At 41.2% G+C, this 288,358-nt stretch overlaps 1 protein-coding gene across 10 annotated transcripts; it reads right to left on the bottom strand.

Moving 5' to 3' along the window:
• Positions 1 to 60,356: 60,356 nt before the first annotated feature.
• On the bottom strand, positions 60,357 to 284,375 carry LOC131471006 (partitioning defective 3 homolog). 10 transcript variants are annotated; one of them, XM_058647259.1, is made up of 25 exons: positions 283,853 to 284,372; positions 243,092 to 243,193; positions 194,988 to 195,171; positions 191,017 to 191,204; positions 190,338 to 190,481; positions 177,082 to 177,161; positions 175,200 to 175,283; positions 172,604 to 172,729; positions 170,472 to 170,869; positions 167,478 to 167,617; positions 166,914 to 167,042; positions 162,745 to 162,780; positions 150,782 to 150,970; positions 149,874 to 150,044; positions 143,703 to 143,853; positions 139,102 to 139,288; positions 137,077 to 137,222; positions 136,055 to 136,099; positions 129,168 to 129,398; positions 127,964 to 128,225; positions 120,960 to 121,088; positions 114,067 to 114,348; positions 75,398 to 75,521; positions 68,415 to 68,569; positions 60,357 to 64,143 (listed from the first exon to the last, which is right to left on the bottom strand). In XM_058647259.1, exons 1-25 carry the CDS (start codon positions 283,970 to 283,972, stop codon positions 63,753 to 63,755), a joined length of 4,194 nt encoding a protein of 1,397 aa, XP_058503242.1. In that variant the 5' UTR covers positions 283,973 to 284,372; the 3' UTR covers positions 60,357 to 63,752. The 10 variants fall into 10 exon arrangements, with proteins under 10 accessions (XP_058503242.1, XP_058503163.1, XP_058503219.1 ...); XM_058647180.1 differs by lacking the exon at positions 136,055 to 136,099 and adding an exon at positions 159,224 to 159,271 and having other exon boundaries at positions 283,853 to 284,371; XM_058647236.1 differs by lacking the exons at positions 129,168 to 129,398; positions 136,055 to 136,099 and adding an exon at positions 159,224 to 159,271 and having other exon boundaries at positions 283,853 to 284,371.
• Between the last annotated feature and the right edge of the window lie 3,983 nt (positions 284,376 to 288,358).

The following is a 288,358-nucleotide window of genomic DNA, read 5'->3' as shown; positions in this document are numbered from 1 at the left end:
ACACTCCAATGTTGGGAATTTCACAAGCCTGCACCTCTGGCAATGCTCCACACACAATCTATTCTCCAGAGTAATCACATTACCATCATCTCAGTTGTGTTTCTGCATACACTTTAGCCTGAAGGTCACCAACAAATGAGCGGCTTAAAACCTGCAATGTGACAACAATGTTGAAATACACCAGTCACTGCGCTTTACTAACTCTGATTGGATTTTTATTGACAGCATTTTCCTGTGATGAATAATCCTTCGCAGGAGGTTGGCAACAAACTGTGTCCGTAAATCTGAATCTGTGTCGTTTATCTCAGTGAGTGTGATTTGGGAACTTTAAATTGGCTGAATATTTCAAGTTAAAGTGCAAGATATTACAGAGGGCAGCAGTCCTCACCACAGCTTTTAATCTCTGCGGCATCAAACACTTCACGGCTACAACTGATGCCGTTTCCCTAAGGTCATAAAAATACAGACTTTGCAGGCAACAGGCTACAAATAATTGGCAATTTTAAAAATAAAAGCCCTAACTGACACTTTCAACCCTAATTACATAAACGATCATGGCGAACAACAGTACGGTTATCCAAGGAAATGTACCAGAAGACAGTGGATGCAAATATGCTAAATCAACCATAATCAATGCAGACAGAAAATAAACAACCACAACAAAGAGCACTGGTTTAGAAGTTCTTTATCCATCTATAAACATCTCAAATCTACAAAGGGCCACCATCTTCCTCTTTTCTTCTTGTGTGTACATAACATAATCTTAACAGCATCTTATCCAGATGGACAATGAAGATACATATTAATACAGTTTCAATTGGATTCCAGTTCAATTCAAATCCAGATACAATTTGGATGTGGGCCACATTGTAATGCCAGGTATAAATAGATTCTGTATCTATTAATACAGACACAGACTTGTAATTATTTTCTTTAAAACATGCATGAACACTCTATTTGTGGCTCCGTATCTGCATATAATCCACATCTAGCTGCTGTCAGTCTATTGACATAATGTACACATACATATATTCTGACTGGATGAATATCTAATTGGACGAAATAATTTTTTTTAAAAAGAGCGTATGCTTCAATTTGTCGTTTAGCACAATCTGTTGCCGTGCTGTGTGCTCAGCACCCCTGTTTCCCTCTGGGGACCTTGAATTAGAACGCCGTGTGCTGCAGCAGTCATGGGGGGAGGAGACGTAATCTCACTCTCCCCTGGGTACTGTGGGAATAATTGTTTATCCAGATGCTGCAATGTCAGTGCTTAACACTGGAGCCATAAATAAAAACAGACACGATACGGAACCTTGACAGCAGGTTTGCAGACATGAACTGTTTCGAGTGTCGGTTCACTGCTGCTGATTATCACACGGAGGTTAATGAGTGGACCTGTTGGAGGGCAGCTTCATGCACTGCACCGTTTCTCCCCTTTCACACCCAGGGCACACAACCCTGTGTTGGAACTCAGTGTATCTTGCATTTTATATGAATATTATGTTTTTTGTTCTTTTTTGTTGAATATTTAAATGTTCCTTTTTCTATTGACACTTTTCCTGTTGGGCGATACTGACTCCAAACAAATACAAAATTGTGTTAATACTTTATTTTACTTAAGTATTTTTTAGGGCTTCTTATTATTGTTTATATAAATATATATATATATATATATATATATATATATAAAATAAATACCTACCTCCTTTTTCAATAGCTTCCATTTCATGTGACCCACTTATACAATAGACATCCAGGATGTGCCTCTTTGTGTGGGATTTTAGTGCTTCTAATATTTTATATTCATATTTTTCTTCACTGTCTTCCCTATGTGACTATAAAGATTCAAAACCGGTGAACCTGCAAAACCATTTTTGAATTGTTGAATTCCCAAGTGCCTGCAAACTGGATTGTACTAGTATCCTTGATGCCTGTCGGACTGGATTTGACTGCTTTTGATATATTTAAGTCACCTTGTATAAAACTGTCTGCCCAGTAAATGAAGATAAATGTGTATTAATATCAAAGCATCTAATTCATAGAGGTGTGTTATTGGAGTAAGGGGAAGAAGCGATACACAGAATGAAGCTGCCTGACAACAGGTCCATTCGTTAACCTCGGTATGATAATTAGCTCGAGTGAACCTATAATCGAAGTCTGTCCATCGAAGGATGTCGGCAAACCGGCTGTCAAGAATGCAAGATAACGATCAAGTACAAATGTCAAGACTAAGTGAGACTAAGCTTCCTGTCCAAGTCTACCAAGTCAAATGATTTTTCTTTACAGAGAAATGCCGTTTCCAACATGGTACGGTTCGGTTTGGAACAGTAAAGGAGGACAGGATGTGCATGGTACCCGATGACCGCATCAGTGTGATACCGCATTGTGCGACGACAACAAACAACAACAGACATCCAGCAGCTCAGTTTGGGGCTATTTGTGTCAACAGGACGTGAAGCTTTGTACGAGAAACACCAGTCGCAAGGGAGTGGCACTTTTCTATTGCCCAATCAATCAGCTAACTGTCTTGGGTGGATCCGGTCTTGCTGTCCTTGGTACGACAAGGAAACGGTGCCAAAAATGGAACAGTTGGGGCCAGTTATTTTGGTACTATTCATCAAGAATAGTACCGCTTACTGGAAACACAGTTTAATAATCTAGATGAAGTATAAGATTATAAAAATCCCGTCCATCATTAGAGATAAACAGCAAAATGAGGGGTTAGAGTTAGGATGTAACACTGACCTACAGTTACTTTATCACTGAAACTAGACTAGGGAAATATTGTCCAGGTATTTCTCCACATTCTTGTTTGTTCCGCGCTGGAAGTGATCTCACTTGATTGAACTGTGTTTTTTGTTTTCCTCCATCAAATCCTTGCCTGCAGCATCAAAGTCAAACTGGAGGCAGAGTTGTGTCTAAAGCCACAGTGATGGAGGTCTGGCACCCTCAGGCTACAACTGCAACAGGACGTGGGTTATTGTAAAGCCTTGGAAAAAAAAAAAAAAGAGGCAGTGGCTTGGGATAAGTGCATTTTAATAAAACCTGGAGTAGTGGACATGAAAAGAAAGCCGAGTGAAAAGCCTCTATTCATTAATTGACACTGGTGGGTCCATTAAACACTCTTGCAACAGCCCAGTGTAATTTCTCTCGATCACAGCACTCAATGCGGCGAGGTTCAAAAGCGATCATGGGAGTTAATTACGTTCAAAAGAGTGCTGCAGTTCCATCACACCAGACTACGGCGAGGATTAATGGCAGGCGTCACTGAAAAAATCCAATAGCGGGGTGATTAGCATTCCTTAGAGATAGTTGAAGATTCGCTGCATTGCTTGATAATCAGAGCGTATTACTTTGCCTCCGCTTGACACACAACATGTAATTTCATTCCAAAGGGAGAGCAGATTCATCACAGTACAAGGGGGTGAATCATTTTTAGGAGCGTTACTATAAAGAAGGTCCTGCTGCCCTCGAACCTCAAGCCTCAGTAGCATTAAAACAAAGGGATAGTGTAAGTACCCATGCACCACTGTCACCTGGAGTATTCTTGTGAATTTATTATGCTCATTTAATGTGACCTCAAACACCGTGAGCTGACAATAATGGTGTAATAATAATGTTATTATCTTGACCCTTGACTTGTGAAAGTGATTGATGGTATTTAACAGCACAGGGTTCAGTACGACTCTGGACTCATCATGTCAAATATTATGTTACTGGCTGTTGCCAGGAAACATCATATCATTTGTGAGCGCTGGTGATCATATAAAAGAATGCTTAGCGTGTGATTTATGTTATTGTCAGGAATATTACGAGCTATCTGTGGGCTTTATTTGCAAGGATGTGCCAAGGGACTGTGGCAACCAGGGACCACATGGACCCAAATGCCTCGTTTCCATGACAGAGCACAGTCACAGGGGTCTGGCTCGAAGGGCGGAGCTACACATGACAGAGGATTGTCACTTCTTGGCAACAACTGGAAAGAAAGTGGGAATTTCACAACCAAGTTACTCTCCTTTTTAATATAACACTGATTTGTGCAGCTTTAATTACATAGAATAGTAAGACCCTTTGTAACAGAGAGTTTGGGGTGTCTTAGAGACATGGTTCTCAAACTGTGGTATGTTTACCACCAGTGGTACACAAGCTTCTATAAACCAGGGCATGTGATCAGAGGGGAGCTGAGGAATTCTGACCAGAGTTCATAGAAAATGAAGCAAATAACAAATAAATAAGTAATAATAACTAAAGTCACCACTATATCTTAATCTAATATCACTATACCGGTGTGTGAAGTATATGTGAGGAAGAGGAGGATGAGGAGAGAGCAAATTATCATATTGGGATTAAATCGGTCTCCTGTGAAAAGTCTGTCGCCAACAGCTTGACCTATTTACACGGCTGTATTTTAACCTTGGTGAAAATGGTGTTACTTTCTCAGGTGGTGCTCGGTATAAAACGTTTGTCCTACAGCATTCATCAGCGTCAGCTACGAGTAAGAATCACCGTTAATCTCGCTCCACTTCAGACGATGTTCTTGTCTCATATTTGGACTGTGTACGAAAATAAAGAACGAAATGTAACACAACATGTAAAATCGCACACCAAAGGAAGTGAGTTATACGTGTGATCACACTCTCACTGTGTCGACTGTTGACCGTTTATACAGCAGCTACAAAATAACCTGATGGTTCACTGCTGCGAGACGCTACACTGCTGTTGTTTTTCATAATCCATGACCTCATGAAGTCAACCAGCATCAGACTTTGATGCCTTGAGTGCAGTTCTTGACTAAACTTGCTTGCATTCTACATTCTACATTCTATATTCTACATCTGCATACAAAGTGGAAATGTATTATCTGTCTCACTGCAAACGCTTCAACAGACCTTTGTCTCATCGTCTCCTCCTAGTACACACACTTGTTTCTATATCTTAGTGAAGACACGTTATAGACGTAATGCATTCCCTAGCACTACTGTAAGTGTCTAACCCTAACCCTGAAAAAGCCCTTTAAAGTTGTGGGGCCCAAATAAAATACCTCCACATGGTCAAAATGTCCTCACAAAGATAGGTTTGTATGTTTTTATGGACCTATAAATCCAAGTACACGTACACACACACACACTTACAGTCCTGTAACTGCTGCTAATGACAAGCTCAGAATGATACAGATACTAAAAGTCGTCTCATTTAATTAAAAAAAAAACATATCTGTCACATTATCTCGCTGCAGTGGTGGACAAGTGTCTCAAGATGAAACTGAAGTAAGAGACTGTGGATTATTATCAGCCTCAGTCCGTTTATCAGCTGGACAACGTTGATTGGATTTTAATGAAAACTCATGGTTTGATGCATGAATGCTAATTGAAAAAAAGAATACATACTATACAGTATATATATATATATACTATACAGTATATATATATATATATACATCTAATGAGTCACACAAACAAATCATCCTCCACCACAGACTTCATCCACATGTTAGATCAGGTCGACAGACTGTTGGACCCTCCCACTGGGTGTTGAAGCATTCCATTGCTCCGCCCCATATTAAGCTCCAGGCTCATTTGATTTCAATTAATTAGCATAAATGTATGTGCCACACACACACACACACACACACACACACACACACACACACACACTCCCTAGCACAACAATCTAGTATGCAAATGTTAATTAGAAATTGATGGATTGCACGAGGGTTTAAAGTAATGACATCCCAGGGGGAACCTACACCGTAAAACACAGTAATCCTCACTGACAGCGTAGATTCTGTAGCACAATGTGTCTAAAAATGCACCTGCAAGCAAAAAATAGTCTGCACAACAACTGTTGGAGATAAACAGAGAGGATATTAAGAATTTATCAGAGTAACTTTGAGGAGGAGGAGGAGCACTCCCTGAATTACTGAGTGTTGTTTGTCAGACTTCAAAAGGGCTGGAGACACAAGGAGGTTTGAAAGCGGGGCAGACGGTGAAGAAGTGGGAGGTGTTTTTTTTATTGTGCTAAACCTAACGACGTTCACGAGCAGGAAATTAGTATTATCCTCATTTCCTCCCAAATACTATCACATTCATATGTATGTATGTAGACATGCAGCGACATGTTGAATGAGAGAAGACGTCACATCATGATGAGACACAAAAGGTCATTATGTTTTTGCTGTTTTTGCCCAACATGTTTATTACATTATGTGCAGTTATTACGTTACCAGTTCCTGCATGAGCCTGTGTTTCCTTATCACATCTCAAAGGAAGGAAGCAGCTCCAAACACGGACGACGAGTTACATGTTAATCTCCACTATAATGTAATAACATGGATTTCAGTGGCAACTTTTTAAGAGGAAAAATGAAGTAAAACGCATCCGACTTCCTGCTGCTGTTCGACTATACAATCAAAACTGCATACAATCATCATGTTGATCCAGTAACGTTGAAATTATAACATTAATAATATATATATATATTTATTATTAATGTATTTATGTGTATACATACATATATATGTATATATATATATATATATATATATATATATATATACATGTCTCATGTGGAATCCTCTGCAGTGATTACACAGTGATTTTTTTCCCATTTATAACTATTTATTGCCTTTTAAATTTTTTTCTGTTAGATCAGAAATATCCTTATTATGGGACTAATGGAGAACGATCTTATCTTACATCTGGCTTTAGCTACTCTGTTGCCCTCAGTTCCTGCACATTAATGAGATATTTACCATTTTATAATGTGTATTTCTACACAGTTTCTCTACTCTGAACTAAAGTTACTTTTAGTTCAGGGTTAGGTCGTGTGGTTGATGCAAGATTTGACACTTGTTACAACGTAATTCATGAACAGTTGAAATAGTTTACTGTTGGCATTAAGCCTTTGATTAGATTAAAATATTCTCGCAGGGAAAGGAACGTGGCTTTGTGGCCCTTTAGATAAAAGCTACCATGGACACTTTGATATCTTTGATGGCTATGATAAATATGTACTGAACAATATCTAGCAGTTTATTGATGTGTCCGTTTTAGAAGCTGTATTTTAAGTTTGACTGTTGTTGAATTAAAACAGAATCTAAGCCAATTGAAACCTGCTTACAGCTAATTATTCAGTGGCTTTGGAATGAAGTGCACTAACTGACCTGTGTGCATGATAATGTGCCTCACAGATAAATCCGCCTCGCTTTGCCTTTAAGAACTAACTTCAGGATCACATTCTGGTTTTCAAGAAGCAAACGATATTATATTATTCAGCATATAATTACTTTGTATCATTATATACTGCATACTGTATAATCTTCATTAAGAAAAAAACTAAAGTTATTGACTTTTGGGCATTATTAATTGTATTTCCTGCAAGGTCCTGCAAGAGAAGAACATGCAGTATAACGTGTCAGGGAAACACTCATAATGACTTTGTTTGAACACGTGCTGATGATTGCCGTTAAAGAGAACAGTATGTGCAAATCTCTTCATTACTTTGGTTTTCTTTCCTGGAAAGTGATTATTTCCCTGCTCAGATGGAAGTCACATTGCTTTAATATGGAGCACTAAATGCCTCACGCTTCATTTCATGCTCACAATGTGCCTACAATAGAAAATATACACTTCATGTCACGGAATACATTACGAGCACAAAATACACCACAGGGCTCCAACCATCACTTTGAGCATAATGATTATTTTGCAACTAAATAAAGGAAAAACACTGGTAATAATTATAAAGTCATTACCATATCATTTCCTTATTAATTTACGGGGGAAAACACACCGTGCACTTCATGTTTTTGTGGCACTAAATGCACTGAAAGCAACATGCTGATCACTAATCAAATTTACATGAAAGACGTTCTAAAATATGGACAATATTCAAAAGGAGAGACGTTTAAATATCCCCTGACATTCATGGTGTTAGTGACGAGTGAATGCTGCGTTTCCTGTGACTGGTGCAGATGGAGTTCACTTGCAAGCGGGACACAAGACACCAGACCAGAGTCCAGCTCCCATCAGCAGACTAACCCATATGAACTGCACCAGGGAAATAAACCCTCCAGAGTTTGGTTTAAGTGAACTTAACAAGGCTGGTGTGAACATGCCGTAAAACAAACAGCACCAGCTCAGATTGGTGTCCACCCAACGTCAATCATACACAGACTTTGTAACTTTAACAGCTTTCCCTCTTCGCTTAAATTGTCCTTTATTTGAAAAAACTGCAGCTGTCGTCTTAAAAATGAAATGTAATGACGAGGCATGAAGACGTGCTTGTACCATAAATCTGGACAGTCTCAAACATGTGTCTCCACCATTCTATCAATTATTTATTTAACCTTTATTTAACCAGGAAAAACATTTTCTGACCCGGCAACAACAGTCAGCAGCACAAACAAAACACTACATTACAGAATTAAAAGACAACAAAAGCTGAATGAAATGTACAGTAGGGGACTTCAATTTCATGACTGGCTCACTCAGTTGTTTAAAAGCGTGTGACGAGACAAGAAAGATTTATTCCAACAAACGGCTGAACAACCAGGTTCTTTTGAGTCTCTGAAACTCGTTTTCAGTCATACTCTCCAACTTGTTTACCAGGACAATGTTGCTTTGGCCTCCATCTGTCTTTACACAAAACAAATCTCTGTCTGTGTGCAAGCGGGAAACAGCACATACTAACAGACTGTCGCTGAAGCTCTCATGGATCTGCTGGATTTAAAACTGATTATCTTTCACCAGAAATCAACAATTACCTGAAGGTTTGCTGATGATGTTTATGTTTTATGAGGAAGATGCTAGGACAGAGCGGTGCCGTGCCGAAGCGAGTAGAGCCGGTGGAAATACACCAATACTGTACCAAACCCAACCGTACCATGATGGAAACCTGGCTATAGAGTCATGACAGATATGTTTGTACATGTAACATTTACCACACTGTGATATTTGTATGTGGTAATTTTGACAGTACAAACAAAAACACAACTATTAATGTGATGAGCACAGATACAGTAAAGCTCACATTTAGTATATTTCATTTGTTCTCTTGGCCTGCACTCGAAATGACCCTGAAGCAAATAAAGAATAACCAAAAAAACATCTGCTATGTACCCTTCTAACAGGCTAGTGTCATTACATGCCGATCAGCACATTTATTGCCAAGGAAAACATTCAGAGAGATAGTCCACTGGCAGGGACATCAAAGGTTCAAACCCAGTTTCCCAGAGTTCTCCTGGGGTTGACCACAGTCCCTCAAAGCTGTCCTGATTAAGTCCCCCATGTGGCAGCCAGGGAAGTGTTTGCTTCCTTCATCTGCGTCTCTGACTGACCCGATTCTCTCTCTGCGGACGCGTCGTCTTCTCACATCATCTGTGAGAAGACGACGATTCAGCGCTATTTTAGCTGCATTTGATGCATTTGCGCCAAACGTCAGGCCAAAGTTTCCCAAGGTTTCCCAAAGTTTCCCCAGTGTGTGCCGTTCTTGGCGTGACCTTATGAGTGGGTTAGGACTTAAAACCATTAGATAACTGCGAGAGTATTCTGTTTTGATGTCGTAAAAATGTCAAGCTTTTGACAGGTAAAGGATTCCGAGTACAGAACTCTCGCCGAGGGAGAAGATAAAGGTGTGTGACCTTTCCGACGTGAGCATGTGTTTCAGTATCTTAGAATTCACGACCTCAACATACATACATGAACTCGGAATAGAACATCACATGCCTTGTAGTAGATGAGACAGGCTTTGTGCCTGATATTATACCATTAATTAGGACACATGGAATTCATTTTCTTGTTTTCTTCCATCTCGGGTGTATCCTGTTTGAACAGCACTCCTTCTCCAAACCCAGCTTCCACTTATTTGCATAACTCAGCAGTAGGAATCGAACATCTGGAATCGGTTCTCCATTCTCTGCATTTTTCTTTGTTTCGGGGGGAAAAACGACTCCCGTCATGTTTCACTTGGTAACATATTTCTGCTAAATTAGAAGTAGACCAGATTTTTCCAACAACTGCCTGGACTGGTGTTGTCGTCAAGACCACATGCACTGAGACAAGACCATGACTTTCAGGTACTAAGACCAAGTGAAGATATACAGTTATGTGGTATACTTCTGCCACTGGGTAACGGTACAAGTCTGGACGCAGGGCATAGGACACATTCCTACCATAGAAGAAGAAGAAGAGAACAATGCTACAACTACAACTAAATAGCAAACTAATAGGCGGAGCTTGACTGGGAGGGGCACACTTCTATTATTAATATATATACTGTATATTGGTGTTATATACTGTCTGTGTGAGGCCAACAGTAACAGAAGATGGTAAAAAAACAGTTGAAGTTTTCAGGTCACGTTGTGGGCTTATCTCAACCATGAAGTTAGAGCTTACGGAGTTTGTTTTACAGTTTTCTATTTACCAATTGAAAACATACAGTGTGGGTCACACACTAAACTAACTTCGGGGTCCAGTGAAGTTTTCTCTCCATGTAGGAACAAACTTCACTGGCAATTATAGATTTACAAATCAGTCATAAGCCGTTTTCTTGAAATAATCTCATTAAACTTTGATATTTTGAACACTGAAGGTCAGTTTTTTTTCCTCCAAAAGGCCAGTGTCCGACACGAAACACTACACGGCCCAATGATACTACCTGGAGACAAAAATGATAGCTACTGAGTCATGTTGAAATCAGCTTCACTGTCTGTGGTGCTGCTCCTGTCTAATATACAGAGTTCCATTTGAGGAGACTGTCTTTGGGGCTTCTCTGTAAATGTCATCCCACTTCAGACGTCACTCTGGAAATGTCACCTCCGCCACCCTTTTCATTAGCTCACCCAGCTCTCTTCTCGATTACACACCATTTTCCATTAGTGGGATCACACTGCCGGGGCAGAGTTCTTTTCATGTTTGCACAAAAACCAAATGTGATTTAGAGGCTGAAAGACACTTCTGCCACTCGCTGTTATGGTTTGATGTTGTTTGCCGAGCTGTGATCACCTGTTGAATAGAAGAGTCACCGCCGGTTCCCACGTCACGCGGTCACTGAAGGAGTGGAAGGTCGTGCAAGCAGTCCATCATGTCTGTAGATGAAAAAGAAGAAGACAAAGCGCAATGTAATTTAGATGTTTCTGGTTTGTTGGAGTGGAAGTTTTGAAGGTTAGAGTACACACTGGGTGAACTCGGTGAACTCTGGATACTTAAACCCCACCTAAAAGCACCAAAGTGATATTGATATCCATGTTTTACTTCATGGAAAATATAATTTTGGTCACAAACACAGAACATATGTTGTAATTCATATTATATGGATGATAGAATGGTAACAACAGGCAGGACATAGTGTGAACTACTATCAACGGTCATGAAATCTTATCTAACTGAGTGCTGCCTCTGTAGTCAAAGGCCATTATTGCTTATTATCTTTCATTACAGACTCAGCATTGTTGACTATCTTGGTTGTGTTTGAACAGCACCATATTTTCCAAATGCAACATCCATTCATTTGTATCTCTCAGCAGGAGGATGTGAACATCTGGAGTCTATCTGTTCTCTGTCCTCTGCATTCTTTTGTTTGTGGGGAAAACAACTTTGTCTTGTGCAATGTTGGAAAGCGTGGAAAGATGATCAGTATGAATTAATAATAAATAAAGTATTCAAGTGTTTCCCAAACTTTAGAAACAAAGTGTCGTAAACTAATGGCAAGGGAAACGTTTGGGCCACACGGTTGAGTAGCGGGAAGCACTGTTGCCTCACAGCTATAAATTTGAACACTTTAAATTTTCAGTGAAATTAGACACAACCTATGGAAGCCCATTTACGCCAGAAAAAAAAAAGAAGAGAAAGATAAGACTTGATAATAAAAATATCTTCTAAGTAAGTCAAAATTATGAGATAAAAAGTCAAAATTATGAGATAGAAAGTCATAATTATGAGAAATTATTTCGACTTTTTTATCTCATCATTTTGACTTAGTATCTCATAATCTTTTTTCATCAAGTGGCGGAAATGGGCTTCCATACACAACCAGCCTGCATAGTGCTCTGATATTAAAACTTATTATTATTATTATCTTGGTTATTATTCCAAAATCTAAGTCTCATAATCTCATCTAATTCTCAAATAAATGCTTTGATTTACAAAAAGCCAGAAAAGTCCCAAACTTGCACCAACATATCACACCCAGACAAAATATACAGTATTAGCAGAGAATGCAGCTCAACATTAAACAGATAACCCTGAAATAAAAATGTGTTGTACCAGTTATAAAGGAATGACCATAAGCCTTTATAATCTCAATATGAATGTTGATTTATCGTGGAGATAAGACAACCCCTAAGATTAAAACGTGAACTAAATGAAAAGAGAAATGATGTTTGTATTAATATTCTATGTTAATAATTATACCATTACAAAATTAAACAATATTTTTAATAGCCCAGTCTGACGCCCACCAGTGGGCCACAAACCACACTTTGGGAAGCATTGGCCTCGAAGTGCTGACCACTGTTCAATCTCCAGTGAATACAAATAGCTTCATATGCAGATGTCTAACATGATCTTTTCACCCCTGCACTCTCTCTGTCAACGGTAAAACCTATTATTTCATGTCCGCCGTACGTCAAAGTCTGCGCCGGCTCGCGCTCTCTGTCTCGGCCAAGAGCAATATTTGCTAATGAGTTGATTTGTTGCTGCCATGGAAACAGGCCCATCACTACCGAGTGTGAAGCAGGAGTGGCACCTTGACACAAATTCAGAAACCAAGCCACGCGGGCAGATGATCCATGATGCATAATGCAGTTTTCCACTTTCCCCCTCTGTCCTTCTCGTCCTTCCTCACAGACATCTGTTCCATCTGATTTAATCACAATCTATAGAAGTCGGCTCTGTGCCCTCTCTCATCCTGTACCTGCCCCAGATCAGAAGAAGATGAGTGTCTTGAAAGTTCATGTCTGGACACAATGTAATGGAAGATGAAAACTGTAGGTATTCAAGTCTGAACGGAACGCGAAGATCCAGGGAATAAGATCCAAGGTTTACAATTAAAACTGGCCAAGCAGCACATTTAACTTACAAATCTGTCCATCTCTTTGATGAATGCAACCTAAAAGATCTGGCGGGGTCGAAGAAACATTACTAATAACTCAGGGAAGATGAGAGATTACTTAAAAGTTTAAAAACAGGTGAATTTAAAGTCCAAAGCATTTATTCAGTAAGAGCAGTAATTCACATTTCGGTCTAATTAGAGCTGTAATCAGGCCTTAAAAGTTAAGCCCGACATTATTCAAGTGTGCACACACACACAGCTCTTTTGCCTTTTTTCAAGAATGAGCTATTTATACATTTACATATAGGCCACTTGGAAGTTGGAACAAAGAAATCATTTAAGTCCTCTGTTAACATCGTAAGTGTTATTTTAGACGTTCATCATGGCGGAGTGAGGGGCCAAACACAAGTAAACATCAGACCATTTCCAAATGGCAAGAATTGAAAATATGAAAGCATGCAAAATGGATGCCGACCTGGCGTTTGTGCCGTTACACCTGTAAGAATCTTTTGGGATGAACTATATGTATTTATTACACATGTTTGCCAGCTCTGTTGAAAACAAATGCACATGGCCACGAGAGAGAGGAAGGGAGGGGGGGCATCAGTGGTCTGGATCAACCGTCCAGACAGTTCTGCTTGAAGGTAGAGCTCCACTGTCCGTCTTCAGCCACAGGTTTGAGTGTCAGTTCATCAGCTAACCTGCAGAGACCACGTCTCTCTAATTACACAAAGGTTGCCATGACACCCCGTCCTGCCACAACGTGACCAGATGACACCATTCTCTCTCTCTCTGTCTCTCTCTCTCTCCCATCTGTCCAGGCCAACAGACACCTTGTGAAGCAGAAGCAGCACAGATTGTGACTCTTGTGTGACTTCACAGGCACAGTGGGCCGTGATGCTCCGTCGAGCCTTGGCGGCCTCACGTCCCATATGACCCTCTCTAGATGTGAGAAAGCAGCGATTTTGCGAGAATGCTCAGTTGGGTATCTCACAATCTGTGATTCCACCGACACTCTGCAGTCAGGACATGACTTCACGCTCCGACAGGGAGTCGTGACACAGCTTCCACTAAAGTGAGACAAGCCTGGCATTTTTCTTTTTAAACCAACAAAACCATATCTTCTGTTTATATCTACGTGAGCTGAGAGAACCAAGATTACAGAGAATTGTCTCACTGGCAGTTCTCGCAGTTATCTGTGTGACCCTTTGATTCTGTAAGCGATAGAGCTGAGAATTTCTACTCCTCAAATACGTTTCCTTTTAATAAGGGATAATGTGTCTGCAGATCCACGTTGGAGTTTAAGTGCCCTAATGATCCTTGAATCTATGTTGTCGGAGTCATTTTGCCCCTAGTAACTTGGTCCTAGGTAAAGGGCCGGACAAAGAGCGGTTCAGAAGACCCCTCATGGAAATTATAATAAAAAGATAGGTGTACCCAGCCTGAAGGGTTACCGGGGCGCTGGAGCCAAGCCCTGAGTTGGGGGGCCCATGTGCGAGCTCCTGGTGGCTGGGCCTTCGCCTTTTTTATGACCGTGAGGGGTCTGGTGCTGTGTGGATCGGGTAGCAGACCAAGGCAGGAGCCTTGGAGGTCCAATCCCCGGTTACGGAAACTGCCAGTTGTGTCCCTGGGGGGGTGCTTCAGGTATGTCCTTCCAGGAGGAGACAGGGGCTGATTCAGGACATGCTGGGGGGATTATATCTCTTGGCAAACCTAGGAATGCCTTGGGATCCGAGCTGGCAGATTTGGCTGTAAAGAGGGACGTCTGGTCCTCCTTGCTAAGACTGCTGCCCCTTCTACCCGGACACGGATGAGCGGAAGACAGTGGAACGGAACAGAATGGTAATGTGTCTGCAGTGGAGAAGTTTTACAAAATATAGACGAGGTTGACAATGAACCAAAACAGTGATGCAGGGAAGCAAATTCAGGAATCTTCAACAAAGTTTAACCAACACTCTCTCCTCCTCCTACATGTTCAATCTCCACCTCTTGCTGACATGTGTAAATGCACCCAATAGGTTCAATGTTTATAAAAATTAAACTTAATTAAACCAGACCTGACTTGATTAAAGAATTGTATGTTGAATTCTGGAGCCTCTTTCACATGAAATGATCATTTCATTCATGATCGTACACTTTTTATGATGTTATATTCACATTTTTCACATGTCAGTGGGCGTTCTGTTTTCAGTGGCAGCGCTACATGCTAAATCCTCATATAGCGTCATATAAAGCACTGTGTTCTGAAACAGTGACAGTCTTTGAAACAGCATTTCTATCCATGAAAACATACAGTATTGTTTATTTTTAAAAGCACTGGAGATCTACTGGAAGTCCCCAAAAAAGAACGTGACCCAGGTTTTCCATTGTGTTTCCTTGAGCATCGTTTTTCATAATGTGACATAGTAATTACACTTCATGTTGTGCTCTGTGGACCTCTTACATTAGATGCTGCTCATTAAGAGCCTTTGGTAGCATTTTAATGTGCAGTCATTATTGCAGGCATCATAAAACACAAGCGGGGTCTGAATTAGCGAGTATTTTTCCATTAGCATGTCGTAATGTTTTAGTAATTGAGTTTAAAGATGTGGAGACCTCTCTTATTTATAACGCAAGTCAGGATGTAAATCTGAAGAATTTCAAATCAAACATGCTGTCAGTGGAAGGCTGACGACAAGGAGTTAAAGCAAACTGTCGCACTTTTTTATAAACGACACGGTGGTCCGTTATTAATGTTATTGGGCTCAGATCATTTATATGTTGATTTTTGCCACCAGTCTTTCATTTCTGTGCCTCATAACATACGGAATATTTATTTTATATATAATTATTTTACCAAAGGATTCACATTTATCCAGCAATGCAGCCGAGATGGCGTTTAAATACACTGTGTATATTAGAGGTGTAAGCGTTAGGATGGTTTATGGGCAGAGATTAAAAACACTACCCATAAATATGTTTGTATATTCTCTGTAAAATAAAGCCTTACAATAATAAGCCCTTTGTATGAACTCTAGGCAGATTTGTGTTTTCACAAACTCCGCCACGTTCCAACAGCAGCTCAAATGGATTAACCCGAGCGTTGCTTTTCAAGTTTTTAGGCAAAATGTTACTACACAGAAGACGACTAAAGCCCTATTCCAACGGGATTAGTTTTACATGAGGAGGTGGGGTAACGTAATTATTACCAGAGCTTTACAGTGGTTTTAGACCTGTCTGAATGTGTCATGACAATGATCATTACCGCACGATATCAGTAAAGATTAAGGTGGCGACTTCTACCTGGGGTAAAAAGGCCCGGAACAATTACCCCAGGTAATTGTGCATGTTTACAAGTAGTTTTCTGTGGATTTTCAGATTCACTTGTGACATCAAGAAGCAGCATAGTGTGTACATGATGACAGAAGGTGACGGCGGTGCATAAATTGAGTGTCGGGGAAGTCGGGGTAAAGTTGTCTGTGCGTATAGTCAGCGTTGCCGAGTCAGGAATCACTGGGTTCGCTGCCCCCCTTGCCCCTCATGCGTCGGGGCCCTTGTCAGCGCCCCGGGTTCCTGGGTAGGTTGACAGAACATGTGCCTTGTCTGGGGGTTCACCCTTCGACGACTGGGCCCAGACAAGCAATGGACCACGATTTATGCCTCCAAATTGTGGTAGTTTTACTGAGATGTGACACTAATCCCGTTCGAAATGGGATTAAATATATACAAACACAACACATAATCCAAACATTAGCTGACAAACAACACAAAGTGATGATGACTTTTTTTCTACTGTTTGTTGCAATCTGCATCCTCACCATTAGAGGTCACTAATTCTTCTACGGCGACTTCACTTTACTTCAGAGACACATATTGTGTATTTTACTCCACTACAATTTTCTTTTCTTTTTTTTTATTACAGCTCAAGATAGTGAGAACTACTTAGATGAATGTCTTCATTTTTTTTTTATATTAGACTTATGAGCTTATAAAATGACACCGCCATACATCAAACTGTCCAAAGCAATATGAGATGGTTTAAATCAGCTCCATAACAAAATATAGTTTTCAACTCAGATAAAAACGTTCATATCCCGGAGGGACAGAGATTATTTAAGCAATGCATATAATACAATACGTATTATACACATATTCTATATATCACTGATCGTCATTCATTTGAAAAAGGCATGGTTAGATTTAATTTAAAAAATTATCTCACAATATGACAACAGCATGGTGATAATTTTATAAAAGAAAAGTAATATTGTGTAATATATATACTTATTTTAGTAGTAGCCTGGTAACAACAATGAACCATGTCTGTGGGACATGAGGGAGGATGAATTTTGACTTTTAAATATAATTAATCCTAATTTTGGTTCTCAAATTGATGGTGGATTAAAGTAAAACACTTTCAATATCACCCAGATATAAGTAACATTATCTTTTTCATTACTACACTATTAACATTGGTACTACCACTTACAAATATGATGGCATGACCATAATATTACAAAATTGTTATCATACTATCAACATGTTGCTGCTACACTATAATGTAAAGTGCTGCAGTTACGGTGGCAGAGGCCATTATGTTGCATTATAGCTACATTTGTTGATACTTTTCATACATAATCTTTCAAAAACCACATTATTTAAGTGGAATAAATTGGAAAACCTCACATTTATCGATCATCCTGGATTCAAAGCAACCACAATGTGAGCGTTTCAGTTGTTTTTAACCTTTTTTTCTTAAGAAAACATCACAATTACCTGCTCATAGCAAGAATATCTTTCTCTGTGAGATGAATAAAGTATCTATAAAGTATCCATCTATATTTCTATCTACATCGTTATTCACCGGCAAATGCAGCAAACACAAAGATCTGTGAGCCTGTTTGCTTATTTCCACTCCTCCATCAAATGTATGATCAGAGCGACCTGACCTGCGCGTTAACAACGCCGCTGCCTCCATCAATCACAATTCTGCAGCTTTCAATTGCAAGACGAGAGCTCATTCTGCGTCCTTTCCACTCAGTCTTCTATCTCTTAACTTACATAACCTCTGCAGCCCTCCTGAGGCTGCAGGGCCTGCACAGATTGTATCAACACACAGGTCAAGGGAGGGTGATAACTAATTCATGAGGCTGTTCGCAGGGGAACCTTGTCGAGTCATTAGTTGTCTGTCAGCCTCCGCTCGAGCAGCCGTGGGAGCAGGGTAGTGTTGTGTGTGTCGGGAGTCTGTTTTTGCTTTTTAGATATTGAGATTTTTCTCCAGTTTTTTCATTTCTTCTTCATCTTCTTCATTGTTTGGCAGTGACACGAATAATGCATCATCTTCTGACTGTTAGCAAAGTCATTAGTCATGAATGTTGTGGTAGAACCTTGTTGGGACAGCACTGAGTATTTTGAATTCAATCTTACTTCATTATTTTAACAACTGATGAATCTGTTGATTAGTTCCTTGATTCATCGAGCCATAAAATGTTAGAATCTGTTGAAAAATGTTCCTCAAACCTGGAAATGATGATGTTCTCAAATTAATTCATTTTAAATGATTTCTGTGTTTTGTGGAGCAATGAAAACAAGGAAATATTCACATTTAAGAAGCTGAAAAATCAGGAAACTTCTTTTAAAATTCATTTAGTAACTGATTTAATAATCAATAATCGAGTACTTGTTTCAGCCCTACTTCACTTTAGCATCTTAAACATTACAGGTGAAAAATAAATAATCACAGGACAGAACAACCACTAGTAATAGGAATAAATAATTGCTCTGACAAAGACGCTTGAGAGTCACAAGGAAAGCATACAAGGTTGGTAATTATGGAAGAATCATTTGACCCTGAATGCAACCCAGAGAATATTTGTGATCTTATCTCAGATTTAGGACAGTGGGTCATATTTATCATACATGATAAATCACTGCTGTGAAGTCCTGAGAAACTGCACAGGCCGATTCATCTGTGACCCTGGGAACACAAGACCACGAGACCTTAGTCCAACATTCACGGTGGTTCCCTTCACATGACTTTCTCCTCTAGATCCTAAACAGTAGCACTGATGCTTGGAGATATACACACAGCGTGTGGTGTGTGAACCAGACCTTTTATCACGACACAGAATCCACACTCGCTCTGTGCACTTACTGTATATAATCCATATATTGTGAGGCACACATCATGTATACATGAAGCATGTATAACCTTGTTTGCATGTGCTTGTCCTCACATTGTAATCTCTGCCGTTACAGTATGTAACACCTACAACAGACCTACAAACAAAAGCCACACAATTAAAGTAAAAGGACACCGCAATCACAGTAGGTCTGGTGTTTGTTTGTGTCATTTTATCATGCTGTTACGTTGCTGCTCTTCTGTTTAATTCACAGTTACGACAAATGAAAGCTGTAGACACTAATCACATCCTCTGATGACACCTGACGTCAGCCCAACTGTAACTAATTTTGATATGATTGTTTGTTTTCTTACTTTGAGCACATGACGTAACCTGATGTGACTTTTACTTCTCTCTCTCTTTGTGTGGAGCAGCTTCACCCTCACAAAGACAGGACAAAATTGAGATGATCATCTCAATTATCATCTTTGTAATGTGCATTATCAGCAATCATCAAAATTGAGATGATCATCTCAATTTTGAGATGATCATCTCAATTTTTGGTCTGGATCTGTCACATTTGCTGCGTTTTTATTGTGTATTAACTGCGTATATCTAATTAAGGGAAAACCAGTAGTGACCATGCAACAGTGCATCACATAAACTAACTGCACTGAGGTCAGATAGAATAACAAAAACCCTGGTTTTCTTGCTCTGACCGCAGCTTTTGTCAGCGAATAATATTCAGCCTAAATTACTTTCATTTAAGGAATTAAATGAATTGAATGAATGTATTTTACTGACATACAGTACTTACGGAGAGCCGGAAACTAAATATTGACACAGCAATATATCATTATTTTCCCAATGCGTGGGATACAGTGTTCAAAATACTGGAGCCAAATATCAATATATTCATTTTACTACAATTGAAATGTTGATCTTCTAATTTAAAAAAACAGAAAAAGAAATAAAACAGATTTCCTGCCAAGTCGACTCACCAGCATTACTTCTTAATAACTCCCCGCAGTGAGGCTTGTCACAGGAAGGAGGCTAATGTGAATGGAAGTTGAGAGCGGGACAACAGCAGGGAAATTCATCTGACTCTAAATCCTGCACTTTACTGCTCAGACACACTGTGATTCATCACGCGATTGTCTTTTAATACGTCACTCAGTCACTGCAGAATCTCTGTAATGTGATGTTATTGTCGGCCTGGACACACTGCACATGTGTATAAAAGCACACTTGTACACATATGAAGAAAGTAGAAATCTGTTATATCACATTATGTTAAAAGCCATGTGTTGTAAATTAGAAGTCTAAACCAGTCGTCAGGAGAATGAGACAGGTGTTCATTCATACATATTACACATGTGTGTGTGTGTGTGTGTCCAGATTGTGCACTGTCATCATTTAAGCCGTTAACGAGCTGGTATGGAGTGACAGCTGTTGGAATAGTTGCTGTAATAAAACTGGAGAGAATTAAGAATTCCTTACACAGTTCATGCTGATCCACTTACACTGCAGTATTCATAATAATCCAGAGGGCGAAATCAATAAAGGTCTGATGTACAAGTCGGAAAAAAAATCATTAGTAAATCATAAAGTGCCAGGTTTACCAGGTGCTTCCTCACGTTCCATGAACTGTCAAATGAATCACAGTCAGTATGTGCTCATGATGTGGCAATCTGCGCTTATTTGTTGTCTTTGTGCAGATATGAAAGTTTCCCATGAGCCTTTTAGGAGCTGCTGTCATTACAAACACTGATTTACTCTGGCCCATATTGTTACCACCGTGGAACAGCCCCTAACCCAACACTTCCTGTGTTTTGCCTTCTCTGGGACAGGAAACAGTCTGGACTTAAAGATCAAAGATCTCCAGTCAACTCTTATCACAGACTTTGGAGACGCGGCACCGTGGAACAAAGCGGCACGGCTCTTAATGACGGAGGGAAATGATTCAAGCCAACGAAGAAACGAGGGAAAGGAAGGTGGAGAAATGATGTGTGGCAACACCAGCGCTGGTGTTGACTTGATGTGGTGAAATGAGAAAGGAAGAGCTGTGGTGTCTGGGGACGGCAGATAGAGAAGAGCTTCCTGCATGAAGATTGCATGAAGCTGGAGATGCCACTTTCACAGTGACAGAATTAGAGCTGAGGGTTTCCTGTTGACAGGAGGGTGTTCCAACTGACAATGTTCTTGTTTGTTTGAACTAATAAAAGTTTTACGACCATCATTTGAAATGTTTGCAGGGTAAAAACTCCACCTTCCCATATTAGGCACCAATGAAGAGTTCTATAAGAGTACATGTGGTATGTTATGTACATATTCTGCACCAGATATTCAGAGGTATCAAAATGCTGACGTTTGAACTTTTGAAACAGTCTCATTCCGTGATTTCTTCTTCCATTGTGCAAAAATATCAAAACAGTCTTTTTCTGAAGTTTAACTATGTTCCGAGTGTTCATTCTATTCATGCTCTCCGTTGAAATTCTGTAGCCTGTCCAGTGGTCTCTGCTTCCACACCTACAACGGTGACATCACGTTCTATGTTGGTACCAAATCTATTGTCACCGAAACAACAATCTACTTTTTATTAATTAATTTTTTACTAATTAATCATAAACAAGCACTGTTGCAATCACGCTTATATCACCAAAGTAAGTAAAGTTTGTTTCTGCCCGTTCTGCTGCTGGAACCCTCATCCACGTCTCTACTACAATGGCGTTCTTGGTGGTAACACCATGCATCCGAAGACCTCAACAACCTTCCCTGGTTACCAGTCCCACAGTGCATCAAATTACAAACTCATCTCCTTCATAACAGGAAGTCCCATTTGATGGCGACACCACGCACAACAATGCAACATGGTCCTGTTGACCTGGGTCAGGTCTGGTATGAAAGAGCTTCAGAAGCCTCTTTCATGTCCATTTTTAAAGCAGTAAATTAAAGTTGTCAGTAGGCGGTTTGGCAAGAGAGGGATTAGCATTCACAGTGCTGGACGTCAAACTGTGCTGACAATAAGGTCCAACCACAAAGCCAGCGGCTACTGGGAGCTGAGCCAGTGGCTGATTGATCCGTCAGTGTGACAAGTTTAGTCAGCAGTGATTGCTCTCCAGAGCTGCTCCTGTTGGTTTAATGGTGCAGTAAAGTGTGGCGTTTTCCACACACACACACACACTCTCCGCTCTGCCTCCATCCACAGAGCAAGTGGATGGAGACATACTGCAGATAAAAGGAGGTCTTTAATGACTTTGCTAAAAGCCTATAAATAATGTAAATAAACCTGCAGTCCGAGTCCTGAAAGTGTGATGTAAATCCATCATTAGGGCCGCTCAGCTGTAGGCTTGTATTCCGAGAGAAGAAAAGTTTCGTAGACATGTGGAATTTAAATTTTCTACAGTTTGGTTTGTTACAGATGAGATTTAAAGTTGCTGTGTGTTGACAATGTAACATCATTTGTTTGATCCATGACAACACATGCATCTATCTCCTTAAACTATACTGAACAACCACATCATTCACTTCTGACACTTTTCATTCATATTCTTTACATTTAATGTGACAATTTGTTCTTGAAATAAACCTTTCAATAGCATTTTAGCAAAATGAAATCATGACTCTTTCATTTCAGTGAAAATGCAAGCCGGCATGTCCATGTGGGCCCCATATAGCCGACAATATGGGTCCCAAATGGGTTTGTCTGTGGTTTCCATGGGACCCGTGTTCCTGAAGCCATAAGGGACTGACATTATTTGCCCACTAGTACACACTTAAGTAGCTTGGAAAGGGAACTAAGTAGGCATCTGCTTGAAGAGGGCAAAGACTAATGAGGGCGCCATGGAAACCACAGACATAAATAGATATTGTAACAGTTTAACAATAATACGTCAACGTACCCCAAACATGTATTCGTGATCGAAAATCAGGATATGGACAAGGACGTGCTGCGACTCTCAAAGATATAAGCAACAAGTATAATAGGATCAAACCTTGTAAGTGACACTAATGTATGGGAAGTGAGGGACAGAGCAGTCGCACAGCTGTTTACTGCTCATGTTTCCTGGAGTCCCATGTGATAACATTGTCACTGAGCACCGTGAAGACTTCCTCCTCCAAGAATCTGCCTTGAAACTCAAGTCATTTTAGCAAAGAAAACACCAAGGTGATGCGTGTTGATGAATGGCTTCTCAAGGCTGTCTGTCAACCACGTCACGGACAATAGTCTATATATATATATATATATATACAAATGAAGGTAAAACCACCACATTCTCAGTCTCACTGGACCACTGAATACTATATTTCCTTCCTGCTTGTGAAGGTCACTGGACCCTGGTGATACATCACCTTGTTTTATTTTACTCTCATCACATCACTTTTAAATACTCTTAGTTTAAAAACCATTATGTGTGAAAGTAAACAAGATTTAAAAAAATATAAACAAGTTTTCCTTCTTCTCCACACTTAATTATATATCAAATCAAGGGATTTTGAATCTGTATGGAAAACTGCAGTACTTAATATCAGTAAATGTATAATCGGAGTCCAAAGTATCAAGGACAGCTGTCATTGGATTTATTTGTAATTTGTAACTGGAACCAAGTGTCGGTCAGGAGACTACAGTTTTTGTTACAATGAAAATAAATAAAATAATAATAAAAACGACCCACAGATCGAGTCACAGCAGCCACTGGTGTCCTCAGGTCCACATGCTAACAGGGTCCATACACACACACACACACACACAGACACACACACACACACACACACAGACACACACACAGACAGACAAAAAGAGCCAGTGAATATATTTTCACCAGCACGGTGTGGACGCTCCATCTGCAGAGCCACAGCAGCCTCATTTTCCCGGGTACATCACACAGCCGGCTGATTGTGAAAGATGATGCACTTGCAGCCAGTTAACAGGTTCACACAAACCCACATGCTTAAGCCAACCAGACCTGATTCAATTCCACCGCCTATTCCAGAGTTAATAGAGTGAACCTGCACCTTTTTTGAAGTTAGTGATTTGAAGAAAAAAAAAGGGGGGGGTTCCGACGGGATGGGGCGGGGCTGCTGGTGCTGATGGTCAGACCAACGGCCTCAGAGCATCAACTGGGACAAACTGGGACATTTTGTTAAATATTATTTCCAATGAGCAAGAAAGTGTCTGAATAAATGAACAAACATTTCTGTTGAACCGACTGTGCTGTCTTAAATCTGGGGTTGGTAAGTGACACATTCTAACCTCTCCACCCTCCACCCTCCACCCTTATTCAATGAATATTATACTTTGTTTACGTTCATACTCTATGGCATAACTTGCATCTACCACACAGAATTCAATCATTAAGTAAATGAAAGGTGAAATTCTTAAAGTTTGCACTTCTGTGCCCAGAAACCACAGGTTTAAAAAGATCAAAGAGCTCCGTCATCGGTCATTTCACAGCGTTACTGACTCTAAACAGTAGAATTCCTCAGTGGACTTACAGTATTAACACTGCACACACACACACACACACACACACACGTGTGCAAGTGTGTGTTGCAAGCGTGACAACTCAGAATGACTTAGCAGTGAAGCTCCTGCTACACTTGAGTTCAACTCAATGCTCAAATGTATTGTAATCCATGTTGTATACACACACACACACACACACACACGTCACTGTTTGGTTCTGAGTCACTCTGAAGCCTAAAGGCACAAGAATGATGTAACTTTTACAACTTTACACAACAAGGCTCAGTCAGGGGTCATGTGTTGCTGAGGGAATATTCCTCCTCACTGTAAGTCACACATGATCGTAGTTATATAAATATTTGAAATAGTCTCTGTGTCGAGATAATGAAGCCAATGCAGCAGTGTCTGGAACCTGCATTCTCTTGAATGGCCATCAGGGGGCAAATCCATGGGTTTATACATAAAAACCGAGTCTAATTTTCATTTTTGTTTTTAACGTCAGTTAACATTTTCTTGTGGAATTTAGAGTCTCAATCATAAGTTTCAGGTCTTCTTTAGTAGAATATGACGTCTTTTTTAGATGATTTTAGATTAATTTAATCAAAACATATTGTAATTAAGCAAAATCACATGAGAGGGAGTGTCGTACAACAGCCCGACGTCGAGTGTGATATTGCTTTTGTACAACAGTTGTACAAATGTGTTTTTTTTAGTTAAAAATTAGAAGCTACAACTGTTTTTTTTTTTATTTATTTCACCCGTTATAATGCTCCGGCTCCTCCCTCTCACCTAAATATGGTCCTTTGTGCTAAAAAGTGCGAATCAAACTGTTCTTTTGATACTCTTCTCAACTTTTGACAAACAAAATGCAAATATTTGCAAAACAAGACCAAACTGAACCAAACTGGAACACTTGGTGAAAACAAAGGAAGCAAACTTTTGTGTGTACAGATGAAAAGACTCTTTTTATATAATAATAAAAAAAAGAAAGCTGCCATTTTCTCCAAAAAGATGGACATTTTATTGTCGCACAGCACTTCACTGAAGTATACAGGAAACACCCTCAGACCTTTTCTGTCGTACATGAATCAAGGATCTGGAAACGGCTTTAAACTGCACTTAAGAATTCCACAAACAGGAAATCAGACTCTTTCTACCTGTGGGTACAAATAAAGCGACTTTGCTTCTCTTCTTCCCCCTAACTGCAGTAAATATGGCCACATCACTATATGCCTGCTGTGAAAGGCCCAGATAATAAGACCAGAAAAAAAAGCTTATGGCATTTACGGCGTCACATAAACCTTCAATAATGTGTGGTTTCCAGGGATTTGAGCCGGCAGACACTGAGAGAGGAAGCCTGAGTTAATAAACTCTCTGTTGGGGGGGGCAGACGCTCACCATGAAATGCTAAAAGGTCATTTTGATTTTAGTGGTATAAGACAACAGAATGTTTTCCTGCATTGTGCAGGAGGAGAGCAATATAACTTTATTAAATGGATCATAATTTACACTAACAAGAGTCGAGTGTAACCTCACAGTTAACTGAAGCTGTAGAGGTTCATATGCATCGAATGTGTCATATTCTATTCATATACCGTAAACTTGCTTATTCAATGTGGCTGTCACTCAATTAAACCCTAATCTAACACAGAATTAGCTGTGATTAATCATGATTATTCCCATAATTTGACAGCTCTAGTACGGACCAATTTCAGTATAAATATATGTTAATTTTACAAATGCGTGCACGACTGTATATTTTAGAATGTTCCATTCTGAACAATAAAAATAAACTGATATCACCCAGAAGCAGCTGTGTGATTATTATAATGCGTATGTGTGAGGTTAAACTGTAAAGGGTGATGGGTTTATCATCTACAACTACATTAGTCATTAGGATTAGTCTCGACGAGCATCAGGCTCCAGGCGCCATGAAACCACCCATTAACTCCATGTCACCCAGTTTGGTTTATGTCATTGAGGAAATGATTTGTGTCAAATAATAACAGAGTCAGTTCATGTTGATGAACATTTCTGATAAAAAAATAAATAAATAAATGAATAAACATCCCTCAGACAACAGCCTCAGACTGAAATCTAAAGCTTGTGTCCGTGTCCCGTCAGACGATGCCTGTTCTTTTGTCTCAGACAATTAAATTGACGTTATAACAAATCATTGCTTCACGCAAGCAAAGGCAGATGAAATCCAGCTGCAAAAAAAAGAGAGAGAGAAAGAAAGAAGGGATTTTCTGCTGGTGTATAAATCAAGCTGCACTGCTCTCTGACCTTGAAACAACAGCTGCTCATTTTACTCACCGCTTTCAACTTACGGCACATTTGCATAAAGAGCGGCGCCGCGCGGAGCCGCTGGATATACGGCGAGCGTCGACGCCGATTGTGAAGCAACCAATTTAAAAAAGAATAATGGATCAGTGCTGTTATAAAAAAGCATCAAATGTCATGTGTCTGCGGTCCTATTGATTGCGCAGCGGGGCATCATGGGAAAAACATACTCTGCAAAAACCCACAGAGGTTAATGTACATGCATTTCAAACCGCTGGATATGAGTCAATACATCAGTGTCTATTGACAGAACAACATGCATGTGCAATTATGTGTCAAGCAGAGATCTGGAGCGTGTTTGTTTTAATACACATGGCGTGCCAGGTGGGTGGGATGCAGGATATAGATGCTTTTATCAACTGTGTGGCACAGTTTCTGCTCTGCTGCACTTTAGTTCATTAAGAAACATTTCACTTTCCCAGAACGTATGACATGTACATTATAGTGTGAGTGTGGGAATGACAGCAAAGGATCCTTCTCTCTGAGCACCACCAGCTCAGAGGATATTAACTCACTGACTTTGGTTCACATCAGATAGAAAATGCTGACTGATCCATCACAGCGCTGTCACCTATAAAGAAACCTGTGTTCTGTGCCTTTTACTGTGTTTTCCAGGCATGTCTAACCGGAACAAGACTTGAGGCAGTCCCAAACCGGCCAACTTATCCCATCTGGTCTGGGAATGCCACAGGAAATAGTATTCACTTACTCCATGTACTTCTAATAAAACAAATAAAACATACGTACCATATCTTAGTGAACCAAACCGTTCCACTTGGTGGAAATACGCCATAAACTGGCTAAAGAACCGGATGTATTTGACCGAGTAGAGTCCAAAATCAGAGCTTAAAGAGTCCGACTTATTTGTTTCAGTCACCCAAAGATCACCCATAGATCATGCTCAATACGGCTACAGCTCCAGTTCCTTAAATCATGCAGACATGATGGCACTATTGATCTCCATCTCAGTTTTATAAAATGCTTCATAAAGATAATATTCCCCATTTTTCCCTCTATGAGCTGTGTGTAAGCTTTAAGCGGCTTGAAAAGCAGAGAAATACACCCGGTAATGGCCTTCACTCCAAAATATCTGCCACAGTCAGTGATCTGAAACGAGGCGACCTTTTGAGTGTCAGCAAACCTGCTAAGTGGTCCCGGCTTCAGATAAGCTGGTGATTTTTAAACATTATCCTGTGATTGTCTTTGCTCACACACTGTAAAGGTCACAGAAACTGTTGTGAGCAGGTTTAGTGTGCAGTGGTGTGAGGACTGAGCATCCGAGGCCACAACGTTGATGTTTTAGGAAGATTTTCTAATTTTCTTCTTTTGAAATAAAAGCGGGGGATAATGAAAACGTAGCTGTATTCATGTCATTCCTATAATACATCAAAGACATAATAACTATAGAAACAACATTATACTCACAAATGTGTGCGACTGTTACATGTTGTGAAAGTCATTTAAGCGCCGTTTTTACTTTTCATCTTAGAAACTTGAAATGATTTAGATTTTTGAGCTAATGTTGGACAAACAGTGCTGTTTTTATTTCTGGGACAAAACGCACATCATTCTTTACTGAGGAGGACCTGACGCTAGTGATTGGGAAAAATCAAACTGGGGATTTTCTGCTCACACAGGATTCAGGCTGAGCATTTGCATCATGACTATGTTTTTATGCAATTGACCATCATAAACACTGCATATTAAAGACTGGACAGTTGGGGATTTAATCCTCTGCTCCAGTTGCGATTGCTGGCTTTCAGCAGTGCTGTCGCTAAATACATCAGACTCCTCTGTTAAACATTGAGATTTTAGACATTTCCATCATAATTGGAGATTAATCTGCAGTTCGTCTTTGTTGGGTTTGATTCTTGTGTCGTATGTCGGGCTCATGACTCCTCCAGTGACGACACTCTCTGACCAATCAGTGGCCGGCAGTCTGATGACGTCATATTTTAGAACCTTGCCGGAGCAGGTTTCCAACAAAAAGCACCCGGTACCAGATACTGTCCCGTCAGGTTCAGCTGAGCCGATCCATGCTAGAACATGAAGGTCACTGCATCCCTGATGGGCTAAAGAGTCCTCACTTTCTTACTATCAACAGTCTCACCATTAGATGTCAATAATTCTTTAACCCTAAATCACCATATACAATATATGCAGGCACTGGGGCTCATACGTGTACTCCTGATGCAGGTACCAAGCCCAGAATAAAATGTGGAGGTTTGCATCAGGAAGGGCATCCAACATAAAGACAAAGCCAAATCAGCAACACAGATAAGAAAAAGATCTACAGTGGCGCCCCCTACAGGAGCAAAGAACATTGCAGACTGACCAGGTCTATGTTCTAATGCCAATCCCCGCAGTAACAATCCAATGCCTGTGTTAACAAATCACTTTGAAGTCTCTTTTCCCTGAGCACATGCTCACTTGGACTGGCTGAAAATGACCACCATGGCCTATTGACCACATTGATTAGGTGTCTTTTTATTGGTGGACGTTGGCTCTGGAAGCTGCCATATGGCCCCCCCCCCACACACACACACACACACAGAGACAACCAGCGAGCAAGTTCAGGAGGGAATTGTGTTTGTTATTTGGCTTGTGTTTTGGCTGGCCGTGTAGCCATATGTAATGTGGTGAGGTAAGTGGAGGGTTTGTGTGTGGAGTTAAATAAGAAACAGAAGCAAACAGCTTGTCTTTCTGAGTCAGACTTTGGATGGTGGCACCTTTTTTTTCTTTTGTTTTTCCTTCAAACAATGGCAAAGCTTGTTTACAGAAGCACAGGAAGAGCCAATCTTATCCCATGTGTTCTGTCAGAATATGTAGCCAGGGCGTCGCGACAATAACGTTGAGCAGCTTTGAATGTTTCTGATCACACACACACACACACAGAAATCACATGGCGGAATGAACTTCCCCCCTGCTGTGCTGCACGGTTATCGTCTTCCATTCCTGCACACGCGCGCACACTTGTTGCTGGACGCGCGCGTACACCAGGGCTTTCATTTGGTGCCATTTCCCTTTTGAGGAACCATCAGATTCCTTATTAAACGCCAGAGTGACTCCATCCCTCCTCCGTCTGCTTCATCCCTTTGTGTTGCCGCCCGTCCTTTATGCTAATGTGCGGCGCTTTGGTCGCACATTTACCTCCGTCTCTTTGGGAACAAACACCAGGCAGAACAAAGCGCGGCACACTTGTCCCACATGAGATAGCTTAATGAGATCTGGTTGTGTGCGTCTTGTGTGTTTGTGTGTCTGTGTGCAGGAACAAAGCTGGAGGGATCTAACAAGTGTGTGTGTACGCACATGCATGTTACTTGTATCCTATTTAAGAGTCTCTTGATTTGTCTGCAGGGACTCTCCTCTCCACAATCTGCTATTGGACGTGTTCATTAGTCTGTGTGTGCATGTGTGTGCATGTGTGTGCATGTGTGCGATTCACCAGGCATCTCTTGCCTGGGAATCGACATTAAGCAGCTCGCCATATGCTGAGATCAGGAGGAAGAGCATCAATTAACAGACTTTTGATCCAGAGCGCATCTCATCTCATAGAGGAGACACACAGACTGACGAGCAGCAGAGACCAAAGTGGGATCCATGGATGCAGTCGAGTCTTTGAAGCTGGGATCGAGCTACACAACGTCAGCCTGGCTCACACAGGTCATCAGGAAAATTAATAATTCCAGGCACAAGACAAACCGACTGTGCGTCTCGGTTTCCTGCCGAGGCCCCGACCACCTCACCCTAATGTTTGATTTGATTTGGCCTGAGTCTGTGTTTGACACAGCGATCGTCTGGAAACACATACAGAGCAGCGAGACTCCACAGACATTTCTTGTGGTATTATGTTCCCTACAGAAAAAAAAAAAGAAAAGGTTTTGATAATGGCAAGGTCCAAAAATACATGTTTCTAATATTGTGTGAACAAAATCAACTTCAACCACCTCAGGCAAGAGGGAGGGGAACCACACTAAATTGCTTTTCTGACATTTTCATCTTTAAAGACAAAACCGATTCAAAGATAATGTTGTGCTTTTCCACTTTGCCAGTCGCGAGCCCTTTGGCAAAATAACTTGTATAATCTAAACCTTGTGGAGGAAAAAGAAAACTCATGTGCAGACGATACCATTCCTAAAGGGGCTCCACGTGAAGGTGAATGCAAAACTGTGGACATTAGTGTTTTAAACGTTTAATTCCAGTGTTATCTGTTCATTCACATGCAGTAACTGTCTCAACGTGTGTTTTATTCTTTAGAAACCTCAAACCTATTTGGTTAATAAAGGCGGAGATTGAGAGTGAGAGAATGTCTGCTCTGAGCAGCAGCGGACAAAGATCTCAACAATATAAGTCAACAATAACAGACTGTAAAAACATGTGTGTGTTAAATATCCACTTACAATGTGAACAAGTCAGAGGAGGAGGTAAATCTCCTCGGCTGAAGCCAGACGTTTTTAGAGGGGTCGTGAGGCTTTTTTGGCAGTATTCAGCATTTCTGACCCAAAGCTGCAGCTCACTGTGTTTGTCTCGCTGTATGGGAAACCCAGGTGTTGAAGAGCTAAGAGCTGCATTATCTGTTGAGCAACAGACCAAAAACATTTAACATTTACTTTGTGAATTTGTGAAATCATCTCTACTGGTAGTTAGCGTTAAGTCTGTATTTCAACATGTTCCTTTAAACCCTGGTGATTCTTTTTTATCCATTATCTACACTGTTTATTCATCGAGGATAAGAGAGAGAGCAGGAGCTATTTGTAGTCGACATCAGGAACGAGGCGGAATGTGATTCTGGACTGTTCACTCGCCAATTACAGGGACAACATTCACACATGTACAGATGAGACATGAGATGACATGAGATATGAGATGAGTGATGAGATAAGATATGAGATGAGTCATGAGATATGACATGAGATATGAGATGAGTGATGACATGAGATGACATGAGATATGAGATGAGTGATGAGATAAGATATGAGATGAGTCATGAGATATGACATGAGATATGAGATGAGTGATGACATGAGATGAGATATGACATGAGATATGAGATCAGTGATGAGATGAGATAAGATATGAGATGAGTCATGAGATATGAGATGATATGAGATGAGATATGACATGAGATATGAGATGAGTGATGACATGAGAGGAGATATGACATGACATATGAGATCAGTGATGAGATATGAGATGAGTGATGAGATGAGATATGAGATGAGTGATGAGATGAGAGGAGATATGACATGAGATATGAGATGAGTGATGAGATATGAGATGAGTGATGAGATGAGAGGAGATATGACATGAGTGATGAGATGAGTGATGATAGGAGTGATGTGATATGAGATGAGTGATGATAGGAGTGATGTGATATGAGATGAGTGATGAGATAAAATATGAGATGAGTCATGATAGGAGTGATGAGATATGAGATGAGTAATAAGATGAGATATGAGATAAGTAATGAGATGAGTGATGAGATGAGTAATGAGATGTGATGAGATATAAGATGAGACTTAATTAGTCCCATAACAGGGAAATGTATGTTGTTACAGCAGCGTATGGTACAGTAACGCTAATAAAATAAACGATAGATGATGTATTTTTACATATAACATAGAAGATACAATACATTACATTATAAAAATAGAATAGAATGTACAGTGTATACCTTACAGTATGAATCATATATACTGTATGTGTATATATATATATATATATATATACATATACATATATATATATATATATATATATATAGATATACACACATATATATGATATAAGCATTTTTGCAAAAATAGTCCAACATTATCAATTATACAACACTGACCAGGACATTTTCAGTCTTCCAGTTTTCTGCATCCCTGTTCTCATCTCATGTTACCTTCACTCACACCAGGACAGGGACTCATGACCATGTGACTTTGCTTACAAGTTACAGTAACGCGTGAAAGATGTCAGGGGCCTACAGTGAAAATGAAACTGAGCATCAAAGAGAAGTGGAATATCTTAGCAATGTTTGAATTCTGCATGTTAACAAGTTCTTACTGAAGTTTAGCAGCCAAACTCAAGACTGACAAGAGTGCAACGCTTGTATTACAGAGAAATAACGATCGACATGTTACAAAGGTATAAATGACAATTGTCGGGAACAAACAATAACTCATATTACTGTTGAAAATTCCCATATTAAACTAAATGAATTCAAGTAATGTGGTTTTTGCACATGTCAGATATTCTATAGGAATAACAGAGGGCTGACATGTGATCTACAGTTACCAAGGTAACACAGAAGTGCTCACATGTGTGATCGGCAACTAAATTGAATCAGCGTGTTTGAAATCAGAGGGCCTTCACACACACACACAATTACACGATCGTGTCTGCATGCATTATTCAACCAATATGAAAGAATAAAAATAAAAATGTTTAATAAATAGAACCCTGAAGATTAACAAAATATTTATAAGCTTATTGTAAAACTGTGTGGTAGCCATATTTTTTTATTCCTTTAATTTAAAAGGTCAAATGTTTTTGACTTAACACATTTGTTTTGAGTACAATAAATCAATTCAGTCAGTTTGTGAAGTTTTAATTTCAGTGCAAATTAAATTGTATTTTCATTCACTGTTGAAATACTGAATATTTATTGAATTAATCTCAAACTTAGAGTAAAGTAATTACTAGAACTCCCAAGGTTAAGGTCTTGATTAAAGAGTTTATAGGCTGTAATTATTCAACAAAAGGACTTCATTTATTTTTTTATGGCACAAATGTAAGTGATTGTCAAATTATGTGATGATGAATGGATTCAGTAATGGACCAAAATAATATAAAAAAAATCAAATTTAACAAATACAATGGTCTTAAAGATAAAAATGTGAACATATTCTTATTGCCAACATACTTGCTTAGTCCCCACGCCTGTGTTTTCTGCAGTAAACGGACTAAAAATGACAGAAGTAATCTACAATGTTCTGATGATCATTGTCTCATTGAATTTTCCCAGACTCTCAAATGGCTTTTTGTAAATAGGTCGACATGTTCTGCGCTGCAGGTGGTTAGAACATCCATCCAGCTCTTGCATCACATTCTCAGCTCTCATTTCCTTTCATATGGATGAAATGGAATAGGAGAAATGCAACCTGCTGATTCTCACTTTACAGCACTCTGCACCGCAACTTCACGCAGAGCCAAAATGTCCTTTTCGTTATTCAACAGTTTGAGGAGGGAGATGGACGACGGGGTTTTAACCCTTCTCCACGCGTCTCTAAGTCTACAGTTGAAGTAAAGACAGTTTCAGCAAAGCAGACCAAAAACTTTTCAGAGAGTATCTGGCTCTGATAACAACACAAGTATTTCAGCAAAGCTCTCATTGCCAAGTGGATCTTTTTTGCACTTTTTGCACTTTTACCATCAAATTAATCTTAGTTCTGGCCAACAGCAGAAGGTCTGCATGATACGCCGCGCGTAGTGAGGAGACAGCGAACAAGATCAGAGGAAATAATGGAAATAAAAACAAACAATGGGACATAGGAGGGAAATAAAGCAGAAGACCTTTAAAATGAACTGAACGAGTGAAATACCCACATCTTGGGCTTCAGTTGATGCATGTTTAGCAATATATCGCTCTCATTTCTACCACACGGACATATTATGTGCTTCATTTCACTGCATATGCCGAACTTTAGGAATATACAGAGACAAGAGGAAATGGAAATAATAACTGCAGTTTCTGGAGAGTTTTGGAGAGAACACAAACACATAGACACAGTCAACTATGTGTTATTACTGCAGCATTTCTGCAACAATGCCGTCCAAAAAAATACCAACTACTGCCACGAGGGAAGTTATCTGTTGCTTCTTTCACGCCAGAGTCATTAAATCTTTCTAAACATTGTATTTTCTGCATCTCACGCGATGAAACAAATGAATTACAGTTTAAATTTGACTTGTGTGGTCAGTTAAAGACTATTAAACTTGACTCTGTGTGTGTGTGTGTGTGTGTGTGTGTGTGCGCACACACTCAGACACACACACTGCTCCTCTGCTGGTGAGGTTTTTATGAGACGTTGAAGAAGCTACAAATTCTTGCTGCTTTTCCCTCAGCTCAGGGAGTCGCCCTGGTACAACGGGTACTTTTAAATCATGCTCCCATGATCTAACAGCATCTATTAAATTCCAATGAGAAATGTAACCTTCTGTAAAATGAATTTGGTTGAAGCGGTGGAACAAAACAAACCCGCGCCAAGTAAATTAAATGTAGATGGAGCGGTGGAATAAAAATGAGCTTCTTGGATGGCAGTTGAAGGGAAACTTTTTGGCACTTCAGAGTCCGAATTCTTCAGTTCCGTGTTCAGTTTGCTACCAACGGCTTCAGGGCGTTACATGAATACCCCGCTGTCTCTCCATCGATGCAATAAAGAGTATGAAGATAGTGGATGTTTGGCTTTTCTCTCCATCACACTACATCACAACTGTTCACACCCTCAGTTCTTGCAGCTCGGTGCAGTCCATTGTATTTAATCTCATTGTATTTAATCTCATTGTATTTTATATTTAATCTGATTGTCGGTTCCTTGACCTCGCAGCAAAATATTATGAAGTCAAAGGAAGACGAGTTCATTAGGACGTAGGAAAAGAGAATCCTCAGCAATAAATAAATAGACTGTGGAAAGCTGCAGCTAATGATTGTTTTCATAATCGATTATACTGTTGATCATTTCCTCAATTCTTTGATTAGTTTGGTCCATAAAATGTCGGGAAATGTTGGGAAACCTCAAAATGACGACGTTCTCAAATGTCCACAAACCAAAATGATTTAATGATTTCTTCTAAGGAGCAAAAGAATCCAGAAAAACTTACATTTACCAAGCTGGAAATACTGAGAACGTTTTTTTTTTAAATAAAATCGATTTAATTTACCAAAATAGTTGCAGTCCTAGTGGATGTTACCACGATATTATGATACCATGAGATTTTGAAATATCTACAACTTTTGAAGACAACATGTGTTGAACTGGTAAAGATGTGAGAACACTATTGCTAAGCAACAGCAACAGCAGCTTGTGTGTGTGTGTGTGTGGAAAAAAGTTATTGTAATGAAAGGAATAAAGAAGAAAAACCGTCCGCTGGGAAAAATGTTCCAACTTCATAAAACCACAGCTTCACTTCATTTACCATCGAGTGAAAAACAAACCTCGACTCCTTCCACCATTTTGACAAAACACATCCACAAAAATGTCAGAACTCTTGAACTTTCCACTCGGGTGGAGTGAGCGCTGCATTTGCAGACAGTAGTTTGTCGTGCACGTCGTTTCTGACGGGACAGAATCAACAGCTGCTGTTTTACAGACACACAGTTAAACGTGAAGCAAACAACATTCACAGCGTGTCACAGTGAAGCGTCGCCTCTGTTTGTTTCACCAGCGTGTTCTGACAAAGTGATGGCACTTTATCGCCGTTATTATTCTGTTTTATTTTATTCATTGTGTTATAACAAAGCTCCAAACTACACGGCCAATTTATGGAGCGGCGTTTGAACGAGCTCGGCCGCTGATACCCGTTCTCGCTGTGCTCGCGTTCATTTTTCTTAAACCTCTTTACTTCAAGCTAAAGAATGGCTGCCAGTGATGAAGGCAATTAATGGCATCTAAAAAGGAGCCGTAAGCAATGATGCAGTGACTTAATCTGCTTTCTGTTGCAGAGGCTATATTGGATCTGTCAGTCTGCTGAGGTGCCACAATAGGCTATTGTTTAGGAGGAGGACATGAGAGATGAGTCGTGCTGGAGCAGCTATCTCCGAGGTTTACACACACACACACACACACACGTGTATATACAGATCAAGCAGGTGGACGGACGCAGTGACTCATGGAGACGCCGATGTAAACAAACCCAAACTGTGATGTAATGGATTGCATTTATCTGTTCAGCTTCTCAGTGATTTTATAGACGCAGGAGAGAAGAGACGGAAATCAGTGGATTCACCAGTTGAGTCTAAAACAAACTTCCCTTCTTCTATGGTGCGAATGCGTCCTATTCCCTGTGTACCGCCACCCGATGGTGAAGTGGGATACTACAGGACCCTGACGTGCAAGTATACCAGCGCTTTAACAGTGGACAGGCATTGGTGGGCGTCATCCACAGAACATCTGTGCCTGTTTTCACTGTTGGAACATTTGGAACAGGTGACGCAGGTTTCTGCCAGAACAAATCACCACACAAGAAGAAAAAAGAAGCAAACGACTGTGACGACAGAGACATCGACGCGTCCCGAGCACTTTTTTTATTTATTGAAATCAGACAAAACAATGTGACGTGAGACGACAGCTTTTGTTTTGCCGTTTGGGGCTCGGATCGTTTTTGTTCTGCGCCTGTTGCACGAGTGGCTTCTTACTGTTTCTAAAAGCCGGTGCATTTCAGCACAGACTTTCTATGTAATTGGTCCAGTGATTATTTTATTTGAATCACATTCAGAGTAAACACACTGTCGAGGTGTCACACATCCCAGATTTGAAAAAAAACATTGATGTGTTCCCCAAAAGTTGCTTCAGCTTTGCAGGTTTGTGATGTGTTGCAAAGAAACGATGCATTAGGATGATAAACAATGATTGTTGTCAACTCTCTGATAGGAAAATAAGGAACAGGGGGTTGGAAGGAATAAATAAAATCCCATTCACAACTCTATACTGTTTACATATTGTACTTTACACACTGAAGTACTGAATGAGTGGATTTATCTAATCTGTAATCCCGTATCCGCTCAATACGTCTTTTTATCTTTCAGATATTGAACAAATCCTTATTTTACGGAACGGTTGGCCACCCCGGTGTCTTTGGCAGGTTAAAGACGTCCCCGACAGCTGGACACACAGACCAGTGTGTGGATTGGACACATTTGTGGTTGATAAGGTCGAGGGGGAGTCGCCGCGTGTCCTGATCGCTGTTTATCAGCGAGAAAAGGTCCAGACGAAGCGTGCACTCGCTGCCACGCGCAGCCTGTGGTTACATAACGGCACTTGGAGGACACTTGAACTTTCTCAGTTTCATATAAGATACGAGGAACGTGTGGTGGAGGTTTGTATATATACACATTTCATCACTTCTGTGTGTATATACACACTTTAACCCGTCAGTCACATACACACACACACACACACACACCACCTCTAAAACCACCAGGTTTTTAACAGCATTTCACAACCGGGCGGGAACATGAACTCAACCATGACGCCGTAAGTCAACCTTTCTAATATAAACACACAGGAAGTGTTGTAGCTAAAAGACAGACGAGAGACATACTGTCCTTCAGTAAACAAAGGCTGGAAACACAAAGGCGAGAGAGGGTTATTATTATTATTATTATTATTATTATTATTATTATTATTATTATTACCCAGCACATTTCACCTACACACACACACACAGAGAGAGAGAGAGAGAGCAGTATTCATCACTGTGCCACAAATAAAACGACAGCACAATGGGAACATAAATGACTCTGCGCTCCAATAGCTTAATTGCTAAATCTCTTCTTTTAGGGCAGTGTTTATTTCATTAGCCTCATTTGCGCCGATGCTATCTCCCTGCTAATTAACTTGTTTGGATTAAACGTCTTCTCCTCACGCCAGACAGGAAGCAAACAAATGCACGGACTCACCGCGGAAACAGCTGCAGGAACGACACCACAGGGATCCTGTTTTAACAAAATAATGAAGCCAAAGTAGGGAAAAGGTTTGTGAAATATTAGCCCAGTTTTTATATATATATACACACTTTAATATGTACATAAAGATGATGACATATTTCACCTTTTTGGGGAGAATATTGTGTCAGTTACAGTTATAGTTTCCTTACACTGAGCATATTATAATGTATTATATAATAATCATAATCATGAGTCATGACGCTTCCTCTACCCTACAGTTATTGTTTTGGATGGATTTTTTTTTATTATGTCTTATGAACATAGAATTCACCTTTAGACCAAACTGACTAGTTGACTCTAAAAAAAAAAAATATATAATAAAAAAATATTTTGTATTTATTTATATACATATATATATATATATATATATATATATATATATATATATATATATATAAATATTAAAATAAATATAAAAAAATGTTTTTAATTAAAAATAAAATAAATAATATAGTATATATATTATAATATATATTATAATATATATATATATATATATATATATATATATATACATATTATAATATATGAATAACTGCATCATCTAAATGCAGCTCATTGACAGGTGCGTCATATTATGAATCATAATCATGATTCATGACGCTTCCTCTAACCTACAGTTATTGTTTTGGATGGATTTTTTTTTGGAATTATTCTCTTATTATGTCTTATGTTGTAGAAAACCTAAACTTTTTTTAGTATCTCCACAAACATGAAGTTCTAAAGAGAGCCTTAAGGAGATCTCAGGGTCCTTAAAGGCCCTGGATTAATGTTCTGTAATATCAGAGTGTGGCAGTTAAGGGCTTTAGGTTTGGCAGCCATGTTTATAGGATATACAGGTTTAAAGCATCATCCTGGGTTTCTGGGTTTTCTTTGCCTTTTTCTACATTAAGGGAGAAAAACAAATCTGTGGACAATCATTTCAACAACGTTATAAAAAAAAAACACACACTGTGAAAATGAATAAGAATCTGTAGTTTGTGATCTTGTACTGGATTATACGAAATATTTCTGCAAGCGATAAGCATGAAGCTGAAGCTGAAGCTGAAGCTTGTTTTCTTGGTTTTCTTTTTACCAGGGCCATTTGTTTTAATCTGGTACTTTGGTGTTAATCTATCACTCTGTTGCTCTGCAGCAGTAGTGTTCCCTCATTGTGTCAGACTTTGTGCAGCCAGACGTGAAAGTCTGGGGCGGCTTTATCTTCACAGCTCCTCAGAGTTTGTGGTCCAAACAAAAGTAGGAGAGGAAACTAATGTTTGAGAAGGAAAAAGAAAAGTGGACTTCCAGGTGTATGATTGCCAGTTTGCGCCAATGCACCAAAAGTGATTTCTTCATCCAGTTTCTCAGTGTTTGGAAACTCGGAGGAGCGAAAAAAGACGGGATGTTAGAGAGACACAAAGAGAGGAAAGTGTTGTGTAATTGAACCAACCTGATTGGTGGTGAAAGAAAAACGATTTCTTTATCTCATTCCTCAATCCTGGCAGAGGAGAAGAAAGGAGAAAGGAGAGGATGTTAGATGGAGAAAGAGAGGTGATGCCGGTACGACAGTAAGAGAGACAGTCAGAGAATGAGAAAGAGTGAGACAGCATTTGCTTCTGCGATGTGTGTCTGAGAAAGAGAAGGTTGAGATTACACGCAGCAAAAGAGTGGCTTCTGAACTTATGTTGTACAAAATGAAATTGAAATGAATAGAACATTGTTTCCTTTCGTCTACTTTGCCTAAAACAGGTAAAAAAAAGATTCAGTCATGTTATTTTCTCTCAGTAAAACACAAACTCCTCTCTCTAATTCTCTCTTCATTCTTGGCTGACTTCTGTGGATGCTGCTTTCCATCGAGTGGATCCCAGGATTTATTGCTCACCAGAGTCCAATATTTTGAAAAGACATAACGGGGCAGCCAACACGAACATGAAGAGTCGTGAAGGTGTTGTTGTCGTTGTTCTCGGTAAATGGTTTGGTCTTTACTGTAGAGGTGTACATTTCTGGGAAAAGGCACTTAAAGCACAAACCTCCACCAAGGCCACTCGAATTCCCACAGTGTAAAAACAAATCTCCCTAACCTCCACCATCACCTACATATCCTCAATATTTCATCAAAATAAGTCCTTTATTATCGAGATACTTAGTAGTAGTAGTAGTTAAAATATTTCAAATGTAACTTTACATGCCAACACATTGACGTACAGTCCACCTTTACAAACATAGAATTCACCTTTAGACCAAACTGACTAGTAACTAAATGCAAAATTGTACTCTTCACGGCTCAGATAGCGAAGCAATCCCAGTTTCCTGAGGCATATAAACAACAATGTGAGGATCTAACAGTTTCACAAGCACGAAGAATCCTGATCCCGTGTCCGAAACACTTCCACTCGAAGCCTCCGAACATCTGAGTGAGGTCGGCATCTCTGAGAAGGTGAATTAAAGGGTAGAACGTACATTCACTGGTAAAACGGCGTCTAAAGCGTCTCTATACACTTGCCCTGACTATGAATAATGTATGTATATAATAATATACGTATATAATATATTATTTATTTATTTTTATTTTAAAAAAAATTTATTTTATTAATTATATATATATATAAATAATAAAATAAATATAAAAAAATGTTTTCATTAAAAATAAAATAAATAATATATTATATATATTATGATATATATATATATATATATATATATATATATATATATATATATTATGAATAACTGCATCATCTAAATGCAGCTCATTGACAGGTGCGTCATATTAAAATCTGTGTCTTATTGCACAAACTCGTACAATCCTCCTCATCCTCTCGGGAAAACCGCGCAGCACTCAAATCATCGCCTATTCCATCAACACTTGGACGCTGACACTCAAGGGCAGCTCCCAATTTCATTCCCTGATGGATTGGATAGTGGAGACGGGGGGGGCGTGGGGGGGGAGGGGTGATGAACTCCAATCAGGGAGCTCCTCTGGGAGCGTTATCAATGGGCGACTTCCTGAATCATCTGCCGCCGAGTTATCCATCATCAGATGAGCAGGGAATCTGTCAGAGGAGTGATGGACTCGGGCGTGAGGTCGGAGGCAGGAGGGCGGACGCGCGACAACACCTCATGGGGTTTTCATTGCTGTATTTTGTCATTACATGATTGAAGCGATAGCAGGACGAGCGAGTACAGTATTCTCCCGACTGTAATACGTCAACGATTTCTTCTGATGATAAGCGTCTCCGTTGGTGGATTTCCACGCAAGTGCCTCGGATACGGAGCACAATCAGGTTTATCTGGTTTATCAACGGAGGTCGCACCGGGGGAAAAGCGGAAGCCCTCAAATAAAGATGAAAGGCATCATAGCTGTGGACAAAAATCTCATCTATGACATGAGACGTGAATACAGTGGAGACGCTGTGCTGTCGTTTCATTTGGGCGCAAAGGAAATTCCCTGTGAGCTCATTCAATAAAGTGTTTTATGCACCTTTTGATTCTGACTTCACGAGAGTTCGTAAAAAGGATTAGATTCAAAACCGTCAATCAGATTTTCACAAATTACCACTCAGATTAAAAGTAAACGCAGATGTTTTTTCTATCGTTTCAAAAAGCACTTCAAACATCACCTCCAGTCACTGTGTGTGCAGTTTGGAGTGATATAGTCCACGGTGTTTAGGGCGATTAGTCCAGATGCTGCCTGGTGTGTAACTAATGAATTGTCAAGGGTCAAGTCTGAAGCTTGTGCTGGGGCTTTGAAGCTTGTTTACCCTCCTGCCTGATGCCCATGAGGCCTCGCTGCTCTGCTCCCGCCCCTCTCCCTGCATTCCTGCCAGGCAAATGAAGTACCTGCACTGAGAATAAAAAGCACGCTCACACAACTGCATCAAGCTTGTTTTTCTCACGACAGTCCTGCAGGTTTGTTGTTGCCATAGAAGCTCATTCGCTGTGACTCGCGCTGAAAGATTAATGAGTCAAACGGAATTGAAGCAATTTTGTATGTAAGCAAAGAACAAACTGCTGTAACCCACTGCTATGACCCTAGGTGCCATTTTTCAGAAAGATCAAAGCTGACATCAGGAACCAAGTGTGTGGATGTGGAAAAAGTTCCAAGTTTTGATTCGTTCCTAAAGCAGCAAACCTGCGGCAACAGAGATTTCCTTTACTCCCAAACACATCTGAGACTCTACTGATCCGTTCACCTTCAGAACGTGGTCTCAGGTCTGGTATCAGGTCTGTGCTCAAATGTTGAATTAGCTGCTGCTTAGTTTACTGAGAATATGACAAAAAATAAATGAGAAGAAAAAATCCCAGACTGTCACTCGTCTGAGAAAGAGAGTGGGACGGAGAGCAAAGATGTTCATTATTCAGAAGTGGAGGATGAGTTAATGACTACTTCAGCAGCTGCTGCAGACGCACATTTGTTATCGGAGTTACACAACAGGTTTTATTTAGAAGGAAATGGGTCTTAGAAGACTCAAAATGTACAAAATAATACTGAAAATGAACAGGACGTTCTGCAGGGCAAGTGTTTTCACTCGTTTACTGTAAAAGTAGAAGATAATCCCAGAGTGAATGAAGATGATGAAGACTTTGTATCAGGTGAGATGATGTGTTTTAAAGTTTAAACCCTCACAAGAGATACATTATCACGACAGTAATGGAAACATAACAAAACATGGGTGTGTGTGTGTTTTTAAAGATTTGTGTTTTTATTATTTTTAGCTGTTTTTGTGAAATATTGTGTTGCACTTGCAGCTTAAGGACACAAAAACACTGCAGAGCTAATTAAGACAAGAGCTTCACTACAGAAGTTCTGCAAATAAATTAAACACAAGCTGCAAAGAAACAAACTCACTAATCTGAAACCATAATGTGGCATCATGTTACACAAAGACAGAAAAAAAGAACTGTGCAGACGTGGGTGATAAACACATTGTTAGATACCCACTCATACTGTATATATACAGCCAAGCTCTTTAGTTTCCTTCCTTCAGTTTCTGTCCATTTACACATGAGAGGATTGGATACATTCAGATTAAGTTGAATCTGATACGATCCAAAAATCTGTCAATATCACATAAATGCTTCACTAGATACGGGCAGTAAAGAGAGGTCAGTGTCATGTGACCAGAGTGTGAGTAAGGAGTGAACATGATACTGTACTTAAGACAGGTATTGGACATTAATCCTTTAACACAAGTCTTTTGCTTGTTTTAACCATAAAAGATTCCAGAAAATGTCCTGTGAGTGTGTTTGCTCATTTTTTCCAGAATAACTTTCAATATCTGGCAGCTATTTACAATTTACTGCATGTTAAAATAGTGTATTAGTGATTTAAAATGAAGAAAAATTAAGTTTAATTTTTTTTTTAAAAATCAAGAAATACTGTACATGAACATCAGATGTTGTTACATTTGAAATCTGAACAGTATAAGACATATTTGTGTCTCAATGTCCAAAAAAAAAGAGCCAAAAAGTTGGCTTTGACGTGCAACTTCTCAGCTTTCAGAAACCGTTGGAAAGTGCACTTAGGCAAATATGCGATATGCTCCATGTTAAAGGGTTAAAAAGTGGTGATGAATGATCATCATTCATATCTTACACAAGTGAGCACCACAAGCTGCAAGTTCAGTGACGAAAATGTGAGTCAATTATGATTTAAGGAGGTCCGGATAGAGAAGACGTCCTCATGTACGGGTCTGCAGCATCATCCCGTTTAAGATGCATTATTAGTTAAACATTAAAATGAATTTATATATACTGAAGTAACATTGTCATTGTATCAATATCTGCACTGTGTGAAGTCAAGAACTCAAATCAAATGTAATTCAATGACAATTAAGCAATATATTTTTGGAGAGGGAGGGGCCTAAAAGCCAAATTTAGTGGGTACATTTTATCAAATTTATTTTTAGGCTTGGTTTCGTGGCGTTTCACATTCCCACTTTTAACCACTGCCACCGTCTCAGAGCAGATGAGACACAGTGGGTTAGAACTTCCTAAGGGAAGGATGAACATGAACAGTCCCAGTTTTCGACGTCAACCTTACACCGTTCAGAACAAACCATGGTTCACGGACTCACTTTCGCTGCTTTTCTCTCCCCTTTGTCGTCTCAATCCTTTTTCGTAATTCTCTCTCCCTGTCACTGTCGCTGTAAAGAGTGCCTGCTGCTTTCCACGCTATCTACACAATGAAGGCCCGCCCTACTCTGCCTGTGATTGGCTGACTTACTGGACAATCAGAGACAGGCAGTGAAGACACGGTAACACCGTCAGAAAAGAGTTGTCGGTCAAAATGTAATCGCCGCCAAAACTGATTAAAACTCAGTGACGTGTAGGTTCCGGCTCTGGGTCTGGACAGGACAGAGTCTGGGTCCGGACAGGACAGAGTCTGGGTCTTCATGGACACTGGCACAACAACAGCAGCAGTGCTGCTGGGGTAAACACAGCTGACTGGTTAACAGCCAAACAACTGAGCGATCATCTCTGCGATGTGTATCCGTTCAAGGTCAACAGCAGGGCAACAGTAATGCCTCCACATCACTGCAGTGGACAAAGAAGACGGTCTCCTGGCACATTAAGCAGCCTCACCTCCTGCATCCCCGCCCCCCCGCCCCCCCCCCTACCCCCAGCTTTATTACAAGTGGCTGGAGAAAGGCAGCGCCTGAGGAGGAGAAAGGCAGGGGCACAGAGTCGAGCGCCGCCGCAGCATCTGATGGAAATAAAAAAAAGTCAAGGAGGATTTCAGGGGATTTGCAGCATCTTCCTCAAGGTTCACAGTCAGAGGTGTGTGTGTGTGTGTGTTCATGTGAGACTGTGCAAGAGAAAGATCTTTGAGGCATTCACTCTTGACCTTGCGATGCCGAATCCCATTTCCTTTTGGCTGTTGCCCGGCAACATCACCTTGACAGTGAGAAATGTTCAGAAAAACAAGGGATGAAACAGAAAGCGTCTCACACTGACTTTTGTATCACCCACAGCCAAACTGCTGCTGCTGATGATGATGATGATGATGCCGCTGATGCTGCTGCTGCTGCTGATGATGCTGCTGATGCTGCTGCTGCTGCTGCTGATGCTGCTGCTGCCTGTCCCTTCACAACACAGGCTAATAGGGGTTTTATTTTTTCCTTTTCTGCCCTCACTGAACAGGTCAAAGTTCAGAGTGCAGACGACAGAATCGCCGGCCTCTGGCAAAAGAGACTTAGCAGCTTTAATCTGAGAGAAGTTATGGCCTTCACTTGTATGTGACCCTGGGGGAACAGCGGGGCAGCAGGTAGTCAAGATCAAAGCCGTCCTCCGGGACACGGGGACATATGGCAGAGGACGCGTCTGTACCCCCCTCCTACATAAACATGATGTAATATCTGTGCGACTGTGCCGCTGACCCCCAGAGGTCCGGCCTCTTCACCCCGGAGTCTCGGCACAATGAGACTTTTTCAGCGTCGATCAAAGGGAAAGGAAATGATGGAGTGGCTCGTAACTCCCACTGAAGCGTTTAATAGAAAGAAGAGAATGTCTCACACGACGGAGAACACCGAGGTGATGGGTCCATGGGGCCCATCTGTGATCATCAGGGGACACAGTTATGTTGTTTACATCCCTTCACATTGTGTGTTTATTGTTTGTCAAGCGGCTAAATCACAAAGAAAAGTCAACTGTGTCATGACTTTAACAGATAAAATGGAGTGGAACTGCTCCAACGCTACAGATCACGGCTGGTGCTGCTCACGTGTCAGGACTTCAGCAGAACCACTCTGGTCTGGTCTGGTCTGGTCTACCTGGCATTTCTAATGCAACCCTGAGGGGAACGAGAGCTTTTTTTTACCTTTTACTCATCAATGTGCTGCATATTCCAGGTTTTTGTTTATTTTATACGATATGATTTTTGCTTGAGGCAAATCCAACATTAAAAACCAAGACTTTCTCCCGTCTTTTTCACTGTCTTAGCCTGTGGCAAATCTACTGCAGCGTCTAGAAATCATTAAAATTCTGGTTTTGCTGCAGACAAAAAAAACAAAACACCATCATCATTAAAAAAAAAAAAGCCATTTCTAATATCTTAACATCCATCAGAAGGGGGAAAAGTTTGGAAAATGTATTTTGAATTTTTCTCTCAGTATGAGAACGTATGAGCAGACACGATTCTTTAACTATACACAACACGATGTGTGATTTACTGGTAACATTTCATATTAAAGTCCAGTTACAATTTGGTAATAATTCCTTTTGAATAAGAAGGAAGTATCATGGTAATGCGGCTCATCCTCTCTCTCGACGCTGACACGAGGGAGTCACAGCAGAAAGTCACAACTGCAGCTGCAAATGTCACGTCCACAGAGTGGATCTGCTTAGAAAATGACAATGGGATTGGAATTTATGATGGGGGATAGTATGTATGTATATGTATATATATATATATATATATATATATATATACATATACACATATACACACATATATGTATATATATATATACACATATATACACATATATGTATATATATATATACACACACAAACACACATATATTTTTTATAAATATATATATATATACATACACACACATATAAATATATATATATATATATATATAAAATATATATATATATTTATATATACACACATATATTTTTTATAAATATATATATATATACACACTCACATATAAATATATATATATATATAAAAAAAAAATATATATATATATATATACATACACATATATACATACACACATATATATATTTTTTATATTTATATATATAAATAAATAAATGTGTGTATAAAATAGAGGCGTGTCTGGCACAACAAACACAACAGGACACGTGTCCACACTTTACCTGAAGACAATCTCACCCACACTGTGAAGCTTCTGAGTCACTTCACGCGTCGAGAGACGAGATAAGACCTTAAACGTCTTAAATGACCAGTTTTCGCGTGTGACACAAAAATCAATTCTCTCAGATTCAGGAGCTGAAGTGCGAGCAAAGGTTAAATGGCAACGCGTCGCAAAACATTCCCTCGTGAAGGGAGAGCCATACACCGCTGGGTAACAGCTCTTTGTCATTAAAGAGCCTCACGGTAAAAGGTCAATACGAGTCAACCAAAACCTGGGAGCTGCGTGGACGTCTGAAGCTGCTGCTGCACATTTACTGAATGAACGTGTTCACAATTTGCACTTATTTCAGCATGAACACAGGTGAATTGGAGCACTCATAAAAAATGAGATGCAGAAAAACAGCGGCATCGCTCTCCTTTGTGCCTCTGACGCATGTTTCCATGGAAGGGAAACGTGTGAACATCTGAACAAACTGTTCTCCATGTGGTTAAATAATTGGACTGTACTTCATCAGCAGCACTCGTTGTGATTGGTCAGTCTGACGTGAATGCTGCGTTAATTGGTCTAAAAACACTCAAAAACACAAAAACGTGTGCAGTGTGCAAAGGCCAACAAGACAATGTTGAGAGTTCTCAATATTCACCAAAATGCATCAGAAATGCAAGCCAACATTGCTCCAGTCCTCCTGGTGTTTTTGTTTCAAAATAAATCCAGCTTTGTTTACCAGGCTGAACACGACGAGTAGAAATATTAAAAGACACTATTCCACAAACATAACCAGTGTTTAAAACACTGAGAGAGTCTGTTTCCCACAGCTCACTGTGAGGAATTTGACAAATACCCGCGTCTCATAAATCATGACGGACAGATCTGCAATGGGAAATGAAATTCAAGGAGAGATGAGAAGTGAGCATTTATGTGTTTTTCCTGCTTTCAGATTGTGCTCTTCACTCGCGCTCACACGCTCTCCCACAAAAGCATTTCCTCCAGACAGCTTCGGTGAACTGCACGGCTAATTTCGTTGTCCAACAGCTGGCCGAGCTAAACGTTGGCAGCAGACGACCACAATGTAATTAGCCCCTTTACTATCATGTCTGACCACGGGAAGCCTAATTGCTTGTGCTGACAGCACAGACATCAGGTCCACGAGAGAAGCTCAGCCATTTGTTACAGTCCGTCTTTAACGTGGGGAAAAAATCAACACCACACCGATGCAGAAAGTATATCATTTGCATATATGCAAATATGGGTAACATGTAGGAGTTTAACCCTAAAGTGTAATTACAGACTTGTGATGTGAAGCTTGGAGGAAACTCTTTTTAGAGTCTACAGTTCTGCAGCGTTCTCCTTCAAAAACAGATCAATCCCACAGCTCTGACGTGACAAATGTACACGAACACTAACTGTTGTTGAATATTCCTCATAATCACTGTGTAATGCATTTAATCTTAATCTTTAATCTCCACACATCACAGGCGAAGCAACAATCACAAACCTGATGAAATTACACAGCAGGAGGAGTTTGACTCGTCTCATCTTTTTGTCAACACAGCTGGCTGCACGACAGAGGCGGCGACGGATACGTGACGGAATGCAACTGTTTATTAGTCAATTAATCATAATAATAATAATAATAATAATAATAATAATTCCATCCATACAGATATTATTCAAAGGTGTGTTAGGGTGAGAGGTTCAGAATCAAACCTTAACTCCTGTCCCGTCTGAACACATCCATGTCTGTGCCAAACTTAACACTCTTAACTGTAATAATAATAATAATAATAATAATAATGATAATAATAACAACAATGATAATAATACCACAACATCACTCAGACCCACTTTTTCAGAGCTGCTTTTTGGTGTTTAGTTTTGTGGAGGAAGTGTGTCATGTTTGTGTGTGTGCAACTCTCAGCAGAGATGGGTAGAAAGCGAGATGTCTCACTCCATAAAACACAATGTTGTTTGGCAATTTGCAATTTAATTCATCTGCAGCTTTTGTTGTTACTGATTTTTGTCGAATTTTCATCGTTTCACTTTGAATACACATAGGTACTTATCTTACAAACATACAATTCTACTAATACTAATTATTCTACTACTACTACAGATAATAACCATTTGTTACTTAGGCCCGTCACTCCTAAAGGAGCATAGGCAATAGTCTAAACTAGTCCATCTGAAGTGATTCTGGGCTATTGTTGCCATCTCTTGCCCCTGAAATGAGTTTAGAAGCTTGTTTCTTTATCATGAGTATAATCCAGCTCCAATTCTTCCTCAGGTTTTGCTTGCCAACAATTTCTAGTCTCGCTTTTCATTTTGAAATCTGTAACGTCCGCGATGGTTAAATATGAGGTGTAAATAAAGATCTCTGAATCTAAAGCAAGACTGACTTGACGAGTCCAAGCGTTCCTCAGCACGACAAAGGCGGTTCATGCTTTGCAATCCAAGCCATGATGTCATGAGGATAACTGAACATTTAAGTTTATCCACAACTAACAACACTGAACAAAGCACTGGTGTTGAGTGACAGAGGGGAATCAAAGTCAAAGAAACACACTTCCTGCTCAAGCTCAGCTGAGATTTCCAATCAAAATGGAAAAGACAGAAAAGCACTTGAAGCGGTTTGACAGTCTGAGGAGACTCTGCGAATATGGCCTCTCTGATTGGCCGCAGCTGTGGCAGAACACAGGTGCAGCCATTAGCTCCTGATTAGCAGACAAACCTGTGACCTTGATTGTGGATCTCTGTCCACAAAATGAGCGCCACTCAAAACTCATTTAGGCCTAATTTGTCTGTAGAGCTTTAGAATTCATCCCCCAAATTCCGCCCCCCAGTTGGTAACAAGCATTGGCTCTGTCACCATGGAGACAGTCACTATGTTGATGAGGAAGAGGAGGATGGAGCAGGGACAATGTATATGAAACATGGTCAGCGGTTGGTCATGATCTGGACTCAAGATTCTGGATTCAGCGTGAGTTCCTTTAAGAGCCACAGGAACTTTGTTATGTTCGGCATAAATACTTGCAGTGGTGCTAATTTGTTGCAGACGAGGTGCCATGAGACAGTTCTTCGTCATTTTTGACAGGAGATGCAGAAGTACTGAGACCGTCAGTGTCCCTGAAGGTGCATTTTAAATGTGATCACAAGCCCTCGAGGAGACTAAAGCCTTTAACTGGACAGTTTTGCTTTGGGCAACAAACTGACGTCCTGCTGTCATTTCTCAGTGTGTCGAGCTACATAAGGACAAACACTCCATCTGCACAGATGTTTATGCTGGGGGGGAGAATCATTAGCCTCGGCCATGCTTGCGCCAGATCCCTTATTTAACCTTTTGTTTCATTCAGTCTCTGCAGTCCGAGATAAGCTGGACGAGTGTTGGATAGAAACATACGACAGAGGCTGAATTCATTCAACTGTATATTAAAGATGAGGATATGCAGCCTGCTCTTCCACAAAGATGCTAAAACCATGAGAATAAGGTTATACTACATAATTATTCTATACAGGACGGAAAGTTTGAATGTAACTTTGCATAATAAACATTTCTGAAGTGATGAAAGTAAAATTGTCATGAGGAGAAGAATCGATGGATGTAAGAAGACACGTGTGTCACAGTTATGATGTTGTGAGGACATTCCAGTGTGTTCTTACGACACTGTGACAATTGCATTATCCATGAAATGCAAGAGTTTACACAATATATATCATATATTAGTAAAGTAAAAAAAATCCAAAGCTGTTTTCTCCATTAGTCCTTTCCTGTGGTCAGACTGCAGCAGCCAGACTCCTCACGAACACGAGTCATAAACTAAATCTTTCTCCACTGGCTCCCATTCAATTCTGAATCAACTACAAAATAGTGTTTATAACACACAAAGCCACGTCTATATATCACTGTTCCTCCAACGTTCCCTCAACCTTCAGCCACCGACAAACTCATCTGTTCCTTAAGCAGTAAAATCCCATCGATATGGAACGTTTAACATTCACTCACTTTCTCTTTATTCTGTTTTCTTACGATATTTTCTTCTCACGTTTGTCTTTGTGAATTGAATTTTATTGTTTATTGCTTTTACGCACCGAGCAGCACTTAGAGAAAGTCTGCTCTGTGGTATCGTCTCTGAGAATATGATTCGTTTGCAGATTTGTTGCAGATACTCACAAATGATCACACTGTCAAATCCACAGCGACAGAGTTGCTTTTCCATTGATTGAAATCTCACCGGCACCACAGTCATTTCATCCAGCTCCTATCTTCTGAGCAGCAGCGATGAATAAATGAGACAAACTTTGAATAAAACGATGAAAGCGACGTTTTCTGAGAGATAAAAAAGAGGAACGTTCAACATTAACTGAGAACTGGACAGATGTGAGGTGTGTCCTCCATGTTTCTACTTGTCTCTCTAACCCTAACCCAGTTACAGGGTCAAATTCAACAGTATTTCATGAGTGGGCCATAAAAAAGCAGCTCATTGGTCAAGAACAAAGTTACATCAGTGTCTAAAAGAAGAAAGTAGCCACTCACTTTCTCGTTGCTGTGGATGTGGACACACAGAGACGTCCCTCACACGTCACATGTGTCTGCAGTCAGAAGCAGAACAAAGGAAGTGGGCGGGGTTTATAGACTTGGCCTTAACGAGGACTGAGTGGGATCAGGTGAGTCTCTGGATTACATGGTATAATATTCCACCCACTCCCTCTACTGGTGACAATAAAACCTAATCAGTGTTGGTGATATGTCAAAAACACAAATGTAAGATGGCAGAAAATGAGTTCCTTACAAAATGTAAATAAGAGTTTTGAGATGATAGGAAATCCTTTCTCTGACAGACGTGTGAGGCCCTACCTTGGCCACTCTCTGGTCTTTATTTTCCATTAGCAAGAGAAATCAGTCAGTGCAAGAAAAGTGGAAGCCAAAAAAAGAGAGAGCAACACACACACACACACACACACACACAGTGGGGGGGGGGCAGAGACAGTGAAGACAAAATGGCTTTCATTGGCGCAGCAGTAGAGGCCAGAGGTCCCTTATTTTCCCCTCATTCAGATGTTTCTTTTCATTCTCAGCCCTCTTTCATCTCCTCCTGTGAGGCACACGGCTGTGCACCTTGCTTTCAAATGGCATAAAAAGATGTTTACACATGCTCTGCGAGTCTGTGCCGGTGTATGCAGAACCACAACACGGGAACACAGGGGACACACTTTTATACAAAGAAACTGTCGTGAATACGAAGTGGACAAAACACTCTCTCTCCCTGTTATGAAGTCCATGTGTGTGGGGGGAGGAGGAGGAGGAAGAGGAGGAGGAGGAGGAGGAGGGTTCTGTGAGTTGAGCTCATTTGTATATGTGGTTGTGCGGCAAAGGACCGTCGGCACGCGGCGACAGTGATGAATAAGCATTATTAAACAGGAGACACGGGTCTGGTGCCGTCATTAATCTTCATCTCTGCCGCCACCGTCACAGAACTCACTCCCTGTCCGTCCTCGGCAACATCTACACTTTTCACTGTCAATAACACAAAGGGTGCAGGAGTGGCCCGTCCAGGTTTTTGTGATTGGGTTTTTAGCTGTGACTCTTCAACCAGAATGAACCATCTGTGTGAGGTCACGACGGGACGCAGGAGCTGATTACCATCCACCGGCGTTTAGATGACTGATGGGATAAAGAGGGAGGATGACACCCCGTCCTGTGGCTCGGGATTAATCACACTGCGCTCGGAGGTTGATCCACAGGTCTATGGCGGCCTGTGAGACGTGAACCTGCGACACGAGGCCTCGCCGACGGCTGACAGTGTCGCACTGCAGCGTCTGACGCCGCACTAACGTTTAAAAACAGGATGAAGTGAGACGTTCCCTGTCTGTTTGCTTCTCACCAGGAAATAAAGACGGCAGACGAGCGGGAGGCGGGGCCTGGCTGAGAAAAGTGATGAGTCATCATTTTATCAGCACCTTCAAATCAGCAGGTGGGAGTACGAGAGGAAATAATGAGACGCTCCGGGTCGTACATTTACACATGAAAACAGAATATGAAAATATGTTCATGCTCTCTGTCAACAGGTATCATTTATTTACTCAAATCTGTGTTCAGGTCATTTAAGCATAAAAGCTGTAGATTCCAGATTATTCTAACAAAGGTAAACAACACTCTCTCTCTCTCACACACACACACACACACACACACACACGTTTGTCTATAATCATTACTTGCACCAGATGGTGACCCACGGTGGTGCCTCCCTCCACAGGTGCTCACCTCTCTCTGCCCTATGATCACACAACATCTGGTTCCAGCAGACACTGTATACTTACTCTGCCAAATAAAACTCAGAGGTCATTTCCTTTATTTTACATATTCTGTCAGTAGTTTTGTTTTGCAGGAGAACAGCAGCAGTCGTCAGCAGCAGCAGGTCACATCACATTCTGTGACCTTCATAAGCAGGAGCACGGAGGATCAAGATGTCAGCCGTAAACATTACGGTTGTGAAACACTGAGCAGATCACACCTGAAACTAAAATATTCTGGGTTAGCGGTCAAGTGTGTGACCTTCAGGAGGGTTTGTTGACATAAATTAAATATACTGCACCTTTCTGTTAAGTGAAGGCAACAGTAGTTCTCTGATGTACTTGGGAAAGTGAGGGCTGATGAGTGTTAAAGATGGAGCTCATTTTCTACACACCGGACCATTAAAGGCTTGATTGAGTGATTCTGAATCGATGACTACATGACTAATCTGTCATCCTCATAAACAGTGCTCACAGGCCTGATGTAGAGCAGGTGAAAACAGTCCAAACCAGGACGGGACTGAGTTTATAGAGTCAAATAATAACAGTCACAATCAGTTTTGCTCTATTTAGCTTCTGTATGCTAATAATTGCAAATAGAAAAAGAGTTGGATGCATTGTAACCTTGGTTTTCTCTGCACTGATGCAAATGAACACACATTAATATTCATTTGTTGATATTTATGATGAAAACGATCGGCTGTAACCGAGGCGATCATCACTCAGGTCGCCGCAGTGTCACGTTGTTCGCAGGGTCTGAACTCACAACACCATTATCTGGCAAATATAATGTGAACCACATTTAAAAGCCATTACACTAATGCAGTGGACATCCCACACACATTCATGGAGTTGAGCTTATGAAACAGAATGGAGACAAAGTCAACTTTTGAGCTGGTGAAGTCTGAAAATACTGGAAACATTCATGAAACGTTATTATTTCAAGGAATGTAAACAATCAAATACATATAATTCGTCAAGTTTGTTAAAAAGTCATGATCTATGAAAGAAAAAAAATACCAAAGAGGGAAGAATCTCCGTTTTAAACCTGGACTTCTTACAACGCAGCATTTATGTGACTCACGTTACGCGTGTCGATCATCTCAGACCACAGGTTCCTGCAGGATGTACCGCAGAGACAAGCTGCTCATCCTCTCAGAAGCAGGCCTGGGAACCTGCCAGCGTCAGACGGCTCAGTGTCCGACGACGAGAGCCATGAAATCCAGAAAGAGGGTTCCCCGGCTAAGTGGGGCTAAGCAGAGGAGAGCAGGGCGTGTTAGAGTCATTTCATGGAGCATTTGCTGCAGGGAAGTTGGACACAATCCTGTCAGAGTCAATGCTTGTAGGATTTGAGGCTTTTCCTGTGAAACCACATGCTCGTGTCTGTCTGTGTTTCCTGATGTTCAGAGTTTATGAATACTTTAATGTTTCTTTGGGGTCTAATTTAGTTTTTCCTGTGTTGAAGATGACACAGAGTTTCATTTATTCTTTTGGGTTTTACCACACAAAGGCATTTTCTGCAGATTATTTTGTGCAGGTGCAGGAATCACAGCCACAGATAATGATAATGCAGCTCTACAATAATATATCGCAAAATGATCATGTGATGATGCATCATGATATCTGTCTAACTGAAGAATACCAGAAGCAACTAATTAAATTAAATATATTTAAATATTACAATTTGGCCCTAATGTATTAATCAAGTCTGTGCAACATAAAAAGTGACTCTACAAAGACTTCAAGGCTACATTTATGTTGTGTTCATTCATTTAAAGCTGCAGTGTGTAACTAGTATCAGGTGCACAGGCTTTAAATCTGCTGTTTGTCAGAAACAAGCCTTTTTTTTTTAAAGGAGGTCAAAAACATCTCGATACAATAGTAAGAAAGGGGAAAAAAACAACTTCCAGATGTCAACTGTGAATGACAACTGGAAAAGAGGTTATAGCTGCAGAACTTCCTCTGTTCATTTCCTTTGTCTCCCACATTGATTTACAACCCCGTGTCTTCCCAAAGCTTCTGCAGCCACTCCAGCTTCCTCCCCAAATTCCAGAGACGTGGTGTCATCTGCAAACTCTCCTTCCTCCGCACGACTGTTGAAGGAAGAAATAAAAGAAGGAAAAAAAACAGTGAGCAGAAACAGGTGTCACCTCTGAACAGGAGCTTATCCGACCTCCCAGAAAGCTCCACAGTTAGACCTCCCCTCTGCACGAGGTGAGCGTGACATTAAACAAAATAATAGGCTTCATTAATAGCGACATGGTGCTTGGATGGCGGCGGCGGCGGCGGCTGTAAAGTAAAAGGTTGAGCAGCACCTTGTTGCCTGGCTGTCTGTTGACAGAGAAGGCTGTGGCTCAAATGAAGCGTGACAGTGCTCTGGGGTGATGTGGAGCACATTACAATGTTGCTCTGAAGCTAGAGGACAAATAACACACAGGTTTGCATGTTAAATGCATCTGTACTAAGACAGCAAGAGAAGCTCGGCTTCCTCTAACATGTCAAAGTCACATACGATGGGTCAGCTTACGTGATTTTCTTATTCACGTAGCAGCCTCCACATTTAAAACCACTTGAAGCTCAGTTTCAGCTGTTCTCTGCACGCGATAGTGCCTCAGGGAAGATGAGCTTCTCTGGGAGTCAGTGTAGCAGTGGGCGGGCGCAGACGCTGGGCTTCTGCATGACGATTGGAGGAACTGTCTGAAAGGGCGGGGCCAGTTTGTGATTGACAGCGTTGCAGAAACAAACACAACAGCGGAGCCTTTTGTGCCTCAGTCCTGTGTGGATTTTACGAGGGTCGACAAACAGCTGGTCGTCGTGTGTGTGATTTGCTTGACGATATGTCCCCGATTTCCATTTATACATAAGAACGTGTAAGAATTTATGTATAGATAACTGAGTCCTGTTTCAAAGACTAGCAACCGCCACTGATGCAGAGGACACACGGACAACACTGTCGTGTGATAGTTGTATATGTCTGTTTTTGTTGTTGTAATCTGTGACCATGTTGTTGTGCTTGACTTCACAGAAATGAGATATTTAATCACAACAAGGCTTTTTCTTTATCTGGTTTATCTGGTTTTATCTACCAGGCCTAGGGGCGTGGCTATGGTGTACTTCCTGTCCCTCCTTCCCTCTGTTCCATTATTTCCTTCATATACGGTTTCTACTCGTTTAGAAAAACAGCATCGAAAGTAGCAACCTGCTTTTATTCTCACTTTCTCTATGTGTGTGTGTGTGTTGCTGATTAGTTTGTGACCATGCTTAATAAACTGCTGCAACACAAATTACATTTGCATTTAAATAATGCATTAAAAAGTCAAGGTAGAAAAAAATGAAAATAAAAATCTATAACACAAATTGATCATTTAGTTGTCATTGACTTCAACCCAGCTGACCAATCAGAGCTCCCGCTGCTGCTCCGTGGGCTGGACTTGATTTAATTTTCACTCGGCATCTTTATCTTTAATTTAAAGCAATCATGAAACAGAAACTATCGACGGGCAGGAAGCTGAAAATGAACAGTGAGACCAAGCTGAAAATGAGGCAGCAATTACATTCTGAAATGTAATTATTATTTTTATCATTGAAAAACAGAATGTGAGGTTAAATATAATAATGAAGGAGGTAAGAAAAAAAAAAGTTAATTAATTATTAACGCGTAATTTAAATGCAAATTTAGTTCCGTTCACGTTGGACTGTGTATGTGCAGGAATCTTTAAAGAAGAGCTGCTTCATGTCCATGATTCCAGATCTGTTTCTGTAGCAGCAGCAGCAGAGTGTAGATTATGTATGATTTGCCACAGGCATTAAATAAAAGCTGGCAGAGTATCTCAAGTATGATGCGTCTCTGAAAGCATTTGTGCTGACACACATTCAACTGATGTTTACAATTAACGAAGGTTAATTCCTGCACTGGATTTCTGCCATTTCAAACTTTCTTGAAAGTCTTTGAATCCATCGCTCACACAGAAAACTGATCCAGACACATGTTGCATAAAAACCATCACCTGTGAGAGCGTTTTTGTTGGGAAGAGCTCAAGTTTGAGGAGGATTATTTCCAGAAGATGGTAATCTGTGAGACCGTTAGAATCCGACCTCCTCCAGTGGAATAAATGAAAATGGACTGTGGCTGTTTGACATCATCAGCCAAGAAAAACTCAAATCTGGCCAGTGGTGACATGATGGAGTGATGGAGTAAATCCTCTGTTAAACCCCATCATCACATGTACAAGTGGAAAAAAATGACAGACAAAAGCGCTCAGTGATGATGTTACACTAGTCACTCATTTGCATCTTTTTGCTTCACTTTCTCTTTAAATCAACAGTTTAAATCATCCTATTGATTAAATAAATGATATTGAGTGCTTACAATATCAATGCTAATGGCTATGCTACCGGCCCATAAAGGGCAAAGCATAGCACCAGAAATGGCAGAACTCTGCCAAGAATGTAGCACATGAAAAATAAATTAGCATGTTCAGGTCTTTCATTCCCACTAAAGCCAACTGGAGACCAATAATAACCTGTGTGCGCCGTACAGTCATCTGACCTGGGTGTGAAAAACCCATTAAACATGTTACCATTAGTGAAAAACCCATTAAAATCAGAGTTTTGATCAGTGGCCGTACGAATGTAACGCATTACATTATATATGTATTATCTTCTGAGAGAGAACTTGTCTCCTACATCCGGCCTGTGATTGGATACACGCTGACCAATCACACGGTAGCTCAGAGAGAGCGAGGGTGCCTTTTATTGGCTGTTCTACTGAACAGACGCACATGCGCGTCCCTTTGGGTGAAAAGGTTTCCTGTTCCAACATTTGTAACGAAATCAAAAGTCTGTCAGAAATGTACAGATTGTCTCAGGTCGTCACATGCTTCTGTCACGGGAGCAGCTCAGAATAAAATATTAATATTTAATAATGAAACTTGGCATTAAAATCAAAGCACTGGTGACAACAGCAGAGTTTTTTTTTTTCATCTGAATGGAGGTTGTGTTTAAATCACATTTCAAAGCACAAGTGAACGTTTACTGTGTCTCGATCCTGTGAACGTCGCGCTGTGAGCTCAGTCAGGAGAAGAACAACAGACAGTCATTAAAGGCGACATAGACCGAAAGCTCCAATTAACGCTGCGTTTGTGTGTGTATCTGCGTCATTACCTCGTTTATGAAACCCTAAAGTTTCAGAACAAACAGTTCAGCCACTGCTGAGAAAATAGTGTTGTATTGTTTTCCTGGGCTCTGCGAAGCGGACCGGCACTTCCCTATGCTGATGATGTCATCAGAAATCCTCACCACTCCTCTCACCACCGTAGCGCCTCCCGGTGCGGGCACTAGTCCGGGCACATCCGGTTGCGTACATTCAACCGCAGAAGAAGAAGAACTACTCTGGTTGTAGCTGCTGAGATGCAGAGCATCCACCGTGCCAGAGGGGGAGCTGTGTATCTGAGAGCTGGCATATCTATTACGTCACTTCCAGGTACCTGGCCAATCACAGGACAGTGGGAAAGCTCTCGTTGGCTGGCCAATCACAACACAGTCCACGTTCTGGGGGTGTGGTCTTGGTCTGAAACAGTGCGGCTGACGAGAGCGTCAGTGAGGAGATATTTTGAGCGGCTCGTTTGCAGCGATTAGGAGGTTTTTAACCATGAAAACAAGTTAATATATGTAAGTAGACCTCCATAACTAACATATATGTGACCATGAAAACAAGTTAATATATGTAAGTAGACCTCCATAACTAACATATATGTGACCATGAAAACAAGTTAATATATGTAAGTAGACCTCCATAACTAACATATATGTGTGATACAAGCATTCGATGTCACCTTTAAGGGTAAAAGCACAGAATGAGGCCAAAGGATCTTTACTGCTTCCGTGTCTTTTCCCCCCCTCTGCTCTCATATCTCGTCACAGAACACTCACAGCCAGCTGCCATCGAGCGGCACTGATGGTGTTTGGTTAGGATGTGACCTTTGACCCCTGGAATAATAACAGTAGCAGAGGAGCTGCTCGACAGGGTCTCCTGCCGGGGACAATGTGAGCGAGTTAATAACAGGAAATACAGTGGCGTTTAGGGAGATGACATCACTATGCAGACATAACACATTCACATACCCTCACAATAAGTGCCTTACCCTAACCTGAACCCAAAGATCACTTCCCACCCCTCAAAAAGCCCTTTAAAGTTGTGAGGACCAGCCAAAAATGTCCTTAGAGATAGATTTGAATCAAAATGTGTCCTAACAGCCTACCTCAGACACATATACACACACACAAACCTGTTTTTATATCCAAGTGAGAACACATCATAGACATAATACATTCCCCAGCCCCTTACCCTGACCTTAAACCCAGGTCTTAGCCCTTCAAAATGTCCTCCTAAAGACAGGTGTGCAGGTTTTCTGGAGCTCCCAAAGATACAAACACGAGTTAGTGACATTAGACATTGTGCTGTTAACGTCTTCAGGACTTCATGACAGATTTGACATGTGACAGCGTGAAAACTTGCTGCTTAATTGAAGACTGGGGTTGACAGCTGCTGCCAAGTAAAGCAAAGGTGGCACAGGCGGGTTGTAAACAGGATGGAACAGCCTTCCGCTTTATTCTAAATTGATATGTACAGGAAAAGTGGCCGTGTACACTTGTTATTATGTCATGTCAAAGTTTTCTGCAGAAGAAAAACACACAGAACAATTGCACATCATTTCTTTTCTTTTTTTAAAACACATCATGGTACAGCACGGTCGAAGGTGAACGGGATACAAACACACTGAGAACAGTTTGTAAGTGTTGGCTCTTACAAAGGTTCAGGTACCCCAACAATGACATGTTTTAAAGGATATAAAAAAACACACACACACACACACACAAACTGTGTTTTGAGTGTTTTGTCGTGTCACTCAAACAAAAAAATAATCACATTTGCACAAAATATCATCTTAGGCACTTTTCAACAGCAAAATCCATGATATTCAGAGCAAAGGTAGAAAAAAACCAAAATCCTTCTGAATGTGCTCGTCGACACAGAAACATCTTCTGCACTATTTGGATCATATTTGGTCAAATATTTGTTTTGTGTAATGAAGCATTCACACCTAACACAAGTGTGCAAATGTTCCACAGCATGACCAGACCTGGACAGAGAAATTCAAATAAAATTAAAAAGGATTATTGGTGTAAGTCTGAGTGTAGTAAACAAAATGTGACTTGTGTTCAGTGTGAATGCATCATTACATCTATAGTATGGACTGTACTTATTTACAAAAAGGCAGAATTATTAGATTAAAGCTAGAGTCTGTAAAAGCTAACAATAGCAGGCTACATTCTCCATAACGCGACAGATTATTTCCTCCCAATCCGCAGGGATTGACCCCCAGAAACACAGAGAGCCATCAGCTGCGTTCGATGACTCTCAACAAATACGATTTTAAAAAAGAGACAAAAGTTGAACTTCCCTCGGGTTCTAAAATACAGATTTATACATTATGAAACAATACAATTAAAAATGATTTCTTCATGGTTTATTGCCTCAAACCACGCCCAGTGAGCGTCTTCATTAACCGACACAACCCAGCGTCTGTCAGGTGGTTTCACACGTGTACGTGGGAGTGAGTCGGACGTGTATTTGTTTATTTACGTGTTTGCTTTTCCCTTTTCTTTTAAACCTCGACCTCGGCTCGGTCTTATTTGTTCACTTGGCGGCAGAGACGTCGATGTGGCACACGTCAGTGATTACAGAGGTGGGCCGCTGTTGCCGTGGCAATGATTTTTTTTAAACGTGTGTGATCAACAGCAACAAGGGTTTCTGTGCGCGAGCTGTGGCGGCGGCGGCGGCGGCAGCAGCTGCTGTCGCTGATTACTTCCTTCTCTCTGGGTGCAAAAGAAAAGCCAATCAGCAGCTGCAGATTGACTGGAATGGAAATGAGAATACTCTCAGGTTATAATGACACATTATCACATCATTATTATTATTATTATTATTATTATTGCATGATGTATAACCCAAAACTTGGCTCCATTTACCCAGATTAAAAAAATACATTTACCATCAGAGACATTAAGTCCTTTTAACAGTGTTGGTTTCATTTGTTCAGGTTTTGAGCTTTTTTCTGTCTCCATCATGAAGTCAAGGTCAGATACTGTACAGTATATCACTCTTTTGTGCAATGTATGAGTTTCAATAAACTGTAAAGTCGCTGTTAGCAGCTGAGCCTCAGACTGTAAAGATGTGTGTGACTCCGGTCAAACGTCCTCCGCTCCACTCTGACCTCATACCCTGGTCAGTATTTCTGATTTCCCTCCAAGTACCACTGGTGGTACATGTACCACAGTGTGAGAACCATGGCTCTTCACTATACTGGCTTCACTTATGGGGGCCAACATGTCCTCCATCCTCATCTACAGTCAACAAATGAGCTAAATGTTGCTACGTGACATTTATTTACGTAACTTTCCGTGTTCAATGTGTTTCTGCTCAAAATGAGGGTCGAACATTCAACACGTGATCCTCCTCTGAAACAACCGTCTTCATCAGTGATCTGTGGAAACTGTGACCCAGGACTAAACATGAGCTCTGGACAAATATCAGTCGAATGTTTCTGTATGTGACGACAAACCTCAAAACCTGCACCAATAAAACCACAACCATCAAAAAAGTGAAGTCTGAATTTTCCTTAAACTGACTTTTTCTTTTCTCCGTTCATCCATTAACTGCTTCTTCTTTTTTCTAAAGCGAGATAGCAGCTCTACCTGCTGCCTCTTTTCAAATCACTGTGAAGCCGAGTGTCGCACAAACGCTTTCAAAGGTAGGAAAAAAAAAAAAGATAAAGCAATTACAGCAATCGAAAGCAATTAAATCCTGAAGACAATTTTGCCTTTTGTTGAAACTGGAGAAAAGCTCCAGCTAATCTCACACTGGGAAAATCATTGTCTCTCTACCAATCTTTATTCTGCTGCTGCTTCTTCTTCTTTATGCTTTTATTCCTCTCTTTATGTCAGAAGCCGGGCCCTCTGTCTGTGCCTCTGTCTGTGCCTCTGTCTGTGCCTCTGTCTGTGCCTCTGGTGGCAGCTTTCTTTGGCTCAGGCAGGCAGCAGGTGGCTTGTGATGAAAAATTCAGTGCAGAGCTCGACTCGAGAGACAAGACGGAGGAAGGCGAAGAGGAGGAGGAGGGGGGGAGGAGGTTGGTGCAGTGGAGCAGGAGGAAGAGGAGGGGTGAGCTGAGATGAGGGGAAGGTAGGAGGTGAAGGGAAAGGGAAAAGAAAGGAGAGTAAGGAACAGAGAAGGCGACAGCGAGGGCAGGATGAGAGCCAGAGCTCCACAGAGAGACAGACAGGCCAGTGAGTCAAGCCCAGAGCAGTGCAGAGGAGCCAGGCAGAGGATCAGAGCTGGCTCCCCTCTTTGCTTGGGTCTCCCTCACGGAGATAACACATGATATGAATCATTTATGAGCGGAGCTCTTTCTTTCTTTCTTTCTTTCTTTCTTTCTTTCTTTTTTATTAATAACACACACATTTCGCCCGGCTTCTTTCGCACACTGTGCCTCGTATCGTGGGCTCCCCCGGGAGTGTTCATGCGGGAGAAAACGCTGGAACAGAATGCAGAGTGAAAGCCCCGCGGTGTTTGTTTGTAGAGGCTGCTTGTTGGAACTTTAGTGAACAGAGGGGGGAGAGAGGCGTCCACAGGACACACACTTGATCTGGAGCTCAACACAAAGACCTCGCACTCGCCCGTCGGCCCGTTTGATTGTCAGTACGTGATGGCTTCACATCCTGATAAGTGGTGGAAGCCTGTGACCGAGCGTCGTGTCTGTGAATGCAGAGAAGGCACTCAAATCTGTCGGGTGAGTGACGACCAGTGAAGGTCAGTGAAGGTCACCCCCGCACACTTGACCATGAGACCTGGAGGTTGTCAGGATTCGTCGCGTCGTCTTTTGCACTTCCTTCAAAAGTCACTGTAAAATACTCCTCAAGAATAAAAAAGTCGTCCCTTCTCTGATCCTAATCTATTAAGCCTGGCTAACTGTGAAGGTGAAGGTGGCACGTCGTGGCGGTACGGGCCCTTCGGGGAGGCTGGGTCCTTCAGGTGAGCAGCAGAGTAGCCATCGTAGCTGCTGTTGCTCTCTTGCATTAACTTCCCTTTGGCTTCCTGATCTCGGCGCCGCTGCTCCTGCCTCAGGAGCTCCTGCGCCTCCAGCAGGACTCGGGCGTTGACACCAACCGCGGCTGGGTAGCCGTTCCTGGAGCCCTGGTAGCTGGAGTACCTGGGATTGTCCTTGGCCGTCTGGAAAACCTCTCCCGGCTGGTACGACTTATCCCACGAGTCTTGGGAAACGGAGCTGGGGTTTTTCCTGGGTTGCCTGGTAAAGAATGAGAAAGAGAAGATATGAAAAATGTGATTAATTTGACTTAATCATAAAGGGCAGCTTTTGGTTTGTTTGTTCATAGGCTTTAGGCAAAGTCATGCTTTATTTATGGGATATTTTACGACAACTTTGTAGGACAGACTGAAGAAAACGTTGACATTTTTGTTGAACGTGAGGCTTTTTTCTCATTTTCAAATCGATATTCATAGACACACAGTTGGTGTAGGTGTTCGCACTCTTGCCTTTGCAGCAACAAGACCCGGGTTCAAGCCTTTCTGTATGGAGTTGACATTTTCAGTCCAAACACATGCAATGTGGGGATTAACTTGTTCACTCTAGATTGACTTCATGTCCAGCATGTACACCGTCTATCGCCCTATGTCAGCTGAGATTGGCACAGCTCCCCCCGCCGCTCTCACGTGGAGGATAACGTGCCAGAAAATGGATGGATGATAAATTATTGAAAAACAAAAAGATTTCCATGTTCCTTTCAGTTCCAGGTGTATTTTTGTCATTTTACTCATTATAAGCACATCATGCACCTGCATGAAACACAAGATACCGAGTGAATGCTATTTGTTCCATTCCATTTCCATTTGGATGCAGAATAAAGTCGTTCCTTGGTGCTGAAAAGCGTCATTCTTCTGCAAAATTCCCATTTCAGTGGCCAAGAAAATAGCATGTTAAAAACATGACTCATAGGACACTCATACAAATGCAGAGAGTGCTGATTTTCTGTCATGATTACACAGTGCAATCACAATTAACATCAAAATGACATGTTCAGTAACATGTGCCAACAAATGCTCTCACATTATTGTCTTTACAAACACAAAACATTTCCAGTAACATAGTATTTTTGTTATTATTATTAATAAAATCTTGTTACCTCGTGAGAGATGCATTAAAATCTGGATTAATTTTAATCCAAAACACACAGCACGCGCGCGGCCTGTGGCGCAGGAAACCAAGACATCATCATTGAATGAAAACAAGGCACCATTACAGCATCACAAAGTGCCTCTGGCCAAGCTCCAGCCCACGGTAACAACATACAGGGACACCTAACCATGTCAAAGTCCCCTTCCAGCCCATTAGGCCCATTTGGAGACAGACAGAAACAACCATTGGATGTGACAGAAAGTAATAGCAGACCTTTCGCAGCGGGAGAGGGGAGGGGATGTCATCGAAGGATCTGCTCAGGCTGATATTTGACACCTGACACAAGTGTCTGCGAGACACAGTCGGCTGTCATGCTTCTGTGGGTCTGTCCTGCCCTTTACCAGGAAGACGCTGTGTGTGTGTGCGTTGGCCACATGTGTGACATCACCTCTCATTTCTGCTTGGTTGGACTGTGTGTGTGTGTGTGTGTGTGTGATATGCATGAGTGTCTCCAGCGCGACAGCTCCACCCGTTTATCTCGAGGGTGAAGCAAAACAAGAGCAGACACAGCGAAGGAGACGACACAGAACAAACATCAACGGGCTTCTGACTGTGAGCCACGCGTAATTAGCAGGTTTATCATCCAGCTGTGAAGAAATCACATGATTGTGTTTGCATTTCACTTCATAGGGAGGAAAAAAATCAAAAATAATGACTTGAAAAGACCTTTGTGTGTTTTTATTCTACGGAGATTGAAAGCTACTGGGAATGGAAACGCTGCTCCATCACAGAGATAGAGGGGAATATACCCCAGGTTTATCCTCGTGCACGGTCCACTGATTCCAATTTTCAGAGGAAGGCGTCCCCGGCATCTGATTTCATTTCATATGTTGACAAAGAGGCCAGAGCCCGGTGTGCCTCCCTGCAGAGAAATGCAAACCAGATCACTCTATCTGCCGCTGGGCCAAAGGGGGAGCGTGCACATGTGTGGTAAATACACCGAGATCTATTCTGTGCTCTGCATTCTGCACATGACACATGATGCTGCTGCTGCTTTGGTCTCACACTGTTGTGTACGATGGCGTTGCTTTGGCTTAGAGATCCACGGTGCAGGACTGTGATAAACACAAAGGCCCTTCATCTGTTTATTTTCACTCACGGCTCCCTCCTTGTTTAGGGCGGGGTCTCACCCGGAAGGGAAGTGACCTTTATCTAAAACGAAAGCTGTTTCTTGAAGGAACGCTGCCGCCATTAATCACGTCTCCGCTCACGACCCAGAGTGGGATATTTCACCCTCGTTCACTAACACGCGACTCCCATCAAGGCAAAGATCACCTCAACGCCACATTTACTCCGCCCTCGGCCTCTGACCTCATACGACGGTACGTTCCGAGTCAGATATGAGTTAGCGCTCTCAGCGTTTATCCAAACAGAACATTTTCTTAATGGAATTAGTGGGAAAGTGCAGGGAGGCGGCCACAGGATGCTGCTGCCTCTGAGCGCCCGAGTGAGACGGCGCTTCATTAATCTTTCAGCAAAGCTGCCTGCAATATTTATCAAGGAGGGGATTTATGTCGGTAACAGTGGATTAGAGTACGACGGTGAAGTAATAGAAGATAATGTATTTAACGTTGTATATGTAAGGTAAGTGCTGGCTGATGATTTACACTGGCTCGGCTCTGCTCTGCTCGGTTTGGCCCGGGAGAGAGAGTTTGAACAAGTCATTAGATACTGGTCACAGCTGGACGGACTCAAGAGAAGAAAAATAAACTTTTATGTCTTTATAGTTTTAAAGGGCCAGTGTGAAACATTTAGGTGGATATACTCGCTGTAAGTGTGGTCGTTTAAACCTATACTATATAGTAGTCTTCTGTTTGGTGTCACCATTTAATAACAATATCTTTCACACACTGGACCTTTAAATCATGCTTGGATTAAGTTATGATTAAGGCTGCAACAATGAATGAATGAATGAATGAATGAATGAATGAATGAATGAATCCTCAGCTATTGTTGGGCTTGTAACTGGAAGGTTGCCGGTTCAAATTAAGACACCAGAGTCTAAGAGTCTGTTACTAATTCATTTCTAATCACCTTTAAAGGGTTTTATAAAAACAGTTTCTCTCTTAAATGTGAATATGAACTGTTTTTGTTGGTTTGTTTGTTTGTTTGTTTGTTTGTTTTGCTGCTCCACAACGACAGAAACGTGAATGTCTTTGATTTGTGGACAAAACAAGACGTTTGAGGACGTCTACATTTTCAGGTTTGGGAACAATGATGAACTTTTTAGTTTTTTAACCATTTTTGATACTTTCTTGAGGAAAATAAACAAAAGATTAGTAAAGAAAGAAAAAGCTACTGGTTTACATTAACATCTACATGACTCAAGATGTGGTTTTTGGTCGTGTTTGTAACGTCAAGGACGGATTTTGATGACATTTTTGGATATAGTTTATGGCACAAAGAAGAAATTATTATTACATTTTGGTTTTGTAATTCAGGATTTTTTTTTTATCACTGAGGAAAACTGAGCCTCTGCTGAGGAGGTTTGTGCTTTCTCTACTTGTTATTATTTGTCATTGTTACACACCTTTCCTGGAACACACACAGTCACATGATGCAGATCAAAGGGAATCACATTAAGGAAGAGGAAAACAATCATGTCACATCTGTGTGAGCGGGTAACATGATCTGTCCATCTGAGTGTGTGTGGGTTTGAAACTGACCACTTCAATGTTATATATAATCCTCCATCAATACTGTCATGAGGCTGCTGCAATGAGTCTGATATGATCACACACACACACACACACACACACACAGTCACACACACAGACACACACACACACACACACACAGTCACACACACACACACGCACGCAGTCACACACACACACAAAGATTGTCAGAGGGACAGAAACATACATCAAAAACATCATCATCAAACCTGGTACACACACACCGTCTGGTTTCCACGCCTTCAGAGGACATTGCATTGACTTCCATTCATTTCCTGGAGACTTACTCTAACCCCAACCATAATTACTACTGGTCTAATCTCTACCCTGACCCTAACCTCAACCTTTAAACATGTCTTCCCCTTAATCCAGATTTTTTCTCCCACAGGCCAAAAAAAAACTATTGACGGCAGGTGAGAGTGGATAGTTTGTCTCTGTGTGTCCCTGTGATGGACTGGTGAACTGTCCAGACTGTGACACCGTCTATTGGCACAGCTCCCCCCCCCCGCAACCCTCATGTGGAGGATAAAGCGGTAGAAGATGGATGGAAGGAAGACCCCATCATGTGACTGTGTAAACAGATTTAGGTCCCCACAACATTAGTAATACCTGGAGCACACACACACACACACACGCTTGTCTTACCTTGGTAGCGAGCTGTACTGTCGCTGTGCCTGGGCGAACGAGTCTCTCTCCTCCTGCCGCTGACGCTGCATCTGAACCTCCACAGACACCGAGTGGCGACCGGGCTGACTGTACCCACCCGGGTCGTTGTTGCTGCTGCTGCTGCTGGTGTTTGACTGGAAGCAGTGACACGGCGGCTCAGTTAGCATCATCATCATCATCATCATCTTCATCATCATTGTCTTTATCACAAATAAATGATTCCACACATTCATCTTCCATGTATACGTTAAAGATAATCCAGAGGAAATACAGACATGATTGTTTACAGGATTCATAAACTCATCCCAAACTGGGGATTCTTTCACTGGAATAAATACATGAATAAATAAATAAATAAATAAATAAATAAATAAATAAACACTACTTTATTTGACTGTTGTGTGTGTGTTCCTTTAAACATCCATGTTGCTTCGGTGCCTGCAGTGCAAACGCTGCATAAATGAATGAACGAGAGGTTTGAGAGGTGCTAACGCTCAGCACCAGTGTTCTGGATCAATCTGTTCTATGCGAGGGAGTTTAAAGAGTCAATAAATGTGATTCATTTCATCATATAATTGCATTAATAATAATAATAATAATAATAATAATAATCACACAAACCTAACTGATGAAAAAGGTTTAAAATCAGAGCAGCCAGGTGTTGATTATTAGATACAGTCGATCGATAGATAAACAAATTGATTTTTTGTTGTGATAAAAACACAGTGTTTAACACATTTATTATTTATCACCTGTCGTAAAAATGAGAAAACAGATATTTTGGAAATCTTTCAAAAACTTTAAAACTAAAGATAATTCTTATTTATTTGGGAAATGACTGATTTCATCCTTTTCATACTCAAATTTGAGCTCAAGCATGAGAAATAATGATCTTAATCAAGAAATAATAATGTACTTTTTTCAGGTTTTTTGTAAAACAGTACAGTACTGAAAATTCATGGATGACAATAATAATTATATTTAGTATTAAAAAACATAAGAGCATCTATATACTGGTCTATTAACCATTATAGAAACATAAAAAATGATTTAGATAAATACCAAAGATGTGGCTTTGCACTGTGTGTCTAAGTCAGAAATAAAAGTTGAAGAAAAGCAGGTAAATAAAATGAAATAGTCTGAAATCATCTAATTAATATCTTTTATTAAATGCTTATGATTGCTGTGAGAGATATTAGACACTTGTTGACGTTCTTAGGTTGGAAAAGTCCTATTTTAACTCAAAGAATAAGTCAATCTAAATATAAGCTTTGTTCCCACCTCATATTTAAAATCCCTCGCTTCAAATTTAAGGCATGAAAATCACATCACGACTGACGTCTGTATTTTCACAGAAGCAGTTACACGACACCCCCCACACCCACACCCACACCCACACCTCACACACCCACCCAACTTTAAACCACAGACACTTACCAGCAGTTAGTCGGGCAGACACAAGCCACGCTCGTTCTCCTCTCAGGTCAAAGTGAAGGTGAGTCACACACACACAGAGGGAGGGAGGGAGGGAGGGAGAGTGAAGGGGGGAGGGGCCATGCTGGAGACTCAGATGCAGGGTTACAGTGATGATGAGACGTGATGGATGTTAGTGGGTGTTAATGAAGGAGACGACAGCTCCGCCCGTCCCCCCACAGATAATCTCATGAGATTAACACCTCCTGTTCAGCTCACCAGGTCACAGTAGTTGTGTGAACATTCTTGTTTGTATAACAGCAAATTATAGACATTATAGATGGTTTTATCCACGTAAACTCACACTGACATTAACAGAGAGTTTTGTAAGCTTAAATCATTTTAACTCTGATTATTCAATTAAAGAAAACACAAAGTAATGACAGTTATGTTCATTATCTAGGTAGGAGGCCACATCTTATTAGGGCTTTGTTTGGTGCAGGAAATGTTTACCAAACCTGGAAATGATCATGTTCTCAAATGTCCACAAACCAAAATCCTTCACTTTTAATGTTTCTTTTGTTCGATGGAGCGAAGAAACCAGAAAATATTCACATTTAAGAAGCTGAAAAACCATAAAACTATGAATTATTGAAAATCTGCAACCTGATGTCACCTCCTGTGTATGTAAACATGAGAATAACACGCGACGTTACAAGCAGTTTCAGCAGATAGTTTGTGTGGATTATAAAGACTAATTTATTAGGAATTTATACATTGTAATGTCTGTCACTTTCATTGAGACAAACACTTCTACTGTGTCATCATATTCAAATTTGACATAAATACAGTTGAAATAAAACAAGTGTAGTGTGGTGAGTTGGTGAGAACATAATAAACTCTCACTAAGTAAGTAACCAACCATCTCTAACCCTTTTCCTTTACCACAATCATTCCTGTCACCAGCAGTTTAACAATAACAAAAGAGCTAGTTTGTGGGATCATGAGCTTCAGCTCACTTCATGATGAAGTGACTGATCCTTGTGTTGTTCCTGAAGTTGCTTTTCATTCATTTAATTCTTGGTTTTTAAAGGTGACCAATGAAATTGTCCATTACCTTGAATATAAATACAGATTTCTATGCATTTAAAAAGTCTGGGGAACATTTTGACATTTATTTGATATTTTAATGAATGACTATAATAATATCAGCCACATATCTATAGTGAGACCCATCATTTTCTGGGAATTACAAAATTTAAACGTGAAAAAAACTGGTTGTACTTCTGATGGACATAAAGAGTTGTGATACATGTCGTTATGTTACAGATTAGGGTTTGTCTAATCCACAAACGCGTCCTAACAGAGAGAGAGAGAGGGACACAGGAGCAAAGAGACACTCGTGCTGTTTTCTCAGCACCGCGTCACACTCGAGTACCAACTCCTTCTGCTCCCCTGATGTTCATTAGCGATGTGGGTGCAATAATTGTATGTGGATCAGTTGTAACACAAAGCCAATCTAATTACGTTTATGAGTGTGGAGCGTATCAAGCGCCTGGAGGGAGCGCTGTGGACATCAGTTGGCGAGGACACCATAAAACAATTAAGAGCGCTAAAGAGAAACGCCCCTTTAAAACCAAATGAAGCCGAGGCGATCGTCTCTGGGATTGATTGGCGCTGCCTGGCTGCTGGGATGACAAAGAGGGCAGGCTGACGGAGGCCTGAGAGAGCGGGAGAGAGGAGAGGGGTGGTGGGGTGAGGTGAGGGTGGGCGCCCACGCACCGCTTATTCCACATCTGATTTGAAAATTGCCCACGGTTGAATTACAGTCCGGATATTTTTCACAGGAGAATATTCCTGTCGGGAATGTCGGCTCGTCTGCCTGAACACAGTGATTGTAGAGAGGAGGAGAAAAACACCCTCAAGGAATCCACATTAAAATGTTGCAGTAAAATACAACAGGCAATATTACACCCTTCTCCTAAACCCCCACCATCAATTGAACCAACTCCTCCACTCCCACAGTGGTTTAAATGAGTGCAATAAAGCTCGGTGTGGAGCTGCTGGGAGATCAGGCATCAGTCATTCTGATGGAATTAGACCGCACTACCCACAATCCTCCGCGGCTCCCGGTAAACACAACAAGGAGGAGATATTGACTAAAGGTGTGTGGCTAAACAGGGACAGCTAAGAAAACAACAGAGAATTAGGCAAATGAATGTCAGTGGGTGGAAACAGGGCTGTGTTCCAGTGGAGGTGTGATGTGAGGGGGTGAACCTGAGGCCCACGGCACAGTGAGTGCTTCCATATGGCCATTCACAGATACCCGTGGAATTGCTATGGCACGACACCAACACTGGTTCTGTGTTCACTTCTCAATGTATGAGGAGGAGAAGTTTCTGTAATCACACTGATTTACGGCCTCAGTCACAGTGGGCGTGTCACCTAACCCGAGGATCCAAATGGTAAAAATGATCCTGTAATGTGAGCGCTTCATTAACGCGGTCTTTATGTCGCCAACTGGACTGAAGTGGATTATGAATCATAAATGTGTTTGATATTCGTCAGCGATTGAATTAGATGCAGTGATGCAGTCGTATGAATGGAACAGCAACTGCCACGAGGGGCAAGACAATACGGACAGTTTATTCTTATTAGTGTGCGTCCTCTGCATGAGACACACACACACACATTCACAAATGAGAGCGACGCTGTTACACACACACGCCTGTTTATATCAGGGTCGCCTCTGCGTCACAGCGTGATAAAAATATCTCAACTTTTCTGAATGGAGCAAAGTCTTTCAGCACGTCGTTTGATAGTCGGGGCAAATAAGTGGGGCAACCTGGTCTCTGTTCAGTCTGAAATAAGCTTTGAACCTTCATGTTCCTGAAGGAGCTCCTGGTGAAGGACAGGATCGACCCACATATGGTCAGGTTTCCTTTCACCTAATTATCAAACAGCAAAGCTGTTCTGATAATCCATCGTCTTTGTTTTGATTATTTAATTATTTAATTATTATATCAGTCACCTCAGCTGTTCCCAGGTTTTTGTTGCTTGGCAGAGACAAAAGTGTCTTAGTTATGAACGTTTGTGTGATTTTCATGTATGTTTATAAACAACAAATATATTAATACATTTGTTAAGCTCTGTATATAAAAGCTTGATTTCATTTTCGCTTGTTTTTTGATGATAAAACTTTTTAAATCCTATCAAGTTCGTTCATCTAAGACTGCAAGAAGGAGAACACGTGCAGTTTCAAAATAATCATTTGTATAATACGCACCAAATGCAACCAAAATAATGTTCTACAAAGGTTGTATGAAGGTTGTGACAAAGTAAAGTTAGGAGAATAAAACTTATGATGCCTTAAAATACTGATAAATGAGTCCCATGTATTGTCAGGTCTGTGGTGTCCCGCGGTTTGATCTGCCAAATATTGTATTATGGACAACATTACATCAGGCAAGTGAAAATATTCCAAGTAAAGTGAATTATGCGTCTACTCACGTCTTTTGATTGCAGTGGTTTCAATTCTATTCATTAATATACATTAATAATAGATTCTATAACATTTTTAGTTGAGAAGTCTACTTTCTATTTTCTTGTATCACCTACAGCATTTTAAAGCCATGGAAACGTATGCAGCGTGTGTCACTGTGGTGGCACAGAGTGGAAGTGGGACAGTTGTAGGTGAATTAAGGGGAAAAGGACAGCGGCTCCTTGAGGTTTGCAGCGCATCACTCGGCTGAAGCAACAGAATGTAATATATGCAAAGAGGAGGTAATTGAATTTCAAAGACACATCCTCCTGTTTTCCATATGGTCCGGCAGTATGGTCAGAGCATAATATGAATCCATTACCAGCCCAAGTGTGTGCTGCACTCTGACAAAGTAAAAGGGACTTAAGAAGACCATTAGTGGGTTCTGCAGACAGCGTGGAACCACAATGGCTTCTGAAAAGGTATTTTTCTGTCGCATTTATCAAATTATTCCTGAATATTTCCTAAATCCTGACTCCTGACGGGCTTCTGTTTCTGCGGCTAATACTGAGTTTTCATGGGAAAATGTTTGTGGTAACAATAGCAAGAATGCCACAGCTGATGTAAACAAACATGACGACGTTCAGAGACAAAAGACCAACATGGTCCGTGCTCCTCTTTCCCACGCACGCCTGCCGTTCTGGTACAATTCTGCGTGGAATGTGCGCCAGTGTGTCACTCGCATTCATCGCACTCTTGTGGTTAACGTTGCCAAAACTGCTTAATGAAACAAAACTATGAGGTTCACCAGCAACAGAAGAAAAAGGTCAGAGCACAGAGGATTTGGTTTGTGGAGCTCTCGTTTTTATCAAAGGAACTCATTCTCCCATTGCACACCAAAGACTGGGCAAAGCTACAGTGGGAAGTTGTTGTGTAAATAACAGCAATAAAAACAGTTCATACAGAAATGCACAAAAACACAACTCTCTGCGTGTGTGTGTGTGTGTGTGTGTGTGTGTGTCATCACCTTGTGTAGGCAGAAAACCAACAAGGACACATCACGCTACTTCACATGAAGGATGCCCGTGTGTCTGGTTTGGAACGACACACGTTCACGCCGCTCAGAACTGCAGAATAATCATAATAATAATAATAATACTACTACGTATTGTGTCCTAATGTGTTTGTATGAAAATATGTCGTGATAGAACATGTGTGAAATCAACACAAATGTGCGGCGTCTCAAAAGCAGACAAAGGGATGAGGTGAAAATGATTCCTCACGCGTGTGAAACAATGATATCGTACAAAAATGACACAGATATCCCACCACAGAAAAAATGTCACATTCAAGATTTTCAATCTGCTCCAGGTGAGCGTTGATAAAATCAGGATTTGATGCTCAGAACAATGTAAAACCAAGTCCACTTGAGGTGCAGTGCAAGGAAGCTCCAATAAATACTCAAAATATGACGAGCAAATTCATCACTTCAAAGAAAACATGATTTTGTTCGTTTAGAGTGACCCGACAGTGCTCCAGGTTTAATCCTGACCTTCGCTGGTCAACCTTTGATTTTAAAAACACCCCCAATGTTTACACTGTAAAAAAAAACTGCACAGTTAAAACACTGGATTTAAAAATGACACCGAGACACACAAGAAGTGACGTGAAGACAAACCCCAAGTCCATGAGCTGGTGGGCGGGTCCATGTGGATGATTGACAGACACAAAGAAGTGACGATGGGTTGTGATAGGTGAAGAAGGTTAGTGATGGTTGTATCAGGAGGGGCGGAGTCTCCTGCATGCAGGTGGTTAGCATTATCAACCGGGAAGGTGCACGGATGTTAATGGTGATCCAACAGTGGGGACAGTGTGACACTGACATGAGTCTTGTTCATGGCTGGTAGTAGTGGGGTTAGTGATGGTTAGCACCATACTCCAGTTAACCGCGGCTTCTCCTCGGGCAAAGTGTGAAGACGTCCAGAGTCTCGCGTCTTGACATTATCAGTGTCACAGTCGTCTCCTTCTAGCAGAAGATTACTGGCTCCAGTCATTTTCAGACACTCACCCAGGGCTGCTCGAAGCTGTAGGTCCTCCTGCGGTCGTCGGGGTCGTCCGGGCCGGTCTGCGCCTGCTGGAACTCCTGCCTCAGCCTCTGTATCCGGTCGTGGTTGCTGGGGGCTAACCGGCTACTGTGGAGAGAGCAGAGACAGAAACCACAGATGAGTGCCAGAGGTCCATTGACCTGGTTCCAAATGACCTGGTCCCAATATTGCGGGCAGGATCCAGTTCTTTAAAGACCAACACGCTTTGTCCATGAATTGATCAAAAACATTGGCAACGCAACCCAGAGATGCGATAAGTGAGCCAACAGCGTCTCTGGGACGAGTGGTGACCGGTGAGAAGAGGCACAGCCCCGCCCCCTCATCCTCCTCCTCCTCCTCTTCCTCACCTCGTATCATTTAACTGCTGCTCTGCTGTTGCCTGTCGCAGCCCCGCGGTGCTAACATCCAACTTTCTCATGGTGCACTGAACAAACCTCCTGTAGTCAGTCACTCTCAACAACGTTACTGCAGCTTTTACAGAGTTCTTAACAAGAAGTATGAACATGTCACAGGTCCTGATGAAGACTGTAGACTTATTTTTATTTTAAATGGATCCATGTCCGTAATAACATAAAGGATTTGCATATTTGTGTCTTGGATGTCTTTCTTTTGGACTGTCCCTGATACTTAATAAATCAAAAGGACAGTCTTGATGATAAACTTTGAACTATCCATTTTATCCTTGATAAACAATCGTTTTATTTCATCTGTACATTTCTTATGCAGCTTGGAAATAGTTCTCTAAAGAAGAACAACATTGGCCCACATTAAAAACAGGTTAGTGTTTACTTCATATGGCCTGCTACAGAGGAAAGTCATTATTCTCCTTGTCAAACTGTGCATGTGCAAAAGCAGCATCAGGGTTTATGGATGAGGAACCGGGGGGGGAACACAGACTCCCAGCTGAGGCTTTTAAACTTTCTCACTTTGCCAGGAAATTCCAGGGGATTGCCTTATCTCTAAAACTCATAAGGTCAATTCTGAAACTCTTTCCAGGCCTACAGATCCCGTTCATTCACTTCTGCAAACCCTGCACTTAGATAGAAACACTTCAGGGTCAGCAAAACTCCTCGTTATATTTGTTAAATGGATGCAATTACAAAGCAGACATAACAAAAACATTAACATTGGGATTTCATGAGATCAAAGTATGACTATAAAGAACAGAATTCAAACAGTAAATTAATTCCATCCGTCACAGAACGAGCAGATAGTGTGTTTGTAAACGCTTTAACCCTGAAACGCAGGCTGAAGCAGCAATTAACTCCAGACACACTCACTTATTTAAAAACCAGAGCCAGTCTGCCTCATTAAAGACCAGAAACCTGTCATGTGGGATTCTGATAATCTCTGAGACATGCGACACAGCTACTTGGCCTCTTTAGAAAGCAGCTGACCTGATATATGCAACATATGTGACCCTGTGTCTGTGGGTCAATGTCAGGGCTAAACAGACGAGGCTCATATGTGACGTTTGGGAAAGAGAAAGGAAACATTTGACATTTTGACTTCATAATTCATAAGGATCTGATGTTAAAAAAGTAAGTTTATGTACGTAAATGCTTTCAATCGTAACATCATGTGACCCAAATGTAATATAGGAACATTCAAGATTATCTTCAGTTAACTTCCGTGAGGAGTCATGAAGTCGTGACCCTGGTGAGTTTAAGTGGCAGGAAATCCAATGCAACAATAACTGTGTCACGAGTCAGAACAATGATACACTGCTGTATCTATATGTTGTCCAATCCCTGGTCCAGAGTGTGAAGTGAAGGTCAGGGCTTGTCAGAAGACAGACAATGTAATCAAAAGTATATCATCATTAAAGCAACCTATAGACCCAGCGTATTTATTAGAATCGTACCCAGGAGACTAAAGAGACGAGGAAGTCTAAAGACTGCCGATGAACTCTCTGCTCTTCCAAAAACACAGACACAATCAGAGAAAGAGCAACACAACAACACAACTGTACAGTCAAAGAACCCCAGCGGGAAAAGAGAGAAAACACAGCGGTGGGAGATTTAGTCTGAGATTAGCTTCATCCTCTAGACAGGCTCACTCAATATCTGGCACTGCTGTATGAGGCTGAAAGGTCACTGGATGGGTTTGTTGAGTGGAGTGTCTCCGAGACTCAATAAGAGGACTGTGGCTTTGCTGACTGTGCTGCCAGAAAAGCTGTTTACGCTGAGATGCACCCTGCCTTTCATGGTCGGGCGTGTCTCCTGTCTCCTGTCTCAGCCTTAAGCTCGGGAAGGAGCGAGGGAGCTGGGAGGAGATGTAACGTCTGCATTGTGCGCAGACCTTGACTCGAGAGCTGCATCGCTTCACTGTGTTCTGAAGACGTGCAGAGAAACCGCCGGGATTGATGGGAAATTAGCTCAGTCAAAGAAAAACATCTTTATCACAATTCTGGTCTGATTGTTGACCCTTGGTTAAAAAGTCTGTTTATAAACGATGATGGATGGATGGATATATAAATATATATGTATATATATATATATATATATATATATAAATATATATGTATATATATATATATATATATATATATATATATATATATACCTGAGGACGTAATTAACTGGAATTGTCCTTTAAACCTGCAACAATGAATCTATTAAATGCCATTTTGATAACACATTACTGGGCTTGAGTGTTTGTTGATATACAAAAAAAGGTTAATCCGATTTTTTTCAGCCTCTTAAAACAAATAAACTAGAATATAAAATCCTTGATTTGTGGAAAGAACAAGAATAAATGTGTTCCCTGTAATAACACTACATTTCTGTGCTAACCTTTGGATAATTTTATTCATTAATGGCTATATCCTATCTTTAGCCGTGGAAAGGACAGATTCCTGTCAGAACTGACTATTCTGAATTATGGTCAAACTGTGTTCTCAGAGTTACAACACTGGTAATCCACAGGGTTTTCAAAGATTTAGAAAGTCATCCAAATTGGACCCAACTCCAGATGAATCAGATCTATCAGATTTGCGCTGTCACTTAGAAAAAACCCTGTGACAGTGACACTGCTTCAGATTCCAGTCAGGAAAGGCCTCTGAAGAGCAATGTACAGTAAGTGACAGAAGCAGCTGATGGACAGAGCTGTAATCCTGTGGATTAGAAATGAATGGTTTCATTCACACAAAGCTGCTCTTCCCATGTCTACGGGAGCATCATTCAGATTGACCACCAACTATACACAGGCTTAAATTTAACAAGCGTTCACTCATTTAGCTGACATGGTGACTTCCAGCGGATCAGCGTGTCCTTCAAATCACTGCAGAGCTGAGGGTGACCACACTGTTTCGGGCAGTAAAAAAAACACACACAGTAACAGCTGGAGACGACCCCACTCGCCACCAGCTGGCCCACAAAGACTGTCTGAGCATGTGCAGAATGGCAGTGTGGAGAGGTTCAAGAGGGCCTTGTGTCAGTTTGTGTGACAGGGGCTCTTGTGGCTCGTAGTTACGAGTGGGGTGACCTCGAAGACACAAGAGCAGCGTTGTTGTTTGACAGTACAGAGACTCAGATGAAAGCATGAGCAAAGCAACATGCAGAACTAAAGGTCCACGGTGTCACATTTAGGCAGAAAGGAAATATACTGTACACATACAGTGCTGTGTTTAAGTCTTAATAATAAAGTATAATTACAACACATCTCCATCGTTTCATCGGAACACATCCAGAAAACACGGTTAACACGTATGTAATTTGAAAATAGCACATTTTTCAAAAAAACAAAACACTAAATGTCAAAAAATAAACAGGCACCAGTGAGTGCAACAGCTGTGGCAGTTAGTTTTTGTAATCTTATCAGACAAACTACAGCAGCTACATCCTCTGACAAAGAGGGAGCAGCTGGTGGAGCCTTCGTCTGCTGTGAAAAATGAACCGAGATGCTGAAGCTGATAATCGAGGTCCATTGACAGGAGCCTCATAGACGGATGCTGTCGCTAACGTGTGCTAGTGGCTGACACTCCATCTGTGAGCTGCTGTACAGCAAAGTCTCTGTTATTTACTCCAGCGGAGCTTCTTCAAACAAAGAATGAATCATTTACATTTAGTTTACTTTCCAATCAAACTAGTATGTAAATAATTGACTGATAAAACTGAGAATTTAGAACTGAGGATGACCTCTTGTACGAGAGGTCAAATGCCTTCAAGAAAAAACAGAAAGGTCCAGATTCTACAAGAACTATGACCTGGAAAAGAGTTTACAAAAGATTTGCAACTGACGGACAAACTTTGAACTGGGCCCAAAGAGGGGGATATAAACTCAGAGACCGGATTACATTAATCCCTGTGTTCTACAGTGAAAGAAGAGTGGAAGGCATCACATTTTTTTGGCTGAGCCGTAAAAGAGGTCTTTAATGATGTGAAACGGTGTGCATGTGCAATGATTTTATTGACTTATATCATATTTGACTGATGATTCCATGTGTGTAGTTTTTATATCCCGATGACCATTAAAAGTTTAGAATTCAAGGTATTTAGATAAGAGATTGACATTAGTTGAGTCCGGTTGTGTTTGCTGATGTGATGGAGAGATTAGAAAGGTCAGAAAACCACTGTCCATCCGTCCGTCTGCTGCATCTGAGACTATCTATGCTCTCATTAACCCAATCTTGCTTTCTCTCTGGATTACCTAGGCTTAACCCTGAGACACTGAGAAAACCCAATTGATCCACAGAAACATGGCAATTAGATGCCAGTCGATACAATATCACCACAGTGCAGAAGCTCATTATCAAACCCCCCGCACTTGCCCTCTCGTTTCACTGGACTAAATAAGAGTAAAGCAGAAGTGCATATTGATCATTTGCATAAACAAATCAGTTGGTATGCAAAGGAAGATTAAACAGCCAAGCAGAATTTTTGCATTCTGTGCCGAGGGAAAAGTTAAGAGGATGATGAATCTTGCAAACATGTCGAATGCCAAATCAGACACCATCTGCACGACAAGGCCCGGATCTGATCAAACTGCTCTCTTCCCAGAGGGCGCGGCACTGATGCAGCACTGGTTTGTCACGCCAAGCTCGGAGGCTGAGTGTGTTCATCAACAGAGATATTAGTGGAAGTTGGTGAAATGCTGCTGCTGCTGCTGCAGGAGGAGCAGCCTCTGGGTGTTGTTTACAGCAACCACAGCTCTGCAGAGGAACGTAGGTGGATTTAAAACACACTTTAAAGTCATAATCCAAGGTAATGTGTGGTGAGTGGATTTGTTTCACACAGTTCAACGACTGACGCAAAAGCTCATCGCCTTCTTTTATGACTGTGAAGGTAATTTTGTTCATTTTGTTGTGCGGCGACTTGAAACTTTTGATTACTTCTTGAAAACTTTAATAGTTTAAGTGTCTTCCGTTGAATATTATCTCCAACTCCTGCAAACTCATGATGGGTTAGATTCATGTTGAATAATGACAATCTCCTGCTGTTTTATTACCATCGTTTGAGATATGAATGTGCTGCATCATGTCAGCAGATTTGACCTCTCGCCCACTGACTTTATTCCAACGTGTACCTTGGGTGATATTAACGTCTCAAGACTATCATCACAGCATTTGCTGCAGTCTTGATTCAACAACATCTTAGATTGTTTTTATTTAGCACAGATCTAATAATGTGGACATACAATTCAGTTTCATATATTCTATTAACCTTTAAATCCATATTATTCTACAGGTTTTTGTTTGTTTTAACGTTGTTGTTTGTGACAATGAACTGTGTACATGGACTAGATAGACTAAATGAATATCGTGAGAGACACTAGAAGAACAGTGCCCGTCATTTCCACAAGAGAAACAGAGCATAGTGTTGATAAACCACTCGTTTGTTTTCCTCAATCCAAAAGTGAAGAATCTAAATTGACACCTTTTCATACAACACATGAATCCTCCTTCCTTACAGTAGCATTCAGTCTAAGCCTTTCCGATCCCACAGAGTGTAAACACTTGTGCAAAGCAGACCGTAAACACTGGAATCCACCAACGGAACAGATTGAATTTAATTGGTTTTCAGTTTTATAGGGTATCTATTTTTCCAGGGGCACTGGTGGTCAGAGGTCGTTACATGATATGTGACGGATATCGATGCATGCATGTACACGTGCGTTTAAGGCAAGATGCTTAGCTGGTCTTCGATTTCAAGCTATGGCGCCACTGGAGGCTACCATGGCATGGTACACGACAATGTGCCTCTTTTTAATTCATGGGCCAATTTCATGGTTGCACACATCAGTGTATTGACGCTGACCTGCTCTGTTACAAGCAAACAAATTGGAATGCATTCTCAATATCTCTAATCTTGCCCTACTTTTAACGAAGGTAGGGAGGCATGTTGTCCTATGTGGGCCATTTAGGTTTCATTACTCAAATCCCCACTGGACTGTGTGGTGGAGCTCCATTTGAATATGTCACTGTAATATGTGCAGAAGCATTTCACACAAGGTTGAGCCGGAGCCCTGATCCCAGGGTTTAATACATATGGAAAACATGGTTTTTATTATGGTCTTTATAATATATTCTGAGAGGGGAATTTTGCATGAGGATTAAAAGGGAGGAGAGATTGTGTTAAATCTAATCTCAAGGATGGTTTTTAGAGGAAAACAACTGACTTTAAAACAACAGTGCTATCTATGTGTTACACTGTCCTCATGCTCCAAACACAATATTTGTATCTTTCAGTCTTCAGAGAATGGATGGTCTGATGGATGACATGACTTTTTGTACTTTAAACTGAAGGATTAGCAAAGTCTCTTGTCAGTTGTCAACCGGCGAGATTAAAGCTGCAACAATTTAACAATTGATTTTTAGCTTCTTGAATGTGAAAATGACCTGTTTTTGACTGTGACTGTAACATTGTGCAACACTGACTCCCACTCTAACATGTCATCCCAGTTACAGGGGCTTTGATTTAGCAGTGCGAAGGCGGCGGTGAGCCTCTGCGACGGACTGGAGATAAGATCAGTGTTTACTCTGCCTTTCGCCCCAATGTTAACTGGGATTTGCTCGGGCTCCCACTGCGACCCTCTAAAGGATAAGCAGAACAGATGATGGATGGATGGAAGATGGTGGCTAATCTCATCCATCACTGACCAATGATGATCTCTGTCTAGGGAGCAAGAGCAAAGACAAGGATCTAAATCTGGACAAAGATGTCATGAAGGGTGCAACTGAAGCATATTTACAACCATGCTTCTATATTGTTTTTTTCCTTTGCTTTATTTCGGGTAAATTTAGTAATTAGTGATGGTTTGATGCCACGTTTTAATCTCTGATTCCAATACGATGTCACAGCCTTGAGTATCCAACAACATCGTCTCTTTTGCTTTCTTCTTCTTCTTCATGTGCATCCATCTCTCACATTCTGGTCACATGGCATGTGTTTAGTGAAGTGTAAACATGATATTTTGAGTTTTTAGAATTCTAAAAATTCTGTTTTTTCCTTTACCAATGACTGAAGAGTGGTTTTTACCAATATCGGATAAATAACGATACCTCTTATAGCATCAGATATTGGTCAGCCTGATCTGCTCATCCCTATTAGAAATCCACAGGACGCTCTCAGTTGTTCTTTCTGCTTTCAGAGCAGGTCAGTCTCTCTCTCTCTCTCTCTGTATCTCAAGCTCTCTCCGTTTGTCTCAAACACATATACATGCACACCCAGTGCATTGCTCTATCTCTATCACACCTTGCACCATTGCTCTCCTCCTTTCATGTACTGACACTGACGAGAGGGTTAACAGCAGATGACATCCATCGCGCTGCTCCATTCAGTCAGTCAATGGACTGATCTCTGCTGTCAGATAAGCCATTTACTTGTAATTTATCTGAGCTTCACAATGCTTTTATGGCCACACCAATCATAAATAAAGCTCACAGGCGATCACAATGATTCAGCGCATCCTGTGACCTTGAGAAACTGTTACCAAGCAACAAGCGGTCTTCGGAGTTTATGGATTTACCACAGCCAGTAACGCACCAAACTAATTATTCCTTTCTGTGTCAACACGGCCATAAAGTAGGCTCTTCTAGTCCATTAGCTTGTAGTGGTGCTTTAACAACTCTGCTGAGAAGTGAAAACTAGTTTCAACCGGCCTGAGCCCATGAGAGCCGTTTTCCTACAGGTTGTGCAAATTACAGACAGAGTTTGAAGACGTGAAAGTGTGAGATGAAAGTGTGAGGGGAAGAGGAGAGGATTTTCACACCAGCGGGGTGAGTATGCCGCCTTATCAGCGGTGGATTAAGGAGGCATTAAGGAGTAAAACTTTCTTTTTTTTACATTTTTATGAGGTCTCAGCTAAACTAAACATTGATAACAAGGCCTGACTTTGCCATTCTTAGGGATAAAGTTCAGTCTGAATCAGAATGTGCAGCACTGGTCTTTTCATCAGTGTCAAATACAGAGTCTGTCTTTGAATGACATGAGTCTCTCAGTCTCAGAGCTCTGACAATAATCTTCCAGAATACCACAGCAGTGTATACATTCAGGAGGCAGAACTCCACATAGAGGAGGTCCTCTCTGCTCAGTTTGTTGGTGGATAAATGTCCCCATCACCAAGTGGATTCATGAGTGGTGTAGGGAGCAGGGAGGGGGAGGCTTATGGCAACAGACAGGATGTTAGACTAACGTTAGCCAGACGACCACATCATCTTTTAGCTTCATAGCTTTAAGTCACAAGGACTTAAATCAAATCAAAATGTACCTTTGATGGGTAAAAGAATGGCATCGCTCATCTAAATTGTGTTTGGATAGTGCAGAGGAAAAGAAAATGTGCACAAACTGAAGGTATAACTGTGTCTTCTTTAAAGGTGGGGCTTATTTTCTGGAGCATTTTTTTTTACTGTCTTGCTTAACAAACAAATGAATGGTCCCGAAAATGAAAAAAATCAAGGCCAGTGATTGAGCGGACAGGCCTGTAAAAACAACATTCAATCATAATGAATGGTCATCTGGCCGCCCGCCCTTCCCCCATGCGCGTGCACTAATCATGCATGCTCAGAAGACAAGCCAGAGCTTATGCTAGCCTGTAAATCCAACGACAGTTGCAGCAATGCTATGGCAGAAAAGGTACCAACAACAGGTGTTGGTCGCAAGCAAAAGCCGTTTTTTGGGAAAGCTACTGCCAAGAAAAAGGCTAATGCAGACCGATCCAAGACCAGAGTGAACATCGGTGCTGTGTTTGAACGGTGGCGACAGAAAGGGCTGCCAAGTGATGCCATGGTGGCGCTGTTTCTACCGAACAGGTAGGTTAACTTTATGTCTTTGTGTTCTTTGGAGAGTATTGGTAGTTTTTCGGCGTCATGTCAAGTATCCAAAAAAGTTAGCGTCACTGAAAAGTACCGAAAGTTACCCATGTGCTCTGGGGGCGGAGCTTAGGAGGGGAAGTCTGAAGAAAGGTTCTTGGACTTTTGAATTCTGCTCTCACTGTTTTTCCAGGATCTCAAACCCTAACTTTAAGTGAAGATAAAATGCAAAGTTTAAAAGTGATTTTCCCCTAAACCTGCTAACAAACGCACACAGGTGAAAAGATAACGTCTACAGCAGAGGCCAAAATCACTAGTACTGACATCAACACAACACCACCCATACTGTATCAGCTTAATGACAAATGATCTGCATGTTAGAAGGCAGACAGTCACGCAATGTGTGACATTATTTGTGGCGACTAGAGAGAGGATCTATGTCGTCTATGGCGGCACAAGAATCTATCAACTTATAAAGGCAGAAAAAGGGAAATGAGGGACAAGGCAGAGGAAGAAAGGATGGAGATAGCAGTCATTTTGGCTGTAACTGAGGGAAATAAGTAGAGCAAGACAAAATTAGAATTCCAATACCAGATTTAGTGAGAAAGGTAAGGGTTTGACGGATGTATATCTACAATGCTGGTGGACAATTTCAGTCTGGAGAGGAAGATATGAAAGGGAGGGGGAGCAGGGAATGACAGTGAAAGAGAGGAAAAGGAAATCGAATTGGAGTGGCCTAATTTCTGGAGCAGGTATCGTGGTGCAGTGTGTATGGTGTGCTCTCTTTCTCTCTGTCATGGTGCCCGGGGGGTTGGGGGGGGGGGTGACAGATAGACATCTCACTTATAATGGTTTCCATTTTCAGAGAGCTCTATAATATTGGCCAATGGAAGCATCAGCAGCATCTGATAAATCATAATCTAAGTTAAATTAGGATCCATTATCATCAGGAGGCGAGGGGCCCTTTTCGCTCTGTTTTGGGGCTGCATCAGAGGAAAATGAGACGAGAGCCATCCAAAGACAGCAGGCAATTTTGAGAGAAAGCGTGAGTACGTGATGCATGATTGCCACAGTAATGTACTGTATGTCCTAGATGCCAGAGAGACCACTCAGAGAGAGGCTGGACTTTGGCTAAGCCATGGTTGTAACATGAGCCTGTTCTCATGTGCACTTAAACCATCAATATCTTTCTCTTTCTTGTGATGTGAGCTCTTTACATTGAATCTTAAGAGTTCTATTACTGCGATTTGTCAAGCAGTCTAGTTGGACAGATTTAGTCTGTTCAATATTTCCACATATTGTAAATAAGGGGTTTTAAACTATACTTGGGGGAAATCTGGCCCATGATGGTAGATCTAGACCAATTACACAGAGGTTCAGAGAGAAAGGGAACCCCTATTCGCATAGGTATGTCCTTTTGGTGGAAATATTACTATTGAAGCGTATGTACCAACTGCCTATGATGCAAAGCAACCTAAAAAGGAACAGACTTTAAGAGATGGAGAGATTGCCTCAGGTCTTCTTCACACATGCATCCGTCTCCGAAAATGTTAGCATTCACCAACCTGAGGATGACATCAACAATCACCATTTTTGTACTTTATTTTAGCCTTGTTATCAGTACATTGGTCCCTCACACAACTGCAAGGATTTTACTCAAAAAATCATGTGCTTAACAATGACTAAAACAAATAGAGCTTAAGTGCAATATTGGCTCAGCAAACACTCATTAAAATGGGCCTCTACACAGCGTCTTCATGAAATATTCAATATAAAGAACAAACCAGGAAAACAAATGTGATTCTGTGCAAACTAAACACACGCAAAGGCAAATTAAATTTACGTTTTAAGCACCTGAAGCTCAACAGTTAATCCTCTCAAAATAATATAGGCACAATTCTTTTTATTGAATTTTTTGAATAAGTTTTAAAGGTTCCTCTCTGGTGGTCAAGACCTACGCTCCAATAAATGTAACAGATGCAGAAAACAGTCCTGCCGTGACAATGTTTTCTTGGAACCATTGTGTGTCAAGTGTTGCCCGAGACAGAAGCTCTACCTTAGTTAATGCTTGAAGAATTTACCCGCGATGAGATCAACAACACTAACAGTTTACAAGAGTGTTATTGAATGGGCCTCTAACATCATTACCACCTCTCACACATGCAGATATGTGCCTCCCAGACTCTCAGGGGGACAACGCATGGATTAAGACAAAGCCTTTCCCAGGCTACGTTCATCCTGCTACATTTTCCTTTAAACATAAAAATGACCTCCGTCCAGACCCGTGTTTATACTAACATATATATATATATATATATATATATATATATATATATATATATATATATATATACACACACATATACATATATATAAATAAATATGTATATATGTATATATATATATATATATATATATATATATATATATATATATATATATATATATATATATATATATATACATACATACATAGATAAAAAGTAAGGTTCACTACAAACAAACAGTCAAGGCTATCTACATGCTAGTGATGAATCATGACAAAAAACAGTCAGGAAGCAAATGCAAGTACTGTATATCCAAAGGTCCAGAGACCCACAACCCTAGACCTTTCGATTGTTTGATGTGTTTTTTAAAAGTATGTGTCATAGGACGGATGGTTGAGAGCAGTAAAGAGGAGCCACAGGACTTAATGAGGACTGAATCAGTTAATAGCTTTGTTTCTTGTCACACAACAAGTCCAGGTAAACCAAAATCCTTGACCACCAAAGTGTGAACCACACCCAAACACGGTTAAATAATAACAAACATATTTCTTGGAGAATCACAACGTGGAGCCGCCTCTCAGAATGTAAAGCCACCTGAAGACTCATTGTCCTTCTCAGGTCTCAGCTCCGCAGAAACATTGGCGGAACCCTCTCAGTCTCAGTGATGACACCTGGTTAACCTTTACTAATGGCACAGAATAGTTTAACTGAAATCCCTGCTGACAGAGGAAGTCCTGGGTATCCTCCTCCTCCTCCTCCCTGTGCTGTGACCTCCACAAAAGGATCCCACAGAACCAGAAGCAACCGACCAGCAACTACAGACAAACATCAAGACTTTCCTACGTTTCAAAGGAGGCCCACCATGAAATACTCATAGCATCAGCAGGGCACAGGCGCTTCCTCTCTCCACCTCTTCCTGTCTTTCAACTCAGAGAGGCCTGAAGTCCCAGTGGTGCTGATGATTACGAGGTTCACAGGTGGAATGTGTGTAGGTTTTGGTGAGTCAGAGGGAGTTTGTTATGCGAAGTGAGATGGGGAAAAAATATACTGATTACTACTGATAATTAAAGATCGTAGATGACCAGGGTGAGGTTTGTGTGGTGAGCTAGTTACGGTAGAGTCTTTTACACAACAAAGAAGAAGAAAATAAGTTATTTTGAGCCCGCACTGAAGAGTTCTGAAGACCCTGTTGACAACTTTGAGTGATCTGATCACATACAGGTCTGAACGATCCCAATCTGCCTGAATGCCTTCTCAGATTTAATCACAAATAAACCCTAAAACATTTGGAAGTAGTTGCAGGCGTGGATGCAATCCATCCTCAGGACCCATTAGAGACCGCCTGCTGCAGTTTCACTGTATTTACGTTAATGTGTTTGTAGCCGAGCCACAACATTAACACATAATTGTCAAAAGTTTTCTTTTAATGCTGCTTAAAATCTTATTTCAGGACTTTAATTCACTCAGCTTTTGTCATCTTTTTTTTTTTTTTTCTCTCGGTCACTCAAACACACTGGCGTTACATACACTGGTACAGTCAAACATCACTCTCTCACTGCGGCAACTGCTGGAAGTCTGAAAGCAGAACAGGAGCGTGTCATTTTCTAGCATCACGTCTGCACCTTCACAAAGAAACACCTTTTAATGACTTGCTGAGTCTCACCTGTGTGCTGGAGTGAATTCTAACATGGGCAGGTGATAAAGTGAATCCCCCAGAGAGTGGCTGACTGGAAGATCTCCCACCCTCCCCACCTTGGCTCTACTGTCTGCTTCCTGCCAGACAAAGCTCCCAGACTCCTGTCAAAACATCTCCTAACTAGCTGGTGGTGGCTGCAGCTGTCCCCTGATGGAGGGAGACAGTGTGGAGGTTTACATGAAAGTGTGACTCAGTGTGCTTACAGTACACAGTCTCTTCTCCTCTTCCACTCTCTGCATACACCTTCACCTGCTTTTAAATCACATTTCCAAAGCCTTATAGTGGTATGATTGGTTTTGACATGACATTATGTGCTTTTATTGATTCCTTATTTAATGTCTTACTTTGTTCAATTTGTTTGTTGTTGTTGTTGTTTTAGGTTATTGTCCTTATATTTATTTTTTGGTTCTTAACTGGTGTTGAAACCCCAAGCTGGTGACAAATGAGCATAGCAGTTAATGAGTAATAAGGTTGATACTAATTTATTCTTCAATATTCTGTATTTTCAGTTTTCTTCTTAACTGAGAAAAATATGGAGATGATTCTTTACTATTTAAATCCAACTTCAATCCTAAATCAAGAGTCGAGTCAATTGAGCAGTTTATTGAAGTTGGAGCTGCAACAAGGGTAACATTGAACCTAATGAGAATCCTATTGTATTAAATTAACATTTGTTCTTCAACGTCTGCAACAATCTGCTGAGTGTTCAGTCAAATGACAACTGTTATTAAATGATGTGAAACCAAAAGATAGAAAGTCAATTTTCTTAAAGGCCCACTCAGATCCTCTGCTCTACCTGATGTAACACAGAGACACACATGCACCCACATGAAAGACATACAAGTGCAGCCCATCAAAGAGCACCCATGGAAAACCCCAAAAGGTGCCACAGTGTTTTTGGCAGACAGCCGTCACACGGTTCTTCACGGTTCAAATCCCTCTGGGGGAGCTGGTTGCTGTCTGTCTGGTGCAATGCTGTCAAGAAGCCTGGATGAGAGCTGTTTTTGAAGGTTGCAGTGAGAGGAGGATGGAGGGGGAATGATAAGGTTGAGGGCGGCAGATAAAGGAGCAAAAAGAAGGAAGACAGTCTGGAAGGAAGCATGAAGGGAGGGGGGGGGCGGGGGCGCAGGGGCCAAGTGTGAAGGAAGGAGGATGATGGAGGAAGGAGGAGGAAGAGAGAACAAAAGAGGTGCATTTGTGGTGGGAGTTAAAGTGAGATAAGATGTGAAACACACAGGAAAACAGCTTGAAACATTACTGAGTACGGTTTTGATAAGAAAAGCCAATCATTACAGTAACGGCCACAGTAGAATATGTTTTCAATTATGCTGAGATGAATGTGACATTGAAGCCAAAGCCAAAAGATAATGGTTATTACACGTAACTGGCTCTGTTTGGACCATTGTTTTCTGTTTATGTGATTGCCCTAGTTACAACTGGTACGTCATTTCCTGACACATCTACATGACATCAACTGTACACTGACTTATGATGGGTTACAAAGAACACAATTTGCTCAAATCTGTCTTAAACATGGTCTGGATATTGTTTCCTCACTCATATATGATTTCATCAAGGGTCATGTTTTTTTATGGAAACACAAATATGGAACTTGGAGCTGAACAACACTCAAAGTAAGAAGCAACCTGAATCAAACCCAGATGTTTGGGAGAAGAGGAGGACAGATGTCAAAAGGCCCAGACAAATGTTGATTTAGGGCCTGCAATGTTCACTAAGCGTTAAGTTTAGGGAAAAGTCATACAAATGCACTACTGGACAACCAAGAGAGGTCTTCATTAGTCCAGAGAACATGAGCCCAAGAAGATACAAGTAAATCTAAGCTCATCCCACAACTGGAAAACATGCTGGCATGAAGGGAATCAGAGAATTCTACAAGATGTAGATTCCTGCAGGCATGCAGCACCATATTTGTGAACATGTGGATGGTAAATGGATCAGAGTGTAGGACTGGATGCACATGTGGAACACCAGACCAACGAGGACCAGCATTGGAACCAGTGGGGTGTACGTTACGTAGGACTCAGTATGGAGAGGGCTACAGTGTTTACACTTTTTCTAATTCACTCTATCTTTAAAAAACTGCCATGTATCCTCCACTGCCACCACACCATCATCAATCTGAGATGTCAACATATCCAGTGGGTTAAATCTAAATCATTTTTATAGTGAAATCATTCACTGGTCCCTTGAGACCCAGGGGAATCATCTGCATTTATCTCCTCATTTTGGCAGATTTTTCCTTCAAACTCTATCTGTTTTATATCACGTACTGTGAAATATTATGACTGGATCATCCATGATGTACTTCAAACGTCCCTGTAGCTTTATACTCCGATATTGGACATAACCTTTTCTGGAATGAGCGATGGTGAGCGATATGGTGTCTTTTCTGATTCAGATACACAACTATGATCATTTTTCATTTAAGAGGGAGAAGAGGATGATTTGAAAAGGCTTTAAGGAAGGTAGTGACAAGTCAGGGGATCAATGACAGCGGGACTGAAAGACGGAATGGAAATATTTAAAGATTAAGGCAGAATACACGGAGGAATGAAAGCACGAAAGGGGGAATTCAAAGAGATCAGAGTGGATGGAGGATTTCAGGGGAGGGGATGAAAGGACAGTGATGCAGACTGTGACCATGTCCACATTCAGGCAACAGCAAATCTTTTTTCTTACCATTAATACAATTTTAGTCTATATAATGGTGCTGTGGAGAAACCCAAGCTCGGGTTGCCTGAGGAAATGAATGAGAGAGAAGGAAGGCGAGGGTGCATGCTACCTACTGGCATGAAGGGAATTAATCCCTGGAGGTCCTGCAGACAGCTGCTGACACAGGCTGGTTTTATAGCAAGCCAGGGGGCCATAAATAAGGCATTATGGGTAAGAGGGGGAATGTGCTAGCTTAAGTGTGCCACTTTAAAAGGCCCTTTCGCCATTAGTTGCGTGTCCAAGCTGTTTGGGGTGATAGAGCGCTGTTTGCGTGCGGCGTGGCGACCTCCCCGTGCCTCTGCTGTATTTCAAGCAGCCAGGTGAAGCAGGTGAAGCATGAGTCGGAAGCAGAAGCAGAAACACCCATGTTTCAAGATCATGATTTCAGCTCTCCACTGTGTGCTGTGCTGCTAATCACAACAGCTGCTGTATAATGGCGTCTAATGGTGGCCATCCCATCGTGGAACAGAGCTCTTCCATCAAGTATATTTCATTTAGTTGTATTGAGGAGGCTGGGGATGTTAAGTTGATTGAGCACATTAGAACATGTTATATATTTCATTAATTAGTCCTTTTACTGGACTGTAATGTGTTCCCCATTATCCACCGTCACCAGCGTCTCTTATTCAAGAGATCCAGACATCGTCCTCTCTCTGAGACAGTGGTCTCTTTCTTTTCACAACAGTCATTTTGACATGTTTTTGGCAGGAAGAGCACGCGTGTTACTGATCGCATTAACAACGGCTCATTCAGTTCATGGCAGCATGCAACCTAAACTGAGGAGGAACCGAAATGGAACTCATCCCTCGTTAAAACGATTATTTACACGGGATTTTCCAATTGTAAACTGTCAAAATGGCCAGTGGACAGCAGGACATGGAACTCTATATATAGTGGGAAGTGTTAGATCATAGCGTAAACAAGTATATATTGTGTTCCATGTGTTTTGGTGGCTGGGGGGAGGGTTATAGTTCAAGTTACAGCTGATTTATGAATAATGTCAAAACAAACAAGGTAACAGAGAAGCTTTAAATATCATCTCTCTGCACTCGGTGTACTGCAAGCACATTATCGGAAAGCACTTTCATCCAGAAATCAAATCAAATAAATGGCATAATATTTGTCATTTCCATGAGGTGTGGGAGTTTTTGTTTTGCCGACACTGGATCAAAGCAGAATATTTGCAATAGTCGTCTCAGACAGTGGAGTTTGCCTCACAGGATGTCGTTATTCCAACAAATCTTGAATATTAAGAGTAAATGTCATACATTTATCTGTGTTTGCAGATAAATGAGGGTCATACAGTTGTTAATCTTTAGGGAGAAATAAATCAGCGGGGACTGTATGAAAATATACTTAGTGATCCAGATCTGGTTTGCAAAAAGAAAAACACTAAAGAATACACCAGCTATTAAAATGAATATACCATGTCATACCTTCTTCTGTGAGTGTGCAATCACTGAGTTTTCAAGATCCATGAAGCGTGAAAATCCACAAAACGTGACAGGATACAAGGGTTAGTTAATTCCAACATGTGTTTTTTGTTGTTTTCTTTCTTAAGTCTGACACACTTTAAAATAACTGAACATGACAGAGATAATAGACTGTGTGTGTGTGTGTGTGTGTGTGTGCGCTAATCCCTCTAAAAACAGTCGATCTGGTTCAATCACTAACACTAATCCAGAGAATGTGAGTATAAAACGTGGCAGTAGATGATAATGTATGGAAATGCCAGCTCAAAATGCATGAGCTTTGTTTTGTTGAGGATTACTTGTCACTTAAGGACACACTATGGTCTGTAAGTAAGAGACCTATAATTGGACATGAAACTGAGCAAGAGGAAAATGTGTCCAAAAGTTTGAATCACATCCAGGTTTTATAAACTGTCAAATTGTCAGTCTCTGTTTTTTATTTAATGGTTTAGTTTCTGGGTTTATATTCTTCATAAAACACCTTTTCAAACAACGGAATAAAAGCTTTCAGGTTGAAAAAGTTGATAATTACACATATTGATTCTTTCAGCTCCAGCAGTGATGGAGGTGTGATTTCTTCAAACTACCTTCACTGTGGTCCTTATGAGGGACGGATAAACATTCACGCTCCAGCCAAACCTATGTGACAGACTTTAAATTGTGTTTCTACATCAGAACATTTTTGTCAGAGGACAATTCTCCACTCTAAAAAAAGGAAAATAGAAATGAATCCAGCGCATGAGCGCGAGTGAGACCGATGCAGGGTGCAAAGTGTGTTGAGCTTCAGCAAACACACAAGCAAGTCTACTAAACTAACACCTGCTGCTGCTGCTGCTGCTGCTGCCACCTGGTGGACATAGATCCACTTCTAATGAGGAGGTCATTGGGTTATTGGAGGTATTCATTTTCAATGTAATCATTGATAAAACATTATTCAGTTTGGTGTTTTTAATATGGTTACAAATATTGTTATTGGAAAATTCCTCATACCCTGGTATATACAGTAGAACAGTATTTCTGAGTACCACCAGAGGAAGCTTGCGTACCACTGGAGGGACACGTACCACAGTTTGAGAACCATGACTCTACATGACAAACAAGCTACATCCTAGAGCGTAAAAAGATGCTACCTAGATTTCCCCGACAGTGACAAAAGACTCCTGTGGCTGATTATAGAGGACAAACTTTAACCCTGGAAACTCTTGATTTCCTCCAACCGACACAACAGCGATGACAAAAAGAGAGGGAGACAGTTTGAGTGTGTGGTGCTGTCATCAGTGTTTCCTGAATACAGCTATGGAAATCAGATCCACAGGGAGGCGAAGGTCAGGGCAGCCCTCCTCCAACCTCAGGGCACTGAGAGTGGGCTTTTCTGCCACCGGAGAGTTCTCCAGGGACAGATCGCTTGCCAGAGACACTTTCTCATCCACACATGCACATGCACATATACATATACACCAACAGACAGAAAACCACAGGCAAGCAGATATGCTTTTCCTCTTGACTAGAGAGAATATTGATCCATGATCACTCAAATCCCCAGTTTGAATCAAATCAAATGTAAGTCTCCTCTGCTTTATAAATAAATGTAAATATAATTTTTTTTTTTCTTCGTTTTTGTCTCCAGTTTCTTTCAACTGGTGGAAAGTGTTTAAGTCCCTAAAGTGCAAAGCCCCAGAGGAACATTATTCATTAAACTTTAAGCTTACAATATTTTCTCTTTATATTTGACTCGGAGAAAAAAAATAATCACAAAAGATCATGAAGATATTTTCATCAATTAAAAAAGGTCACCTTATTTTTAATGTGAAATAACGCAAAAAATAATCACAGTGACTCAGAAACACACAATTATTATATATATATAATAATGTAATATTATATATATAATTTAATATATATATATGTATATATATATATATATACATATATATATATATATATATATGTATATATATATATATATATATATATATTATAAGTCACCTAGTGTTATTAATCAGCATAATGACATCAAAATCATTGCCACGACAGACCAAACTAATAATTAAATTAGTTCCTTGGCTCATCAAGTCATAGCAGAGCAAACACTTCTCCAGTTAAGACAATCATTAGCGGCAGCATTGTTTGTGTCGTGTCCTTGAGTGGGATATTATAATTATTCAGGAGTAAAGATCGCAAATGGACAAAACCTCAAACATCCCCTCGACGTCAGTGACAGACTTGACAAAGCAGATACAAATCCTTCCTTGATGCCACTGGGACACGTCTGCAGACAGCTGCACGCCGACACTGAGTGATGAAGAGGTCGCGGTCAAATTCTTAATCAATACAAATCTGCATAACACATTCCAAACACGCAGGCGATAAAGACTCAGATATGAGACCAGCCCACTGTTCTGTTGCATAATCTCACCAAGTCACATCATGTCGATGACGTCTAATTACAAACACAAATCACACGTGAATTAAAAGATGAAAAGAAAGGGAGAGAAAAAAAAAAACTGCATATGATGGAGAGGAGGGGCTCGCCGCTGTGATTGGTTAAATTGATTGGCTGGTAACCAGAGTGAGTAAGAGACTGAGTGGGCCGGCCTGTTGCAGTGACATAAATCAAGTGTTAAAAGGACATTCACAGGGACTCCAGCGCATATTGATTAGTCATTATTTGTACTAACAGGCTTAAGGAAGGAAGGGGGGGGGGGGGGGGGGGGAGACATGCTGGTAATCTATTATCTGAAGAGGGGAAAAAAAGGCACGGGTGGGGATCGATAGGTCTCGCACAGGTCTGGCTGGTCCACTATAGACCGGACTACTACTTTACTTTCATAATCCATTAAGGCAGTTTGAGAAAAAAATAGTCCTAATATGAGAAATGGAGCTTTGGCTTTCAATGTTTTGATCTTGTGACCCTTACGATTTAACAGGCATTGTATAAATTGTGAGCATTTTTAACTATTTTATTATTTAGATGCCCAGAGGATTTACTATAGCCTTGTTTCCACCGAGTGGTAAGTTATTTTTTGGCATTTTCAATAGGAATAGCACCAAAATAACCCGCACCAATGTTACATTCTTTGGTAGCATTTCCTTGGGGGTGCCAGAGTAAAATAGTTCACCTTTTGGTTGTGGGAACGTTGCCTGAAGGTTCCCCCCGCCCCAAGGTTCTCCTGTGGCTGACACGGAAAGTTTTCCTAACGTTCCCCTAACGTTAGTTTTTGATTGCACATTTGGTTCCCAGAACATTACTTTGTCACAACCTTTAGAGAACGTTCTTTTTTGGTTCCCAGAGTGTTCCCCTAAATGTGAATTTGTCACAACATTCATGTATTAACATGACAGACTGTTGTGGCTCCACCCACAACAGTCAGCTGACAGAAAAATGGCAATCCTTTGCGACCGAGTCTATTCTCATACAAATCATGACATCTTGTTTAAAAACAAACAGAAAAGAAATAGCTGAGGACGTCCTTCATTGTTGTGCGTTGTGTTGCATTAGACGTGTAACATGACGTTAAGTGGCCATCAGGCACAGCCCTCACCCTGCCAACCAAGTACAGGTACTGTTCCAAACCCTACCATGAAGGAAACCCAGACTATGATATAGTTTATGGTGCTTGTATTTTCTTTCTTGCCTCATATGTAAATGTTGTTTTGTTCAATAGGACAAAATCACATTTTGAGAGGTCACCATGACCGACCTTTAACCATCCAATCTAACAAACGAGTCCGGGAGTCAAAGTGAATGAAGTTAAAACATGTACCAAATTAGAATTCCTCCGAGGTGTTCCTGAGATGTTGCTTTCAAAGGTTCATACACTTTTGGGAAAGGTCTCACTTGATCTTTGAGTCCAATTAACAGTGAGCACCAAATCTGAATTTTCTCAAGGCATTCTTAAGATAACAAGTTTCCAGAGGTCACGCTGACTTTGACTTTTGGTCATCCAAATCTAAACAGTGTATCCGCAAGTCTGTGAACTGTTTTACCAAATTCTCTTGAGGCATTCTTTAAAAGCTGAATGAATAAGACACGAGTGGTTTGTCAGGTCATAGTGACCTTGAACTCTGACCACCAAAACCTGATTTATTCTTGATCCTGATCCTTGTTTTTCATCTAATAAAGCTGAAGAACTGAGCACTCATTCAAATACTGGAAAACTCCACTCAGGGGAGGAAATGAACCCAACCTGTCTCATCCATTTGAGGACTTTCCTCCCTTTACTGCCGTGAATGAAGGCTGTCAACACTTAGTAGCTGCTTCCCTCTCTTCCTCTCTTAATGTCTCTAGAGGCTTTTTGGAATAATAATAATAATAATAATAATAATAAAAAAAAAAAAGGCACAAACTCTCAACCTTCTCTTTCCCTGGTGGGTGGCTGAGGCCCAGGGCCGCTGCTTTACAGAACGTCTGGTTCTTGTCAAAAACTCCTTGAGTGGACGGGCTGTGGAACAGAAAACGTGGAGAAAGAGGCGATGTGGCCACCGGAGACGTCTTGAAAATGTCAGGTAATGAGGACTAATTGAGATCCCTTTAATCTTGCGTGTGTGATTTAAGAGCCTTATTACTCACTGTCATCAAAGAGATGACAGTGTCATCAGAAGTCATTAGAAGACGGCAGGAGAAGAACTGTGCGTGGAACAAATAGGGAAAATGAAACTCTTTTCAGATAATCCCTTAATTATATTTTGAACACCTGATGTTGGTAGTGAGTGTGAACAAGAATCACTTTTGTAATGTGTCTATTTGGGTTCAAGGTTGATGTTCTACCCCGGTAATCTGACCACCGGAGTACTGAATCTGAATCTTCCAAGTGAACCTATACTGGAAATGATATAAATATTTTAAAGTATATAATCTTAATATTTCTAAATCAAGACCCAGAGTACTTTAAGATCTCAGTATTTCAATCAAACAATTGTCGATTTCATTTCCAAATGTCCTTTTTAAAATTAAAACTGATCCTGGGGGAAAGTTCTTGTCGGAAACCAAGATAAAACTCGCCCGAGTAATTGGAAAGCACAGCTTTAATCAGGTTAAGATCCCCGTGTCAGTATCCAAGGTCATAACAACCTGTAAACTCAGGCCTTCCTGAAAAACAGCAACAATAAAAGAGGTTCAGAGTTCAGCACTCGCATATTCTTTCCATGCCTCGTCTCAAAGCCACAGCAACAGCGACATGACGAAAACATGCCTCCCTGCACTATTAATACTCTTCCTCACAATGGCAGATTTGCATAAGAAAATGAGGGCCAAAAAGAGTGATTAGGCTTTTGTTCCGACAGTTATTGCCACAGAGAATCTCCGCCCAGCAGATGTTAGCCTCATTCACGGCAGCGCTAAGTCATTTCAAGGCCGCCACAAAAGGCCGATGGATGGTAGATATCAGCATTGAAATGCTGATCCAAACACACGGATGCACACTTTCTACAATCCTCAGAACAGAGTTTAGAAAGAGCTCGGAGAGGCTGCTGTGGCAATCCTAATTAGTTTAATGAGGTTTTTTTTTTAATTTTTATTTCTCCACCGCAGTTAAATCATTGCTTTTAATTAAATAAAGAAAACAACTTTTGGAGCTGGGTGAATGTGTGTGTGTGTGTGTGTGGGAGGGGGCAGGGGATAATTACATTGAAGTCGTTGAAACAGGGGGTCTCTTAATCCCAAATGCAGTTACACTTATTAAAGTGGGGAAGGAAGAGTGGGGGCTGCAAACAACAGGGGCCCAATTCAATTCATAACACAAGGAAGGAAGGAAAAAAAGAAAGTATCTCACTGGCAACCAGTCATCTTATTCAGCACACGATCCCGCCAAATTAAAAGAAAGGCCTGTGTGTTAGTGTATTTACTGCAGATGCTTATGAACACATTGCTTATGAACTAATGAGTTCCTGAACTTAGAAGAACGTAGAAGAGTTTAGAAGAAAAGAGACATTGATTTTATTTTATCTCTTCTCTCCCGACTGCATGACGAACATTTGCAACAAACACAGATCAATATGTTTTTTTATGGTATTGGAACTGAATGTTTACTCATGTTTACAGTCCTGCTCACGTCATGGAAATCAGAGCTTATCGAACGTCAAATAATCTGCAAGGACGTATTCAATTAACCATAATTGTCAAAAAGAGACCAACAATATTTTCTTATTCTCATCCCTTTTATCCAAAACCAATCGCCATGGTTTCATCCCCTTTTCCACTCAGCCGTCTCCCCCTGCGTGCCTCCTCTGACCTCCCCACTACCCTCTCTCTCTCGGCAGCGATGAACACAAACCCGTCGTTGTGATGCAGGCTGCAGCTCCTGCTGGCTGAACTCAGCTAACAGCTTCAGAGGGACTCCCTCCGTTCTCTTCCCTGTGTGCGGGAAACCTGAGGCCCCCGGGCACAGTGGGGAGCCAACTGGACTGCAGATAAGCCTGCGAGGCCTGATCTCCATTTCCTGGAGACTTCACACACACACACACACACACACATACAACCGCACACATCTTGAGTGTCCAAAGGTGCAGCAGGAGAGGACATGTCCTCCTGACAGCAGCGTCTCTCCATGAAAATCATCATGTCATTCTAAGACAACACATCCACACATGTTGTGCAGACTTAGATCTCTCGTGCACACACACATTCAGCAGACACTTAACTCATAAGCATCTTACTGTGATAACAAAAACATCAGCTTCCTTTATCACAAGCCAATCCTGACAGAAGAGAGGCCATCCCATCAACCACACACACACACACACACACACACACACACACACACACACACACTCACAGAACAGAGAGCCTGTGACACAGTCAGTGTTTAATGAAAATGAAGTGTAAGAGGGGCTTAGTGACTGAGGCTGCACGGTTCACTGTTTTAAATTGCTCTGAGCATGCAGGCCATCATCAAAGCATAAAAGCTTATATTCCCCAAGGCCGAGCACAACAGTCCAGCGCTTCACATGGCGGGTGATTCCCGGGGAAAAGGACAGAGCTTTGTTGCTCCGGAGCTGCTTCTGTGCATCACATGAGAGGAAAAGCCTGGAGGCGGGCGTCACATCTGCGCGTCGGAAAAATGAAAACAGGCCGAGATCCTTTGTAAAAGTTCAAATCTGGAGCAACATTATAAAAGGAGAGCAACGCGACACAGAGCGCTAATGGCTTCAGACCTAAATCACACAAAAGAGGATCCCTAATCACCACAGCTATGTTTATTACCTCAGGGGAGACAAAGGCGCGCACAACAAATAACAACCCTGCATCAAACTCCCACTACATTTATCTCACTCTCACACAGTGATGACAGCACTTATAAACTACAGACGCCCTGTGCTGCCACTAGAAAAGCAGCGCTTCTCCCACGGAGCGCTTTCCTATTGCTAATGACGAACCACAACCCAGACGTCGCTGCGATTCTCGCAAACACTTCAAAGACGAGAAGAAAAAAAGCAGAGAAGATTCAATTGCTTTAATAAGCCCCGGGTTCCAAACCGTGTCCAGAGCGCACACTTCAACACATCACTAAGCGTCATAGGCTATTTAAAGATGACAACACTGATGGAATTTCCATGTGTTGTAAGAACATGACTTGCTGAATGATGATGGGGGGGGGGAGAAAATGTGGAGAAGAAGAAGAAGAGCTGCAGCAAAGCTAATCAAAAACCCAGAGAGTGGCCTCTGTGCTGCCCTGAGGTTTCGTCGTGTGTGTGTTTCCTGCAGACTCTGATCTAATAATCGCAGATTTGAAACGCAAAGGGTCTCACATGGCAGTGACAATGCAGCGCTGGGGTCACCATCTTTGTTTCAGACAAAACTTCAAAGAACGATACGCTTCAGCATCTCCACTTCCTCTTCATCTCTTTAACCCCCCCCCCCCCCCGCTCCTTCAGGAGGTTCAGTCTTCACATTTGTATTTCCAGCCTCATAAAACCTGTGCGTCTGGACATGAACGTTCAAGAGTCCAAACACATGACTTTAAACTTTGAGAGCGATGTAAAGAACTTCCTTCACAGTGTACCTGAGATGTTGCTTTCAAAAGACGAAACACTTTTTTGGAGGACATTGATATTTAACCTTTGACCTCTAATTTTGAAATGAGTCTTTTAAGGTTTCTTCGTCGTCATCGTGACCTTAGATCACCAAAATCCAATAGGTCTGTGATTGTGTTGGAACTGAAAGGGAAAATAAGAAGTGGGAACATAAAGAATGTCAAGAAGTGATGAGGAAGGTGAGGAAGGCTGCAGACGAGGAGGAGGAACAAAGGTGTGGAGATGTTGGAAGGATGTTGCAACATGTTGTAACAAAGTCTTAAACTGCATCTCTAATGAGTTATAGCCACAGGCAACACTTGTGTTGTACGGGAACATTGTTGTGCATGTGCCTGTATGTTATGATACAAAGGGTCATTTCATTGTCTGCAGAAGCAAATGTGAAATCCATCATACAGCCCTACATATGCCACTATGATCACTGTGTCGATTTAGAACAGCTGACTGACTGACTGACGGCAGCAAGTCACGGTCTTAAAGGCAGAGGAAGCAGATTTAACCGGGAACAGACGGCACAGATATAAGAACCAGCAGACTCTGGGACGTTTTGTCTGCACGCACATCGAAGTTAAACGAACATGTATTTATAGACACAATCAAAGACAAGCGAGCTACTGTAGTTTCATGTGTTTGTTGTCATCGCTCACACTTTTATCTGTGCCAGACACTTTGTTTATGCTCATTGTCATAAAGGATATAAACATCGTACACACAGAAATAAAGCTTAGTGATTTGTCATTTGATTTCTTTATGATGCTTTCATTTCTAATGGCCCAGTGATATAGGATGCATCGTCATTATTGCATGCAGGAATCGTTGGTTTTGAGTATTTTTCTTATTTTATCAGTTACTAAATATAATAAATAAAATTTGCAGCTTCACAGCTTCTCATGTTTGAGAAGTTACATGTTTGGGCATTTTGTTTGCTTAATAAGTAGTGTTGTTGTTGATACTATTCTGATAATTGACTCTGTCAAGCAATACTATCAGAGCCGACTGAGGGAGTGTTTGTGTGGATACGGCGACAAGCTGGTTTTTTTTTTGGAGCATCTGAAACATTTCATTAGTACTTCTATATGTTAGTGTGTTCAGTCATCACATACTGTCAACCAGCATTGTGTGGATTCATTTGACCATGGTTTGAAAGTAAGGGACATTGGTTTTTATTCCGGTTATTCACTACAGGTTCAATTCTTTACTATCAGATCAACTATGTCTAAGTTTAACATCTAAATGTACTCAAAATACACCTCAAAAATGTAAACCCAAAGGGCCAACACCTCCCCACACCGACACCCCCTCCTCTCCCCTCCTCTCTCCTCCTCCCACTGTGAAAAACACTCCCACCGGGAGACAAAGCAGAAGACGTCACGCGAGCCGTGCACCATTAGCCGAGCACAACTGTGAGGCGTGTTATCAGAGTCAGCCCAGCTGCGGTTAAGCTCTCTTAGCACGCCATTAAGAAGGTTTTGCAAATTCTTTGATCTGATGAATATTAAATACCTTAAGTGGATTTCACAGAGACGTTGGTGACATTAATGGCTGCACCGTTTCCCACTCCACTTTTAAAGTCGACCCGAAGGTTGACAGGTTGTTTGAAGAGAAGTGGAAAGTGTTATTTTCAGAACGTGGTGTGAGACGTTTACTACTTTTTTGAGTTTCATATTGTCTATTTATACCACTTAGATAGAGTATATAATTAATCAAATAAAAATACTTGGATAAGTTTTTTTGGGGCATGTTTTTTGAGGAGAGTGAGTTCGATTACCACTGCCTTACTTTTCCTGCAACTGTTTCATCATGAGTTAAGACGCTAAGATGCTGCTCGTGCGTCACTGCATGTACAGTACAGAGTACAGAGCCTCCTTTCTCCTGCTTTTTCATCTTTGCTTTGGACTTTGACGAGTGAATTGCATCCCTTCATTTTCTCTCTCTGTGTGTGTGTGTGTGTGTGTGTGTGGGGCATTTGTGTCCAGACGGACAGTCAGTCTGGCTCCAAACCAGAGAGGATGAATGACATCATCGTGATATCAGACATGATCAATACTGGACAGACATGGCGCACACACACACACACAGACACAAACATGTGGAGACACTAGAACGTCAAACATAAGAACAACTGTCTTTGACATATTCTTCTCTTCTAATCTCATATTGTGTTTATTACAGTGTCCACACTAGTTACGGGTAAAGTTCCAGTCCCCAACATTATTGACAGTTAGTCATTTTGGTTTCAATAAACATGTTTCACCAGATTTTGCCACGGTTGTTGCTGCCAATTTATTTATTTTTTAATCGCAAGATGAAGTTGAATTAGTTGGATTTTGACAGTTCGATCACTGCAGTCACGCTGATCAGGATTAGAGAACCTTGGAGGCTTTAAATGTTCCTCACCTGAAGTCAAAACTTAAATGAAAACAACCCCAATAGGGCTGCAACGATCATTTGATTAATCGATTTCTGAAGTAATCATAAACTATTTTGATGATTGGACGTTTTTTTTTTTTTATATATATAATTAAAACCAGCTTTCAGATTATTCAGCTTCTTAAATGTGAATATTCTTCAGTTTCTCTGCTCCACATAAAGAAATCATTACAATTCAATCATTTAGCTTTGTGGACAAAACAAGACAATTGAGAGCATCATCATCTCCAGGTTTGGGGAAAAACTAATCAACATTTTTCAGCATTTTAGGGAGCAAGTAATTTACTTGATTCATTGAGATGAATTGGATTATGAGAATATTCGTTTGTCGCAGCTCTAAACCTCACAAGGACACAAGGACGATGACTTTTCTGTTAAAACAGGGAATCTGCAGCCTGATGTAGTCGAGTTGTGCTAACGTATGTTGACTAACGTTGCTTAAAATTGTCCTGCCCAATATTTGTGACACATAGCCTAAAGCTGTAGGGCATCACTTTTTAACATAAACAAACACACATCAAATGAGTTCACATGATTGAGCTCAACACTACTGTCTCTGTGTTTCTCAGCATAGCAGTTTACCATGAGTGCAGCGTCTTCGGTGTAAATAAAACTTTTTTATACACCAAATAGGTCATGGGAGCCTCTTACGAAAGTCTGCGGGCCACTGAATTCAAAATTTACACTTTAATTAAAAAGCACCTACGCTATAAACACAGCAGCCTGCACTTTAATGTCCGCAGCACCAATGAGCAATTAAAAATTTAATGAGATAAAAGAATAAACAGCAAAGACAGATAGGTTAAAAGGTAGCGCGTAAAAGTCGCAGCTAAACAGCGGATATTTGCCCCCGATTGTGATATTATGAATGTGTAACATCACTGCAGTAATTATTTTGACAAGAGCCTAATCTTGGATTACTGTACATGTTCATTTAGCTCAGATCAAACACATAATTCTGCCTCTGATTACGACTCAGAGGGAGGGAACAGCTCGTGTGATCACAGCGGGTCGTCTGCTATTAAATGTTTGGAGTCTCCAGCTTGAATACCCATTAGAAAAATATGAGACATATTCGTCGGCATTAATATGAAAACACCAGTAATGCACTTAAGGGGGCGATTTCCAGGAAAGTCATTAAATATGTAGTTAGATTTCGCCTCGAGGAAAATTGCTCACAGACGAAATTGATTGGAAAGTATGTTTTAGACAATTCTGACAATATCCATTTTTTGTTTATTGATTGAAGTTCAGAAAACACCCTCACAACGTTGTTTAATCACCTCAAGTGACCCAGTTTGTTGACAACACTCCACTGTGTGTGTGTGTGTGTGTGTGGAAGTCCCCTTTCTTCAGTGCTTAAAGCATGAAAACAAGAACTGATTCTTCTCAGCAACGTGAGGACATCAATAACAGGCTTTAGACTCCTGACCTTGGCAAAAAAACATGGAGGAATGCATAAAAATGAGCAGATAAATTTCCCAAAAGCGCCACACAAATTTGGAATTAATTTGACATCAAATTTGTTTTTTTATGTTTGATGTTTCTTCATCTTTTTCCGATTAATATATAAAAAAAAAAATCAAGACTGTACGTAGTCTTTTCAGACGAGAAAGGAACAACAATAGTGAATCACTTAACAGTTTTCTACGCCAGGAAACAGTCAAAACTAATGTTTCTCACCACCTACAGTGTGATTTATGTGTCCTACATGGATTCCAACAGGGCCAAGCCCACCTTGTTTTAACTGCTGTTTAAGCAACTTCTTTATGATCTAAATTAAAAAGCCCTTAGAGATTTTTGGGGGGAGGAAAGTAATAGTCATAACAGTTAGTTTGTTTTCGTCCCCGGCTGCTCTATTTAAAGCTAACACGAGGTCTTGATGGCTTTTCAGGTCCACTCTCAGGACGGAGATGGAGACTTCACGTGTTGATGAAAGTAGAGTGTTTTAAATGGTTCTCCTACTGATGCAGCAACTATGGAAATGATGCGTTTAATAACACAAGACATCAACAGTATCCGATAGCTTGAGTGCACACCATAACATAAATATCCTTGCATCCATAAGGTGGAACAAAGCGCTTTCATGGTAAAGTAAAACCTCCGTGACAGCGCTTCCAGGTTTCTACGTCGTAAAACCCGATCTCAGATACTGTACGTGAAACAGATGTGAAGTAGCTTGAGCTCTTCGAGTTATCAGAGACAACGCAGGTACGCGTTTACACCTATGAGAATAATATAATGTGGCCACTGTGCAGCTGAATGCATCTGCATCTGCACTCACACATACCTGTATCGTCAGAGAGCAGGTTCTCATCAGTCACCGTGATAAACTCATGATCACAAGCCTCCAAACAATAAGGAAAGATATGTCCCGTGGGAATGCTGCACATTTATTTCCATTCTGTAGAAAAGGACGCGTGTGCAACGCTTACAGTACAACGGTTTAATGACAGAAATTGAATATACTATCCATGAAAGTGTTTGCACAGTGTAAGGCTATATATTTATTTATTTATTTTATATATATATTTATTTATTTATTTAATATATATACTGTATATATATTTTATATTTATATATATATATATATTTTTTATTTTTATTTATTTTTTTTCCACAATTTAACGTGGAAGATTAAAAGGCAAATTAAAAGTAATGGCTCCGCCCACATAAATAATGCATAAGAAGGGTGAGTGGGTCAGTGTAAAGAGCTTTTTTTACTTGCTTTTTGGTCAAGGTTTGCAAAGGCCACCGTAGTTCCCTAATGTACACGGAGCAGAGGAGTTCTCCGTCCGTTGCCGTCGACAGTCTTGTTATACAACGGTCTTGATACATTGTCCACGTGTAACATATGGACAATGTTTCGGGGCACATACATAAGTGAGGTCAACCTGCTACCAGCAATAATTTGGCTGGTTCAGTCCAGTGTAAACAAGCTAAAGAGCAGACTGATGTTTCTCTGTGAATAAGGTGTGAAATAATAAACTAAGTTATGTTTAATTCACCAAGGCTGGATTTCCTACAGGGCAAAAATGGCCTCGACCAAGGTCTAATTCTCTTTTAACAAAAGCACAACATCAACAAAGGCAGGTTCAGCATAGTTAACTACGCTTAAGGTCTTGACTTATTAAAAAAGCAGAGGCATTGAATCAATATCAAGGTTTACGATCTTTATTATTTTAGTCCATATTCAGTGTTTCTGGACTTGTTTGATGCTATAAAAGATAAAAAAATATGCTATCCACGTTTTCCGGAAGAATTTAATTTAGAAGAGAAAATGGATAAAGATAAATAAAGTTAGTTTGAAGAGAAGTTATCTGTGTTGCTCCCGATGCTGATTTTCTCAGGTGCAAAGTTGAAGTACATCTGTGTTAATGTAGTAATGTAGTGTGGTGGCAGCGCATCAACATTCTGTGCCGCTTCTCATCACCAAACTTTGGATCAGCACTCAAAGTGACAATTTTGAGGCAGCGCTGATGACTCTTAAGAAGAAATGTTCCCCGAGCTGCAGACAGACATCCTGTTCTGCTCCGTGAGTGGCGAGAACACACATTCACATCCTGCACGGCAGCGAAAGCCAAAATCTTGTCTGTGGGTCTATTCGCACTTTATGAGCCAGAGAGTGGAGCAGCTGAGGTGCTGAAAGATGTGACCAAGCTCCAGTTTTCTCAGGTCTCTGACGACTAAGAGCAGAAAAGTCAAGGCTGCGTTCTACCAACCAATAAATGAAAACTTTTACACGCCATTTTCTTTGTGCATTTGGCTCTGAGCTTGAATCTGAGTTGCAGAAAGTCAACTAGAAACCAGGGTGATATTTTTGATCATTGCCGGTACAGAGAAAGGAACACGATGTGACCATGTGTTAAATCCTCACACAGGACAGACGCCTGTCAATGTGATAACGGGCAAAACAAACAGATTGAGAAACACTCTAAGGTCAGATGTGTGGGATTACAGAAACATGGGAATGAGAGTGAAATGAACAGCGTGGATGATGTCTGTTAGTAAGTGGATTATGGGGGATAATGAGAGGGAAAGGCTTCTTTTTCTTCTTCTGCTGAGCCAATAGTGTAACATAATGGTACACACTGTCTTGGATTAACTGGTGAAAATGATATTAAACCTTTTTACAATCTCTGTCTTTGTGTGACGTCTGACTGAGGTTCAAATCTGGAAGCTCCACATAAAAGACAGGAATGTTGGATTATAGCTGCATGTTTATTTAACGCTGAATCACACAACAGGAGTGACTGAACTAATTGTTAAGTAAAGAGCAATGCAGCAACTTGTTATTCATGTCCGGGGCCAGAAAGCATTGCATACACATGGGTGAGGCTGATTTATCATTCAGACAGATGGTGGTCATTTGAATATGCTCCAAGTTTCTGCTCGGTAACACGTTTCACTACAGCACAAAACACACTGACATGATAAAAACATTAAAGCTGCCGTCACAAACACAGCATGTGATATATTATCGTGAAATGACGGATGTTTTTGCCTAACGCGGTGATATTTATGTTAGTGGAGTCATGTTTCTGACCTGAAACCCGTGTTTAAAATGGCAAAAACGGAGAACATTGCCATGGAGAAGATTCCCGACATTCTATCAAAGTGTACCCTACTACTGCGAACCGTTCCAGACGTTCAGACCCAAGCTTTACGCTCTGTTTTGGTCTCCACACACTCCTGAGGGAGATATCTGGCTCTTAAGCTGCTAATTCCTCCACTATGTTCACCAGCTGCACAGGATCATAACATCAGCTTATAAGAGCTTGTTTGCTCAAAAACAGCTGGAAACCAGGTTGATAACAATGAAGTAAGAGCAACTGCCAAGTCGTCTCTGAGCTGGGAACGACTCAAGTTTAGATGTTTGTCATGATCAGCATCTTATTTGACTCATGTAGGAACAATAAGCAAAAACAGCATTTCTATTTCTGATTCTGTTCTACTATCTATGTAAATTAAAATATGACAAATACTTCTTATCTTTGCATTTCCATCCATGTATTAGAATAACATGTATGTAGTAAGAGAAGCTTGAATATTAAATAATGTACAACACATTTAAATATGTCAGGATACTCTCAATTAGATCTAAGGTAGCTTTAGTTTGCCCTTCAAACTGAAGGTCAACGGTTTGATCCCCGGCTCCTTTAGTCCAAATGCCAAAGTGTTCTTGGACTAGAGCCTAAAACCGCAACTCATGTGCATGTGGTACACGCCGAAACAGTAAAGACTATAAAGTCATGAATACCATTTTCTATGCAGCACATAATCTACATAAATGTCACTATCACTCCTCTACGTTTCCAAAAAATACACAACCTAAGCGCATCAAATAGCAACACAAGCACCAGCACAGATACACACTATTATACAGTGTGTACACACAGTGTCTGTGAAGTCGAACGTGCACACACACACACATAACTAAACACCCAGACCACCTTATCGGCCCATGAAACACGACTGCTGTCTGTTTGTTTGTCTGCATTTGTGTTGTGTTTGCGATACAACACGACCACGCTCGCTCCCTCCGAGGCCCCTTATTCCCCCGGTGGAGATGAAATGTAATGGAGCCGATTCAATAAGCGCGCCGGCCTCCTCTTTGGGAAACGCGGAGAATCAAATCACACCAAATCCCTCTGAGCCTTCCCAGCATCCACTGCTGCCTTTCAGGCGGGAGGAGAATAAAACAATGGTGGCTTATTCGCTTGGCTCTCTACACACTCGCACTCACATGGATGTGTTATACAGCTAATTGCTGAAGGGCTAATAAAAGCACTCGATAACACGCTGACTATTTTACAATAGTTTTTTTTTTTTTTTTAAGGGAATTCAGCAAATTAATTTAAAGTTAACACCAAAAACAAACATGGACGATGTCTGGAAATGCTAAGAAATACTACGCAACACAACTATTGTGTCTTCTCTAAAGCTGAGCCGTACCATGATGCAAACACAGCATAATGTTTCCTCCAAGAAACCTCATGGTACCTTCAGAATCGGTGCTATTCTTGTGTGTTTACTTCATCCAGAATGAAAGTGAAAGTTTTGCTGAAACAGATTATAAATGTGACTTGATGCCATCATCTACACTCACTGCTGCACTGCAGTCAGACACAGACAAACCTGCACCAGACCTGAATAAAAGATTCAAAAACTAACGTGTACATGTCACAGGTGAGCTTTAAAACACCTGCCAGCCTCGTAATAATGTGAAAAATAAACTACAATGCAAAACTGTTGGTGTAAAACAGCACAAATATAAAAAATAAACCCAAAAGTGTTAAAGAAAAAAAAACGCTGATGGAGAACTTTGCTACTTATGTGACTGTAGGATTTACAAATGTCACCAGAGGACTCATTTACCGCGAGGCCTCTGTGAGAAATATTTTTGAAATGCAACGATATGAAAACATCGGAGGAGATGAAAACTCTACTTTGGACAATATTTTGCTTGGCAGAGAGACCAGAAAGACCACCAGTGTCCCAGCAGCGGTTATGCAATCATGTTGAGAGCAAAAACAGAAATGGCCGAAACCACCTACGCGAGAAAAAATGCTCCGCACACACAACTAAAAACAACATTTGATTCTGTAAAAACATGTAAAACTTCCATATTTACGGTCTTGTTAAAATATGCAGCTCTCAACATAAACAAGAGCATCGTGAGAGCGACTGTTACCGGGCAGACTCGAGACGGTTGCAGCAGCAGCAGCTGAACATGCACGACTCGTCGTCGTCGTCATGTTCCTAACAGCGAAGGAAACACGAGACTGTTCCCAAAGGCTTCTGAAGCCTCTGTAGCTGCTTGTTTTAAAAACTCTGCAGTCAAATTAAAATTGGTGACGTGTTTGAGGCAATTCAACATTGATTCAACTGGATATTTGTGCAGCTGCGTGTTCTCCCTCTCGTCTTCTTCTTCTGGTTTCCCCTCGGACTGCGAAAGCGCCGCAAAGAAAGGCTATTTTTTCTTTTTACGATCCCCGCGAGAAATTGAGCGACTACATGAGAGGTGCAATTCTTCTATTCATGTTTGGACTCTTGTTCAGTGTTGCATAAGGAACTGACATTGCCAGAGTTAAAGCTAGGCTAGGCTGAAGTAACCCCACGTTTATTGCTTTTATTGTCTAATTCTTTTTTTTTTAGGTCACTTTTCAGTGCAGTTGGTTGTCAAAGATGGAAAATTGTGACCTTTTTGCAGAGCTGTAATTCATAAAACAGTCCTGGGCCACGATTCCCCAAGGCTAGAAAAAAAGAGGAGGAGCAGAAGTCTCTCACATCTCTCTCACATCCCTTCATTTACATTATAACACGATATTATTGTGGAATTATTAATATATGCTGCCTAACCCAGGCTTCAAGAGATGAATTTCCTCCTGCTCAGCAAACTAAAGTAAGACAAGACCTCTTCAGTTAGAATCTGCATCTTGTGATATTCTCAAAATGGCAGAACGTAAGAACAGACCAGTATTGGCTTCATTTGGGTGTGAAATACTCAAGTTGCTCTGACGTCAGTCACATTAATTCCCACTACAGTTTCAAACCGTTAAAAAGGAAAGTCCAGCACCGAGGAGATTATGCTTCCACCTGCAGTTATTTCTATTTCTCAACAGGATTATGCAAAAAAGTCACTTTGTCTCCAAACTGAGGGGAAAATGGGCAAAATATGAAGTGACATTCAATCATTTTTCTGATCTCTTTCAATGCAAATTTGGGGCGCTGAGATTGGTGCAGATTATAAGACCACATTCTTTTCCCTGACATTTTACTTTTACCTATAAGAGAAACACAGATGTGTATGTGGGATTGGTAGAGGCATGAGCTCTATTTAAGTATTTATTTATTTATAAACACCTAAGCCTTTTTCCAGAATAACTTTCAACATCTGGCAGTTATTTACAATTAACTGCATGTTAAGATGATGTATTAACAATTTAAAATGAAGAAAAACAAAACATAGTTGTACACAAACACCAGATTGTGCGTGTTAAATTTAAAAAAATAAAAAATGTTTGAATCTTTGTCTCAATGTACAAAAACAGGCCAAAAAGTAGAAAGTATGTACAAGACTCTGATTTGCCGGCTTCCTGCAACAGCACCAGTGAATAACCACACATTGGCTTTGACGTGCAACTTCTCAGCTTTCAGAAACCGTTGGAATTCGTCCGATAGCACAAACCGTCGCATAATCACGGTGATGCAAAGTGTTTTTCTGTGCGGCAGTACAACAGCAGGATTATCGAGTGCAATGCATTTGTGGTATTCATCGATTCATTACTGCCAACTTTCAATCCCTGTCCCAACAAAAGTGTCTGCGTTTGCACTTCTCCTGGTATCATTGTAATAAAAACCTAACATTTTCCTTTGCTCTCAGTTTCTATGAACATGTTATTGCTTTGATGAAATCTGCGCCGTCTTTAAGCTCTGGTATCAGTTCTTACTGCCATTTGAGTCTCATAATAACAAACACTCCTGCTGCCGGCTGAGGAGTGCCTCTCCCGCACATGCCTGGCATGGTAGGGTCTAATTCACTTCCTGTTCAGCGGGGGCGGGACACAGGAAACACACTTCCTGGTTCTCTCGGGAGGTTTATTATTCTTACGACGGGGGAGCTGGGAACGAAACACAATCTTTGAGGGGGAACGCTGTAATTAAAGACTCCTGAAATCATACGTGTTTGTATATATTATGGGCAATATGACGAAAAAGGTTATTGCAATACACTATTTACCAAATCAGTCAATATCAATCATATCTTGAAAGGTTAAAGGGTTGGGGTAACTCTGAGCACGGTACCCAATCTCAATGATTGGTTAAATGGGACACTCTAATTTGACCCCAGCAGTTCAAATCTCCACCAAATAATATATGCAGATGTTAAAAACAGATGAAAAACGTGTGGTGACGCTGAAATGTAGAATCTGAGATTTAAAATACTTTCATAGAGTCTGTGCATCATTGCATCGGGGATTAGTGTGTGCAATAGGGCTATTTTGATCAATGATTAATCAGTTTGAATTTTCAGACTTTGCAACTTCTTAAATGTGAATATTTTCTGGTTTCTTTGATCCAAATGACAAAGACATCATTAAAAGTGAATAATTTTCATTTGTGGACAAAACAAAACATTTTTCTGACATTTTTCAGACCAAACAAGTACTTGATAATGAAAATAATCGTTAGTTGCAGCCCTAGTGCACAGCTTTATTAAAATGTTTGAAAATGGGAAGGAATAAAAAATCTAGACATGGTACTTTTATCTATTTATAGGAGATTGAATGAAAATATTGTGAGTTTTTCTTACTGCGTTTTATTTTTTGGTCCTTTTGTTAACATTTTTAAAAATAAAAGCATTAAATGAAAATTTGAAATTTATGTTTATTATGTTAAATAAAAAAACAAAAAAAACAACAACAAAACTGTCCACAAAAATAATGTCATCACTAATCCATTAGCTTGTTGTTGCTGCTGCTGTTTTTGGCTGTGAGGAGTAAACATGATTGCGAAGTGTGTTCACCCCTAAGAGGAATACCACTAAAAACAATCTCTCAGGAGAACAGAGGCAGAAAAAACATTAAATTACTTATGCGGTTATTGAACAGAAAAAAAAGCTGCACTCTTTAATAAGACGATGATTACATTCTAAATCACGAGTGTTTTCCCGCAGCTAATTAAATGAGACCTCATATCTGTAATGATAGTATATTTTCTCCAGTTTTGCATCGGCATGCTTCCACAAAGCATCGCATTAGGGACTGAACAAAAGTCATACCAAGACAAACTCATTCATTCTATGTTTCTGCTATTATTTATGCTGCAGGCTTCACCTCTACCGTCTTTGAGCTTCCCAAATTCATCAAGGGGCCACGAATCTCTCCCGTCTTTGATCAAAAGAAGGATTGTGGAGCAGACACGCGGAGCTGCGAGCGGCTGCAGCTGCTGATGTGACGCAAAGATTCCAGTACATTTGGGCTTTTTTTCTTGGCCGACTATCACTGCAACAGACTTCTCTTTCGGTTACAAGTTGCATAACTCTGCTCGGCTGCGGTATCAGCATATTCGAGGCCGGGAGTGTTATTTAAAAAATGATTGACAGGTGTGTCTCACAACCACAGAGGGACTGAGCTGCTGGGAGCTCAGATGAGAAAACTTCACGGAAATTGGGAGAAATGCAACAAAGTGAAAAGGTAACAAGAAAGTGAAATCAACAAAAGGGGAGGAAAGACAGGTAGAAAGACGGGTAGAAAGGTCAAGGGAGACAGAAAGAGGTGGATATTCAAAGGTTTCCATTCACTCACTGCCTCCCCAGAGTAATCCCACATCCCCCTGGAGAACAGTGCATTGTGTGGAGCAGTCAGCGAGTTGACATTTACCACCTGCCTTCTGCTGCGGTGATTATTTTCTCCTCTAGGTGTGAAAGCCAGCCTGTCGTCTGTGTGCAATAATGCTGCCTCACAGTAACAAGAGCTGGGAGCGTGAGACAGGGTCCTGCAAAGACCTTTCTACTCAAAGACCATGTCAATGTTGTAAGGTGAAATGATTGGCAAGGTCTGAATGTAAAAGACAAATAAAACTGATGGGACTGAGACTCCATTAGTGTTAACGGGCAATTCATTTGAGAAATTGATACATTCAAAAAAAGAAAAAGGAAAGAAAAAGCTAAATTTAAAAAAATGATGATCCAGCAACTGATAAAACACTGCGACAGAGAGATGACAGAAGTGTCTGATTCCAGTCCTACCTGTCTGCAGACGGAGGCCGGTCATTGCGGGCCTTGCTGACTTGAGTGTAAAGCGAGTCCGAATGCTGGTGCTGGTGCTGGTGCTGGTGGTGTGAATGGATGTGAGGGTAATCGTCCCGGGGGCTGTGGGGTCGACTGTGACCGCTGTCCACGGAGCTGTTCAGAGGGTTGATGCCGGTGTACGTGTGCTCCTCCTCTGGGGTGCGACTTATGTCCAGGATCTCGGCGTAGTCGCGTTCTCTGGCCTGCCGCTCCCTCAGCTCCCGGGTTTTGGCCTGGATCCTGATGATGAAGATGATGAAGGAGCGTGTTGAGATTTTGATATCACATCACAAAGAATACAGCTTTGTTTTAAGTGTACTTTTTCAAGGGTATTCCATTCAGTAGGCTGGCACAAAATGAATATTGAAGATGTTGCTTTCACTTTTTTTTTAAAATAAATTGGACAGAAAATGTAATATTTGCAGTACATTTACGAATATTTAAGAATAAACTTAACTTATACTATAATAGGGTCATATTAATACATAGAATTTCTTATTAAACAGCAAATACATTACAAATCTACAAATGTAAAGCACATTTCTGTCTTGAATTTTCCACAAACGTTTGGGTTTAATAATATCATTAACCAAATATTCACCTGCAAATAGAGGAGAGGAAGCTGATTTATTTATTTCCACCACTTCTGTCCCAATCGGTTGTCATTATCATTATCCATTATTCAAACATTTCTACTCTAGTGGGTAAAGGGAATGATTAATAAAGTCAGGTCATTCCCACGGTTTACGTACAGTAGCTCAGTGCAAGTGGTGCCAAAGTCCCGCAGACATCCCTTAAACTGCACGTGTACGTTAGTTAGATGCTGGCTAAAACACACATGTGGTCACATCCTGACATAAACGTGTACATAATACACTTCATTGTTTGTTTTTTTTCAACCCAAAATAGAGACTTGTGGAACAGCTGGTGATCCCATTTAGGTTTTAATACTCCTGTGTTGATTGCTTTGGTCTGGACTGCAATGGCACAAAGTGGGGTTCACTACCTGACCGGGTCTTGCCAAACACGACTCACGGTAAATGTTGTAAAACAATTACAAGCCCCGCTTACACTAACATTAAGAGTTTCTCCACAGCTTTGATTCACACAAAGATAATTGTAATGTTTTTTTTGCTGCTTCCTGCTTACACTGACCAGTGTGCATTAATCGTCACGTCATTCATTTCAATCACAATAACATGGAGGGTTTTCATTTAGAAAATGCAGCATGTTGGAGTTTGGACTTGGCCGTAGACATGATGTAAACCTCAGGAGGCGCGTTAACAAAACACCAGACGTAGCAGCGCAACATCTGCAAGCGATTGTTTATTGTGCCCTCTTAATTTTCCATTACTGACGAGGGAGAAGATGTGGAGACGATTATTTATGTTTTTTTCCCCCCAAATGAATAACACCATAAACAATGCATAATAGCCTCTCGCCCCCCAAAACACCTCAAACAAGGAAGCACTTTACAGTGCAACATCTTACATAGCAGCTCTGTGTCTCTCAAAAACGACACTCGCATGAACACACACCTCTGACACCTCACTGTCTCACAGAACTGCTAAAACACACACTTCTATACCTCCCTCTCTCTCCTTCTTTCCCTCTAAGCCATTATTTTGTGAAAAACTGGCAACACTGGTGTCTACAGCGGGGGGGGGACTACCTATTGCGCGGCCCCATAATTAGAGCCTTGCCAATTATCAGAGCTTTACAACCACCAATTATCATAGCGCTCTCTTTTCTCCAGGCCCCTTTTTTAATGGCCATGAGAAAGCGAATGGGACAGCGACGGTGGCGAGGAGGCAGGGGGTGCGACTTCACTGAGCACTCAGCGGGCTAAAATCTGAAACACTTCCTCCAGAAAATGTGCACACTGTGCACAACGAAACAATGAGTTTGATAAGGATTGCTCCCCAGTGGATGGTGGAAAACTTTAAAAAAACAAGGACAAAATGGGTGGAAACGCATGAAAATATCTACATAAGGCAGCTAATGAAGCTGATGACGAACGGCTCCCCGCTGACTGTGTACAAGGGTAACAATCTTTCCAGCACAAAATGTGCACTTATTCCCACGACTTTACACATGTCAGATGGAAGTATGTGGATTTGCACACTGTGTCACCACTACTTGTGGACTAAGCAATTATCTAATGGTGCAGAAGGAAGCAGGGCCCTCGAGGGCTCTATCTTTAGAGCCGGAGGAAAAACAGTGTTTTCCATGAGAGAAAGCAGCTCCGCAGGAGTGGGGGCAGCGTCTGATTGTATACACAAGCACAGTGGCTGATAAGATAAGGCCACACACACCAATCCAGTGCAAGGCTTTCTCAAACCATTTCCCTGACGAGGCAGCGGACAAGTCGGGGAACGGGGTCAATTTCTGAAATCTCTTTCCCGTGACTTGTGGATATGGGTTGGTTTTTAATTGCATGAAAGAAGGAGCACCAGCTCAAACGCTCCTCATTGTCAGTAGAGGATCACCCCCTGACTCTCAGTTGCCTTATCTGGGTGCATTAGTCCAACTCATAGAAATTAGATTTACACATTCCAGTCAGACCAACATGTTCAGACCTATTTTAGACGTCCAATCTTCATCAGAAGAATGCAATGATTTGGTTCTTCTGTCATGTAAACATAGTGAGTGGCTGAAATTAGACTGCAGTGGTTTATATGGAGGCAGAGTGAGTGTTTATACAATGGGGACATTTGGAAAGGCAGCTGAAAATGATTCAAAAAGACAATTAAGTTGATTGAAAAGGTGCAGGAAGGAAAAGCACACTTGGCCTAGTCATTACCCATGCACTCCCAAAATATTTGCAAAAGGAAGAAGCTGCTTTCTTTTCTAACAGCTAACCTTGAAGAAAGATGAAAATACACTCAGCAAGTAGGGTAAATGGTAAAAAAACAAAAAAGCACCAAAGGTAGGAGAACATTTTTGCAGAAAAAGAGGGAAAAAGGCAGATCAAGAGGCAAAGAAATGACAGAATGGCACATTATAGTATAAGAAAGGTATTTTTGAGTGACCTTTCTACCACATCAAGCCAGAACAATGGTGCATTATGTGCCATTGTATCCACAATGTAATAAACCTTCCTTTTAGCGGCAAAGCAGACATAACTGAGTAACCACGGAGAAAGGCAGGAAGCACATGAAGGAAGAAGGTCCAGCAGGATAAGAGTGCTGCTGAAAATCCTTTTTGAATTAATAAAAACAGAAGTTTGGATTCAAGGTTGTGGGTTTTGCCTGGTTTTGAAGGTTCTGCTCTGCTCTCAAGGTGAACACTGCAGTACTTTGATCATCTCTGCAGGCCACAGAAGCTACAGTATGTACACAATGATACTGAAGTAATAATGTACCTGGAAGAACATGGTTAAGAATCTGTAGCACTTAAATGGTAAAGCAGGTCAAAGGAAGTTCGCTCCACAGCAAACAAGCTGCTTAATGGATGTGATGGCAAAAAAAAACCAAGTGCAGTCAACCAGGTTTGCCTTGGCCCAGTTGTTGCCACGGCAGCAGCCAATGCTCACTGTGTTAGCCAGTCAAACAGAAAACCTTGTAGTTTCTACTAAAGTATGTTATTTTGTCCAATGTTGAGGATAGTGCAAGTACATTCACTGTCATCAACCTTTCAGGGATTTTCCAGGCTGAAGTCCATCACCTGAATTCATCACTGCCCTAATTTGAGTTAATAAAACAGCACTCTAGCTTCCCAAGGTAGATAAAACGAGATGGATTTTACTCAAAAGCTGTCAATATCTCCACTCCGTCCAAAATGAGCTGCACTGAGGTCAGCTGAAGACATTTCTTCTCCACCCACGTGGTTTCTTCAGTTCTGAACAACCACTCAGGACAAAAAAAAGACATTTAAACCTCTGTTAAATTGAGTCAGTGTCAAGGCCGTCTGTGACACAACCAAGAGAACAGGGAACCAAGTCTAAATGACTGTCTCTAGGAACATGAGGTGAATACTTGCTCCATCTTCTGAGATAAAGGACAGTATTGTAAGAGAGAGATAAGTGATGCCATAGACCAGCTCCTGCTCATATAAGAGATGGTTTCCTTATCCTTCAGAAGTAGGGAAAGTGCTGACCTGGGTAGTTAGCCTTCAAGAAGACAAGACACCCCTACATTGCTGTTTTATGACACCACTTATATCTAAACTACAATAGTGTCCTTTCAACCTTTCTCAAGAAAATGTATTCACACTTGGCCTCATGTGACATCTTAAACTCCACTGGCTGGCATTTACACTTGGCCTCAGGCGACTCCCACAGCTCTAATAACTGCTGTTACAAAACCATGAGAACTAGAGCCCCAGGACCCACAGCCTCGACAGTCAGCTGGCACCACCTGCCCTCAATGGGCCAGTGTGTGTGTGGCACTGTAGGCTAGAGTCGGCATCAACAGGAGCCCTCCTGGTACAACCAGTTCAGTATCGAAGACTCGAAGACTCGATACCAAAGACAGAAATGACACAGCAACAAGGCAAACGACAATGAGATGATATATTAACACTCTTTGTCCATTTGCACCAGCCAACCTTCTTCTTTTATGGAGAATACAGCCAACCACCAACTGCTGCTAAAAGAAAGCATTTTCTCTCATGCCTTTTGTTTGTGTTGTGGTTGGATGTCATTTATGGCCTGAACCTCTTCTACCACTTAGTCTGAGCCAAACAAACCCTCACACCATGTTTCTAATCACGCAGTAATACACGATAAAACAGTACGCACATGTGCACCTGCTCTTCAAATGACCGTACGTTATCGTCTGCAAACACTGGTGCACTGTCTGCTGTCTGTCTTGATTTGCTTCTATAGCTTGCAGTTGGACTCCACTGGGAACCGAGTCTTAACCCTGCTTTCCATGTAGTCAATCGCAGCTGGATTAAATGCAGCCTTTGGCAGAGGCCAATCAATAGACGCTCTGCAGTGAGATGCCAAAGCTCCCAGCTGAACCTTGCGAGAACAGCTTGGCAAAACACAACTAACTAGATTGTTGTCTGATGCCGAAGGAGCTGCAGTCCACCACATCCTCAGTGGGCTCTTCCTGTCAATATCAGTGTTATTTCAGGTGATGGTTAAATCCAAATGAGAAGCAACTTGGGCTTTTCAGGTACATCAGGGAGGGGGAGGGGGGGGCAGTTGGTAAGAGTGAGTCAAACACCCAACAGTGAAGAAAATAATGAATACATTGACTTCAGAAAACCCCAAGGTAGCTCCTGCTCTGTGGACAACAACCAGCATTTAGCTCATTTGGGTTTCTCATCCACTGTGTGTTCCTGATTTCCCTCAGCTCGTTCTTGCCCTGAGCACCACATGACAAAAACTACCACACACAATAAATACACAAAATAGACAACTAAAAAAACTACCCAGTTCTTTCAGAGGCCCTGTCCCGAGGATAAATCTTGAAGGAAGAAAAAAACCCAAAAAAGATATTTGTCCAATCAAAGATATTTATATAGACAGATTTACAACACACTGTAGTGTTGAGTGGTTACAGAAAACATTTAATAATTGCATTAATCTTTCCAAAGTAGAGCCAAGAATAGTGGGTTTGATTTATAATATACCCATTAATAAGCAAAACGAAACAAACAAGAGGAAGTAAAGGATTGAAAGCCCTCATAATGACAAGGACATGAAGAGTAACTTCATTTGAATTCAGGAAGTAACCACAGTAAGACTAATTAAACCCAATATCCAATATGTTCAGAGTTCAGAACAGGTTTCAGGGGTCAGATGTGTTCAAAATCTATCTATCAGGGTAATAAATGTGTGTGACATCAGAGAGGTCATGAATTTGATTAACATACAAAAAGAAACGTTCTGAACTTTCAACCGTATCTAGTGCTACAACCAAATTATTTGACGTGGCATTTACGGTAACCTTACGCCAATTAAAAATAAAGACTTGGCTCTTATTTTGTTATTGGACTATCTGTTCTGCAGGTGTAAAGAAAGAAAAAGATGACAAACCAAATTTTCATAACGAGCAACTGAGGGGAGTAATGGCTCTTGCCCCTACACCAAGAGCATGGGAATTAATTAGCTAGCAGGGCAGTAATAGCCTTGGCATTTATAAACTGCTGCCACAGGAGGAAACAAAAAACTGGCATGGTGCCTGTCTGACATTTCATTTGGTTAAAAGAGAGCAACAGAGGTGCAGTGGAAAAAGAGTCTTGCCTTCTTGGGGCTGTTTGGTTTCACTATTTCTCACTATTTCTTATACATAATAAACCCATTTGATACAGTCCATAATATGCAGCAGAGGGAATTTCTTCACCTTCTGACCTGTACACTTGTTATAATCCAATGTTCCACGCTGTTAGAAGCAGTAAAGCCGACAGTCAAAGAAACATAAAACACACATGAGGGAAAATCTTACAGCAAACAATTCATTCATTCATCGTCCAACACTTCATCCTCCACATGAGGGTCACAGAGCCAATCCCAGAGGACACGGGGCTAAAGGTGTAGCAGGACACCCTGGACTGGACGCCAGTGCATCGCAGGGCAAACACACAGAGACTATTCACTCTCACAGTGACAGGGTACGGGCAAATTACAGTGACCAATTAACCCCTGAGTGTTTTTCGACTGGGTCGTGAACCCGGATCTTTGTGCTGCACGGCAACAGAACTACAATATTTCCAATCCAATCCAATCGGTTGGATTGGATTGGATACTACAATATTTGAGTTCAAAGCATTTCTTAATCCAGATGATAAGCCCCGGAACACGAGCTCCAATGAGAAATGATTTGTTTGACTGGGAATAGTTTGCAAAGAGTCCTGACCGGCCCAGGTTGGCATTCACTCCCTTTCCAACAGAAACCTACCTCTCCTGCTCCATCCTCATCTTCAGCGTCTCCTCATCAGAAACCTGCGTCTCCTCGGGCCGCCACTTGCTGGAGCCTTTACGGTCCATCTTTTCCCCTGGACGCTCGTCTTTCCGGTGCTTCCCAAACCTGCAACATGGAAACATGCACTCAGCGACACATGAACCCAATGTAGTTTTCTTTGTCTAGTGATAGGAGTGGAAGGAGCGGTGACAGTCAAATGGCAGAAAGGCTGCTGCCAACTAGTGGCTGGAGGCTTAAATACAACACAGAACCGCTGAGTCGCTGTTTATCTTTGTGGTATAAGACAAAATGATAAATTATATAAAGAGTAGTTTTACAATTCTACATGTGAAGTGCAAAGAAGATGAATTAAAAGTGTGTCACGGCAGCATTTAAAGGAGATATTTTAAACCAACTAAGACTAAAAATATTAATACCTTATTACTTTAAATAAACAAAATACAACAATTTTGACATTTCTCTGTAATCAAACAGACTTCAGCCCATGGTCCAGTGAGCTCACACAAAACGTCACCTGAGACCACAAAGACTCCCCCAGCAGCTGCGACTTAACACTCAATCAAACCCTCAAATGAACCATGCGGAAAGTCCTTCTCACAAGTTCAAACTCAATTCAGCTCGTTTAAAGTTGTACAAGTGGTAAACGAAGAAGGTGTAGATGCAGTAATTATATTCATAGGGAGGGAGTGACGGGTAATGAAAGAGGAGCCATTGCAGAGATATTTCAGCTTGATTGACTCTGTATAAAGCTGCAGCCTGTTGAAGAAATGACTTTGGCACCGCGCTTGCTTCCACAATGAACCTCCGAGATTATTCACGGGGAAATTGGCCTGCAGAGAATATCTATGACTTCCAAAGACACACACGTGTGTATGTGTGTGTGTGTACGTGTGTGTGTGTGTGTGTGTGTACACGTGTGTGTTAATGACATAGACAGACAACTCTGAACAAGAGGGAAAAAGAACGAGCATACACTAGAGAAAGTCAATGAATCAGAGACTCAAACGAAACATGGTGAAAATGCAAAAACAAGAGGTGCTGAGGTGTGTGTGTGTGTGTGTGTGTGTGTGTAACTGAGGTACAAAGCTAAAAAAGAAGATAAAAACATGGTGAAGCAAAGACAAAGTTGCGTGATCAAAAGCAAAGGAGGACTGAAATTTCTGTGTGTTCATGAATTAAAAAGAAAGAGCGCAAATTGCCTTGTTATGAGTCAGAAAAGGCAAACACAGTGCGTTGAAGTGTTTGAATGTGTGTGTGTGTGTGTGCGCGCGCATAAAAAAAACCAGAAGAAAGAGAATTGAAAACAAGGGGAATAAAGAAAATCAATGACAGAAACACAGAAAAAGCAGAACAAAAACAAATGAATCTGTGGAGAAATCCAAGGCATGCAAGAGTGTAGGAGTGTGTGTGTGTGTGTGTGTGTGTGTGTGTGTGAAACACTGAGAGCAAAGAGAAAAATAAAGGTGAGAACCAAAAAAAATAAAGAATGAATGAATGAAATAATGAGACGGAAACTAAGAGTAAATTAAATGAAATCAAATCCTTAAGAATTGTTAAAAGGAGTGAGTGGTCGAGTATCTTTAGGGGGAAAGCAGCATTTTCAAACTCGAAAATGAAAGGTTTTTGCATCAAAGTGATGGAAAATGGAAAAACCACAGGTACGCCGAGCTGTGCTGTATGCACACGCCGCCAATTAAATGTAAACAAGAGAAAACAAAATGTCAGCAGATGTCAGGGTTTTGCCATTGCTTTCTTTCTGATGATGAGGAGGATGAGCCAACAAAAAAAACGGAGGTTTTGGGTTTGTAAAGCCTGGCGTGTGCTGTATTTGATTGTCTGTGGAACCGTGACGTTGACAAGTGTTGACAGTGTAACAGTCATTTTGCTTCTAACACATTTCTAACTGCCTTTCTCACGCCTGGGGTTGCAACAGAAGACATTTTCATGGTTAGATTCAGAGCATCTTGAAGACTTATGGACCAAAGTCCAAACACAACACAATCTGAGCCTGAGCAGAACTTGTCTGACATGGCTTTGGCACACACACACACACACACACACACACACACACACACACACACACACACACACACACACACACACACACACACACACACACACACACACACACACACACACACACACACACACACACACACACACACACACACACACACACACACTCACAGTGAAAGCACAGATCTTAGAGACGCAAACGTCTGGTCTGTTTGATGACCATCGTTTTTTTTCTTCTTTTTTTAAACTTTCATGAGCAGTTATTCAGATAATAACTTTGTCTGAGCTCCAAGACTGAGAGTTTGACATACAGAAGAAAAACTTAATCTTTTCAGTGATGATCACTATTGTCAACATTTCTGATTATGTTTTATACAACCAAGATGATCCTGGAGAGAGTTTTGGTTCACATGCATCTCTAAAATCTGAAAAGTGAGCATCTCATTATGACTCTGATTAAGTGAATGTCTCTATACTAATAATGTGATTTTTAAAGGGAAATTCCACATCCCCCCCCCCCAACTATGATGTTGTGCCACGTTGAAGGACAAACTCAAGAAAAACGTGAGTGAAGAGGAGGAGTAAGTGCAGCAGGGAGGGCGGTGAAGGCACAGACTAAGGTCCATTACCTGATTAATCTAACTGTGGCTGTCTGAAAGACTGACGGCTTTCTGTTAATGCGAAGAGCAGGAGCAATCTATCACGGCAAGAGATGGTTGACATTTTCTCTCTCCCCACACCAGTAACTCTCATTAACGGCCCCTTAAAAAAGCCCAAGTCTCCGTGTAACACACACACACACACACACACACAAACACAAACTCACACACACTCTCCCCAAGATTTATGAGTGGCCGGGAAAACTTTGAAGAGGAGACCAAGCATTAACCATGACACTGTGGCATTTCATAATCTCATATTCCAGGCACAGTTAAGTCGGCCTCGTCCTGTGAGCACCAACACCATCGATAAAGACACTTTGACGGGCTTCCGAGGATTGACGCGTCTACTTCAAAATGTCAGGGATTGAGCTGATTCAGTCCGGCAGACCACCGCTGTGTGGCACAGACGACGCTGAAAGGCCGTCTGGAGGAATCGTAGGCAGTTTCCGGGACGTCTGTTGGAAATTAAGATCAATCCAAGAATGAAAATTACTGTGTGATCAATGTCAAAACTACCGGCGATGAAGGCTGAACCTTTGGTAAGAATTAAAGATGGAACAGAGAGAAGGTTATTGAGTGTGTTTGCCACTTTACAATAACGGAGGGGAACAGCAGCAGAGACGTGGACATTGACGTCGGAAGGGGAACTTGAAACTTCTATCTCTTTTCAACCTTGTAACCAGAGGGTTGTCAGTTCAAGTCCCCACCAGGTCAAAGGGCTGTACCCCTGAGCAAGGTAGCCAACCCCCATTGCCAGACGATGTCAAAAAACATCGCAATTTCCTATTTAAGAAAAATCCACCCCAGCAAATTCCAATTGGGTTTGATTGACGGAGCTACAGTTACAGTTAAAGTTAAATAAACAGTTAAATATAAATAAATAAGTTCTCAGAATGTGAATGCTTCACTTGTGTCGCTCTCATGATGCAAAAGTTTACTGGCCACAAACCAAATGTGGTGTTTTTTTTTAAATATCTGTGTTCGAGTGGAGCGTCGCTGCTAGTTTCTCCGAGTGGCTCTTCAGCAAGTCAAGAGCTCCGATGAGTGCCATGTCACTGAGTGACTGAGTGAATGAGTGACTGAGTGAGTGAGTGAGTCCATGTCAAGGAGCTTATATGTGATGTACGTATGTAGGACGAATGGATCAGGAGTGGTAGGCCTCTGTGTGTGTGTGTGTGTGTGTGTGTGTGATCTTCCAATGCCTGAACCCTCTCATGTCTCGAAGGCCTCACACTCGGCCCCAATCAAAGCCTCATTACCATCAACTCCAGCCAACTGAACAGCCTGCCAACTCTGTAGCCATGTCTCCCTCTCTCCCTCCCTCTCTCCCTCCCTCTGATCATCACTTGCACTCAGATGCAACACCCAGTCTGGTCGCTTGGCATCGACAAAGATGGTTGCTGCCCAGAAATCCGAGGGCTGCGCTAATTTTGCAATGGTTTCACAGTGTGTGTGTGTGTGTGTGTGTGTGTGTGTGTGTGTGTGTGTGTGTGTGTGTGTGTGTGTCCTGGTGCCGTGAACAGGTCTGAACTTAGAAAAGACTCTCTGTGTGTGACAAGCTTCATGACGCACTGCAGGAAAAGCTCTGTGAGGCAGGTCTCACCGTCTGCTGTGGAAAAAACTCACACTTCAGACTTAGTCTTAGTCCAAGTACAGTAAGTTATAACTCTCTCTTAATATATTAATATGTCAGATTAACTCTTACCAAACCACAAATGTGACCTGTATCACTTCCTGAGAGCTAAAGGACTTTAAATAAATCTGCCCTTGAAAATGAAGCTTTCGTAACTGGGATCACTGAGTCACATGACGTGTTTTTGTTTATGGTGGATTATTCCTTTAGGTTGAGTGTCTGGGTGTGTGACGGGGGGCTGGAAGCACAGATGAGGGGTAAATGCATCTCACATCATGGTGTGTGGAGCACACAGCTGTCTGTGGCTGTAAACACTGGGCGTGGATCACACTGACAGTCAGTCACATGTTAATGGAGCAGATCTGATGAGGACAATATTGAGACGATCACACACACACACACACACACACACACATAACACTGATGTTAATGGAAATGCACACCACTCATTATCAGCTGGTGTGTGTGTGTGTGTGTGTGTGTGTGTGTGAAGTGAGTGTCTTGCATTTAATGTGAGGATTTGATTTAAACATATTTTTTATGTTATCTTACCATGACTGCGTTAGTATAATACATTATTCATACATTATCATTTATCAATATACATTATCACACTCAGATTGGTTAAGTACTTAAGTCCAGTGTACAATTTGGGTGAAATTAAAGTTAAAATAATTAAACCTAATTGTATATAGTGTACAATCACCCAGGGCTGCAGCGATTATAAGATTATGAATCGATTACTAAATTAATCGTCAACTATTTTGATAATAAAAGGTTTAAGTGTTTTTTTCATGAATTAAAACAGCTTCTTAAATGTGAATATTTTCTGGTTTCTAATTAATCATCACGACCGATTCATTCAAGACATTCGAGCACATTATCATTTCCAGGTTTGAAAAACACTGATCAATATATAACCAGAATGTAATCGACAGATGAATTGATTATGAAAGTAATCATCGTTGCAGCTCTACAATCACCTCATCGTTTGAATTGTTGTTTTTCATTTTCCCAGAATGAACCACGTTTTTACAAAAGCCCACAATGAAGACACAAGGTGTGATGATAACTCAAGGCTTCACAGTTTCTCCAACACACTCAAGGCCCTGGTATTCAAGGCCCTGGCATACTTCTGGTATACTACGCGGACCCAAAGCCCCACCTATGAAGTTGTCGCCAAGGAAAGTCATCCGACCCACGAGCCGGGCTGACTCCCCGACTCCCCCGCCCGACTGACCCCTTGACCCTGATGAGCCACTCGAACCAGACGCATCCGAGGGAGCTGTAGCATCGCTCTCTTCATCTTTGGTAAGAACGCATCCTATTCCCTGCGTCCAGACTTCTACCGCCACCCGATGGTGAAGTCAGATACTACAGGACCCTGACTCGCGAGTATACCAGGGTCCATGAAACTTGTGCGCACAAGTGTACCAGGGCCTTTAGGTGAAGGATATTCAGTTATTCAGATATTCAGTTCAGTTAAGCTTAAGTTTTACACGCTGTACCTTTAAATGATGAGCTTTTGGGAGCTTTAACACCCAAACATAGAGCTGTCCCACCGTGATCAGATCACTGTCGTCTCCAACTATCTCTTGGAGGGTGTTTTGCTTTCACCAGACACTGCACCCAACCTCGTCACCCTTTCTTCTCACTTTCCTCTCGCTCTCACACCATCTCTGTGGATCTCATTATCTTCCTCTCTCAGACAACAGTCATTGTTTCACCCTTCGCTGTCGCCACTGCTTTAACTAATATGATATACGGATATATTAGCGGCCAGCCCCTGAGGTTTTCTCCACCAATTTGGACACCAGTGATAATACATACTGTGTGTGTGTGTGTGTGTGTGTCAGGGAGAGGATTTCACTGAGTTTAGCTCCAGGAGGTTAGTTTGAAAGGTGGATGATGCAGGGAACTGTATTAATAACAGGAAAATAAACCAGAAAGTTCTTGAGTTGTGTCAGTTCACCACAGACAGCAGCTCTTCCAGATACATGTGTGTCCATGACATAATCATCTGATCTGTTATTCAAACAAAAAAAAGATAGAAATACACAGTATTTCACTCAGTCAAGACATATGAAGTGTTTGCTGAAGGGATTACTCCGATGTGTGGATGAGTCAGAGTACACATGCAGTATATCTCTGGTTTAGGAAAGTTTCGTGCTGAAAATGAGAATTTCTGCTACAAAATGTACCGACGACACAATATAAGGTCTGAACACACTGCAGAACCGACACTGTGTTCCCTCACGGCAGCGACCGCATGTAATAATGGAGTTTATTTAATACCAGGAGAGAATCATTAAAGGGATAGTCTGGGTTTCCTTTTCTGAGGTTTCTGTACGTAGTCATCACGCAACATGTCAGTTTGGAGACACGTGGAACAGGGACTGTGCTTTATTTATCTCAGCTGTTGTAGCATCTTAAACGATAATCAATAACATTCTAACTGTACAATATATTCTGGATATAGTAAGTGGTTTACTACGGTGTCAACACACTCTGAATCATGTCCTGGTTCCATCGAATCCTGTTCCAAATGGTATAAGAACCACTTTATAAACCTGAATTTCCCCTTTAAATAAATAGTTTTAAATCAGTATTAATCTGGATCAATATTAGAACACATTTAGTAAGAAGCTGATTTGGAGTCCTTATCTTACCTGAACATGTCGCCGAGTCCCTTCAGCATTCCCTTCTTGGCTTTTCCCTTGTCCTTCTCTTTTCCTCCCTCCTGCGTCTTCTTCTTCTCCTTCCCTCCCTTTTCTTTATCTTTTTCTTTATCCTTGTCCTTCTTCTTCTCCTCTTTGGCGCGGTTGGTGCCGTTGAGCAGGGGCTTGTCAGGGCCAGAGAGCGGCGTCTGGTCGGCCACCGTGGACACGGAGTCTCGCCCCGATCGCGAGCTCTCCTCTGTGTCCTCCTCCACTGCAGAGGACATAAAAGAAGACACATAGTAGACAGGCAGAGACAGAAACCAACACAGGAAAAGTAATATCAATTCAATAAATGTGCAATTAAAGTCATTAAACTGCATATATTATCACGAGACTGAAGAGCTCTGCGCCTTAATGACAGTTATCATTAGACACTTGATGAAATGCAAAACATGATATTTAGTTCAGAGAAAACAACAAATCATTTTTTCTTTTTTTACCTGTGGGATTTGGATGAGTATTAATAAGGAGAGACTTTATATCACCATTCTGAGATTATTGATTCTCTGGTGCCAAATATTGATGTGAATAGATTTGTTAAACACAGCGTTCAGACACAGATCTTCCTGCCAATTTCTCTCTCAGTGCCATCATCTCAAGACATTATGTGGTGGAACTTCTCGTAGGAATAACTTCATGTAAAAAGGATCATTTGGCCGACACCTATGAAATCCTGCACTTCACTGTTTGTTTGGTGGATTGATGATTGTCTTGTAATATCTATACATATATAAATGTTTAATTTCACTGACTTTCAACATGTTCTTATACAACATTCCCGCAAGATGGCAACTCCATCGCCGGCTTGAACCATTCTTTGACTTGTTTTGTCCTTCTTACGGCGTCTCATACTGACAGGTGATGTATTTAGTGTCGTATGTGGTGAGCTGATACCTCCTGACTCAGCAATATGCCACTGCCACAAGCAGTGATACAATCAGCTGCTGCTAGACACTAAGCATTAGTCAGCGTGCTGTCACTCCCATGCATTAGTGAGCCACAAGATCCTTGTGAGGGACAATCACTGCTCTGTTAGCATGACTCAGTAAAACCACGATGCAGCATCCAAGTAAAAAAAACAGGAGTTCCATGGTGATCCGTCTCACTGTAGGACCACACCCAGCCTGTAAATGTTAAACATGTGATGTCTTACACGTCTCCATGCCCTCGTCCTCCTCCTCCGGCGGAGCCGGTCGGTCGTACGACTTGTCGATGGCCGCCCTGAAGCTCTCGTTGCAGCCGCGGCCCCTGATGATGCGAGGGCGAGGCCGGTGAAAGGGGAGGTCACCATTGAGGGTTACCTCGGCAACAGCCGTCTGCAGGCTCTCGAGGGAGCTGGACTTCTTCAAGCCCAGTGACGGTCCCACGTCCTTTGTGGAGGAACCTGGTGGGAGGATAAAGACGACTGTACAGCGGGAACATGAACACAACTGTTTCACTCACTGTGTTTCCATCACATTTCTGTTTATTATGTGTGTACATTACAGGGGCAACTATGTCCCAATGAGAGCTAAAAATGGTTGCTATGGTAACCTGCTGCCTACGGTCTTACAGCTGGCAGTGCAGGTGATCATATCACAACTTGATCCTTGTTGAGGATTTGTCCAGAGGAATTCAAAATGATGCATTACTATGTCTTTCTGGATTATTTCTCCCGTACTTTTCCAAATTTTAGTTCATGTAAATACATGTATTTGGATGAAAACACAGTAAATGACACTTCATGTCTATTCTCTACCTGCCTCCTCTAATTCACGACCCATTCAGACCTGGTTCTGAGTGACCCAATCACAAGTGTGCAGCTTTAAGTTCAGGTGTGAGCGCGTCCATCACACATTGAAGACCTTTTAGGTGTGAGAGCACATGTTCACCCTGTATTGATGAATTGGTGTCTATTTGTGATTGGATCATTAATAACAGGTCTAAACTGGGCCAAACAGCTAGAAAAAGAGACTAAACTATCTCAGGTAATCCCTATTGGAGATGGATTGAACGGTCATGTTAAAACCCGTCACTAATTGAGGTAAGTAAATAACTTTAGAGTTATTACCTGTACTTCTGAGGTTAGTTTTAAGCAACCACTTCATTCCCTTTTTGTTATTTTATTACATTAGAGAATACAATCTACTAATCTAGATTGACCTCGGTCCCCTTTCATGCTAATTTGATTCCATTTTCAAACACACTGTTATCCATCTCATGGATAAAACTTTGGTTGTGATTGAAGTCGAGTTAAAACAGTGTGGAGGATAAATGATGATGTTACATCATGGTGACAGGGTGATTTATGAGGATGAACGGAGAGGATGACACAGAAAGCAGAAAACGGGGAGACACATAAATTCAAAACGTCATGACTAACATTATAACCAAGTTTGAAATCAGACGTTTTCCACTGCGTCCTCTTAGATTTTGACTAAGTGCAGTGCAGCTGATGAGTTTACTGGGTTTTTTTAATGCTTCAGTTAACCTCAACCACGGCCATGAACATCGACCGCAAACAAACACATCAACAATCTTTCTACTGGCTCCATTTTGTTGTGTTTTCCCAAAATCTATTTATTGGATTTTAACCATAGTCTGTTCTCCAGAAATGTTAAGTGCCACATTTTCTCCTTCACTCCATGCAATGCAGAGCAGAATGATGGATGCAGAAGGATGCAAGGAAAGGTTCCAAAGGACTTTTGTGATTCAACAAGGACGAGGTTTAGAAGAAATCTTTCCTTCCAGTTTCATATAAATCAGTTCACTTGTTTTGACGTATCCAAAACAGACAGGATACATCAATATAATGCAGCTAGTGAACATAGAAACCAAACACCAGCTTAAAAACAATTCCTATTAACATTTCCATTTGTGCTGCAATGGAGCATCTGCTCAGTGAGTTTCTGGTGCATGTGAACCTGCCTCGTCTCAGCAGATAACAAGCAACTCTGACAGTAACAATCCATATTTAAACCTGGATACTGTGTGTTTCATCACTAAAGAAGAAGCTGATCGATCGCGTGTCTCCTCGTGTGATACTCCTCCTTACTGACTACACACTTCACTACCGAGATGTGGCTCGGAATAAAAAGAACCATCAGCGAAATCGGAGAAACATGACAGTTTAATTATACTGAGACTGTTTGTAGCGGCGCGGGCATCATTTTGGTTCCTCTATGACACGTTTCACAAGCCGCGAACGTGTGCGGTGGATAATAAATGTCCGTGAGATAAGGTGAAGATGTATGGAAGTGAACGGAAGAGTTCCATTCTCCTGGGTAGTGTCACCTCTGAGCTACTGTAGAACGAGTCTGCACAACACAAAAGGCCTGGAAGACGTGTGAAGACGACAGTGAACAAAGGAACAAGAGAAACAGGAGAAATCCTTGTTAACAGCGAGGCTGTCCAAAGAAAAAAGAACGGAGCGGACAAACTGACGAGATGCAAAGAGAACAAGTGAGAGGCTGCCTCCAATTCATTCTCATCATTCTGTCCAGTCGCCTTAACGTCTCACTGAGAACTCAGACTGATAGACTTTTCACACTGCACTCCTCTTTCAGAGAGGCTTTGCCCACGCAGCACCATTCCACTGCAGTCACACTTCACAGGCATTTAGAATTTGGTCACAAAGATTAAGAAACTAATTTCCTAAAGGAGGAGTTATCAATGAACTTAAACTTAAGAATCAGGCCTGTTTTGGTAGCCGGTCTGCATTCGGTTACCTATGAAACCACTACAGCCCTATACATAAGAGGTTTGTTTACCATGTTCATGAGACATCATGTGAACTAAGGATGTCCTGTACACGACGACTTGTGCCAAAAATCACCAGTTCACAAGTTCCACTTGACCACAGCAATACACACAGAGAGCAACGAGCTGCAAGCTAGTGGCAGAAAGTAGTCAAATGTGTCCAGCTGAAGCCGACATCCAGCTTTTATCTCTTCTAGTGAATTTTATATCTGAAATCGTTTTGTTTCCATAACTATTTGTACTATTTGAGCTGCTATCTTGATCAGGACTCCCTGGAAGAAAAGATCTTGTATCTCAATGGGACCTTTCTGGCTAAATAAATGATGAATGAATGAATGAATGAATGAATGAATGAATGAATAAATAAATAAATAAATAAATAAATAAATAAATAAATAAATAAATAAATAAATAAATAAATTACTTAATTAATTAATTAAATAAATAAATAAATAAATTAATAAATAAGTTAAATAAATAAATAAATAAATAAATAAATGAATAAATAGAATAAGAAACATGTCTGCTTTCAAGGTCTGTTTTCATGTTGGCATGGCCATCATGCGTGCGAGCATACGATTACTAACATGCTTGTGTTGACGTGACATTCTGGTGGTTTCTCAGTTTCTCGCATTGTTGTGCCTTTAAAAACTCGTCTCGTCTGTTCTGAATAATCAGTGGCACTGTTGTTTGGAGCAGAGCTGATAAACATCCGACAGAGTTAAGCTTCAACGGCCGGCCTCACAGTAACAGATACAGACAAATCATGTGGCAGCTGGAACCTAAGAGAGGTCAGATTGGTGCCGACACCAGACTCGGCTGGAGCTGGCAGCAGTGTCACGAATTCAGTCTGCACCACGGAAGTTACGCTGCCTCTGTAATCTCTACACAGATCCCTGCGTAATGAAAGAAAATGACATAATCTAATGTATTTTATTGACGACTATGCTTTTCAAAGCAGTGTCGACTCTATAAATGAGTGATCAAGTCAATCAATCAGAGCCAGTCCCAGCTAACACTGGGGGAAAAGCAAGGGAACACCCTGGACAGGTCACCAGATGATCACAGGACCAATTTAAAGTCTCCAATTAGATGGTATATAGTAAACAGAGCCCCACCTAATTGACATTTGAAAGAAAAACCTTCCTCCTGTGAGGATTCACTGAAAAAACAAGCCTATAATAACACGAAATGTCATTGACAAATTGAAAACAATTCAGTGTTTCCTCCGTCACAAAATTCCAATGGACTCCTCGACAGGGAACGACTCCCGGGACATTTCCACGCAGCGATTTATGACACGTGAAGAAAAGCATCTCAGCAGCCAGACGTCCAGTATTGTCCAACATATGGCAACGGCCTGTGTCAATAAATCTATCGACCAATCACAGATCAGGAGGCGAGGGTTCCTACTCCACATCGCTAAAAGCTGCCTCAGTCTTCAGTTTCAGCAGGATGATTGTGTTTTGGCTTTGGTAAATGGACCATGGATTATTTACACTTTTTTTTTTTTAACGTTAAAGTCAGTAACGTGACACCAGGGGCCCACATAGTGAAAATAAACCTCAGACAAAAATCTATTAGCCAGAAACATGAGGGAAATATCAAGAGTATTAAATGACAACTGTTAGAAACATCTTCTTTTCTCATGAACCTCAAACTAAATATCCACCTAATACACTTTGAATCACTGGAGGAAAGTGAAGCGGTAGTGAGAATTTCAATGAAGAGGCAAATCACTCTAATTCAGACAAGACAATGGGGCCTAATTAAACATTCTTTGATTTGCAGCGAAGGCAGCGCTATTACCACCAGAAACAAGTGCTCTCATATCACGACCACGTTTTTATGTTACTTGATGAGGCCATTGAATGCTTTTAATGACTTTAATTGGGGATCCGTGTGAATTATGTACAAACATTAGTTTCTCTAAGATAAATGTTCCATGAAATGGAGGCTTTGTGAAGCAGGTACAGCCAGCACAACTGTCAGGTTACAGAGAGCCATCAAAAGCCACGTGTTACGACCGGGAGTCAATGTTATGTCATTTAGCAGACAGAGATGTACGATCATCTCCACAGGGGGAAGTTTGTGTCACGCTGTGGAACTGTTGTGTACACCTTGTGTGATTGGATTATATTCATGAAATATTGTATGGCTTAAAACTCACAAGCCAGTAAGATAGTCATAATATTGCTATGTACTTGAGCGGATATTAGAGAAAGGAAAGATAAGTGACCTGTGAACCAAATATAAGACGTAAATAAAACCCTGCTGCTGTACATTACAGAACATTAATATCTATCCATCCATTGTGGAAAGTTGGATTCACTGCTCACAGGTCAGTCACATCTGATAATACCCACTCAGAACTGTCACTGTTTCACCAGTTATCCCTAAAGGACGCGTGGAGCCTCCAGACTGCTTTGCATGCTAAGTCTAAAAGTCACAAAAGTACTGGAAGTAAAGTGGAACAGTGTGACTGAACCTCTCACGTCTCCCTCTTTCTACTTCACCATGTTTTCCTTCAGTGAGATTTGTCCTTTTGTCCAAGTGGCTGATTTCAGAGGCAGGCCTTCTATTCAGTCAAGGCCGACAGTGAAAATACACTAGAGTTGACAGTGATGGATGACACGCTGTCAGCTCGCTGCCTTAACCAAGGACAGAGTGCTTTCTCTACTCTCTCACACACACACACACACAAAACAATTAGTGCTACAGCTACATCTGAGGCAAAACGGGTGGAAATCAAATCTGCAGTGACCCGACTGCTTTCACCACCGTGTTCCACAGCGACCTCAGACTGTGGCGAGAACTGCGAGTCGTCACTCCGCGCGCTGACAAATGTGCCTCGTCGAGACAGAGCGCATCGGAAACTATGCAAATGTGGGGAGAAAAGGGTGAGGAGCGGCGGGTAAACGCTCCGGAACACACTCGCCGAGATCACAGAGCTCAATTTACATTTTCAGATCAATACGTGCAATTTAAAGGCCGTCACTGTTGTTCCAGCACACCTGCGTCACGTCCTGCACCAATTATCCATCGATCCCTTACACTAAGCCACAGACGCGGCCTGAGGTTCATTTAGAGTTTTTAGCACAAACATCTGCTTCACCCCTGCAGTTAAAGGGATAGTTTGGAACTTTGGAAGTAGGGCTTTATGATGTGTGTATATATATATATATATATATATATATATATATATATATATATATATATATATATATATATATATATATATATATATATATATATATATATATATATATATATATATATATACACTGTATATACATATACATGTGGTATATATATACATATATATATATATATATACACATATACATATATACATATATATATATATATACACACATACATATGTATATATATATATACATACATATACATATGTATGTATGTATGTATATATATATATATATATATATATATATATATATATATATATATAAACCCTAACCCTCCCATAGGCTGTAGGTCTGAATGTCATTAAAGTAAATCTGAATTAAATGTTTCAAACTCTAAACCCTATCAAACGGGGTGATGGAGGCTGCAGTGGATCAACAGCTCCTGTGTGCTGTGAAGTAAAATCACTATTTCAGTCAATGGACTCTGGTGTGGGAGTGAGTAGTTTACAAAGGATCACAAATTGCTGGTACCAACAGCGTCCTGTGTGAAATATAATGGGGATGTGCAAGTACCTCAAACAACCCCAACCCAAACCATCTCGTTTAAAAAATGCTTTCACACCAAAATGATCTGTCATGTCAAAGTGAATACAATGATGACAAATAAATACAACACAGACCCTCTTATGTTGTATTAACCGAAGCAAACACAGAGAGCAAAGGTGGATCAGAGACTTTGGCCAGAGGGGAATAAGTCGGCTTTGACAAAGAAAAGAACACTTACACTTAAAGATGTGTTCAGACATCAGTGGTTAAAATGTTACGTGAAAGTAAACCAACGTCGAGCTCGTCTGTATGCTGTTGCCTTTGTAAATCCATTATAATGCACATTTCCACAGCAATGAAGCAACAAAACACAAACAAAGTCACGTCACTGCTGCTTTTTGTTTCCATTCATTCCAGCTGGTGCCATTTCCTATTCTCTTAAGATAAATGTCTAAAATTGAAATAAAGCTGATGCCCTAATGGACTTATACCCCAGCCACTTATACCCCTCTGAGCAAGGCAGTGGAAATGCACTATGAGTATAAAAAGTGATGATGGAGGTGGTGGCGAGGTTGAGTTTTCCTTTCTACAGTGCACCGGTCCTTACCTGTGTTGATCTCAGGACGAGGGGTGAGGTTAATCTCGTCGGCTACTGTTAAAGGAAGTGGGGAGGAAGAAAGGGGGGAGGGATACAAATATTTGGGGTTCAGTTAGTGCTCACGACATTCCGCATGCAACATCCAGGTTGTGCTGCAAACATCACAAACGCACTTCATCTCAATTAGGATTGGACACCATGCGAGGCAAGGAGGTGGAGGTGGAGGTGGAGGTGGAGGAGGGAGGGGCAGAAAAAATAGGATAGCAATCAGACTTGTTGTGATATCAACACGGCACAGAGCAGCAATCTGGTCAGGAAGATTAGATATGATTATAGAGAGAGTGCAGGCAGAGACAGCGCTGCAGCCAAAGCAATCAGCGAGTGTTCAGAGCCATTTCAAGGTGAATCATCAAACTCAAAGTTTGGCAAGAGTCGAGACTCTGTTTTCATACATGTGGAAAAAGAAGCTGGGATACACCTGAATGTAAGAGGGACAGGCATGCAGGCATATGAGGAAACATTTAAATGAGCTCAGGTGCACTGACTGGGGAAAAAGCCGAGAAAGTTTGGCAGTTACTAGTTTACTTTCAAAGACTAAAACGATGAACACTCATCACGGTGAGTGTGTTCTGTTTAAAAACCCCCATATAAAACAGGACCAGACACTCAGGAAACTACAATATTTAAAAGGCCATTAAACACATAATAGTGTTTTTTGTTTGTTTTTTCCCCCCAGAGGTCATGTACTATCTTTTTCAACATATATTATTTATTGTTTTGACAGTTTTCCTTGAATGATATCATGCTGTGTATAAAATAAAAGCCCTAGAAAATACTGTCACAGTCTGGTTTAATGAACCCTACAAATTACAAATTAAACTGCTTTATTGCAGCCTATTCCACTATAAATGTGATGGAGCGAGATTGCTCCTCTGCTTCTTGACTGGAGGTTATCAAACTCTTTAAAACTCTTTATAAAAACTTATTTGACTTGGTCGGAGAGGAAAGGACTTCTTAGGGGAAAGCTGTACCTAGATCCATGCTCTTGGACTTGCGTGTTTTGATGATCTCGAGCTGCCCGGCGTCTCCAAACTGCTTGGTGCGTTTCTCCGACATGCTCTGACGTCCGAACCCTTCCCTCTGGAAATTGGGATGACTTTCATCTAGAGGGAGGGCGCTGAATGCAGCGTGGTGAAGACAGGAATATTAGAAAAGAAAGAAACTTCCAAGTGTCTCAAAGGACAGATGGATTATAAATTATAACCATTAAAACTGCATCGTCTATATACATGAAATATTAAAATCAATATACGACAGGAAGCAGAAAAAAATAATCCAAGTGACTGTGAAGTGAAGTGAAGTGGCACGGAGATGGAGTTAAATGAGGACTGACACTGAAAAGTTGTAAGAATCGTTAGATCAAGAAAACATAGGAAAAGTAGAAGAAATGTAGGAATGGTGCGGCAATATCAGAGAAAAACATTTCAACTAAGAAAGTAAGTGATAGAAAGTAAAGGTTGGAGAGAAAAACAGTGTTTGGGGCAAACAAATGATAAGGGGAGGGAGTTAAACAAAAGGAGAATCTGAATCCAGATTACATAAAACAGATCAATGTGGGGAAGGAAGGATACAAAGTAAACAGAGGTGGGGAAAAGAGAAAGAAAAGATAAAAGGGAATGATAATCAGGTACAAACAGACAGAAGGACACAAAGTCGCTCTGTAGAGACACACACACACACACACATCCTCACACAACTGTAGAACAAAATAAACATTATTTTCTTTCTTTTCAGAAGGACATTTCTGTTAAAACCAGGATCAACTAACAAAAAAAAATATTCATATTCTTCTCATTTCTCATCTTGTATCCTTAAAATGACTTTTTAGGACAAAAAGCACCTGTTGGAGGTGAACTTTGGTGAACTTTGGACTGACGAAAATCAGCATCAGATCTTCTGGTCTGCTGGTTAGTACAGGTTAGAGTTTTTCTTTGCACATGCACACACAGGTTTGTGCAGCTAGTTAAACTAAAGCCTTTTCTCTTAACTATAACTAGAACTGCCTTAAGCAGTAAGTTAGAAATGAGGTTCTGGTCCCCATGTGGACCACTGCTCCTGACAAGATCACTGTTAATACCTGGGAAGATCCCAACAAGTAACAGAAATACACAAAGACATCAATTCAATTACCATGTCACTGTAGTGCAGTGTTGTAATGTAACAAAGTACAAATACTTTGTTACTGTACTTAAGTACAAAATTCACATATCTGTCTTGGTTATTTATATATGTAGCCACTTGTATTTTTCCTCTAACTCTCTTTGTTATTACCAAATCAAATGTTGGTATTATGGTCTGTATTTATATAGCTTTTCTAGTCCTGATGAACTGCTTTACACTTCAGTTTTCACCCATTCAAACACTTCAACATGGAGTTAAGTTAAGTCTGTATGTGGCCATGATAGAAATTGAACCCACAACCTTCCAGTGGAAAGACAACTCGTCCTACCACTGAGCCACCGTGACTCAATCCAAACTCTTAATGTACTTTTACGTCTAAAACTTATTTCTTATCAGAAGATGATTTCTGAAATGTCATAAACTTTAAGACTTTAAGTAATATTATTAAGTGACTTCTACCAAAGTCATTTTCTGCTAACATACTTGTACTTTTACTCAAGTATCCCTTTAAGGTACTTTATAGAAGACTGCTGTAGTGATGTGTCATAAACAAAGGTGAGAACAGACAATGATTTGATGGATTTGACAAACAAACGAGGACTAAACACAGAGACAGTTCCTCATCAGTGCTGTGTCAGAACAGAGGGTCTTCACATCAGGATGAGAGGCAGCACGACTCTCTGAGTGCTGTTCACAATCACACGCCAATCACAGCAACACACACACACACACACACACGCTCAGAGACGCTGTGTTGTGTTGAAGGAACAAGTCAGATGTTGACAAACGAGGAACAGAAAGTGTTTACATGTCATGTGACTGACTGAAGGTGAAGGGAATCGTGGGAGAAGAGTGGAAGCGACAGATGAGCCTACCTGTCAGTGGGAGTGGGCAGCTCTTGGGCCCACAGCGGCGTCACGTCAGCAGTGAAGCCCACGTCGTCATGGGAACTGGACGAGGACTGGTCAGAGAGGTGAGACGGGAGGAGCGGCGGCCGGTCGTCCTCGATGATCACAGTGTCGTTCTGTGGCATGTTGACGGTCGGTGAGAGCTGATAATTACCTGAAGGGGGAGAAAATAAGACTTTAAGACTCCTTTTTTCAGCTCAGGAGGAAAAAAATCTCATAAACAAATAAAAATAAAGCTTATATAGGCTGACTGGTCACAAGAATGATTATATTTGACAGCGGGAAAACTGCAGCAATCATTCAATGGAATTTTTATTTTTATTTTTATTTAAAAAAACTAAATAAATAAAGCTTTCAAAACATATTTTCAAGTTGAATAAAACTTCTCCAGGGCTAATCAAGCTTAGACTGAGTGGAGTTTGGCAGAAGACACAATGCTAGTCCTGTGTCAAAACACTATGATTAATACAAGCTGTGATCCCACAAATAAAGATTAAAAAAACTACTCTACACAGCAGCTGAAAAGCAAGGCTTAAAAAACACCCATTGATATGCAGTACATGACTCTGACTTTAATCTGTATTTTGAAAATTGGGAGCAGGGAGAATGGTGGGGTGGTGGTGGGGGGGTGGGGGTGGGGATTTCTCCTCGGCATCAAAAGAAGGGCAGCTTCAATGCTTCATAAAAGCCATGTGTACAGAACTCATGGAGAAGGCTGTTTGTCTTGAGAAAGTGTTTGAGACCCGGAGATCTGCGTCAGACCTGCTGTTTGTTTCTCATGACTGAGAACAGAGGGAATCGATGTGCTACTGCTTAGTGTGCTGCTGCTGATGATGATGCTGCTGCTGCAGAACACTAAGCAGCAGCACATCGATTCCATGGAAGACAACCAGAACACTATACTTCAATTCAATTTTATCTATATAGTGCCAAACATACATTACTTCAAGGTACTAGGCATCAGTGGAGAGAAAAAACTCTTTTAACAGACGAAGAAATCTCTCACAGAACCAGACTCAGAGATGTGCAGCCATCTGCCTCGACAGGTTGGGGTGAAAGGAAGAAATGGGGCACAGAGGAGAGGTGGGGGACAGAAAGAGACACGAGAGTCCTGCTATTGGCTGTTTTTACAGCAGCTGCACGTACACATCGCCGCAGTGCGGATATTGATATTCCATCATTGAGAATAACATGGGTCAAAATATTGATTTGGTGATAAATCGTCGTCCTTCCCTTGTGCAATATGATAATCGACACGCCAGGCTTTATGCTCTTTGTTCTCTATGTTGTGAATAAATAGAGAAATCCTGCACTCTTAACATCGTGTACTGTAACACATCATGTGATTCCCGACCAGACGTGATGATTTGAATAAAGATTAAAGATGAAACCCCAGATCTGATATCATGTGGACACCAGAGAGATACTCAGGACACATTTGAACGCCAGGTGTGAACGACCGTACTCGGCATTATCCACATGCAACAGCTGTTAATACGAGGTCTAAACAGGGGCCGAAAGTGTGTTGGACAGCATTGACAAACGTGTGTGAGTGCTTGCCCTTAACACTGGGAGACTTTCACTACATTAATTACACTGCTACAGTGGGTTCTCTGTGTGTGTGTGTGTGTGTGTGTGTCTGCACTCCTTTCAGCCCACTCCTGCTGTGTGTGTGTGTGTGTGTTATTCACTGTGATTTTGGCGGAGCACAGAATGGTCACTTCTCACTCCCTCCCTCCCTCCCTCCATCTCTGTGTGTGTCAGACCACACACACACACACAGACACACACATTATATACACACAAACATGACCACACACGCGTGCGCTCACGGCAACCACTTAATCCCATTTCCCTAAGCAGTCCAATGCGCGACACTGAGAATCCCATCAATGTCACAGTTTGAATCACTGCAGTACAATCAACTGGCAGCAACTGAGTAGAAAACCAATGAATCTGTCAAGTCACTGGCCTGGTGAAAGAAGGAAAGAAAGAAAGAAAGAAAGAAAGAAAGGAAAGGAAAGAAAAAGGGCTCTTTGTCTTAGTGCCAGCACCCGAGGGCAGCGATCCTGCCTGCAACAATAGCACTGCCATGTGGACGGAGCTCACAGCCAAAGAATCAACCTGAAAATCAAACCAATAAACTCGCATCATCTTTCCCAGTGGCTGTAATCATTTCTGAGCGAGCTACGCCGAAACAATAGGTGGCATTTCATTTGAGGTTCTACGGGAGAGACTGTTATTAGATGCTTTTTGTGCAAAAGTGCTGAATACTTGAGGGCACATGGGGGGGGGGGGGAGGGGGGAAGAGAGGGGAAGGAGGCGTGAGGAGGTTTTTTGAGATGAAAATGAGGATAGCAGGAGGTGAGAAGAACATTGGCCCACAGGCAGAAAGAGCTTTTTTTTCACTTTCTTTTCCTCTTTTCATTTTGTCTTGTCTCACTCTATTTGCATAATTAGTGAGGAGGTTATTGCCAGGGGTGCCGGGCCTTGAAAGTGATTGGCCTGAAGGAATAATTAAGTCGCTCTCTTATCCAAGGCATCTTCACAGTGTGGAAATCCATAGTGATCTGAGCTTGAGTGCAGAGCTGATATGTTCTGAATGGGAATGATGATGAGGATGAGGATGTTTTCTTAGGAATAATGCTCAATTTATATTTTGTGGCACGCTCCCGACCTCCCAGCATACAACGCTATTTCATCTATTCAAGCAAAGTTTGTGGAGCAAGGTAATCTCTGCGACACACTCACGCACATTACCCTGTGGAAAGTGCTGCAACAGTCTTTGGCAGACATTGGCATCTGAGTAGCAAGAGAATGAGGAAGAAAGGTGATATGAGAGACTTTAAACGTGGCGTAATAATAATAATAATAATATTATATAATAATAATTATTAAATAATAATAATAATATTTCGGACACGGATCTACGGGGATTTTCACATACAGCCATAGTGTTTACAGACTATCCTGAAAGCAGCAGTTTTCTGGGAGAACCAGACTGATTAAAGATGACAGAGGGGTAACAGTGAATCCAACTATCAATCATGACAACCAAGGAATGCAAATCATGTGTGAGCACAACACATCCCTGAAGCTACAGCAGCAGAACAACACTCCACTAACACTTTATTAGGTGTACTTAATAAAGTGGCCACTAATTGGACACATAAAAACAATGAATTAGCTTGTGCATTAATATTCAGTTACATAACATCCAGATGTGCCATTATCATAAACACTGCAAACACAGAAGAAGACGTTGTTTCTTGCTACAGTTTTTAATTTAAATAAGTTAACGCCTTTGTCCTTTTCATCAAATCCACACGTCTTATATGATATCAGTTTTAGTCTCTAGCTGTCAGGCTCCAGTTTTCTAGCTTTAGTGGTAAAATGTCAGGACCTGGAGATGCAATGATCCTCTTTGTCAGTGTTAAGCAAACAAATACTGTGTCTCTCTCATGCATTCACACCTGAGCCTGTCCTCTCATTATGAGACCTGGGTGTTTGTTAAGCATGGATGAACGCAGCCTCAGCGTCGGTGTGCTGGAACTCCAGACTATTAGCACTTCCTCTGTCACTCATAACTCTTACTTTCTTTTGTTTACACTTACAACCGTGTCAATGTCAACCAATTTGCGTGGCAGGAAAACAGAGTTCACACTCGCATGTTACGTTGCATTGATTAATGAGGTGGACTTTGTAGCGACTAATTAAAAAAAAAGAAAACAGATTAAAAGTTGCTGTAGTAAACTCGTCCAAGTCTCCATCCGCTTAATTAATTTACATTAGGATATTTTATGGAGCTCCTTTGCTTGACTAACTCGCAGCAGCAGATGAGGTCAAAATATTTATGGGCCTCTTAAATTAATTAATCATTTTGGTTTTTCTGAGAAAGAGTCAAGAAAAGAAATGACCAAAGAGGAAGAAATGTACAAATATGTCTGAGTTATATATCTGTTATACAGAAGCTTCTGGTTGACAGTGATCAATTTTAATATATGTCCATCAGTCATTTAAGTCCCAATCTGTCTGTCTCTCTCTCTCTGTCTCTCTCTCTCTGCTGCACAGCTGTCACACTCAGACTTAAATTTGATTTCACCTCAGAAAATAAGAATATCATTATGGTTAGAGGCTTTTCATCAGAAATATAAAAAGGTGAAAATCCAATTTCCCTTCCCATCACATGCTTACGAAGGTTACACAATATTTTTTATTTATAAGATGAATTATCACAGCTAAGAGCTCAAATTTGAATATTTAGCTTCATTTTTGAGTAAATTTCTATCCACAGCGGTTACATTTCCTCTCATAAATCTAAGACGAGCATCCTCTGCACAAGTGTCGAGTCAGCAGTCTTGTAATTGTGTGAACTGAACTAGATAAGGTTTTTATACTGTATGATTAATGTTAATTAAATGAAAGTTGTAATGAAATGTTCTAACATTTTGAGAGTGAAGGTTGTACTGAACTGGAAATTGAAAAGAACTGAAATAATAAGCCTTGGAAAAACATTTACATGTTTAAATATTCAGAGTAACAGTAACAGATCATCATGGCAGCGTTACCTATTGTGCGTGGCATCATGCCTTGTCGTGGCATCAGGTTGTCGTCGAGACCCTCCAGGCCACCGTACAGGGAGTGCGAGATGCGGCGCTCGTGGTCGTCGAGAGAAGTGTTCATGGCGTGCTGGTTCCCCACTGGGCTCCCTGGTGTCTCCTGATGGAAAAACAAAATGTATTTTATTATTATTATTATTACCATACTGATTCAATCTTTGTTCTTCTAATGTCATGTAAATAAAAATGTTCCTTATCTGGCTGTGCTCTGTGTGGTTTATTTTAATCGGATTAATCTTCGTGCACAGCAGCAACAATTAACCAAATAATGCTTTGACACATTTCAGGAGTATACTGCATTCAGGAACAACAATTAATTCCTCTCTTTGACATTTTTAGGAGAGTTAAACACTATTTAGTCTGGATTGTTTTATAATTAATACATTGTTTATTCTAAAACACGAGAGGAAATTTTATTGTTTAATTATAAACAATAAAAAGTCTAGTATTATAATTTTAAGTGCGATGTGGTTTGTATTTTCTCTCTTTTTCTTGTATTGTGCAGGATAGGCAAAAATTAGCCACATGCTTGAGCCTATTCCTTTTTAAGTTGTTGGAATTACATTTTTGTTTTATTGACATTTTAAATCTTACCTTAACTTACTTCCATTGCTGCATTTTCTCTATTATTCTTTGCTTTCCTATGCAGTATTCTTAAAACCTGAATGTCACTCATTTTAACTGACTCTTTGATGGTCACATGTTTTATTTGACTGGTTTGGAAATGAATAAAGTAAAGTTAGTTTCATTAGCATTAAGAGTTTCAGCTCGCACAGTTAACAGCCCAGTACTAAAGAGGGAAAAATAGTCAAATCAACTTTTATTTAGAGCATATTTAAAAGTGCAGAGTGACGGCAATAAAAATCAGCAAAACCGAAACACGGGAGTCTAACTCAACTACGAATGAAATGCCAAGGATAAAAGTTTGTTTTTTTAGTGAAGATTTAAACACAAACATGACACTACAAACATTAATAGAAGTCAGAAAACAAGGCAGCGGTTGAGCTAACACTTGCTAACATTTGCTAATCAGTAATTGACGGACAGAGAGGAGCTAGTGAGCATGCTAACACTAGCAGTGGGATAAATTGATGGATTTCCAATAGGCTGTTAAGCCACAGGCTGTTAGTGGGCTAGCGTTCAACTGCTAGCGTCTTTGACATTTCCCTGAGGACCTGTGATGACACACTCTTGTTTGCTGGACAAATAGACCATTTACTGGCTCTGTCAGGTGTGTGTGTGTGTGTGTTGTTTGTCCACTTGATCGTTTGTTGTATTGAACTGCTGCGGTTTCTGCATTTATTACCGCAGACGATGACAAGCCGTCGCCATAAACACAGCCATCATCGTCTGCGTCACGTAGCGCGGCGCTAACGCCGTCCCATTGTGGGTCAATACCGGATCCAAATGACTCCAATCAATGACCGTAACTAGCGAGGCCCGGCGTTTCGATTTTGGCAGAAGGTCTTTGCCCAACGATCCTTTCAGCTCACTAAAGGCTCGAGGTGCAGTAATAACCACTGGATCATGATGTAAACAAACACACAATACGATAACACGGGAACACAAGTGTGAAGTGTAATGAAGTGCACTTCGGATTAGACACTGTGCAAATTTCAGGAGTAGAATTAGAAGCAAAACAAAAACATTCTTAGGTAAAAGTAAAAGTACTGCTTAATAACACATTAGTAAAAGTATAAGGAAGAGTAATTTACCAATATATCGACAGTGTTAGAAACACAAGGTTCTAGTACTGTTTTAAGAAATCATATGATAATCATTTACGTCTTCTTTTTCATTTATAACCTGCATTTAGAATTAAAACTATGTCTAATTTTCCACAAGGATTATAAGCTTTAAAGTGTGTGGACAGTGCACAAACAGCATCATGGATAATTCAGGTTTTCTTTTCAAGTCAAAGGAGTTGGGATGCACTCGAGGGTTAAGACTAATGAACTGGAATGTTACCAAGCTTTGGCATTGGCCCCGAGGACTTAAGACTTTAAAATAGTACTCCTTTGAAATGTAAATGCTTTATGTTGTAAAAAGCGGCAAAGAAATACCTGCAAACTGAGTGAATGAACGTATTTATTTTGCACTTGAGTTGCCCTTGAGCAAGGTCTGAAGAACTGAAAACAGCTCCCGACTCATCAGACAAATGATCTGAATGACAATCTCATGTGAACAAGGCTGTATACATATATAAACATATATATATATATATATATGTATATATATATATATATATATATAAACATATATATATATATATATATATATATATATATATATATATATATATATATATATATATATATATACGTTGTGACGCAACGTGATCTGATTCAAGAAATAATTATGTGCAATTTTTTGGTCAATTGTATATATATATATATATATATATATATATATATATATATATGTATGTATATATATAAATATATATATATGTATATACATATATACATACAATTGACCAAAAAATTGCACATAATTATTTCTTGAATCAGATCAAACTAAAGTTATTTACTTGCATTGCTGAACAGAAAAAATTGTTTTAGTGGTTGAATGTTTTGCTTGATTCATTTCTGACTCAAATTTGGGTATAAAAAAGTGAATTAAATTTGTTATTTGCCAAAAAATTAAAAATAACAACATTTTTATGTCAGGTGGTCTAATACATTTGCTAAGCACTGCAAACAGTATGCATATATACTATATAATTATGATTATGATATGACATATATGCATATAAATAATGATGCTTTCCTAGAAAGAGAAAAAGTCATGAGACCACTGATTCTTAGCAAACAAAACAAACAGAAGCCAAACATGGATTCAACAAATCTACTGCAGAGACAAACTCGTTCCCAGAGTCGCCATACGGAGCGGAAACTGTTGGCACGAGGCGTCTCGACTTTAAATGAGATAGAGTAGTAAATAAATTGGCGAGCAGAGGGGTCGAGGTGAAACACCTCGCTAACAGTCGAGGGAATTCACCACCAAAATGCGGGCGCATCGACAAAACCGCGCGGCAGCTTGTTGCATATTCAGGGCGATAATTGAGCGGAGGGAAGGTCTCGATCCCATCAGGCGCCAACGGTGATGAGGAAGTCAGCTGCTCCGCGTTACTCTGGGGTTTCCATGGGGATGTGAGTTGGAGCGTCTGGGTTTGTGATTTATGCAAAGGCAAACATTTGACATTAATGCGAGATTGGTCGTCCAGGGACGGAGACACGTGGAAGAAAGTAAACTCTGCGCTGATCCGATCCCATATGTTACGAAAGGTCGTCGTGACTCAGAGCTTTCAACCGAAAATAATCAGGTGTTATTTGATTGTATTTGATGTCTGATGGACAGCTAGATATGAGCTCTATAGGGACTTTCTAAAACCAGCTCTGAGTCACATCTTTGAGTGCATTAAATTGTTGTTTTCCTGCTCTCTGAGTGTCTTGGACACCTTTTCTTATAAATAGCCAGACACTTTGACAGCCTCAGGCCTTGCCTGCAGCTCTGCATGTGAAGCAGATATTGACGAGACTCGCAGCGGTGGAATTTTATTCATCCACCGCGCTCCACTGTGAAGTCTCACTGCCGTGACATGTCCACAGTGCACACACATCCACAAGAGGTGCCTGTTTAAAAACCAACACCCAGCAAGATCCTTGAATATTACTGCATACATGCATAAGCCGGATGTACAGAAACACAAGATACATGCTTATACACACACTGGAGCAGACACACACATACACACACATACACACAAACTCACAAACTCAAAACACAGCTCCGGGCTTAGCCTCTGCTTTCAATTACCAGACGGACCAAGGGGAAATCAAAACTTTGACACACCAGGTTGGAAAAGGAGAGCGAGGGAGCCGGGCGATGCCTGAGGCATTACACAAGCACGCTGACGTGCACGCTGCCACACACACACACACACACACACACTGCCGCAGTGGTGCACACAAGCCTCGGCTTTCAAACAGGCGACAAACCAAGGTGTACCGAGAATGTAAAAACATGACATTGAGGGGAGGAGAAAAGTTGTGCAGCTCAGTTCACAGCCATGTTTTTGTTGTTATTATTATTTTCATCTCAGGGGAGAAGAGTGTATGTTGGAGGGGTTGGTGAAAAACTATGACCTGACGGCTTATTTCTATGTCAAAAAGCGATTCATCACTACTCATGAGGGTATTTCCCAGTGGGATGCTTTGGATTATGCTTTGTAATTTTCACACATGTGGCTCCTCACAGAAGTAGTGTCACATGAGTTTAGTTTATTCACAGGGGGGAAAAAAAGGAAAATTTGATTACAGCCACTTTGATCTTAACAGGATCAGAAACGATCCAAATCCTGAATGGTTTAATCCTGCTTGTTAAAATGAAACATTTTGCATCTGTAATAGAGAAACCAAAATAGACTGCAATATCCTCTGTGTTTAGTTCTTTGGATTTCATGCTGTATGTTTAGAAATGATATTAAATCATGTCTTTTAGTGATGTAGAGCGGTGCTTATACAATATGTGGGCCACATGCAGTGTGTCATGGGACTGGACAATATCATTTATACCAGTTAATATTGCATTAAACAGCCGCATGACAGCGTGGTGCTGCCTCAGACAAAATAAAAATGTAATTCATGTCTGTATGAAACCAGGCTGGGCGATAACTATCTACTACTACTATCTTTATATCTATATATATATATATATATATATATATATATATATATATATATATATATATAAAAACATATTATTTTTAAATGAACTGCATTGTTTGACTTTCCAAAACTTTAATTATCTGACATTTTATTGTAATAATGATCGATACCTGATGATTTTAACCTTTCATGTAATAACGAATGTGGTACATTTATGCTACTGGAGATGAGCGAGAGCATCAATCATTAACGTGCTGCAGCTCTGTGACGTTCGTGATTAAAATGATAAGATTTGTTTTAAATACACCCGTAGCATAATGAAACTGGACATGGAAGTGTAGTCAGTTGCATATATGCAGATTCATGTGTCTGTAATGCATAAAAAAGAATGCTCAGAAATGAAAAGCTTGTTATTATTTTGCTTATTTTGTCATTTGCACAGCTGTGCTTTAAAAAAAAAAAAAAAAGTATTCTCTTCCCCCCCACACACATTTTTAAGTGTCTTTGACATCACACATATGGCTCATTCTGTATAAAATACCAATACCAATACATACTGTATATTCATTAAATAAAATGGAGTGGTTTAAGGCAGCAGTTAAGTCCCAGACGAGGCAATAATCACAATAAAACTCCCAACATTAAGTAAGAATGAAAGTCTCAATAAGTAACGCTGACACGTCGTTGGTGTTGACATGTTCGCCCTCCAGTTTTTTCCACTAGAATCGCTGTGGGGTCAACAGTTAACTGCACAGAACAGCAGCAGTAATGTGCAGCTCTGAGGCGTGAATGTGTGAAACCTGTGTGAAGCTGCTGCTGCTGCTGCTGCTGCTGCAGAAAGTCATATATGTGAGTATGTGCTAAGTCAGGGTAAACAAAATACCCAATCGTGTGAATAAAGTGGTTTACACTGCCGCTATTTATTTAAATTCTGAAGTTATTTCCATGACAGTGTTTGAACAAATACTGTGGGTTTGTTTTAGAACGTTTCTAACTTTTTAGACCTCATGACGTTTTGCACAAATTCCTGGAATGTTGCTCATTCAAGAAAGTCTTCAAAATAATCCACAGCAAACAAAGCTAATGCTCTCCCTCCAACATGCTCAGCATCCTTTGCCTGAATGTTCTGGAGATATTTTCAGCTCTTCTGGACACACGTGAGCCACAAAGTCTCCTGCTGCGAAAAACCTTGGTTGACATCAAAATCGCGGACTTTCAAGGACCAATTCCCTCAAAGTCAAGGACTAAATGTGCTGACACAGCTTAAGATGGGAGGGCAACTTGTAAGAGCCACTTTGAGTCCACTTTTATTGATTTGCATCTGGACAAGTGATTGTCCTTGGGATCTTGTGGAATCCAATCTTTGTCATTTTCTTTGATGAGACAGAGATCTTAACTTTGAGTAAAAGACAATTCTCGCAGCCTGCGGTCAAGCCCATCGTTCACCTACCTCGTTCCTTTTGGACACTCGTCTGGCCACGATGAGCTGGATCATCCCGCGCTTGTTGCCTTCTGTTGACATGGACTTGCGGAGCGTTTCCATGGCTTCTTGGTTGGTTTTGCCTAATAGCGACTCCCCGTTGACGGCAATCAACTGGTCGTTCACTCGTAGCCGTCCATCCTGTTGACGGATGAGAAGCAACACGATGAAAGAAATATATCATTTTTAGAAAAAAGAGAAAAAGTTGGGACTTTATATACAATAAATAGCAACCAGCAATACATAAAGCTCAATAAATAAAGCGTCAATGGTGCCTCTCTCTGGGTTGTTGTTTAGATTTTTGAGATAAATCATTTCAAATCTCAGGAAATCAAAGCAGATATTTTAAATTTGGCATAATGTGTATTATCTTTCTGGTTGTAGTAAGAACATCTTGGGGAGTAGCTGTACTGTAACTAGGTGAAGCTGTAACAGGCAACAAAACGATGCATTATTGCCTCTGAGAGAGAAAAGGACGCAGCTAAACCCTAAAGCAGCCAGCTTTATCTAATCTAACAGCCTATAATAGTCTCACTCTCAGTGTATCCCGTTTCTAGCCATGACTTAATGTGTGCTTTTTATGTCCATTATCACGAGCTGTCAACACAAGCTTGTTTGGATGACAAACAATCACGTTGACAGACAACTGAAACTGACTGCAGTGCCTCACGCAGCGACAGAAAACATGTGATCGCACACAAAGCTTTTGTCGGTGGATGCTGACAAACAGAACTCTCCTCATTGGGAGTTACGAGTCGTTGCGTCACCCCGAGGACCGGATAGAACACGGATTCTTAAGAATAGATCCTTGAACTCCTGGTGCGTCTTATATCCCAGTGAACAACAAACTGACAGCGACAGCGGCGCGTGTCGTGCACCTTGCAGGCTGCTCCTCCGTTGATGATGGATTTGACAAAGATTCCCAGGTCGGCGTGGTTCTCCTTGGAGCGGTTTCCTTTGACGCTGACCCCCAAACCGGCCGAGCCCGAGTCGCTGAGGGGAATCTCAAAGGTCAGAAACTCCCTGGTCCCGTCTGGAGTCAGCACCAAATCATCCTCCTCCGTCTTCTTTAAGAGACACATCAAAGAGAAACACGTTTAAAACGAGTCACTGAAATCTCGGGGGTATAAAGAGGTGGTGAATATTTAAACACACATCAGCTCAGTCTTAGTTACACAAAGCAAAAACATGAATGCATTTATTTCAGCCTTCAGCAGTAACACAAACCCTCGTTCGGCCTCGCGGTGCTTCCACTACGTGGGTTAGCCGAGGGGCCAAAGTTAAAAGGACTTTCATTTGGCCACTTGAGGTTAATGAAAAGTGCTTGTGCATAAATTGCAGCGGTGTAGAGAGCAGGCAGTAAATCAGAGCACAAGCTCATTAGTTACATCAGATAAATTAGTGTTAAACACACCAGCACATCCAGGTGTTAAATCAGGGAGTTTGAATGAGCAGGAAAAGGCTTCGGGTTCATCAGCGCTAAATATATACACGAGGTAGAAGATGCTTTCAACTACTGACATTACAGTAGTATAGAGATTGTAGGGAAACTCACATAATTATCATTTTTAATGCCAACTATATTATATTGGATATGAGTAGTATTAGAATATTTCTATAAAGGAAAGTTGGATGACGTCCTGTGGTCTTAATGTATATGATTTAGTCCAGTGGTGAGGAAACTATAAAATGTCATGAAAATAAGTATTATTCCGTTTCTTTTCATTATTTACCAGAAAAAATACAACGTTTCTCTACTTAACTGAACTGTGAGTCAAGGTGCAAGGTAAATATAAGTGATTGTTACTCCAAACCCAATTTTCACCAACATTCCTCTGGAGGAACAAGGCGAGGTGCCGTGTGGAAGAAATTCAGAGTCAGACCTGATTTAAATCTGGTTATATGTAGATGTAGAGCTCAGAGTTGTACATTACACCTTCGTCTTTATCTTTGGTAAGGGCATACAGAGCTTCTCTCCCCTATATATAGAGCATATATAAGCGACATCTTGACCTCTGGCCTCATGTGAGGACGGACTGTATCCCCCCTCATTATGTACCAAGAGAATAAAACTAATTCAGAGAGAGGCATGTCATTTACCTGAATGACAAATCCCCCACACCATGTACCTGGATTGTGATTCCAAGTGCGTCAAACAGGCAGTAAACTTCTCCCTAACCCTGAATGAACACAGCAGTGTAATTGACACGTTGAGTACTCTCTCTTTCTCTTTTCCCCTCCACAACAGGTGCCCCTCTCTCCCTCTCTATACTCACCCCCCCCACACACACACACTCTTCCAGCTCAACAATAAAAAGCTGTTCTCTCTTGCTTATTATTTGACAGCTGTCCTCTGAATAGATGGCAGCGTGCACGCTCGCGCCTGTGCAATTACTGTGCACGCCTAATGAATTCAATCATCGGGCTCGGTGTCAGCATGTCATTAGCTGCCTTTGTTTGCTGGGAGAGAGATGGAATTGCTCTGGGTGGAACAGAGAGAGAGAGAGAGAAGAAAGACGGATGGAGGGAGAGAGAGGGAAAATGGAGGATGAGGAGGAGGAGGAGGGCAAAGCCAGGATATGCAGAGAGAAAAGGAGAAAGAAAAATAAAGGACAAACAAGAATGAGAAGCACTTTGCAGATGCCTGAGTGTTACCTGAAATAAATTTGAGACTAAATTAAAACCAAAAGGGAGAAAAAACTCTCCCTGTGTTGTGCTGTGTGTGTGTGTGTGTGTGTGTGTGTGGAATAACTGTTACTCCAGTCTAAAACCATTTAAAGAGGCAAACAATGACTTACAATGGCAGACAAGTTTGTCTCTTTTACACTGAACAAAGGTTTTCAATGGAGTTTCATGTAGATTCTCATTGAGTCAAGGTCATATTTCTCCAAGAGTCACTGAATCTGTTATGATTTCAAGAATGTATTGTTGGTAAAGGAAGTGTAATTCACACGTAACCCTCAAAATGGACTTATTTCAAACATAAAAGGGGTGTTTTTGCCGTTTTTTCCCAGAATAACTTCAAGTACCCAGTAGTTAAAATACTGCTTTGACAATTTACATGTGAAATTTGAACAGTATAAAAATTATGTGCAAAAACAGGCCAAAAAAAATGGATACTATGTACAGGTGTTCTTCCCACTGTCTCCTCTCTGGCAACAAAGACGCTGATGCTCGGGAAAATTACCGTAATAATCACTTTGATACAAAGTGTGCAAACGTGATCGTCAGCGAGACACTCAAAGTTAAGTTAAGGCTAAGGTTAAGGCACTAACCCTTTTCTTCCCTCATACAAACCAAAAGGACAAAGGTCTGATAGGTTGTTAAATATCCTATTGGAGCAAATTAATTAGCTTTAAATTATGTATGAGATCAACCTCTGCTGTGAAGTTAGCACAGGCCCATATTAGCAGTCATTGATTATAATATGAAAATGTATTCAGCCACAGGACTTTAACTAGTAACTAACAATGATTAAAGGTGATCAGAAAACACAGATCGTTTTTATTGATTTATTGATAGAACATAATAATCAACGCTACACGGGGGAGAAAAACTGGTCCAAATCCTGTGCCTTTAAATGTCTCGTAATCCGAGAGATTTTGAGTGATGAGACAGGAAAGCGAGAGTTTGAATCCAGGCAGAAAAGGCAGAAAGGAAAACAAAGTTGAGGAGCGGAGGTGAAGGAAGGCAGGAAGGAAGGAAGGAAGGAAGAAGAGTGATGGGCTCGAGTGGAGGGACAGAGACAAATAGAGCGAGGGTGAAAAGGCGAGGAGCCGGAGAGAAGAGGGTGAAAAGAATGAGAGAGTGCGGGCGTGACAAAGACGGAGTGAGCGAGCGAGGGAGTGTGAGTGAAAGGCCGCCAGAAAGAGATGAATCCATGTGGAACACAAAAGGAGACAGACATCGCCATCGTCTGTATCTCTCTCTCTCTCTCGACCTATTCTTCTTTCTCTCCCTCTCACCTCTTTTCCACACCTGTCTTTTTATACCACTTCTGACTTTAATAACCATCTCCATCTGCTCATATTCTTTCTTTTTTTTGCACCTCACCTCACTAACCCTCATTTCTTCTCTCTCTCAGGCTTCCACCATTCCTCTGTCACCTCCTTTTCCTATTTCTTATTCTCCCCATTTATCTCTCACAGAACGCCGGTGCTAAACCAGCTTTGCAGAAACGACGGAGTGGATTAAACTAAAAAAAACAAAAAAAACCTGGCCTTGTATTTTAGTGTGGATATGGTAAACGCTGCTTTTAGAAAACTAGTGTGAAAATCATAATGGACATTTTTACCTTTATGCCAACTGAGAGAGAGAGAGAGAGAGAGAGAGAGAGAGAGAGAGAGAGAAAGGGAGATGGCACTACTTTGATGTTGTTGTTATTGTTCAGGTGTGGATGGACATAGTTCAATTATATCTACTGGATATGAACCCTCATATCTTTCACCCTCACGATATCTCTCCCTCTTTTTTTGTCTCCCCCCTTTGTCTCTCTTGCCTTCTATCACTGAATCCTCTGCTCACACATCTTCAGTTTGTCCTCTTTAATCTGAATGAGACCAAACTTCAATAGGAAAGTGAGAGCTGAGGGGCAGCCAGCCCATGGCCAAGTGGAAAGGGAACTTGGCTTGTAACTGGAGGGTTGCCGGTGTGAGTCCTCAACAATTATATCTGACTCCAGATGTGAATTTTTTCATATTTTCACTCCTGTGTGGCTTAGATTTGTTACAATGCCAATTAAAAACGATGATTGTGACAATAAAATCATTTATTTTATAAAACTACATTTGAATGTAACTTTTAGTGTTAAAAATAAAGCTCTAAAGAAACATTTGCCCCCGGAAATCTTCACATAATCAAATCTGGCCCTCATCTAACTCCAGAGTCTTAGAATCAGGTTTGGCGTTCTACCTTTCTTGTGTTGTAGAGGATACATTTAGTGGTCATGCATGACGGCATCATTAACACACAGCTATATAGTTTGTATTGTGATATTTGTTTTTTTATAGAGGAATAGTGATAAATAATATGCTTTGGTGAAGTCTTACAACTTTTTCCATAGACTTGCTTACAAATCAGTGGAATGCTTGGGTTTGTGGACACGGACACGATATCCAAGTGTTTTTCATACACTGTGAGTCAACTTCCTTTCTTCCTCTCGACTCTCAGACACTCTGACCTGAACCTGGAGGATCAACTGTGATCTGAACTCCGGACAAACAGACCTGTTGAGTTGATGACATCGGGGAAAGTTGCTTGAGGGGAGGCAGAGAGAGAGAGAGAGAGAGAGAGAGAGAGAGAGGGAGGGAGGTGAGAATGGCAAAGGAAAGAGATGGAGAGGGGGAGGGAGGGAGGAAGGTGTGAAGGAGGCAGTGAAGGGTGTAATTGGTCGAGGGAAGTCGGGCATGGAGAGCATTGTTGGCTGCCTACTGTCGCACAATCCATCTCTTCTTATTCACCGTCTGCCTCTCTCTACCACTCCATTCCTCACTTTCCTCTCCTCTATTCCAGTAAGAGACCAAAAGTTTGTGGACAAAAACACACCCAGAAAACAGCAGCGCTCTCTCCCCCGCCGATCTTTATTCATGTCTCCACCACACTTTACCTCCCCGTCCTGCAATCCCTCCCTTCTTCTGCTCACTACTTAACCGTCTCCATGTCTTTCTCATCTCACCCTCACCTGTCCTCCCCTCCTTTTCTCTTGCTCTTCCCGACACGTCTCGCTGTCGCTTCATGCTGATAGACCATGAATATCAAACACCAGAGTGAGCGACAGAACACAGACTGGCACAGCATGCAGGAGGAGAGGAGAGGAAGGCAGGTAGGTGTGTGTGTGTGTGTGTGTGTGTGTGTGTTTACAGGGTGAATGAGTGATAAAGAGAACAATGAAGAAAGAGAAAAGTGGTGGATGAATCTGAGATTTGTGAAAGTTGGATGAACCCGCCATAAAATTACCATTTTTTTCTGCCCTGTGATTTTGTATCCCACCTTGCCACTCGTCTCACCTGTGCGTGAGTTGTGATGTCATACGTGATAAAGAAAATAGTCAGAAGAAACAATGTGACAATGTTGCTGTGGTTACTATTTTGTTTCCTTTTATTTGCAAATGTTACATCTTGATCCAAATTATGAAATGAAAAATAATGAGCTTTGTCCCAAGATTTACAAAGTAACGGCGTGTTTCCACACAGCACAGATATTTTGCTTTGCCATTAGCTATACTGTAGTACCTGGTACTTTTTTTGAGGCGAGGTTCCAATTGAGCTGAGCCGATAGTTTGCGTCACAAGAAGAGGCAGAAGAATCAAAGCGAACAATGCCGAACTGTAGATCAGTTAAAAAGACTGAACAATCCTGAAAACGGGGGTTCATCTCCAACATTTACCAAGAAAATGTCTTAAAATTTCACAGAGGAGTCTGTATTTAGCAACAGCACTTCTGAACGACGAGCTGCATCACAACCCCTGTCGCTCCGGTCATGGAGGAAGTACTGAACAAATGTTTTTAATTAATTAATAAACTGATTCTAATGATTCAGTTACACTGAAAACAACTGCTTTACAAGTCACTAGTCGCTCGTTTGTGTTTGTCACGTATAAAACAAAGTCACGGCAGTTTCATGCAGCCTCGCAGTGCTGACCCCGCCCACATTGAGCAGGTACTATATGGTAATGGGAAACTAATCAAGGAGTGAATGCAGTTTAAACACATTCACACCACTGAAACCCAGGTTTAAACCGGTTTGGACCATTTGAAACCAGAGAATATGATTCATTACAAACAGACAAAGCAGCATGTGCACTCACTGCAAACGTCATTCTTGTACTATGCCCTCGTCTCCCTCGTCCGTCTCCCTCCCTCCCTCCCTCCCTCCCTCCCTCCCTCCCTCCCTCTCGCTCTCTCTCGGACAGACACACACAATGTGGCTCGCTCGTTCCAGCTCCCCAACCCCATTACAAACCATTCATAACCTCATCCAACCTGCAGCAATTACATCAGCAGCTGGTCCCCGTCACTCCACGTACGTGTGCGCGCTACTTTGTGAGTCTACTGATGTGGGAATGTGTGTTGGTGGTGGATTTGAAAGGTTGTGCGTTTTGTGTGAAGTTGGCCATATGGTGACTCTGTGTTTGTAATGTGTGAAAGTCTCAGTATAGTTTATGTAACTGTATACTCTGAGCATGTGTGTGGACCAGCTATATGGGTGGCTGTAACGTGTGTGTGTGTGTGTGTGTGTGTGTGTGTGTGTGTGTGTGTGTGTGTGTGTGTGTGTGTGTGAGAATGGGCCAGGTGGCAGCTTGAAACATCACTTTAATTAAGCCGGAGAGCCTGTTCTGTGGTAGAACGGCCCTCACTGATTGACTCGTATGTGTCACCAAGAGGCCGCTGCACAACACGGGAACAGCAACGAGTCTGCTGCTGCTGCTGCTGTTGCTGCTGCTGCTGCTGCTGCTGCTGCTGCTGCTGCTGCAGAGCTGCAACTATTAATCACTGCAGTGAGTCTCCTGCACGAGTAATAAAACAAAAGTTATGTAACTTCAGAAACGGTTCCCTCTACACTCTGATATTATTAAAATCCTGTTGTATTTAACATGCGTTCTATTGTGGTCACAGTTTAGTGACGGTCACAACAAAGGACATACATAATTTTCTTTAACCCTCAAAATGTCCCTTATTTTAACTATAACAGGACCAGAGAATGTCCTGTGTGTAAGTGCCTTTGCCCATTTTTCCATTTTTCCACAATAACTTTCAATATCTGGCAGTTATTTACAATTTACTGCACGTTAAAATAGTGTATTAAGATTTTAAATGAAGAAAAACATTACTGAGAAAAGTTGTAGTTGTACATTGTTTGAGTTTTTGTCTAAATGAGCAAAAACAGGCCAAAAACTGGAAACGATGTACAGGCGTTTTTCCAACTCTCTTCTCTCTCGTGACAAAGACGCTGATTCGCCGCCTTCCTGCAGCAGCGCGACTGAAATGAACGTAATAACCACATGTTGGCTTTTGTCGTGCAACTTCTCAGCTGTCAGAAACCAGGCGAATGTTTCCTGTAGCACAAACCGCTGCGTAACTACACGTCACCTGCGATACGCTCGGTGTTCAAGGGTTAAAAATTCTCTACAGTGGTACGTGAGCTTCCTCTGGTGGGAAATCAAAAACTGTTCTACTGTATAAACTGGGGCATGTGATCGGAACTGAGGAACTGAGGAATTTTGCAGAGTGAGTAGAAAATTAAAACACAAATATTTTAAATAATAATAATAATAATTAGATTGACCTTATTTTCTTGCTTCATCTTAATCTAATTTAACTACACCAGTGTATGAAGTATGATGTGAGGAAGACTCTGGTGAAAAGCCTGTAGCTGACTTTGCTCGACCTATTTACACCACTGTGTTTTTCTGATAATGGAGTTACTTCAAGAGCTCAATATTCTCTCAGGGGTTACTTGGCATAAAGAAGTTTGAGAACCACTGCTCTCCAGTGTTTTGGATAAATAATAACACAGTTTCTTTGTGCTGCTCGTCTCTGCTACTGTCCCAACGGCAAAGAGAACACCATAAATAATATAAATGCATTACAGGGACGACGGTGTCATGCGACATGCATGGATTGTGCTATTTAATACAATGCAAAAGACACACGAATACTGTCAGTTTAAATGCACACGGTGCCATGCGGAGCCATACATTGTCCTTCATGAGTGCATGGAGAAACCCCTCAGTGTTGCACAACAATGAGCGTCTCTGTGCCGACATGAGAGGAAGCATGCACGTGTGATAGATAGCATCTTAGCACGGCTGCCGCTGATGGCTTTTCAATGTAGCGTGGCAGTAATTTTCCATAAGTCTGTGTGACTAATGGCATAAACAATGGAGGTGAATGTTCACGTTATGGGTCCATTACAGGACGATCAGGGGCAGGCGAAGACAGATGCCTTTGATCAGAGCTCCATTGTAGAAAAGCCAGGTGCAGGAGAGAGGATTTGCGTCTGAAAGTGTGCCTTCAGAATGTGTGTGTGCACGTGAGAGAAAGGAGCAGAGTTAAATAGAGAGATAAAGAAACAGGAGGATGAGAAACACTGAAGAAAACTCAACAGAGACGAGGGTGAGAGCCATAAGGAAAGAGACACTGGAAATGCACCATAGTGTTTGGTTTTTACAGCCCATTGACAAAGCAACAAATGACTTAAATGACTCCCAGTCCATTTGTGCAGTCAGCATAAGTGTCTCATTTGCCTTTTATTGCCTTTTTTTTTTTAGTTTTCTCTAAACATTTAAATTGCCCAAGCTGGTGACGTCATGCAGCAGTTACCTCAATCAGCCAATGGGGTTTCCCGTCTATCACAGGCTGCATCGGATGCTAAGGGAGCAGTCAGAGTCAACATGTTAGACACGAGGGTCCCCCGAAGAGACATATATATATATATGGGTCAAGAGCAATAACAAGCTAGAGTATTTTAGTATGTTTTTATAGTATTTTCATAATCAAGATTAAAACAATAAATATATTAGTACTGTTTTTAATGTTGGTGAAAATAAAAGTTTTTGTTACCACCCACATGTTTGAAAGCTAAAAACAAAACAAGCCAAAGAATGACAGCCTCAAGTGGACTGCTGTGGAAACGTGGGTGATTTTTGGATCACTAGGTTGAAATGGAGAAGTGAGAAGTGAGAAGTGAGAGCTTTTTCCACTCCAGTTGTTGCATTCTGTCTGCGGCATAACCCTCGACACAGCTCTCTCTCTCACTCACACACACAGAGAGGATGAGTCACGCGGTGTCAACCTCAAAAGTGTCGCCAAAACCCGCAGCTTCAATGAACGCATACTCTTTTCTTTGTTTTGTTTTCGGGATAAATAATTACATTTTTTCAGCTGTTCAGAAATTCTGATTATAATTTTTTTTCCTAAGCAGCCTGATTGAAATGAAAAAGGTGTCCAGTTAACTGTGTGGTCTTGTTTTAATAATGTATCTCACTGATGACTGATTAATTAATCTCAAACTTCTCCCAACTTCTCCAATGTGAGGATTTCTTCCTTTTATTTCTTTTATTCCTACTTTTCATAGATTCACACACACAAAAAGTAGTTATCCATGAATGATGGGATGATCAATATTCCCTGGCCGTCCTCTTAAAATCCAGTTATTGCTGCATCTACAGGAGAGATCTACTGTGTTACCTAAATAAATGGATGGCTGTGCTCTTCTGTCAGACGCACACACTGTGCAGCTAAAGCTTTACACTTTCATGGTGCCTACATTCTTGTTATTGTTGTTGTTGATGATGATGTTGGCGGCGGTGAGATGTTTAAAATGAGATGCCTGACAACAGATAATATCTGAAAGGCATCAAGTCCATTACAGTGGTTGATGTTCCGGGAAAGAAGTGAAGAGAACTCATCTGCAGGTTCGTTGTTGGGAAAGCAGGAAAGGAGGGAGGTGAGAAAAGACTAAATGGAGGAGAGAGGGGGCAGCGAGGCCACGGTGCATTTCCTCAAACTGTCCCATTCAAGTCCCTGTGGTCACATTGATTTCTGGAGAAGTGAACAACTAAAATAAAGGAGAACACATATTTTCCTGAGAGGTGACATACGATCATCCCTCCGTTCATCCAGTTTACCAGTTAAGGCTATTTTGGGAGCTGAAGTCAATCCCAGCTGGCATCGCCGCCACGCCGAGACAAACAACTACGTACCCATGTGTCCTTGAGCAAAACGCTGAACCCCCACGTTGCTCTTTAGCGACTATGCGACGTGTGAATGGGTATGAAAGACGTCTGATGGAACATAGTTGCTGGATTAATGTGTGAGTGAAAGGGTGAGCGGCAAAAGCAAAAGTCATAGCTTTTTAGATATTACACGTTTACCTCAATTCAATGACAAAAATAAGGTTTCTCCTCAGAAGAGTCATGTGACTCATGACTTTTTTATTTTTCAGAATAACTTTTTAAATATCTGGCAGTTATTTACATTTACCACAAGTGTGTATAAATGCATTAATTAATTTATTAATTTAATTTAATTTAATTTAATTTAATTTAATTTAATTTAATTTAATTTAATTTAATTTAATTTAAATAAAGAAAAACAAAAAACCCAACACTGAACAGGAACACCAGATTTGAAGTGCTAAACTTGATTTAAACAGAATAAAACATATTTAAAATAACATTTGTATTGAGTTTTTGTCTCAATGTCCAAAAATAGGCCAAAAAATGGAAACTATGTGCAGGTGTTTTTCCAAATGCAAAGTGCGCTTGTGCAAACGTGTCATCTGTGATATGCTCAGTGTTAAAGGGTTAAAAAAAAGTTTCTGTCTGGCTACGAATATCAACAACAACAGTATGAACCTATTTGGACTGAACAGTTCAGAGAAATAAGAAGCCTCAGTAAAAGACAACAACATGGGTGACTTTCACTGACTCTAACATCTACAACGATGTCGACAGCTTTCACTGAAAAGTAAACAACCAAATCCCTGGTGAGTTTCTCTGCACATTCTGATCCTGACGGAATGACACATGTCGTCGCGTCTGAGCGTGTGAGAGCTTCCAGCTTCCAGCTGCAGCGACACACGATCATCAGACTCCTGCCTCGACGTTCCTTCATGTCTGAGGATCGTCCACACACAAATCACATTAAATGGTCAATTACGCTTCTAATGTTCTAATTACCAGCAGTGGGCCAGACGCAAAACCAAGGTAAGGCCAGATGTGGAACGTGAAGTCTGAGGTTGTTAAATTGCAACTCAAGCTTGGGAGGTAAATGGTGAGTGGTGAATATTTGAATTGCTTTTTAATCTGACATATGTGCGTCTAACAGCTGCTGTAGAGCGGATTCAGAAGGGTCTTTTTTAATATAGATGTTCAGTAATTGTCACTTTACGATTAGTAGTGGGTATGTTCTGGGTTTGTGTATAATTTTAAATCTCTTTTAGGCAAAAATATAATCATTAAAGGATTCTATACTGTGTGGAAATATTACCATACTCACTTTACTTGTTTTACTTGAACGTTTTCATCTTTAAGAAGCTGAGAAATCAGACATTTGCTGTTTTAGTTGTTGAAAAAACACTCATTTAGTCATCGGTGAATAGAATAATTGTTGCAGCCCTCGGTGATTGTGGTGAATTTCCATTATTGGGAAGATGGAGAAAATCATCATGTTATGAGTGGCTTGAACAAACAGTCCTAGTGATTTATTCTGAAAAGTCACCTGGGGGGGGGGGGGGGGGGAGCCTGTATCTCTAAAGAAAATCATGACTCATGATTGTTCTGCAAGTTCCCTTCATGGATATTCATAAATACTCAACTCAAATGCCCCCTTGAAACAAAGACAACTCCGAGCGATGAGTATTTATGGAAATGGCACGCCGTGTGCCTCCATTACAGATGCAGGTGTGCCTGTGTTTTTCCCCCCAATAAAGTGAAAGCTAAACTAAAGTGAGTGTTTATTATTCACCTCACTTGTCTGAGAGAGTCTGCAGTGAGAAGGCCAGACTGACAACCTTATCCACAGCCGTCAAATAAAGCAAACGCCTGTGTGTTCCCACCTTCGCTGACAAACACAGCTCTGAGCAGAGTGATGGAGCAAATTATTCCGCCGCACAGTTGGAGCGCTCCGTACGTGATGAACCATGAAATTGTGATTTGTTCGAGCAAGTCTGGATGGAGATTTGAACGAGTGTTTCTGACTAACATTTCCACGCATGATTAGTGACTTGCACTTTGATTAACTCGCGAGTTACACCCCAATATGTACATATAAGCTCTTTTATCCCCAAAGAAAGAAGGGAGTGGGTTTAATTGCAGGCTAGTGTCGGGGTGGAGTCTTACCGAATCTCTGGGGCATTGCGTCTGGGGCTCAGCATTCTAGAGGAAGGAAGGAGGGAGGGACAGAAGAACCAAAGTAATCAAGAAAAACACTTTTTTGGGAAGAAACAGTGAAAATATGCGCATAAAAGATATGTAAATGAATGCAGCGTGATGAGTTAACGGGCATGCGAGGTATGAAAATGATGAGTCTCTGCAGACAGATGGGTCACTGCGGTCGGCGTAGTGCATATGCGCTCAGACCTACTATAGAAGCTGTGGATCAGAGACGACGCCTGCGTTCACAAGGACAAAGTGTCAAAATCTTCGAAAAAGTGCAGAGTCACCGGGGACAAAGAGGACACGTCACAATCCTGCTCCTGTGTCTAACCGGTGTCCTCTGACTGTCCAGCTGTCATACAGACAGGAGCTCAGTTCACCTTAAACTCTGCTTTGAGTGTGACCTGAGGGGAACTGTGTGTGCGTGTGTGATTAAAATCGGTCAGGAAACCAAGTTACGTGCAAAGACGACGCAGTGCGGCGCTGTGTCCTAATGTCAGGACGAAATTATAGCTGCAGTGGGTGGGGAGCTCTACTACGCTTCTACTTCTAACTATCCCAGCGACATCAGTCATGGTTGAGGATGGAAAAAAAGAAGATGCTTATTTTCCTCTCTTCTCTTTTGGTGACAAGATGCAGGCTTAATCTAGATATTAAGATTAAAAACATGCCATAGACGCAACACAGTTCACATCAGGCAGCATGGTGGAACCCCACAATATACACCTGACAACTACAAGGTACTACAAACTAACTCCTCTAAATGTGTTTTTAAGAATTATATAGAGCTGAAACGATTAATCGTTTATTAATCGATTACTAAATTAATCGACAATCGACAAAAACAAGATTTCTGATTGTTTAAACTTCTTAACTGTGAGGGGTTTAGTGAATCATTCTGGTTTGTGGACAAAACAAGACATTTGAGAACATCATCATTTCCAGGTTTGATGAACACCGATCGAAATTTTTTAAGGTTTTCTGATATTTTATGGACCAAACGATTAATTGAGATAATAATCGACACATTAATCGATTATCATTAGTTGCAGCTCTAGAATTATACAAACACTAAATGACTGTATAGTGTAAGCTGCTTCTCACTCATTACAAGCTTGGATTACCTCCAGCTCTCATTGTGACCCCCAAAAAAGTTGTATATAATGTGATGGATGAATGTATAGCACCTGAGGTTTATAGATGTATAATGTATGGAGGTCACCACAGCAGTATCAATGGCCTTCCCAGTACCAAGGTTGTATAAAATAATAATATTAATAACCACAACAGCCTTGATCTTCCTCACAGCGTTTTGAACTTCAGTCTGAGAAATAAAGTGCATACTGAAGGTTTGCCCATCATTATTCATTAAAAGCTGAATCTCACCTCCAGCTCTCTAAAGAAGACAATTCCTCTGAAGATTTTATTGGACGAGTGCTGAACTTTCAACCCTCTGGTTTCTCCTCTCAGGCTTTACAGACGTCTACTGTCAGGACTCACAGAATCAGTTTCAGTCTGTGCTTAAATTTCCTCCTTAACTGGCCCATTTCTGAGAAATGGGGGAAAACTCGACCGTGCATATTTTCTACAGGAAATGTAATCACTGGCTGGATTATGTGTATTTTTCTTGTACATGTACAATCACGTACAGAACCTTTATTATTGGCACTAATTGTTGGGCCGGGCAATATGACTAAAAATATAATTGCAATAAAAATAGCTTTTTAAGTGGATTTGGAGAATTACTGCAATAAGTACAGATAATTAAAGCTGAGGTAGAAACATAAAAGCAGTTTTAGGTTTAAGCTCCAAGTGTTTGTGCGACGAATAAACATTCATACTCTTACTGAAGGTTAAAGTCATGTGTTCTTCCATCATATGTTGTTTTACAGACAGCTTTGGATGTTAGAGACATAGCTGAATAAGGTTCTTGTTATATTCCTTATAAGGTAATGCCCAGCCTTTGGAAATAACAGCTGCAGACTTTAGACTTTACACATATACATATATATATATATATATATATATACATATATATATATATATATATATATATATATATATATATACACACATATACATATACATATACATATATACACATATACATATATATACATATACATATACACACATATGTATATATATGTATATATACACATGCATATATAAAAGCACATACATATAAAAGCTAAATGCCATTCTTAATTCACACCTTCAGTATGTGGCAGGAAAATGTGCCATTTATTTCATCCTAATTTGCGTTGTTTGTGTTTTAATGATGTGGTATAATTAGGTTTATTTTCTGTATGTTTTTGTTTGCTGACATGCTGTTTACCCTCCTCTATCTCACCAGCCCACGCTGAGCCAAGCTCACTAAGTGAGATAAAGACAGAAGCTGCTCATTTCGTGCACTGGACCATCGTCTCCCTGGAGTCTCATCACAGCCCTTTTTTACGTCAGCCTCTCCACCTTCTGCAGCTGATAACCACAGATCAAATAAATCCCACAATCTAAGTACGCACAGTCAGCTGGACTCAGTGTGGCACTCTAATCTGAGGATGAGTATCGACCGGCGTGGCATTTCCTCTCATCTCAGTTCACCTGCGGCGACAGGCAGCCAATGGCCTCGTCTGCATCTCCTGCTGTGATAATTGTCACCAATCAGCCGTTTGATTGACACTACTTGCTAGCAAATGGCTGCTTGTGTCTATAATGACTACTGAGAGTGCTGGGAGGTACCATTTTTTAGTGTGGGGGGGGGGGGGGATTTCAGATTATTTGTGTCAATCCAACCAAAACTGGATTTTTAAAATACATGTTAGTCTGACTGAAATTGTACTAAAGTAAAGTAGCAACACACCCAGTTATGAATAAATCTCAAACTAGACTAGGGCTGAGGAAAAAAACAGAAGAAGTCGTCAATGAGACCATAAGGTTAAATAATTAAATATTTATAAGTAATTGATGGTAGAATGTTTCTTTTGTTCTCTGTTTTGTTTGATAATAAGGCAGATTTAATAAAGACAATTCTTCTTTCTGCTTCCATTCATTTATATTTTTAGGACATTTTAAAAATGGTTGTTTCCTTTTGTCTCTGAATGAATTAAATAAAATTACAAGTAGAAAGTTACCGACTAGTCTCCAGCTAATAGGTCAACCACTAACAAGCTGGAAAATGGGCATATCGCCACCTAGTGCAATGGTGTCTGACAAGTTGAGTTGAGTTACAGTGACTGGTGCTTGACAAACTCTTGTGTTTCAGACAGAAATCTTTTAAAAAATAAAAAGCATCGAAGCACTTCTTGATAAAAAAACAAATTTGCTGTTGCTCCAGAAGTGCAATATATCAAACAGTGGAGGATAATGGAGAATAAAACCTGGAATTAGATAAAAGCACAACCTTGAGGAACATTATAACATAACTAGTGTGTCGGCATTAGATTAGCACCAGTGTGAAGTTACAGGCTCAGTCTGAGTGACAGCAGAGAGCCACACACAGGGATTCACATGACTGTTTGCACAGAGTAATATGGAAAGATGTTGTTGCCTGATTGATATTCAAACCGAGTGTGTTTTTCACTCTCTGCCCCACAGTCTCTCTCCCTTCATCCCCACAATCCATCAATCTAGCCAGTCAGCTCGGAGGCAAAACACAGTGTGGGGGGGGGGGGGAGAATGCAGAGATAGAGAGGGTTACCTAATAAAGCAGGAGAGGCAAACAAAAGTGGTGAATGAGAATGAAAGAAGCATGAGGGCAAGAGAAGGAGACAGAGTGAGGGAACTGGAGAGGGCGAAGGAGATGAGGAGAGAAGATTGAGCTCCACAGGTTTCCTCTGAGGCCAGCCACAGCTTGATTAATAGAGGAGAGTGCAGCAACGGAGCGGGACAATCAGTCTGCATGCTTGGCTGGTGTGTTGTGTTAGCGGGTAAATGAGAAGACAGCATGCCACTCGCTGTTGGGATTAACTCTGCTCATGACAGCACAGACACACTCACTTAAAATATCCACACTTATCCATGCGAGGAAGACTGTGCTGCATATATGTGTGAAGAAGTGAGATGTCTTATGGTGACAGGATGAAGAAGTGTGGAAGGAACATTCTGAGAAAGGTAAAGAGTGAGGAATGTACCACTTCTCGGGGGAGGAACGTGTCTTCCTGGCGTAAGATGAGAAGCCCCACAGCTCCGCCCATGGGTGTGGCCCTGAGCAGAGACACCACCTCCTCCTGGGTTCGTCCATTCAGGTCTACTCCATTCACCTGAGCAGGAGACACAATGTTTGGGTTTAGTTTGGAATATCCTAGATAATATAAAATCCTGCTTAACTGCAGAGACTCAGATGCAGTGATTTCATCTGTAGGTAAAAAGAACTGTGAAAAAACAGCTTTACAGTGTTGTCAGTGTTCAGAAATCCTTCATCAAATGGCATTTAATGTCACTTAACACCTCAAAAGCCTCTAAAGTTAATGGGGCACAATTAGAGTATGAAAACATGTGACTTCATTTCAAGTCCTTTCCATCTTAACTAGTTATACTTTCAATTCAGTTGTTTTATTTTGATGGATTTCATCATTTATCTGATGCCCCGCCCCCCCGCAGCCTTTTGCTATTGCTCTATTCATCTCTAAAAAGTGCATCTCTACATGGAAAGTTTAAGAAACACAAATCCACACCAAACTCCATCATTTTGTTACCTCCAGCAGCCTGTCTCCTGCCTTGAGGCGACCATCTTGGATGGCAGCTCCCCGAGGAAGAATGTTCTTCACGTAGATGGGTGCTGAGCCGCCGATGGGAACGTCCCGTGATGTAATACTGAACCCGAGCCCCTCAGGACCTGGCAGACAAGAAACAAAGAGAAGAGGGGTCAAATGATTCAGGAACCAGGTTTTTCCCTCTGCAAAGCAAAAACTACAATACTAACCCAAGTTCACATTATTTTATGAACTGCTGTCGTGAACTCTTTGAGTTTTGCAGTTTGTGGGTGAGAGGATGCAGCTGGAGAAGACACTGTGAACATCCACTGTCAATCACACCATAGCCACGCCCCAAGGTAAACCATGACTTATGGCTCTACAAAAAAGTACCTACTTAACGTGGGCGGAGTCATCACTGTACGGCTGAGTGAAACTGCGGTGACTTCGTTTTGTACGCGACACACACACACACACACGACTAGTGACTTTACCGCAGACTTCTGTAGTTGTTGGAGATTAACCCACGTTTTTTAGGATTGTTAAGTAGTTTTAACTTATCTACAATTCGGCGCTGTTCGGCTTGATTTCTGTCCACACGTCTCCGGAGTACAGCCTCCTACTCCACAGACTACAGCAGCAGCGGTCTTTGATGCCGCTCGCGATCGCGGCGCTGTCCCTAAATATAGAGGTTTCCCTGGTAGTTGTTGGAGATTAACCCACGTTTTTAGGTTTGTTAAGTAGTTTTAACTGAGCTACAGTTTGGCGCTGTTCGGCTTGATTTGTGTGTGGGACGTCCTGTGACAAAATAGTACCTGGTGCCAGGTACTATGCTAGTGGAAACGCTACCATTTCCGCCGGTGGAAATGCGCCATTATGGTCTGTCTGACTCCAAATGGAAAGATAACTTACAAAACTGGCATCGTGTTGCATTGAAGAAAACCTAAAACAATTGAGTGTGGCCATAAACCCCTGAAGAAAAGAACATTCATGCTTGAAACATGACAGCAGCAAATGGAATCCTCCATTGATAGATGTATTGAATTGCTTAGCTAAGCTAGTAGGAGTGATGTGAGGGAGCTGTGAAGAGGAGGAGTCAATGAGATGCATTCAATGACCCTCGTAAGGAGCAGCTTGAAGAAGCCTTCAGGAAACTTCTGCAAACATTGCCACCTTGTGGTAATATTAGCGCCACAAATGAGGTAGCCATTGAAGAAAGACTTTTTTTAAATCAATTCAATCATTGTTCAGTCTTGTATATTTTGAATACAATCACGTTTTTGTTGGGTTTTTTTACCTTTGACTTACATGTTTTCTTTGGTGCTCATCTCAAGGTCACATCCTTCACACTACATGACAAACAAAGCTGATACAGAACAATAAATAGCAGCCATCCTCGTCTTAACTGGCACTACCTGTCTGAATGTGTTAATGCAGAGAACACTTAGCTGTTCCATTTTACATCCTCTACCTAATCCCCTGCATTGATGAGCCAATCAACTTCCCAGAGGCAAGGTGTGGTATTATCCTCGCCGGTAAATGCCTGTAGCGTTGCTGGCTTTAAACGGGGAGGAGGATCTTTAAAACTCCCATTAGCTTGATTAAGACGTAGCTAAGCAATTTCCTGTGTAGAATGGGATTCTTTGATTGATTTTGATACTCGGTGGGATTTGCGAGCAGTCCGGTGTTTGCATCAAGCCCATAAACGATGCAGGAGTTTAATCTCCGCTGGAAGCTCCGGGCTTAGGTCGGTACTCAAAACACAAAACAGACGAGCCAAACGGCCTCTTCGGAGCCGCCATTAATCCCTGCAAGGGTCTGCTCCGACAACGGCAAACAAAAGGTGGGATGAGAAAAGATAACATCTTTGAGTGAGAACACAGCAGATCTCCTGGTAAACGCTGCACAGTGGGCAGCATTTTCAGGGTATTATGACAAAAGGGGGAAGAGCGGGAAGAGGAAACAATATGATAGAGGAGAAAGTGGAGATAGCTGTGAGACAGGATGAAATACGCAACAAGCAGATGGGTGTTTTTATCTTTTATGTTCTGGCTCAACTCCAGCCCTGAGAGAACCAAGAGATTCTGGTGTAAACTTAAACAGGCATATGGTGCAGCCCTGTCAGACTCTTTGCTGTGGCATTTGACAGAGCACAGGGACCAGCGGCTGCTTAGCAACAAGCTCTCTGGCCCTGAGACCTGGCACCAACACCTGCTATCCTGTTGGCACAGGTCTGTACCACCTGTGCCAGCTGTCAGTCAAGGGCTCCACTAACGAGATCTTCCCCAAAGTTTTATTCCCAACATTTAATTCTGCGCTTCCACCTCACAGATACAGCACAGCTTCCTGTGCTCAGTCTAGTAAACTCTGGATGTCTTTAAGCCGGTTACATCAAAGCTCAGGCTTTGCATGCTTCTGTATTTAAGTACTTTTTTTCATCAAACCGTTTCCTACATATGTTTGGATGTGCCGAGGCTCTGGGAAATTGCTTGTTTATTCGCTTGGAAAACAAACCACCTTTATTGGTGGTTCCTCTGGCTTTATTGCTGAAAGCCAGAGGAAAGTGAAGCATGATGTAAGAATTTCACACACACGCAATAAACAAATCAGCTGATACTTCAAAAGAATGATGCAACACACCGAGTCGAAACTGGAGATTTTTTACCTTTAGTAATCTTCTAAATGTGCATCAAACTTAATGGCTTCAATCCATGTTTATTAATTGCTAAGAGCTTTAAACACAGGCTCAAGTCAGCAAAGTAGCTCCTGTTTATCCAAAGCTCAATTGGATGCAAAAGAAAAACTTGTGTCCAAGATGAAGAACAACACATAACCAACACACTTGTTTCCCACTACATCATTCTGACCCAGCACATAATGAAGTGTTCCGTCAACTATAATCCCCCTATAATGATTGTGATTGTTTGATTTAAAGTATTTTAAAGTTATTTTAAACTGAAAATTTAACTTTATTTTAAACACAAAACACTGACTCACCTTTCTTTAGCTGGATGATGAGTCGCCTGCCGACTTTTTTGGTGTAGCCTGCTGTTGGCGTGGAGGTCATCGCCCTCTGAGGCGAGTGGACGTGACCTGTCGGGGGTTTGGCCGCAGACACTGGCGGGTGAGTGAGTGGTGGGTAGCCATTGTTCTGCTCTGGGTGAGCGTGGGAATGAGGGTGAGAGTGGGAGCCGTGTCGCGACATCCTCTGCGGGGTGTGGTCGATGCTGGAGACGGTGCTGCCGCTCACAGAGTCGGGGCTGAATCGGCCCGAGGCGTACGCCGGGTTCCTGTCAGTGTGGGACAGCTGCTCGTAGTGGGCCTTCATGGACGACGGCACCACGTGGAACATGATGAGTGGCGAGCGCATGGCCTGACGGAACATGTTCTGAGCTCTGACGAAAGAGAGTTTGAGGAGAGACGGACAATTATTTAACTTAATTCAAGCCATTCTGACAAAAAATACGAAATCATACTCGTCTGCAGAAACTCCACCTACCCACAAACCCACACTATACAGTGCACTAAATCTATTTTCACCCACCTGAACATTCTGACATGTTAATTAATACTTATTACGAGCACTCGCAGCTCTGGAAAAAAAAAAGGAGACTGAATCCTCCTCCTCGACAGATCCATCACATAATCCCCTCATTTGGCTCCAGATGAAGGATACCACTGTCCCACAGAAAGTCTGCAGAAAATCCTCTTTTAAACCCACTTCACTGTGAGCTCATGTACAGTAGGTGTGAATGGAAACTTATGTTGGCTGTCAGCACCCTGTAACAGCGGAGCCTTGTTAGCACCACCTGTTTCAATAAAGCATACAGTGGAATGGCTCTTCCCTCGCTCCCTGACAGCTGAGCGGACGTTCGAGAAAATTCCAGGGCCCCGGAATTTTACGGCTCGTCACGGCCCCCGAATGACGACTAAAACTTCCCTGCAGATTTGTGGAAAAAATTCCAGGCCAACCTTTTCCTCCGTCATGTATAATCTTCCATGCGGACGATGGTCTCGTCTCGCCATCTTTACAATTTTAGGCTGGATCAAGTAACAGACGAGATGTAATCTGCTCCCTTACATTTATTTAAAACACTCACACAAGAGCAACTGTTGATGTACTTGTAACAACGGAATGAGTGGAGCTCCTTATTCTCATTCATGGTCTTAACAGCATGGTCCACTGGGACATGAAAACAGTATAATATCACTGGGATTAAAGAGGTGTTTCCGCCAAATTATATGCAGAAATGTCTCATTTATCTTTGTCTTAGTTTAATTATAAAGGGTTTAACCAGATTTCCACCTCCACTAAAGTACAATCAGGTGTTGTAGACATGTGGACAGCAGGGTCTTTGTATTAAGAGTCTCTTCTATTATTATAATAATAATAATATTATATATATACATATACATGTGTGTGTATATATATATATATATATATATATATGCTTGGATGCTTTATTTAAAACCAATAAACAAACATGAATTAAGCATGTATTAATTATGTGGATAACCAGTATTCTGTGCATTAATTGCACACAATGTGCATATGATGACAAAAACATGTGTTTAATATGCTTTTGTGCTGGAAATCAGATCAAACACATCGCTGTATTGCCGACACTGCAAGGGACATTACACATACAGCACTAAGGCATGCATGCATACATACATACATACATACAGGATCTAGAAAAGAGGTAGGGGAGTTAGCAGGTGGGATCAGTTATGCGGGGAATGAAAGCATGAGACAGGAACAAGGCTGAGAGGCAGAGGCTTTGAAAGTTAGGAGCCTCATTTCCATTCCCTCCAATGGAAAGACACAGACAGGTGTTACATTAGGAGTCCAGTGGAGCTGTTACTGAAACACGAGGGGAATAAAAGCCAGGAGAACTACAAAGACTGCTTCAATGGTGAGGGTGCAACCTACGGGAGTTAAACAGGGAGGCGACCACAGCACAGTGACAGGCAGCAGAGGAGCCGCCGCACTGGCAGCAGCGTTTAAAGGAAAACGGAAGGGAGGGAGGTTTTAGGAGAGGAGAAGCAGAAGGTCCAGGAAGTCAATCACACAGAAAGTCCAGGAACCACCGCGGCTCGGCGGCGGTTCCTGCGCGCTGCTGTCTTACTGTTCAAAGCGGATGTTTCGGAGGTCTCCATTATTGATACGGACGATACAGTCGTTCTCCTGGAAGAGGCCTTGCTGCTCGGCCTTCCCTCCCCTCTCCAGACGCTTGACCAACAAGCCAAGAGTCCTGAAATGTTCAAAGGTTCATGTCAAAGAGATTATAATGAAGATAATCTGGCTGCTTCTCTGCAGCCAAGGCTGGACTGAGGAGGGAGAGACTGTTGTTTTGAATCCTTGAGATTCATATTTTGTATTTTTATACTAAATGTGGATGCTTGGTAGAGGTCACCTACAGCACGGCTCTCACTGTCAGTGTGAGTGTGGCCTGCAGCACCCCTGATGGGCTGTGACGGTACTGCAGGCGGGCTGTGAGCGGTCATAACAAATAAAAGGAATGATGAGTGTGGTTTCCAGATTAAAAGACTCAACATATTTTCAGGGCTGTGGAATTTTTAATTTTGGGAATGGCTGCCTGTTAGCATTGACTCTGGGACCATACTTTACTAAAGAGATGTCAAGTTAAGTGAGAATTAGGCTTATTTTCTCACAGACTAACATACAAACATACAGGTTACAGGTATTTCCCCATCAGCTTCCCTTTTCAGACACACAGACTATGTTTTATTTTTATAGCCAGTCTATTATCACTTTGAATACACTGTTAAAATAATGATCTCCTTGTCTATAACATGCTAGATTTAGTTCATTTTCTCAAAAATAGTAATGTACTGAGGAGAATGTACAGTGTGCAGCATCATCAGTGTACCAACGAGGCTCACGAGGAAGCAGTCACATCACATCAGAGGCTGCGTGTGGGTGGCATCTATTCAAAGGCCATCAAAACATTCAAAAACCCTGTGGTTCTGTTGTTGTTGAAGCTTTCCTGGTGTTAATTTTCTGACCTCTAGGACTCGTGCATCAATTCTTCTCAGCAACATATAAAAGTGTTCTCAGAGAGCTACAGAAAACCATTAAATAGAGGCCGGTCTACTGGCTGTCCCCCTGTAATCTGGTGCTGATGCCTCCTCACACAGACACAACAGCACGTGGATTTGTGGATAATAGAGCGGAGTCTGAGGAAGAAAATTAAACTGCCTCCACAGACCTAATCAAGTCTTCTTCAGCACACAGTCCAGGTCCCGTGTGCATCAAGGCTTTTTGAGTGTCCCCGAGGTAAATTGTGTTGATTTTAAGGATTTTACACTCGGCCCAGCCTCTGGCTTTTAATTCAGTCTGAATGGCAATGTGATTACAGCAAGAGGCCAGAGAAGTTCAGGCGTTGAAAAAGTTCAGAGACAATTCCGCTGATTGAATCCGAGCGAGAACACAATGCGATTTGCTGCAGAGACGGGGGCTGTTTTTCTCTGATGAAAGCCGGGCATCGTAATCACGGCATAACGCCCCAACCTGACATTTTACCAATAAAAGAAAAGTGCATTATAAATGTGCTTTTAGGCTGATTAAATCACGCAGCGAGAAAAGTGATATGATCTTGATTTTCAATAAAGCGTGTCAGTCTGTTTGTGTAGTCACTGATCATATTTGTCAGTCTTGGGGGGGGAGGGGGAGGGGGCAGGGAAGGCTGCAGCTGCTGGCAGACTGTAGCTGGAAAATGACAAAGACTGACTGGCCTATAATGTTTTTAAGAACCAGGAACATTAATCATAACATTAAGTAGTAAAAGTCAGGTTTGAAACTGTATTGAGCTTCAGGACTTGAATCACAAAAGCCTCCGGTCTCCGGTCATATATTTAAACCAGATGTGAAATTCTTCTAATTCCATCCCAGCTTTGTTCCAGCTGTGTGAATGTGTAGCAGGTATGTGTGTGTGTGTGTGTGTGTGTGTGTACTGCTCAGTGTGTGCTTTGAACCATGTAAAGCTGATGTGACAGCGGCCCAAAAAAAATATGACGGTCACTTACAAACTCTAAACAAGCATGATTGATCACTGTAAACTGGCAAATAGCTTCATGATGCTGCCATGTATGTATGTGTGTGTGTGATGAAGTGATTACACACGGGCACCAGAGGAATGTCCGGTATGCATGTGTGTGTGTGTGCCTCCTGCAATGCTGCACACTCCTTACATTTTTTTTATTATTTCAGAACCACCCAAAGACCAAATTAACATATAAAGGTTTTTTTTTTTTTTAAATCAAATTCAACAGAGGCAATTCATGCTGTGATGAATCCACAATGAGGCTGACAATTCATCAGCTACATGAGGTAAAATAGGCAATTTTCTTCCCTTTTTTAAAAATCAGCCGTCAGGTCAGGTGTGCGACACCAAGGCTTGGAAGAAAGAAAACCCAACTAAAAGTAAAAATGTTAAAAGTGAACAAAAGAAAAATTTAAACACGGTTATTTTAAGCATAAAACTGCTCGCGGACTAAGTCGAGTTATGTTTTGTTTTTTTTCGCAGATCCAAAAAATGTACTAATTATGAGATTCATTGAAAGTGTTGAAGCTCTTTTTTTAACCATCTGTGATCTTTTTTTTCTTTGCGTTACAGTAACATTGACGCCACATTATGTGTCTCCTTCACCGTCTTCTAGGCTCGTTGTGCAGCACATTATCTCTGCTCCGGGTATTTTTACCTGCGGTCCCTGCCACTGAAAGGCACCACGTGGATTCCCAGAGGCCCACCGTCGTTTGACACCTCCACCAGTTTGACTATGTCTCTGGGATGGGTTGTGATGGATGGATGGAAGATGGAGAGACGGAGGAGAGGAGAGGAGAGGAGAGGAGAGGAGAGGAGAGGAGAGGAGAGGAGAGGAGAGGAGGGGAGGAGAGACGAGACACCATGTGGGGGAAAACAAAAACAGGAAATGTGATGATGATGATGATGACAGGAAAAAAAGGATGAGGATCAACAACAGTGGTGTAAGTGAATAAACAATAAAAATCCAAAAAGCAAGAAGGTGCTGAACGAAACAAACGAAAAGAACAATCTAAATAAATCAAACATATGTAAGGAATGAAAAGGAAGACTGAAGCTTTTTACAAGTACACACACACACACACACACACACACACAATTTACATTATATAAAGGTAAATAATGAGGCAGAAAAGCCTAGTTACTTATCTATCTACAAAACATATGAATTCACATAAAATCTTATCTTCTTTGAAAAAGGCATTTAGTCTTTTCAATCGTCACATTTTTAAAGGATGTTTTCTTTTAAAGCCAAGACATCAAATATAATCTTTCCAGAGATTAAAGTGTTTAGCACCTTGTTAAAATCAGCTGCTGAAAATAAAAACGTTTGCCGTGCAGTGTTTGTTCTAAAACAGTGAAAACAAATGTCAACGGGTTCAGAATAATTCTTTTCTTTTCATCAGGTCGAGACTGTTGATGTCTCTTAAGTGTGAACAATCACATTAATCCCTCGTCTCTAAAACATCGCATACGTTCCACTTGTACAGTTTATGAGGACCCTTTAGAGTGGTTTGTTTTCACTTGTTTAACAACAGACAAACACATACAGAGCAACATTATATAAGATGCCAAAACCTAATCACTTCACAGCTTCTGATACAAGGACTATGATTAACTTGGGGGGGAAAGTGAGCCCCTTGTTGTCGACCGAGAGGCAGAGAGAAGCCAGATTCTCTGGGAAATCACAGGAACAATAACAGCACCGTACCTGCATATTAAGCTGGAAGCATGCGACGGAGCAAAACAACAAAACACAACGACAGTTGTTAATAATAAGGGAGTTGAATGGGTTAGTGTGTGGGAGAGCGCTGATGGTGCGAGAGAGAGAATTATGGAAATCAGGAGGCAGGGATGAAAATGAGATTTTCTACAAAACAAACCTGGATCACAACACAGAGCTGATTCACACATGTCCACTAAGTACAGAGAACGTGAAGAGAGTTATGGCAACATCACTGTCTGAGCATGAAGAACTCCTGATGAAAACAATACCAGAACAGAGTTCATCTTCTATTAGGAAGAAGACCGCAGTCATGCAAAGATCAGAAATCCCACGCTACAGGAACGACTGGTGATGGAAGTCCACACACGACCTGATCTTCAACCAGGAGGAGACCGTCTAGTCTCCAAACTGTCAAACCCGATATAATTTAAGTTTCAGGTCTTCTTTATGGTGCTTCTTCTTATTCCACGTTGTATTCCTGTTCAAAAGGTTTCTGCCTTCAGCCTATCCTCATCTCTGATTGGGCGATGGGTTTATATCAGCTCAAACGTACAAACTTTGGATTTCTGCTTAAACTAAGTGAGTAAGTGCAATGAAGATAGATTCAGGATGAAACAGAAAGCAGGAGAGGAGGAATGTTTGGACCGATGAGGAAGCCACGACATTCCTCCACTGAGTGCAAGAAGAGAAATTCAGTTTGCTTGAAAAACACATTCACACCAACGTTAGCAGCTTTCTTTTTCCAACAGACACAGAACGAAGAATAAAAAGGTAAAAAACCAGGACGGGGTAACTCCACGAGTGACTGACTTACTCTAGTGACCTCACAGAGGTGTGGTCAGCCCGTCCTACTGGCTCGATCCTGCTGTCCTCTTCGTCTCTGGCCTCTTCCTCCTTAAAAATAAAGAAAAAACACACACAGGTGGTGAGTATTCACGATCACGGTATTTAAATGACAAGTGGATTAGAAGCTGATCAAACACATCGCTGCCATTGTCCTGCAAAAAAAGAAAAAAAAGAGAGAAAGGAGCTTCGGCAGAAAACGTGTCCAACTAAACGCTGCGGCCAGATGAGACTCACTGGTGCCAGCGGTTCCACCATAACACTCTTTACACATGATGACATGGCCAACTGATGTTTCCAGAACTCATTTTTGATGTTGACACCTTAAATCTGTCTCAATGAGCCATTTCAGAGTTGTTTACTCTGGAATAAAAGCTCTCCAGGCAACTTCCTGTGCAATGTTCACTCAGTAAAAGAAGGAAAACGTACGTGACCTGTTCACCAGCTATGAAGAAACCGAGCTGCTGACCTGATGAAGCCAAGAGGAACAGACTGGAGGAGGTCTTCCACGTGTATAAAAATACATGCCCTCAGAAAACTATTTATGTCTCAAGAATTACCAAGCCGCCGTTTTCCTGGCGTATTAAACACAGCCACATGGCGCACGTCTGTTCTGAGGCTGAGACTCTTGACACTTACTCACAAACACTCACACAGTTAAGAGAATAGAGGGGAGGAAAACCAGAAGCAGACAAAGAAGGTCATTAAAATTTCAGCGCGACATCGGAGAGGAGAAGAGAGACGAGCGTGGAGGTGGAGGAGCAGGAGGAGCGGCGGCGGCGGCGGCGGCAGCAGCACAGGCCTCCACGGCAACCGGCCACCTCATCAGTATGAAAATGAGACTGCTGCTGCCGCGGCTGCCATACGGTTGCCATGACACTCTGGGTGCCTGGAGGACGTGCAGCTACAGAGCCAGCGAATGAGTTTGTGCTTGTGTGTAGACGAGTGTGCAAGGACTTACAAGAGTCATCTTTTAATTTAAGCAGGGGGGGTCTTCCTGCTCAAAGGCTAAACAAAAGAGAAAGACACGAATAGAGATTTTTTTTTTTGCTTGTTCTGTTCTGTTTAAGAAGATTTTGTCACTATATTGGAAAAGCGTGTTCACATGCGAACACTGGGTGTTATCCCGTAGCCTCAGTGTACCATAGATATCGGGGGGAAATCATATTCAATTAGAGAGAGCTCCAGAAACAAATTGATTGATGATTAAAAACATTTACATTAATGCATGGTCCTATTATAAACAAGTGTCAGCTAGGACTGGCTCCAGCTCCCTCTGTAATCCATCCATTATATATATATATATATATACATATATGCATAAATCCATTAAATGTGGGAGAAACTCTGAAACAACACAGATGGAGATGCTTTTATGCTGGTTCCAGGTTTGTGTTGGTGAAGAATTGACGGTAAGAGAGTCTTCACCAAACTCCTCGAGCCGTTTGACTGACAGACGAAGCAATAAGCTGCCCCGCCTCAGTCCAGACACTCAGACACACTCACTGCTCAACCGCACCGTCAAGACGTTGCCCATTCCCGTTGCTGGCAGTGGGCAGGGCGAGCAAAGCGATAGCCGGATTAATAATTCAGGGTTTGCGCCGGAGAGAGGGCGGAGGTTAATAGCAAGCAGACAGACACTCAGGCAGGTACGGTGATGACGGGTCGCCAATGTTGTTTTCCAGCCGCGTCATTGTTTGTTTCCTGGATGTGGAGAAAGAGGCAGACGGACAGTTTTCACTCCTGGGGGCTCATTAAAGATTAACAGGAGAATCCACTGGGTCTTGTCCTTTCTATCTCTCAGAGCAAATGAAGTGGTCTGAGTCTGCTGAGTATGTATGAGAGAGGGAGAGGGAGAGGGAGAGGGAGAGGGAGAGAGGGAGAGAGGGGAGTAACACTGCACATTAATGAAGTGCTGTCCCGCTCCTGCATCCTGCCACTTTGACCACACTGTCACTTACGAGCGGCTGTGAATGCTCGTCCACAGACACTTTCATTTGCACAAACAACACTGAGCTGCTCTAAGATGTTCAGGGAGGAAATCTTGAGACATTGTGATGTGGAAAGAGCCTGAAATGAGTCTTCGCACAGCGACATTACAGAGTCACGGCTCAACTGTCACATCTGAGTGTTATTGTTGCTCTGGAACAGCATAACATTTTTAAAAACTGCATGTCCGTTGTTTTTGGAGTGAGAAATCCTGGTTGTGTATTTAAAATCTCAATTTCATACAAACAAGTCATTGCTGTGAGCTTAGTTCTGCAACTTCCTAGTGTTTTACTGTATGCACGCACAACAGAAGCATGATTCCCATGACGTGTCTCTGTTTCAACAGCTCCTCAGACAGTTTCAGTGTTAAAGTCCTGCTGCACATTTACATGCAACCGACCATAAAATAAAACTATCCAACATTTACACGCAGCCACACATCCATCACTGTTAACTGGTATCTGTGTCTGTGTGCGTCTCGAGCAGCGCTCCATATGCTCACAACAGGATGAAGCACTGAACCAGAGGCTATAAATTAGCCTTAACCTCCGACTTCTGACCTGAAGACCATGACAAACCATCTGGCTCTGGGAAAGAGGGCGAGAGATGAAAGATGAAATTAAGAGTTTGAGTAATACTCCGTGCCATTTTCACATGTGAACGCTCTTTAAATTCCTCATGAAGATAAAAAACACACAGTTCTTAGCGTATAATAGTTAGTGTGGGTAAAGTTACTGAAGCAGAGAAGCTCAAGCTGCACGAGAGAGAGAGAAAGCAATAGGTATAAAGAAATAAAATGCACTAGACGAGAGAGAGAAGAACAGCCTGGAACGGCTTCTGGGTCAGTGGGTGTGTGACCTCTTTCAGGAAGAGGCAACAAAAAAATCGGTTCAATTTGTCTCTCACACACACACACACACACACACAAAGTGTAGTTCTATCTTTGACGGACACTCGTTGCAATCATTTTTAAAAAAAGTCTGCATTACTATTCTAGTAGTGTTTCTATCTATTATTTTACACTACACCGATTTCCTCCAACCCTGACCCTTAGGGCCGGGTCATACTTTCCGTGTTTCCATGTGTGCAGAGGGCTGCTCGGCTGTGCACGATGTATATTTCCTGATATTTCTTCCATTTTCCATTTATGAACGACCGCAACTTCAGTTTGAGTCCAAATAGACTGACTGTGCTCACTCCACAAGCACAAAACGTTCCAGTCCAGTTGGTGGCGCACTCTTGTTGTGGTCAAACGAGACAACAAAGAGGATTGAGATTATATGAAGAAGTGGTACCCGCAGGTGTAACTCAAAGAAAACAAGGACATACAAAAGAGGACAAACCCCCTTCAGATTTTTCTTCAAAATGTTGTCTGTAAAGACGGCTCAAAACGCCGTAGTGCATATGTCACGACTGTAGTTGTGCTGCAAGTTACGCCAAAAAAACAGGGAAGACGACGTTGTAGACATTAGATATAACTAGGGCAGTTATATCGTTGTCTGCCTCAGCTTGACGGTGCCTTGTCTGCCGTGCAGCGTCACTTGCCAGTCGAGCACCGCGCTCGCTATCTGCCTCAGCTCGTCTCACTCACAGTGCCGTGTGAGTGAGAGGGGGAGTCGACCGGCAGAAGCCAATGTGTGCGTCTTTTACTGATATCGTTTGCACATCGAACTTGGCACTGCACTTACTCGTGCCCGTAGCAAGACACCCGGTCAAGTTGGAAATCAACCGGACCCTCGGTTTCCAGAGATATGCGAATAACACACACAGCTCTGACACCAAGAAGTTCTCACCCCATACAGTCCAATGGTCTGGTCCTCACTGTCAGGCAGTGTAATGACCAAACACGGGCTGCACAGCATCGCCTTTGTCTCATTCATGAGGTCAGTCACTGAGGTCAGAGGAAAATACCAGCTGTGAAAGTAAACCTGAGCCGACACAACATAAAAGCGAACACACACCTCCTAACACTGGGCAGCTATTACTGTATAAATAAGGTGATAATGCAGGTGACGCGGTGCAGAGCACAGTCCAATCCTGTGCCGACAGACGCGCTGGTTGATGGATGTCTCGGCTCAGAAGCGTGCGAGACTACAATGCATCTTTAAAACGGGAGCTTTCAATTACAGATCCTCGCACTAATTCAATTAGTCTCCTTTGAAGACACTTTGATAATGGGATCCAGACACGAGGCGAAGGGTATCGTCAATAACTGGAGGATTCATTGAGCCGAGGGGACGTTATCAGAGTTTATATCATCCTGGCTGCTGATGGAGCTTCTTCCACATGGAGAGGAGGATGATGTATGTCTGTGCGTCCTTCACTTTATTTGCTTTTCTTATTGATTTGTTGCGCTCTGTAGTTTAGAGATGATAGATACTGAATTTGTTGGTATCCGAGTGTGTTTTTCATACTTCACGTCTGGACCTTTTGGATTTTTATACACACTACACTGTATTTGTATTCACATTTGTGTCCTTTATTGTCAAGCTAAGTATAATCTTGCATGTGTAACATTCAAATGAAATGCCTTCCTTCCTTTTACACACATAACTCGAGATGTTTTCTTCAACATTGACATCTTTAATCCACCTTGTGTGTCTAAATTTAGATTGCGATGGCGGTTTTGTGGTATAAACCCCCTGCCTTTTGTTCAGTTCAGTCAAATAAAGTTCCGAGCCATGAGAAGCTGGCGGTCCCCGTTACAATAACAGCAGGAACAAAATGAGACGTCTACCACTTCCTAAATTACCACAGTGTTGTTGTAGCAATCCACTTAATCCAACTGCAATTCCTGTGATCCAATTAAATCAAAGCGGAGAGTGTGGATGTAGAGGGGGGGGGGTCGCCACGGCAACAAAAGCGTCGCAATTTTCTCTGAAATAGCAGGCGACGGCGGCCTCATCAGCAATCTAGGCAATTTCAAAAGTCACATTTTAGGAGTTGATTCCCCACGAGAGCTTAGTTTGTTTCACTCGAGGTAGAACTGCAGAAGGTGTGACTTCCACTTGTGAGGGCGCGTTTGATTCAGCACATGAAGAAACACAGATCAGGATCATTTACTTTGAATGGATTCCAGAAATACACCAATACATTCAAATGAGTAAGACGAGATTCAAAACCTTGTTTTTGTTTTTTTTTTTTCCCTCATGAGAGAGAAGGGGAGAGGTGAAGAGAGTGGTGGAGCGAATAAATTAAAGATTCAAGAGACACGAGACAGTGGAGCTTTAAGGAGTAAATCCTTTTGGTGTTATTAAAGTTACCTCAGGTCAGAATATTTATCAGAAAGAATCACTTTCTCACTCACAAACTGATGACAAAGTATCATCTGAGGAAACAGCATACAGTATATCCAGAACTATTCATTTATCCTACACTGTGAGAACAAGAATGAAGAACCAACGTCCAACCGACGATCCAAAAAGTGACTTTAATGTACTTAAACAAGGAAGTTACTACATTACATGAACTGCACAATTTCAAACCATGCAGTTTGAAGGAGGATGTCTGACATTTGAGAAAAAAAGGATGGATTGTTCGTACAGTAATCATCCAGAGTCGAGCTGAGCCAGTGTAACGTGGGCCTTAATCCAACACACGCACAAACAACAAGTGGAGATTATGTGATCGAGCAGGAGTAAGAAAGTTTAGCATTATTATGAACGTTTGCAAAAACACTTTTAAGTGTTTTTATTAAATAAAAACTGATTTCAGGATTTTTTTCTAAGTTTTCTTTGCTTCTCGGTGAATTTCAATCGTGGACAAAAAGGACGTCAGTTTGAAGGTTTCTGGCATTTAACGGACAAAACATCTAAGGAATTGTTTAAGGAAATAATGGGCAGATGGTAACATGTTAAGTAAAGTTTCAGCTTCCAACACACATGAACGCTCTGTGGTGAAAAGTAGATTTCAGAATAATAAATGAGGAGAGTGAGTGGAACGAAGCTCCGTGAGCGAATCACACCGTCGTCGACAAAATGTGCAAATGCCGACAACTAAGTTAGTTTCCAAACAAATACACTGGGGAAAAAGCGAGGTAGGTAAAAACGGAACAAAAAAAAAAGTCATAATTTTTCTGTACTTTTGAGGTTTTAGAGTCATAAAATATTTATGATGTTTTTACATTTCTGGTGCAGTAAGCAGAAATGTTTTCCCCCCACAGTCACCCACTGACAGAGAGCAGCTGAGGTGGGTCGGTGAGCACGTCAGGAACAATTAGGCAAAGAGCAGTAACGACAAATCACCACTGCACACTTTAAAACTTAAAAACGAGGAGCTAAGACACTTACTTCATTTTCTTTAAAACAAAGAGACGACATTTGTCCATACATTTCTGTGCATGAGATGAATGGTAACTACAGTAGATTTGAACCTCAGGGTGCACTCACTGTTTGCTCTAAATTTAGAGGAGAGCGAGGTGGACTGACGGTCACACAGCTTGTTATGTGATGCTCCGTTTATCAGGGGGACTCCCGACGGAGCCGCTGCTATGAAGCAAAATAACCAACCTAACCTATAATATCCCATGCTGCAGATAATGGTGACAGGAAACACACAAAAGGTAGAGTTGTCAGATTAAAAGCTATTATTCTGACTCTATTCTGAGAAAAGAGCTGGAAGAAAACACAGTGTGTGTGTGTGTGTTTGTTTTTATTCACCACTTCCTGCTGCAGAGCACATGTCATGCACCTGCCTAATAGCACTAAGATGCACAGAAACATGCGTGTCAAACTGTCTGAAACACTGTGTTAAATAAAATACTAATGTGAACAAGACTTCTGAGGCTCTTTTGTAAATCAGGTTTTCAATGGGCAGGTTTCAAACACGAGCTCTATCCCTCTTCTGTCGCATCTTCCCGATTCTCCTCCGATAACAGCTGACACTCACTGCAGTCGCCTCTTCTCATTTCGTCTTTGATCGCCTTTGATCGAAATTCCTCCAAGAACAACAAACAAAACAATCTCTTCTCTTTTCATCTGCCTGTGTCTCCATCTCCCCACGTTCATCCTCTCAGTGCTAATGACCTGAGATATCCGTCTTTGATTTGAGCGAGTCTCTGTGTGTGTGTGTGAATGTGTTTAACCCTTTTCTGCATCTAAACAGGTGGATTTCATTTAACCCACATGACCATCATGATATTCAGGCCGCCTGGATTTATATTGATTTTATGGCTGTAGAATTGTCAGAGTGCTACTGCCGCTTTTTTCCAAGATAACTTTCCCTTTCGATATCTGGCAGCTATTCAACCGTTTAGGATTAAGCTGGCTTCACAAACATGTGACGCGCTGGTTGGTCGCTCGTGCCGCAGAGTTTCTACCGTAATGATAAGTATATGGGTGCAAACCTCTATCTCTCTGCTCTCTAGTATCCATTCATCCATGTTTTCTACCGCTTTATTCTCCACATAGGGTGAAAGGCGGGGTCACAGGATGGTAACAACCATCTGTGTCGGACTCGATCAGGTTTTTTTTAAAGGTATAATTAGTTTTTGGTAGCAGGTGATGAAAAGCAAACTCTGTGTGTGTGTGTTTGAAAGTGATGGCAGGTTTTACCCCAAGGTGAAGATGCCCTCGGGGGACAGTGCAAACCCTCCAGAGTTTGAGGGTGAGGGGTGTCTCGTCTTTCATCTTCCCTCCATATCTCTCTCCTCTCGCTCTGTCGCTCCCAGCTGGAAAAGGGATCTGAGCTCCCACTACTCTGTCATATTAAAACCGAAAAGATCAAAAGCTATGAAGAGCACGGGGGCAAAAGGAAGGAGAGAGAGGGACGGACAGACAGAAATATGACAGGAATCAATAAAAGAGAAATGATGGCGATGAAAAGAAAAAGTGAGGTTTCAATGTTACAATTTGTGGTTTCTGGACAGAATGACACATTTATGTTTTTGAAGTAAAATAAATGAATATGTAACATTAAAGGACGGTTTCACCTATATTTTTTCCCCACTTGGTCAAATGAAGAATAAAGATAAAATCACAACGAAGCTGCCGTTTGTTTAATTCACATTCTATTACAGAGTCTGATTAAATTTGACCAGTTATCTCTGGAAATTTGTAAAAATAAAGTGGCCAATTGTCATGTGACTGAGTGTGTGCATTACAAGTACCCATAAACTCCAGTTTTATATCTTACATATAGGCTCTTTAAATAAACCTACGAGTTGTGTGGAAACTGCAACTGAAAACCTATTAAAAGCATTAAAAACAGGTGAGAGATGAAAGGAGAGGAAAGAGCAGACAGCAAGTGTATTATATACTCACACACATGAATATACCAAAGAAGCATGAGTAATTAAAAAGGTGAGAGATGATGGTACAGATAAAGGAGTGAGTCAGACTCAAGTTCACTGCAGATTGACACTGCTCACACAACTGCACACACACACAAAACACACACACACACACACACAGCTCCACAGCAGCACCTACTGGTCATTTATTCACAGTCTACTTTTGTTCCTCTGCTTTAAAACAAAAAAAGGTGATGTTTCACTTCTGTCTGTCTTATTAAAACACACACGCGCGCGCACACACACACACACTTGAAATAAGTTGAACATGCAGGTTTCAGTGCATATTATGCATGCACATGTGAACACACACACACACACACACACACACAGTCTGAGGTGATTTATGAGTGTGCAGGTTTGCATGATTTATCCTGCTAAAGCTTCACTGTGCACCTGAGGGACTCCACTCACCACTACTCACACTGCACAGAGGCTTGTTAGTCAGACACTGTGTGTGTGTGTGTTTGCACTCTTTACTTGGGTATCAGATTTGTTTTGGTGCATTCACTTACAGCGTATTGTGTTCTTGTTGAGTGTGTGTGTGTGTGTGTGTGTGTGCGTGTGTGTGTGTGAGTGTGTGTATGTGTGTGTGAGAGAGAGCTTTCGGTCAAAGAAGACTGATGTGATGTGATGTGTGTGTATGACAATTGCATACGTGTGTGTGTGAGAGAGAGAGAGTTAATAAACTCCTGTGGTGTGTTTCAGTGCACGAACCTGTGTATGTGTGAGAAAAAGCTTGTTCATTTGTCTCTGTGTGACATCTATGTTTTATCAAGGCAGGTACACACACACACACATACATGCATGTGCCAGCATTAGCATTCCTGCACAGGTATGGATTGTGTGTGTGTGTGTCTCTGTGCCCATCCGCCTTCATACGTCTGTGTAACAACATCCCCAGTGACTTGTGTGAAGCCTCCATCCCACCATGAAATATAACTCAGTCCCTCAGCAGTCTAATGGCTGAGGACACACAGCCTCTTTCACACACACACACAGAGAAAACACACACTCCCTTCATCACACACTGTAATACAATGTACGACATAGTGGTCATCTAACATATATAACATATATAACATTATAAAAACAGCTGAGTTGAGTCTGACCTCCAGTCAGCCGAGTCACCTTAAACTGAAAATATGGAAACACTTTTTTTTTTTCTTACAAATAATGCAAATGTGTGCCGATTTGATTTATGACAAAAAAAATAAAGTTTTCACTTCAATATTCCCTGTAATAGATTTAAAATGTGATGGAGCATTACCACGCGGCACCACCAACACATAAATCACTCCATATTCTAAGGTAAGGAGGCGGAGACGTGAAGATAGAAGTTGTTTCTAACATAATTATTGGTTGCATGTTAGACACGCCCCTTCATTGTCCTACACCCTTTTTTTACTCTTTGGCTTTTGACCCCAGTGTGAGAGGTTGATTTGACCTGTTTTTATTGTTTTACTGTCTGTTTTGTTGTTTGTTTTTCTAGGTATATATATTTATATCTAGGTATATATATATATATATATATATATATATATATATATATATACACACACATATATATATATACATACATACACACACATATACATATACACATATATATACATATACACACATATATGTATATGTATATATATATATATATATATATATATATATATATATATATATAATAAACACAATAAATAAATGCACATAAACAAACACACTAAACACACAAAAAAAAAATCACACAGAAATACCACTCATAAGACAAGCACACACACAAAATCTTACACACCTATTGAGTATTTTCTACACAGCTCAAACACATCCAACCAAGTCCTCATTAATACTCAGTGGACTGACAGCCTGCTGTTGCCATGGCGACCCTGTACCTGTTGCCAAAGGGTGCTGGGAGTTTAGGGGCTTGATCTCAGTGCAATTTCGCCGCATGTCAGGGAGCCGTGGGTGCCGCTGCGGGCACACACAATTACCCACTTATGGGAACGGAGAATAGTTTCATTCATTTCAACGTGAGTGGACGTGAATCCCGTCATGAGACAAGTGAGGACACAGTCCCCAGAAGCAGGTCTACACCATGGAGTTAATTCCACTCTTCATTTCATTCTCCCCCGTCTTCAGTCCAGGACGACGAGACGAAACTAACTTGAGGAAATTGCTTTGTTTAATTCATCATTGCAAGCTGTTCTTTTTCTAATTAAATCACTGCATATTCTATTCTTGTTGCGCTATTCTTCATTGCCATACCATTCTATTTTACATTCTTAACCGAGGTTTAATTCACTGCAGGAAAATGGCCGCGCAGGATTAATTGTATCACGGCGGCAGAGTTCTGTTTGGTGCTGTAATTAACTCTTAGAGGGAGTTCAGAAAATACACAGAAGCTCTGCGTTATTATGATGTTATTAAAGATGTATGAACTGCTCCAAAATCAGCTCGATTAACATAACCCAACGATAGTTTGTCTTTCAATGATTTGTAGCCATATTTAGAGCAACTTTAGCTTTTTAGGGATATGATTAATCCCAATTCTGATGTTCACACGGGTCAATAAACCACTTTAAAACTGGGTTTTTTAACCAGTGTGAATGTGTTTAATCTGCATTCACTGCTGTGTCACATGACCTCAGGTCAGGGCACTTTCTATATGTGTGTTTATTAATCAAAGCACAAACATATCAGGAGGACATTGTGACTGAAGTTTAATTAAATCCATGATAACATGATAACATTCCTAAACACCTTTTCATGCACAACATGTATTCACTTTAATCATATTACAAAAGTAATGTTGTGTTCATAATTGTTTAACATATGGTTTAATGTGCACGTAAGCATATTATGATGACACGCGATGGAAACTGCTTCATAAGCAAAAGTATGAGTATGTTTTATACTGTTTTTACTGCTCAGTTGCTGCGTTTGTGTTTTTATTTTTGTAAAGTGCCTTCGAGTATCTAATGAAGCTAAATCACACTATTCTTATTATTCTTATTTATTGCAACAACGTGTCAGGTGCATTGCGTTATTTTAAAAAAAAATATTTTAAATCAAGCAAAATGTGCTCACAATTTGAACTGCTAGAGTGTTATCTGGACTGTTTCATCGTATAATAATAATAATAATAATAACAGAATATAAAAATATAAAGAATACTGACATTAGGCCAACATTAAACCATGGAAATGGATTTCAAATATTAGGCTAAAAAACAGCCGATGTTTTCCGTGTTTCAAAAACAAATAGTAACGTCAACCTCTCAATATCTGAGTCCAGTCTCAAGTCCTCAAATTGGAGACTTAAGTTCGACTCAAGTAAGTCAAACTTAAGTCATCATGGTCTATATTTATGCTAAAAGAGATTGTGTGTTTTCAGAGGATTCGGGGAGCTCTCTCTATGACTGCCACAGCACAATCATTTAGCAACTGATTTAGAATGAATTATTAACTGCTGTGCTACTAAACTTTACTATTCAATAATCTGGAATTTGACTTAATAATGAACTATTTCGATAGTGAGCTCATACTAGACTTTTAAACATGTATCTCTTTAAATTCAGAAGGATGACAGACAGATGTTGATTCTGCATTCCACATCGGGAGGAACTCAGCAGCACCTTTCTCAGCCTGCATGTGTTCATCTTTATCTATATAAGATTTCATTCAACTTAATTCCTTCTTACAGAACAGAGAAATACAGATGTCTTTCATATCACAGCACCACAGTTTGTCATGTTTATTCAAGCCTTAAACCCCCCAAAAAAACTTTGAACAAGTGCAGTAACCAAACACCAAATAGAATAAAAATGTGGGGGAGGATATGTTATATTTAATGATCTTATTCTAACAAAAACCGTGGCTTGCAGAGCACTGCGTCTCAAGTTAAACAGGACCATATGTACTTTATTTTGATAAGGTAATTCTATATATCGACATTATATTATTCCGTCTTCCATAACACACTGTATGTGTGACTGGGGATTTATTGTGGACATTCCTCACTTTTTAACCTCTGTGCTGAGGAAGAGGGGAGTGATAGCACCGGGTCAGGGCTCTGAACTGAACTGGATCTAGGTCACTCAGACGGGGGCTTAAGGCTAATGGGTGGTGTGACAATGAGACTGGCCGTAAATCCCCGGGTACCTGAAGGTATCGTGTGCTCGCTCCATGTCAGGACATAAAGTACAAGAGATAGATGAAGTGTGCGTCATCAAAGTGACAGAGGACATTTAAAAAGTGTTAAAGCAGCTTCTTAACACTGTACGTTCTGTTTGTCTTAAAGGTCTAGTCTGTGACATGTAGGAGGTTTACATAAGTGTATAACTTTGTTAAAATGCAAAAAAAGAAATAAAAAGTTTGGTTTTCGTAGCCTCAATTCTTATTTGTACTTAAGGCAAAAGTCAAGGAACAACCGAACAACAGACTACTACACAAACATAGCCCTTTCACACCAGCACGGCTCCGTGCCGGCTCCAGTTCCCGTTCCCGAACCTACATTTTCAAACCAAACAAAGAAAATAGATACAGAATCTGAAAAGCTGGTTCTCAGCTGGAACAAAAAAAATGGTTGGTTCTTCCTCGTGAACCGGGACATCATCAGTGGGGAGTGTATGTATAGAGAAAAAGTGCCAGAAAGCACCAAGGTTCTGAGACTCCAGAACGGAGCCAGAACCAGAACTGTGTCTGTCTGAAAGCACTAACAAAGAATAATGACTCTTTGCACAGAAACCTGATAAATAAACCAACAAAGAAGTAGGAGAAAATGGCAGAGTAAGTTTTAAACCAGGTTTAAAACTTTGTACGTTTTAAACCTGTTTAAAACATTGTACGTTTTAAACCTGTTTAAAACATTGTACGTTTTAAACCTGTTTAAAACATTGTACGCTTTAAACCTGTTTAAAACGTTGTATGCATAAACAGGTAAATAAATGGTCGTACCTGTTCTTGTCTTTCCAGCCAGCGGTCCACCATGGGATGATTGGCACTGAGCGACGATCTGGCCGTCTCTCTCTGAAATTCTCTCTGATTGGCCCACGTCCCTGCATCCCGCGGGAGACTGCGATATGTGTCCATACCTTTGCCCTGAGCAGACACGCAAAACAAAAGTGCTCAGACGTGTCTAAGCTTCTCCAGGGACGGATGGCAAACCTATGAAGTAAGCTATCTTCTCACAAGAAAGGAGAATGTATGGAAACTATGGAAAAGTATGAAAACTCTCTGGGTGCTTTTCTTATATGGGGAAAACATCAAGGATGAATCCTCGTTTGCCAACCACAAATTAAACGTCCACGACAGCTACTCTTCAAGTTATTCGTTTACTAAATTAACCGACAACTATTTTGATCATAGATTAATCGGTTTGAAGCCTTTTTCATGATTAAAACAAGATTTCTGATTGTTTAAGCTTCTTAAATGTGAATATTATCTTCATTTCTTTGCTCTGGATAACAAAGAAATCATTCATATTTAATCATATTGGTTTGTGGACAAAACAGGACATCATTTCCAGGTAGGATCAACATTTTTTTAAGGTTTTCTGATATTTTATGGACCAAACGATTCATCGACTAATCAAGAAAATAATGGTTAGTTGCAGCTCTACTTCCCAGTCGCCTACCTTCCTCTCCAGGCTGTTGGTACCAGTGGAGTGTCGCGCTTTCAAGAAGCCCGCGGTGGTGGACCAGCGGGTGGGGTTCTTCCTCGATGGCGGCTCTTCCGTTTGGATCCGCGTCTCGCCGCTGATGAACGGACCATTGATGGTCAGCAGGGCAGGGTCGCTGCTGCGCCGCACATGGAGGGGCATATCTGATTGAGACACACAAGACAGTGACAATGTTTTTGGATGGACACAGTTGTTCAAAGGTGTTTTCACTGCTTGCTACAGTACGCTGCAGCAGGAGGACACTTTCATCCGTGTTTGCCTTGGAAAATGCCACAGTGGTGTCGCAGATAAGCCACGAGACAAAAGATTTAATATTGTGTTAAGGGATGATCGATGTGACTACGCTCAAGCAAATTTTGCTTCTCAAACAATGCCGGGCTAATAAAGGCAGTTAATCACAGAGATTCCATTATCGGCCCATTGTGAAGTAATCACATTTATCACTAGCGGGCTAATCAGGCAGCTCGGGTCTCGACTCGACTGTCGGTTCGTCATAACAGAACGCTTATAACCCCGCGAGCAGCCGAGTGTGTGGGAACAACAATATGAGGAAGGGCCTATTGAGAAACGCCAGTGTTAGCGGATGCCTTCCATTAAAACTCTTCACTGTGTTTGAAAACTGCAGTACGTGGGAAGTGGGCCAGGGTCCAAATCCTGACTCCAGCGAGGTCGTTGTGCATCTGTACACAAGACGCACGGCGCTGCAACATTATTATAAATCTCTCTGCTCCAAAACCCCTCAGACTGTCGGAGGGACCGAGTATTATAAACCAAAAACTCCCTGGACGTTGGAGCATCTTCCTAAAGATGTTCTCTTCCAGAACGTTCTGCCATTTACACACAGTCACATTTTTCTCAGATTTAGTAATGTGTGTGTGTGTGTGTGTGTATGAGTCAACAGTTGCTTGAATGTGTGTGCGTCGTGGGAGTTAAGAGCATGACAAGATTTGTTTTCGCAGAGATGTGTCATGTCAGTGTTTTGAGTGTTTTTTTTTTGTATGTCCGGGCCAACGGCTGCACTATTTGTTGAGATTGTAAAAGTGTGTTTGTGTGTTTGTGTCTGTGTGTGTGTATACAGTGCACTCATGTACTTGGCTGACTGTTGTTATTGGGTCGCTCAGAGCGTGGGACCAAAACCATTCTGAGCTGTGGGAGATGAAGTTCACTCTGATCCTGACAGGTCTCAACACCACTTGCACAATTCACCCTCCCAGGAAGCATCAGGGCAAAGGACGACAGCATCCCACCCAAACCCACACCTCATGCTGGAGCCTATTAAACATCTGATTTACATGCAACACAATTGAAACACTTCAATATTCCAGAAAATGCTGAAGAAACCACTTATTGTGGTTTTAAAGTGTGGTTGTGGGAAATATTGAAAACCATGTCAACACCATCTTAAGCTGGTGTAGCTTTTATTTAGGATGCCATATCTTAATGATACCTTATACCTGAACCATCACAACCAACTAACCAAACAAATAACCCTAACCTAAACCCAATTCTAACCCTAAAACCAGGTCATAACCCTTAAAAAGCCCTTGAAAAGTTGTGAGGTCCAGACAGAAGGTCTTTATGTCCTCACAAAGTTTAGGTTTGTACATTTATTTGGACCTTACAAAGATATTTAAATACAAGAACACACACACAAAACCTTAATAGGCCATTATGAATGTGTTGTTTGAGTGACAGAACCCAATTTTGTGCCTTCACAATTATATTTTGGGAATTAACTTTTCAAACACAAAGACACTAACACTCCGTCTAATAAGCTTAATCAATTTTCTTGCCACGTAAACTTGCAAAGACACACACAGTCCAACACTTCTCATCTCATTCAACATTAATCAGTGATTGAAAGCTATTCTCATTAGGCGTGGACAAAAACAAGAATTAATCAAATCTCCTCTCTTTCATGTCAAATGCATTTCTCTTAAAACCCATTTTCAATTCATCCGATGAGATTCATTGTCGTCAATTAAGCAGAGGTAGAACTCATTGTGTGGACGGTTGAATTGGACGTAACTGGCAGGTGTGATTAAGCCCAAGATTTCCATTTCCTACTGCAAATTATCTGCATCTCATCCAGAAATGTAATTTGGATTGAAGTGACCTCCAAAGCTCTGTGTAAGTATGTGTGTGTGTGTGTGTGTGTGTGCAGAAACAGATTTCTGTGGTGACTATGCCAATCAATGCCAGTTTATTGGTGATTAAAAACAATAAGCCAAGCTCTAACAATTATAATGCAAAATTTTAAATTTTTTTTTGGTATGGCTGAACATCAAAGTTAACAGAATTACATTAATGAATACGCTAATGATGCTTTTTGAAGCATAAACGTGTTTACGATGGAACTCCATCTTGTTTACAGCAAAGTCTTCCGTGGGTACAAAAGTGCAGAAAGACGTCTGTGGATATCAAGTGGTTTCTGAGATGCTTTTGGCAAATGTGGCATTTTGCTGACTTGCCGCATAAGCCACCAGTTTAATTAGAGAGAAGTGATTTATCGTGTTGATATGTAAAGAGAAATGGCCAGTGATACGGGAACATGTCCTGTTTTTGTCAGTTTATGAGTCATGTAATGATTTAGTTCATTTAAATAGAAACTCAAGATGAGGTCAAGTATCAGAAACAATTTTTACGAAGGAGAATTCAACAGAAAACGTATGTATGAGTGTGTACATGTATTGATTTATAAGGACCAAAGCCGTGTCTTTGACGGGACATTGTGACCATGTGGGGACATTTTAGGGTAAGGGGCTAGGGAGTGGGAGCAAAGCAGGAAGGCAAAGCACACGATTTAACGCTTGATCTACGTTCCAACCCTCACCTATGGCCATGAGCTTTGGGTAATGACCGAAAGAACGAGATCACGATTACAGACGGTCGAAATTTGTTTCCTAGGCATGGGCTCGGAGTAGAACCACTGCTCCTCCACAGCGAGAGGAGCCAGTTGAGGAGGTTTGGGGCATCTGGTTAGGATGCCTCCTAGGCGCCTTCCTGAGAAGGTGTTTTGGGCATGTTCTTCCGGGAGGAGACCTCGGGGCCCGACCCAGGACCTGCTGGAGGTATTATACATCTCACAGCTGGCCTGGAAACACCTTGGGATGCTCCCGGCGGAGCTGGCAGAAGTGGCTCGGGAGAGGGCGGTCTGGGCTAAGGCCGATGCCCCCGCAACTCGGACTCGGATAAGCAGAGGACAACGGACGGGCCAGGAAATGCATTATGTTAATAATGTGTCCTCATTATGACCTTAAAACAAGTTTATTTGTGTGTTTATCTTCTTAAGGACCAAAAAACTAAACCGATAGGAAGCATGAACATTTTCGGAGAGTAATGACAAGGTGGTTCAGGATTGGGGTTAGACATTTAGTTTAGTTATGTCTATGAAGAGTGTCCTCACTGAGAATGCTGTAAAAGAATGTGTGTGTGTGTGTGTGTGTGTTGCTTCCACGTATGTTTGTGCGATCCAAACAGGACAAATCACCTACGAGGGTCAGTTTCCAAACTGGCTGTAATTGCGGGAGGAAAAGCAACTTGGCTGGTAAAACTGCAGAGGTGGACTGGCTCAGCGTCACATTTGATTTAGGAGGCAGCAAACAGAACAAATTAGTCACTTTGGCCGGAGATCAAACGGCTATCTGTGCCTGGGAGAAAAAAAAAAGAGCCTCCTGTCCAATTAAGAGAATTTATGGACATGGCTATGGTACCACTGCGCCAAGGTCAGGTAATTTGTTGGGTTTGCTGTAAACGGCTGCAGTTGCCAACATATGACGCCAGTGAAGATGATAGATTTGTCATTTAAGACTGACATAACAGGGATGTGCTTAACTATGAATCTGTTAGAAGGGTCTCTTTATTTAATGACGTGTGCATTCAAACAGTGTGTCTATGAATCACTGGATGGTCGTGTTGGGACTTACTGGTTCGCAAGGCAGAGGGCGTCACTTCAATCTCACTGGCGGCCTGGTACGGCTGGAAGGCTGAAGCTCCGCTGCCGGCACTGAGGTCGGCAGCAAACAGGTCGGGGCTCTGGGTCCCTGTGGAGCTGGCACTGGTGCCGTCGCCTCCATGATGGGGCTCCTGTTCGTCGTACACGGCCATCAACTAGAGGAGACGAAAAAGAGAGAGAACAAAAGGTTGGTTGAGGACAAACATACTTTTACGTGAGGCTAAATTGTTTTACTGTATGTTCTGAAACTAAAGGAGAAAAAAGGCTATATGGTTTTCTTAAATATCAAACCATCCATAAAAGCTCCTAGAATCTACTCATTTTTGTTCAGGGGCCACATACAGAACAATTTCATCTCAAGTGGGCCGTACCAGTAAAAACAGTAAAATAATAGCATAATAATCTATGAACAACAAGAACTCCTTTGTTTTGTCTCCATTGTTTTACATTTAATGAAGAATATTTTTACAAAACATGACATTTCTTGAGAAATATAGGTGCAATTTTAACAATATCATGCCTAAATTTACTATTTACACATCACACTGGATCTATAAAGGCACAAACATTTAGTCACAGGTATCTGGAAGTGAAAAATATTGCATTTGACATTAAGTTTAGATTGTAATGGTTGTGTGAAATTTTAACAAATTCATCCTGTGGGCCAGATTGGACCCTCTGGCGGGCCAGTTCTGGCCCCCCCGCCGTATGTTTGTCACCCCTGCTCTATACACAGTAAGTCATGGAAAAGTGAAGTCAACACCAAATGAGAAAGTGAGCCTACTTCTCACTTTCTAACATCAGTTCATGGGAGTTCATGGTCTCTAAAACTAGTTTCATGTCGTCTTTGGTACGGCAAGATGATAAAGCAAATCACGTATTAGGGCACGGACACAGTGTGTGTGTGTGTGTGTGTGAAAGCTCTACCTAACGAGGTTACTTCTGCTTTTTTTTAAAAAACAACACGACACTGGCCAAACTACTAAACCCAGCCATCAACGCTAAGTGGCCGAGGCTGGTGGTCCAGCATGGTCCAGCCATTTGTGCTACAGAAATCATAACAACATAATCACTGAGGGGGACATTAAATTCAGAGGTAACTGCCTTGACACGACGGAATAGAGAAAAGAATATGGAGGTGATTTAGAGCCTCCATTTTCTGTTATGACCCTGAGGTGCTCATTACGTCCAATCATATCCTCAGAGTGCTTCCTCGTTCCAAATCTTTAGGTTGAAAGCTCCTCTCCCTCAGAGATGTGATTAATTCCAGCCTCTCCCGACTCCTTTTTATTAGATTAAAGATGAGTTTCATGCGTGTGTGTTCAGCTGCTTTCGCTAAGCCGGGGGAGAAAATGAAGAATCCATCCAACGCACGCCACTACAAAGGATGAGACCTAACGCTCCCATATGGTGAGATCTAATGTCAGGGCTCAGCTGTGGTAATGTCCCCCGTGCTCAAAGCTCCAATCCAAACCTACAACATCTCAACGGGATGATTTCCATCGATACTGAGAGAAGAAGGCCGACCCAACCGATATAAACATGCACGGTGTTTGTTTTTCTATCACCATTACGCCGCGCGATCACTTTCAACAGTGTAACGACAACAACGACACAAAAGGATGCTTTTCTCTCATCAGCATCTTCAAACTTCACATTCAAAGAAGTCATTTTAGGGCCACGCACTCTCACTTCATCAACAAATGCAACATGAGACACATTTAGAGACGCCTACACACAATCCATTAACACACACACACACACACACACACACACAGAGCATTCACATCCAACTGCCCGTTTTCCAGCACATTAAACCTTCATTTCAGCAACATTTAGTCTGAGAGATGCAGAGTTTTATAGCGTGCTGGACAGGCTCCCTGGTGAGAGGAACACACACACACACACACACACACACACCTCAAACTAATTCCCTCCATTACAGTCTCTTTCCATAAATGTGCCCACATTTGCCACAAATTAGCACCCACTGCAGCCTGGATCTAATCTGTACACACAGCCATGACAATAATAGAGGTTCAAGGGGTAAAAGTGTCTCTGTGTGTGTGTGTGTGTGAAAGGAGTGAATAAAGAAGAAGAGAACGAGAGAATTGAAGTAAAACACAGAAAGGCTGAGATCAGATGAGTGCGACTCGTGCAGAGGAGAACGCAGTGAGACAGATTGTGTGTTTTTACGGGTTCAAGTCTACATAAAACTTCCTGTGTGTGACTGTCACATTCCAACCGTCCTCCTCATTAAAGATAACTTCAGCCAGAAGAGCCCAGTCAGCAAAGCCCCTCTGCTTTCCCATGGCCTGAAGAAGAAGAAGAAGAAGAAGAAGAAGAATCCCCTCAACCCCAAGTGCGTTTTACAGCCCATGCGGTTGTTATTACAGTACGTGGTAATCAGTTCAGCTGCAGTGAGCACTGTAAATGTGTTTTGGCCTCAAAATCTGGAGCGAATGTGAAGTTAATGAAAGGTTGACACAATTCACAAAAGCAGTGAAAGGGTTATTCTTAATGTACACGCTCCAGTAAAACTCCAACAAATCAGTTTAGAAAGAAAATCATTTGTAGTTTGTGTGTTTGTCTTTGGTTTAATCCGTGTAAGTAAGAAGTGTTTGAGTGTAACATGTAGAGGGCAGAGCGGTGACTGACAGGCGCTCCCACTGGACGCCATGTTGTTTCTGTTGGATGTTTTGCTGAGTGAAATGCTGTCTGCGCGCAACAAAATAGCCTCAAGTCAAAACTTGCTGAGGTTTGTTGACAGGCGCCGCCCTGACCCTGCACACACACACACACACACACACACACACACACACACACACACACACACACACACATCTACACAGTCAAACAAAAATAAAAATAACAGAGAAGTAGGTGACATCCATTCAGCAGTGTTTGTCTTCCACCAGGAAAACAGACGTAGGCACCAAAAACTAGGTGTTGATTGAGCTGTGAAACTGAGTCTGAGGGGGTTTATTGGCAAGAAATGACTTTTCCACCCATAGATGCATTTGTAGAAAATGTATTGTTTCTTGTCCACAAACCAAAATGATTCAGTTTTAACGATTTCTTTGTCATATGGAGCAAAGAAACCAGAAAATATTCACATTTAAGAAGCTGAAAACGTGTTTCAAGTATTGAAAAAACACCCAATTTTGTAATAATCATTGCAGCCCTAATTCTAGTCCTGAGGTTTTCACCACTCGGCACGAAGCAGAGGCTGGATGTTTCAGGAAAGTGGACGGGGAAGTATCGCTGAAAACCTTAATTGTTAATTATTCAATAAACTAATAGAAATATAATGTGCCATTGTTGTGTATTAAGGTCAAAAGAGCATGAATATAATAGTCAAAATGATAATACAGGTCAATAAGTAGCTCTAGTTTGGAGAAAAACATGCAAAAGTATGTGGGAGAGATTGTGCACAGCTGTGTGTGTGTTCTTATATTTGTGGCTTTGTGAGGACCAAGAATCTTAAAAAAAACATACGGAGGGAGGACATTTTGGCTGATTCTCACATCTTTAAAGGGGTTTTTGGGGGATAAGACCTGGCTTTAGGGTCAGGGTTAGAATTGGGTTTAGGTTTAGGTTAGGCACTTAAGTTTAAATAGTTAAGGTAAGGGGCTAGAGAGCGGAAACGAGTGTGTGTGTGGGGGTGTGGGTGTGGCCTCACACTTCTCATCAACTTGTGGAGTTTCTAGCACAGACATCCTCTAAACCCCAGCCAAAAAAAACAAACACCTAACAATAATTGAAAAGTAAATTACAATGGAAAGTGTGAGTCAGTCCACTTTTTAGCAGTCACTCGCAGCTCATAAATCATCATCATCATAACTGTGGCTAGAACAATACGCTGGCAGCCGGACCAGAGAGAGACGGAGAGAGTGGGAGGGAGAAAGAGGGAGAAAGAGGTCTCTCTAAAGGGAATTAATCCAGGTATGTGTGTGTGTGTGTGTGTGTTATCTGAAGTGAGACACAGTCACTGCTTGTGCCACATCAGCAGTCGGCACAGTCTTATATTTCATCACAAACCCCTGAACTTAAACAATGACACTCGCCTTATTTGTGGCTCCCGACTACAGCCCATAAATCTCTTATTTTTTTGCGAGCCGCTTCATCCGTTTAGCGAACATTTTGATTTATTCGCCCGCCGCAAACAGAATAACGTCAAGCCGTAATAATTTCACACAGAATTATAATGCTGCGTGGATATAGAGCACGTTCTCCCTCACGTCGGGCTCTGAACTGTGTACAGTTTGTGTTCCTCTGTGTGTGATTTATTAAAACTAAAGTGTGTACATCAATGGACAAACAAACCAAATGGTTTATAGTAAGAGTGATTATTTGAATAGACGGTGGATATTTGCTCGTCATGCAGTAGAATGAGAAACATGAGTTTAACCGATTACCATCTTCTACTGCACTTGTAGGGATTTAATTGGATTATTTCTTTGACATACTGATAAAACCCCGTCCGATATGTAGTCCACTAGTAGTGAGTGTATAAGAAAACTAATGTTAAATTACTGCTTTTCATAGTTAACTTAATGTTACACATTTTCCATTAGACTTTTGTAATTGCATTTTCCATGTCGTGGTTCATATTCTGAATCATGGAGGGAAGCCTCAGGCTGAAGTGAGAACGACTGCGCGACATGAATTAAATCGACTTGATTTAACTTATAGATGAGAAGTATCTGTTCAACTGTAATTGCTTTTATTCGTTATGCTTTATTCTCATACAATCCCAGTCTGCTCTGATCTAACCGTGTTTTTAATATTCAGTTATTAATCAACAACAATTTATTTTGTAACTTTCAACTTTAAAATCTTTGGTTCTTAAATGTGCTATAGAAAAACATTTTGGATTGGAATTGATTTGAAAGATTTTTAATATGTGCTCCAAAATAAATTTCTTTGCTTCATTTTAACAAAGAAATAATGAAAACTGAATGATTTTTGGCTTGTGGACAAAATTATTCATCATTGTCTCGAGGTTTGAACAACATTCGGTCAACATTTCTTCCACATTTCATCGACCAAGCGATTACTCGACTCAACTGTCAACTGTTTGGCGTAGGAAGGATCACTAAAGAAATAGTGGATTCTTTGGGATGGAAGCTACATGTCCTGAGCTTTTCTTACAAGGTGAACATGAACAGACGCATGCTCTTCATACCTGATAACCTGAAACAATCACCCCATGTACTGTGTTCATTATCCAACTCTTTGATTCTACCTTTCCATTTTCTAGGTTTCTTTGCAGAGTAGGCAGTTGTTGCCAACAATGAAAGTGAGATGTTTACGCACCAGGGTCAGATACAGAGGTTTAAAAGTCTAATTCTTTCTCAGCGTCACTTCATTGACATTATGCTAAAATGTTATCATAATTGTTGATCAAAAGTGGGGAAAAAAAAGTTTTGGTGACCAATAAATGTTGAAAACTACAAACCTAAAACTGTAAATCAGCAGCAACGTCAGAGATGGAGGTTTGTTCCTGATACACAAATACATAATGCACTATCACCAACTTGAATTTAACTAAAGTGACTTTGGGAAGCCACATCCTGCAGATCGGACTTAAACTGTGCTTCAAGCCAAACTGTCAGCAAAACTTCACTTTTTGCCTACACAGCTGCATAATCCAAAACATGTTGTCCCAACTCTCCTCTTAGGTCACAGAGCTGCAGCTGAGAGCATTTTCTTCAGGAGCTGTGGAGACACTGTGAGGTTTCATCGGGTCAGTTTACCAAAAGCAACAGGCGTCAAAAACCCCCAGCATGAGTCGGCTGCAGCCAAAAACCGCAGAGCGCAGACAGACGGTGACTAGAGCTTTTCCTCGGTTTATGGGACACATTTGGTTTCAAAACATCGAGCAAAAAAACGTCCATTTTGCTCTTTTTAACATATGAACTGAGGATTTTTGGGGGAATGTGGCTCCTGACGGGTTCATTAGGCAAAGCGGGAAGTTGGTTGTACATGAAAAGAGTGTGGGGAGCTTGAAATATGTGAAAAAATTTCTGGTTTGGTAAGAAACTGCTATTAATCAAGGCCAGAGAGAACATGTCCAGGTTGATTTGTTAGCTGAGAGGTGACACATAAGTTTTCATAAAAACATTTCAATACGTGGCAGATGGTGAACATAATGGGAATGGACAGATTTTACACAAACACACCAGGAAAGCTCACATCATTTATCACAAACGGAGTCATTTTTATAGATGAACACATTTAAGCGCTGAAAACAGTGATGTATTTGAATTTCCCTCACATGGAAACATGGACATCAAAGACACATTTGAGACGACAGTGCGCTTCCAACTGTGTAGCAACAGTTAATGGAAGGTTGTTTCATTGTTTCAACATGATAAAGCTTAAGAAACTGATGCTCTCAGGGTGCTGTGGGAGAACTTGCCCGGTCTGCATGGGGCGCTGACCTCAACCCCCACAGAGGATATTTGTTCAAATGTCCTATGGAATAAACTCTTTTAAAAAAGAGTACTTTTAAAAGATTCTTGTTAAATCAATTGGTGCCAACTTCCGGTATCTGAAGGGCATCCAGGTGAGGTGCAGCTGCTCCAGCTATATTTACTTCATTTTTTTTATTATAAGAGTAAAAGAGTGCTGGTGTTGAATTAAATGCACTGGTAATGGTACTAGTATTGATTCAAATGTCAACAGTACCAAACCTTGCTGTTCTCAGATATGAACGTCTGAAAATGTCCAGAAAACTGCGCCCTGACTTTTTTATAGGATTGCAATTGACATGTAAAACCAAGATATTCATACATTCAGATGAAAGGTGGAGCAGGAGGCTGGAGAGTTTGACCAGAAATGAATCCCAACTAGAGCTGCAACTAACGATTATTTTCATTCTCGATTAATCGTTTGGTCCATAAAATATCAGAAAACTTTAAAAAATGTTGATCAGTGTTCGTCAAACCTGGAAATGATGATGTTGTTTTGTCCACAAAACAAAATGATTAACTTTTGATGATTTCTTTGGTATCCAGAGCAAAGAAATCAAGAAAATACTCACATTTAAGACGTTTAAACAATTGGAAATCTTATTTTAATCATGAAAAAAGCTTCAAACCGATTAGTCGATGATCAAAATAGTTGTCGATTAATTTAGTAATCGATTAATAATCGATTAATCGTTTCAGCTCTAATCCCAACAGCCATGTGAACATTTGTGCCAAAAAAAGGCCCAAAAGCTTTGTAAAGTCAGACTTTCCTTAACCTTTGACCTCCAAAGTGTAAGCAGTTTCATCCTCACGTAAAGAGAATACCTGTGCCAAATTTAAAGGGATTTCCTAAGGATGTTCTTGACTCATCACATTCAACAGAGTGAGGTAGAAAGACAACAGCTGCCCCTGGTGCATGAGCAGAAAAACACGTCGAGAAAAAAAAACAAGAGTGAAAAGTTCAAGATGTCCAACATGTTAAATAGTTTCTGTGACTCACTCGTGAAGTGAAACAGGAGTTTTATAACAACTGCTTCATGAGCCTTTATGGAAAACAGCAACTCTGAGCAGCAGAAGCCAAAGGAGGCGGCGGTTTGGACGAGTGACAGATGTGTCTAAGATTAGCCGAGGCTGGTAGACGAGCAGCGCAACCTCAAACTCCCAGAGAGACTGTTAGGAGAGCGAGCACAGGCAGAAACACACACTGACCTTGACCTCAATGAGTTTAGACAAAGACATACGCTCACAGGAGAGTGGGACACAGGGATAGATACACCAAATATAGACCAATGAGACCTGACACTGCCCTGGAGTGAGCTCACTATCAAACATCCAAACACTTTACCTTCAGCCAGAAAAACGCCTTCCTACTTTAACTCATTTTGACCCAGAGACACACAACAGGTTTGCCCGCCAAAGCACACACAGACTAAAGATTTCATTTTAAATCGAGTTGCGGACAATCCATAGCAGCGCCGGGCGATTTAAGTCGGCATAATGACCCGCTATCCATTTCACTTTAATCCACACAACAGAAAACATATGGGAGAAAGCACAGGGTCGTTTGAGTCGAAGCCAAACTGCCAAAATGAAAACGGCAATCAGAAGGAGCGATGCAGTCGTTGTGGGATTGAGGCACTGCAGGTGATTCATTCTCCATAATGAGAGGAGTGCTGAGCTGTGACTCTTATTCCCTGAAAGATGTTGCTCTCGTTAAACAACCAGAAACTCAAACTTTTACCAGTGGAGTTCTACTTCGCTTCAGCTCCATGTTCAAAAGACAAAGTTTGACAGTTTGCAGCTGCAGTTAATCTACGAATTTAATTTACTGTTAATACAAATAATCATAATTATTAACTTAAGCAATAACTCCATTAAACTACAAAATAATGTATATTAAGTTCAAGAAATGGCTTATTGTAGTTCCTTAGAGAATATACTGGTAAGAACTCTGGTCCTAGATGCCATCTGAACTACAACTCCATCCTTTCTTCTTACTAAATCGGACTGTATGGTGGAGACAGGATTAAATCTTCCCCTGAAATCCCCGTGTTTGCACTACAATCCACAACAATCAGACACATTACTCCCACAGGTTAAGAGTGACATCAATTTTCTTAGCAAATCTGCATGCGATGCTATTCCTGTAACTGCCAAAAATACATAAACAAAAGACCCATTTTAAGTCATTCAATACAAGATTGACAATATCCTGCTCTATAAGTTAAGTTTATCAACATTATATGAATTCATCAGGAATAAAATAGCACATCAAAATAGCAAGTCACGTTTCCTGATTAATCATCTGTTCAACTGTTTGAGGCACAAAGAGGTTAAGGCTGCTTAAATGTTTGTTATGTTAAAAAATAACCTAATTCTGGATAAATCAATAACAGATTACTGCAGTGGCTCCCACTGGGTGTTCTGTTTCAGACCCAGGTTGAAATCAAACCTGAAATTTCCATTTTTCTGTTTTCACTCCACATTTTATTGTCAAATTTGAACAGCCTTGTTCCTCGGGTTAGTCCTGTGTGCTCATTCACTGTGGCAGCTCAACTAAACGATCCAGAATATTGGATTTTTAAATATATATATATATATATATATATATATATATATATATATATATATATATATATATATATATATATATATATATATATATATATATATATATATATTTTAAATATATATACTGTATATACACACACACACACAAACACACAGCTGAAGAGTGCCGACAGTCTTGCCGTGTGAAAAGTGTGTTTAATCCAAGCTGCAGAGAGCCGATAGATGTGGGTACAGCACAGAAAAAGACTGCAACAAATCCACTGGAGACCCGCACGCACACAAACACGAATACACACAGACGCACCACACTGAGAGAAACCATTTCCTATGGCTAAACACCTGATATTGCACTGTGAACCTATTTGTGAAACCTCGGTAAGAGGAGATTGTCCTCTGCCTCAGTACGAGTAAAACAAGGTGCGACCACGGCCAGTGATACGGGTTATTGCCCACAGTTAAAATAAATGCACTGAAGTTACTGTTGCCATTTTAACTAGAACATCCATCAAATCAGCTTTGAAAGAAAAATTTATTTTTTTTAAACAAACTTACACTTCACTTTCTGGTTCTAAAATACTTCAATGTTTCATTATCTATGTGTGTAACTCCAATGGATGTATTTGTGTTTTTGTGATACAATACACCAGACTCCTTTGTTAAATATTGAGATTTTAGACATTTCCTTTGCTAAATGTTGGAGGTTAACAAAAAGCAGAAAAGCAGAGTCATAATAGTAATGAAATGATAAATGGAACCCTTTCATACATCAGTGATTGGCAGTTATGTTGGTTTCACACCAAATGAGAGGCTTATTTTCACATTTTCTGTTCAGTACTCCAGAAAAGAGGACAGCTGTGGAGCTGCTTTTCATTGAGGCTCATACGTGTTGACTAATGAGTGGGAACACTGCTGCTCAGGTGCATCTCACAGGAGAATTTTGAAGTATAAGTCTTGCCTTGACTCTCAGCAACAAATATACAGTGAAAATGATCTTTCACCACAGTTTCAACATCTCTGTCTGCACCACACGGCACACACACAACACTGAATCTTTACTCTGCTGCAACAACAGATGTGTGGCTTCACACTGAAGAGTCCAGGCATTTAGTGAAGTACAGAGGTGTTTAAAAACCATTTAAAAACGGTATATTTTTACAGCAATATCGAGGAGTTAACTCTGTAAAACATGCAGTAGCAGCTGCTTCCTGTGTGAATGACAGAAGTCCATGCAGTACATACAGTATGTGTGGCCCCGAGCCTCGTGCTGATTGGCTGCCGTGATCTCACATCATGCGATTCAATGAAATGTTGAAGGATGAAAATTCATGCATTGGTGTTTTTTTTGTTTGTTTTTTTCTGCTTTTTTCTGTTTAAAAATAAATGATCTGCAAACTATGAGACTGGTTTACCTGTAAACTAGAACACCATGTCTTAATGTCTTTTGAAAAGCACTTTATATAGATCTATATTTACTATATTCCAAATAAAATAAAGACATTTTTGTCAGAGAGACAAGTGGGTCTCATTTAAGGAAACTAAATTTAAAAGTGCAGTGTGCCAGGACAACTTTAAAAAGTATGTGTTTCAATCTTGGGGGTTAAATTATGGAACAGTCTAACAACAGGTGAGTAAAAACAAATCAGTTTAAAAGAATATACTAAAAAAGGCATATTTTAAATGAATACAAGGATGAAGAACAGCAGTTTAATGGTCGTGTTTAAAGCCAGACGTAGTCTTGTGTTGTTCTTAAGAACTTAGTATAAAATAATGTAAATGTTTGGAATGGGGGGGTAGGTACATACGAGTTATAAAACTATCTATCTATTTATATTGTGTATTGATTATCACATCCACAGTAAAATTCATGGAGATTAAGTCCAAGGTGTGTGTGTGTGGTCGGGGGGAGGTTGTTAGCCATCTTCACTAATGAGCACCATACATCACATGCGATCAGTGCTAATCACACTTAGGGCTATATTTAGCCATTTAGCTTCAATGACTTGTTTTCCACGGGACTAATCAACACTTAGCAGGCAACAGTGCTTCTGTAACCGTGACCTCGTGGGTGTGAGCACAGCAAACGTGTATGTAGGTATACGTTTAATTAAGTGGGACAACCTGCACATGAACATAAGGACTTAATAGCTTTTTAGAGCGAAGCCGCAGCTCCGGCCTTGAACTCTAAGCTGCCGAGTGGAGATAAGTCGCCTCGGCTCAGACCTGCTGCTCAAACTCAACACTTTATTTCCACTGAGACCAAATAATTACACCTTTGATTACTTTCTCGTGTTGTATATGTGACGAATAACTGTAGTGCACAACTTTTAAAAATAAAAATATATCAGTTAACTCGAATAAGTTCACACTATATTTTATAATCGATAACTGTAGCGTATGTAGAGTGTCAGGAAATGTTGATAGGTGTTTATCAAACCTGTCCACAAACTAGAATTATTCTGTTTTAATGATGTCTTTGTTATATGGAGGAAATATTCACCTTTGAGAAGCTGAAGAATCTGAGAAACTTGTTTTAATTATTTAAAAGACACTTAGACTGATTATTCGATAATCAGAATAGTTGATGATTCGATTTATACGATTAATAATTGATTTGAGTAAAAAAATATATTTTTTTGTTTAATTACCCAAATTAAAGTCAAAGCTTTTAAACTTGAGTTTCTGGCTTTCTAAAAATAAGTAAGTAAGAAAGAAAATAAATAAATAAATAAATAATGGAAAAAAATAAATAAATAAATAAATAAATAAATAATGGAAAAAAATAATAAATAAATAAATAAATAAATAATGATGGGAAACTCATTAAAAAAAAAGTAACAGAAAGACTAAGGAGATGATTGGTTTGACTGGGAAATGCATGGGTGAAAAAGGAGAAACCGTCTCAGAATCCAATCATTTCTTCAGAGTCTGGCTGAGTTACTCAGGACACAGAGAACTGGACGGCTTCCCTCGTCTCAATGCCGGGAATTACTCTGTCACCACCCGGGCCTGGACATGTGGTGCTGGGGGACCTGTTAGCATGTAGCGCCAGTTCAAGTCTTTGTGTGTGTGTGTGTGTGTGTGTGTGTGACGAGGCTGGAGTTGGCTCGTGTGTGGGGGGCAGTTTCTGTTGCACAATGAAACAAGTGTTTGAGCTCAGAGTGAAACTGCTGTTTTCTAACAATAAATCAGCTGAATGTATGAAGGTGGGAAGTGTGTGTGTGTGTGTGTGTGTTGGGAAGCAGTGGAGCGTGGTTTCACAACTGTACGATGCGCACACACACGTACAAACAAAAGCTTATTTTTACGCTGAAGGTGGCTGCCAGGTGAGTCAACACATTTGTCCATGTGTTTGCCTTTTATGGTGCGGAACCCGAAACACTCATGCTCCTCATTTTCACATCAAAACAACATGACGTCACCTACTTATTTTGCTGACGGACAAAAGAGGACATTCAAAGTGGATCTAAGATCAAAGCGCCCTCTGTTGGACTATGTGGTTATTACTTCAGATGGTAGCGATGATTTTCATAATGGATGTTCATGAATGTCTTGTTTAGTCAACAAACTGAAATGATTAAGTTTGAACTATTTCTTTGTTCCATGGAGCAAAGAAAGTAGAACATATCTGCACATTTAAGAAGCTAAAATCAGAAATCTTGTTTTAATTATTGAATAAAATCAATTAATAATTGATTCATCGGATAATCCTTGCAGCCCTAAATCAATTCAAACTGTTCTGCAAAATGATTCCATGTATAATCTGGGCACAGCTGAAGCCGGTCCCCCCGGAAAATGGTCAGTGCGTTTGCTGGTGCAGTTCTCTATCCATCTCTTGAGCAGGCAAACACATCAGTCAGTGAGGAAATCTAAGACCCATATAACACATCTGAGACCTCAAATCCTAAGTCATCTTGTTGTGAGAAAACCCAAAGCCTCTGAAATAAGAGAAAAATACAATCACAGATACTTCCACAACTTTCTGGGCTGAATCTCATCAGTTTTGTGATCTCAAAGTTATTTCTGCGCCTCTTTTATGATGTTACTCTGGGATGTACTTCATTTATTTTTCCCTCAACCCACCTCCACTCCTGCCACTTTGCCCTTAACAGGTTTGGACACTCCCTGCAGCTATGGTGCAGTACACAGCCATGAGTAATACCTATTTGTTGAGGGAAAAACACACGATAATACACAGCAGAGCACCGAAAAATATCTGAATCACCATGATGGTCTCTCTGAAGATGTTATGAAAGAATACTTTCAGACCAGCATTAATCGCCGATGTGAGATGCCAGTTTTTATAAAGCATAGACTTCCCTCATGTGAGGAGAAGAACCACTAATACCAGGCGTTAGCAGCTCGCTCTGCCCCGTGGAATCTGCAGGAACACCCCGTAATAAGATGGATCTAAAGATGTGTGAACCAGATAACTGTGCCATCAGCAGGCTTACATGCACAAGTCTGGCTGAGGATTTGAAAGCTGGAGATGTGAGACTGACCCACATACGCTGGCGTTCTCCAGCCCGGGCGGAGGTCTCCTGTAAGCCTCGCTGTAATTGAGGGCCGAGGGAGCACCTCAGGAGTGACAGCCACTTAATGAGAAATTAGAGCTGTGCTGATGCCTTCAGAAAACCTCACTCCATTTGATAGTAATTATATCTCGTATGGTTTGATTATACCGGCAGCTTGTGTGGATTAGAAAATATGAGGAGTAAAATAGCCGAGGATAAACTCAACTGGGATTAACACCCATTTGAGACCACCCACACAAACTGAGATAAATGAAGGAGGTTTAGTATGTGAAGCCACGCAGAGGTGATAAGATTATACTGTAAATTAATCTAATTTATCCTGATCCTTATGTCACTTTGTCTCCTGGCAGGTAAAGAGGATTCAAGCCTGCAAAGGTTCCTTCTCATCAACAAAAGGGAGGTGTCCCAAAGGTGGAAATCATGCTGGATTAGTTTTTAAAAAGCAAAGGGAGCATTATTATTCAAATTGGTTTCTATGGGTTTTAAAGGCCCCATGAAATTAAAACGACATGTTCTCAGTTATAATCGTGTGTGTCCCTCAGGTAATTGTTAATTTGCGAAATATCTCATTAGAATCTCTATCTTTTTACTGACCACTGCACCTTTGCGATCAAGTTTCCATTCAACTCCAGTATCTGAAACAACTCTCACAGACACAGTTAAATATGTGTAATCAAACAGCTCTGACGTCTGTTTAATTTGGCGACAAAAACAAAATGAAACTGTGGTTCTTGCAGCTAATTTACAATAGATTACATGTAGATCCGCCATGAAATATTGTCTGGATGTCATAAAATAAGCATCAAACCTTTATTGAACCTAAGATGATGCTGCCCTCAAGTGCCATAAATACATGAATATTCAGTTATATGTGTATATATACTAAGCTATATACTACAAAAACCTAATTATCTTATTGGGAATAAATCTGCCTCCTGTGAAAAGACTTTGCTCGGCCTCTTTACACCACTGTACTTTAACATTGGTGATAATGGCGCTAATTCAAGAGCTCAATATTTTCTCAGGTGGTACTTGGTATAAAAAGTTTGACAACCACTTTATATGATTATGGTTTTCAAAAGTTTTCAGAATCATTAAAATCACCCACAGGCTAAACTTCAGGTTCCACCTCAATCTCTTTTTCCCTCTGGGCGAGTGTTTCTCTTCAGATTCTCCTGCGACACCCTGTGGACTACATCACGGGGATTTAAGATCAGTGAAGTTTGCATAGGTAACGTCGCGCTGGCTTCACAGAGAGACTCCGTCATTACCTCAAATATTACATGTGTGATGTCAGAGGGAAGAGCTGGTGGATTTGAGGAGCGAATGAATCAGAGCTGCGAGTTTAGGCTTTAATCCAGGGCGAGGTAGAGCAGGCGTCAAGGTTTCCCCTGTCTGAGAGTCTCTCTCACTCACACACACACACACACACACACACACACACAAGCATTAACTGTGCAATTTATGAGTCCTAACCTTTACACCTTGATGCTGAAGTTAACTCTCAGCTCAGAAAGTATCAAAAGTTCAGTACTGTTACTTTCTCTCCATCTCTCGCTCTCTCTCACACACTCACACACACACACTCACACACACACCTCCCAAAAACCCATCATCAAATCTCTTTCCCTTTCACCACCTCCATCCCCAGGAGACGAGCCCCAGCACTGAAATCTAATTAAAGGCTCTATAAGCAGAGCTCAAATGAAACTGTCACATCAAAGTCGCTGCTGGGACAGAATGACACAAATCAATAAGACGGAGAGCTTGGTGTGATCCCCTCCTCTGCACCCTGGAGACCTTCCTGAGCAGACCTGGGCTGGGTTTAAGCTCGGTCAGACACCGCTCTGAGTGAGAAAGCTGCAGTCTGTGTGGGGAATGTTGACTGATGGAGGTTTCAGTGTCTGATTCGATTGCGAGTGTGTTCACACAGCAGCCGATTCTTTGTCATTCTGCTCGTAACGCTTATCCACAGATTTACTTTCCATCCATTTTTCCTCAGCTCTGACTGTGAGTGGAGGTGAGAAGGGCAAAAAGGAAACTTTTGACTCCCGTAAAGCACTTTGTTTTCCCATTATGGGCCTTTGTTTTCGGTGATATTCGCAAGTGACAACCCGAGAAGGTGTCACCCACTGGTGTGTGAACTGCTGTTTTAAAGCCTGCAGCATGGCTGTCACAATATTTACTTTTCTTCTTACGGCACAAATTTGCCAAAAAAACAACAACTGTGATATTAAAATGAATGAACACTGCTCGCTCTTCTAAGCAAACGTTATGTCAGTGATACACAGATATACAATAAAGAGCACAGCCAAAACATGACAGAGACCAACCCATAACATAATGAACTATTTCTCCTCCTTTTGTGATCAGCTGTTCTGGCTGCAGCGCTGTGCAGCATACAGCTGCAGCACAGGCACAGAGGGAAACAAGAAGTCACGTTGTGTTTCTTCACTGAGGAAAAGTGACTTAAAAAAGGCAAAACAGAGCAGAAATCTATCTGTCTGTCTGTTAATCATATAACTGTCTGGATAAGAAATGCAAGTGACGTCAGAGGAAATGTGTCATATGAGACTAAGAGAGCCACATCTGTCATTATACGTCTTTGTTTATGATATGATTACACCATTATTTCAATATATGTATTTATGCTCAATGGGAAAATAAAACATAAATAAATAAAACGATAAATAAACAGCATTTTCCTTGTGTATCAGTAAAATAACTGGTAAACTGGTACTAAACTACTAAATCATTCATCTAAAAATGATGCAGACTACAGTGCAGCGACACATGTGACGGTTTTTATAAACAAAGGATTCTATTTCACATTTATGACTAAAAAGCAGAAGAAAGTGTGAAAGAACAGCTATTTAATAGCCAGATTGACTTTGTAGTGGTGGTGACGAGACGGATTAACTGTGGTTTTGCCCTCAGGATTATTATTGTGGCCAGCAGTGTGTTGATGTATGAAGCAAGAATGAACTATCTTTAGAAAAGCACAGATGGACATGACTGACATTGCACATCAACCTTGACCAACTTTAAAAAAATAAAAAATAAGTTTCAGGCACTATTATTATTATAAATATGGACATTCCACACAGGAGAAGAAAAACTTGGCACCATTTTCCAGGCTCATGGTGGAAAAGTCAAGCCTTTTCCACTCTTAGCCTTCATCATATGTTACCTGAACTTTAGGTTACTCACGTAACCCCGGTTCTCTGATAACCGAGTGAGGTATCTCACTATGGGAAACGCCCTCTGCGTGACCGATCATGGAAGCTCCAATGACACCACGTCTGTCATATGACAGACCAATCAGCTCGAGATGCACGGGCCAGCTCGCCCCCCTTATAAGCGCCCTGCGCTCCGCACCCGCCATTCTCAAGCGTATTTCTTCCACCCCACCTATGCAAGTAGGGCAGTGTGTGTGAGATACCTCACTCGGTTATCAGAGAACCGGGGTTACGTGAGTAACCTAAAGTTCTCTTTCAAACCTCCCTCGGTATCTCACTATGGGAGATATAGCCCACTCCCGGATTTGCATGCTCCGAAGCCCTCAAAGCCGCGACCCGCAGTGGGTCGACACCCTAAACCCTCCCCATGGGCTAGCACGCAATCAACCTGAACCCACACTCAGGACTGAATGAGCCAGAGAAGTCTTGGTCACATCCAGCCTGTAAAACCGAATGAACGTGTGTGGGGATGCCCAACTGGCAGCGGCACAAATATCCCTCACTGATACGCCCCTGAAAAGGGCCCATGAGGTGGCTATGCCCCTGGTGGAGTGGGCCCGAAGCCCATCCGGGGGCTGCAGCCCACGACTCTCGTGAGCCAGGATTATAGCCTGCACCACCCAGTGTGACAGGCGCTGGCGCGTCGGGGCCCTCCCCCTGTGAGAAGGAGCCCAGGACACGAAAAGCTGGTTGCTCTTTCTGAACCCTTTGGTCCTGTCCACGTAGATGCGTAAAGCTCTCACAGGACACAGAGCATTGAGCCGTTTTTCATCCTCTCCTGCAAACGGCGGTGGGTGAAAAGCGAGCAGCTCAAGTGTGGAACAGCTGTAGGCAGAATCACTAACCTTAGGCACAAATGCCGGGTTAGGACGTAGTATCACTTTCCCATAATCTGCGGAGAACTGCATACATGAGTCGTGCACAGACAAAGCATGTAACTCACCGATCCTGCTAGCTGATGTCAAAGCCAGAAGCAGGATAGTTTTAAGGGAGAGTACCTTTAAATCAGCAAACTCTAACGGCTCGAAGGGCAACCCTGAGAGCGCCTCCAGAACCATGGGTAAATCCCATGACGGGACCAGAGGTTTACGCACGGGCCGCAGGCGGCGCGCACCCCGCATGAACCTCTTAATTAGAGGGTGCTGCCCGACAGGTGCACCTCCAAACCCCACATGACAAGCTGAAACAGCGGCCAAATAAACCTTAATGGTGGAAAAAGCTTTATCACCGTCCATTAAGTCCTGCAGGAAGCATAACACCTCTGGGACCGAGCACTGAAACGGAATAATCTGCTTAGCCTCACACCACCGTTCAAACACGCGCCATTTATTATCATATAATGATCGCGTGGATGGCGCCCTTGCGCATTGAATAGTCTCAATCACCCTAGATGGGAGACCAGACTCCTGTAAATTCACCCTCTCGCGTGCCAAGCCCAGAGAGCCAGCCGTTCGGGGTGTGGATGAAAAATCTGCCCGCGCGCTTGTGACACCAAGTCCGCGCGTAACGGCAACGGCCATGGCTGGCTGTGGACGAGCTGCATCAGCTCCGCCATCCACGGTCTGCTGGGCCAGTAAGGAGCTATCAGGATTAGTGATAACTTCTGTTCCCTCACTCTGATCAGAATCGGAGTGATGAGGCCGAGCGGAGGAAACGCATACAGCAGCACGTTTGGCCACGGGTGCGCCAGTGCGTCCGCACCCAGCGGTGCGTCCCGGTCTCTTAACGAGAAAAACAGGGGACACTGTGCGTTTTCGTGCGATGCGAAGAGATCTACGGACGCTCGGCCGAACCTCTCCCATACCTGGTGGAGCACCTCGGGGTTCAGTCTCCACTCGCCATACAGGGGATTCCCTCTGGAGAGTAAATCCGCTCCGCTGTTCAGTACACCCGGCACGTGCGCCGCGCGTAACGACAACAGGTGTTCGCTGCCCCATAATATCAGACTCTGAGCCAGCCTGTGTAACTTCACAGAGCGCGTGCCTCCCTGTCTGTTTATGTAGGCTACGGCTGTTGTGTTGTCCGCTCTGACCAACACATGACACCTTCCCAGGAGAGGCAGAAAATGTTTGAGTGCCAGGAAAACAGCCAACAGCTCCAGGTAGTTTATATGTGCCTGGAGAAGCGTCGGGGGCCAGGTCCCGTTCACTGACCTCCCCTCGAAAACCGCTCCCCACCCCGTTAACGAGGCATCTGTCGTAACTGTTTTCCTCATCACTACGGCTCCCAGTGGGACGCCGGAAGTGAATATCCCCGGGTCTCTCCAGTAACGGAGAGCTAGGCAGCATTCCGGGGAAACCCTCACCATACGTCTGAGATGACGTCGTGCGTCCAGGCGCAGCGAGGTTACCCAGCGCTGAAAATCCCTCATTTTCAGCAGTCCCTGAGGGACGACAGAAATTGATGATGCCATCAGCCCTGACAGCCGAAGACAGTCTCGTAATGACACTGAATTTCCCCGCTGAAAGAGAGCCAAGTGACGGCGAAAATTTTCCGCCCGAACCTGAGACAGAAATACCCGAAATGAAACAGAGTTTATTTCGAGACCCAAATACTCGATATTCTGAGTGGGAGACAAAACACTCTTTGTTTGGTTTATACTGAAGCCTAGGCTGCTCAGCCTGACTATCAGTCTCTGCGTGTCCCTCCCCGCCTCCTCCCTGCTGGGAGCGCAAAGGAGAAAATCGTCCAGATAAGCAAACACTCTGAGGCCCGATGCTCGCACCGGGTTCAGAGCTGCTTCCACACATTTGCTGAAGACCCTCGGAGCTAATGACAGCCCGAAAGGCAGGGTCTGGTACTCGTAGGCTGCTCCCTTGAAAGCAAACCTGAGATATTTCCTGTGTGCTGGATATATGCTTATATGAAAATAAGCGTCCTGCAGATCCACAGAAGTGAACCAATCGCCTGGTCTGATGGATCGGAACAGAACATTGTGTGTGAGCATTTTGAACTTGTATTTTCGGAGGTGTAGATTGAGGCAACGCAGATCCAGGATCGGACGTAGCGAACCGCCTTTCTTTGGGATGAGAAAATAACGGGAGTAAAAACCCTGATTTCTCTCCCCCTCCGGTACAATGCGAACCGCCCCTCGGCTTAATAGAGAAGATATTTCGCTCTCTAAAGCCTCCGCGGCTTCCCCAGAAGCTTCTGTCGTCAGCACCCCGTTGAAGCGAGGCGGCTTCATCGCAAACTGCAGCCTGTAACCCCTGACAACGGTTGTAAACACCCAGGGGTTGACTGCGCATGCGCGCCAAACCTCCGCTCTGACAGCGAGAGGACCAGGGGGCCTGAAGCTTAACGGACCAGTTGCGCCCTCTGGTGGCGACAGACTGTCCTGCACCTCTTGGTTTTTTGTTTTGTTTTGTTTTTGCTTCGCCCTCGGCTTTGTGAATAAGCCTGGATGCAACAGCGTGTTTATTAAAAAACCATGTGAAGTGCTTGGTGTGAACATAGCACGTTTTCCCTCTACCCTCTGAACTTGAGGGGGGGGATACAAACTCTGCACTGGGGGAACGAGTGCTTGCTTCGGTCTGTGAACGGAATGACCAAACGGGGCCGTCACACAGCGCTGACCGGAACATTGGTCCAACATGTCCATCCTCCTTCTCTTGGGAGGAGAGGGAAACAACCGGTCTGTTCCGGGGGGGCTCAGAGCAGAGATCTCCGTGAGTGCTGACTGCTGAGCTTCTGTCCCCACGAACCACAGCACCTATGCCGACCGCTTTTTCTTCCCGTCCGGGGGGTGGGACGGGCGGTTCGGCACGGCGCCTGGAGCGGCGGCTACAGCGGCGAATGATTTTCTGGGCCAGCGTCTCTGGGTCTGCGCTCCGCGCTGTTGAGACGACGACTGCTCAGACGCTCGCGGCTTGGGCTCATTATAACCGCTGCCGCGTCCTCTCGCTGCAGCCGCAAACCCGTGACGTGGTGGCGGTGCGGGGCGAGGAGCGACTTTACGTGGAAGGCAGAGGTCGAAGGCTTCACCCTGCTTCTTCCTAAGGTCACTGGTTTGTTGCATGGCCGTGACAGCCTCACCAAACAAGCCCTTAGCCCTGGACGGGTCGAAAGGAGCGTCAATTATGACCTGTTTGTCCTGGTCAGGCAGGCTGGAAAGGTTCAGCCAGAGCGCTCTCTCCCCTGCCACTGCGAGCCCCATGACGCGGCCGCAGCCCTGGACCGCACCTCTGGAAACACGGAGGGTGAGATCCGTGACGACACATATTTCCTCCCAAACCTTCGGACTCGGAGAGCCCTTATCCAGGAGGAGACCCATTTCCTGGAAAAGCTCAGCCTGGTAGGCCATCAGCAGGGTGACAACATTTAAGTTTTTCACTGACTGGGCTGCTGATTTATACACCTTCTGGTACATGGAGGCAGCGAAGCGCTCCGTTCTGCCCGGGAGGGCGGGGCCAGCTGCGGAGAGCGCGGAGCGCCGGCCGGGGTGGAGGTGAGAAGCCACCGCCTGCTCCACTACTGGGGGATCCCCAAGACCCCACTCCTCGTTGTTAACGACCTCCAGGCCAGAATAACCCTTAACGGGAACCCTGTGGCGGAAAGGTTTATCCCAAAACCGCTTCATCTCCCTCATGCACGCTGGGACGGCGGGCATGACATGACTCGTCGGTGTACGGCGGGAAGGCAGAATTTTACCGTCGTAAAGATCCCTTTCCTCACCCTTGTCATCCGGTGACGCGGGCCAGTCGATACCCAGCCGGGATGCTGCCCGCTTACACACCTCGTGCAAGTCGACCTCCGGAGGAACAGGGGAGGGTTGGATTTCTCCGCTGAGGCAGCTGCCGGGGCGGGAAGTCTGGGCTGAGGGGAGGATGGCGTCTTCGTCATCGTCGTCGTTCTCGTCATTGAGAAGATCCAGATTATCATCCTCCTCCACACACTTTGCCTCGAACTCGTCCTCCGACTCTAGGAGCTGTTCGAACAACGGCGGGAAATCCTCCTCCATGAGGGTGTCCCAGCTTGCGCTGGTTGTAGCCTTAGCCGGCTTCGGCTTATCCACACTGTCCGAGAGGCAGGGGTCGGCCTTAGAAGCGGCTGAAACTCTGAGGCGCCGCTCCAGAATTCTAGCTGGCAAGGCGCTGCAGTGCTGGCAGCACTCGGAGTCCGCGAGTGATGCTTGAGCATGCTGGACTCCCATACAAGCAATACAGAGAGGACGTGGGTCTCTCCCCGAAATTGCGAAACCGCAAGCGGCTGGACAAGGGCGGGACTCGACGTCTTTCACCTTGCCGCTGGCCATTGCCCCCTTAGAGGATGCGGTAGTCATACCTAACCTTGACGGTCAGTAAAGAAAAGAAACACCACGTCAGACCTCGACGGCTAACGAAGTGTACAAAAAACGCCTAGCTTTCTCAACGAAAGCAGCGAGAAACAAAAAACAGTGTAAAGTCCTGAATATAGAAATATTCACGCTCGGTGACTACCTTGACGGCGCGTCGGAAGAGCAGTTAAATGAATAATCTCAAACAGGACCTGAGGAGCTCGGTGATCTTCACGGTGGAAGAAAGCGAGAATGGCGGGTGCGGAGCGCAGGGCGCTTATAAGGGGGGCGAGCTGGCCCGTGCATCTCGAGCTGATTGGTCTGTCATATGACAGACGTGGTGTCATTGGAGCTTCCATGATCGGTCACGCAGAGGGCGTTTCCCATAGTGAGATACCGAGGGAGGTTTGAAAGAGAACTCTACAGAGCAACTATTGAAATGTCCTACTCTTAACTGACCTCAAAAAAAATGGACTTCCCTGTTCTGACGGACCTTTTTAGCGGCACAAACCCCAAGAGGGGGCAGTAAAAAGCAGATCTGAAATCTGGTCTGCATAAGAAGTCGGTTTTATTGGGCTCCGGAGGATGATTTCAGGTGATTGACAGGCGAGTTAAAACACAACTCTGGAGGATAGAGAGCACGGAGAATGACTTACCTGCGAGGACACAAGTGGAGACGATGGGAACAGCAAACAGGCCATGGAGGAAGAAAGAAGAGAAAAGAAACATGTGAGTTTAATCGTCATAAATATCACCATAAACCAGCAGAATTACAAGAAATAGTTCAGTGCGTAACCCCCATCAATCTTCACCACTAATATGCTTTACATGTGCTTCTACTGCTGCCAATCTCTCTGCTAAGCTAATACTACCATTTCCTGACTCAAGCTTTATAGTTATAATATAGATATTATAATGTTTCAATTAGAGCTGAAACAATTTATCAATTAATCGATTATTAATCCATTACTAAATTAATCGACAACTATTTTGATTAAAAAAATGTATGCACCAAACAATTAATCGAGAAAATAATCAACAGATTAATCGATTATGTCAGAATAACAGAATAATCGTTAGTTGCAGCTCTAGTTTCAACACAAAAACAACGTTATGTGGAATGCAATGCAGCTCAAAAGTACAACAAAAAAACAACATTTATCTGCACTTAACTGAATCCAAAGAGTGTGTAAATGCATTTTCTACTGCAGTGTGTTTGGAGTTCACTCCACTGATTAAGAGCTACAGGGTATTTGGGACCTAACTGGTTTCTATTGGCCAACAAATCATTCAATGCAGTGCGAGCTAATCTTCCTCTCAGGCTTCAAACCCAATTATGCAATACACAATGTTAAATCCCCAAACAACAAATGCACCGTTATGCCAGTTACCAAAGAACAACCAATGAGGCAATTTGCATCATCAAGAACCTGTTTTCCTTTTTCTTATTTAGCTAGTTTCTGTTGAAGCGCAGTCATCTTGATAATTGCTTTTAATGCACCATGATTCCTGCTTTTAGAGATCTTTCATTTCTCGCCCTGAAATATCTTTTTAATGTCCGACGGAGAAGTTTTATCTGTTCATTTTGCGCATTAGTGTTACGTCAGGGAGAGAAAGATTTCGACCCGTTTTTTTTAATGTCCATCTTCTTTCAAAATGCATAATTTAAACGTGCCCATGCCACAGATGGTCCACTTCATTCTACATTTCCTTCTTCCGAGATCCTAGACTCAACTATCATTTAGAGAAAATAAAGTACATTATCCCACTCTCTGCAAAACAAGGCTTATCCAAAGAGACATCGATACCTTGCCGAGTGCCAGGGGGATAGGAGAGTGGAACTGGCTAAGGCAGCCTCGTTGTTGAAATAAGCACTTCTCCTCCAGCACAGACAGCAGAACTCTGACAACGATACCTTAACACAATGGCTATTGTCGGCGACCAGCAGAACCGTGAGGGAAGAAGCAGGAAAACGGGCTAATTTGCTGTGTGAACAAAGAGTCTGTCTGTGGCAGCTGTGCAGCGACACGTTTCTGTTGCATTATGGATGGAAAAGGGATTAGAGTTGAGCATGGTATCCCCTCCTTTTGTGATTGTGATCTTTGAGAAGCATCTGCATGCTTGACAGCGAAAATAGCTGCAGAAAACAAAATAATGGGGAGGAACGGTTCCAAAAATACTGCGTTCATTCTCGTCCGTGGGGCGGAACGCTACGGAAAATGCCCGTCTTTCATTTGTTCAGACGTCGCCAATGAAGACACGTTCTCTCCTCTTCTCTGTCATTAGAGCAGACAACAGCAGACCTCGGTCTTAAGGGTCTTTTTCTAAAGAACTTATCTTGACCTCAACAGTATCTGCTCCATTCATCCATAAATGTAGACATTTGTCATTTATCAAGTCAGTAGATCTTCATTCTGCAGGAGGAAAAAAGGAAGACCACACAGAAGGTTCATAGATGTTGTGACGGAGGACATGAGGACACTTAGTCCAAATTAGTCCAACACGATGGAACTATTTTGTGGTTCATTCCAGTTTGGTTTTTTTCTCTATTGTTTGATGACTGTGTTTCTGCTGGTTTTTCTTCACACTGCTCTTTGCAAAGCAGAAACATAGGATACATATTTGACAGATTAGCTCCTGGATCAATTTCATGGCATTTAGGAGTATTTCTGTTGTGTTGAGAGTTAAATCTCTGTGTTGTAAATGTTCTGTAAATTACAAAGCATCCTTAGATTTGTTCTGAGTCTTAGCAGAGCCAGATGACCCGAGCAGACAGTCCCAGGTTTGATAAATGAGGTTACGCTGCGAGTGTAAAACAGGATACTTTATTTGGGAAGAACACCGTGTTTCTGAAAAATGCTGTATTGGGAATAAAACACCCTGGGATTCTGTTGCAGCTTCACTCCAGTCGTGTAAATATAAAAGATTTGCGTTGTATGGTATTGTACAGTTGTTGTATGTATCGTCTAGGATCACGCTTAAACTAACTTTAAATAATACATATCTGAGGCAAAAGAGCACATGGAAACCCAAGCTAAGCATTTTGGGATCAGGCAGAACCTGATGGGTTGAGCCAGCTTTAAACTATTTTTTTTTCTTTTCAAATTATAGGGGAAATTGGGTCACAATTTGTCAGAAAATAGATCAGATCAGATCACAAGAGACGTTACGTTCAGGTGTGAACAGATGAATTTAGAGCCTTTTTTGTCAGGATTAGGGCAAATATGAGCTCTCACCAGGGTTTAAATTCATATTGACAGACTGTATATTCCATCATTTTTGACAACGTGCCCAGTCACATCCCAACAACCTCTCCTGCTTGATGTAAACTGCTGAAGTTCCTCATTCCCTGGGCCTTATCTTAACTCCCAGAAAAGCTCCAACACCAAGTTTCCCATGACCGAGTTAAGACTTTAAAACGCCTGTCATTACAACCATAATGAAAAAATTGCATCATTTTTTTTATTATTTTTTTTATCACCCCATAAAGAGCTTCCTCGTCAGTTGAAAGCAAAGCAGAGAGGATTTTGTTGTGGATGAGTCGTGATCGGCCCCATCAAACCAAAGTTCACTCAATTCCCCGCCGTGCTGCATCAAAGGCAAAATTCTCATTATGGACAAAGGCATGAGAGGAAGTGAAGGGTTTCAAATAGACAGACAGAAAACAAGAGAAAAAAGAAAGGTAGGAGATGGACATTGAGAGAAAGAGAATGAGACAAACGCAGAGATTGAGAGATGATGTGAGCCAAGTCTGCTTTATAACGCTAATGCAACCAAACGGACAACAAGTGCCGCTGCAATTCTGTGGGCAATTTATCTTACGTGAGCCAAGCAAAGAGAGAGAGGTAGGGGGGAGAGGGGGGGAGAGAGAGAGAGAGCTAAATAAGTCTGCATAATTTTACCAAGCCAATTACTGTGACAAAAAGAGGAGGGGATGGGTGAGAGGAAGAGGAGCAGTTTGGACAGAACGAGAGCGAAGGGAGGAGATTAGGGAGAAGGGAAGTCATATAGGAGGAGAGACACAAATGAGGGTACGTGACAAAATGGTTAGGGAGATGGGGAATGATGCTAAGACTCTGTTTCTGGGTCAAATCCTGAATTCAGATGTAAAAGTACAACAACATCTGCCGGTTTTCCCGGTGGATGGGTGGGGGGGTGGGGGGGGGTCCATCTCTCGTGTCAATAAAGAGAAAAAGAAATCAATCAGTGTCAAAGACGAGTCCCCACTTCTTTTCTGGTGTGACGCCTGCTGTGTTGAGAGCAGACAAAGAGCTTTTCGGCTGCCACAATAAGCTTAGATGACAGTAATGCACCGACACTGACAGATAACCATTATTATTGATGCTGTTAACGTTAAATGTCACCGACAGTGAGATGATTCTGCCCCACGTTCTTGTCTTCTTCTTCTGGAACATACTTTAAATCCCACAGGTACGATCAAATATCCACAGAGGACTGTGAAAACGTTTGACCTTGTCCTCGTCCTCGCTTCAGAAACGCAAAAACACAAAGCCCTCAACTACCGCCACGTTTAAGAAACCCCACTGAGGAAAGTCCGGATAGGTTTGAAGTCGTGCCACAGTCAGATACAAGCGATTCTGACAGCCGAGGGTGAAAAACAACATCGTGGATATAGAGGGGCAATTGCCCAAAATGAGCGTCTGTCAAAGGGTCAGTGGTTTGAGTGTCTGGTCCAACATGGCCGCCACGGGCTGGATTTACATCTCTGAAAAGACAGATCTGAGACAGAAGCAGGGAGTCGTGGTTGGGGTTATAAGACTGTATGTACAGGTGCTGTTGTAGGTTCATCTTATACTTATTATTCAAACAGGGGGGAATGTGCTGTTGGTTTAATGCAAGTGTGTGTGTGTGTGTGTGTGTGTGTGTGTGTGTGGACGCTTTATGAAGTTTTAAGGGTAAAGAATGTCAAGAATGTGAAATAAAGGAAAAGACAGAGAAGATGAAGAGTACAAGAAACAGACAACAAGGATGAAGATAAGTAAGTTTTAATGCCTAATCCTGTGCTGTTATGTTGGTTATTGACAAATAGAAAGTACATTTCAGTACAAGAACTTACAGTCTTGGAAATGTATGAATTATTCAATTATTAAATTATTATTAATTATTAAAGTCTATATTTACCAATTGCTTATTCATAAAGTCACATGTTCTAATAGCTCAAATGTGTTCCGTTTCACACCATCGTCATTTCTCCGGCTTAATTCTTCATTAAATGTGTTGATTTGCGGATAAACTCATTAAACAGCCACTTCAGTACGAGTGCAGAGTGAGCATCAGGGCAGTAAGTGACGGCCTAATACATCCATGCAGGTCAGCATAGAAAAGTGTTACCAATTCTAATTGGCTGAATTCTTATAATATCCCTGTTTAGATTCAGAGGCAAAAATCTGACTTGTCAAATATAGTCCAGTCTGGTCTCCGACCACAGACGCTTTCTTTCTTTCTTTCTTTTTTTTAGTGCATCAGTTTGTGTGTGCGTGTGTGAGTGCGTGTGTGTGTGTGTGTGTGTGTGTGTGTGCGTGTTCCCCCTCCACTGCTGCTCTGTCAGAGATTGCAGAGGTTATTTCGTAAAGCACCATCTCCAGGCCTGCTGTCGACCAAATCATCCCCCCAGCAAATCTCATTTACGCCAAACCCCGGGGACACTGTGGCCATTTCTGCTGCTAACTCTATACAGCAGCAGCCTGCAGTGCTGCTGCTGCTGCTGCTGCTGCTGATGGTGGAGGTGGTGATGATGATGATGATGATGATGATATGGGATGGGACAAGACTGCCTTTCTCATTTAAGTGCTGCTAAATCTAAATCTACACAGTTTCTGTCATCATGTGGATATATTTCTGAAACGTGTTTCCCGTTTTAAGAGTTAAAGTATAACGGGAAGTAAAGTAAAGTAGTTAGAGTATTTAGGCAGCTTTTTGACTATGTTAAAACGTATATACAGAGGCGATAAGAATGTGCAATATAGTTATAGTGTTTTATATCCTTTTTTTTCCCCCCGGCACAACCTATAGACAATCTGATGCAAAAGAATACTTTTCATTTTCACCAACTAAACAAACACACCTGACCAAAAAAATCACTAAAAAAAATGAATTTGTGAAATTTGGAAATAAAGAATAAAATAAAAAACAGTACATTTTGTGACCTTCTTAAAAAATGCATTTTGTAAAGCCTGAAGATGTGACCTATAAACACACAGACCCCAGGCTGTCCACATTAGAGTTGTGTATTATTCCCAATGCAATTTACCAAGGGTGCACCTGTGGCACTGATCTGTGCCACGTGGGCACGAAGGGTTAAAAAATGCAATCAAAGTGCAGAGTGTGACGAAAGACGATAAAAACATGACTCATTTTGTTGTTTTTGCACTGTCAGACTAAATGTCCTGACTGTGTGTTTGATAACAAGACCGGCGTCTCCCCAGAGTGGTGGAGCAGCAGCAGCGGCGGTGGCGGCGGAGTCGTCAGCGCGGCACGGGATCATGTGCGTCTGTCTCTGCTTTCTGTTTGCATCATTCTTAAAGAGTCAGACTTATCCGTGTCTCTGTTATGACAACCCAGCTTGTTAAGAGATGTCTTCTACGTGTGTGTTTCTGTTTCTGTCCTTGCATCACCTTCATCAGCGCCTCTGTTATGGCAACTGCTGGAGGCTGCGTCTCCATATACGTCCGTTTGTTACGTCTTTGGGACCTTTTTTCTGCCATAAACACCGACCTTGTGAGGACCACAAGTCCTCATGGGTAACAACAATGATCCCGATGAGGCAGAACCTCTGAGAACGTCTGAGGAACTAGATAATATCTGAGGTGAGATTTAAATTGTGCTTTGGCGTTTACTGGTTATGTAAAGTTATGGATTAGGATTTAAGCTGTACAAATGTGTGCAAACCCGTGTGTGCGTGTGTCTTGCACAAGTTGGTGCAGAGGTCCAGATTTCTCTAAGAGTTTAAGTTTCAACAGAACAATCTAACTGTTTTGACAATAGATTTCCTGTAACATTTATCTGGGCCAATGACTTTGCACAAAAACATCTTTTTACATCTGGAAATAGTTTTGCCTTTAAAAAAAGAAAGCCACGGACGTTCTTGTGTAATTTTGGAAATAGTAAACAATCTTTTCATCTAATTACGTTCCTTTTAACTGCCTTTCCCCCCACTACTGTAGCCCGGAGGCTCGCCAGCGTGCGAAAACATGGAGACCAGATTCTGAAAGAAGCAGACTATAGCGTGCTGGTTACACATTGAAACCTTTATACTTCTAAACGACAACTATATATATAGTTAAACACGATGTAAAAATGTCCCCTGTGGTGATGAACCTCATAAATATTTCTCGTTTTAGTATCTTTCACCTCATTGTTTGCATCTTTAGCTCAGATTTCCAGTTCAGTCTTTACACTTGGTATTTTACCGAGTACTCGATTGTAAGGATGGGAAAATATCACTTTTTTGTGTCCAATACCGATATTGGTATCACAAACTCGAGTATCTACGGATACAGATATTTCTCAGATACAACACATTTATGCTGAGTCACTTCAAAGACATAATTCTCCAACAATAAACAGGTCAAACATGACTCAAGTGAAATGCTTTAGCTGATTTTTATTTACATTTTCATCTGTCCGATATCCGATCCAGTGTTTTTGAGTATCGGACCGAAACGATTCCCGTCCCTACTCGATTGATCAAGTAGATCAATATATATATCAATACGTATAACTGATATTGCCAGTTATACATTGTATTATTGCAGGCTGTTGATAATTGCTTGATGGCAGATGTTCATGTTTTAAGTGTTATGATTGTTCTCCAATTCTGATTACTGAAGGTGAACCAACGGGTGCAAGGAAATGACAAAGCAGTGAATGAGTGTCCGTGCTCGTCACACACACAAACACTCTCTCGACATCCTGTCCCACTTTAGTGACGATAACAGGAAGTCTTGTCACTTGGGTCGACTGTTGCCGAGAGGATCAGATCTGATAAAACCATCAGGGGAAAAAAGGTTTGGCCTCAAATCAACAATCTGCTTTTTTAACTCTCAGCCAGAGTTCCTGACATTTCGAGATGAAGAGGAAGACACACAGAGACACACAGAGACACACACACACACACACACATTCCTCACACTGACCTGTGCCAACTTGGCACTTGTTGATTTGCCTTAATGGATTTAACATGTGCAAAAGGCAGCAAAGTGCTCACCTTTCTCCTTTGAATGCCTACATACGCAAGAATGTTAACCAACTACTGAATAAACTAGGAACCATAACCATAACCTGCATGCATTTCCACAAATATTTCATTCAAATCTGTCTTCAGTTGTTTTATTATTAAAGATTTGCTGCTCACAAACAGACAAATGCTGCCAAAAAAGTGAATCTCTCTGGTGTAGTTGATGAATGAATGAATGAATGAATGAATGAATGAACGAACGAACGAACGAACGAACGAACGAACATCAGAGCACTCATTTTCAAGCTTTTATTATAAAGGTGGTTTTCTGGTTCAGCACACGTGTCTTGTTTTGTCCACAAACCAAAAACAATTATTCCGTTTCAATTATTTCTTTGACATTCTCCAGTTTCTTTGCTCCATATAACAGAGAAACTTGACTCATCGATTTTCAAAATAGTTGGCAATTCATTTAGTAATCGACTAATAATCAAACAACCGTTGTAGCCCTAATGTCAAGTCTTCCTACCCTCTGTTAATTTAAAAATATCCAATTCTGTAAAAAGGCCATCACAAAATACTGGCTCCAGAGAAACAGCCCCACAATACATACTTTTATTAATATTGTAAAAAGTTACATGACCTAGAGCAAATGACTTCAATACAGCTTCAAAAATGTTTTTTTTTTGCATTCTTCACAATATTTTGAGACAGATGCTCAATCAGAAAAAAGAATTGTGTATGTGTGTATATATATATGTATATATATATATATATATATATATATATATATAGAGCATCTGTCTGAAAAGACTGTACCGGCCTGGATTTCATCATGTTTTATTCACTGTTCCCAAACAAATCTCTACAATTATTAGCTCTGCGACCGTTTCCAAAGTGCTTCTGTTGGACGGTGGTGTGAGCGACACAAGCTGTGCTGAAAACACGGCAATATGTAAACTTTGAAGCTTCAGTGTAACAATGGAAGGATGTGGTGCCAACAATGAGGTGAGAAGCTGAGCTCATTAGAACAGATCCTGATTCTCAGGAGTCACAGAGTTTGTTATTAACATGGGTTCTTCCTCTTTTTTTTTTTAAATTCATATTTAAAGTGTGTATGATGCATCTCTGTGTGTGAAAATAAACTTCCATCCAGCTTCTCTCCACAGCCATCAACGTCTTTCAGCGGCGATCGCTTTCTTGGTTTTATCCGTACAGGTATATTTTTGATTCTCTATATGCATCAAACTATTAATAACTCCCTAATTCTCAACTCTTTTCTCAGCCACAAATATATCAGACCTATTCTGGGAAGCCTCTGATATCCTTAGGAATTATTCGACTAATAATATCTTGACGTTTCCATCCATCATCTCTTGGCTTTTTGACCATTGTGACAGAAATGGAGCATATTTCATACACGTTATGAACAATTTACAATGTGGTAAAAACATATTCTATCAACAGCAATGATGTAATAATGTATCAAACTGCTACGCATTACAAACATCACTTTTTGGAAGATCAACAAACAACACTCATCCCCGAGAACAATCCGGTGACGCTGAATCAATTAATCCCACTTTGATTAACTTGTGATAACTTTACGGGCCATCAAAGCACAGACGGTGGAAGGAAGTGATTAAGCAAACAGTGCCGATCACAACACAACATCCTGTTTATTCCCACCAACACTCACTTCCTGCCATGATCTTCCCGAAGGGAAGTGTAAAAACAGTAACAATCGAACGTGTCATTCATTGGTAAGTAAATACTGAATTGAGCCCTAACTATTTTCATAGCTGATAGATGAATTTAAGTGTTTTTAGCTTTTGTTTCTTTGTTTTCTTTGACACCATCTTTTTTGTAACTACTCAATTCATCAAGAAAAATAATTAATAATGAAAATAATGATTGGGTGCACTCCTATACTCACAGGTATTTTGAAATCAAAGCAGTAAAGTAAATAAGAGGAGGATACATCGTGTTCATAGTCCACGCAGACCTCCATCTGACCTCAAGCTCACACACACACACACACACAGCAGGGCACAAGGTAATTGGGCATGTAGTGTTCATATACAGTATATATACAAACCCCCCAAAGGCAAAAACACACACACACAAAAACATCACCTACTTCCTGCCCTCTCTCCCTCCCTCTGTCAGCAACAACACTCTAAAAACCTTCAACCAGCAGCGTAACAGTAAGTGAAGTCTCAGCAGGCACAGAAAGCACCCAGGGGAGTGTGATGTAAGACCTCCGAGACCCTCTTCCTCCACCCGCGCCGCCACTCTCACCCCCACGTCTACTACCTGCAGACTCATGAAAGGACCTCAAGGCTTATTAAACATGAACCCACACTGACCCCCGGTGGTAAACGGAGGTAGTGACAAAGCTTTGTCTGGAGCAGGGGTGTCCAAACTTCACAATTATCACTTTTAAATGGAAATGGAACCAAATCTAGAGTCAGATAAGGTCTTAACATAGGAGGAGATGAATGCATGGATCTGTTAGTCATGGCTGGGTTGCAAACCCGGGACTCCTTACCAGCTGAGCTAATGTGGATGACGTGTGATTGAGGACGATTTTCTGTCCCCCGTCTGTCAATTGCATGATAATCGTGCATACAAGCTATTCAAATTGACATTTTTATTTTAAACATAAATGTGGAAATGAAAATGAGTGATGGTCTAGAAGTAGAAGAGGAGGCTCCTAGAAATTAATTAGATAATTAGTTGGAAGATAAATAGAAAATAAAGATAAAGTACTTTTCAAGTGTAAACAGACAGCTAATTTAATAACTTTCAGAAAATACTAGTAACAAAATACAACAGTGGTGAAAAGTTACAGAAAAGACATCTGCTATGAGACCAATGATGAGGTGAAAGCTTTTAGTTAACAGCTGAAAGTTGTGGCTGATGAGAACCTAATAAGGAAGTGAGCACATGGATAAAGACAGAGCTTTTAAAATGAGATCCTTAAGGCTCTGAAACACACTGCACATTGTTATTCTATTATATCTAATAGATATACTATTTTGTTTATTAATTCTTATTCTTTTGCCTGTTATTGTATGTTTTTGCATTTATCTGTGATGCACTGCTTTTTAATAATATAATATTATTATCACTAATCACAGAATTTTACTTTTTGATTCATGTCATTTTCTCCTGAATTTTACTCTCTGCATGTTTTAACTGTAGCTCTTGGATTTCATCCATGACGGAGATCAATAACAGTTAGGAGTGGACAATAATGACCTTAAATCTAATTATGATAAAGATAAAGATGAACTTTTCATTACTGACATTAGTAAGAATGTCATGTGGTCACACACAGATATATGGGACGTGTAAACTGCAGTGCGACGTGACTGTGTAACCATCTGCTGCAGTCTCACATTATGGGAAAATGACTTTATTGAGTTCAGTATCACATTCCTAATGTTGATGGTTCACTACATTTTCTTAATGATCCGTGTTCTTTTCACTGTGTCTGTGAGATTGTTTGGCAGAACATGAACCTGCTGCCTCAGACAAGCTGATGTTTGCCCCCCACACACACACACACACACACACACAGACAGCATTCACCACTTCCTGCCAGTGCAGCAGCCTGTTCCCACAGACCACAGCTGGATACGGCCGAGTCTCTGTGGTCAGAGAGAATACCTCTGGCCGTATGTGTGCATGACACAGAACACTGTTGCAGAACCTGCAAGAGATGGAAACGGCTCGTTTTTCTAACATGTTTCTTATTTAACAAACGTAATTTATTCAAAATCTGTTTAATAATTGCAAGAATAAACTAATGTTCTTCTCATTACCTAACTCCGAGATCATTTGTGATATTTGGAAAATTCAAAAACTATGGACTGTCATGGAAAAATGGGCAGAAGACACTCACTCACTGATCATTTTTGGACAATTCTACAGCCATAAAATCAAAATAAATCCAGGCGGCCTGATTATCATGAAGGTCATACGAGGGTTTTTTGGATCCGATCTCCTGACCTTCTGTGCTACATGTCTCCAAATTTAAGCTTGGACGTTGAAATGTGCTGAGCTTAGCCCCCAAAAACCAGAAAGCAAGTTTTTACTGCTGAGCTGAATTGTGGTTGTAGCCCAAACCAACATGTGCATCATACACATCTCCGTTCCAATAACTTTGGTAAACAGGAGAAAAACCACTTGGTTTGAAGATCGCACATGAAAAGTGATGCATAAGCAGATTATTCTGGATGTTTTTTTTGTTTTTTCCTGGCAACACTGATCAACCATGAGGGAGAAGTTTGAGGGGAACGCCAACACCAGAAACACCGGGAAGGAAACAAGTTAAATCTGCTCCTGTAAATATGTCATTTTGATAATTAACAGGTGTGAGAAAAACACAGAGAAACTGATGAAGATGCACATTTAACACTACAACTTTTCAGGAAAGTAAGTTTCTGGTTGGTGACTTAACATCTGATCTCTTCTGGGTCATTAAATCCTAACTCAGTACAGGACAGTTATCTGACCAGCTCTGTTTGTCTCTGTGGTTTCAGTCCGTCGTCCCTGTGGTTCAGTAGCACTAAGTTTGACTTTACCACATCCTGTTGCCACAAGTTTGGCCATACACTAAAAAAAATAAAACAATATGACCACATAAAACAGATTGTGGCTACACTGTTGCTTTTAGAATTGCTTTACAGATTTTACTGATCACTTTCGCACTGTAAACTTTGCAGAGTTAAAGTAAGTCTGATAACGCTGGACACCACTTCCAATTAAGACAATATGGACTAGTGTTTAATTAAGCTCTGTCTGTTTAACATAAATCCAGAGTATTATGTTAAAATACCAATAAAAAGAGTTCAAATTAACACTATTCCAGGGAATATTGGGTCCTAATTAGAACTTGTGCTAAACTTAATTTTTGTGCAAAGAAATCATTATAACCGAATCATTTTGGTTTGTGAACAATACAAGACATTCGACAACATCATTATGTCCAGGTTTGACAAACACTGATCAACATTTTTTAACGTTTGCTGACATTTTATGGACCTAACAAATTTTTTTATTATTTCTTTGTTATATGGAGCAAAGAAACCAGAAAATATTGACATTTAAGAAGCTGAAAAATCAGAGAACTTCTTAAATCCTTCTTTTTTTTTAACACTAAATTCTAAAAAAAAATGTGATGATTAATTTAGTAATCGATTAATGGAGTAACTGTTGTAGCCGTACTTTATATCTGTTTTACTGTAAGACACTTTGTAACATGGTTTTGAAACGTGGTATATGAATTTAGTTTGTTATTTTTTATTATTACTTACTTATTGTTACCAGGCCAGAGACATTATACTAACTGTTTCTTGTGCGGTTGTCTGACAACAAGTACAAAGAATAAACGGCATCCCATCATTTTTACTATTTCTGTATCAAATGAACTGCACTCTTAAAAACAAATGGGGGAAAAAATCACAGTTGAAAGTCTTGGATTAACTCAAAGGGTGTGAGCAAACAGGAAACTGTTAAAAACCCATTCAGCAGAAAAATGATTCAGACAGAGTGCACCGTTTCAATCCTGCCACAAGAGGGCGCACAAAGCCCTTTGTATTTCTTTTTTCAGCATCACAATGTAAAAGCTTTTGACATGAGGAGAATATTAGTGATGTTCAGTCTTTAATCTCGACACACTGATCTATTACAGATGCCACGAAACAAGGTGGAAAATTGAACCAGCTGAGGACGTCTGTATTTAAAAAAAAATAAAAAAGAAATCACAGATGCAACAATGGATGAGGGGGACAGGAGGGGATGATGAATGGAGACAAGGTGAAAGAGAAGAGAATGGATGGAGAAAAGGAGGAGGGCTAATCTGATTACCACACATACACACATCTGTGAGCTCCGATAATCCTGTTGCCTCTAAAACACACTCTTTGTCTCCTCCTGACTGTTTCGCTCTAATTAAGACTAAAAACCCTAAAGTCAACATGAATCCAGGGAACCACTGACCTCTGCTGAAATAAAATCCTCCTCAGCCAACAAAGGTTTTCAGAGGAAAGTTCTTTCTGTTTGTTTGTTTGTTTGTTTTTGGTGAGTCCAGCAGCTGTTTAGGACCTTTTAAAAAAGTGACTGGTGAAGTCTGTTGTGAGTTAGAAAAGTATTTTCTGTAGAAGAGTTTCACTCATATTTCTCTGCGACTCCCGTTTCTTTATTCACCTTCTGAACCCTTTGTTAGTAAAGATTCTCACAAAAATGATGTTTACGAGGCAGGAGAAATGTGCATTTACCTTGAAATGATTTTAATAATTACCAATGCTGTTGATTTAGGGCAGCTGTGGCATAAACCTTACAAGGTTAAGTGTATATTAATATAGGTTTTTACACATTTGGTTGCATTTTTATGGTTAAACTGTGAGACATCAAGCGTTAATAACAATTCAAAGGGTTTGACGAGATGATTTTAGAAGATTTTTATTTTTCATAGACCTTGTCCTATGACATTAGATCAAATTATCTTTTATCTCATGATGGCAATGAAGAAACCTCACAGTTCAGAAGGTATAATTAAGCTGATTTAGAAGGAAAGTGTACATTGTCCTTGTGCTTCTTTGAGAAACAATATCAAAGCGAGCAAAACTAGTAATGTAACTACAAATATGAAAAAGTGAATTGAATTAAAGCCTAATAAATTAAGCTAATTTGAGAAATCAGTACTTAATCTGATTGGTTCGTTCAGCGTGTAAGGAGGAGGAGCTCTACTTTGAATATTTAACTGGACAGACTTCGATGAAGAAGAAAAACAGGAGTGTTGACAGGTGAATTAGTGGATGTCTCCCTTTATCTTCTGGCAGCGCTGAAACCACGTTCAACCATTTAAACTTAACACTCAAACCACACCAAGTTCCCCTTGGTTATTTTGACCGCGTCCATATTTAGTCGTCATGCTGAAAGCCCCCGGTGCCGGTGGTAAATGAGATCGCATTGCTGGTCGCCAACACTGAACTAATATTGGTGCAGAGTGCCAGACCAAATCTGAGACTATGCTGTGAATGTCCCAGCTATTTCTGCTGTCATCTAAAATATAGACGAAAGGTCAAATAAAAATTTGAGCCCAGTTGCTTCTTATATAAATGGATTCAGAAGTTCTCATCACACAGTAGCACTGATGATGACATTTTTATCAACTGACTTTATTATAGCTGTTTAACCTTCACACGCTTCTCACCTACAACACTTCACAAGTGTTGGATGCTGGATTACCCCCGTTTTCACACTTGGTAAAGAATGTAATCGTGACTAAATCATTTAGATTAGATTAGATTAGCCGATGAATCCACTCTGATGGGAAATGTTACATTTATCCCTGAAATTGTCTTGTCTCCGTGACTATTTGTACCATCTATGCTGCTATCTTGACCAGGATTCCCTGGAAGAAGAGATCTTGTATCTCAATGGAACCTTCCTTGCTAAATAAAGGATAAATAAATAAATAAATAAATAAATAAATAATGCAGAGTTGTTTTGCTGCCTCCACCAATCATGTGGAGACACAAACAACTGTTCTATCCAGCCGCGGGTACTCCACATGAAAATTGATGAGTTTGGCTACGAGGTGCATTCAATGACCCTCAGAAATGCCGTTACTTCTGCAAACACACGTTCATTTAACCTAGGCATGTCCAAAGTCTGGTCAGATATTATACGGCCCGCAGCTTCAGTTTTATAGCGTATTATTTATGGCCCTGGACGGACTGGGACAGAAAATTTACACGAGTGACCACCCTGTACGTGGTTGTGACAGACCGATACAGGCATTCACCAACTGCTAACCTTATTGCTAACCCCTCTAACTTTTGAATAAGGTTTGCCTATAACTGTTGGCGTTATATACCAGTATATATACACACTATATACCTGTAAATATTACTTTATGTTACTGACTCCAGATGTGAAAGAAAGGCGGAACTGTTTCTTGTGCACTTCTGCCACTGGAGAAATATGAAAAAAACTTTTTATCATACAATCTTTGATAAAACATTGTTCTGTTTTAAGTCTTTTTAATTTTTCTTTCTTTACAGAAAATTCTCAATGACTTTTTCTTTAATTTCAGGATTTCAGATGATGAATCAGATTAGATTAGACAACTACTGCTATTCCATCAGCCTTTAAAAATCAGTCAACCTGTAACTGAACCATGCTTTAATTTCTCATTGTCCATGTAAGGTGTTGTCGAGCTTGGAGGTGTTTTGGGTTCTCTGGTCACTCAGCAGTGACCAAAGCAGAGAGACGTGGACAGACTGAGGGAGGGAGGAGGCGAGGGTTACCTCACTGCTAACCTCTGTGTTTACGGTCACCATGTGGGTTGATGCGGCCTGTGCAGAGGAGCTGCTGTTGTGCAAGAAGATCATACACCTACAAGGACATGCAGTGTCAGTGTACTTTACACACAATGGAGTCTTTATGACGCAGGAGTTGTGTTGGGGGACAATTACTCAAGGTGAAATGCTGAGGCTGCTAAAGTGTGTCAGTAATCACTCGGCACAGAAGCTTGTATAACTTTCAGTGTAATACTGTGTTTACAGGTGATGTTGTTTTATAACACAGTATTTCTAAGAAACTGACGTTCATTTGTGTGAAAGCACCAAAAACACAGAAAACAGAGAACATCAGCCCAAAATTGCAGTGCAGACTTCTTGTTTCTGTTTTCTAAATCATGCACGTGGTGCATCTGTCTGTGTTTGAATCTTCTCCTGCAGAGGTGCAGTCATGGCAACCAACTCCAACAAGGGGACGGCAGCCCACCTCGCCTCTGCCTTGCACCTCGTGAGAAGCTCCCATAAGGCATTGCATTAATGCGAGGGTGAGACGCGCTGTTCGAACACGACCAGTCGCAACGGCGGCAGGAAAAGAGGAAAGAAAGACGCACACCTCCACACTTCAACGGCTTGAAATATTTCCTGCTACATTTCTTCACTTGTTTTAACAAGCGCGGCTTTCTTTGGAATTAATATCTCTTATCTCAAAACGCATGAATAATTTGACATTTAGTGAGGCTTGTTTGAACAAAAGTGTTAATTGTTTGTCGTTTGACAGGCAATTCGATGCCATTAATCTTAGATATGACGGCAGTTAGATGATTAAAGGAGAGTTTAAGCATACACTGCTGCACGTAGGTGATGAAGATGTGCGTTTGGTTTGCCAAGTCCCCTCCAGAAAAGAGCTGAGAGCCCGCTGATAGAGATCTGTGGTCAGAAGAATGTTATTAACGCCACTTGGCCTTTGATAATAGAGTACAGAAATTCTGGTGCGTCATATTCTGGTCCGTCTTAGTCCTCGCTCTGTCTGCTGCTCAGGGTTTCTGTGTCACCCCAAGTCTGGCATTGAGTTGTCATCTTGTTCTCATTAGGAGGCTGAAGAGAGGGAAGAAGAAAGGCAGGAGGAGGAGAAGGAGGAGGAGGAGGAGGAGACGTCGTCAGGAATAAATGAGGTCATCACTAACACTTACTCAGTGAAAGATCTTTGGGAGGAGGAGTGAGACGGGTGGAGTTTGGTGAAAATAGTCAATTAAAGATTACTTGAAGAAATAAGATTATTTGCTGTAAAAACAAACTAACAAACAGAAAAGTATCTGAAATCTGCAGCCACAAGCAACTGCTCTCAACCTGTTTGGAACAAAGTCAAGACAAACCGGTCCAGAACCTCTTCTGTGATTATTACTACAAATGAATGGATCAAAAACCTGAAATCAGGCGCAACTTCACCAGTTTGTATGCAAGTCTATGAGAAAATAAGCATACTTCTCATTTCATTTATAGCATTAGTAAACACAGTCTTGAGTAGTTTATAGTCCCAATCACTAGTTTCCCTTTTTATCTTCAAATGCAGCATGATGTGACTTTTGTAAATGATTGTCCAGGTACAATGTCACGTATGTACATTAGTCATGTAGTCAGGCACAGCCCTCACCAAGTAATGATCATGGGAACACTCCATAAGAGTCAAACAGAGGGAAACCCAGCCCTTACTTTCCCCCCAGCTCCACCCTTTCATCCAGAAATTGTCTTTTTTAGTTTCAAAAATCTAGGTGCTGATGGACAAATTGTAAAATGTGAGTCTTATAAATGACACGTCACAACCAACAGGTGACATAGAAAAAAAAGAACCCAGAAATGAATAATTCCAACTGTTCAATTATTCCAGTCTCAGTAGTAAACTGTATATTTCAGCGCTGTTCATACATTTCAACCGTGGCCATTGTTGGTAAAGGTTCAGACAGTAATCCTGCTCACAACAAACAGCACTATCTTTGGCATCTATGTGTCTACTTCCGTCAACTGATCCCAACAGATGACATTACAGCTCCTTCTTTCCCAAGGTAAAAAACCATGACATTACTGTTGGTGCTACGTCTGTGAATCAAAACACCTGAGGATGCCACCATGTCTACTCTGTTCCATGAACTCAATGAAGTCAAAAACTAGGGCATGAATATCAGGAATATCAGGATGTCCTTCATTTGATAATCTCTTGATGTTACCTCTCTTTCATCTTTACCCCCAAACTTCTACGTCAAAAATCAGACGTATCCTTGCATTCAGCATCAGTCAGCGTCTGAAACTGGGCTCGGTGGAGTTCAGCTTCACAGCATTTGTGTGTGTGTGTCTGTGTCTGTGTGTCTGTGTGTCTGTGTCTGTGTGTCTGTGTCTGTGTGTGTGTGTGTGTGTGTGTGTGTCTGTGTGTGTGTGTGTGTGTGTGTTCAGAAAATCAATATCAACTGAGGTAACAAACGAGCCAAATGGAGAAAAGGGATCAATAACGTGTAAACACCTCAGTGTTTATGGGTGTCAGCTAAAATAGGTTCACTGCTGTGAGTGAGGAGGCTGGACGTCTCCATCGGGAGGACAGTGTTGGGACATCGTAGCCTGTCTCACACACAGTGCACTGGACGAGCTAGAGCAGACATTAGCCATTTTTAAATAAGTCACATCGTCCAGTTATATTACTGTAAGTATTATTTACGTCAACTGCTTATTTACGTCAAGTTATTTATGTCAAGTCTTTATTTAACATTCATATTGTTTATTGTCCCCTTCGCACCATGTCAGCTGGGATTGGCACCAGTGACCCCGCGACCCTCATGTGGAGGATTGAGCAGTAGAAGACGAGTCAGTGACTGATTTTAAAACCAAAACAAATTCCTTGTCTTGATTCTAATAAAAAATTGATTTTTTTCATCATCTGTTTCATGAAAAAACACAATTTAACAGCATAAGCTTAAGAAGCTCCATTGATGAATGTTGCTGTATTATGACTTTAACTGGCAGAGGTCACAAGGATCAAATCGCTCCATTTCAGTGGACAGCACACACACACACACACATATTTATCTGGCAGCCTGACTGTCTCTTGATGTTCTTCGACAGGATGGACACAAGAAGACTGAAGGAGTCATTTTAAGAAACTCCTCAGGGTTTATTTAACCCCATGGCCTCTTCCAGTCAGTCTGTCTGTCTGTCTGTCTACTTGTCTATATTCAGCACAGACTGGGGCATCGTGTGGATTCACAGCAAACACACACACACAACATCAAACTAGAGGAAAAAATACAAGAAATGCTTCAATAGAATAAGGTTTTGTTTCAGATTTATACTCAGAAACAAACGAGAGAATGAAAGATTACACTTCCAAACAAACCAACTATCCACATTATGTAACATAACATATTATTAAAACAACAACCGACGTCTTAAGTATAAGTATGTTACAAACATGTGTCTGTCACACACACACACACACACACACACAGAGACACCGTGCTGACTGGGAATCACACATGTCAGTGATGGAAGAGCAGCGGACGCAGCTGTGTGGCACACCCTCACTACACACACGCACACACACACACACACCTTCACAACACACACATGCACACACAGAGATAGGAATGTGTTGGCAGGTCCAGGTGCCAGCTCTCGGGGTCATGGCATCGCTGCAGGAGCATGTGTCGGGACGAGCGTGTCACCGGACACCTGCGGTATGCCAGGGTGTGTGTGTGTGTTAGTATTTGTTGCCTCTTTAGGACCAATCGCTGGCATAATCACTTAACTTTGTGAGGACCAGTAGTCGCCATGGAGACCAAAACCTGGACCTAATGAGGCAGATCCTAATCTCTGAATAGCTGTTAAGTGAAGATTAGGCCAAAGACTGTAATTGTGGTTATGGGTAAAGTTAGGGTTAGGCATTAACTAGGTATGGATGTTAATGCAGCACCCTAAGATCATGTGTATATGTACATGTACATGTATGTACAGTACGTACTGTGTGTACTGTGTTTGTGTGACACTTAATGTGACGTCATAAATGTTAAAACATCTCGTGTTATAAAGAAACTTAAACCTTGGTGCATGTGAGATTACACTGGAAATGTATATGGAACTGATTATATCTCTAGTTCTAAAGTGCAGTAGTAGTATTTTCCACCTCTGACTGCTGATCAGTAAGAAGAAGAAGAAGAAAAAAAAATATCACAAAATGGAGACTCGTACAAAAATAATCAAGCAAAGTATAAACAATAAAAAGACTTGTTTTTGCTGCTTTCACAGCAGCCAAGAAAGTGGTTACAATGAGGTGGAAACGCATAAACTCTGAGAGAGGAACTGGAAACTTGCTTTTCATGACGCAATTCACCTGGAATTAACTTCTGCTTGTGTGTGAAATAATGTAAAATAAAGTAAATAATGTATATTTACTGCAAACCCTATCAAGTCAATCATTGTAGTTGAAATGTAACCTCTGGCTATAGATTAACCAGTTCCATATCATAAATTCCTGTCTCTATGGTTATGGTTATCTTCCACAATCTGACAAACACATACCGACTATTGATAGCATTTATATATTTAACAGATCTTATCCAGGTAAACAATTATCCAGGTATTCTGGTCATTTAGTCTTATTCAGACTATCGTCTTAATATGGGAACACAGTGCTTACAGTAGTGAAAAACTATGTAAAAAGGTGTCTGTTTACACAGCTGAAGACGACGCTTCCAAAGAGCAATCAGAAAAATGTTTTTTCCACTACCTCAGCTCAAAAACCGTTGACTGATTCCTGCGAGTGAACGAGGTTAATAAAAGTCATAGATGAGTTACTGTGGCTTTGAAAGTCAGACTAAGTCAGACTTAGTATGAGAGGTGGGTTTATAAAAGGAAAGGAGAAAAAAAAAAAGGAAGGATGATGAACGGATGGAAAGATGGCATCTGGAAAAACACTCGGAGTTTGAGGGCAGGCTGCCACTTTTCCTGGCACGATGATAAATACGGTATCTGGACACATAAAAAAAAAACACTCACAATTCCACCTTAAAATAGTTGGAGACACACACACACAGTGAAGTGGACTAAAAACATACAGTATATACTTGTATTCCCAAGATGAGAGCTTCACGCAGCCTATTTCATTCCAGTGTAAGCTAATAAAAGTGTCCTTGTGTGATGGGCCGGCCATTCCTCCTAGTCTTTAAAAAGCTTCTGTGGAATGATGGCAGGGATGACTCACAGCTGCCAGGAGACCACCGGTCATGTTTAGTGGAGGACACATGGAGGCGCTCACACTCGTGTCCATGAGGAACTTCTTCATCTCTCCCCAGACGTCCCAGGACAGCACTAATGTGAATTCATGTGCAAAACCCTCTATTTTTAGACAGAATGTAGATGCAATAAAATCCGTAGTTGGCTTGAATGCTATGAAATGCTAAAATCTTGGGATGGAGGCTCAGGCAGGTGCATGCTTTTCGAACACGACGGATAACATGAAGCAATTACTTTCACTTTGGAAAACTATGCCCATCCCATAATGATGTGTGGTTTATTGCATGTACGAGTTCAAATGTTTTTCCTTGTTGTGTGACTTTTCCACTGAAGTGATGAGTATATATCAGGTCTGACTCTCTCTCTCAGATCACTTGGTAAACATTATGCTGTCAGTGTGTTATTGATTAATAATCCTACGCCAGCTTTAAAGAAAAGTGGATGAGTAATAAAAAGCTTTTAATGTAAAACAATAAAACTTTACAGATGAAAAAATGACCAGAGGCCACTTGTAGCTCAGTTTCTCAGCTACAGTTACCAGACGACGAGTGGCGTTTCATCATTACTTTGTCAAACAAGCAGATTCACTTCATACTACATATATTCATGCATGAGATTTTGACAACAACAAACAAGCACCAGACAAAGTCATCCAACGAGCTGTCAAACACGGCCGTGCTGCTCTTGAATCATCTCCCAGGTGTTGTTTCAGATTCACTACAGCTGACACTGACACACTTTGACAGCACGCCAACTTTAAATACACAAGTTAACTTTGTTTAATCACGACTCCACCAGAGATGGTATCAGTGTCATCAGATGTGATGAATCTGCTGTCTTCTAAATCCAAGCTGAGGAACTGGAAGATCATGATAACCTTCAGTCTGACTGTCAGTGGCACGTGTCTCCCTGAGGTCAGGGGTCAAACTAAACTAAATAGGCATCAACTAAATAGACGTACACACAGCCGCGCAGAACCTTGATTATTTTTAATACTTGTGCTCAAAGCCTGTGTACAGAAACACACACATATGCAGGGCTGGGATGTGTGCCAGCAGAGTCCATGAACTGTGGCTCACTTTCACTGTGAGCTCTTCTCTTGGCTCCACCAGACTGCAAACACTCCGCAACTGAAGCACAGTGGGATTCAGAGGGAGTGGGTTTGCTGATCATCATCCAGCTTCACTGGCACCACCCCCATCGCTGTGGTTCAGCCAGGGTCCAGCATAGGGGCTCGCTATCGGGAGAGAACGTCTCACCGAGCTCATGGAACAGGTCATCCTTTAGTTTATGCAGTGAAAACTCTAAGTGCTCATTCATGTAAATAACCACATTTATATTTGCTGTATTATTAGATGTATCGCTTTAAATGTGTGTAAGATGAATAATGATGAAAAAAAAGTGACACAGGGAGGAGGGAGTGAAAAGATAATAACTCCAGCAACAGACGATGACATCACTGACAGGCAGCAGAGTTCATTTAACCCTTCTGTTACCATCAGGATTTGGATTACCGTAACTCCTAGACCGTTTGTGATCTAGGAAATTCAAAAACTATGGACTGGCGATCTGTCCAGGGTGTGACCCCCGCCTTTTGCCCTATGTCAGCCGAGATTGGCACAGCGTCCGCCCATGACCCTCGTGTGGATGGAGGATACAGTGATAGAAGATGGATGGATATCGGAAAGCAGAGAAATAGAGCTGTGCGTCCGTATACTTGTCATTACAGTAGCCCTCGGGACTTCCACGGAACAACCATTCAATTTCGTTTGTGACGTCAGCTTCTCAGTACCATAATACTGTTGAATAACTTCCAGATATTGAAGGTGAAAGTTATCTTGAAAAAAAAGGGGGCAAAAAAAACTCACTCATTGAACATCTTTTGACAATTCTACAGCCATAAAATCATAATAAATCCAGACGGCCTGACGGCTGACGTGACTTTAATCATCTACTATGTAAAAACTGCGCGTGGCAAGCTGTGTTTTACCTAAACAGCTGCTGGTGGAAAACACACACCACCACCACCACCACAGTAGTTTAACTTGTTACCACAGAAACTGCCTTAGAGCACATTTCAGTTTGAAAATATCTTCACAAGGTGCCAAAATAATCAGAAGACAAGATTTGAATCACAGATCAAAAAAAGCTAAGTAAACTGTAACTGATAATGAGGCCAACCCCCGCCCTGCCCAGAAACTCTACACTACACTACACTGCACGCCGTGTTTCGGTCCCGGGAAGCTCCAGGAAGCAGGAAAATAAACACAACACAGTGAAACACACACACACACACACACACAGAAACTTGATGCTGACACTCGACATGTCAAAAACATTCATTCAAAGTTGGCATCAGAGGTTTCACGAGTCAAATCAGAGAGATAATATCTAACAATAGCTGTAGCCACCGCAACGGATGCAGGTGTCGTCATTTGAAAACTGCGAGAACTTTTACCACAGACGGCTTTTTTCCAGGGCATGTCCTGAGTATGTGTAGATGTAAGGACATTTAAATGATGCCTCCTGAACCTTTTGTGATAAAAATACATCCTTTCGTGGAAGTATGCTGTGTTTTATGCACCGTAAATACATCCATAAAGGTGATGGTGAGAAAAACAAGCACACTCGACCTTGACTTTTGTTATTCACTAAATAATATCAAACAAATGCAGAATTGATGAACGCATACTGTCAACCTGCTCCTTGAAGGCATGCATGAAATCTTACTAAATACTGAAAAACCATTCAATTGGAAACAACTAAAAACTAAAACAGTGACAGTGTTGCAGATGTGTGTAAGTGAAGGTGAGGGGTGTTGTTGTCTCATATGAACTGTACACATTCTCTGCTGTGGAAGACGCCTGCAGGGGCGAAGGGGAGACGGGGTACGGGAAAGGGAGAGTGATGTGAGGTTAACGCGAAATGACAGCTCACCTACAGGGTGCACACCTCACCGACATGCAGAGAAACACTCGCAGCTGGAGGCGCACAACCACGAGGTTGACAGTGTTGCAAGAAAAAGAAGGGGAGAGCTCGTCACCAGCAGCATAAATATTTCTTTGCAGTTAGAATCTGTGTTAAATCACTATATGCCGATGGCGAGAGAGGAGCCAATAAAACACTTGTCAAAACCCTAATTGTTGTGTCAATGTTTCACTAACGTGCACCAAGTAACTTCTCGTGTCCTGACAAACAGATGCTACCCTGTGTAACAAGTTTATAGTCCATATGTAGAACATTACAGTGTACAATTAAGCAAAAATAAGTCAGACGCAGTTGTTATCCACATTTTTTTCTCCATAAAGTGACAAAAAAAGTCAACATACAGTATATTAGTGTGATTACAACTACGTTGATATTGCAACCAGCCAACAGGGGGCATTCAAGATGGACTGGCATCACTTTATTTACACTACATGACCCAAAATGCAAGTTTTAATAGCATTTTTCTATTTTCATTCATATGATAAATAGCATAAAATTAAAATGTTATTAACAAACACTTCCTCACAACCCTGTATGTCTCTTGCAGTTTTATCTTACTTCTAATGCGTCTACTGTGACTCGACTAAGCCAAATGAGCTGAATTTACGTCTATTTGAGTGCTGTATTGAGACCCTGTGACCTTTTCTTGGCTGTCAGTCAAGACCCAAACCCTGGCGTTACTTCACAAAAAGAATTGCCCCCACAGGTGCTGAATGAACCCAGGCGTAAGGAAATATGATTGTCAGGTGCACTGACAGTGAGCACAGCTCCAGGCCTGAGGATAGACCAGTGTGAACCGTCTCCTTTCGCTAAGCTCCAGAAGAACCTGGCTTTTTACTCCATTCCTCCACAACTGTTTTGTCAAAATCAGTATAATAACAATTTCAATAATCCTGTTAACTGTTAACCAACAGACACTAGGTGAAATAGAACACAACAATATTCGGCTCCATTACTTCTTCACAGTATCACTGTAAATGTGCAATCTATGAACAAAGCAATCTGGTAATTTAACATCTCTAAAGTATCTACATTCAGATAAGAGGTAACAAAAGAGAAACTAAAAGAAAAAACATAAGGAGGCCTTCACAGATCAAAGGTACAGGACAAATTCTCTTATCTGACTGCTCAGAAAGCACTTTCTCTATCTTAGATAGAAGGGAAGAAGAGTAGAAAACAGCCAGCAACGCAGCATCAGCACCACTCACCCTGTCTTTGTCATCGGCCACATCGCACAGCACATCGTCCAGGTCGAGGATGCCGCCGTCACCGTGTTCCAGCCGGTGGACCTGCAGCCAGTAGCTGGCATCCTGGAAAACAGCAGGACAAGAAAAAAGACATTTAAAACCACAATCAGCTAAGGCACATGGTCCCAAAGCTTTTTTCATTGAAGCCCATTGGGCACGCACACAAAAAAAGAAGTTCATATGAAAAAATAAACAGCACTTGTAGGTTTTTGTTCCTTTTCTCACAGTGTATATAGATAAAAACAAAATCCTTTTTTGTCTTTGGTACTTTTACATTTCTACTCACGTCTTACATTTTTACTTTTACGTTTTTACTTTGGTGATAAATAGCTTAATCAATTGAAAGGTGGACCAAACAAATTATAGTTTTTATTTGTTTGATACTGACTTCTAATTATCCAGTAGAGTGCCTGATTGGGATGCACAAATACAATTATATTAACCTCACAAACTCAGAGCAGTCAAAGCTCTGTGACCCCCTTAAGGGGGGCTTGGAACCGAGGTTGGATACAAGGGTTTGCTCTATAAATACAGTTATTATCACAACATTTGTGAAGGATTTGAAATGAACAAGAGAGGAATGAATCAGAGTTGAATCAGAGTTTGTCTGTAAACACAGACACTGAAGTATTTAGTCATTGTGGAATCTTCAAGCCGGACATTCACAATCGCCCAAAGCCGCAGCAGCTACTGTATAATTCAAGTCAATTTTGTGTCAAATGTTTTGACATGAAAAACACACACACACACACACAGAAAAAGTGACATCAGATTAGTGGAGATACAGCAGAGGAGGAGGAGGAGGTGAAGGGGTGAGGGATACAGAAGGATGATGGGAGTGTTTGTCCTAAATGTGAATCACTGTAACAGTTCCCCTTTGGTGACTTGACTTGTGTAAAACATAATTGTGCAAATGTAAAGTCTGAATAGAGACCTGACCGTTTGAGCTTGGACCACACACACACACACACACACACACACACACACACACACACACACAGCCCTGAGGGCTGAAGCCTCATCACGCTCTGGTTCAGTTCCACCCCACTCACTACATACACATTAAAGAAAGATAATGACAGTTAAGCTGTGTTTAACTCGCACTTTAACACTTCATAAAAAGGCTTCCCTGAGGGGAAGAGATGCATGGACACATTATTTCAAAAAGCAGATGTTAGAGGAGGCAAAAAACAAGATACAGGACAAAACTGATTCTGCTCGACTGTAAACGCCACAATCAGACATGCTTCAGTGTTCAGTTATCATGAAATAATGTCACTTCATATTGACATTAAAGCTGCTATTTTATGTTTTTTGTTACGATAATACCCGTGTAAATGTTTTTGAGATAAGAAAACTCCAGGATATAAACAATAAAGCTGTGTGGTGACGCACTGTTTATATCTACAGTCATGCAGAGACCGGTGTCGCTATTTAAGATATACTTCTTTCTTTTTTTCTTTTTGGGAAATGTATATCTATATCTATCCATATCAAAACAAAGACTTTTATTTGTAAGTTCTGTTTTAAGCTACCATCATGTATTATCGTGATATCATTTCAATATGAAATCACTTGCCATTCATCCATTCTGACATTATTTATACCACGTGACATGATGACAAACAATGGGTTTATGCAGCTGTCCCCTTTCAAAGACTCAAACAAACATGTCCTTCCGTCCCAGAGCACGGAGGATGCAACAGGTGGATTCTTTCCAGCTCACACCATCCAAGGGGCCACGAACAGTGATTAAAGTGACGTAAAAACACACTTATATGTGTAAGTGCTTCAAGTCATTTAGAAAGCTAAATATTCATGTTAAAAAAAAACACACAAAGGCCAATTAAACTGTGTTAAAATATGCATGTGTTACTTTAACATGTCATTAGTGACCTGTACTGTACCACATCATGATGATGTCATCACTGGCCTTAATTCTATTCAACCAGGATTAAACATTTAATTATTGTCAAACAGAAAGTGTAGTGTTATTTTTATTGCACTGGCTGTAACTTAATTGTTCTAGTATTATTATTCTATTTTCTGTGCCATTTTTTAAAAAAAAAGTAAAAGAAAGAAATGACATGTGTGCTTTAAACGAATCAATCAATGATAAAAAATAATAAACAGAAAAAAAAATGTGTACTGTTTTATATATCATTATCACAACTCTTATTGTCGTGTTAGTACACAATTGTCACTGTTTGTATATCTGTGTGTGCACTAAATTGAGTTCATAATAAATTCTAATCCTTGCCTTAGAGTACAGAAGTTATTATTTGAACTCATAACTACATATTTTAGGTAAATCTGACTCATGTACCAACATATAGCATATAAGCTATGGATTGTGATATATATCAAGTGTTACCATGATATTTGACTGCAGCTATTATCAGCCATTACACAAACACACCCTTTAAAAGTCCTTTAAAAGTCGTTTTAAGATGTCCTCACCAGGTCAAAATGTCCTCACAGCCTACACTAAGTTAATAATAGTGCCTCGACACAACTGCATGAGCAGAAAATTAAGGTTCGAGGCAGAAGTCATTAGTGGAGAGAAGCAGCCGTGAGGAGTGAGGATGAAACAGCAAAAAAAAAGAAGAAAAAGAAGAGAGGTTACATTAGCATTTCCTACACATTGTTCCCCTCAGTGTGACAGGCTGCTGTGACACACGTCACAGAGACTCTGAGGACTCCAGCTGACGGAAGCTCAGCATGAAAATCTCAATCTACTCACACACGCACACACACATATATGGAAACACACAGTCATGTGACACGTCCCTGTCCCACTGTTTATGCCCTACTTCTTTTAAAGAAGTTTCCAGCTTTACACACTCTCTCTTTCCAGGTTTAGGGACCCAGTTTGGACTGTCACTACAGACATGCCTTGTTTTCTGTTTACTGGTTCAAACAACAAAACAACTCTAAGATCTTTTACGTATTAAAATGTAAATTAGGGACATCCTGCAATATAATCACAATAATTTAGACAGCTTTTTTTCGAACTTTAATACTAATACTAATAAAATACACGTCAGTTTATATTCTTAAGAATATGTTCACGTCTTTATCTCAGTGTAAGACTGTTAGACAGACTTTTCCAACAGGAAACTGAAGTTTGTAAACCTCTCACTCTCCTGCACCAAAGTCCATAGAGAAAATCAGCGATTTTAGCTCAGAGGAACACGGAGGCTGCTGCTCTACTGCTGCTTCGTTTGGTCGATTTTTTGTCACTTGGGTAAAGCCATTTTGTGGCTTCATACACTGAAGTCCCAAAATGTAATATTTGAACTTCTTAATAAAGATGGATGTGGATCAACAGCTCCTGTGTGCTGTGGTGTAAAATTGCTGATTTTCTCTATGGACTTTGGTGTGAGAAGAGAACGATTTACAAAGTGACACAAACTTCAGTTTACGGTCAGAAAATGCTGTCCAACAGCGACATAAAACCATAAAACATATTCTTGATATTGCAGAGTTGTATATTTGTAAATTGTGTGAGTTGTTTGTCAAGTAGTTTACAGTAGACATTTTCATTGAGGGAGGGATGCTGAGAGAAACTCAGATCACCTCATACAACCACAGGGTTGTAAAAACCAGGGATCAGAACATAAATAAATACAGAACTACAAAAAAAAAGCTTGTAAGGTTTGGTTTAGGTTGCTGTCAACTCGTGTCTTTACTTAAACGTTAAACACACACGTGTGCTCCACCTCTTTTATTTAAAACACACACACAAAAGTTTGTAAAATCTTGAGAAATCCAGTTTTAAAAGTGTTGCGATTCAGAACAGATGTACACAAAATGTACTGCAGAAGTACTTTGACTACACAGTCCTACTTCAAAGGATCCTCCAGCTGCGGCCAGATAATGTGTTCTTCCATTACCTGAGCCACAAAGGCTCAAACGTGTGGATCGTTACAGGCTCAATCGATTCCAGGATTCACTAAGCTGATGGCAAGAGAAACACACTTAAAATACTCTGATTCAAATCAGCTATATATATATATATATATATATATATATATATATATATATATATATATATATATATATATATATATATATATATATATATATATATATATATATATATATATATATATATATATATATGTGTGTGTGTATAGCTGATCAATCCAAGACAGTAACAAAGACATCCACAACAATAACTAGCCTAAAATGTCCCATTTAAACCTGGTATTAACACCTGTCCTTAGTGGACAGCCTAACGTACGACTGCTCAGGTCTGCCATTAAAATGCATCCATGTGACCACATGACAAAGAATGTGATGTGCGTGCATCAGCTAATCAAAGTTCTACTCACACTGCTGCAACATGAAACATGTTTTAATCGTTACAATAAAGAAACCATATGATAAGGTTGCAATTGTGGCGGAGGCTGCAAATAATTGACGTAAAAGCGGTGATTGTTTACTGAGACAGCCGTACATCAGACAGCGTCAGCTGGGGAGACGGGCTGTAATCACAGGAATGAGGCCACATCCGTCCTCAAACCACCTTCTAATGTGGGTTTTCGTGACCTGATCTCAGGACAGTCGCATTGGGAGCGTTAAGTCCTGAATTTAGCAGGATCTGCCCTTGATCAGGTCACTCAGGATGGATGTTAGTAACAGGTCTGAGCAGCGTCAGAGGACTTAACAAGATCCTGCAGCCTCAATCCTTGACAAGGGTGATGGAAAAACTACGAAAAAACAAAAACCTCACAGAGTCAGAAGTGAGTATCTGTCCGTCTATTCATGTGTTGGGACTTCAAATCAAAGGCCACATCAAAGAGTGTGTGTTTTTGTTTTTGTGTTAGTGTCATTCTGTGGAGCCAAAGATGATCCAGTAAAAATAGCTCACAGCAAACGTCATGTGCCAAACTTAAGACACTAGACCTGGTCACACAGTAAACAAGGTTATAGCATGCCAGCGAGGGAAAAAAACAACAGACACATTCACACGGAGCGCTTTGATGTGGGCAACTCCACTTAAGAGTAAGAACTCCTCAGACTCATTTGTCATTTTTAAGAAAAATAAACACAAATCTAACTCTGGCATGTACCCTCTGGGCCTAACTGTGATTCCTATGACGCTAATCTGACAGACCCTCATCTGAAGGACAGTTTCGACAGATCTAGAGACAGATCAAATAAAGTAGTGAAGAAGACCTGGAAGCAGGCCAGAGCGATCATGATCACGGCTGTGGTGGAAAAGGCTCAGCACTCAGTCGAGCAGTTGTGTGGGACAACGTAACTGCGAGGTCTGCAACAGCAACATAAAAACATAGAGACGATACTGGTGATGTTTAAAGAACTGCAACTCAAATCTTTTTGGACTTCAACAAAACATGCATTTCAAGCAGGGAAGGTGATCTATGGCTTTCCTCAGCATTTACATTCACTGTGGTGAAGAAAAAATGTGAAAAGATGCAATCTCCCATAGGAATTGATAGTGCAAAGATCAAAGGCAGATCAAATTCAGTTGCCCCAGCAACCCACATAATTCCAACGATGTGCACCAGCAACATCTGCCCTGAGAAATGTTCTCATAAGAACTTCTGTCCTTTGATAGTTTTACATCAAAGCATGTATAATATCTATACCTATAGATAGATAAAGATAAAGATAAATAGATATCGATCCAAGACAGTAACAAAGACATCAACAACAATAACATGTCTTGCAGAGACTTGGTCCGTGATTTCTCGTTATGTGGGAGCATCAGCGATGTCTTCTGGAGAGATCGTGAAAGTGATCAGGACCTCAGTGAGCCCAACTACCAAGACCTTATCAAGCTGTTTGACAATCTCAAGAACTTTGATCTCATCTACGTCAACAACAAAATACTGGACGCACAGGTGATGAGGACACACGTTCACTTATTTTAATATTAGTTACAGCAACAACCACTAAAAAAATACGTCAAAATGCTAAAAAGGTAAACAGCGAATATGAGGATATGGATTCAGATATGGAGTTCTGTACGAATGAACAGTGCGATTACTATTCGGACATTTACACCCATGTTTCCTGAGAATAATCTGCAGTCACACAATAGTGATCAGGAGGAACCGGTCAAGCCCGAGTGATGTTCCTGTCCAGTAGCATGAGGAAACCATCAGTACTCCAACTTAGAGAGCCCAGACGGAGAAGATGGCAAATGCAAACGATGTGATAAAACTATTTTTCTATATTTTACATATTTTGACACTTCTCTGTACTGTATGTGTTTTTTACTTATTGACTGGTCAATAATTACAGTGGATTTCTCCGGGTTCTCCAGTTTCCTCCCACAGTCCAAGAACATGCAGATTTGGGGTGAGAGTGGACGTTAGTTTGTCTCTATGTGTCCCTGTGATGGACTGGCGACCTGTCCAGGGTGGATGGATAATAAAAATGATTATTTTTCCTCTTCTGCCAGAATTTTACCACAAAACTCATCCCACGCTTTTGAGGAATCGTCCACATATCGCAAAACGTGTGGTGAACTATGGCTTTTCTTTCTTCTTCGGATAATTTGCGGCAGACTGTGCACTGGGGCGTGCAATGCTGCCCTCCACAGCTCAAAGTTCCCAATCACAGTCTGAATTCTCATCCTTCATCGCAGCTCAAGGCTCTTTTTAACAGAGGTGTAAGCAAATCATGAAAGAAGGAATTGACTTATGGAGTATTTCCACTGGCTCGGCTCGCCTCGCCTCGCCACGGCACAATTAGGTTGCATCTCCACTACAAAGAAGAACCTAGTTTAACGTGGGCGGAGTCATCACTGCACGGCTGAGTGAAACTGCAGTGACTTTGTTTTATACGCGACACACACACACACACACACACACACACACACACACGAGTGACTAGTGATTTTACACAAGACTTCTGTAGTTTTTCTGTAGATTAACCCATGTTTTTAGGATTTTTAAGTAGTTTTAACTTATCTATGCGATGACCGATCATCGCATAGTACCTACTTAGCACGCTTGGGACCTCGCCAGTAAAGCTGCAACTAACGATTATTTTCATAATTGATTAACCTGATGATTATTTTCTCGATTAATCGATTAATCATTTGGTCCATAAAATATCAGAAAACCTTAAAAAGTGTTGATTGGTGTTCGTCAAACCTGGAAATGATGATGTTCTCAAATGTCTTGTTTTGTAAGTAAATCTCGTTGTACAACTTGTATAATGACAATAAAGGCATTCTATTCTATGTTTTGCCCACAAACCAAAATGATTCATTTTTAATGATTTCTTTGTTATCCAGAGCAAAGAAATGAAGAAAATAGTCACATTTAAGAAGCTTAAACAATCGTAAAAGTTGTTTTAATGATGAAAAAAGCTTAAAACCAATTAATCAATTATCAAAATAGTTGTCGATTAATTTAGTAATGGATTAATAATCGATTAATCGTTTCAGCTCTACTCGCCAGAGCCGGTACTAAAAATAGTACCTGGTGCCAGGTACTACGCTAGTGGAAACGCTGCTTAAACCGTGCCGTGGCGAGGTGAGGCGAGTAGAGCCAGTGGAAATGCGCCATTAGAGGCAGATAAATGGTCAAAGGACTCGTCCTTTGTTAGTTTCACATCAAAGCAAGCCCATAGCTTTGATGTGTGTATATAGATCCATTTCTCCATAAATCACACAAAATCCATAAATTTGTCTTTGCAAAGCGCCAACAGCTGAGGCAGCTGCACAGCTCCACAGCTCCAAAGAGCGAAGTGACAGGAGCCGACAAGACAGAACGTACGCGGCGGAAAAATGTCTCACAGTGTTGAGGTCCCTGATTTTACCTTTGACTGGGACAACGACGTCTTCTGGAGAGATCGTGAAAGTGATGAAGACCTCAGTGAGCCCAGTTACCAAGATCTTATCAAGCTATTTGACAATCTCAAGAACTTTGACCTCATTTACATCAACAACATAATTCTAGATAAACAAGTACGGAGGCCATGCATCAATTTGTCCACTTCCATTTCTCAATTTTTTTTTTGTGCACGATCTAGTGTAACAACATGTCTCAAGTTGAATAATGCATTTGAATCTGTTTTCAACAGTTCATGAATGAGGCGTGGTGGAGCAGCTACAGTGACGACACAGACTCGGAGATCGATTCAGAGATCGACCTCTGTCTGTACGAACAGTTTGATGGTTTGGGGGACAGTTTGCCCACAGTTCTCTCCGAGTCATTTTCAGTGACACAACATTGACGAGAGAATCACTCAAGCCCAACTGTCCAGATGTATGGAGAGACAAACACTACGTCAAGAGAAATGACAAATGAACTCTGAAGAAACTGTATTTAATCAAATAAACTGCACTAAAATCTACGTCGTTTAAGCTTGTGATGTTTTGGTGTTTTTGCTTTGACGTCGAGCAAAGAGAGCGACAGACAGGAACTTTGCTAAAAGACAAAACTGATGATGGCAGCTTTTATCAGACAACTTTCTTGGACACTACTTTTGTCCACCATACTCCCTTAACCCTTCTGTTATCATCCTGACTTCCTGAAAATTCAAAAACTATGGATTGGCGATCTGTCCAGGGTGTACCCCAGCTGAGATTGGCAGAGCACAGCATAGAAGATGGATGGATGGATGGATGGATGGATGGATGGATACCGGAAAGCAGAGAAATAGAGCTTTGCGCCCATATACTTGCCTTTACGGTAGCCCCTCAGGACAATCAGCACCAAACAATCACAGACAATTGATACTGATTATCATGATGGTCATCAGAGGGTTAATCAATAAAAGGACAGACGAGTTCAAAGTCATCAAAGGAGTCCTGCCTTTGAAAAAGCAAGACAGCATTAAACACAACAGCGCCTGTGATGCTGTAAATTTACCTGCTGATGATGACGACATTCTATCAGTCACCATCACCTCAAATGTTAGATGGAAAAAATGTAACAGCTTATTATCTTTTGTAGCTAATTGGCTGTAAAATCTATTAGATTTAAAAATATATATATAACAACATAATGTTACACTGTTTCTGTTCAAAGATCAAACAGAGGCAGATTAATAACATCAACAACCACCTAAAGTTGCACACTGCAGCTTTCATGTTATCTTTATCTGTGGCCCTGGAACCTTGGCCGTTTAACTCAAAATGTGCTTTATTTAAAAAGAGTTGGGGGGGGTGACTGCCCGTGCTGAAAAAAGGCTTGTTTTTTGGAAGTGAAACCTCCGTGGACAAACTAAGGTTAACTACAACTTTCCACAAGACCTTGGAGAAAGTCTTACAGAGAGAGGAAGACTTGAAATCTTTAGGAAAATATGGTCCCACACATGTGAGTTAGTCTAAAACTAAAACTAAAAATATCGACTTCTTTTAAACATTATCACCACATCCATTGAGGAGACTAATCACTCTTTGCTGTCGGCTGATGTTTGGATGTGTGCACAGCTACTGCTGCACGTGACCTGCAGGTTCAAAGCAAGGTTGAAGGAAGAAACAAAAGACCCTTTCACTGGAGTATAATGACACCAGTGAGCAGAAGGGAGGGAAGCAGAAATTGCAAAATGTCCTTCAAGTGCGACGTGATGTGTGAAAACCCACAGACAGATTTCTGCACAAAGACAGACAGGGTCAGTGTAGCACGGTGGTGAGAAACTAAAACCCCGTCTGTTAGTGGGAATGCACATGTGGATGTGTGTGAAATCTAAAAGTTTTCAGATTTATTTTGGTTTGTGGACAAAACAAGACATTTGAGAAAATCATCATTTCCAGGTTTGGTAAACAGCGATCAACTTTTTTCAACATGTTATGGACCCAATAAATACTCGATTAATCAAGAAAATCATAGACAGATTAATCAATTATGGAAATAATTGTTAGTTTATCACTTTTCCCATTCAGGTCTTTTATGTTCATTATTTTGGCAAATTGATCTATAGAAGTCCACTTACATGAATTTTTTGGTCCCTTTACACTTCCCTCACTAAACAGCTGCACATCAACAATTAAATACTATCACAAAACCTTTCAGCTGAATGTCTGTGTGTGTGTTAATAAACAGGACAGACGCTCGCTGTGTGTCTGTCGCCGGATGGTGATGCAATGGAGCCGTGCATCTCTTCACAGAGCTTCACGACAGCAGCTGTGAGCTGAGGTGCGAGGATTTCCACACACACACACACACACACACAGATGTGGCGTTTTGCACAAGTGTCTACGTCACCGTCCACGTCCTCTCGCTGACTGTGGAGCACCAGCAGCTCCGCACGATTCAAGTGCCAAACATTCCTTTCCCGTGTCAGTGCCAAGTGGAATCCAAGGCTATGGACTGAGGCCAGACTCACTGCTCGCTATTTACACTCTCAGAATTAACAACTGCCCCCGTCCCGTGTGTGTGAACAGGGCAAAGACTACGGTCCATCGTTATAAACATCAAGTTTGCCTCAGAATGTGATTTTAAATCAGGCTCAGAAAAACACAGCCAGAGAGAAGAGAGAAGGCTGCATCCAACTTCTTTTTGCACTTCTCTGGATTCATCCCTTATCCAGCTCTATACCAAACTTTAATGGGTTCTTCTTTGCCTCATATTCCATCCCATCAGTTGAATAGTTTTCCAGTTAAATAACAAATAGAGATTTTTAAAATCCATAGTTCCAACACTGAAAATGTGACCAGTTTAAACTCCTGTGCCAACATCAAATGCTGCGTAAATGGAGCAATTGCACAGTTTTTTCTCCAAACATCAACTCCAGACACTGTCCAGAATGTTGTTTTCTGAATCCATCAAATTCACAGCAGCAGGAATTGTTTTTTAAACATTCGGGCAAAGGTTGGTGCCTGGGTAGCGCATGCAGAGGGAATTCCCCGCTCACTCCCTGTGAAACTTCAACTTGACAAAAAAAAAAAAAAAAAGATTATTTCATTATACTTTGATTTTAATTTCTTGCCGACTAAACACACATGCTAAAGTACATATTTAAATATACACTATGCTGGAATTAGCCACTTAACCAACTACACTTGTTCCAGATGTTCCGGACCTTGGATTGAGGGAATGTTTTCTATCTGAAATCTGGATTTTAATTGACTGCCCCCACGTTAGAGAAACAGAAGCAGGGCGGGTGAGTCGTGTCGAGACAGAAACCAGAGGAAAACACGGGCAAAAGAAAACAACCTCAACGGCACCAAACCTCAAAAGGAACAATGTCACCATTCAAAGAAAGACTCTTATCTGATCAAAACAGGCAACCTGTACCATTACACTCTAAAAATAGACAGAATTACATGCCTGCGCTCAGACATTAAAACCGAGGCAGGTAGGATTAGTCAGCAGACTTTTATTCAGCACATTAAAAGCTTTAAATGCTCCGAACAACGCCATCCCCCTTTTTTTTCCAGCGGCACTTCAGTTTGCACACACTGGTGGGAGAAGAGAGCTCCTCGTCAAATAAACAAGAAGCAAACTGCGCGGAAAACCGATCACATATCTCGATTTAAATGTCGGAATAAAACAATCGCAGAGTGGAGCTAGTGAGAGACGGCGAGGATGAAGAAAGGAGGTCAGAAGGGTTGTGTGGTTGAGAGGAGGGAAAAAGAGACGGAGTGAGAGAGTACATTCATGAGTTTGCAGTTTTGACTCCAAACACAGTAAATCATCCAGATGACTCATTTTACATGAGGGCAAACTCAAAGTATCTACTGGTAACATCAGTCTGATACTGTCATTTTAGATCAGTTCAACTATGTAGTAACACATTTTTGTGGCATATATATATATATATATATATATATATATATATATATATATATATATATATATATACATACATATATATATATATACATACATATATATTCTTCTCCCGTCCATGTCAACATGACTCGGCTCAAATGCTGCTGCTGATATTTGCATTTTTACAGTCATCTCATCAGTCTGTGTAAGATTATGCAAGTGATTTTTCACACTTTGTCAGGTTTGATCCATTTTCCTTTCATATTTCCCAACAGCCATTAATAATAATAGTGTATTGAGCTCCAATTTTAAACCGAAGAGTATCAATAAGCATCAGGACAAACAACACCACTATCCATATTTACGTTAACTGGATTCTAATTTTGCATTCAAATAGCCGTCAATGTTCACTGGCATTTTCCTCTTCACAGTCGTCCCTAAGCGATGTCACGGTCACAGACCCGTAACTTGATGATGAATTCACTTGGTTTGACCCCGGCAACAACAATAAGCAGCTTAGCAGAGATGCAGACAGGAAGCTTTCAGGATCAACAGTTGAACGCGTCACCACACTGACCTTCACACAGGTTATATGTTAACTAACTAATGGGGAAATCGATTGAGAAGGGCTGGGAGAATGTTTTCTTACCAAACAGTGGTGAAAGGAGAGGGAATGTGAAGCCGAAAACCACACCGCTGCATTTTTAATCAGTAACTTTGTTGAAACTAACCTCTTTCTGTTAAGGTGCCTATTTTGCCACAGGTATTTTTTGTTTTGCAACGGTCAAAAAGGGGAATGCAATGCATCATGATAGAGTTATGTTGTGTTGGCAGTGACACAGGAAGGAGGATGGGAAGAGAGAACAACAGAATGCTGTGGTTGGTACTCAGATGGAGGACCGTGGTTAAAAGTTCTGAGGAAAGTTTCCATGCTGAAGTATTTGTGCTATGTTTGGCACTGCTGCTGCAATGCAGGACCCCACAATCATGAAATGCTCACAAATGAAGGTCCTCTTATCATCAGGGCAAACGGTGTTTCTTTCATTCCAGTAAGCTCAGGCCCAAATACAGTAAAACTGTAAAAACTGAGTCACGAGTGGTTATTGGTTACAACCGTGCGCATGTCAGCGTTACTCATGTAGCAATATTTAATTCATGCTACTTGTTACAAATCTGTCTGGAAAACCAAGAAAGAGTGTTTTGTACCACGAGAATGATCATTTCAATTGTGTATGTATAGAATCTTTGTATGTATAGCAGGAAAGTCACTGCAGACATAAATGTGATTAAATTTAGAAAATCCAGCTTTAACTGTACAAAATATACTTATTTTTTTAAACATAGGAAAGAACAAGTTCCAGTTCTGCGGTGGAAAAGTGAGAAAACTTGTAGGAAATCAATGTTGAGTTTGGTTCTCTTTCAAAGACCCCGTGTCTCTCTAAGGGTCAGAGAAAATGGGGGGAGGTAAATTGAAGACACACGTCAGTGTCTACATTTCCAGCAGCTGTCTGCCTGCCAGCTAAACACCCGCGGTCCGACTGCTCTTAAGCCTCCGACAACGAGCGGGGCTGAAATCCAAGTCCAACTGGGGGCAAATGAAATTATGTTAAGATGGTTTTTCAAAAAGGTAAAGCCGAGACCTAAATCTGGTAGCAGTCCACATGTGCCTGAGTCAATAAATACCCCCAGGAGACAGCACGTTGATGCAGTGGAACAAAAACTCCTCTGTTAAAAGAGGTGGAAAAGCCTGAAAATAAGACGAGGGCTGCTCACTATGTCCACGCCGCAGATTAAAACAACTTCCAGGCCTCGATATTATTGTCAAATAGTTTAGTTAATATTTTTGTTTCAGTTTTACATCAAGTGAGCAAAGCTGGTCAGCATATGAGGATGCACACGTTATGGTAGACTGCATGTGAGATATGTAATTTAAAACATAGATATAGAACATTCTATTTTCACTTTTTAATATCTTTCTATATTGGACACACATGTGGAAATGCATGTTTGTTATTATTTATTATCTTTATCTGTCTTTGCTGATGTGACAATGTAAATATCTATTCAGTTTGGTATGGTGCATTTTGAGTTTTAGTTTGCTAGACGCATGAATGACGGTGGGAAGATTTCTGGAACATTCCGGCAAGGGTTGTTCCCTGGCTCAAGCCATTTCATTTTGCAGAAAATCTGCCTGCAATAAACACAGCCCCTCGAGACAACTTCAGTAATCGTATGAAAGCAGCTTAAGAGAGAGAAAAACAACGTGTGAGCAGCGGTGAGAATGACAGTTGGGTAAAAACAAGAGGAAAGTGTCTCGGGTGTCATTTGAAGTTCAGTGGAGACATTTGATCCTGTGCTGTCTTCATTCACGACTGACCCTCAAAACACAGACCTGAAAGATGCCTTCAGCACAGACCAGTCAGTGACACGAGAAGAACTCAATAGTATCAATTAGGCATGTTTGTAAAACGCCATTCATCCCCCCCGAAGGACAAATTACGTCGCATTCATCATCCGACTGGAAAAGGATGTCAAATTACAGCTGTCAGCTGCATGGATACCTGCAGTCGTGCAGGCTTTACAACTCAGATGCTGTCACATTTAATCAAGCTCTACTTGTTTCTAAAGGAGGTTTTACTGTAGATATCTATTCACAGAGCGCATGTATTTTTATTCTGTTTTTTTTATTTAATTTGGTAGTAAAACAAATTCAAATACTGATAATTGTGAACTCTGAATGACTGTCTTGTTTGTCTTTTACCAAAAAGCAGCTCTGACCGAGTCCTGTTACAGTTTCAAAGGGCCAGCCTGAAAATGAAAAGTCACAGCCCATCAGAGGCACCTGGATCTGACACAGTCCTGATCTGGTGACACTCCTCATGACCACAAATGTATATATAAAAACACACTGACTCTAGCACCAACACCAGAATGTGATGAACACAACAAACCACAACTGTACCTGGCTGATGTGACTGGACTTCAGTGTCTTCTTGAGAGCGTGACATTGTTTCCTCATCTCATCCACACCTTAAACTAAACACACCGCACTGATCTCGCTCCTCCTGTAGCAACTAAACTGTGAAAACACTGAAGACGACCGGCGTGTGCGTTCAACAGGAGTTCTATGCTTGTGTTTCTGCGCGTGTGTGTGTGTGTGTGCAGGTACAGGTGTACAACACTTCAAACACACTTCTGTGTGTGTGTGTGTGTGTGTGTAAGAGACTGCCCCCCATTTCCTGATGGAGACCTGAAAGAGGACACACGCTTGCAACACAATAACCTGTTCTCTGTATTCTGACGGCGTGTTATCAGATTCCCACAGTGTCACTGGATAGCGTTATGAGAGACAGTACAGGCTGAACTGCATGAGAGATTGTGCCGATTCCTGAGCTCCAGTGGCAGCACAATGTCTGTATTCATGTGTAATCAGCCGCATCAGGTTTCACTGGATATTTTTTAAGACTCATGAATTTTATTATAATCTCAAGAAAAACATCCTCAACAAAAATGAAGTACGACGGGTGTAGGTTTTGGGCACATTTGTCCAGTTGGGGACAATCGGACTGAAGAGAAAAGTCTGTCCCATCTTTAAAATTAATTTCTAAAATGAATATTTTCCTCTGAGGTCATAAACATTGGTGATGGCGTCACTAGTAACAATTAGTATAGTTGACAAATTGTTTCAGTTGTAGGTCAGATTTTATCTCAGAGGCTGATACGGCTCGTTTTCAGACAACAGGGTTCACGCAGCCTTGAGCTACGAAAGGTGCTCAGACCTTTATCTTCTCAGCATTTAAAGCAACCTTTCATGTTGATGGGTTAAGCCTGCCCCACACAAGAGGGTAATTGGTCCCGATCCATAAGCAGGAACCAAGTGTGTGTAAACGTTACAATAGTCAGAGACTCAAACTGTCAAAAATCAAGTCGTGCAAGTTTAGGAATGACACCGAGGTCAGTCAAAAAAAAAAAAAAGCTCACATCAGCTTTATATATTAATAATTTGTTGGCCATTCAGTGACACTTAGCACAAAGCAATGACATGACACCGGGTGAATGTCAGATGTGGGACAGAAATGGGAGCAGTGGACAGGTGTAGGAGACTCTAGAGGCAGCTGGCTTAGATCAGATGAACCTGAACAAAGAGAAGCCATCAGGCTCAAATCACTGGCAGCTGAAAGGTCATCATAGCCATCGCATTAAGGGATTCCTAGGATTCATCCACGTGTCATCCAATCCGTTTGTGTACGTGCTAATTAAAAATATACATGTGTGCGTATCATGCAGTAAACCCTTAAGCACTGGAGGGACAAAACAGGGCGAGATATTCTGGACAGTGAGTCAAGGATTTGCAAGTCAATTCAATGGAATGTTCTCAACCTGACCCCGAGCTGCAATCAACCCCATCTACAACTTAAAGCAGAAGGAAACAAGCACCAGGATTCAGCTCCACTCTGGTCAGAGGTGTATCACATTACAGAAGACAGTCACTGGAGGCACCACTCAGGATTGACAGATATCAGGAGACAATCTTGTGGTTACCCTCATCTGGTTTGAGGCAAAAATGTGACAGGAGGAAATCCTGTCTGTCAGAGGTGGAAGTCCTACAGACATAACGCCTCGTGTCTTTGAAGAACTGGTTCAACAATGACGAGACCTTCTCCTTTGTCTTACGGAACAACTTACGACACACCTGATCGCAGAGTCAGATAGGCAAAGGATAAGTCTGCATGAGTTTATGTACACGTTTGTCAAAGACTCCGCCACTGTTGGCATAAAAGCTGAGGTAAAACAAGGTATGTTCGCAAAATTCAAAGATTCAAATATGGCGCTTTTCCATAATACAGTTCTAGCACTACTCGACTCAGTCAGGCACGTCATTTTCCATTACTTCATAGTACCTCCTCAATTTGGGAGAGGTAATGAAACCGAAAGATTGGACGACACCGAGGCGATATTGTACTTGCTGCTCAATCTGTGGACGGACCACGGTGCATCCTTTACGGACAGCAGCTATGTAAGGTCGCTGTAACACTCTGGGTTTGATTCTTGTGTTGGACGCCACACTCATGACTCTTCCAGCGACGCAACTCTCGGACCAATCAGTGGCCGGCAGTCTTTTGACGTCACATTTTAGGATCTGCTCTTGGACCCTCACCAGAGCACCAAAAAAGGACCAGGGACCAGGGACCAGGGACCAGGGACTATCCGCAATGGAAAAGCTAAACAAATGAGTCGAGCCAAGTGGTACTAGAACTGTACAATGGAAAAGCGCCAATACACATACCATTACACCCCACGTATAAATGCTTACAAAGAAATCCCTCATGCCACAAACCAAGCTGCAGATAGTAGCGGCACAGCTGTGTTCTTGTGTTCAGAACCCCATCCCCCCCCCACACACACACACACACACACACTTGTCAAATGAGCGCAAACTAACACTAAAACCCTCTTAATCTCTGTTAACGCAGTCTTAAACTTGGCTTTGTTGTCACCCGCCCCGACAGAAGCCCTGCCAACAGGAGCTTTGGTCCTCTCAAACTGTGAGACATACAACAGGCTGTTTCCAGGCTGAACAACACAAACCACAGCCGTGGAGACCAAGTGACATCATCATGGGAGTTCTCTCCTCAGCCAATCAGACGATGAAATGGGAGCGTGGGGTGGCAACGGTTGGCCACGATGCTGCTGAGGGGTGAAGGTAGCGTGGACAACATCTCACTCTGAAGGACAGCTGATGTATCATGTTTAGCACTAAAGAGACAGCCAATAATACAAAACCAGATATGACATGATGTGAGACATGATAATGGAAGATGGAGCTGGGTGGTGATGATGATGATGATGATTGGGGTCATCAATGACAACAAAGATGAAAGAATGAGTGCAGTATTCAATCAATTCTTTTGTAGAGTATCTTTGGAATGGGTGTGATTTTTGAGTATTGGGGAACGGATGTTGGATTTGAAAAAAAATAAAGACGAGTCCATGTAATAATGTACTAATTGTGCCTGTTTGTTTTACACTGGGACACAGAAAGAGGGGGTGGGTGATATGTAGGGCTGCATCTAACAATTCATCATAATCATCATAATCGATTGATCCAACACTTGTTTTGGTCTGTAAAATATAAGAAATTCTTAAAAGTTGATCCGTGTATAACAAACCTGGTAATGACGATGTTCTCGAATGTCTGGTTTTGTCCACAAACTGATTTCTTTGTCAAATGGAGCAAATAAACCAGAAAATATAATATAATCATTTATCTTTCAGTGTAAAACAGACAGACCCTCATGGATCACATGTACAGTGATCTGATAACGCTGAGTGATTCTATATTTTGCACTAGAGATAAAAATCTCTAGGAACTGCTGTCACTTAACATTTAAAACACGTCAAAACATGTTGCAACCAAAGCTGCACACACCCCGGCCATTCTTCCTCCCGTCCCAGATGAAAAGAAGGCTTACAGGAGGCAAGTCACGTAAAAATAAATGTGTCCTCCTATGAAAGCGTCTGATGACACCTAAGCCCTCAAATGTCACAGGTTTTTGAATAAAAAAATAATAATGTGTGCATGTGCCAATCCTGATCCAGTTATGAAGCCGAATGTCTTCTGCAGGATTGGGGGACGCAGAACAAGAGGATTTGTGGGGGGGGGTTAGGGGCGGGACAGTTGGTCAATGGGCAGACAGCGGTGCATGGGATTATTTTGTAAAACATGGACTCGCACAGCGAGTCTGAAACACAGCAGTCTGTGTGCCAAGATCACGTGGCAGCTCGACATAGCTGCCAACGACCTCGGCTGTATCAGATTACAGCTCGGCAAATGGAAAAAGGCAAAAATAAGGAAGCTTATTCGTAGCGGGCTGAGATATGTCCTATTACACAGAGATGGAAACGCACAGAGAGGAAAATCTGGCCTCACAAAAAGGAACTGGGACACAGACAAAGCCAAAGACGACATCTTTAAAACAGATACAACTGGACAAATTATCCATATTTCACAATATCCCTCTTTGACTAAATCAAAATCAAATGTTAAGAAAACTGGTTGTGTATGTAGTGATTTAATGGAGCGATCCCCCTGCTGTAACTATACTATACATATGGACTAAACGTTGATCCAAATGATTTAAAACAGCTCTTATATTACTTTAACCGATGATTTAAAAGTCCACAGTCGACGGTGATGCTTCAGCAGCTGCTGTGGCTGCAGTGTATGGTTACTAGTTATCGTGACCTGACAGTACATTCATCAATACAAACAAGACTAAAAGACTGAGGACACGAGGACAGGATACAATGATTGACATGATCTGTCATGCAAACCTGAAGCAGAGATATTATAGGTTTGGCTCCTGCAGTCCTTCACTGCCAACTTCATTTGGAGCTGGGGAGGACCGAGTTCCTGATGATGCACTCCACTGATGAAACACGAGTCAATCTCAGCTGTCAATCACAATGCATTTGACGGAAATGCATTTGGTATATTTATAATTATTGTATTTTGTGGTTCTATCGAGTCACTAAAAACTGCACCTAGACAGTCCATATTCAGATTATTAAACATGTCACTTATAATCTGATGTTATTACACCACAATAAATCTATTCAATCATGCAGCCTGGTGTTTTGCTTTGTGGGCCACATCTGAAAAATATGGCAGGCCAAAAATAGGTGCATGGTAACTGCTTTTAAAACCCCAGTGTGGCTCTGCAGCATCTCTCACCGACGCATTATTAACCGACACTGCTGGAGTTTTCCTGATTACTGATTACTTGGCTCCACAAGTCACTCACTCTGATGCAGGACTGTGTCGGGACTGGGCGGGGTCCTAATCCTACAATTTATGTTTACATCACGTCAAATCACTTCACATGGAGTCGCACAAACACGACACAAATGTACAGAGACGGAGGATCTGTCTTTTTCGATGGAAGGACTGTAACGTCAAGGTGTGGACCCACGCGTTCACGTCCATGAGGACAGCGGAGGCCTGTAGAGACAGAAAGGGGGACAGACAAGCCTCGACAGGCTGAAAACACAGTACGGTAGAGCGCTGTCGCTGATGGATTACAGACAGTGTTGTGTAATTTTTATGGATGCACTTAAAACGGAGAGAACTCTGACAGATAGAAAGAACAACTCCCTTATCGAGTTTATTTAAAAAACGAGATGGAGGGACTTAAAAGTGTAAGAGTGGGGGGCAGAAGTGCAGGAGAGTAGATATCCTGCAAACAAAGACGTCCCAGCAGCAGCTGGAGTGTGTCCTTTAACAGCTAAATTGGAAACACTGAGTAATCCCACCTGATTCACAGCGTTGTCCTTTTTCTTAGGAGTATCAAGGCAGTTCAGTAACGTAGCTTTACTACCCCCCTCTTCTCTTTCCAAGTCAAAAGATCCATAAAATGAAGTGGAAGTGCCTGTAACGTGCATTATAGAATATAGCGTGTCCATTTGGTTAATTATGGTCACATTCAGAGACAAATAGATGAAAATCTAAGCTTCAGGATGCGGCTAGGGCGCTCTTAGACATTTCCTTTGCTAAATGTTGGAGATTAACGCACTTTTTTAAGGATTTTCGAGTCTTTAATTGTTAGCTACAGTTCGGCATCTTTCAGTTTGACGTCTCTTCCTGCGACAGCACTCAGTGGCCGGCAGTCTGACGACGGCACGCATAGTATCGACTCGGCAGAGCCGGTACTAAAAAATAGTACCAGGTACTTTGCTAGTGGAGAAACACCGAGGTGAAGCGAGTCATGCCGGGACCATGTAGTGGAAAAGCACGGCTCGTCAAAAGACAAATATGGTGCTGTTAAAAATACATTTTGAGGTTTTAACAAATGAGAGACGTCACAGTGCATTGATTAAAAATGTATTCAGTGCAAGTGTTAATTACAGTAAATTACACTACTACTGCTGCCAAGAAACCTAACTACCACAGAGCATAATATTTGAGCGCAACATTTGGGAAGGACCATAGGAATAAAACAATGCTGACAGTTTGACAAAAAAAAAACATATTCCTCAAAACTAAAGCACAAGCACATGTGAATCAAAGCCGAGAGAGGGAATGTGAAGGTAGGGGGGGGAGTAATGGAGGTGGGATGAAGAGATGGATGTGGGGAGGAGGGAGGTTGGAGCACTGACGAGGATGTAGATTGCAGTCTCGAGAGCCTGAAGATGGAGGGGGTGTTAGTTACAGCGAGAGACGAGATGAGATGGGTTCTTTTGGCTCTCAGGACGACGTGATGAAATCACAAAGTATGTAAGATCCAATCGGTATTTGGCTCAGATGTGATTCATGGTTGCACTGTACCCTCTGCATGAAGTTTTACAAAATTCATTAAGGATTCTCCCCTGATAACACTATTTATTAGTCATTTCTTCCTCAGACACAGCAGCGGGGGCATGGACAGGGGGAGGAAAAACAGAGTGGCCGATTTCAAATCAACCACAGCAAAGACATGTTTTTTCAGCCCATTCAAATTCGATCATTTACGTACAGGAGACAGCAATGACACCTTCAAAGCCCTAAAGAGGGCCCCATACCAGTTTTAGCTTGCTATCAAAAGCTTCACAATTGCACACCGTCAGTCAGCGTATGAATCATGAAGTGCACTTACGCTTCAGGGAGTCAAGAATGAAAATCGATGCAAGAGAAAGAGGAAAAGAAAACAACAAGACACTTTTAAAGTGATATGTTACGCTAAAGTAAGTAGGAATGAAAATAATTAAAATTTTGACAGCAGAGCTTTAACTGTTGAATATCTTCTATTGAAAACCGGCAAATATTCCAGCAGATTGAAACTGCTGCACGTTACAGGTCGACTCTAGATGTAAACGGAGACATTTAAATTCCACTTAGGTGGTACGCATGCATTAACATGTACATATCCAACAAAGAGCACTTATATACCCACTGCAGGACCCGATGCTGGTGATGTAAGAGGATAAAAGCACCAGGTCGGGAGGTCGTCTCGTCCACTGAGACACCATGCATGCACATGCCAAAAAAGAAAAAGAATCGCCTGTGCAATAAAAGCAAAACAATAAGAAGTGTCTCCAAAAATGTTAACAAAAGATAAGGTGAAATTGATTTTTCTTGTAGTTAAATGAACAAAATGTCCGTCTGTAATTCATCAGATAATTAAAAACACAAGTAAATTCTTTCTCGGGCTGTGAGCATTTAGCAATTTCTTTTTTTTTTTTTAACAGTTTCCTGTGCGCAACAAAAATATCCCAAAGAAACAATAACTTTTTCTTTCTTTTTTTTTTTTTTTTTTTTTTTACATGTACCATGATAATAGGCTTCTGTCCACCGAGAGTCTGGGTGGTGAGGACAGAAGTATCTGCAGCATCTTTCTAGTCCAACAGTGCAAACTTGTTTAACTTGTGTGTGTCTGTTGTGCAGTGAACTGTGAGCGATACACAAACGGGTCAGGGATCTGAGGGGCAGATATGACCAGGCATCTACTGTGAGAATTGTCCCGAGGAGGTTTTCCTGTTGTGACACAGCAGGTCAGGCTTCTGCAGCGGCCGTGTAATTGAGATATAAGTGGGATGAGTGACTTTGAAGCTGGAGTCACTTTAAATGTAAATCAAAGTGGCACACGCTTCTCGCGTCTTTAAGCTTAGAATCACTTTCCGCTGCACGAGGTCAGCAGCTAAACGAAGGGATCGTACTTAATGTCGGAAAGGAAAGCAGCATTATTCCGTTCATGATGGAATAATAAAAAGTTGCCAAAGATGACGCTGTTCAGTCATCAGAAAGAAACTTTACTTTTGACTTCATAAAAACGTTGAATAAGACAAAAACACTAATACCACCCAATATGGAAATAGATACTCCAAATCTTTTGTACCAACTAAACTAATTTTACTAACTAATGATGATTCTGTATGGGAAGCTACAGATTAATTGCCCCTCAGAGACCAATTAAGTTTTCTGAATATGAGAAAACTTCTATAATTATGCAAAACATAGAACTTGGTTTTAATGATGCAAATGCATGTTAAATGTAAACCCTAATTCTTGTTTTTGTGTTGTCAAATCCATGCAAGCGCTCTATTTATCTGTGTAAATGTCTAAAAAATAGAATCAATTGAGATTAATTCTATTTTTGTGTTTGCAAACAAACAAACTGTGAGAATATTGTCAATATTAACTGGTACTTATCTTCTTAATCCACTTTATTCCTGCCACTGACTTTCTTAAGATCTCCTCAAATAAGCAATCCCAAAATTCAATTCAATTCTGTCTGCATTTACATTCACACAATTTTTGTAGCTCACAATAAAAATGCCAGATTAAAATTAAGCCAGATTTAAAGACCATACAGACCCTGCTTTTATATAATATATATCTTTCACTGTATGAGTCCCACTGCTTGCAGGAAAGAACAAATGCCCTTTTAATAAACTTCAGGAAATTCCTTTGTTGTCTCTGTTTACATCTATTCAGTGCGTTTGCTTTAGGTGACGCGTGACCAGGTCAAGGCTGCACAGATATACGTAAAGATTCTGGGCACAGTTCAATACACGGATTAAGAAAGTCTAAATGGGGCACTTGTTTCCAACAAATGGCCCTCACTTTGAAATGCCAGGCGTGTAGGGTTCGGTGTCCTAATTCATGTGTGTGCAAGAGGGCAAAACCTAAAGAGCTGAACACACACACACACACACACACAGACACAATCTTGTCTGATCATGTCAAAAGAGGCAGCAGTTCCAGGCCAAAAGTGACACCGTTCATTCACACAGTAAACCTTTTATTTTTTATTCTGTCTCAACTGCCGCATTCAACTCTTACTCAGAATCCATCACCGATTCATCACAAAAGGCCATTTAAAAAGGGCTTAACTCATTCCTTCCACAACAAAGCTGAGGAGGACGTCTGTGTAAGCAACAAATCCTTCACGCGCAAGTATTGAAAATATTACAGGGTAAAAAGAGCACTCATCGTTTATTCCTTCTTACCAAAGCCGCAGTCTTCAATTTCACATGAAAAGCACTCTGTATGCAGAACATGGCTGCAGTATTAGCCCACACATGCAGGCAGAGAGGGCTCTCCAGTGACACCCTGCTTTTATAATTTAATTCCGTCGACCGTGATATTCAGCAAACCGACGAACATAAGTTCTTTGTTGCTGCAATAATAAGAACCTTGAGCAAATCCATACACACAGGAAGATTTGCAAAACAAAACCCCTAAAATATCTAATCCCTGTTTTGGCCTTGGGCTTTGCAGTAAGAAGACGCTCACAGCTGAACCAGATGAAGTCTTCCCACAGTGACGATTCCCTTTCAGTCGTCCCTGTCCTCGGTTAGTGTTTAACTTTGTGTGTTCACTGCTATGTTTATCCGCATGGACCAAATTCTACATAAATGGCTCTGAAGCCTTTTGTACTTCCTCAGATGTTCTTTGACCGCAGCGCGACTGCTGTGCTTCCCCTTGTCGTGGTCCACGCTGGTTTCACAAAGTTGTGTGGCTGCTGCTTTCATCTTCTTATTCCCCCCCCCGCTGGTGCCAAGTGTCTGAACAAAACAAGACGAGTGCAAAGAAGCATCGACTTTGACTGTTTCCACTTTTTAAAGATGTACTCCAGCTCCCCCACACTCCCCTGCTCCACCCACCACTCCGCTCACACGGCTCGTCTTCACGGGTCCATAAGTCTGTGCCTACACCCACAAAAGAACCTGTCCATCTGAAAACTGGGACATGGACCCCTGCAGAATGAAGAGACACTGGACCAGAGCCCAGTTGGGAGACACAGTCCTAATCAACAGTCAGTACGTTTACATGCACAGTTTCATCAAGCTAAGGCTGTAGCAGGACAACTTGCAGAGTCCAAGTACATCTGACTCCGCCTCCATAGGTGGCGCTGTGACATGGCGCTGTTTGTCACGATAATTATTGAGTTTCCTGTCGACCTTTACGTCACAGAAAAACAAACGGCGAGAGGGACAGCGAAAGGCCGGGCAGGTAGAGCTGCAACTAACGACTATTTTCATAATCGATTAATCTGTCAATTATTTTCTCAATTAATTGATTAATCGTTTGGTGTTCAGAATATCAGAAAACCTTAACTAATGTTGATCGGTGTTCGTCAAACCTGGAAATGATGATGTTCTCAAATGTCTTGTTTTGTCCACAGACCAAAATGATTGACTTTGAATGATTTCTTTGTTATCCAGAGCAAAGAAAAGAAGAAAATATTCACATTTAAGAAGCTTAAATTTAGTAATCGATTAATAATCGATTCATCGATTCATCGTTTCAGCTCTACCGGCAGGGCATGTCGGTGCATGCACACAACGCCAAGTCCAACGTGTATACATGCAGGTGTAATCGGACCATGAATAGCATTATCCAGGTATGTTGTTCAATAAAATGGCGGAAAATTATAAGACAAACCACAAATTAAAGATAATGTGTTTAGACCAGAACATATTTACATTAAAGAAGCTGTACTGTATATCAATTTCTTGCCAAAGATTTGAGTTTTAGTTTTAATGGTCAGTGTTGTCCACATAAAGTGACCTACAAGAGTTAGAAATAAACTATTTAATAATGCAAACCCTGATAAGGAAATTGCACACTTACTAACTCACAACACGAAAGTTTAATGATTCTCACATCACTTTCCGGATCAGACCAGATCAGAGATCAATAACCTCCCCGCTCTCTCTTCTGTAATGCTGCTGAATCAGATGAAGGTTAAGAGGTCAAGGCATCTCAGTAATTCTCATGTCTCTCATGTCCAGTGCACTTCCTCACCACCGACTCCTGCATACTAATGATGACGGACAGGAAAAAGGGAAAGCCCTCATGACTCAACCGAATACCGTCGTTCCTCCAGCTTCACTTGGACCGTTTTTGTTTAAAAAATCAACATCTGTTGTTTTAAAATCAGAACCAGTCGTTACAAACCATTAAGGAATGCAACGGATTGAGTAACAATAGCTTTATAGGGTGCATGTCAGCATTCACCCAAGAAATTTGCATCAACAGAGCCAGATGAGCTCCAACTCCAATTTTTTTTCTGCCGACATCAGCATTGTCGGAGAAATGGGAAGCAACTCAAAATGTGATAAGACTTTCTTTTTTTTTTTGCAACACTTTCCTACTATTCCACTCTGTCTGTGAACAGCTTGATCCAATGATTACACTTCATCTACTGGATCTCATTCTTGGAAAAACTCAAAAACGCCAAGTTAATGCAAAGGAGAACAGTATCCAAGGGTCCAACACAGACAGATCTATGATTATGCAACTAATGACTATTTCCACAATTAGTTCATCTGCAGATTATTTTCTCATTTCATTGATTAGTTGTTTGGTGCGTAAAATGTGAGCAAAATTATGAAAAATGTTTTCCAAAACCTCAAAATGTCTCCTCAAACAAAAAGATTGAGTTCCTCTGGCTTCTTTGTTACGGAGTAGGAAACAATGAAGTAAAAAATCTGTTGTTGCAGCTTCCGACACAAGTTCATATGTAAGTTGAGCAAATTCATGATGATGATTTTGACAGAAAACATTTTACAACAACCACGGTGCAATACTTTGGGATGTATGGTTTGAATAAATGGTTTAGTTCTTTAGTTTTCCTCGGTTTTTACGCAGTTACGCAGTAATGTATGGACCCCAGAGGGAAGGAAAAGCTCCGTCACTAATGGGGGAAACCAAACTAACAAATGAACAATTCCATTATCACGTTATCTGGAGCTACTGCACTAACAAATATCAGTTTATTGTCAATAATTAAATGAGTTAACCGAGTTCACGGTGTACATTTTTGTTGCGTTTTCTTTTTAATGTTTGATTTTAAACTGAAAAAGGAAAAAAACTATGAGAAACTCATTCACTGGAAGCCGCCGGGTTCTTAGATAAACATCTGTCATTAGAATCTGCCACTCATCTGTGTGTGTAGTAGTAGTAGTAGTAGTAGTAGTAGTAGTAGTGCTGAGGAACACCATTGTACAAGCGTAAAAACACAAACCATAACATACCAAAGTCTACACGATTAACTGGTGAGGACGCGGGAACAGAGGAGAGGCTGTAGACGTCCTTACAGAGTAAATACAGACAAAAGCTGAGATACATTGTCTCTTGCATCAGCGGCTGGTCACTCAGGAAGCAGTTTTTCCTGTCGAGCAGCGTTGGCCTCGCATACAGTTTTATCTACAGCTGACTGAAACTGGGAGTCGCTCCTCTCGGGTTTCATTGTAGGAATTCAACGATGTAATAAAGAGTTTCAAAAAGATCCGAGGTCATAAATCTGCAAGATGATACCACTTTAATAACAAGACGGCATTATTTAAATGACACGGTCTGGAGCGCGTGTGCGTGTTTCTTCTGATTGCCTGATTATTCCTCTCGCTGTGTGTGAATGGTGAATATTAACTCGTTTTGCAGGCTGCGTTCTGACAAGTGCAGACCAGACGTGTCAAACACACACACACACACACCCAGGAGACAATGAAGGCTTGTGAATCTAAGCCTTTCTTCCTTCCATGAAAAGCCAGTGGAAATGCCATCTGTAATTTAATGGGCAGACCAAAATGTGTTCAACTCAAAACACCATTTTACAGTATAATAACTAGACAAAATACAATGAATTATAACTATTAAGCAAATGAAATAACACAGAATCTTTTTTGAATGATTTCTCTGTCGTACGGAGCAAAGAAACCAGAAAATATTCACATTTAAGAAGCTAAAAAAAAAAAAATCAAAGAAACTGGTTTTAATAATGGAAAAAAACTCAAATCGAGTAATTTTTTACCAAAATAGTTTATGGTTAGTTTAGTAATCGATTAATAGTAATTGTTTCAGCCCTACTGACCAATGCCTATCAAGGATGTACAGTGAGATGTTTATTCTATAGTTCACTAAACTCTTACATTAAACAGTTAAATTTAAATCTGCAAAACTCCAAAGAATAAATATTTATAACATATATGTTTATAATTATAATAATATAAATAAATATAGTCAGTCTTGACAGTCACTGATTTTATTGTCAGTTATTAAATTTAGGGCGGCAACTTCAGATCATATTCATTATTGATTATTCTGTCAACTATTCTCTTGATTAATTGACTGCTAGGTGCATAAAAACCCCAAATAATCAACTGTCAAAATCATTGGCAATTAAGAATGAATTTGCAGATTAACTGCTGCAGCCGTAGAATCGATGCCAGATGTACAGGACAGCCTAAACCATGTTGAACTACTGCTGCACTCTTCTTATTTAGCATTCCTGTTCCATTGTTTAACTTATTTGTTAAGGGGTTTTTGTCTTTGTTTCTGTCGTTTTTATGTGCAAGTACACAGAGTAATGGAAAACCCATAATAAAATAAACAAATGTGAAGTCATACTTGGCCTTCAAGAATGATTCCGATTCTAAATCGGTGGCTGTGCCGTTTTTAAACCTAAAGGATTCAGTGGACGTAACCTCAGGAGAAGCCTTCAGTTTTAAATTCCATGTTTAAAAAACAACAACATCAGATGACAAACATGCCGACTAAGCATGTTGTCAGCTGGGCTTCACCATGACGACCCCAAAGATGCCAGCAGACAGAAGAGTGAGGTCTGGAGTTCAAAGGCCTCACACCTCAACTCTGCCCAAAGCCCAATAATCATCCGTCTGTCAGAGGCAGCGCTCTCGCCTGGCCCGTCCTATATTTAGCAGACAAAGCCTCATCAGCCTAAGTACTGAATTCAATTTCAAGGGACTTCATTAATCTACCCTCATAAATCATTTGGGTTATGCTAATGTTTCCTCCTCATTCTTCTCAATACCATGTGGTTCTCTGCGTCCAAGCAGAACCTCCTTTGTCTGCATCGCCGAACCACCAGGTTTCTCAGCCGAGCTGCTGGCAATCAACAGCTGCATAACAACACCAGGCTGTGTTGCAGGCGGGGAAATAAAAATGAAATTTTAAGACTCGGGGCCAGAGGAATCGCAGAGGAATTTCACAGGAAGGAAATAATAATAAAGCATGAAATAAAAAAAACAAGCTCTCGGCCACACCAGCAGATAAATGAAGAGTGTTTGGTAAAAACAAGGCTTGTGCTCAGACTTGACCGAGGTATTATCGCCTATATCTGAGCTCTGCTGCTGTTCGTCCTGTGTCCTCACATTCCTCAGAGACAATCCTCCCCCTGTACTGCAACACACAGTGAGTCCTTGACATTTCAGTCAGTCAGTGTCTGTCCACTGGGTGGACATGGGACACTTGTGCCCGTGAACAAGGCCAGTCCACATGCTGAAAACAAGAGTACATTCAGTTTTACACTCAGCCGATTCTCCGTTGTGGAGCAAACGCCGAAAACACTGAGTGAGCAGACGCAGCAGTCAACGGGGAGTTTGGAGCGTTTTTTTTTATAATCAATGAATCTGTAGATTAATAGATTAATCATTTGGTCCGGAAAGTGTTGATCAGCGTTTACCAAACCTGGAAATTATGATTTTCTCAAATGTGCAGTTTTGTCCACAAAGATAAAAGAAAATATTCACATTTAAGAAGCCTTTAAAAATGACTCGTTTCAGTTTTTAGAGAAAACACTCAAACCGAATAATCAATTTTCAAAAAGGTTAGACGATTTAGTAACGGATTAATCGTTAAAGCCCTAGTTGTTTTATAAACACACAAACTTGTGTGGCTTATAAAGACCTGAAGACTAAACAACTCAGCACAATAGCGTCTCCAAAGCGTCTTTAGTTTCATCTCGATACGATATCACAACCATGTCAGTCCGATATGGTCTTAAAAAATAAATAAAACACTTGTGTTGATAGCTACAGACATTTCAAAATATTTTAAAAAACATAACTGCATGGCAGATATTTGTAGCCATCACTCAAATCCTTTATTTCTATCAAATAAATTTGGTTTCATAAAATTTGTGTCAGGTCCTGAGGGAACATTCATTATCTTGCCAAATTCCTGTGATGTGATGATGATCAAACTGTGTAAATCACTTTCTCATCGTCTCACTGCTCGTCTGACTTCTCTTTACTAAACTGATACGGTCATAAAACCAGAGTATATGCAATTATTTGCAGTCCATTTTCCATGATTTCAAAAGGAAACATTGTTTCCAAGTAGTTTTTTTTTTTTTCTCTTCATTACAAACCAGAGACGTCCATTTAAAAAGTTAAAAGCTTTTCCATAATAACACGCCTGACACAGAAGGACCCGTTGATTAAGAGTCCGGGTAGAACCTTGTTCCTTTCTGCTGTTGGAGATGCCGTGCGATCTTTTTCTAACCTTCACAGTTATTATAAGAGAAAGCTGATGACTGCTCAGTTATGCTTGGAAGACTTAGTGTAACTATCAGTCATGGCTGTTTAAATGTTGCCATTGCTCAAACCACAACACTTCTTGAGTAAATTCAACCTGAGCTGACTTGAACGGTCCTCTTTTCTAAAGGATGAATGCAGTCACTGTTCTCACGCTTTCAAAAGACACTGTTCTGTGAGCGATCATTCCAACTGCTTATAACTTCAATAACATGGACCCGAGTTCTCACTTCACTGCCAGATGTTTTACGGCGTTGCGCGTTTTAAATTGTGAACACACAGTATATCTCTACTAATGTTGTTCCCTGCTTAAACAAGACTCTCTTCACTTAAAACTGGAGCGGTTAAAAACCTGCATTGGTCAAATCATCCTAAACTTGTGTAAAACCAGGCAGGCAAACTTGTGTTTCAGGCAGAAAAAACAAAAACACCCTTCTGTGAGGAAGAGCGTCTTTCATAAATTAACAGTGATATCCAGCTGAAAGGACGGGGCCATGATGATGTATTTAAAAACAAATATCCAAGAAGAGCAGCAGAGATATCATTAGACTTCCTGTTCCTTCTTCCCTGCACAAACTTACACTCTGGAGCTTCCTCTGTTTATGGAAGAGAGGTTCCAGGGAGGGAGGGAGGGAGGGAGGGGGTGACCTCAAAACAACAATCTGTGATGCAGGCACATGCATAAAATAACTTTCAAGCATCCATCACCCAGTTATTTACCACTGTCAGCCACTCTCTAGCCCACTTGGTGTATCGGGGCTGTTGGGGGATCCGGCGCCATATGCAGCTGGCTTTGGTGCACATGGTTGGGGTGCCAAGACTCAGTTGACTGGACCCATGCCAGGGTCCAAGTAATCTGTTTTCATTGCACTCTGTAAAGCACTTAAGCTCTGTGTATCATTAAGTGTTATGATCTGAATGCTCATTAGCTTGGGCCCCACCACCGCCGCTGCCGCCGCCCCACCCCGTGGCAGTCAAAAGTTCAGCTTGCATCGTGTCACGCTAAAAGAAAATCTTCTTTTACAGAAGAAGAGACAGTTTATAAAAGTATAACGTACGAGTCAACGTCAATGCATGTACTGTCATGAGTATGGACGACCATACTGGTCAAAATCTGATATCAGAAAGATAAAAATGTAAAATACAATACAATCCAAAAGTTCTATGTATCGCATGTGTTTCCTATTTTACAGTTGGTTTTTTTTACCTTGAGAGTTTGAAAGTGTCTTGAGAGAGTTGTATGTGTCGTATTTGATTGTTTTGCAAAGGAAGATTTGGGACAGACAAAATGTTATCCATCTATCTATCTATGCTTCACTATGCACAGACTGTAAACATGTAAATAAATATCATTAATTTAGCTTTTTGTTTATGGATGGTTTACAATCAGGTCAAATATGAAGGCTTGTCCAAATACAACAAAGGGCTACACTGAGAAAAGCCTGTGGCTTTAGAGACAAATGTGACGAAACATACCAATGTGAATAATGACTTCTCTCCAGGCTGTTTGTGATGTATTGCAACCATTTTTACACGCAAACGAACCATGTGACGTTTGAATCAGACGTATTTTTACGTATTTGTCCATCTTTCATACGGTACAGTCCAAAATCTGAGTATCACAGAGACTCTGTGTGCCCCGACCTGTTGTTTAAGAATTATTTCTGCTGATTTAGCATGAATAAATTCAATGTAATTCAGTCGCATTTGAAATTATGATAAAAATTCTAAAATGACAAATTGCAGTTTCCAATAACGGATCATAGAATTTAAGACGGTTCTCACAAAACTTGTGTTGCTAGATGGACATATTCAGCCTTCCTTTGGGGGGGGGGGCCCTCTCAGCTCAGGGCTCCAGGCTATTGGCTCCTTTGCTTACCCTGTTGAAATGCCTCAGTGCAAAATTACACAACGCTTAATCAAGTCAACATTAGTCTCAAGCCTGAAGAACTGTCATATAAAGTATCACGTTTATGTTGCCAAGCAAGTCCTTACATTCACCAACCTGTTGGAGAGTAACTTATCTACAAAAAGCCTCATGGAAGAACATTACAAGTGTGCAGAAATATGTTTTATTATTAGGGGCGAGCTGCTGCTTTCAAGTTCTGCATATTTTTGCCAAAACTGTAAACAGCTCTGACCAAGAGCATGAACTTAACTTCTTAAAAAGGAGAGCAGACGTCTTTTCCCACCAACTGAGAACTATGCAGTCAGCGTTTTACTGCCTCCTCCATCACATCAGCCACGATTCCACGCCAGGTTCACTGGCCATCAGGGGAAACCCTGCTGTCAAATAACAAACGTGCCACTTCTTTTTATTATCGCATCAACGTGTCGGATTCAAGTAGCGACGACAACTCAATGATTTACTTTCGTCACCGTGAGGCAGCAGAGTGGCAAAGAAAATGACAGCTATTTAAAGTGCACCAGCACAGCACAGCAAAGAAGCACTGTGGGAAAGTTAGTAATGCAGGCGTCATCGACAGGCAAACCAAAAGAATGTCTCATGTCCCAAGGGAAAATGATTATATACGTTACAGTGGATAACCGCAATCATCTTTCCTGTTATGCAAAGCCTTTTTATAATGTCTGCAACGTAATTCTTGATTTTTAAGAGCAATTTTACTTCAACGTGCAATGAATACGTTCATGCAGCTGGAAATGGCATCTCAACCACTGTCACTTTCAACAGTTTTCAAACAGGAAACTTCATATGGCAACCACTGAGCAGTCCTCAAGTGACTCCATCGGGAAATTAATGACTCTGCTGGGTCATGTTTTAGGACATTTTTCACAGTAGTCTGGTCAAGGGCAAAGTCAGATCATCACAGAAGCTTTTAATCCTGCACTGTGCCCATTCTGGAAGCAGGAAACCTGGCTGCGACGGTCTGGTGACATGAGGATCAAACAGATGAACTGTAAAATGAGTCGAGCTTATACAGTATGACCCCATACAACGGTACCTGCACTGCCCGTATAAGACATTTTCTCGATAACATGAGCATCTGTCCAGAATTGATTCACTTTGATATTGCAAGCGTGTAAATAGGAATGGAGGGAAACAATATGAACTTTCTGTCAAAGACACAACCGTGTTTAACTTATTGATGAACCAACTGGATGATGAAACAGCGGCGTTGCAGACGTCATATTGTGTTGTGAATTCTATTTCCATCAGAATCAGCAGCAGGAGGCTGATTGTGACTCCACTTGCATTCAAGAAAAGATGAATTTAATCATCGTCCACCGCTTTATCCTACACAAGAGGGTCGCAGGGCTGCTGGTGCCAATCCCAGCTGACACAGGGCGAAAGGCAGTCCGCAGGCCCAACATATAGAGGGTCTACATGTTTTTTGGAAACCGGAGAACCGCCACTACCAACCTTTTTTGCTATGAGGCAAGCAGCAAATTAATGAGAGCAAATGAATCTAATAAACACTAATCAACTGCTTGTTAAGGCAAATATTTAATCAGCCAAAAACGTGGCCGCAACCCTGAGCATTGAGGTTTACAGAGAGTGGTCCGAAAAAGACAAAACATCCAGTGAGCAGCAGTTCTCTGGAAGAAAAGGCCTTGTTGACTGAACTAAACCACTCGTTACAACCAGGAAAACCCTCTGTGAACACACAACATGTGAAACCTTCAAGCCGCAGAAGACCAGACACACCTAAAGAAGAGGCTGGAGGTAAATAATACATCAGTTAGCATGACCATGCATCAATAATCCTTTTATTACATGGTTGACTGAATCTAAATCAAATTATGAGGTAACTAGAGACTTCCACCCCTGAGTGAATAGATATTATTTGCCACACCTGTCGTATGCAGGTATGTTAGGCATCTTCACTGAAACCATTTACCACCAAAGACAAATAATACTGCTCTCGACTGGCCGGACAAACATACTGAATGAACACACAAACACACCTACTAATTTTAAGATGACATAATGGAACAACTTCAGTGATAACATCATTTTTGCCATTCTGGCTTTGTTGGCTCGAAAACAGGAGATAAAAGAGAAGAGAATTATTACATGCTCGCCCAAGGAGTGTCTCTGAAACGTGTAATTTTTGCTGCACAGATGAGTACTCAGTGCTCATGATTTCCCGCCCACAAAGACCCATATTTATCAGGCATATGTGAAAATTGGGGTCAATATCGTTCCCTGCCAACAGTGGTAATCGGATGAAATCACTGGTCTATTTGATGATGTTTGTGTGAAGTTTGTCCAAGTCTGACTTTATCAATGACAATCAACTCCACTGAGAACACGGCCTTATGGCGCTTTTCCACTACGCGGTTCCACTCCGCTCTGACGAGGCTCCAAGCGAGCTGAGCCAATGCTAAACTGTGTCGTCGTCAGACTGCCGGTCACTGATTGGTCAGAGAGTGTCGTCACTGGAAGAGTCGTGAGCACGACGTCCGACACTAGAATCAAACCGTACTGTAGATAAGTTAAAATGTTAAAAAAAAACATGCCTCATCTCCAAAAAATCGCAAGGAAATGTCTAAAATCTCAACAAGGAGTCTGGTGTGGTCATGCAGGAATTACTGAACGATTATGTGTAGGGCTGCAACAAATGATTATTTTTAGAATCATGTAATCTGTCGATTGTTTTCCCAATTAATCAAGTATTCTTTTGTCCATAAAATTATAGGAAAATGTTGAAAAATGCCCAATCAGTGTTAACCAAACCTGGCAATCATGATGTTCTCAAATGTCTTTTTAGTTTTAAAGATTTTTTTGTAAAACGGAGCAAAGAAACCAGAAAATATTCACATTTAAGAAGCATTGCAGCCCTAATTATGTGAAGTAATCTTTTTAATTACATAACCGAATCATTCTGGAGCTGTATATTAGTAAAGCATCATGCCGTGTGAATGCAGCCGTCACATGACACATAATCATTCGAGGACTCCTTTCCTTATTTTCATATTCCCTTTCATGCATGCATTTATGTCGCTCCCAACTTCAAAAAGTCCAAGCGCTTCCTTTGAAGATGTGGCACACTTCCAGTGGTGAACATGTTCATGTGTGAGACGGACTGCAACTGCTGCAGCAGCAGCAGCAGCAGCGTGCAGCAGCGTGCAGCAGCAGCAGCAGCGTGCAGCAGGACAGTGTATCCTCAGGCCTTGACCATCATCAAAGGCTGTTTTAATAAAAAAAAGACATGAATGTGAGGCCAACTTCAGCTCATAGAAGTGACACCAAGACAGGACTAAAATATGTTGGATTGTTATTATTATTATTATTTAGTCTCCCATTTTTGTCAAATAAAGGCAAAACAACATGTACTTAAAACAGATTAAAAGCAGACGGACAGTAGTTTGGTCAACAGTACTGTTCTGCTTGAATGTGAGCTGGAGCCACATTAACACAGATTATCTTTGCTTATTCTAACGTTCACATTACAAGTTAAATACATAATCTCAGCACATTATTCCTTGAAAATCTACACACAGGGTTGAGCATCAGGCCAAAGACATTATCCCGAAAAAACGTTTAATTTAATTAACTGGCTAATTATCGTTTTAAGCTTCTCTACGGGCAGAAACGTTCCACACAGCAGAAGTAAAACAAACAAAGTAGGGATATAGTTACACCTCAAAGTGCTTCGATATATGTTAGAACATTATACATACCAGCAAATTCATTTTAAAAAATGACAAACACAGCTATTGTTTGGAGGAAAACTTCAGCTGCAAAGCATTATGTATTTAACTTTAAAAATATTGTGTTTTTCTTCTTTTCAGTAATTTTGTAAGTATCTTCAGTGTGAATGTGTCTCGGTTTCTTTTGTTCCTTCTTTTCTATGGAACATTTTTGGATTTCAGACCACTAAACAAGAACCATGTCTGCTTTGGAGGAGTTTCTGACTATATCTGGGCATGTCTTCGTTTATATAGAGTATTTGATCAATTTCAAGGAAAGAAAGTCAATAAAAACAATAACACTGCTGCATCTTTAACCACATACGGCTCAAAAACACACACACACACACACACACAGACAGACAGAAGACTAGACACTGGGCTTGAGGTCAAAGTCATGTTAAATCTGGTCAACTCCAGCAGTGAGTGGAAATCTGCCGTGAGCCATGTGGACACAACAAACCAGACACCTGATATCCACCCTGGTTGTTTTGGGAGCATTAAGATCAGCTACAAAATAAGAGACAACCCATGTTTCCCTCTGACACGCCATCACTTGCGTCACTTGAGGGTTTGGGACGTTAGACCACCAGACGGTTTTCCAGTCAAGGGTGTCATTTCAAGCGCTTGCAAACACTCGGTGAAATCAGTGAAAATCTACCGCAGGAAAAAGAGCAGCGGGGGATAATACGACACCGCTCTTTTTTCCCCTTCACAATGCACTCGGAGAGCTTTTGACGTTGGCCAAATTGTTTCCGCTCTGAAGTCCAGATATGTGGACGATTATGTACGAACAGAAGTGTCCCCGTCTTTCTAACTCCACAGTTATGAGGTGGTTTTAAGGCCAATTTTTTCTCCCCCCCCCCCCTTCTGCAGGAAGCATTCCTCTCTAATGACAGGGGAAGTTACAAGAAGGTCCACACAAACACCCAAGCAGGAGAAAACACCCAACCTAAACTTGGACCTCTTATTAAGACAAGCTGAGTAAAATAAATTAAAAAAAAATAAAATAAATAAATAAATAAAAAGATGCTATCATAACATCCATGACCAAATGACTTCCTCAGACAGCCTTGGTGGGGTTGGGTGAAATGAGCAATGAGCAAGAAAAGCAGACATGAAGTGACTAAACGACATGGGTGTTAGATTTTTGTTTCTGCATAAAAACAACAGCAAAATCAGCTTTCACTAGACTATCACGCCTTTACTTAAAGTGACGAGTTAACCTCAAAAAACAGCTCCACATGGAGCCAAGTGTAACAATGACTTCAGCTGCTAACCACACAGAGTTTACTTCCAAACCCCAGAGGGTGGTGTCACTCATGACGCTGGCTTTTTGACGGGACTTATGTTAAAATTAGGTGGCGGCCAAATTATTTGCAGCTGGGAGATTTATTAATATTATTATTATTATTTCTTTCTTTGAATATTTATATTTTTCTGACATTCAATCTCCAAATGGAACATAGGAGTGAAAATCTCTTTGTGGTGCTTATATGGTGCTACGATTACAGCGACGATCATCGAGGGTAACATTAGCTCTAAAACTTAGGGCCGTGCAGTCGCGCCAGAATGTCTGTCACAGCCTGTTTTACAGTGAGATTCAGAGTTTTTACGATCACTGCTTTCAAGGGAGAATCAAAGTGACACAAAGTGGGTTTTTGCCCAACTTTTTAAAAGCCTTTTTCTGATTATTCGATTAAAAAGAAAATATACAGTTGTGTCCATTTCCATCAACTATAGTATGCACATTTTCTTAGCAGGGTGACCGCACTTAATATACCGAAGGGTATGTAACTTTCTAAGTAATAAAATGTCAACAAATAATACAACATGGGCTGCCGAGTGCTAGAGGAATACTTATTTTATGTAAGGAAATATGTGGAATATTGCAAAGACTTTTTCAGATTTAAAATTGTCTTCATCTTAATAATCCAGGAAGTAAAGCATGTTTTATTTGGAGAAGCAGAAAGTGTTGCGTGCATACATGGTGTTAATAAATCCAGCAAAGAACAAGAGAGACACACCAGAGAGTAGAACCAGGAACCTCGGTAATGTGGACTCCAATCACAATATATACCTGGGGACGCGGACAATAAAAGATGTTCTAAAAGTTCAATAGTGTAAATGATATAGAGCAATTGAAGAGTTATGTGCCATTACCAAAACCTCCATGGAGTCCATCAAGACACAGAATTAAAGCAACTGACCTCCCGTCCCCTCTGAGCAACACTCTCAACTGTGCCGAGTGAAACCTTGAACTGGACACACACTGCACAGCTGTGGTGTCATTGTTTCCATCTGCTTTATTTACATTTCTTTCACATGAATCATGAGATAATGCACCTCTGCCACAAACCTAAACATTTTAAACGTGAAAAATGTTTAATTTCTTTTGCATGTTTTCACCTGACTCTTTGGAATCTACTGGGACAGAAAAAAAAGCTCTTATCGCCCCGTGTTTCAAGACTAAAACAATAATATTCCCATTAGCATCAAGTCAAAGTACACGCTGGTATTTTCCCTGCAGACGAAAAGGAGGAGAGAGTGGTTGAGCCGGCTGTTATCAGCTCCTTATACCTGCTTAACATCTCAGCTACACAGAGATATTCTCCTGCACCGCTCTGTCTGCTCACACTGAATTATTGAACACGAGGAGGATACTGTAAGACATCTGTGTCACTATCGTTAGAACAAAAAAAAAAAGACTGCCTAGAAGTTACAACATGGAGAAGAAAAGCATGAATCATTTATAAAAACTTGAAGAACTGTTTAGTTGAACCATAAATGAACTAGATGGACTACTGACACCATCAAGACTGAAAGTTCTTTATCACTTTGTTATCGCTTATGTGTTGAAATCGTCACGTCCTGATAGCATCAATAAGTAAAAACTTGTCTGAACACAAACAGTCATTTAATTCGCTGGCCTCACAAACTGACAAGAGTCTTCACAACAAAAAGTTTCTCTGCAATATGTTAAGTATACATTTGCCGCTTTATCTTGCTGTTACAAAGCCATTTTTTGTCTGAAAAGTCAAGTATGTGAATGGCTCACTTTCCCACACCAAAGTCTGGGTGCTGTGGTGTAAAATCGCTGATTTTCTCTATGGGATTTGGTTCAGGGGAGTGAGGGGTGTGACAAAGAGACACAAACTTCACTTTCCAGGTGTGAAGGCTGTGCAACAACAGGATAAAGTGGTGAATAGTATATGCTTGAAATAATGTACACTTAACACAGCAATGCCTGTGTGTCTGTAACTTCCAAAATTCTGAATTATCACTCAAATGTTCACGATATTCAATAAATTCAAATCAATCCTTTAACTTAGGTGGCGTAAACGTCATTTCAAGTAGTGTTGTGTATAAAAACCCCAAGTCTCCCTTTATCTGATCTGGTCTTGCTCATAAAGCACCAGCTGCAGCTCAAAGGTTATCTGCAGCAACCCCAACATCGGGCAACAAGTTTTCTTAGGTTCACTTTCATCTCAGAGATTTATGCGTCAGGTTCATGCCTCCCACAGTCAGCGGGAGCTTTGGCACTGCAGCTTTCTTTCCTGGACTGTCCAGCAGGGCCTGGTGATGATGACCCCTCTGACCAAAGACAGCGTAGAGCAACATACTGTAACCTTAGAAGGCATTATTTAAAAAAAAGCATGTGTTGATGTTGATGCATAAGAATGCATATGATGTACCAGTGAAGGCATCACGTCCAGGTCCTGAACATGACATCGTCAAAACTAGGAATGACTCAATACTACCGATATCAGGACCTTGAGTATCTACCTATATCAGTCCTATAGAAGTATTTTACCTCTTAAAAAAACATGATGATGTTCTAACTGCATGGCAGACATTAGCAGACTTCAGGCATGTCCTCGTCACACGATACACTTCACACTTTCATCCGATCATAATGATGAGGCCCTCCTCACATTGTTTCAACCAAAAAAAAAGCAGAAACTGCTCAGCTCCACTCCGATCACATACCCTGGTTTATACAGGAGAACAGCATTTCTGATTTCCCTCCAAAGTACCACCAGAGGAATCTCACGTACCACTGATAGTACACTTTAGTTTGAGAACCCTATGTCTAGACTAATGGGTCAAAACACTGATTTGGTGATACATCGTTGTCGCCCTTCCTCTTGCAATACAATAATCTATACGCCAGGGCAAATATCCATATTTTAAAAAGGTACTTTAAAGTAAATGAGGATGACTTGGGTGGAAGTTACCTGGCAGAGGAAGTGGGAGTTTACAGCGGGATAATGGCAGAGAAAGCTACATTAAAAGATGCTCCATCCACGTTCCATACATAGACTTTATGCACTCTGTTCTCACTGTTATGAATAAATAAATAGATAAATCCTGAACTTTGTACTTTTCACAGACTTGTTTTCTTCAGTTAGACAATTGTATGATTGTATCGCAGAACCGTTGTATCCTGGACCACAGTAACCTGTGATTCCCACCCCTAGTCTAGACTAAACGGGACTTTTATATTCCTTATTTCTCTGGATCCTGAACGCCTCAGACTGGCTGCAGCCCTGCTAACTCTGCTAGTAGGCTAATCTCTGCAGGCAACTTGTAAGTGAGCTCCCTGAAAGTGTGTTTGTGCGCCAACATGTCAGGAGGCGCACAAAGTCACACTATTTTCAAAAAGCTGTGCAGCCAAAGTAAACCAAGAAACCGCGTTGTGAGGGAAACCCAGAGGAAGTTTGGTGCGTTTACAAACACAAGAACCACAATGGCGGTGCGCCTTTTCCTTGGGAACACAGCAAACACACGGCGGATAAGCCGCACACGCAGTACAGTTGTGCGCGGAAAACTCTGCCAAACGCGGCATTAAAGGGAATAGAAAGCGACACATTATCTCCTTCTACTTTGCATTTGTTTCAAGTTTGCGCCATATTGACTGCGCGCGTGCACACACAGAGGGAGAGAAACACCCCCCTCCTCCTCCTCCTCCTCCTCTGGGACGTCGCAACATTGTTTCCAGGACAAAAAAGCCGCAAGAAAACGCCAAGTAGCGTCCACTCACCTTCGCTATGGCCTTCTTGTACCTCATGACAGCCTGCTGGATGAGTGTATGCACTTTAATGTTGCCGTCCCCGCACGGCACCACCACCCGCGTCCTGCCGAAGCACACCGTCACTTTCATGGCTCACTATCCGCGTATCCTGCTCCACATTCGGAGTCACGGCGAGGAGGGAAGCGGCGAAGGCAGCGGGAGGAGGAGGAGAAGGAGAAGAAGGAGGAGAGGAGGAGAACCGTGAGGAAGTAAAAAGAGACGCATGTGTTTCCCTTGTTAGTTTGTTCCCGGTTATTCCTTCACTGGAGCGACGACTGTGGCTCTTTCCGCTTCTCCTCACCGGACGACATTGTTTTCTGTGTGTTTCCAGACCACCTGTTTAGTCTCTCTCTCTCTCTCTCTCTCTCTCTCTCGGCTGAGCTCATGTGATGCGTTCAAGTACGACTGGGAAATCACAGTGAAAACACTAAGCAACAAGACTGTTGTAAACAATATAACTTAATGAATAAATACAAATGAAGTAGTACAAGATGCTCAAACTGTAATGTTTACGCCTGATTATTTTCTTGATTACTCAAGTACTTGTTTGGTCCGTAAAATGTCAGAATATGGTTATCAATATTGACCAAACCTGGAAATTGTGAAATTTTGTCCACAAAAACAAAAAAATTTGTTTGAATGAGTTCTTTGTTATATGGAGCAGAGAAAAAAAAACAGAAAAAACACATTTAAGAAGCTGAAAATTAGAAAAGCTTGTTTAAATTAGTTTAAAAAACAGTTATGTGTTCAATTTTTTCATTCTGAAAATCTCCACTGTGTAACTTGTTGATGTAATTGTCGTTCTTCATAAACAGAAGTAATGTAAAATGACTTATGTGCTACTTCCTTCTTTGGAAACATTAAGCATAAATCCCATCAAACTGCTGAACAACTGGCTTTTTTGAAAAGCAGGTTTCAGTTGTTTACGTTTTCAGTAGAACTCTAATTCTATGGTTTCCAGAATGAGGTACGTGTGTTCTTCTGTCTTGACCAGGTCACATGTAAAAAGGAGATACTTAATCTCAGTGGAATTTCCCTGGAAAAGTAAATGATTAAAAATAAATAGAAAGCTGTTTTTCTATGACAAACACTAGACGTTGGTAAAGTGAGTATCTTTGGTTTGTGGGCAAAACAAGACATTTGAGGACAAAAAACACTGAAAGATATGTTTCTACATATTCTGTCATTTTATGGGCCAAAATCAAATTTAACCAAGCGGTTAACTGATAAATCATACATAGCAGTCTCAGATTTAATGTATATTGATACAATAATAACCATGGGAGATGTTTTATCAATAGAAGTTTGGCATTTGGGGGAGAGAGGGAGAGTAAACTTTTACTGTCAGCCTATAATTTATTAAAGATACTTACATTATTGATATGATAACGTCAACCTCACTAGATGTGAGCTGTTTCTCCGTACTTTGTGTTTACTTATAAGAAATAAGAAATGCTAAGAACAAATAAAAAAGCGGCTTAAAAGAAACAGCTGCTACTTGCTCATTTAAAATAAAAAAAAAATCGATAAAAAAATTAGATATTTACTTTCCAAAAAGCAGGACAGAATTGGTGGGGAAATGTTTGAACATCTGTGTCTTGTAATGTCTGAAAGTAGAATTTCCAAGCAGTAAGTGAAGGCATCACGAGATCAACGAAGACCACAGTTGAAGTGAGTTCTCTGCTTCTGTGTTGAAGACTGGGAATGTTTTATAGCACTGGGGGTTAGTTCTGCACTCTCATCAAAGAAAAAAATTAATATATTAAAATTAGTATATTGACTGATCACCACAGCACCATAAAGACGAGTCAATTCCAAGTCTAAGTCAGGACAGTTTTTTACCTCACTTTTACACTTAAATACAGATTTAATCTTGATAAATAAACTGAGATTAGGTTTGCTAATTTAATTTCTTCACATTCCAATTTCAGAGAGTCGTCCAATCTGAGTCTGAAACAATTGGTGTAGTCTGCATCATACGCAGGTATACATCATATACCAACTGCAAAGGGGCCAGGATTTCTGTATAACCACTTAAAAAATGTCCATTAATACATATTAACTCCGTTTTCTGGCATGAATTGCACTCATGTAGTTTGTTTTTTCAAATTAAAAGTGGAGATGATAGTCATTTTTATTAAAAACACAAATTAGATATAATAAAATCCATCATGTGCATACTCTTTTTGAAAGATATCGCACTGCTGCTCCGTCTCAAACTAAACCAAAACCTCTTACAAATGAACGGCAGTCCAAATCTATGTGGTGAGTCTTTCTCTGCAGCTGCAGCAGCAGCACATGTGTGTGGACCGGAGACACCGCACACATCTGCACAAACAGAAACCTCGTAAAAAATATACAGAATTCATATTTTAAGTAACTCTCTCAGTAGAGCTCCAGAAGAGCTGCAACACATGGTTCAGTCTACAAAAACAAGAAAACACAGGAGAACCACTGCATTTAAAGAATGTAAAAAAAAACAACAACCTTTTACATGTGATCACTCCACCACCAAGTGCCGGCTGCAGCTGAAACTCTATTTTAACTGTAAACGCAGATGATGTTTCTCCTCACAGGCCTCAGACCACAGCCTCAGCAGCCGTCACCATGAATTAAACGGCTGTCAGTTTGCAGAATATAGACACTTACTCACACTTTGGTTTGTTCTGGGTTCACAAAATGCAGCAGAGAGGAAATGTTCAGCCAGTGGAAGGATGAAGTCATGACACTGCGTTATTTCACACATTCATATAGCTAATGTTTGTGTATAGATGAGAATATAATTCAGCCTCAGCATCATTTACATGTGGCGAAGTTCAAAGGTCAGAGACACAGGTGACTTCAGTGACCTCAGTGACCTTTTAAACTTTCATGTAAATATAAATGTCCACCTGAGGGACATGATGTTTCTGACAGAGCATCTTTTTTGAATCAGTAGCGACCTCTTGTGGTACAATGTGTTTTCACAAAACTGTGTGTACCACAAGTGTACACACCTGTTACTACTACTCACTCTTTACACTTGTAGTACTCTTTACAATTTTTTTAAAAAAATTTTTTTACAAATGTGTTGTGTTTGATTATTTGATTTGATTTGGGATAAAAAAAAAAAAGGTCAAGCTTCAGTTTTATACAAAAATTCAGAGGGAGAGAAATAAAGAAACAAATGTTCGCATCCTCAGAGCTATTTTACTGCTCAAAGACAATTTATGTCACTAATAACTCACTCTTTTATGATCGTATGAACAAAATTACACAAACATTTTTTTATTTCTTATTTTTATTCTGATAGTCTGACGACTGAGTCCGACTACTTAATCTAAAAAATACCTCTCTGATGTCTCTGATGGCAGTAACAGCATGTAACTGTGTTTTAATACTTTCATCCCAGGCTGATTTTGTGCTAAAGAGGCTGTCAGGCCTTTGTGACACCCATGGTCGCCCTTCTGCTGCTAGTGCACGACCATCTGGAGCCTCCACACTCTGACCACAGGACAAGCCGAGGACGAGAAGCAGGAAGGAAGTGGGGACACCATGAGGGGACAGGGCAGGGAGACTGATGTTAGAGTGTGATTAAATAATAAAATAGATAAAGAATAGTAAAGCAAGAAAGGGTCACGATGTAGTCATTATATTTCCGTCCATTAATTTATAAAAACAAGTAAAGTGAGTAGTGTTTGTCTGGCCTGGCGACTTGTCCAGGATGCACCCCGCCTTTCACCCCATGTCAGCTGGGATTGGCTCCAGCTCCCCCCTCCTCAACCCTCATGTGGAGGATAAAGCGGTAGACTTATGAATGAATGAATTAAATAATTAATTAAAGGGAGTTTGCCATGCTCACAGCAGGTGGCAGTGTTGGAGTACTGTGACCTCTCCTGGCACACAGGAGGACAGATGGTGGCACTGGGGTCAGCAACACTCACATGTGAATGAAGGAATTTAGAGAAAACACAGCAGATTCCACAGGTCTGCTACAACAATGGACATGAAAGACCTTACTTACTTACCTAAGGAGGCTTTTTATTTTATTATGTTTTATTTTATATTTTTGACTGACTTTGTTTTATGCCAGGAATACTTTTACATTTATATTTATATTTATACCTATCATTTGTTGTGTCTTATTTAAGTGCTTCTGTTATTCTTTGTTCTTTTTTGTGTGCCTTTAAGAATCGAAATGACGATGCTCTTAAATGTCTTATTTTGTCAAAAGTCATTCTTATTTTATGATTTTGTTGTCAAATAAAACAAAGAAACCAGAAGTTGCTGCAACTAACGAGTTGCTGCAAAATCTCGTTATGTCCTCATAATGACTCATAAAAAACTCTTGATTCTTGAATACCATATACATGTATATACACATAATGTATATATTTTCAATAGATATGTTTATTTATCTCTACTACTTGACAATCAAGTATTTTTGTTGCTTTTTAAAAAAAATAATTAAAACAAGCTTTCTGATTTCTCATCTTA

Source organism: Solea solea, chromosome 1 (genome assembly GCF_958295425.1).
Source record: "Solea solea chromosome 1, fSolSol10.1, whole genome shotgun sequence".
Classification (NCBI taxonomy): Eukaryota; Metazoa; Chordata; class Actinopteri; order Pleuronectiformes; family Soleidae; genus Solea; species Solea solea.
This window is presented reverse-complemented; position numbering and strand designations above follow the sequence as displayed.

Excerpts from the sequence above, each read along its gene's own strand:
- LOC131471006 (XM_058647180.1), bottom strand. The coding sequence starts at position 283,972 with ATGAAAGTGACGGTGTGCTTCGGCAGGACGCGGGTGGTGGTGCCGTGC. Across the intron at positions 175,284-177,081 it reads ACCTCTGTGAGGTCACTAGA|AGACATAGTCAAACTGGTGG; the intron begins GTAAGTCAGTCA and ends AACCCATCCCAG. Across the intron at positions 167,618-170,471 it reads CATCATCCAGCTAAAGAAAG|GTCCTGAGGGGCTCGGGTTC; the intron begins GTGAGTCAGTGT and ends CTTGTCTGCCAG.